The 288,358-nt window shown below is 34.4% G+C and overlaps 2 protein-coding genes across 2 annotated transcripts; one reads left to right on the top strand and one right to left on the bottom strand.

Annotated features, from left to right (window-relative positions):
• Positions 1 to 83,839: 83,839 nt before the first annotated feature.
• NECTIN3 (nectin cell adhesion molecule 3) lies at positions 83,840 to 257,869 on the bottom strand (the record flags this gene model as incomplete). Its single annotated transcript, XM_031961279.1, has 9 exons — positions 83,840 to 85,845; positions 87,438 to 87,500; positions 191,935 to 192,019; positions 194,048 to 194,186; positions 211,873 to 212,024; positions 214,033 to 214,150; positions 216,868 to 217,164; positions 224,375 to 224,716; positions 257,686 to 257,869. Coding segments are annotated over 9 exons (1,560 nt in total), but the record flags the coding sequence as incomplete, so codon positions are not given.
• Positions 245,901 to 246,446, top strand: LOC100930169 (nanos homolog 3-like). The gene has a single exon (XM_003763576.3). The coding sequence runs from the start codon at positions 245,901 to 245,903 to the stop codon at positions 246,444 to 246,446; it is 546 nt and encodes a 181-aa protein (XP_003763624.1).
• Positions 257,870 to 288,358: the final 30,489 nt, after the last annotated feature.

The raw sequence follows: 288,358 nt of genomic DNA, 5'->3' as shown, positions 1-288,358 counted from the left end.
ATCATATCAGTGTAATTAAATTTATTATAGTTATCATGGCATCTACACAGGACAAATTCTCAATATACACTTGATGATTGGTTGATTTTATAGATAAAATACAAACTGTTTATAGAATGTTACTCAGCACTCTGTGGGACACAACTAAATATGTCTATAAACCTTTCAAGAATTTCATGTCCCAAGACACTATATCCAACCAAAGTAAACTTTTTGTCCAAGCTTAATTTGCAAAAATCAAAAGAGGAAGTTCTGTGACCTTCATGAGATGGAAAAAGCCCCACAGTACATTTCTGTGGAAAACTCAACACTGGTCTCTGGCTAGTGAGTTCAATGATGAACTTGCATTTATTTTTGGTCTTTCAAGCACAAACCAAGACAATAATTCTAACTTTATAAGTTCTCACCATGAAAATAACAGATATAGCATTTTTCTAGCTGCTGTGCTTTCCAATCCCTACAGGCCAATTAAGTCCTTTCAAAACTTCTGTTAAAACTAGAAGGTTAATTAAAATGTCTGATTTAAGGGAAAGGAGAGATACTAAACTACAGAATTTATATATGTACATGTATTCCACTAACTGCCTTTGAATCAACATTTAATTAACAGGGAATATAGCTCAGCACCCTTCCAATATCCTATCTTTGAGTCATACACACTGGACCACAGGCTCTAAAGTCTCACTTCCTCATGTGAGACCCAATTAAAGAGCTGCATCTTTCAGGAATAGTTAAATTCTCTGTGAGCTCCCTCTACCTCAAGATGCCCACTATTTTCATTTTGCAAAGTGCTGTTCAAACAAGATTTCTTGCTGAACCCAGACCTCCCTACCCCACCTGAAACCCTAAAATCATATTTACTCCTTCTTCTCTACCAACACTCATGTAATAGTGTCACTTGAGGTTACCAGATGAAATTATTATCGACTTTGATTAATTGTTTGTTGAAGAGGTAGAAAGCATTGTCATATAGTGGAAACAGGATGAACTAGGAGGCTGGAAGTCTGAATTTTAATTCTGGATTTGTCTCTAACTTGAGTGATTAATCTTAGAAGAGTCATTTCCCCTCTCTAAACCCCTATTTCTTCACCCCAAGATGAGGTGGTTGAATTAGATGACTTCTAAAATACACTAACATGATATAAATCTGCAGCATTGTTTTTGATTTTCTTTTTTTTTACCTTGACCACATAATATTTGCAGTTTAATAAAGATCCTTTAGACAATCAGCTTCTGATTCAATAAATTTCAAAAATTAAATGTTTTCTCTCATTAATACAATGTGTTAGGCTCTGAAGAAAGAAAGAGAAAAGGAAAGGAAAGAAGGAAAGAGAAAAAGAGAAAGAAGAAAGAAGGGGGAAGGAAGGAAGGAAGAAAATAGAGAAAGGAAAAGGGAAAAGAAAAAGAGGAAGAGAAAAGAAAAGAGGGAAAATATGGGAAGAAAGAAAGGAAGGGAAAAGAAGAAAGAAATAAAGGAAGAAACAAAGAAAAAAGAAAGAGAAACAAAAGAAGAAAGGAAGAAAAGAAGCTGGAGAAGGAGGAGGTAGAAGAAAAATAAATGGTGCAGTAATGGTGGTAATGGCTGTCGCCATAGTGGCAGTAATTAATAGTTAAAAAAGCAGTAGGGTGTTCCCCACAGGTCTTTCTCAGAAAGTATGTTAAAAACTAACTAACTAACTAAGGAATCTTTGATTTAATTTAGATCTAGAGCAGATCCTACAGCATTTGTGGATTTCTTTACCTAGATCCCCCATGGCATCCCCAGTGATTCCAAAGAATATTCATTCAGAATATTTACTCAGACCAAGTTTAAGCTTCACTAAGGCAAAAGAGTTATGCATAAATTATAAAAATATAGAAGCTTAGAGTTGAAAAGATATTTCCTAGTTCAATTTCCCACAGGAGCAGGCATTCTTTCTTTACCATCTCTGATAGACTCTCTTTAATCATTCTCAGAAACAAGGAAGTTATTTCTGAAAAAGTTTTGTTCCTTTCTCTGATAGTTGTATTTGCTAGGTAATTTTTCTTATGTTAAACAGAAATCTGCTTTCTTTATTTTCCACCCTATTTCAGTCCAGTTAGGGACCTGAGCAAGGAGATATTATTTATATTCAATAAATCATATACTCAGTCCTTCTACAATTTAATGATAGTTCAATAAGCCAGAAAAAATAGAACTAGTAAACATGGGAAGCACATCAGTTACCATGAGTTCTGATCCAAGAGTTAAGTGGTAAGAGGATTTGAGGATTCATTGTCCTTGAGTTTTGTGGGTTGTTTGTTTTTTCATATTCAGGAATATGCAAACTATATGTACACTTTTTTTTAATGGACCAGACATATGTTACTAGTATTATCTTTGCCTCTGTCACACACACACAAACACACACACACACACACACATTTCTGTGCAGGGAGAAAGGGTCCAGGTATGATTAACCTACATCAAACTCTTATCTCAACACTGCCTTCTGAAGCAGCAAAGAACAAGGCTTCTCCCTCCTTCATATAACTGTCTTTCAAATATATAAGGATGCTTCTTTATATTTTCTTCTCCAGAAATATTCTCAGTATGCTTCATAATTACCTTTCCTTCTAAGACTTTCTAAGGAAAAAAAAAAGAAATAATATTATTTCATTGATTTCTTTTCTTTTCATATAATCATTTCTAAATATTCCCTACCTAGAAAACTGTCTTTTATTAAAAGAATTAAAAAACAAGAGACAAAAAGGCAATTCAGCAAAATCACTTGACATATCAATCATGTCTGACAGTGTATATAAGATTCAATACCCATAGTTTTTACCACCTCTGCAAAGGGAGAGAAGTCTATTTCTCTACTTTTTTTAGATCAAATGTGTTCCTTGTAATTACACATTGTTCAGTTTCATTTTTTCTTTCTTTTCAAAGCACTTTTCTTACAAAAACATCATAAATAGATATTAAAGGCATTATTAATCCCATCTTTAGATGGGGAAAACTGAGGTTCAGAGTAATTATTTTACTTGTCCATGATCCCCTGAAATGTAATATGGCTTAGAAGATAGAAAGTTATTTAGGAAGACATTTGACTCATACTTGAGTATCTGGCTCTAGATAAGTCTATGCAAGCCCTCAGTGTTCTAGAAAATTTTCTAAGAAAGTAAAAAAAAAACCCTATTGAATTAATAAACAAAACTAAGAGTTGGTTTTATGAAAAAAGATAGATAAACCTTTAGTGAATTTTATTAGAAAAAGGAAAGAGGGAAATCAGATTGGTAGTCTCAAAAATGAAAAGGGAGAACTTTCCAGGAATGAAGAGGAAATTAGAGCAATAATTAAGAATTACTTTGTCCACCTTTATGCTAATAAATTTGACAACCTAAATGAAATGGAGAAATATCTACAAAAAGATAGGTTGCTCAGATTAACAGAAGAGGAAATAAATTACTTAAATAGTCCCATTTTAGAAAAATAAATACAACAAACTATTAATCACCTCCCTAAGAAAAAATCCCCAGGACCAGATGGATTTACATGTGAATCCTACCAAATATTTAAAGAACAATTAACTCCAATACTACATAAACTATTTGAAAAAATAGGGAATGAAGGACCCCTACCAAATTCCTTTTAAGACACAGATATGGTACTGATACCTAAACCAGGTAGGACAAAAATAGAGAAAGAAAATTATAGACCAATCTCCCTAATGAATATTGATACAAAAATCTTAAATAAAATACTAGCAAAAAGATTACCGAAAATCATCTCCAGGATAATACACCATAACCAAGTAGAATTTGTACCAGGAATGCAGGGCTGGTTCCATATTAGGAAAACTATTAATATAATTGACTATATCAATAAACAAATTAACAAAAACCATATGATTAGCTCAATAGATGCAGAAAAACCATTTGATAAAATCCAATACCCATTCCTATTAAAAACACTATAAAATGTAGGAATAAATGGACTTTTTCTTAAAATAGTCAGTAGCATCTATTTAAAACCATCAGCAAACATCATATGGAATGGGGATAAACTGGAACCATTCACAATAAGATAAGGGATGAAACAACATTGCCCACTATCATCATCATTATTTAATATTGTATTAGAAATGTTAGCTTTGGCAATAAGAGAAGGAAAAGAGATTAAAGGAATTAGAGTAGGTAATGAGGAATCCAAATTATCACTCTTTGCAGATGATATGATAGTATATTTTGGGAACCCTAGAGAGTTAATTTAAAAAATTATTAGAAATAATTCACAACTTTAGCAAAGTTGCAGGATACAATATAAATACACATAAATCATCAGTATTCTTACACATCACTAACAAAATCCAACACTAAGAGATACAAAAAGAAATTCCACTTAAAATAACTGTTGATAGGATAAAATATATGGGAGTCTTTCTGCCAAGGGAAAATCAGGCACTATATAAGTAAAGCTACAAAACACTTTCTACACAAATAAAGTCAGATCTAAACAACTGGAAAATATCAAGTACCCTTGGATAGGTCTAGTGAATATAATAAAGATGACAATACTACCTAAACTAATCTATTTATTTAGTGCTATACCAATCAGACTCCCAAGAAACTATTTTATTGACCTAGAAAAAAATAACAACAAAATTCATCTGGAAGAACAAAAGGTCAAGAATTTCAAGAGAATTGGGGAGGGGGAAGCAAATGAATGCGGCCTAGTTGTATCAGATCTAAAACTATATTATAAAGCAGTGGCCATCAAATCCATTTGGTATTGGCTAAGAAATAGACTACTTAATCAGTTGAATAGATTAGGTTCAAAGGACAAAATAGTTAATGACTATAACAATCTAGTGTTTGACAAACTCAAAGACCCCAGCTTTTGGAATAAGAACTCACTATTTAACAACATTGCTGGGAAAATTGGAAACTAGTATGGAAGAAACTAGGCATTGACCCACACATAACACCATATACCAAGATAAGATTGAAATGGGTTCATGATCTGGACATAATGAATGATATTATAAACAAACTGGAAAAACATAGGAGAATTTACTGCTCAGATCTGTGGAGGAGGAAGGAATTTGTGACCAAAGAAGAACTAGAGATCATTATTGATCATAAAATTGATAGTTTTGATTATATTAAGTTAAAAAGTTTTTATACAAACAAAACTAATGTAGACAAGATCAGAAGGGAAGCAATAAACTAAGAAAACATTTTTACATTAAAAGGATCTGATAAAGGCCTCATTTCTAAAATATATAGAGAATTGACTCAAATTTATAATAGTTTAAGTCATTCTCCAATTGATAAATGGTCAAAGGATATGAACAGACAATTTTCAGATGAAGAATCCAAATCACTATTGATCAGAAAAATCCAAATTAAGACAATTCTGAGATACCATTCTCAGATTGGCTAAGATGACAGGAAAAGATAATGATGAATGTTGGAGGAGATGTGGGAAAACTGGGACACTGATGCATTGGTTGGTGGAACTGTGAATGGATCCAGCCATTCTGGAGAGCAATCTGGAATTATGCCCAAAAAGTTATCAAGCTGTGTATACCCTTTGATCCAGCAGTGTTTCTACTGGACTTATATCCCAAAGAGATCTTAAAGGAGGGAAAGGGGCCCATATGTGCAAAAATGTTTGTGGCAGCCCTCTTTGTAGTGGCAAGAAACTGAAACTGAGTGGATGCCCATCAATTGGAGAATGACTGAATAAATTATGTTATATAAATGCTATGCACTACTATTGTTCTGTAAGAAACGACCAACAGGATGATTTCAGAGAGGCCTGGAGAGACTTACATGAACTGATGCTGAGTGAAATGAGCAGAACCAGGAGATCATTATACAAAGCAATAAGAAGACTATTCAAGGATCAAATCTGATGGGAGTGTCTCTCTTCAACAATGAGATGATTCAAACCAGTTCTACTTGTTCATTAATGAAGAGAGCCATCTACACCCAGAGAGAGGACTGTGGAAACAGAGTGTGGACGACAACATAGATTCTCACTCTCTCTATTGTTGTTTGCTTGCATTTTGTTTTCTTTCTCTATTTTCTTTTTCTTCCTTCTTGATCTGGTTTTTGTTCTGCAGCAAGATAACTGTATAAATATGTATACCTATATTGAATTTAATATATATTTTAACCCATTTAACATACATTGGACTACCTTCTTGTTTGGGGGGGGCAGAGGAAGGGATAATTTGGAGCAGAAGGCTTTGCAAGGATCAATGTTGAAAAATTACCCATGCATATATTTTGTAAATAAAAAGCTTTAATTAATTTAAAAAAAAAAAGAAAAGAAAAGAAAAGAAAGAAAACTTTCCAAGATTCAAAGTTGCACAAAACTTGCCTACCTTCATTGGCATAGAATGTACTCAACTAGGAATTTCCTGTCAATGAAAACACAGGTCCATTTGTTAACCCTAAACAATTGGGGGTGAAGGCGGTCAAAACTTGAACTCAGTTTCCTACACTAAAAGTTTGTCCTTTGATTTTTCCACTCTACCATGTATTATACATTTAGAGATGAAAGGAAACTTTGAGATCATCTAATCCATTCTTCTCATTTTACAAATAAGAAAACTGAGATCTCCAAAAGTAAAGTGACTTCACCAATATCACACAGATAGTAGATGGCAGATACAAAAAGCAACCTAGTGCCTCTGACTCCAAATCTAATTTTCCTTTCATAAACCATATCTTTCATATTTTATATTTTCATCTTGTTGCTTTCAGCTTATCAATTTAATGTATCAGGATAATTTTGAATCTTAATTCTGTCATTTATAGTATTAAATAGCCTTCCTAGCCTTGAGTCATCTGTAAATTTGAGAAGCACAATTTCTATATCTTCAAGTTATTGATTAAAATGTTGAACAGTATGGGACATATTAATAAACACTAGTGAGTATGAATAGGCATATATTTTTCTTATTAAAAACTGGGCACCCTTTGACTCATTAATGAAGTTGAGGATGACTGGCTTTACATAAAGAAAGAGGCAGCTGCCCAGGGAGATCATTTTAGAGGTATTAGGAAGCCCAGTACTGGACCTCTCATGAAAATTTCCCATTGGTGACCATGCAACTTGGAATTTCTTAATAGACCAAACAATAATTAGAGATCAGGCTTAAAATTCAAGTACTCGTACAAGAGATGACAAAACAACTGATTTTCTCTGGAAGTTATAAATAATATGACAAGTTGTTTGCCTGACAGTACATTTTTTATAGATTGAGAGGGACAGGGGTGACATAGAGGAAAGGGAATAAAAAATAAAGACTCTTGCCCCTGAATACAAATTTCACCTACTTTAGAATTGTGCCCAGCTAAAGATAATTCACTGGTCACTATAACTACAAATTGGAGCTCTTTCTGTACTATGAACTTTGGGTTTTCCTTCCTATTTCTAATAGCATAGTCTGTCAGATTGCATTTGTCAGGTATCTATTATGTTCTGAGCATTCTAGGGAAAGAGAAAATAAATAGGAAAACATGTTTGTTTTTGAGAAATTTACTTCTGTTGGGAAGACTGGGGTAAAATATACAAAAGAAAGGAAAAAAGAAGGGAAGGGAGAAGAAGGAAAGGGAAAGAAATTTAAGTACTTTTCATCTGCCAGGCATTATGCAAGTGCTTGAACATAAATATAAAAAGAAGGATAGCTAAGAGAATCGTCAGCATAGAAATGATAATTGAATCCACAGTGATGAGATCACCAAGTGACATAGTATAAAGGGAGATAAGAGGAACCAAGACAGAATCCATAGGCATGACCTACTAGAAGAACTAGCAAAAGAGAATAGTTATATATGAAGGAAAATAATAATAATAATAATAATAATAGGAAATGTTAAAAGAAGAAAAGCAAACCAATAGAGCAAACATTTAAAAAATTCAGTGTACTGGATGCTCTGCTGATAAAATGGAAATATTTAATAAATATGACATGGCTTCTAAATCCAGCTAATCAGTGAACAAACATTTATTAAGTGCTTACTGTTTGCCAGAGAGTACCAGGGATAGAAGGAAAAGCAAAAACACAGTCCCTCCTCTCAAAAAGCTGATGTTCCAATAGAGGAGACAACATATGAATAAATAGGTACATAAATGATATATACAATGTAAATGGAAAGTAATCTTAGAGGGAAGAGACTAGAAGAGGAAAAGAGCTATGAGGCATTCTGCATAAGATGGAATTTAAGATGATCATTGAAGAAAACCAGGAATGCTAGAATCAGAGGTGAGGAAGGAGAACATTCCAGTTATGGGGGAGAGCCAAGAAATATATATATAGGTTGCAAGAGAGTGTTATGTTGGAGCAGCTGCTAGTAGACCAGATTAGTATAAGGGGAGTAGAGTCTAAGAAGAAGAAAAAAAGGCCAGATTATGAAGAGTTTTAAGTGACAAATATGGTTTTAGATTTGATGCTAGCAGTACCAAGAAGCCAATGGAGTTTATTGAGTTGAAGAAAGACGTGGTTAGACCTCGAAGATTAGCTGAATAGCATCTGGATAAAGGATATATAGGAGTGCAAAATGACATAAAACAAGAAGACCCACTAGAAAGATTTTGTACTTTTCCAAGAGAGAAGTGATACCCTATTGTGACAAAGATAGTGGCTATCTATGTAGGTAGAGATATGGAAACACAAATGAAAGATATTGACATAAAAAGCAAGATTTTGATAATAAATTGGTTATACATGTGAGTTAGAAGACAATCATTTCTATGAAACTGAAAAAGAGAATCACAGAACCTCAGAATTGGAAGACATCTTAGGGGCCCAGGGGCATCAAGTACAAGCTCACAATACCTTCAAATATGATTAGAACCAAATTAAAATGCAGTTGGGAAATAGTTAACAAAATAAATACAAATACAATAGATCACAGATAATGTTAATTTGTATTTTTCCAAGTCATTATGTGGCCATAGGGATTCTTATATTATTTTGTTTGACAGGCTGTCAGTACTTGAATTTGATACCACTGAGACAGTCCATCCCATAGACCCAACAAGAATCTCTTCTGCAAGTTGGCAGAAAGTGATTTCTGTATAAAGAATGACTTAAATGCTCACTTGAGAGCAGAAAGTGACTCTTGACAAGGATCTCCAACCTTCGGAAAGATGCAACAAAGGTCCTGTGAAGCTGTATTCTAGATTCTGCTGGGAAGATGAAGACAAAAAGGCACTGTATATAAAAATGTTCATGGAGAATATGTACAATTACAACTAACAAAGCAGATCCTTATAAATCTATTGTTATTTAAGTCAAAGGAATCAGAAATGATGAAAATAAAAATCACAAAGGCTATAAAAAGGAAAGGTTTTCATACCATCCACGGCTGTTTTCAGAGAGTTGTTTGTTACACAGTAAATTAAATACCTGGGAAACACAAGAGGGAAAAAACAAAACAGTCTAGTTGTTGTTTTTTTTCCATTTTGAACTAAGTCAAACTGAACACAAAGAAAAGCTGCAATTTGGTTTCTAGAAAGTTTTTTATCTAAACAAACAGGAGCTGCCACTAGGCGAAGCTTCATCTGTGTCTTTTTAAAGCTTAATTGTCCCCTTTTCTACCTTGTGTTTTCTAAATAGAACCCCCTTTGGTTAAACACACAAACAAAAATTCCCTCCCAACTATTTGAAAATAATGATTTACATTTATGTCTGAGTTTTTCAGAGTATGACCCTCTGTGTTTGATGTAAAGAGTGGAAGTGTTCTTAATCCCATTTTATAGAAGAAGAAATTGAGGTATAAAGGAATTGAGAGAAAAATAAATTTCCCCCCAAAATAGAGGAACATCTTGAGAGGGCTCCCAGACTCTCAATGGCAATGCAAGTAGTATCATAAACCCAAAGACAAAGAAGAGAGCTTTTATTAAGCATGTGTTATTTAGGAGAAATATATCAGCTGGACAGAAAATATAGGAATAAATAATTAATGTCTATACTTGTTTCCTGAGGTTTGCACAACACTTTGCACATCAAATTTGATCTCCACAAAAACAAGTACTACAAATGCTATGATCCCCATTTTACAAGCATCCCTCAGGGAGGGATGGGGAGGAGATGATCAGGAAAAGACTGATAACTTAATTCACACATGCCTTCCCCAACTTAGATAACAAATAGAAGAAAAAGAACATTGAAAACAGACCACAAGGGGATAAGGTCTTACCAAAGCATAAAAAAGAGCTTACTTTAAACTTATTCCTGTATAAGATTTGTGAGTCACTAAAACTGGTGGAATTAAAGGTTCAGTGAATAAAGCACTGCAGTCAAGAATACCTAAATTCAAATCTAACCTGATTATTAGCTGTGTGACCAAGCAAGTCACTTAATCTGTTTCCCTTAATCCACTAGAGAAGTAAATGCCAAATCACTCCAGTGCCTTTGCTAAGAAAGCCCCATGAACAATACTGGCTTGCTATGGTTTATGGGGTGAGAGTGAGATACAACTGAATGACTAAATAATAAGTCTTCAGATATGTTCCTGATGGCCCCTTAACAAGAGAGACAAACTCTCCAAGTCAATCAGTCATAACAGAATAAGTGATCCCGGCAAATAAAGAAGAATCCAACTCTGATAGCAGTTCTTCATCCAATAGGAGACATCACACCCAAAAGAAAACGGGTCCAAGGACTGAGAAAACAAATACCTGAGATCAGGATGATCTCTGAGTTAGGAAAAAGAGTTAGGAAAAGTCATTCAAAATTGAGTATCAAGAATTGGTCCAGGATACTCAGCTCACTAACTAGTCCAGCAGGGATACTTCATAATCTGGGGAGTGGCAGAAAGAGGATTCCATGAGAATGAAAACTAAACCTTTGTACTGGCTGGAATGCTCCCTTTCCTCACACCTGCTTCTTGATATTCCTGGCTGCTTTCAAGACTCACCTCAAATCCCACCTTCTATAGCACGCCCTTTCCTTAACCTCCCAGGTGATGGTCTTTTATTCTCTGAGATAACCTATTTATTCTGTATATCTTTTATACAGAGGTAGCTATTTACATTTTATCTTTCATATTAGAATATGGGAGTTTTTAGGATAGGAACCCTTTTTGTCTTTTTTTAAGTCCTAGTACTTATTATACTGCCTGGCACATAATAAACATTTAATAAAATTTTATTGATTGACTAAATACAGTGCCAGAGGTTTAAATTGCCTATGCCACATTTTCTCTGAGTGTGTACCTCTCTACTACTGTGTTCTAAATATTTTCCTTTTCTTACTATTAATACAGTGTATATTTATGAGAGTACACCAGGTTTGTAGTGAGACGTAGAGGGAATGTTTTATAGATTCCGGTCTTCTCATGACATTTCATTTTCTGCCTTTGTTTTAAGTTAATTATATCTCCTTGTTGGCTATTCAAGCTAAGTACAAGGTGGGAGAGGAACTTTGGAACTATAGTTTTATCAATGTGAACACAAAGAGGACTTTAAAGCTGGGACATCTAACCCCCTCAGGCCTCAAGCTGTAAAAAAGAGTGAGAAGAAAACAATCCTAGAGGAGGTATTACATACAAATAAAGGAAGTAAGGCTCAGACTGCTCCCTCAACAAGGTCAAATTATAGAAATATTAATTTTTATCCCTGGAAGTAATGCTTCTTTTAATTAATTCTAAGTCACATTAGGTTTTGATTGTTGGTTTTCACATTTGGTTGTTGATTCATATTGAACTTGCAGTGAATCTAATCAAAAAACCTATTTTTTTATTTAGAAAAAAATGCTTTTTAATTGTGCTTTTTTTCCATTTTGTAATCTTGAAGTTGATTTTTCTTTGGCAACTATATATAAGAGTTTTCATTTATGGTATTAAAATTAAATTTTTATTAGATCTGGCCCAATTTTCTAGTCTGTAAATATTGTAAACTACTTTTTATCAAGTGTGTTAGCTATTACCCCTAGGTTTCTGCCAAATACAAATTTGATAAATTAGCTTTCATACCTTTATCTAAGCTTTTTTCCCCATAAAAACCTTTGGTAAAATCCAAGCAAACTGTATCTATGATATCCCCCCCAACTGCCTTATCAAAAAAAAAAGTAATAAAGTTGGTCTGGAATGGTCTGTTATTGATCAAATTGTCTTGGCCATTTGTAACAATTGCTTTCCTAATTAGGTGTTCATCGATCAATTCCTTAATAAACTAATTTAGAATTTTTCCAAAAATCAAAGTCATGCTCATTGCCTTTAATTTATAGATTCTCTTCTCTTCCTTTTTTTTGAGGGAGCGGGGTGAACAATCAGGACTAGGATTGAAATCCATTAATTCCAATATTTTGCCATAAATTTGACATAGTCTTGTACTTTAGGATAATAATTTTAGTATAATTTTTATCTTTTCAATTGGATTGAAAATCTTTGGTTGTCTAGAAGGAGGCCTTTAATGAGTTACACAACTCTCAGAAGAGAAAATGACCATATCAAGGAGGATGTTACAATTGAAATGATTAAGAAAGCCCAATTCATGCCTGGCTGTCCAGAAGACAGAGATTTTGTGAATTCTTTCAGTACTTTGGATCTGAGGTGAATGTAACCATCTTTTCAGCAGTACCATACATTTTCCCACAGTCTATTTCTCCTAGAAGAAAATAATAGAAGTGGTGAGTTATTTTTTCATGTTTTAAGTATTTGTGGATATGTGTCTATAAGTATTTTAAATATTTATTTTGTGGTGCAAGAAGTAAAAAGCTGTCTATACTAGCTACTGCTTTGCATAATAAGTGCCAGAGGGAATAATACATTTTAGGACATACCCTAGACATGAGTTATTCCTAAACTTTGCCATAGAGATTTTCTCTTGAACTCTGGAGTAGGGAGCTAGAGCCAAGATGGCAGAGTAAAGGCCGGAACTCACCTAAATGCTCCCCTAAATTGCTCCAAATTCCTTTAAATAATGACTAAACAAATTTTAGAGAAACAGAATATCAAAAAAGATGGAGTAGAACATTTTCCAACTGAAGAAAACTTAGAATGTCAGCAGAAAAAAAAATCTGTGGAACCAAGGTGGGAGCTCAGTGTGCAGTCCTAGTGTAGGAAACTTTAGCATAGCTGGGCCCCAGCCCCATGCCAGTCAAGTAGCTAACAAATCTAGGGATCTCTGAATCAATGTTAATACTAGTAGTTTCTAGATCCACCAGTCTTGGAAGGTCAGCAGAAAAGGTTTATGGAACCAGACCCAGGTCATAATCCTAGTGCGGCCTCCCCAGCACTTCCCCTTAGCCAGTTCCAGTCCCAACCCCAGCTTCAGCAAAGCAGGACCTCTGAATCAGCAGCAGTACTGATAGCTTCCAGACCTCTCAGCCCAGAAACACCAAAAAGGACTTGGAAGTTCAGCATTAAAGGTCTGTGGCAATAAAGTGGGAATCCATCTTGCAAGCCCCAGCCCCAGTAGTGGTCCTGGACCCATTGTCATTGTTGCCTTACAGTGGAGTGGGGACATTCTTCACAGTTCCAGGGCAGAAAAGAGGGATTGTGGTCAGGTCCTTAGAAGGATCTTGGAAAATAGCTTGAAACAATTCACCCTCCACCATAGAAACAGAGCCCTACTGTAACAAAGAGTTAAAAGCTGAGTAATAGGCTAGAAAAATGAGGGGACAACATAGAAAGTTACTCTGGTGACAAAGATTAAAACACATACTCAGAAGATGATAACAAAGTCAAAGTTCCTACATCCAACAACTCCAAGAAAAAAGTAAGAATTGTTTTCAGAGCATGGAAGAGCTCAAAGGAGATTTTGAAAATCATAAAAATGGATAGAGTACCAGCCCTGAAATCAGGAGGACCTGAGTTCAAATCTGACCTCAGACACTTAACACTTCCTAGCTGTGTGACCCTGGGCAAGTCACTTAACTCTAATTGCCTCAGCAAAAAAAATCAAGTCAGTGAGATAGAGGAAAAATTAGGAAAAAAGTGTGATGCAAAAAGAAATACAAAAATCTAATGAAGAGAAGAATGCATTAAAAAGCAAAATTGGTCAATTGTGAAAGAAGGTGCAAAAACTCACTGAGGAAAACAATTCCTTAAAATTAGAATAGAGCAAACGCAAGCTGATGACTTTATGAAAAATTAAGGTACAATAAATCAACCCCCAAAATGAAAAAATAGAAAAAGAAATTTGAAATATCTCATTGGAAAAACAACTGACTAGTAAATAAATCCAGGAGAAATAATTTTTAAATTATTGGTCTACCTGAAAGTCATGCTCAAAAAAAGCCTGGACATCATCTTTAAAGAAATTATCAAGGAAAACTGTCCTGATCTTCGAGAACCAGAGGGTAAAATATAAATAGAAAGAATCCACTGATCACCTCCTGAAAGAGATCCTAAAATGAAAACACCCAGGAAATTACAGCCAAATTCCAAAACTCCCAGGTCAATATTGCAAGCATCCAGAAAGAAACAATTCAAGTATTATGGATCCAGTCAGGATGATATGATTTAGAAGTTTCTACATTAAAAGACCAAAGGGCTTGGAATATAATATTCTTAAGAGCAATGGGGCTAGAATTACAACAAAGAATAATCTACCCAGCAAAACCCATTCTGCAGAGAAAAAGGTGAACATTCTATGAAATGAGAATTTTCAAGCAAAAGGTGGTCATGAGTGAAATAGAGGATTTCAAGTATTCATGGTAAAAAGACCAGAGTTGAATGAAAATCTGATTTTCAAATATAGGACTCTGGAGAAACAAAAAGAATGTAATCAGGAAAGTGATACCCTAAAGAATTTAATAAGGTTTATCTATTTATATTCCTACATGGGAGGATGATACTTGTAACTCAAAACTTTCTTATTATTATGGCAGTTAAAGGGAGTATATTTAGACAGAGAGCACAGGTGTCAGTTGAATGCGAAGGGATAATGTCTTTTTTAAAATTATGAAATTAAGGATGAGAGAGGAATATACTAGGAGAGAGAGAAAGGGAAATGTTGAGTGGTATAAATTATCTTCTATTTAAAACGAGGCAAGAAAAAACTTTTACAGTGGAGGGTATGAGGAGGAGGAGAGGTAGAGAGGGACTGAACCTTACTCTCATGAGAATGGGTTCAAAGAGAAAATAACATTCACACTCAATGTGAGGATAGAAAGCTATCTTATCCTGTAGGAAAATTGGAGGGAAATGGGATATGGGAAAGGAGGAGGGTGATAAAAAAAAATAGATCATATTTGGGGAGGCAGTGATCAATAACAAAACACTTTTGAGGGAGGACAAAGTGAAAGAAGAGAAAGAATAAATAGTAGATAATAGTTATCAATAGAAATTGTAAAAAGAAATTTGAAGAAAGTTTTTCTAAGGCCTCAATTCTCAAACACAGAGGTCAACTGAGTCAAAATTATAAAACATGAGAGCCATGTCCCAATTGATAAAGGACAAAAAGATATCTGTGCCCAAAGAGCTATAAATTCATACATATCCTTTGACCTAACCACACCACTAGTAGGCATGAATATCAAAAGAGATTCAAAAAAGGAGGACCTATATGTACAAAAAATATGTATAGCATCTTTCTTCTCAAAGCAAAAAATTGGAAACTGAGGGGAAGGTCATTCAACTGGGGAATGGCTTGATAAAAATGTAGCATGTAATTGTGATGGAATATTAATTTTCCATGGGAAATGATGAGCAGGATGTTCTCAGAAGAAAAAAAAAACTTGGAAAGTCTTTTACAAGCTTAAGCAAAGCAAAGTGCATTGTATACAAAGTAATAGCAATGTTGTAGGATGACCAGCTGTCATGCTTTGATATTCTCAGCAAAACAGTGACCCATGACTAATATGAAGAATCTATGATGAAAAATCCATACTCAGAGAAGGAACTGATTGTGTCTTAATACAAATTGAAGCATGCTCTTTCTCCCTCTCTCTCTCTTCTTCCCTCCTTTTCTTCTTCCTTCCCTCCCTCCCTTTCTCTCTCTCTCTCTCTCTCTCTCTCTCTCTCTCTCTCTCTCTCTCCTCTCTCTTTCTCCTTTATTTTTCTTAAAGGTTATTTTTTTTCATTAGAGGGGGACATTATGTTTTCTTTTACATGACTTTTATGGAAATGTTTTACATAACTTCACATGTGGCTTCTTCATTGGGGGGTAGAGATAAAGCAAGGAATCTAGAACTCAAAAAAGTTAAAAACAAATAAAAAAACATAAAACACAACATGTATCATAATATTTCTTAAAAAATATAAAGTGATATTTCCTGGCAGAGCCAAGATGGCAGAGATGACACATATTTCTCTCTGAATTTCTCTACACCCTCACACCAATTACAAAATCCAATTTCTGAATTAGCTCTGGACTGGCAGAACCCACAAATATTGGGAGTGCAACAAATTATCAACAGAAGATAATTTTAAAGATCGCCAGAAAAGATCTGTTTCAACTGGAAACAGGAGGGAGGCAGCCAGCATAAGCAGCTGAGCACAAATGCTAGTGCAGACAGAGCAGAGCCCCAGGTTGGTGCAGACTTTGTGTGGCAGACAATCTACCAGAAAAATCTATAGGAATTTATAGCAGTGTTGGCTACTCTGCCCTGGTTGCAAACCAGTAGATCAACAGAAAAGTTAGAAAACATCCAACACAAACACAAAATGTAAAGGGTGAACCCCAAAACTCCAGAATCTCTTTAGACCTGGCCATGCCCACCCAGGACAAGGAATGAGTCAGCACTGACCCAGTGCAGCTGTGCCACCTTGGAAAACTTACTCCTCCCTAAAGGCAGACCTTAACTTTTTTTAAAAAATTGAGTAAAAAAGTAAAAAAGACTCTGAAAATGGACAGCTTCTATGGTGAAAGAGAAGAACAGATTTCAAACCCTGAGGAGACTAAAAACAGATTGTCTCCAGATGAAGCCCAAAAAGGCAGTATAACCTAGTCCCCATCACACAAGGCTCTCCTGGAAGAAATTTAAAAGGATCTAAAAAGAGAGCTAGAAGAAAAATGGGGAAAGGAAATGAAAACTTTGCAAGAGAGTTTGGAAAAGGCAACACAAAATAGACTAGTGAAATGGAAAAAGATAGATTTGATACAATGGGAAAAAAGCAACTCCCAGAAAAACAGAATTTGTGAAATAGAAAAAGAAAATAACTCCTTAAAAACAGAATTTGTGAAATGGAAAAAGGAAATAACTCCTTAAAAACAGAATTTATGAAATGGAAGATAGAAAAGGAAAAAATTGCATAGAACAAAAGTAACAAAATCATTACTAACAAAATCCGACAGCAAGAGACACAAAGAGAAATTCCATTTAAAATAACTGTTGATAATATAAAATATTTGGGAATTTAGCTGCCAAGGGAAAGTCAGGAATTATATAAGCAAAACTACAAAACACTTTCCAAACAAATAAAGTCAGATCTAAACAACTGGAAAAACATCAGGTGCTCATGGATAGGTCAAGCGAATATAATAAAGATGACAGTACTAATCTATTTATTTGGTGCTATACCAATCAAAATCTCAAGAAACTATTTTGCTGAACTAGAAAAAATAACAATAGAATTGATCTGGAAGAACAAAAGGTCAAGAATTTCAAAGGAAATAATCAAGAAAAAAGCAAATGAAATAGCCTAGTTGTACCTGATCTAAAACTATATTATAAAGCAGCAGTCATCAAAACCATTTGGTACTGGCTAAGAAATAGAGAAGTTGATCTGTGGGATAGATTAGATTCACAGAACAAAATAGCCAATGACTATAACAATCTAGTATTTAACAAATCCAAAGGCCCCCAGCTTTTGGGATAAGAATTCACTATTTGTTGAAAACTGCTGGGAAAATTGGAAACTTAGTATAGCAGAAAATAGGCATTGACCCACACTTAACACTGTACACCAAGATAAGATCAAAATGGGTTCATGATTTAGGCATAAAGAATGAGATTATAAATAAATTAGAAGAACATAGGATAGTTTACCTCGCAGATTTGTGGAGGAGGAAGGAATTTGTGACCAAAGAAGAACTAGAGATCATTATTGACCATATTTTGATTATATTAAGTTAAAAAGTTTTTGTACAAACAAAACTAATGCAGACAAGATTAGAAGGGAAGCAATAAACTGGGAAAACATTTTTACATCCAAAGGATCTGATAAAGGCTTCATTTCTAATGGACTCAAATTTATAATAATTCAAGCCATTCTCCAGTTGATAAATGGTCAAAGGATATAAACACACAATTTTCAGATGAAGAAATTGAAACTATTTGTCACATGAAAAGGTGCTCCAAATAATTCTTGATCAAAGAAATGCAAATTAAGACAATTCTGAGATACCACTACATACCTGTTGGAGTGGCTAATATGACAGGAAAAGATAATGACGGATGTTGGAGGGGATGTGGGAAAACTGGGACACTGATACATTATTGGTGGACCTGTGAATGGATCCAACCATTCTGGAGAGCAGTTTGGAAATATGCTCAAAAAGTTATGAAACTGTGTATACCCTTTGATCAAGCAGTGTTTCTACTGGGCTTATATCCCAAAGAGATCTTAAAGGAGGGAAAGGAACCCACATGTGCAAAAATGTTTGTAGCAGCTCTTTTTGTAGTGGCTAGAAACTAGAAAGTGAATGGATGCCCATCAATAGGAGAATGGCTGAATAAATTATTCCATAACATTTGGTACATGAATGTTATGGAATATTATTGCTCTCTAAAAAACGATCAGCAGGATGATTTCAGAGAGGCCTGGAGAAACTTACATGAACTGATGCTAAGTGAAATGAGCAGAACCAGAAGATCATTATACATGGCAAATACAGGACTATACGACGATCAATTCTGATGGACATGGTTCTCTTCAACAATGATATGATTCAAACCAGTTCCACTTGTGCAGTGACAAAGAGAGCCATCTATACCCAGAAAGAAAACCATGGGAACAGAGTATGGACCATAACATAGCATTCTCACTCTCTCTATTGTTATATACTTGCATTTGTTTTCTTTCTCAATTTTTCTTTTTTTTTCCTTGATCTGATTTTTTTTTGGTGCAACGAAACAACTATATAAATACCTATACATATGTTGGATCTAACATTTATTTAAATATATTTAACATATGTTGGACTACCTGCCAGCTAGGGGAGGGAATGGGCAAAGGAGGGGAAAATTTGAACAGTTATACAAGGGTCAATGTTGGAAAAATTACCCATGCATATGCTTTGTAAATAAAAATCTTTAATAATAAAAAGCTTATAAAGCAATGATACTTAACACAGCCATACATAACAAATGCGTATGTTAAATGCTTCACATAATAAAGATATGATGAAATTTCAAAAAAAGTTTTTCTGTGTGAGTAGACAGATTCCCATAAGATTAGGGTCCTAGCTATTCCATAGGTTCATAGATACAGAGTGTCCATAGATACAGGGTGTAGGAAGGTAAAAAATGGTTGGTGGATGGAAAAGATGCTCTACTGGTATTGTTGCCATTTCTTTGTAAACTTTTTATGTCTTAATACATGACAATTTTGGTAAAAGTTCTTAAATATTTGTAAATGTTCTGAGTAATAGGTATTTTCCTTTGTATTCCCATTCAATATTCTTCAGAGGTCTATCATATCTAACTTTTTAAAAAAAATTCTATTAATTTTCTTGACTACTTTGTTTAATAGTTAGCTGTATCTATCCCTAAGAAGGTGATTTGAAGTTCCCCATTAATATAGATTTATTGTATACTTATTTTTATAATTTATTTAAGTTTTTCTTGAAGAATTTGGATGCTGTGTCATTTGATACATATGTGTTCAAAATTGTTATTAATTCATTATCTATGATGCCCTTTTAGCAAAGGGTAGTTTCCCAGAATATCTCTTTTAATTAGGTTTATCTTTTAGTTTGTTTTGAAATACTTATTACTACCCCTGATTTCTTTGCTTCAGATGACACATAATAGATTCTGCTCTATTCTCTCATTTTAACTATGTGTCTGTCTTTCTATTTCAGCTACTGTCTCTTAAAAATAACATATTGTTGAATTATGGTTTCTAATATTCCTATTCTCTTCCATTTTATAGGTGAGGATATCCCATTTACATTCATTGTTATGATTGTCAACTGTGGATTTTCTTTTTCTTTTTCTTTTTCTTTTTTGCCTTGTCCTCTCCTCAAAAGTCTGTTTTATTTCTGACTACTGCGTCCTTTAAGTCTCCTCCATCTTGTTGCTTACTGCTTTGTCTTAACTTCTTTCCCTCCTACTTCCCTGTTTGATAACATCAATTTCTTTCTTTCTTTCTTCATCTATCTATTGATTAATCAAGTTATATTGATGTGTACGGATATATTTGTGTATATATGTACATACATGTATATTTGGGTAAGATAGATAGGTTAAATTGATATCCCCTCTTTCAAGATCATGTAAGGTCATATACAAACCATTACCCATTCTCCCTCTCATTGCATTTCCCTCTTCATAAAACACTTAAAACTTCTCTACATGAAGTTTTTCCATTTTTCATCTCCTTTTACCCTTCAACTAGTGACTCTCTTTCTCATCTTTCCATTCTTCTTTTAAGAACATATCAACATAATACACACCTATTCATGTCTTTTGTGTAAGTAGATACCTTCTAACTGACCTAATGATGATAAAATTCTTAAGTGCTACATGTATTATCTTCTTATATGGAAATGTAAACAGTTTAACTTGTTAAACCTCACATGATTTCTCATGCATGTTTACTTTTTTATGCTTCCCTTGAATCTTGAATTTGAACATCACATTTTCTATTCAGCTCTAGTCTTTTTATGAAAAATGCTTGACAATCCTCTCTTTCATTACATATACATTTTCTCCTTGTACGATTATATTTAGTTTTTTTAGGTAGGTTATTTTTAATTATAATTCTGGTTCCTTTACCTTTCTGTAACATAGAAATCATATTCCTACCCCTCTGCACCTTTATAGTAGTAACTGCTAAATCTTGGGTGAGCCTGACTGTAATTATATTTATATTTGAATGTTTTCTTCCAGGTTGCTTATAGTATTTACTCTTGAGCTGGGAGGCTCTAGAATTTGTTTATAATATCCTTGAGAGGGTTTATTTGGAAATTTAATTTGAGATGAGCAGTTGATTTCTCTACTTTGCCCTCTGTTTCTGGAAAGTTTTCTTTATAATTTTTTTGAAATAGATGGGTGGGCTTTTTAAAAATGATCTGTTCTTAATCTTTTCCAAGTGAGGTGTTTTTCTGATGAGGCATTTCACATTTTCTTTTTTTTTCAATCTTTTACTTATTTTTTCTTGTTTCTTGATGCTTCATGAAGTCACTAGCTTTCACTGACTAATTCTAATTTTTATGAAGTTGTTTTTGTAACTCTTATCACTTAGCCAATTCTGATCTTAAGGACTTATTTTCTTCAGTATTTTTGTATATCTTTACCAAGCTGCTAATTCTTTTTTACTTTCTTTCATAGATCTCTTTTATTTTTCCAAATTTTTTCCCACCACTTTTATTTGATATTCTAAAGTTTATTGCTCTCTTTTTTCGTCCTCTTTTTTATCTCTCTTTTTTAAAAAACTCTTCTAGGAATTCTTGGTGGGTTTGTGTCTAATCTATATTTTTCTTTGAGACTTTGCTTATAGACATTTTCAAGTCATTGTTTTCTTCTGAGTATGTATTTTGACCTTCCCTGTCACTTTTTATGATCAAGTTGTTTAGGTTTTTGTTGTTGTTGTTGTTATTGTTTGTTTATTTTCCATTTGCTTCTTGATTTTGAATTTTATATTAGAATTGGCCATTGCTCACCTCTAGAGGAAATGACTAGTTTATCCTTCTATTAAGTCTAAGCTCAATCTGGAGGTCTAAACTTTGTTTGTACCTCCAAAATACTGTGATCTGAGAGAGGACTGATTATTACCCTCCTGGTGTGTGCTCTGTCCTTACCCAGGTAGATCCCTATTCCCTTGTGACAGTGATCACTCTCTGTTATGAACTGTAACCTGAAACTAGATAGGAGACAGAGATGACAAATGACACCTGATCTTAGGCCCAGTATTAAAACAGGGATATCTTTCTGACCAGGTATTCAGTCCCTTTACTGTCTCTGGACACTAGTGTTTCTACATTTGCTACTGTGTGACACTCTTGGCTGACTCCCATATGTGTTCTTAGATTTCTCTTTCCATCTTTTAAGTTACCCTGGGTTGAAAAAAATACTCACTGTGACTTTTTCTTGGCTTCCCCCATCAGAATTTTGTTCAGTATTTTATATGGTTGTTTTGAGAGTTTAGCAATTGTGACTTCATACCACCATTTTGACTCTCCTCCCCAACTTATATTGTTTCAATATCAGCAGAAGTCAAGCACATGCTCTAACAGCTTAGATGGACCTTCTATTGAAAAATTATTGGGACACATCGATAAATGCTATGCAGAATGGGATATCAGAGACAACATCCAAATTGATGAAAGCACAGGGGTATCTGAATATTAAGCTAGAATAATTTAGAACACTATCCAAAGCAGATATTTCAAGATAATTTAACATAGAGGTTGTCAGTTCCATTGTATGGGCTCCAAAATAGTTTTCTATTGATACTCCAGATAAGGCTGATGTTTAGGGAATGGATAAAAAGAAATGTGACATTATGGTGGCTATAACTAAAATACCTGTTTGCATTTATTATTATACAAATATACATATATATGTATGTATGTATATATAATGGAGACTTCTCTCTATATGCACAAATTATATATATATATATATATGCACAAATTATATATATATATATATATGCACAAATTATATATATATATATGTGTGTGTGTGTGTACACACAGAGAGAAAAATATACATATTATATATATATATATATATATATGTCATAAGATAGGAGACAGAGAGAGATGTGGGGTGGTATTATAGATCTTATAAAAACTCATGACTTTGATACTAATATGTGGATTTGTCACCTAGAAAATGGTCTGTGGATTACTATAAGGTAATGGGAGTATGAATTATCTATGATTGCCTCCAAGGGGGAGAAATCCTCTAAAAGAGAGAAAAAATTGGCACAATGTAAACTCAAATTCCTACAAATTTTTCTTCTGCTGAGGAATATTTGTGGAGAGAAAATGTTTCCTAAGGGTGTGAGAAGAGTGAGTATAATCATGAAAATTAGCAACAATAAAAACAATAATTCACTTTCCAAAGTACTTTCACAAAGAGTTCCATAAGGTAATTTGAATGTTATTTACAAATAAAGAAACTGAGGCAGAGTAAGAGTTAAGGCCTTACCCAGGCTCACTCACATTCTGGTTCTAGTAATAATATTTTCTACCCACTGTAACACATTGAAAGAAAAACTAAAGACAAAATCAGAGAATCTTTGTAACACAAGTTCTTGTTCATTTTCCCAGGATAAAGTCAACCATATGGAGGCTCCAAATATGTCTTTGGAGAATGCCTTTTCCTGGCTGTTGGCAGGTTTGTTTAACCTGACAGACCCTTTTGCTGGCTTTCTGCCATATAACCTGTAACCACTTAGTCATGCTCTGCTGACCAGGCTCATTATTTCTGAAGAGCTCAAGAAGCAGGTCATATGAATGATCGTTTCTTCCAGGCATCAGGGCAATCTTGTCTCTGTAGCTTCTCCCTACATATTATGCCATTGTGGGGAAAATCTTTTGTGCTTGGGCAAGTTCAGGCAGATTGGATCTTGATTCACCAGGTCATGCACCTGCCATTCACTCCATTTAAGTAAAAGCAACAATAACAGTTATAATAATGGGTACTGATTGGTAAAAGATCCTTTCATCCCAAAGGCTGTCAAATTACCTTACACATCTCTTGCCCTAAATGAGAAGCAACCACCTAGCAATGAAATACATCCCCTGGAGAAGAAAAGAAAATAGCAATACAGCAACGCTATGATACCACATGACCAGGGGGAAAAAACGAACTGAGCAAGAATTCAAAAACACATCAGCTATTTGGGCCCAAATATATGCTGGACACTCATAAATGTTGAGCAATGATACTAAGGGATGGTGAGGATGCTGAGAATTATAAAGGAGGTATCCAATCATCACAAAACCATTAGGGTCCATTCACAAATATGTTTAAGTGATGTTGCCTACACATGATTTCACAGTTGGTTCTGTACTTCCCCATATTTGAATTGATGCCTGGATCAGTTTATCCCATAACATACATTCTTTTTTCCACCTTTAAGAGGCAAGGAGGTGTAATAGTAGACAGAGCATTAGATTTCGAGTCAGGAAGACCTGAGATACCCAGTAGTGGTAGAATCATGATATTATATGACAATTAAAAAGGTTCAGAAAATATCCTTTTCTGGGTACTTTCATCATTTTATTAAGGCAGCCAGCATGTTACTAATAAAAGTACGGTCATTTGACCATCTTATGACATAGTGGTAGGCTCACAGTTTATACACCCTCCAATACAATGAGGGCTGCTAGTGATATCATGTCATCATAGAACAGAGAAATTATCTCTTCTCAAACCATCATAGTGTTGGGCTATCTAGACAACAGGACATGTTTCCATCTAAATTTGAATAGAAAGTAATGGGTTTCCAGACCTTAGATTATATTTCTTGTAAAGTTGGATGGGGTCTAAGAAGAGGTAATGTAATTCCATTATTAATGATGTCCTTCAAGAAAATTGGTCTTCTTAAGAAGAGAAATTTAGAAAAAAGGGGAGACTTCTGAATCTCCTCAAGATACTGGTTATTAATAATCATTTCTCCTAAAGAGAAAGTGACTTACTTAATATCATTTATAAGATGGAGATAAGAGCAGTGCTGACCTCATGTAATTGTTAGGAGGATCACATAAATAAGATATATAAAGCTATTTGTAAATCACTAAGTACTCTGTAAATGTTAGTCATTATCATTAGTAGTAGTAGTAATTATTAGCAGTACTGTCCATTTATAAATCTCCACAATGCACTTAGAGGAAGAAGGTAGAGGCCCATATCACTTTGAGAAAATGGAGTGGTCCTCTTAAAATAACTTTAAGACATTCCCATGGCAAAATCTCCTTGTTAGATCTCATGACCTCTGAGAAAGAGAAAGTGGCTGGGCTTAACATCATGGAGACATTCAGGAATACAAAATGTTAAAGATGAATATTTAGCACTTGTTTTCCAAACATCTCATTTATTTTAGTACTTTTTCTATAAATTATTTGTGTAACAATTTGGAAATCACCTCAATAATGCTTTTTGTTGATAAATAGGATTGTGTTTCAGTTTACATGTACCCACTATATATTTTATATTGGCACAAAAATATCCACACAGATCCTTCATAAAGTCTCTGTGAGTTTTATATTTTTATAACAAAGTCAGAACAGTATGATGAAAATGACTGTAATATATTTGGGGCATCGATGATTTTTGGTTGCAAGTATGTTAGAAACTAGATTCCATTTCTTATTTCAGATTCTATCACAATCAGAAAACTTCTTGTGGATGATATGGAAAACAAACTTCTCCAGCTGACATTATTGCAGTCTATATCAACTACAAATTAAAAAGAAAATGTAAAGCGCCTTTGAACATCATTTAAATGTAAACATTGAGCGATAAAAGTATAAAAGTTTAAACTTGTGCTATATACTAATGTTGAAACTAGGGAAAGCCAAAAAGAGCTGTCATTAATGATACTTCCCTCTTCTTCAGTAAGTAGAAAGAACTGTACTTTGTATTTAATTATCAAGAATAATTACTTAAAATAAAAAGCTTACAGATAGTATTCCTCTTTCCTTCAGTAATCCTATACCAAATGAGCTTCTTTGTTGCCTGGTCCTCTCTTGCTGCCTCTGCTAAAAAAGTCTTTTGGATCATTAGTGGTCCCAGTCCATATTACTCAAGGCTCTCTGTTTTCATGATAAAGGCAAATATCCCTGATTCACTCCCTCCACAGCATCTTGAAATCCCCAATAGTCCTTATTCTAGATGTCAAAATTACTGACTAGAGTTCTGTTAGAAAACCTTCATCCCAATCCCTATCTCTCTCTGTCTCTCCCTCTGTCTGTCTCTCTCTCTCTCTCTCTCTCTCTCTCTCTCTCTCTCTCTCTCACACACACACACACACACACACACACACACACACACACACACAGAGTTTTATATCATTAATTTGCTCTTGAAGATCAGCAAAGGGTAGAGAGTTCTTAAAGAAGATCATGGAATCAATCAAATCAGCAATAAGCCATTTATTAAGCAACTACTAAGTGCCAGTCCCTATGCTAAGTTTTGAGGATACAAATACAAAAAAAAAATTTAAACAAATCCAACTTTCAAGGAGTTAACATTCCATCAGATGACTTTTTCCCTTTTGAAGAGTTTTCTTGAAGAAACTCTCACACTAGTTCCTAAAAGTGGAAGATATTTCCCCAGGTTTGAGTGGGAAAGGAAAAAGTTTTATTAATGCACATATTCCAAGATTCCTGGCAACCCTGAAGTACAAATGTTATGCAGTTCCGGGGAGAAAGGATAATATTATTTTGTGCCATATTGGGGTATCTCTTGAAGAATTGTCCTATGTAATTACCCACCTGGATAACACAACTTAGACTGCATAAACCCCAGTTCACTAGGAAATGAGAGAAAAAGAGAAAACCCATTCTTCATCATACTTATTTTGGAGTAGCATTAGTTTTTTGACAATGACTTAATTTCTAGGGTGCATATACTCCATCCACAAATAACAGGGAAAGAAACTAGACCTGTGCTTTCATGGGTATCAAGAACTTCAGATTGAAGAAACTCTCTAAAAGTGTGGTTACCTTCTATGCAACTAAGAAAATTGCCTTAAAAACAAAATCAAATAATTTGCTCAGTCACAAAAACCAGTATATGTCAGAGGCATAATTTGAATGTAGATTTTCTTGGCATTAAGGCCAGTTCTCTAAAATAGTGTAATTGAAGCTAGAATAATTGCAATGCCCATTACTGGAAATAGCAAAAGTGTAGGGACTACATGTTATTTCATGAATTTCTCAAGAAAAGACATTTAGCCTGAAATATTTGAATCTTTTTATAATATGAACAAATTTATACAACATTATATTAGTGTAAAATATTATTACTATTTAATACCTTCTCTGCTAATAACAGTAAATCATATTTCTATGATGGCTGAAAAGAGTTTGTATTTCCTGCTCTCACCCATCTCCATTCTCCAAAGGAAAATGCCTTTATCCTTGACGATGGGGTAGGATTCTCCCTCTAGAAAGCTCTTCATGCAGAGATCATCTCATTTCACCAACTATCTCCAGACCTCTTCACCCTTCACTGCAAGAGAGGTCAACTGAGCATGAGTTTCTATACCTTTTAGCCTGAAGTTGTCAGTGAGCCAGGAGCAGAGAGCTTCTCAATTCTCAAAGGGGCAGTTGTTAGATGCAGGGAGGATGGATAGTAAGGGAGAGCCAGTGCTGGCAGTATGTAATGAATCTAATAGTGTGTCTTCTTAGTAAAAAGAATCAAATTTGTAATTATATAGAGGTCATCACATCTCTGCTTGAGGCATTTGGTTAGTTTGAAGTACCAGGATCTACATTTTCCATCATACTGACATTTTTGTACCACTTTAAAATTAACTCATAAAAAAACCATTATGGGTATTTAATGTAAACCTCACATAAAGCTTATGAGACAGGTTCTACGGCTATCATCATCATCAATAACAACAAGTACTTGTGCTTTGTATCAAAAAAAGAGCAAAAAACAGTGCCCATCTTCAAAGACTATCCGTTCTCCATTTTAGAGATAGAAAATTTGGGCTTTGAGTTGTTAAGTGGTTTGTCTGTCCATGGCCACACAGCTGTGATGGAATTTGAAGGAAGGCCTTTCTAACTCCCAAATCCAGGATGTTATCCACTAGATCACATTTCCTCTTAAGGTGCTACTATTGCCTATGAAGAAAAGTACAACTTAGAGCCTCAAAGGCTTTCCTCTGGGTCTGAAGAAACATCTCAGAAAGTCAGAAAAAAACAGACAAGCAGAACCACTTTGGATATAAAGCCTAATCTTATTATATTCTTAAAATATTAAATATTATATTATCAAAATGAATAGCACCTAGCACTATTCAGTCATTTCAGTTTTGTCTGACTCGTTTTCTTGGCAAATTTACTGGAATGCTTCTCCATTTCCTTGCCCACCTCATTTTACAGAGGAAAAATAGACAAATGGGGGTAAATGATTTGTCCAGGGCCACACAGCTAATTAATGTGTCTGAGGTTGGATTGAATTCAGGAAGGTGAATGTCCTGACTCCAGGTCTGGCATTCTCTCCATTGCACTACCTAGATGTTCTACTACACACACACACACACACACACACATACACACACACACACACACATCCCTTTTTGTTTGCTAGGTTCAGAATAAAAATAGAAATTGAAAACAACTTTAAAAGAAACTACTCAAAGAAAATATAATAAATGGTTTCCTTTGGATCTCAACAACAACAGAAAGCATTGTATATTTCATGTACATTGTACATAAAATTGCAGGCCTCCATTATGTACTCTGTATTTTTCATTTTAGCACTATATCTGTGAGGAGCATGAGAAGTTTGGTTTCCAAAGATATCAAAACAGAATAAAGGGAGGGGTGAAGTATCTTGTTAAGATATCTCCAGCCAATTACCTTGTAAGTCAAGGATTGGATAAACAAAATTCCTGACAAAAAGATCAGGCTTAAAGTGGCCCAAACCAGTTAGGGTTAATGACAGTACACAAGCTTTTTGCCAAGTGGAATGGGCAAATAAAGAGATTATAAACTGACCAATTTTAATTAACTCTGACTATGAATCTGACCAATCTTAACCTTGAAGGGAAGGCTAAGGAACCAAACCAACAGTATAAAATTTGCTTCTGATTCTGTATCTGGTGAGTTCTCCTTAGAAGGACACCTAATTCTCCCAAGAATTGAAAAAAGGATTCTTCTTTCACTCTAAAAGAGCATTGGCTATAACACTACTCCTGGACTACCTTTACAACCAGGGAAGCAGTGAACAACTCATTCTGGGCTTACTTCCTGATCCTGATAAGTTTTACAGGTCTTTTGATAACATATCATATCATATAATTTGTAATATTTTAAGAATGTAATAAGATCAATTTTTGGCATTCCAAGCTCTTCTGTCTTTTTTTTCTGGATTTCTGAGATGTTTCTTCAGATTCAAAGGAAATCAGAAGTAGGAGACAGACCTAGATATGGGTCCCAAATTTGTCACTTAACTAACCCTTAACATTTTAAACAAGTCATCTAGCAACTCTTGGTTTAATTTTTCTCATCTGTAAAATAAGAAGGTCCAAGTCCCTTCCGAATTCAATTCTACAAAAAATTCATCTAAAGATTCTAGATTCAGAGCTAGGGCAGTAAGCTTCAGAAGTCAGGTACTACAGTTCCTTTATGTTAGAGATGAAGAAAATAAGGTTTAAGGAAGAAGTTTACTGAAGATCATATAGATAATAGCAAAGGATTCAAATCCACATCTGATTCTAGACACTGTGAGCTATCTCCTGTGCTGCACTGGTTCCAACTGTCCTCTCTAGGAAAAAAGAACATGATTTAGAAAACTGAAAAGAAAAGGAATTTGAGATAAGAACTAACTTTGGAGGAAAGGTTCAAATAATTAAATGAAGATAAATAGTTAAATTCAGCTACAACCAAAAATAAAAGAGGAAAAATTAGCAACCTACAGATATTCCAGGATTAATTTTTTTCAAGGCTATATAGAATAAATTGAGTGAAGATCTTTCATGGGAACATGGCCTTGAGATTTTACAATAACAAGTTGAACTATATCTAAAAAGCTGCTGGTGTTTGATTGTCTTGAATGATTATTCTCTTTCATGTCCCTCCCTTTTTAATTAGCATTTAAATACTGGCTTTGAGAATTCAGGTAACAGAATTCTCTCATCTAAGAATATCTGTTTGTATTCCAGTTCTGGGGAAACTTGAATTAAGAGTTTGTAATTTACTACTATTCTTAGAGAGACTTCCATGTTTAGCAAGTAACTCTGGACTCCCTCAGACAATGGGAGAAAAGGTCAGGGGGTTAGAAGCTTCAGATCTATTTAATACTGTGTTTTGCAGTTTGTGCTTTGCACTCATCTACTGACATCTTGTCTTTTGGAAGTTGCCCTTTCTTGGAGATCATAATAAATCCCTTTTTTGCCTTTTTTACGTCAAGAGTCATTGTTCCAGACAATTTGGGAGCTCCTGTTCATTTCCTGTTCATGAAGGGTCTCTCCCACACCAAATCCTTGAGCAGGTACCCTCCTATGGTTCTTGGACTCAGCTTGTGAACTCCTTCTTCCATGAGGTAAACAAACTTCCAAAGAGAGACATTCAGAGAAAGCAAAAACAAAAGTAGAGTAGCAAAGATTAATTTGGCCCAGGAGATAAGGCAGCTGAGAAAAGTTTGAAATCAATCGGGTAACAACCCAAGTAGGGCAAGCAACTGGTGAGAGGGGAAAGACTAAAAAAAAAAAAAAAAAAAAAAAAAAAAAAAGAGGATAAGTTATTGTATCTTGGGAAAGATCCATTTACCTTGGTATGATCAGGCGATTCTTCCATACTTTTCCTCTTCCAAGAACTGATGAGTTGCCTGTGTGTCAGGAATTAGGATTGGGAGAATTTAAGGCTCCTATTCTCCTTTGATATTGGGAAAATTCTAAACATTTGAGTCTGTAAGAATTCTCTCATTTTCCATTGGTAAGAATTCTCCATTAAAGAGGATAAGATACCATGAACCTGGGGAAATGACCTAAAATAGCTGGATTTAAAAACCTATCTAGTATCCAGAAAGATAGCCTTTTAGGAAGAATTGGGATGAAGGACCAAAATGTGTAGGGATTAAATACTGTTATTTTGTTTGGGCAGGTGCCCTGCTGACTTGGAAGAACTGTCCATCCCTGGGGTGTGTAAATTCAAAGGAGCCTTCAATACCAGCTGGCTTGAGAATGGGAGCTTGATTTAGAAAAAAACAAATGGTGTGTTTGTGGGAGGGAGAGAGGGAGAAGGAGAGAGAGAGAGAGAGAGAGAGAGAGACAAACAGACACACAGAGACAGAGACAGAGAGAAGTTGAGGGGGGGAGAGGGAGAGAGGAAAGGAGGAAGAGGGAGAGAGAGGGGGAGAAAAGGAGAGGGGGAAAAGGGGACAGGGAGAGGGAGAGAGAGGTTCTTGGTGGCCTGGACTCTAGGGTTTATTCTGGTGCCTCAACATCTTTGACATGGTCTTGTCTTCCACTTCTTGCATTTCTGACATGAATGATGGGCCAGTCTCTGGACTTTCAGCCAGAGACCTGGATCCAAATTTCTCTGACTCTCTCCCCCAGGGTACTAAAGTCTGCCAATTTCTTAAAGCCCTGTAGATGGATTTGAAAGGATAGTTTTCTGCCACTTTAAATATTGGGGATATGTGTGTGTTCAAATTGGAATTCTCATTCTGAAACTGTATTAGATAATTACTATTAACTAGTGCATAATAAAATTGTGAACTTGTTTATTCTGGTGTAAGATTTTAGAAATATATGTGCATTGATATCGAAATATTGTTACTAAAATTTAAATCTGTATTTGAAGTTAAAATTTTTGGTTTTCTGGTTACTTACCTAAAAATGTCACATGTCCGTATCTCCTAATTAGACCTTGTTGCTTTCTAAATTGTATATTGGGTAATTTGTAAAAATTGTATGAGCTATACTTTAACATTTTGTCAGCCTAGCTGATATGTGGTATAGATTTTGTGAAATTTGGTTCAAAGTTATTAAGATATTACTTATATTCTGAATCTTAACCTTGCTTAGAAATTTGGCATATAGGGATATGTGTAATTGCAGAACAAATTGTATCTGAAAGGTGTGTAATATGTCTAAAGATAAATAAAAAGGTATTGAGGTGGTGTCTCTCCAAAGGGAGGGAACCTAGCTCCAAAATATTCAGATTAGGTTTCAATAAAATGTCACCAGTGGGGAAATGGAGATATAGTGGGGATGGATGAAAGCTTTCCCCTGAGCTCTGCTGCTTTAAGAAGGGTTAGTGGAATAACATCAGAACAAATTGTACCTAAGTATGGATTGGAGGAGAGTATTGATTCTGATAAAGGAAACTATTTTACTTGTAAAGTTTCATAAGAAAAAAATGGGGAGGGATCACAAATTGAGTGGCAATTTCATTTACCTGAGCATCTGTCCACATCAGGGAAAATGGAAAGAATGAATCAGATTTTTAAGAAACAGATTATTAAATTGATGTTAGAGATTAGATTGCCTTGAACCAAATGTTTGCCTTGCTTTGTTAAAGAATTAGAACTATCCCCAGAAGTGATCTGGGACTTTCCCTTTATGAGATGCTGCTTGCTTTACTATTATTTGGGAGGAAAAAGTTAAAGATGCTTTATTGAAACAAAGGACAAGTTTTTAAGGAATTATGTACTAGTAATGTCCTCATCCCTTTTTAAAAAGCAAGGATTGCTGACCCAGACAATACCTTTGGAGCTTGCAGTTCCAGGAGAGTGGGTACTTACTAAGTCCTGAAGGAAGCAGAGTGGGAAGGATCTTGCTAGATGTTACAGATGACTGATACTGGAGTCTGGATATGAGAACACCAGGCTCAAAGAACCTCAAGAATGAACTATTAAGAACAATTTATAACCTCTAAAATTAACTTTCCAATTAGGAAAGTTTTGATGGGAGGGGAGATTAATTGTGCTTAGAGGAATTTTTAATATTAATGTTGTGCCTGTTATTTATATTTCTAGAAAAGTTTTTAGAGACTCCTCAATTGGAGGAAGTTGAAGTAACACTTTTTTTTTAGGATGAAGAATTTATTAATGTTAATTCTGATAGGGTTCTTTAATGTGAAATTAGGATAGTATATTCTATATTCTATCTAAGTTTCAATTTGTTGTATTGAATCATTTTAAAGCTGTTCCCATTGTTTAAGGAGATTCTGAGAACTTTGAACAAAGTCTTTGAACTTTGAACAAAGTTGATACCTGAACACGTTTTGATAAAGTTTTGTTAAAATTGATCATCTTGAAGTAAAATTATTTGTGTAATGTTAAATTAAAAACCTATCTACTTAGATATGAAGTGAAGCTGTGAACTTTCTAGGATGATTCTCTTATTGCTATCAATGTAAGATTATAGTCAATACTTATTTAGAAGATGTGAGCCTTGAGAGCTAAATTTACCTAAAGCTTTGACTAATGAGACTTACTATTTGAGAAAAAAAATCTGTTGGGAGTGTAGCTGATATTATTTGGAGTTTTGGATTTAGGTATGATTGTCTGGTGGATCATCAGGTCAGTAATCCACATCTGAAAGGAATATATCTCAAACTACTCAGAGAAATGTGATCCTGAATTATTACAGATGGAGGTTAGTATCTAGGCAAGAGTTGGGAAAAGAACCTTGGCCTCTGCTTAAGGTAGGATCCTTCTGACTCAGTTTTCCAGTGGTGTTCTTTGAATAAGAACCCACCTGATTATTCCCAAGTCTGACTATAAGGTGGACTTGTTATTGCATACAATTAGCTAAGGATGCCTTATCCTGTCTTGTAGGTGCTCTCAGGCTGAGAAGCTGGAGGACCAGTTTTGATGCTATTATAATCATGTCCCTGCTTTTTTCCTCTTATTGCATATTTCTATAATCTACAAACAATAGAAGTTCAGTAGAAGCTATGAGCACAATTCAATTATGTAAGATTTTGCAGTTTCCTATCTGGAAATATGTGGTTATTATACTCTAAATAAATAGGTAAGTGAGTATTTGACCTAGTCATCTGTCTGTTGCTAAGATGCATATATCTGTCTGTTTCTTTTAGCATTTTTGTTGTTGCTAACTTTCCTGATAGGAATTTTGATTTGTGAAAGGTTATCTACTCCAGTTACTAGGGATACAATGATTGGGGTGATAGATGGCCTCAGATGAGTAGGGGATAAGAACCCCAATTAGTATGCTGAATAGACTCATTAGACTCCAGGCCATGGTCAAAATAATTACTAACCAGACAATAACAAAGGTACTGGATTTGTTAGCAGACCAGACCACTCAGACCAAAGAAGGAGTATTCCAATATAGATTAGTATTAGACTACTTGTTGGCTGAAGAAATAGAGTTTGTGGGAAATTAAATTTTTGCTGAGTGAAAATTAATGGTAATGGACAGATAGTGAAGAAAATTGCCAAAGACATCAGAAAATTGGCCTGTGTCCCATTCCAGCCCTAGAATGTGATCTAAGTGTTGGGTTTGTCACCAAAGGATGGCAGGTACCAGGAGTTGGGGGTTTGGTCATGTGAGGAGTTCATGATGGCTATTCTCTTTGGATTTGTTTGAGGGAGTGGGTTGCAGACAAAATGAAGGGATGATAAATATGAAATAGAGTTGGGAGATATATGAAAGACAATTTCCTTAGTGGAACTCATAATTTCCCAGTAGAAAGAGAGCACCCCATGAGGCCCTCAGCTGGCAGACTAAAATCTGAAGGGGACTTAGCACCCTAAAAGAGTTAGTTAGTTGTAAGGAGGAGAAGTGGGGTTGGGAAGCAAAGGAGAGTTAGAACAGATACCATGTGGCATGGGGGAAGGGAAAAGACACCACAAGGCAGAATGCTGTGGTGGACTGACTCAAAGAAAGGCAGCAGCGATGGGATAGCCCACAAGGAAAATTTAACTTCAGGGACAAGACTGGGATTTCCACAGAGGAAAGATTTAATAGCCTGGAAGGGGAAGATCCAGTTAGATTTAGACCTTTAGAGGATGAGACCAAGAAATCAAACTGAAAACAGATTTTTTGGTTCCTGATAAGGATGGATCCTAGTGGAAAAAAAAAAGACAAAACCAGACTCAGAGGGATTGGATACTGAGAACAAGATAGTTGAGGAAATGTATCAAGAATGGTGTGAGAGGTCTTCATAAATTAATATTAAAGAGGAAGGACTGAATGGGATAAATTGAGTGAAGACCTTTCATGGGAATACAGCCTTGAGACTGCAATAATAAGTTGAACTATAGCTAAAAAGCTGGAGGTGTTTGATTATCTTGGATGAACACTCCCCTCCAAGAATATCTGCTTATATAGCCATACTCTAGGGAAATTTGCATTGAGTATAATTATTTAGTAATATTCTTTGGTTTCTGGGATAGACTTCCATATTTAGAGAATAAGCCTAGACTCCCCCAGACAATGAGAGAAAGGGTCAGGGGGGATGGGGACTTCTGGTCTATTTAATCTCGTGTTTTGCAATATGTGCTTTGAACTCCTCCACTGACACCTTGTCTGTTGGGAGTTGCCCTTTTTCAAGACATCATAAATTCCTTTTTTGCAATTTTTACCTTGAGAGACTCTAATTTTAATTTGGGTAAGGGTCACTGTCACAACACAAGGGATATTATTTTTCTGGCAGCAGAAAGTAAGCAGTAAAGGGGAAAATGGAGGAAATAGAATTTTACTTCCACAGAACAATTTTGCCAGATAAAAATGAAACATCCTCAGAAATAGCAATGACACAGAAAGGATTTTGGGGCAGCTAGGGAGCCAATGTAGAGAGTCAACATTTTCTACAATGTAGAAAGATTCATCTTCCTGACTTCAGATCCTGACTTACTAGCTGTGTGATCCTAGGCAAGTCACTTAACCCTGCTTTCTCTCAGTTTTCTTATCTGTAAAATGAGCCGGAGATGTTAATGGCAAATCACTACAAGAAAACCCCAAATTGGGTCACAAAGATTAAGACATGATTGAAAAAGTGACTGAACATCATAAAGGACCTTAGATTGAAAGGTTCTACATAAGCCTAGTACTTATGATTTTTCTTGGAAAAGTTAGATTTTAAAATCAAGTAAATTCCACTCAATGACTCTTGGGCTTATTTTAAAAAGTCAGTCCTGATTTTTCACACAGCCTAAGAAATCAAGCCAGTCTCAGAATAAAGCAGCTGCTAAAAGTGACAAGAGTTTCTTCATCATTCCTCATGCATGAGGCTCAATGGACAGATTCGTGACCCTCAGACAAAATTAATTTTCTGGAAATTCTAAATTTTCTTTGTAGGACAGGTGTTCTGTACTGAGACTTTTAACCTATGCTCCGAGGAGTGAGTTTTAACCTCCAAGCAGAGGAATGCATCAGTGCAAAGATGACAGCCACAGATTCCCAGGGTTTTTTTGAGTTCTTGGTCTCTCCCAGATCTTCTGAGGTTAGAGATCAAATTTATCTTAAAGGGATAGCAACACAAATGAAGTGAAGTTGGTCACTGCCTGTTTGTACTTCGTGTCTGAAATAAGTATAATTAAGGTAGTGTGATCCTCCATAAAAGCAACAATAGCAACAATAAAAACCATCTGGTATTTTTTAGACTTTATCTTCCTTGCATCAGGCTGTTTATGCACTGGAAATAGTCATTTCTTTGGCTTGGATTTCCCTTCATTTTCTGGCCTCTAGAGAAACTTCCAATACTTTGATAAGAGCATAGACTTGGATCTGGAAGGATATTTAGAGACCTTATTTTACTTGTAAAGGCAAATTGTCAAGTTGTTTTCAGATCTTTCTTTTGATGGCTGCATCTCCACATAAAGAGATACGAAAGTCACTGCTTAAGGAAACAATGATATTGCCTCCTGAGCTTCCCCCCTCCCAATCTAATCATCTACATGCAATGATGGAAGAGGCTGATAATTTGAAAACCACGGAACCCTGAACTCCAGAGGTGTTTGCTAATTATTAGACAAATGACTGTTTCCTGGCTTAAAGTATAACCTTCAGAGATTGAAATTGGGATGTATATAGAATAATCAGCATAGGTTACAGTGAGGTATCTAAAAAGGGGTTCTGAAGCTCTCATAATGAAAAAGGATACAAAAAAAAAAAAGACTAACCCTGAGCACATCCAGTAGATAGGAGGCCCTTGATTTATTTTGCTTAGAACTAGTTTCTGGCTATCTCCTACTGAAATTACAGATTCAGAGAATGTGAGTTATAAGGTTCCTCCTGCAGTTAAATTACACGATGGATAAAATGTCCAGCTTGGAATTGGAAAGAAATCTTCCTGAGTTCAAATCTGATCTCAGACACTTACTAGCTGTGTGACCCTGGACAAATCACTTACACCTATTTGCCTCAGTTTCCTCATCTGTAAAATGACCTAGAGAAGGAAATGGCAAACTAATGGGGTCACAAAAAATTGGACATGACTGAAACACCTAAACAACAATCACATCCCTTTCCTGTACAAGCCAAAGAATTCTTATATTAACACACCTTACAGGAGATTGTCTGGCCTCTGCTTGAAGACCTCCAAGAAAATAAAAACAGGTTTCAGAGGAAACAGGAGAGGAGAACCCAAGGGGATTTTTTTTTTGGTCCCAAGCAAGGGTTTCTCGTTTTTCTAAAAAACAAACTAACAAGCAAAAAAAAAAATAACTAAAAACCAGTTTATGGGCTTTGAGCTGAAAGAATATGCCCTGTACCTATTCCCTTGACAAAGCCATAGTCAAGGATTTTAATGAATTTGGGAGTTGGAGGCAGCAGAAAATTCAGTGAGCAGCATCCAGCATAGATGACATGCCCAGAATCAGCATCTAGAAGAGAAGAAAACAGTGCAGAACATTCAATCAAATAATGTCTTTTCAGAACAATAAGGAAGAGGGTCAGCAGGATCCACATGATAAATGTGTATTCCTCTACATATGTGTTATGATCATAACTTATGTGTATCTCCCGCATGTGTTTCCTACATATGTCCACTTTTGTTATGGACATTGTATATATTTATGGAAGAATGAATCTAAGGTGTATAAGTGCTCTTCAAATGTTGTGTTATTTTTCTTAATGTTGGAAATATGCTTTAAAGATAAAAATGACTCAGAAGTATGTGAAATAAGTTGATTTACTTACAATTCTTGCAGAAATGAGGAATCCACTCAGGGGATAATAAAATTAACAGATTTCTTGGTCCTCCCATTGTGTTTCTCCTTGACATGTTCCACCTCCCTCTTCATACAATTCATGTTCAAAAATGATGAGAAATTCCTGCTTTGGGGAGATGTTCATATTAATTAACTCATTAAGTATGTGTATTCAGGGCTTGCAGATTTCTTTCACCTACTTCTTGTTTGGGGGTGATTTTTATTGGTTTATCAGTTCAGAGGCTCAAGTTCTTGTAACAAACTTGGTGAACTGATATGATCTTTCTCTAAGTCCTTTTCCCTATATGGAAATACAACTATAGGTTGCTCACACTTAATTCATCATTTCATTAAATGTATTCTGGCTGACTATAATAGGTGGATAAATCAATAGAGTCTTACAAGCTACAGTTTTAGGAAAGACAGATTTACAGAGTACCTTGAATCTAGGATAGTCAGTCCCTGGGGGACTTACTGTACCATTTGGAGGATTCTTTTAGGCACTACATATAAATGAAAAAACTGACATCTCAAAGAAGTGTCAAGCTTACAAAATTAATAAACATTGGAAGAAGGATTTATTTTTTTTTTATTTAATAGCCTTTTATTTACAGGATATATACATGGGTAACTTTACAGCATTAACAACTGCCAAACCTCTTGTTCCAATTTTTCACCTCTTACCCCCCACCCCTCCCTAGATGGCAGGATGACCAGTAGATGTTAAATATATTAAAATATAAATTAGATACACAATAAGTATACCTGACCAAAACGTTATTTTGCTGTAGAAAAAGAATCAGACTCTGAAATATTGTACAATTAGCTTGTGAAGGAAATCAAAATGCAGGTGTGCATAAATATAGGGATTGGGAATTCAATGTAATGGTTTTTAGTCATCTCCCAGAGTTCTTTCTCTGGGCATAGCTAGTTCAGTTCATTACTGCTCCATTAGAAATGATTTGGTTGATCTCGTTGCTGAGGATGGCCTGATCCATCAGAACTGGTCATCATACAGTATTGTTGTTGAAGTATATAATGATCTCCTGGTCCTGCTCATTTCACTCAGCATCAGTTCATGTAAGTCTCTCCAGGCCTTTCTGAAATTATCCTGTTGGTCATTTCTTACAGAACAGTAATATTCCATAATTTTCATATACCACAATTTATTCAACCATTCTCCAACTGATGGACATCCATTCAGTTTCCAGTTTTTAGCCACTACAAAAAGGGCTGCCACAAACATTCGTGCACATACAGGTCCCTTTCCCTTGGAAGAAGGATTTAAACTAAGATCTCTAGGACTCCAGAATCAAAGTTGTAACCCCTGCATCTCCCTGACTATTGCATTAGAAGTAGAGAATCATTTGGCACCCAGGTAGGGTCTCCACCTATCAAATATTTGCCTTTCAATGATTTCACACTGGCTCCAAGGGGTGGTTTGTTTTGCACATTGACTTTTCCTGCTAAGTAGGACAGTCTTAGCAAAATAACTCAGTTGTTCTAACAAGATGGGATTTAGCTTATGACCCAGTATGAAGGAGCTGAAATGAGGTCCCAGTTATTTTCCACATGGATTAGGGGAAGGACCTTTGAGCTGAAGATTTGGGTGCCAAATCTAGAAACAACTTCTCCACAGGAACATTATTCTCCTGCAGTGGCCTACAGATAGACAGTGATCAAGGTGCTTTTAACTTTCTTTCTTTCTTTCTTTCTTTCTTTCTTTCTTTCTTTCTTTCTTTCTTTCTTTCTTTCTTTCTTTCTTTCTTTCTTTCTTTCTTTCTTTCTTCTTTCTTTCTTTCTTTCTTTCTTTCTTTCTTTCTTTCTTTCTTTCTTTCTTTCTTTCTTTCTTTCTTTCTTTTTCTTTTTTCTCCTGCTCTATTCTCTTTGTTCTCACTCCTAGGTGATCCCTTAAACCAAGAGCTTTTCTTTGTGTGGTATTAAACATGCCTTAACAGAAATCTATTGTTTTTCATTATTGACCCGTGTAATTATCCCTCAAAACCCATTTTAATCTCAGTAACTGAGCAGAGATAGTTGCATCCACACACACATATAAACATATACATGCACATATATATTCCTTCCCTCCTCCAGAAGGTTTACAGTTTACTTAAGGCCTGAGAATCAAATACAAATTTCTTTGTCATTTATGAAGTTTCAAAATCTGACTACAACTTTTTCCAGACTTATTATGCATTACTCCTCTTACGAACTCTGAGGTTCAGTCAAACTGGTCCTCTTAAGTGTTCTAACCCACAGCACTTCATTTCCCAAACTGTACTATCATGTTAACTGCCCCTCAAGTGTGAATGTACTTCCTCCTCCTCACCCCTGACTCTTAGGATCTCTGGTTTACATCAAAGCTCAGCTCAAATACCATCATTTGTATGACTTTCATTATTCCCCAAGCTGCTACATCTTTCACATAAATTCTTATCTAATAATTACTAATATTTAAATAGTGCTTCCTATGTACCAGGTACTGCTCTGAGCACTTTATTATTAATATCTCATTTGATGCTAAAAACATCTCTGAAAAGTAGGTGCTATTATTTTTATTTTACAGATGAAGAAACTGAGGTAAAACAAGGTTAAATGACTTGTCCAGGGTCATACAACTAATAAGTATCTGAATCTGGATTTGAATTCAGGTCTTCCTGGCTCCATGCCCAGGATTCTATTCATTGTGACACCCAACTGCCTTGATAATTCAGTTATATTTATTTTATATATATTTATGTATTATATTTATTTATGTCAATACACACACACACATATATATTTACTTGGTGAAAAAAGATGTAGGTTCAAGACTTGACTCAGACACATACTGCCTAAATGGCTCTGGTCTAGTCACTTTAATTTCTCGATACCCCTAGACTATTCTCTGAAGCTAAAAGGTACAGAGATGACATCTTGTATTAGTAGAGGGAGTTTCAACTAGAAGTTCTTTCACCTCAGCATTCCTTATGACAGTGAAATCACGTCTTATCTTTATCCTAGATACTATGTGTATACTTGTATATTTTTCACATTGTCTCCTCGAATAAATACGAGCACTTTGAAACCAGGGACTAATTAATTGATTTTTGTCTTTTTATTACTCAGCACATTTCCTACTAGCATATGATAGATACTTGATAAATATTTGTCAATTAATTAATAGATATTTAAATACTTTTTAATGTTTAATGTTCTCTAAATGATTCCCATGTCTTTGTACTTCATATTTCTATTCTTAATAATTACCTAGCACATTTACCAATGTGAGACATCTATTTAAGGATGATCAGATAATAATAATGTTTCAGTTGTATGGATGGCATTTTACAATTCCTAAATGCTTTACATAGATTATCTCATTTAAAACTTACATTAACCCTGTGATGTTGAGAGGGAGGGATATATATATATCATTATCCTTTATTGATTCTTTCTAATTTATTTTTTGTATAATTCATTTGTACATAACCATTTGCATATCTCCCTAGATTAGACTGTGAAAGCTATTTTTGCTTCTTTTCATATCCCCAACAGGTAGCACAGGGCCTGGCAATGTTAATTATTATTTGTTATTCTTATTAACTAATTGCTTATTGTCATTAATTATTACATTGCTATTTAAAAATCGTTATCTACATGACAGGATGAAATATGATTTGTTCATGGGCAAATGATAATAAATCAAGAAATAATAGCAGAAGGATCATGATTCCTATTACAAGTCTCATTCCACTTATCCCAAATTGCCTCACTTTGGAGTGAGCAAATACAATTAAGGGAATAATTTGAAGTAACCAGTGATATGGGAAGACAATTGATATAATGGAATAACCACTGGCTCTAGAGCCAAAGGAAAGAGATTCAAACCCTGTTTCTCATGCTTATTACTAGTGTAACCTTGGACAAGACACTTCATCTCCATTGGATTCTGTTCCTCATCTGTAAAATGGTGGAGGTTAAACTAGATAGCTTCTGAGGTATTCTTCAACTTTACAGATATTTTCCTATGGTCTATGTTTTAATATGATATTATGGCATTTTAATTCTGCATGCATTTTTGTTGTTCAGTCATGTCTAATTCCTGATGAACCCATTTGGGGTTTTCTTGGCAAATTTATTAAAGTGGCATGCTATTTCCTTCTCCAGCTTATTTTACAGATGAGTAAACTGAGGCAAATAGAGTTACATGACTTGCCCAGGATCACACAGCTGAGTCAAGATTTGAACTCAGGAAGATAAATCTTTATTCCAGTCCCTGTGTTCTATATTCTAAACCAAATAGATGCTTTAATTTGCATATAGTAGGTGTCTAATAGAGATCTGATAAATTAATTATGAATATTTACATCTACTTGGAAAGGAAAATTTGACAAGCAAAAGATGGATTTGTTAAGCTCTCATTTTTAATAATGATAATAATAATAGCTCATATAGAGCACTTGGGATGTTTGAGGCACTATGATGAACACTTTACAATTATTATCTCAAATGATTCTCACAACATCTCTGAGAAAGAGGTGCTATTATTATTTCCATTTTACAGATGAGTTAACTGAAGTGGACAGAGGCTCAGCACTGTGCTACTTTTAAGGTTTATTTGCAGAATATATCCAATGATCATTTGCATGTGAGGAGGAAAGGAGATGGAAAGATCATGTAGCAAGATTGAGGGCCAGTAGGTACACAGCCCAAGAATTTCACTGTTAGCAATGAAATACTAGAAGAATGGGGCTAGGTCTTCAACATATTGGACAGAATCTACAATTGAGAGTGTGGAGATATTATAATCTATACTGGTGCACTGGACCAATGAGATTATGGAAGCATTGAAAATGGTAGGATTAATAAACATATTGCAGCAACATAACATGTTTCTAGGGATCAATTAAATGGATTCTTCTACATGAGACAATTCCACACTGAACTGAAAGAATTATACACCTCCTAAATATGAGTAATTCTTTCCCTTCCAGGTGAGTCAATATTTATTTTATTAAATTATATATAATCAAAACAGCCATAATGAATTTGGACTCTGACTCTGGAAACCAACTCTCTATGTCTCATTTATTACCAAGTAGAAAAGACTTGAATACCTTAGAAACACATGGAACAAAGAAACTGCCTAATGTGTATCTTGGGAAAGGAGGGGGAAGAATTTAATGATGCATCTGTCTGTTTTGACATAGCACAATCTTGAAATATCTATTTAAACTAAAATCAACAGATTGGCAGCGATTAAAAATGAAAGGCTATAAAAAGTTTTTTGGGGGAAGGCATTAAAGTCTAACAACTCTTGGTTTATGCTCCAGCACTATAGTAAATATTTTCAACACCAAGCTTCTCCTCCTAAAAGCCTAGTATTAGTGCCTTCAGAAACTGTCACTATTAAAGACATGAAAAGCTATCATTTTTAAAGATTAGGCAACGAGTCCATCTGGGGCCCACTAATGACAGGAAACCTATAATATTTCAAGGAATTTTATTAGATGTTGTCCCATACTATCTTTCAAATCACTGAGGTAAGAACAATATGTTACTGCTTGGTATAAAGTTGTCTGATGAGGGCCTTGGAAGCCCTTTGCTAAAAGAATAAGTATTTTTATTCTTCATTAATTTGTTTCTGAGTTGGAAAATTTCTGAGTTGAGGGAAATCTACATAATCTTTTAGACTTATGCTAAATAGCTGAGTGGTGTATTTCTATCTCTTCCCAATATTCTCAGTGCAGTTTCTATCTTCAGGCAATAGGCAGGATGGACCAAAGCAGCTCTTCTCTCCACCCCGAAACTACCTGCCTGTCCTGATGTCTTATTAAGGCAAATAAATCATGAAATTACACAAATGTTCCGCAGGCTTCTTAGACTCTGCATAAAGCACAATTAAATGCTGTGATGGAGACTTAAAAACAGTGATACTGCCAAGAAGCATTAGATAGGCTTGATAGCAATTCTGTTTCTTACCAAAATGAGATACCCCAGAATGCTTTTGTCTAGGGCCATTTGGATATTTATAACATCATTTGGGGGCCATACAAAATTATCAACTTAAAAACTCAAGTAGTGGGAGGCTGTTGGAGCTAGCAAATCAGCTCATCATCACCTGCAGTTGCCTTGGCAGGACCAGACTAAATAATTTAGCAAGGTTTATATGGTGCAGGATGTTCTCCACTCCTGATTTAGAAAAAGAGCAATTGGGTAAACATAGGATGCCACAGGATGCCACCAGTGATGCCTGGGAAATATCAAAGGATTAAATCCTACCTCTTATCATCAGGGCTTGTATGACCTTGGACAAATCATTAACCTTCACAAGTTTCCTCTTGTATAAAATGTTGGGGCTGAACTTGATAGTTTTGCCTTCCAGCTCTCCTTCTAGGATCTTATGAATTGTCATCTCAGATCTAGAATTGGAAGAAATCTCAGAAGTCATCTTGTCCAACCTTCTGATTTTCAAATGGGGTAATTGGCACTCCACATAGAACATAAGTAACAGAGACATGATCTGAATTCCAGAGCTCTTGTTCTAAAACTAGAAGTCATTTACATGACACTTTTATCACTCATTTAATCTTCACTACTGCATGATCTCCCATAATCTTTACAGACCCTAACCCTTCTATTCTTCTGAATTACTTAAATAATAGTGGAGTATATTTCATTCTCTCTGTATCTTCACTCATGTTGTCTCCCTTTTTTGGAATATCCATCTCTTTGCTCTCTGCTTCCCTCTTTTACTTCTCATTATTTCTGCCCCTCCATCTAATTTGGATCCTAGGCTTCATTATATTGTAAATTCCCTGAGGATAGAAGCTATTTTTGAGTTCTTTTTTTTGAAAGCTTTTTATTTTTAAAACATATGCATAGATAATTTTCAACATTCACCCTTGCAAAACCTTATGTTCCAAAGTTTTCCAATAAATATTAAACGTGCAATTCTTCTAAAGATATTTCTGCATTTATCATGCTGCACAAGAAAAATGAGACCAAAAAGGGAAAAAAAATGAGAAAGAAAACAAAATGCAAGCACGTAACAAAAAAGGTGAAAATACTATGCTGTGATCCACACTCAGTTCCAACAGTTCTCTTTCTGGAAGCAGATGGTTCTCTCCATCACAAGTCTAAAGGAATTCATTTGAATCACCTCCTCATTGAAAAGAGAAAATTTCACCAGAATTTATCAACACATAATCTTGTTGCTGTATTCAGGGTTTTCTTGGTTCTACTCACTTCACTCAGCATCAGTTGATGTAAGTCTCTCCAACCCTTTCTGAAATCATCCTGCTGGTCATTTCTTACAGAACAATAATATTCCATTATATTCATGTGAAGACCGCGTATTTTAAAATCAGTCGGAGTCAGGAATTCAGGTTAGGGGAAAATTGTCAGTCTTTATTCTCAGTGAAGAAGGATCACAGGTGGAAGAGAATCGGTGATAGCAATGTGTGCAGCTGAGTCAAGAAGCTAGCTAGATCAGCAGCCACACGACCAGCAGCTAGGAGTATCGAACCCAGGCCCAATCTCTCCCAGCTTCTCTTCCTGTCTCTCTGCCTCCACCCACCAAAATCGTCATTTCCTATACAACACATCAGGACTTGCACAGAGAGTGGGCAGGGACCATTCTTTATCCAATCATGTATATTAATAGAGTATAGTCCAATTACTATTTAGTCTCACGTGCTTGGGACCTCAGTGCATCAACTCAAGCCTCAGCCCATTACATATTCATATGCCACAATTTATTCAATCATTCCCCAACTGTGGGCATCCACTCAGAGAAACTGTCCTTTACCTTTCTTTGTATACCCAACACTTAGCTCAGTGCCTGATACATAGTGGGCACTTACTCACTACTTCTAGATAGATCAGGAAGAGATATTAAAAAGCCATTCAGCTCAATGTCCTCATTTTATATTCTTATAAATCCAATCCATTCTCCAATTGAGAAATGGTCAAAGGATATGAACAGATAATTTTCAGATGAAGAAATTAAAACTATTTTTAATCATATGAAAAAATGCTCTAAATCATTATTGATCAGAGAAATGCAAATTAAGACAACTCTGAGATACCACTATAGACCTCTCAGATTGACTGACAGGAAAAGAAAACGCCAAATGTTGGAGGGGATGTGAGAAAAGTGGGACACTGATGTATTGTTGATGGAGTTGTGAACTGATCTAACTATTCTGGAGAATAATTTGGAACTATGCCCAAAGGGCTATCAAACTGTGCATCTCCTTTGATCCAGCAGTGTCACTACTGGGCTTATATCCCAAAGAAATCTTAAAATAGGGAAAGGGACCTGTATGTGCAAAAATGTTTGTGGCAGCCCTCTTTGTAGAGGCCAGAAACTGGAAACTGAGCAGATGCCCATCAATTAGAGAATGGCTGAATAAGTTATTACTCTTTTAAGAAACAATCAGCAGGATGATTTCAGAGAGATCTGGAGAGACCTACATGAACTGATGCTGAGTGAAATGAGCAGAACCAGGAGATCATTATACACGGCAACATCAAGATTATACAATGATTGATTCATATAGACATGGCCCTCTTCAACAATGAGATGATTCAGACTACTTCTAATGATCTTGTGACAAAGAGAGCCATCTATACCCAGAGAGAGTACTATGGGAACTGAGTATGGACCACAACATGACATTCTCACTCTTTTTGTTGTTGTTTGCTTGCATTTTGTTTTCTTACTCATGTACTTTCTTTTTTTTTTATCTGATTTCTCTTGTGTAGCAAGAGAATTGTATAAATATGTTTATGCATATTGGATTTAACATATAGTTTTACCATGATTAACATATATTGTATTACTTGCCATCCATAGAAGGGGGTGAGGAAAGTGTATTCTACCACTTGGTCATTACTATATAAAATCCTATTCTATCATCTATCCTGAAGATATTTTGTCATGTCCCAAAAGTCTTAGTAAAGTTTTAAACTACTAAAACTAAAAACAACACTAAGACTTTTGGAGCACCCATACATAATGGTACCTAGCTAAAAAAGCTTAGACGCTATCCATCCCAACCTCCTCATCTTGCACGTAATGAGGGAACCAGTCAATGAGGGTTCACTTGTAGAGTTGACACATATCCGTTCTACTTATTAAGGATGCACATATGTACAATGTTCCCTGCCTGGTTTAAATCCAACACTGGAAGTCCTGTTGGCCATGAACAAATGAGGACTGTGAAGGAATACTGTGATGGAAAAGAATCTTCTCTAATTGGTTGGGGAGGTAAAAATGAGGGTACATGCCAAAGGTTCAAGTAGATAATCTCTCATTCATTTTCCCAAGGATTTAGGAGACTCTTCATTCTTAAAAATCATAGCCTGAATAAAGTCACAAATCCTCAATATCTTGAATTGAAAATAAGCAATGAATATTGAGCATTCTCTGAATAACCCAACAGGAAGGATTCATATTTCATCTAAGCATTGGGCCTTGGTGGACCAGTGCCCTAGTTCCCTGATTATATCCAGGTAGGAATATGTTCCATAAAGGATAGGTGATTTGCTCAGGGTTATAGTTAATTAATGGCAGGACTACACTTTCATTAAGTAGCTACAATGTTCAATATACTCTAGGTACTGGGACTATGAACACCTCAGAATAAACAATCTCTACCATAGATTTTACATAAATAAAACCTAAATGTTTCAACCCAAAGGGGAAGAATCAGTCCAATAGTAGTAGCTGACACACAATTATATCTTGGTACAGATATGCTTTTAATTATTTTAATGACAGTTCATGTGTCTAATCAATTAGCTAATTAATAAAGTAGCAGAAAATTGATGAATATAATTTCTGTAAATATTGCTAAATTCAGACTATGACATGTAGAATTGTAATCCAATTTCCACCCAAATAGAGTGGGGAGAGAGACAATCTTATATTATTCACTCCATAAGGATGGAAGTTTCCTGATTGGGAAAGAATGCTGAGAGTGACATTGTATACTTATATAAAAGACTAACCAAGGTAGAGATTCTTAGGAGAGACACATGTACAGAAGACACTTCAGGGAGATTTAGAAGAGACAGGAGATTTGAAATGACAAATATGCATGGGTAAGCCAGTCCCATTATGTCTGAATATGTTTGAGGTTCTAAATATTGCTGAGAGTGAACCCCCTCTGGGTGAGACTCTTCCCTCCTTGGTTTGAGCTGAGATATTATCTTGCTCCAGGCTGAAGAACTCATTCACTTTTGTATATTTTTGGCATATCTAATCCATATTAATTGTCCAGTTTCTGCTTGTTATACTGCTTGGATAAATGGGTTCACTCAGTATTCATCCTTTGTAATATAGCCTTTTCTGTAACCTTAAGAGTAATCAGGAAAACCACTTTTGTTTGAAATCTAAAATGGTTAAGACTACCAATGTTTTAAGGAGAGATATAAGTGTAATTTTAATCTAGTTTAGGAGTTTGGACTGAGTACCCAGGATTCTTAGGTAGTGTCTCCTACAACTACCACTTCCTTATATTGTTTTGGCTTTCCTTTCTATACATAGAGACTGACTAGAGTTAAGATCATATCTATCCATTACACTTATAAGCTACATTTACATATTTAGATATCCCTTGTATTCATATATATTATAAAACAAATAAAAATTTGTGAGAGAGAAGAAGAGAGAGAGAGAGAAGAAAACAGAAAAAGAAAGAAAGAAAGAAACAAAGAAAGAACTAAAGGTTGTAAAGGAGGAGACTAGGAAAATGTATAAGCAATAAAAATGTGCTGGTTATGTGTTGATAAGAAGAAACCCTGGAATGTCAGCAGAGATCAAGGAAAGCATCAGCACTTTCTTTCTTTCTTTTTTTAAAATTAATTAATTTTTTTTTAGTTTTTTGTGAGGCCATTGGGGTTACGTGACTTGCCCATGGTCATACAGCTAGGAAGTATAAGCGTCTGAGGCCAGACTTGAACTCAGATTCTCCTGACTTCAAGCCCAGTGTTCTCTCCACTGTACCATTTAGCTGCCCCAGCATAAGCACTGTGGTAAATGTATAGGAGACCATGGACAAGAGTTACATGGGATGGAAGGGATATAATTTCTTTTTATTTTATTTTATTTTTAATTAAGCTTTATATTTTCAAAACATATGCACGCATAATTTGATAACACTGACCCTTGCATAGCCTTGAGTTTCAGATTTTCTCTTCACTCCCTCCCCTAGATGGCAAGCAATTCGATATATGTTAAACATGTTAAAATTTATGTTAAATCCAATATGTATAAACATATTTGTACAATTCTCTTGTTGTACAAGAGAAATCAGATAAAAAAATGCAAGCAAACCACAACAAAAAGATTGAAAATACTATGTTGTGATCCACCCTCAGTTCCTACAGTCCTCTCCCTGGGTGTAGATGGCTCTCTTCATTACAAGATCATTGGAACTGGCATCAGTTATCTCATTGTTGAGAAGAGCCACAAGGGATATAATTTTTAACAATGAAAGGTACATGTAAGCTAAGATCACAGATCTGTTTGAGTAAGTACGGTACAAAAGAGAGAGCATTAGTTCTGGAATCACAGAGCTTGAGTTCAAATCCCATCTTTGATGCCTATTATTTTATGGCCCTGGACAATTTATTTAATCTCTCTGAACCTCATTTTCATCATTTGCAAAGAGAGTGGATTGAGCGAGGTGACCTCTGAGGTTTCTTTCAATTCTTAGATATAGGATTATCCTGCTCTGATCTGCTCACTAGATTCAGAAACTATTACTGTTTAGAAACTTCTTTTTTAAAAAAAATCAAGTGTACTAACTAAGGCATAGCTAAACAAATTGTAGTACATGAATATAATGGAATATTCTAGGATATGAGAAATGATGAATGAGACAAAGATAGAGAAACATAGAAAGACATGTGAACTGATGCAAAGTGAGAGAAGTAGAGACAAGAAAACAATATGTGCAATGATTACAATGTCAATAGAAAGGATAATAACCACAAAATAATTAAAAATGAATACTGCAAAATTACAAAGAATAAGTATGGACTCAGGGAAAAATATGAAAAGATACCTACTCCCACTACTTTTCAAAAAAGGAATGGTGCATGGGAATGGAATTTAATATATTTTCAGATTTTCTTAATGCATTGATTAGTTATGCTGATTTCTTTCATATTCTTTTTTTTTCTTTTAAAAAACTTGTTATATGGTTTGGCTCCCTGGGAGGGCAAAGGGTAGAAATATAAAGGGAAATTTGGACCATATAAAAGCAGAATATGTCAATAAATTTATTTAAATAAAAAAGAAGCTAGCAATTCTGTTCCCATTTTTGTCATTTATATGCTAATTGATGCTGGTAAAGTCACTTAATACTCAATTAGTTCTATAATAGCAGCAATAAAACCCCAATAGGCTTAAAAAAACTTCACCATATGGCATTTCTATATTAGTTCAGTATGTTCATAAAGAAAATGACAAGGTAATTGTGACAGTCAAATCAGTCACTCTTATAATCAAATTTATTTCTTTACAAAGGTAATGATTGGTCTCTACCAAATAATTCTAGAATTCAGACAAGTCTGAATCTCCCTTGAAAACTTTATCCACATTTTCGTTGTTATGGGTACTTCTTCAAATTGTACTGATATGGGAAGAGAGTCTTTCCCAGGAAAAGTAGGTTTTGCATCCAAAAGGTGCATAATGTGTGGAAAGAGAGTCTTTCCCAGGGAATGTAGATGCTTTTCTGGGCGAGGCTGTATTGTCCTCATCATGATCATGTCACTCTTCTGCTCAGGAATCTCTTATAGTTTCCTATCTTCCTTAGGACAAAAAATAAATTCCATTTGCAATTTAAAGCCCTTTACAGTTTTATCCTAGTCTTTATCTTTTCAAACTTATTTCACATTACTTCTCCTTGCATTTTCTGTTTCTTCTAGTGTAGCTTACTTGTTATTCTCCATAAATAACATTATAACTCCTTTCTCTGTATATTTGGTGGGTACTTCCTACACCTGGTTGGGCAATTAAGTGACCCAGTGGATGGGGTGCCATTCTGGGGAAAAAAAGACTCATTTTCCTGAGTTCAAATCTGGCCTCAGACACTTATTAGCTGTGTGACCCTGGACGAATGAGCTGGAGAAGGAAATGGAAAACTTGTCAATTATCTTTGCCAAGAAAACCTCACATGGGATAATGAGGAATCAGATATGAAAAACATTATGAAAAACAAGTGAACAACAACCCTTTGTCTAGAACATTCCCTCTTCTCATGTAAACATTGTGGAATCATGAATTTTCTTCAAGATTCAGCTCATTCATTTGCTTTTCTGATCCTCTTCCACTAACACTTGATCTTTGGTCTTCTCTCAATGAATAAAGTATTAAGATTGGAGTCAGAAACACCTGAGTTCAAATTTGACCTCAGACACTCAATAGCTGTGTGACTTTGGAAAAATCTAGTGATATCTATTTGCCCCTCAGTTTTCTTGGCTTTAAAATAGGGATAGAATAGAATCTACCCTCCAAGGCTATTATGAAGATCAAATTAGCACAGTACCTGACACACAGTAGGTATTTAGTAAATGATTGATTCCTTTCTTCCTTGTTAGTGTTTTATTCTTTACCTCTCTGGAATTATTTTGTATTTGCTGAGTCTAGAGCAGCATAAATTCCTTGAGAACAGTTTTGGGGTTTTACTGTGTAACTATGGTGCTTTACATATAGAGTCTTGGTAAGTGGTTTTTGTATTACATTGTACTGATGAGGACAATACAGCCTTAGCCAGAAGAGCATCTACATTCCCTGGGAAAGACTCTCTTCCCACAGATTATGCACCTTTTGGATGCAAAATCTACATTCCCTGGGAAAGACTCTCTTCCCACATCATCCCCCCCTCAAGCAGTTGGAACTTAAATTTATTTAAGAAATAAAAAGACATGGGGCAAAGTCTCTTATTGAGGCAGAGTTGAACATTTTCTCCTTTCAGGATTTTCCAAGTTCAGGGGTCCCCTCTTCAATCAGATCTTTGTTTCATAAAGATGCTTTTGGCAACTTCATTAATTAATTTGTGCAGAATGGATCAGAGAGGAAGAGAGTGGAAATAGGGAAACCAATTAGGTAGCTATTATAATAAGGAAGGAAGGAAGGAAAGAAGAGTGGAAGGAAGGAAGGAAGGGAGGAAGGAAGGAAAGGAGGGAGGAAAAAAGGAAGGAAGAGGGAGAGGAGGGTGGAAAGAAGGAAGGGCGGGTGGAAAGAAGGAAGGGCGGGTGGAAGGAAGGAAGAGAAAGCAAGAATTTAACTCCAAGCTGCCTTTTAATTATGATATGAACAAGCAATAGAATTCTCTTAAGCTTTATTTTTGACCATTCTCTCCCATCAGTTTCTTTTCATTGCACTAATTTTGGCACCTCTACATAGCCTTACTTGAAATGTTGAATAAAATGGTAAAAGTAAATTGAAGACTTGGAATTTTACACCTGGGAAGGGGGAAGGATTGTGAAATGCTTGGGGGCAATAGAGAATTTAGGGGGAGAAGTGGGTTTTAGGTAAAGGTAATGAGCTTTGATTTGGAAATATTGCACTTGAGATATTGATGGAGATGATGACAGGCTAGGTACCAGTTGATGATGATACTAGAAGTTGAGACAAATTTAGGAATCATATGCATGTTGAACTCACTGAGAGCTCATGAGGTCAAGAAGGAATAGAGAAAAAAGAGGCTCAAGAAAGAGCCTGGATTACAGCCACACATAAATAGGACTTGGATGGTGATTATGAGCCAATAGGACTGAATATAAATGGTCAATGAGAGAAGAAACAGGAAGGAGCTTTGCAAAACCTCACGGAAGAAAGAATATCTAATGTGGGAAAGATTCCTTTCTAGATTCCCACCCCCTCCAATTGAATGCAATTACTCTTTAACTCACAAATCCTGGACCTGTCCCACCTCCACCTGGATCTGAGCCAACTTTGGGTCTACACCCAAAAGCCCCTCTAGCTAAAATCTCCCATTATAAAAGGGAGACCCTGGGACCCCCTCTTGTGCAGAGATTCCAAACATGCTAGCCATGTGAGGACCTTCTGTCCACTGGACCCTCTGTCTGGTGCCTTTCTTATCTCTACCTTCACCTATCTTCTTGCTTCCAAAACCAATAATAAACCTCTTTTATCAATCTAGTTCTCGGGCCAATAAATGCTTTTATTGGGGACTCACACCTGCCATATCCTTGCGCCGAATCCAAGGGGGTTGCAGGAGAGCTCTGTTTGACTCCCTGTACCCCAAACCTGTCACTAGACCTCAACTAAACCCTAATTTCATTTAGGTACCCCAAATCTAGACCTCAACATATCCAGGAGGCCCACATAGTCAAAAGATGTAAAGATGTGAAGAAGGATGTGAACTTTGAAAAAGCCATTAGATTTAGCTTTCTCTCTTTGTCTGTCTCTTTTTCTCTTACACATTGGCTCCACCACTTTCTTCCCTGTTTCCTAAAAATGCCCACATATTCTGCATATTCTTCATTCTTCTCCATTCTTCAAAAAACTTCATTTGATCTTGCAATTTCTGGGGGAAAGTCTGGGATGTATACCAGCTGGTAGAATATAAAAATAGATCATGTGGTCAAATTAAGTAAAGTCAGAGTAAGGATGGATGACTTGAAGGAACAGGTCAAGGGAACCCAAGTCACAGTAAGGTGGAGAATTCACTTAGTGTGTGCATGAAGAAAGGCATGGGATTAGTAGGAAAAATGGACTTGTTTGGTTGGTAGGGGGAATTTGAATGGTTTGAATCTTGAAAGTGGTACAATTCCAAGAGACAATTAACTCTAATGTAAAACCAATATAATATATACATGAAGTAAAATGGAAAAGAAGGATATTGAACAAGTTGAGGAATTGTATAGGCAGGTTATTGGATCATTGGCATGAATTTAGAAGTCCCAGAATAGAGCAGATTGAAGAGAAAGACATTAATTAGGTTTTAAAGTTTTTGAAAGAATTAGGAAAATGACCTAAGTAGGGGTTAAGAGATAAAATTAGAAAGTATGTGAGAGGGCAATATAAAATGAATGCATGTGTTTCAAAAGTAAAAAAGAAGTTGTTTAAGAATAGAGGTGAGAAAATGATCTGAAAAAGGCAACAGAAAGGAAGAAATGTTCTTATTACTTCTATTGAACCTGTGTATTGGGAGACGAGAGGGAAGGAAGAAAATAGTTTCTTTCAATTGAGAGGATTTTAGACATATTGCATCTAAGTTAGAATTAAAAGGAGGAATTCCTTGTTGGAAGGGATGTGGGAAAACCAGGACAATAATACATTGTTGGTGGAATTGTGAACGGATTCAACCATTCTGGAGAGCAATTTGGAACTATGCTCAAAAAGTTATCAAATTGTGCGTACCCTTTGATCCAGCAGTGTTACTACTGGGCTTATATACCAAAGAATTCTTAAAGTAGGGAAAGGGACCTGCAAATGTTTGTGCCAAATGTTTGTGGTAGCCCTTTTTGTAGTGGCTAGAAACTGGAAACTGAATGGATGCCCATCAGTTGGAGAATGGCTGAATAAATTGTGGTATATGAATGTTGTGGAATATTATTGTTCAGTAAGAAATGACCAGCAGGAGGATTTCAGAGAGACCTGGAGAGACTTACATGAACTGATGCGGAATGAGATGAGCAGAACCAGGAGATCATTGTACATGCAACAAGAAGACTATACAACAATCAATTCTTATGGATGTGGCTCTCTTGAACAATGAGATGATTCCAGTCAATTCCAATTGTTCAGTAATGAAGAAAGTCATCTACACCAAGAGAGAGAACTATGGGAAATGAGTGTGGGCCACAACATAGCATTTTCACTCTTTCTGTTATTGTTTGCTTGCATTTTTGTTTTCCTTCTCAGGTTTTTTTTCTTTCTAGATCCAATTTTTCTTGTGCATCAAGATAACTGTATAAATATGTATACATATATTGGATTTAATATATATTTAACATATTTAACATGTATTGGACTATCTGCCATTTAGGGGAGAGGATGGGGGGAAGAAGGGGAAAATTTGGAGCAGAAGGTTTTGCAAAGGTTAATGTTGAAAAATTACCCATGCATGTTTTGTAAATAAAAAGCTAAAATAAAAAAAAAAAATAAATAAAAAGGATGAATTCTTGTTGTGGAAACTTTTTCAAATATAAGAGCTTCTAGAAAATAGAACACATTGAAAAGGCTCAGTGAAATGGGGAGGTGATAATTGAATTGGATTATAATAAATCAGAAAAGGAGTAAGGCATATTGGGAAGCAGATTCAAGAAATGAGAGTATTGGCAGACAATATTATCATTTCATTTTAAGGTAGTGAAGTCCAATGGACTGAAGAAACACAATGGTAGTTTAATTAGAACACTCCATTGGCAGATCATCAATCAATAAACATTACATGGTTACTTGTATCTAGCACTATGCTAAGCATTAGGAATACAAAAAGAAGCAAAAGATAGTACCTGCCCTCAAAGAATTTACAATCTAATAGGAATGTTAAAAAATAGAGAATTTACAAGATTAATATACTCCAAAGCTTGGAATAAAAATTTGTAATGCTTACATTTTTAAGCATATATTCATGAAATCTAGATTTCTAACAAGCATTTGTTCTTGGATACAGTTATAGGGCTTGTCAGTTAGAGGTCAGTGTGAAGGTAACAGAATTAAAAGTTCACCTTGATTTGCAAGTGAATTTAAGTGAGGCAGAACTAAGCAAAATCATCAGCCTCCCTTTATCCTCCAGGATCTTCAGAATCCAGTAGCAAGATATAGGTCAAAATGATTGGTGGTGGCTACAGATGCTGTTACAGATCTTGCCTTTTTAAGCTAAGATTTTTCTCAGGTTTCAATTTATCTGAAGCAACACCCATTCATTAATGAAAGGCTAGATAAGAAATGAGGCAAAAAATAGCCTAATTTACCTTCAAAAAACAATCAATCTGGAAGGAAAAAATCCTCTGAGTTTCTAGCTGAATAGAAATAATAGCTATGTACACCCATTCTGAGACATAAAATCCCAAACCATGAGCTAGTGAAGCTTGAGCTGACTCCTATTACTGGTCAATTAGTGAAAGTCATAGTGGAGGTACTTTTCAATGAAGAGCAAGAACATAATGAGGGAGATAGCTTGACTTGTTCATGAGTTGAATTTAAGTGAGACAAAGTCCCATAATCTGTAAGCATTACTCAAAGTCCAGTTTCAAAAGTTAAGATGACTGATGATGGTCCAGAATGTAATGGGTGACCATAATGTCTTTGATATATAACTAAGCATTAAACACTCCATGGAGAGCTTCAGCTGCTTTCATGACCATTGCAAATTATTCTCAAACTCTCATCCCAGAATTCTTCACATGCTTAGGGTAGACACCTCCCTAATTCCCCAACTGATTTAAGGCCTATTGATTGCCCTCAACCTGGGGTAGCCAATCTGTTTTACCTATTTATGGCTGCAAATCCTGCTACAGGTTCTTGGAGTCACAGATGAGTGTTGAGTGACCCGGTCACTGTATATTTGAATAAAAGGAAAATTGCCTCAAGGAAGAGTTGAGATTTAAACTCATTTATGAAGGATGACTAGGACTGGAACTGAGAGGTAGGAAGGGATGGTGATTCTCTAACAATTCAAAGCCTCAAAAACAATGGTTAATGGATTATTCCAACGAGACAAAGGGAATCCATTATAGTGTAGTTCTGTAATTTTGAAATGTATCAGAAAAGTCCAAGACAACCATATCACAGATTCATGAATCCCACATTAACCATTCTTTTGGTTCTTGAAGTGTCCCATACCATTCATTGAACACCTAACAAGATTTAGGATACAATAGCACTGAAAATCACTCTTCCATTCCATGTTTACAATACATGGTGATAGCAGTTCTGGGAAGAATACCATGCTATCTGAGTTCTTGCTCCCCATCTCCCCTGCCTTTTTTTTTTATAGATATGACTGTAATATACAACTCACTATTAGAATGGTTCTTGCCCTGGTATAGTTATATATGCAACTGCAGTGGTATCTGAATTTAAAATTACCAACTGAGTGAAGGTCAGCAAAGTGTGTTTTTCACCCAATCAGATGCAAACTCATAAATTAGTTTGTCCATTTAGTCATAAAGCCAAATAAATAGCAGAGCTCTGGTTTTAACCTTCCTATATACTAGTGTTTTAAGTTTGCCTTCCAAATGCACATAGGACATTATGCAGCATTTACTGATGGAAGCAATCCAGAAATGTGACATTTGAATGTTCTCTCCTATGCAGCCCCAGGTACCATCCCAAAACCACAATTTAATTTTAGACCCTGAGTGAAAGGTTTATGGCCATCTTATTCAAACAAACACATGTTGCTATGAAAAATTACCCAGTCTGTACCATCTGTTTGTCTGGAAGGTTTCATGTAATCCACAGATCTGATGGATAAATCAGCTGAATTTGGACTGAACAAAGAGCCTATGTGGAAGACCAAAGTCTATTGAATTTCCAGTAATCACTGATCAAGCAAGAAGCTCTAAGGGTAATGAGTCATAAACAAATGGATTAATTTAATATAGAGGTCACTGATTTCTGCTTTAGAAAACTTGCTTCCTAGAAAGTCATGTCTATAAATGTAAGTTACTGATTTCCTTATTACCTATGAAGAGTTTTATGTCAGGCATATTAATTAATTATCTTTTATGATATTCTTTTTTTTTCTAGAGCTCACAGAAAACTTTAAATAGACTACAATTTTTTTTGGTAAAATCTTATATAGTAGAGGTTCTGTGGTTCAGTTGATGGAGTGTTAGCTTTAGGCAGAGAGACCTGAGATCAAACTGTGCCTTTACTTGTATAATTCTGTAATTGTTTTCCAAAATGATAGTATTAATTCACAGCTCTACTACCAATACATTATTTTGTTTCCAAGAAACTGTTTAAAAATATAAATGGTAGAGCAATTGTTGATCAATATTGGTAAAGGCATTTTCATAGAAAAATTTTCCTATATCAATGGAATTATAAGATCAGTTCAAAACAAACAAAAATTATTGTATGGATATAAACCATTGCACAGTTTTCTTTGATTAATTAATGTTTTAGATCACCCAAAAGACCACAGAGAGATTTGGGTAATGATAACTGCACAAGATGTTAATAATGAAGAATTTCACAGTAGAAAAAACATTGAACAAAATGACCGTACAAAAATACTGTGAATTTTAAAACATCTTTTTCAGTTCCAATAAAGATATTTTATTTACTTTTTCACTACTCTCTTTGTCACTTTTATAACTATTCTCGTCTTTTTGACATATCTCATAGTATGACATCTCTATCACCATTGCTGCAACAAAAAGACAGCCTATGTTGAAGACTGATGATTGATAGAAGAGATGGGGTGTTTTTGTGTGTGTCAGAGTGAAAATAACTGAACTTTCCTACATTTCTCTATAGTTCCCAAAGCCCTATATTAAACTTATCCTTTAAATCTAGTACTAAAAGCAAAATGATAGGTTGTACAAAAATTTCATAAAATCAATACAGAGGGTGAGGGGAAGTACAATTTATATCGAGACCAATATTTTTTTAAACATCATCTTATTTTATTTAAAAATGTTTATTTTTTATTTCTTCCAATTACATGTAAAAAACAATTTTAACAGTAACTCTTTATAAGTTTTGTTACAAATTCCCTCCCTTCTTCATGTCTCTCCATCCTTTTTGAGAAGGTAAGAAATTTTATATAACCTATGCTTATGCAATCATGCAAAAGATATTTTCATATTAGTCATGTTGCAAAAGAAAACACAGACCAAAAGCAACCCAAGAAAACCCAAGAGAGAGAGGGAAAAATTAACCATGTGAACAAGCATGGTCCTCTGTTGTAAGGGATACTAAGATGGATACAATATGAATGGAATTGTTCAGGAAACCCTTAATCAAATGACCCAAGAAAAATAAAGTTTAAAAAATGTATGCTTTAGTTTATACTTGGATTCCACCAGTTTTTCCTCTGGAGACAAATAGTATTTTCCATCATGAGTTCTTCAAAATTGTGTTAAATCATTGTATTGCTGAGTTTGGCTAAATAATTCATAATTGATCATCATACAATATTCCTACTACTGTATATAATGTTCTCCTGCTTCTGCTCACTTCCCTTTGCAGGAGAATGCTAAGAATTTCTAGGTTTTTCTGAAAGCATCTTTTTTTCTTTGTGTCAAGACTAAGTTTATTTCCTTGCAGCCTCCATCCATAGTTCCTAGCAGGGTCCTCTGGGACCAAGCAGAAGAGATTCAATCTATTTCAAGAAAGTGCCCTTTCCTTTCTTTTTAAGTTTGATTCAAGGTTGCTCTAGATAACTCTCTAAGACTAAATGTTATAGAGAAGCATCATCTGTCTCCATAGATATTCCTCTTTAGTTGACCTGTACCATTGAAATCACAGATCTGGTAAAAAGAAAAATTTTAAAAAATATTATTACATATCCAAATGCCTAATGGAAAATTTTGTCTTACAGACAGGAAATTTGTAGTAAACTCAGGAGATATGGTAGTAGCTTTAGATTGATTCTGACCATAGCTATAATGGTCTCTTACTTTGCCTGTGCCAGGTTTACTCTGTGGGAAGTTCTGGAGCAGGTCAAAAAACCCAGAGTAATCATCTATCCAGTTATGGCACTGAGGAGGGGACACAGAACAAAAGTATGAGTGTCAAATTTCAAGACCCCCTAGACTTGACATTCATGTTTTCATTCATGGCATCCTTTCTCAATATTTGATCATTAAATATTCTTTTACCATCAATCATAAAACTTGGAAAGAACCTCAGAAGCCATTTAGTGTAATTGACACCTAATATAAAATTCTCATTGCAGTTATTTCTTTAATCTGACCTTCACTCAAAGACTTCTTGTGAGTAGAGGTATATGAGGTGTTCAGGGAGGATTAAAACTTCTGGAGTGAGGATTACAAGGCTGATCACTCATCTTTGCTAGCTACCTATCACTCAGCTTTCTTCCGTGGTTTCAAGAAGATTAGAGTGTGCAGCAAACATATCCCAGGAAAACCCCTTCAACAGGTGATCTAGTCAACAAGTCATCACCTGTGATCCACTATTTTATTTCAACATGGTATTGTCATTAAAGACCTTCACTAAAAAAAATTCTATGAGTAGAAGGAATAGTTTTTTACATACTATAGTGAAAAGGACTGAAGTTTCCTGCAATTCTTACCGTTTTTAAGATCTTAAATCAATCTTCTCTACTCTGATACTATAAGCAGTGTTATATGTTGAATTCAAATTTCATAAAATTCACTTTGCAAGGGAAAAGTACAATGTATATTAAAACCTCACAAAGAAACTATGTAGTTTTTGGAGAACTGTTGTTTTTTACTTTGTGTCAAGACTAAGTTTACTTCCTTGCAACCTCCATCCATAGTTCCTAGCACAGTCCTCTGGGACCAAGCAGAAGAGGTTAAATCTATTTCAAGAAAGCCCTTAATATACTGGAAGACAGACAGCCCTGTTTCTCAGGAAGCTAAACATCTTTATTTCTGGCAGTTGATGCACAGACTGAACTTCTTCACTGTCCTGATTGCCTTCTTCTGGGTACTATCTTTCTGTTCTAAACTATGGATTCCAGAACTGAACATTAGGTCTCTAGATGTAGTCTGATTGGAACCCTCACTTTTCTAGTTCTAGGCAATTAAACCTAAATATGAGTCCGAATGCTAAGAAATGAATGAAATCTGAATGCATTAAGTATTAGGTTCTATCAGGTAGCTTTTTTGAGTTTGTAGTTCACTAAAAAAGCCAGCTTTTTTTCAAACTTCTCTCTCCTCCACACTCCCTCAGTTCCTACCTTCTACATTTCGTTCTCCTCATCTATCATGTACTTGTAAAGTTGGGTTTTAAAGTCTAAATCCATGGGTACATTTATCTTCCCTCTAGCCTGTCAAGATCTTTTTAAATCCTGACTCTGGCATCCAGTGTGCTAGATAACTTTCCCAAAATGACTATCCAGAGAGTTGACAAGTATGCTACCAGTGTCTTTATCTGAGACACTGGTAAACAAAAAAAGTTAAACAATGCTGAATACAGCACAATCACTCATCCCAGGGGAACTTCTCGAGAGACCACTTTTCAAGTTGGCAAGCCTACTAAGTTTGATGAAAATATAGAAAATAAGATTCTGCCACATATATCATATGTGAATTGTGGACTTTTCTAAACTCTTCGGAGTTCTGTTCCAGTAAAAGATTATCTTTAGCTGAGAAATATCACAGTGGCATTTTCACAGGGAAAAAAGGCACTAGACACAAACTTTGACTGCTCCCAAGTTTTGCCCAAATCTGATGCCTTTAGTAAGAAATATAATTGCTGTTTGTCTTTCATTCTTGAAAATGACCATGACATTAGGGAGGGGATGCCATGACATGCAAGTAATTGGATAAGTGAGGGAGGGCTGTGCAAGTCACCTGCCTGATTTTCTCCTCTGGAGCCATCTGAGTCCAGTGGCAAAATATACATCAGGATGACAGGAGATGGTCCTGATTGAAAAATGGCTGAGGCAAGATTTGAATTCAGAAAGAGTCCTGACTCTTGCCCCTGTACTATATTCACTACACCATCCAGATGCCAAGAAATGTGGAGTGGCTGATGAATTGGTCATGGAATTACAGCATCACAGAATTAGAAAGATGGAAAAGACCTCAAAGGCTACGAAGTCCAATGTATTCAGGATAAGAATCCTCACCTGACAAGTGGTATATACCATCTAAAAGGGGGGAACCTCTTCTTGACACAATTCATTCCCTTTTTGGTTAGATTTAATTATTAAGGATTTTTTTTTCATTAAAGATAGCAAGCCCACATTTGCCTGTTTGTAACTTGTAACTTCTACATGTTTCTTCTGCTTCTGTCTTCTGGGACTAAGCAGAACAATGTGGTCTTTCCTCCACAAAACAGCCCTGCATATACTGGAAGAGAGCTAAACATCCTCCTCTCCAGCTAAATGTTCCTTAATTTTTTGAACCATTCATCATATGACATGGACTCAAAACCTTTCATCATTTTGTTATTGGAAGTTACATGTGTCAGAAGTCCATAAAGGCAGAAAACCACTTAAGGTCTTTTCAAGGGCACTCTAAATGATCCTCACAATTCAGATGAAGAAAATCTAATTTCCAATAATAAATGCTAAGAGATTTATGGTCAAGGAAAAATGTGTACATAAGACTTGAGTCACTAGGGAAGGCAAAAACAATAGTATGTATTAAAGGTATAAGCAAAGAAAAATGGTAATGGGCAACCAAGAAAGAATATACTGGTACTAGAAAAGGAGATTGAAAGTTTGGGGAAGATTTGTGTAGATATATAGAAGAGAAAGGACACCAGAGAAAAAATCATCCTAGAAGTAAATCAGGCTCTTGAGATTAATAGTGACTTTAAAATGGCTAAGGTATTGAACTGATTTTCTTAATCTGTCTTTAATAAGACAAATGGAGCAAAGCACTATTTTCAATTAGATTGTATTATGGAGTTTAAAAAACATATATCCACAGATGGTCAGAAGAACCAAGAAAATGGGAGGACAGGCTGCTCAGCAGGCCCATGATAAGATCTATACTGGCAATGATGATTGTAAATAATTAACAGGATGCCTGTAAAAGAACACTTCATTTGTGACTATCCTAGTGGATGAATAGTAAGACAAATTAAATAAGATCACAAGGAATAGAGAGACAATTCACTCCTGGGGTTAGTAAGTGCCAGTCTGGGTCATCTTGTTTCTCTGTAGCTCCTAATGTGGTCAAGAAAACTCCATATATCAATAATAATGTTATCTCTGGAAAGGGCCCATTCATATTTGAAAAGGACATGGGAAACTTATTACAATTCACTTTAATTTAGCAAATATTTACTGAGAATCATGGAGCTAGAATTGTTTTAAGGTGTTGAGGGGATATGTATGTATGTATGTATATATATATATATATATATATATATATATATACGTATATGTATAATGTATGTGTATATAGACTATGCATTATACCCCTATCTGTCTCTGTTTCTCTGTCTTTCCATCTTTCTGTCACTCTTTTTTCTTTGTTTCTGTCTCTTTCTCTCTCTTTCCTAGCATATAGATCACAGCCTATAACCTATCTATTAATTTCATAAGAATTTATTAAATATCATCTGTGTGTCAGACAATGTGCTAAGTGCTAGGAATATAAAGACAGAAATGAATTATTCTGTGCTCTCAGGAAGCTTATATTTTATTGTATACTGTGGGAATTGTTTTGCTTGACTCTGTGTTTGTGTGTGTGTGTGTTTATGTGTGTGTATTTAATAAATTATTTATGTAATGTGTGTGTATATATATCTAATGGGAGGAAAGATAGGAAAGAGAAAATAAATGCTTATTAATTAAAAATTAAAATAAAATAAAAGATTTTAAAAGAGTGAAAAAATAATTGACCCCCAGAAAAGTAAATATATATATGTATTGGACTGACCTGGAATACCCGAGTTCCTGAGAACCTATCTCAAAAAGCTGTTGTGAGGATCAAGTGAGAGAACATTCATAAAGTGCCTAGCACAATGTCTGGTATATAATAGGTGCTATAAAAATGTTTGTCTCCTTTCTCCCTTCAAAAGGGGTATAAATTCATAAAACTAGTGAACAATTTTCTTAATTATATGTGTCATCTTTTTCTATGACTTATTTGATATTCATACTTGGAACAAAAGGATTTTTTGTGATCTTTTAGCATAAGCATCAGAGGTACTTTGTCAAAGGAGTAACTTTAAATCCACTCTTTTGCTTTACCAAATAAAGAATTTTTTTTTTTGCCAGCATGAAGATCTCTTTTCCTTTTAGTCAGCTGTGTGACTATTCTATAAAAATTATGTTTAAAAATGGATAATTCTTTCTCATAATAATAAGGATGCTCTTGATCTATGCATAGACTATTCTCATAAATACTTTCTAATGTGAGAACAAAAATTTTTAAGTTAGTTGCTTCTGAAGTTTTCTTGGTCACTTTTATTGTTATAAAACCATCTGTACTGTTTTCTGTTCTTTGGGAATTTTCTAATCTAAACTGCCTTGATAATTAAAATGGTTTGTTATTTCCTTCTCCAGTTCATTTTACAGATGAGGAATCTGAGACAAACAGGATTTAGTGACTTGCTCAAGGTCACACAGCTGAGGCAAGTCAGTCTTCCTGACTCCAGGATCAACATTTTGGACACCATGATGCCATCGAGCTGCTAAAAAAAAGCACTTAAGCTGGTTCAATTGTTCATAACCAGCTTCATTTCATATGTGCCATCTCTGCTTTCTCATGTTTGCTTCTTATGGTTTGACTTACAAATGGTCCCTTTATGATATGAATTATTAGAATCTCCTTCCACAGTTTCTGCACACTCATTTTCCCTTGCACTTTTGTATGGTACCTTTTTTGAAGGAAAAAACCTGATTGAAATTCTCTGTCATCTTCCTTTGTAATGCCTTGAAAATGAATTTGTATTTTAAACAAGTTTTGGCTTGTTTATGTGTTTGCTTGCCTTTCAAATCTTTCCACTTGGCAAGGAATTATAAATTTGAAAGGCATATCAGAGGTCATCCCAACCAACTACTTCCTGAATGAAAATCCCGTATGTGTGTGTGTGTGTGTGTGTGTGTGTGTGTGAATGTACATACTTGCACATGCATAGGCAGTTTGTGAGGGACAACTTTTGGCAATGCAATAAAGTTTATTCGCTCTTTCTTAGAATAACAATTTTCTTCATTTTTAAAAGAATAATATTTTAAAATTTCAGTTAGAGACCAGTAAAAATGCAAATACAATTTTTTCCTCATTGAATTTACATATTTCCCCCAATTAAGAATTTCTGCTATGGATGTTCCTTTGACTTATCAGTGACCTGCATAATATGTGATGTCCACAACAGAACATAACACTCCTAATGTATTGTGGTCAGAACTGAGTCAAAGAGACTATTAACAGGAGATTTTTAGTAAATGTTTAACAATGTATGAATGGCCCACTTTGAAGTTTAATCTATGTTATTGATGTTTTCTCCATCATTTTCCTAATTTTAGGTAACCAACAAAATAATAAACCAAGTTCTAATTTGTAGCATTTGTCAATTTCAAAAATGTAAATACTCAAAGTGAAAATTTAACAAATGGCTTTTGAAAGCCAGTATGAACCAGTTTTTGCACAGAACTGCTATGTAAGGATACAATTCCTCTCTTAATAGAGACTAAGATTACATTAGGTTTTTGATGACCATATCACACTGCTGACTTTACAATCCCCAGATTTTTTTCATATAAATTATCACAGCATGACATCTCCATTATTTGCACTTGTTGATTTTTTAACCCAAATGAAAGGCTTGACTATTTGTTCTTATTATATTTCATTGTTTTAGCTCATCAATAATTCTTTGTACCTAAATTTTATTATACCACATGCTAATGATCCCTTTCAACTTTGTGTCATCTAAAATAAATCTATGCCTTTGTGCAAAAAATTAATAGATCTTTTAAACACCAGAGATTCTGGTACACTAGGCCACAATTCAAACTGCCTCCTTCCAAGTTAATATTTAACCACTACTAATTACTTTTTCTGCCTGGTTTTTCTACCAGTTCTAAACCTACTCAACCATACTATTGCTGAGCTTCTCACTTCTCCTTCCATAAAAACAGAAGGAGAAACTTTATACTGAATCTTGCTATTGTCTAGATCATATTTTTATATCTCATCCCCAAGAATTGTATGAGAGGTTTTGTCAAATGCTTTGCAGTAATATAAGCAAACTACATCTATAATGTTATCCTGACCTGCCAACCTGGTTATACTACAGAAAGAGGAAATAAGTTTAGTCTGGCATAATCATTTAACAATGAAATCATGTTGTCTTTTTGTAATCATTTTTATAATATGTTCTAGAAATATGCCCAGAATCAAAACCAAGCTTGCTATCCTATTGTTTGTAGACTTGCTTCCATTTTTTTTAGATCAGGGCAACAGAGTCCTTCCATCCCATGGCATCTCTCTTTTTCCAACCTTTCATATTCACCAGTTCTTTCAAAACCCTGAAAAATAGTTGAAGCTTTGAGATCTGAACTCATCAAAGACAGCTTAAAAAGAAGCACCTTTTTGAGCACCTTTCTTATCTTGGGTTTTAGTGAAGAGTAATTTTTGTTCTATCTTTTCCAGTCTAAAATTAATTCACTTCCCTCAAAGAAAATAGAAGGGAAAAAAGATTTGCCTTCTTCTATCATCCATTATTATTTTCCCATTCTTGTCAATCAGCAGTTATATCCCCAATTAATTTTTAAAATATTTTCTTTATTATCCATAGCACTTATTACTATTTTCTAGCTTATTTTAAGCTTTAGTCTTTTAATGCTATTGTTACAAGACCGTGGCAAACTAATGTATCTGTTCTTTAATATATGCTCTTATTTCTAACATTTGTAACTTCCATATAAAATTCAAGTTGATTGATGAGTTTCCTGTACATGCCCAATGGTTTCTTTAAACAACTCTCTTATTTCTTACTCATCAGAATTATTACTTCTTGTGGTTTAAATATTTCATTCTTGAAAATTTTGTATCCTGGCAACTTCCCTTGAGGGTTTTAGGCCATTGGATGCTATTTATTTTTTGAAGTCTATTCTCTTCGTATTTAAAGAACATTATAGATCATACCCAACTTTCTTTTCATTCTCTGTCATCTCTGGTTCTCACCCCACACTCAGCACTGCTCACTCCCTGATATTTACACAATTTCTACTTTAGTGTTTAGTTGCTGTTTGTTGGAAAAATCAGGTTTAAACAAAGTTCCTCTTATCACTTCTTCCATTTTTACAAGCATGATATTGTCATTTTATTAATTGAAAATGTAGTAGATGTCTTATTTTGTGGGAAGAGAGAGCAAGCAGAATGACAGAAAGCAACAGAGACAGAGAGAAACAAAAAGAGATAGAGACTGAGACACAGATACAGAGATTAATTACTGTATTATTGGATTTTCTATTACTACAATATGATGCCTCTTTTCTAGGTTTGTTGTCTCTTTCCCTAATTCTTCATCTATTTTCTCCTTGTGTTCAGGTAATCTGTATTACTCCCCAATGCTTCTGTTTATCCTATTCTTCTTTACTCAAATATTCATCACCATGCTTACCTCTTCTTGATTCTGGATTTCCTCACCCAAGTATATCTTTCTAATATACAAAGCTATAATGCTCACCTTTTATCCCTTTCTCTTCATTTGGATAAGTCAGAATCTTCCAGAGTTGTATTACAGTCATAAAATCTATTTCACCAAATCTTAGTGATATTTAGGAAGTCAAATTAGCCTCCTTATCCAGTTTTGCTATTTAGTTTGGTTTGTTATTCATATTCAGTGCAGTTGTTTTATTGCTGGCTTCCTTCTTAAATGCGTTGTTGCCCATAAATTTCTGAGCATTTCTATTTTATTCTGCTTGTATGGAAGCTATCTCAAATAACTAGCTTGGTAGACAGAAAACCTGTAGATTGTTTTCTCCCTTCCCTTCTACTTCAAGCATTTTTAATTAGAACTACAAGTCTAGGGAAATATATTTTATAAAGCCACACTGAGAATAGTATACTCTTTGCCAAGAGTTCATCATCCCTTTTTTTTTTAATTGTAGATTAGAAATCTAAATCCTCTTATCAAATATCATCTTCTTATCTAGTGGGTCATTTGGCAAAATAACCTATATCTTTGACTAACATCACAGACGAAAATAACAACTATGGGGACAGCTAGGCAGTATGTTGGATATAGTGCCAGTTCTGAGTCAAGAGGACCCGAGTTCAAATTCAACCTCAGAGATTTACCAACTATGTGATCCTGGACAAGTCACGATTGCCTAAAAAATGTAAATGAATAAAATAAAATAATAATTATGTTATGAATTATGTTATTCCTTTCCCAGGAATTAATCATTACTATCAATAAATAATGATCATGAATTTGACAAAATTTGAAAGTCTCTCAAACATGGCAATCATGTTTCATCTATTTCCCCTGGGAAGTCAGCATACTAGTTTCTGGATGCACTGACCTGCTTGTTATGAGGAGTCTTTTGTTTTCATGAGCTAAAAATATCCAAAACATGATGAAAATCAAATTGAGTTTCTTTATATTAATCCATTTACCATTTTGCATTATCAATTATTTTTATATTCAGGTCAGAGTTATTTTAATTGCATTCAGTGTTTTCTTAGCTTTATTTTTTTCTGGTGTTGATTTTTATATTTTCTCTTATTAGTTGTTGAACTACATACACATACACATGTATACACATATACAAACACAGACACAGAGAGAGACAGAGAACTGATTTTGAAATAGCTCTCACATTGGTAACCAGACATTTAAGAGCAATTTCATTTTTTTATGTTCTATACATTCTAGTAACTTTCAATTTTCTTCTTAAGGAATGTATTCTTAATATGCAAGTATGAAGTTTCACATTGTTGTTCAGTTTTTTCAATCATGTCTGACTCTTTGTAAGCTTATTTGGGGTTTTCTTGGCAAAGACACTGGAGTGGTTTGCTATTTCTCCAGTTCATTTTATAGGTGAGAAAACTGAGGTAAGTGACTTGCCAGGAGTCATACAGGAGTCTGAGCCTGAATTTGAATTTAGGAAAAAAAGTCTTCCACAGTGCTGTCCCTATGAAATTTCTTTAAAAAGTAAAAACCTTTGGTCTCCTTCATTTGTTAATTTTGAATTTTATTTCCCAACATATTTTTCATCATCCTTTGCTATTACTTTTAAATCAAATAAACAAGTAACAGCATAAAACAATATGCAAAACAGTACAGCAAAGTGGATAAAACACCAGGCTTGAAGCCAAGAGAGTTTGGGTTCATATCCCATCCCTAACATATGTTTACTGTGTGACCATGAGCAAGTCATTCATTCTTTCAGTGTGCTGGGCAAATTCTAAACCTCAAGGTTGCAGAATAGTTTCAGGTTTGAATTGGTAGAGGGAGATTCCTAATCTCCATAATTCTTTATATCAATGGAATCACAGATCCACCTCCTATCCTTTCCCCAATAAAACAGAATATGATCAAAGGAAAAAAACAGGGGGTCATGAATGTTGAGTTAGATCAGAACATAGTAATATCCAATTGAGGCACAGACAATAGGAAAAACTTTGTGGAATTGGTAAGACTAGAAAAACTTTTGATTGAAGAAGAAAGGCATTTTTCAGAAGGTAGAATAGCATGAGGAAAGAACAGGATTTTTTTTTTTTGCAAATTGGGTGAAGAATGAAGCATAATGTTCTTGTTAGGGAAAAGTAGAACATAAAATTGGATAGATAAAGTAGAAGCAGACTGACTGAGTAGGCTCTCGGGAATTATGATAGGTTTATGAAAAAAGGGAATGGCATAATGAAAGCAGTATTGGAGGAAGAGTTCTTTGGCAGGATGCTTTGGAAAGGCAGAGTCTGAAGGCAGGAAGAGCAACATAAGGCTTGATGTAAAACAGGCTTTAGGGACTGATGTAGATTGGTGGCAGAGGGGATAGAGGGGGTGGCAGAGGACATATTCTAAGATACATTTAAAAATTCTAATACCTTTGAAGTAATACAGGAAGAATTAAGGATTAACTCAAGAATGATAAGTTGATCATCAATATCTTTTTTTCTGAACAATATTTAAAATGTTTAAAAACATTTGATAACCATGATCAAAGAACTTATCACTTAATGACCAACCTTTTGGTAATAAGCCTTTTCATCCTTACTCTTTTCATTGGACACTGAACAGAATCTATAACAGAAATTATATTTAGAGATTTTCCAAGGTAGAAGAGCATATCAGGGATTGTGCTATCCTAGTACAAACTCTGAGAGTTCAAGGTCATCTTCATGCCAAAATAAGACATCAACACAGGACTTTTGAATGGTTAAAGACATTTAAGATGGGAAAAAAGAGAGTTTTATTACAGGTAAGAACATAGGAGACAAAAAGAATCATCTTAAGACATATCTGGTGACTTTCTCTGTTTCTTTAAAAAAAATAAACCTTTGATTTTATTTTATGGTACTATTTATAACAAGATTTTGAAAAATCTACTTTCCTTCTCTATTGCAACCCATGTTCTCCACATCTGTAGTTTTATATAGATGAGGTTCAAATTATGGAGGCATTTTGGATGGTAATTCATTTCATATGGTTCAGTTCTCCTTACACAATTTTCAAACTGACATTTCTGAAGTCACTCTGGTTTATATGTTCAGTTGGCAAACTTCTCAATTCAAGTAAAAGATGACATTTAACCAGTAAAACAAAACAAACAATTACAAAAAAACCATTTCCAAGTAACTATAATCTCATTCTTTCTTTTATCTCAGATAAACTTTTAAAAAATCCTTTAAGATCTTTAAGGCCTTGGGCAAGAGGTAAGGGGTTGAGAAGATGATGGGCCTTTAGCATAGACAGCTTTGTCAGTGGTGCCAGAAAATTACAGGTGCTGCTACCCTACACTAACTCTCTTATTCTGCATCTCACTGCAGTTTTAAGCCCCAAAGTCCCAGAAGTGTTAAGAGCAATCTATCATCCATTTAGGAATTATTGTACAAGATGCCCAACAGGACTTAAACTTTTTGTTGCTGTTGTTGGTTATTGTAAAGGCTTTGACTCAATTTTACATTCCTGGATTATTTATACACTATGAATAAGGGTGGTGAGAACATTAGGGGCAGCTATGTAGTCCAGCTGATAAAGCAGTCAGTCTGGAATCAGGAAGACTCATCTTCTTGACTTCAAATCTTACCTCAGACATTTACTGTTATGTGATCATGCACAAGTTGCTTAAGTCTTTGTCTCAGTTTCTTCATCTGTAGAGGAAAATGGCAAACTACTCCAGTATCTTTGCCAAGAAATCCCCATATGGGACATGACAACATGACTGAAAAACATTAGTGAGAACACTATATAAATATCAAAACAGAAGTGTTCACCTTAAGGAAGAGAAATTTAATCAACATAGGATAACTGCAAGGAAACATTTGATAATATCTAACATATTGTTAGTTCCAAAAATTTATAATACACTGAATAACTAGTAAGATATGACCTGATGATCTGAATTGCTCATGAGAAATTTATAAGCCATGTCAGTATCTTTGAAAAGAAAACTCAAAATAGGGTCCTGACGCATCAGACATGACTGAACAACAAAAAATTGTCTTCAAAAGGTTATAATATTTATGTATTGGGAAATGTAAGGATGAAGGACCTTTATTTTCAGATAGAATTTATCCTTTCTACAAAATGTTCTGGGTTTTTTTGGCCATTTAGCAAATAATCTCTATAGGCCTGATAAATTTAATCCATGTAGGTAACTAATCTATGTCCACAGTAGGCTTTTAATAAATGCTTTATGATTTATTGACTTGATTCAGGCAATAAATTCCACAGTTATCTTCAAGAGAAGCATCTTTGTCGAAATCAATTCAGATACTTGTCTAATAGCCTGTTTTACTTTGTGCCAATGCAACTTAAAGTTAAAATTTGTTACAAAACTCAGAATTATTCTTTAGAGTTGGAAAGGGGAGGGCCTAATATTCATTTTACAGATGAAATAACTGAGATTTCTCAGCTATGGACAACTGCCACTTTATCCTAACTCCTCTTCCACAAAGAGTATTTTCAGAAGCCAGATTTTTAAAAAAATAAATTTCTCAAAATGTACATTTTAGTAGAATTTTCGTAGAAAGAAGTTAGTTCCTTGGTCATATCTTAGAATCTTGTATGATCTTAATGTATGCATAGGGGATAACTGATTTGACCTGAATTTTGTTCTACTATATCAAATAGTTTCTTTTTTTCCCCCGTCAAATCAATAAAGGCTAGGGTTTACAGGTAATGAATGAGCACAACTCCAAAGAGGAGAGATGGATAAGAAGGTTTCAATTTCTACCTCAACCTTTGTTTTTGTTTATTTGTTGTTCTTTGGAGGGAGGTGGGGGGGTTAGGATCAAACTTATTTGTGGAGAGTAAGGGACTGATCACAGAGAAAAGATTGATAGTTCATTACAGCCAGAAGAAAGGGAACAATCTAGCATCATGATGATGGGACCCCACAGAGACAGAATATAGTCACACTGTTAGCTATCATTATGAAGGGGAGAGGACACAAGACCTGGTTTCCCAAGAGCCTTTTCTCCAATTAACAGTTTGGCTAATATCATGACAAATCCAAAATCAGGAGCTCAATCTGTGTTCATCATAGTGAGGGAGATGGAAGGATGAAGGAAGGTTTTTTGAAGATAGGGGAGACATGGGCAAATTTGTAGGCAGCATGGAAAAAGCCCATAGACCTGGTTATGGGAGAGAAATTTAAGATAAGTGATAGTGAGAATGATAGAGGAGACACTTTACTAGAAAAGATGGAATGGAATAAAATCTTTTTTGTATATAGAGAAGTTTGCCTTGACAAAGAGAAAGACTACCTCATCATATGGGACAGAAGTGACAGCAGATAGTGGCAGAAGGAATCTGGAAATATGAGTTGAGGATTAAGGGAGAAGAAAAAGCTTAGTGAATGACCTCAATTTTTTCAGTAATGCATGAGGAGAGAGTCCTAGTTGAGAGGGTAGGATAGGGGAGCCATGGGAAGTTTGAAGAGGGATGAGGAGATTTGGAAAAGCTACTGTGGTAAATAGGATAGTGAATTAATTAAGGAGATATAAAAGGATTTCTCTGCTATAAATTTTGTAGTGGGTCTAGTCAGTACCATTTGGAAATTTTCTGCCTGAAAAAGCAGCTGAAAATTGGAAGTACAAGGACTTAAGTGTCCATATACCGGGGGTATAAACTGACACTAATTGGAAAGATGTATTTTTCTTCCAGAGAGACTTCAAAAAGCTAAAGTATGTAATAAATACTTGTTTGTTCAATAAATACAATCTTTCTTTTTCTGATACCTCTTTTCTTTCCTACAACAGAGCTAAAAGGAGGTAAGAACCTGTGATTTCATGAAACCTTTGAAACCTCACTATTCAAATATAAGACATAGACGTGTCTTAAAAAAAAACTGGCATTTCTTCATTCGAGAGTCCTTCATCACTGACCTCATACTAATAGTCCTCTATTCCCCATGCATAGGTAGGTTACCTTTTAATCACTGTCTATGTCTGGAGCCTGGCATGGACCATGACATATATATTGACACATTTCTATTTGTTCACTAGGTCTTTTCATATCACTTCTACAAAATTCTTCTTATCCAGGGCCATCTCTAGTCCTCCTGATCTATATCTGGCTACCGGACCCAGATGGCTCTGGAGGGGAAAGGGAGGCAGGTGACTGCACAGACATCTCTCACTTAAATCCAATTCATTTGTATGTCAGGGTCTTATTTCTCGTGTGTCATGGTTCTCCTTAAGAACAAAGGACAAACTACAATAATGATATCTGATACAGGAAGTTGTCTCAGATTAAATATAGCTTTCTTCTAATATTCATATTCAACACTATAATGTTAATGATTATGTGTATATATACATATGTGTATATATATATGTGCAAATATGTATATATTTTATGTGTATAGTATGATATTTAATGATTATAAGCACCTTGAGGATAAGAAACATGCTTTATTCCCTCCACCTACCCCAAATCACCCATTACTCAATAAATATTCATTATATTTATATATATATATATATATATATATATATATATATATATATATATATATATATATATGCTTATGGTATGAATAGCCCATACAAAAGAGTTTTTTTTAGCTTATCAATGCAGTATTTATTTGTCTTCCCTCTGTTAAACCCTGAGCCTATGGCTTTCCCAGGACTGTCTGCTAAGATGAAAAGGGAGGTACACACAGGCTGAAAAAACATGAAAGGCCCAGAAAGATAAGGAAGAACATCCAGAAACATCAGAGGATAAAAATGTCTCCATCACCATCAGACTTCAGACAGGGCAAAGCCCAGGGAGGCAGGGGGAGAGCCGTGATTCAAGGGGGTTTCCCAGCATAACCAATGATGATTCTCCCAAACAGAGTTCCAATCCCTTCTCCAGAGCAGCCACATCCCCAGGGGTGTCTTCTGTGTCTTGGAATGGGTAGTTAGGGATGCACACCTGGGGATCAGTGTGTGTGTGCGCGTGTGTGTGTGGGGGGGCTGATGCTGCCAGAATGCTGAGGTACTCACCTGAACCTCTGCAGATAATGGGCTGCTCAGCAGCTAACTTCTCACAAGGGCAGGGGGAGAGAGAAACTTGGCCCAAGCGGCCGTTCTCAGTGGGTAAGGGGTAAAGAAAAAGAGCTGCAGGCAAAGCAGCAGAGACAGAGAAAGCTAGAAAAAGAATGTGGGAAACATAATTTAAAAACACTTACTATATTCTGAGTTATGTTAAGTTCTAGGGATAAAAAGGGAAAAAAAATAATACTTGTTCTCATGGAATGTCCTTCATTCCAAGAAGGGAGAACAATATGAATAGGAGAGGCGCTAGGAACTGTTTGTGAGCAGGAAAGATCTCCTGTTCCAGGAGCTGAGTCTAAGAGGAAGCCATGAGGATAACAAATAACTAGGACAAAGGCTCAGAGACAGGATTGCTGTGTGTGAAGATAAACAAGGAAGGCTATAAGGTCGGACGAGGAAGGGAAGTAATTCCAGAAAGCTGGAATGAGAGGACAAGCCCAGGGTGTAAAAACTGTTAATGTCAAGGGAATTTATATTTGATACTTAGAGGTATCACTGGGAGTTTATGGATGGAGGTTAGTGACAAAATCATACCTCAAATTGCGGTCAGTTATTTTCAGTCAGTTGTTGTGATCGATGTCTTGCCACGAAACTCTGATGACTGGAGGAGAAGCTGAATCCAATTCACTTGCCAGTCGGGGCACCAGCATCCTGATATCATTGGTCCAGTTCGAGAATGAAGGATGAACAACAATAATGATCGGCTCCTCACGTCCCTCCCCATTTGGGATTTTTTTGGCAAAAATATTGGAGAGATTTATTATTTCCTTTTCCAGCTTATTTTGCATACAAGGAAACTGAGGCAAACAGGATGCAGTGACTTGCCCGGGGCCACACAGACAGTAACTGAGACTGGATCTGAAACCAGTTATTCCTGATACCAAACCCATTGCTGTATCCACTGTGTCCCCTAGCTGCCTTGTACCACTTAGCTGCTCTACACCTAACTTTAAATATATCATTTAGGTCTTAATTTGGAGGATGGAGTAAAGTAAAGAAATATTTAAGGCAAGCAGACCCATTAAAAGGCTATTGTAACAGTCCAGGAAAGGGAAAGCAAGAAGGGTGATGATTTTGTAAATAGAGGGAAGGGGGACATATCTGATAAGATATGTAGATAAATCTACACACTATTTGATCTCCTCACTTCTGTTAGAATTTTGGAGGCAGAGACTTCATTGTTCTTCATTTTGGTACTACATGGAGTGTAATGTCCCGACCAGCTCTCTGGATGACTTCAGGATTAGCCTGAGTCCTTAGTCTTAGTGGAGGAGGCAGGAGAGCCACCAGGATGGTCAAAGATAGAATGTCCCATTTCCAGTCTTTGTTAATCTTTTTATACCTTATTGTAATTACATCATTACAGCATACTGAATATGTGTGAATTAGAGAACCACTACATCATCATACTAAGTACTAAGTATAAATGTGAACTAGAGAACCATCATTTCATCAATTCCACTCAGTTAACGCCTTGTTTCAAGTATACTTCTCCAGAGTTCTGGCTCTCTGTGTACCAAATAATTTAATTTATATATGCAAACATTTAGTAAACATTTGCCATGTGCAAGGCCTTGGAGAAGATACTAAGATGAATAAAACATAGTCCCTACCAGAGCTATAACTAGGATTGAGCAACGTGAATTCGTTCCAGTGTACCAAAAACTTGGAAGATCCTGGTAGCTATTGAAGTCTGTCTTCAGTATCTCAGAAATAATTTTTTTTTCACATTTATTTGGCAAGAGTAATTAAGAATGAAGTTGCTAGATTGTTGATTGAGGGCTATGCTCCAGGTGAGCTCTTCTCTGACCTGCTAGACTGGTACCCCTAACTCTAATCTGTAGTAGCCCCCAGAAGCATTTTAGGGATTGTTTCATGTTGCTTGTATTTTTATGATACTTCCCCTCCCAAGCCTAGAGGATGGATGTGTGTGTGTGTGTGTGTGTGTGTGTGTGTGTGTGTGTGTGTGTGATGTATGGTGATTACCTGCAGATTGCCACTTAGAGCTGGGCTCTTACTTACTAAACCTATAATCTACATAACACATGCAAAATTAATTATAATTTGGGAAAAAACCACAACCCTTTAAGGGCCCAATCTTGAGACAAAGTACTATCTAAGAGTGGAGGAAAGATTACTCCTTACCTGGAGGATTTCTGTAGAAGTCATTTGGGGTAGTTCTTGATTAGTGAACAAGCTTAGATAGGATGTATCTGATGTGATGATTTTTTTAAGCAAAATTAATATTTTGGCAAGTAATTCAAATAATCACTTGTGTGCTCTGAAACATCTTTTAGTTGTTTCAGAATGTGGAGAAATATTGTAAAAGCATACTTGAAACTGGAAAAAAAACCCATAACTTTTGAAGAATAATCTGTTTATAGAGCTTCTCTCCTGGAGGATGTCTTGTTCATTGTACCTATTCAATAAGGTTCAGGTGAGAGTGTTTTGCTTAGAAAACAACAAAAAACGACCCTTACATTTTTTGAGTCAAGGTCATATGTTGTGTATAAGTGTAACTGTCTTTAAGTCATGTGATTGATTTGGAGGGAAGAAATATAAAAAGATGAAAAACCTTGTCACTTGGTAGTGGATATGTTTATTCAAAACATGTCAACAAACCATACACTTCAGAAGAGTGCAAAAATAAAAGTCAATTTCTGGTAACTTAAAAATAAGTACCATCTACAAATAACTATGTAGCATCTGTGCAATTATGAAATCTCATAATTCAATCTAAACTTTGACACACTTCAGCATTTTCTGCACAGTTGAAGGTCCACTTACTCTCTCACCCTTGCTACCTTTATGTGCTAACTTTTCACTTTTTATTTTAAAAAGAATACTTACATACTTTTTTTCTGACACTATTATTATCCTATACAGGATTCATTAAAATAAAAAGAAACTATCTTTGACTAGCTCAAAGTTACAGATTAGTGAAGAATTAGTATTTCAAAACAAGGTATAATACATTTTGAAAAAAATACGAGATTCTATAAGGAAAGTGGCTATAATATGGGAAAAAAATCTTGAAAGACAAAATTTTGATTAAAAAAAAGTAAACCACTAATTTTTGTAATGAGGAAGAAAAGGGGTAAGGGTCGAAAGATACTGGTTTGAATCTACAGGCTATCCATCAACAAACTTAGATTTTTTTAAAAGATGTACAGAAAATCATTGATGGTCACATTTACATAGTATATAAGTTTGCAAAGCACTAGAATGCAACTCTGTAAGAATAAATTTTAATAACACAAAGGTCAGACCAAGCAGTGGCTTATAATAAAAATCCTTTTAGAATGTTTTGTTGAGTTAGGACAAAGACTGAAGAAGAGATAGGCCAGATTTCCTTTTCTTCTAAGTTCTCTATAGATTTGACTTTATTCCCTGCCCCCAGTTTTTAGTTCTCTTCAGTGTGTTTTCTTAATGTATTTCCATTAAACTTCAAGCTCCTTGAGGAGTTTGTCCTTGAGGACATGTACTGTCATTTTCTGTTATATATATAGGCTCATTCCTTTGATCCCTTCCTCCCATATCCTCTTTTTCTTCCCTCCTTCCTCCATTTTTTCCTCTTTCCCTCCCTCGAGGTTTCTTTCTTTCTATCTTTTTTCTTCCTTCCTTCTTTCCTTCCTTCCTTCCTTCCTTCCTTCCTTCCTTCCTTCCTTCCTTCCTTCCTTCCTTCCTTCCTTCCTTCCTTCTTTCTTTCCTTTCATGGTACTGATATTTTAAAAGGTATTTTCTTCCTACTACAGGCCAATACATTTGATTTTTTCTTGACAAAGTTTGAAGAAGCATTTCTGAAGGATTTGTTAGCAATGATCACTAAGAACATGGGTTGATCAAGCACAGATTAAGGCCATTTTCATTTTTTGGATGATGTTATTAGATCAACAGATTAATAGGAAATAAAACACCTAGATTTTAAGAAGCATTTGGTAAAGTTGTTCAGTTTATTTTTATGTGATATATAGAAATGTGGGCTTTAGGATAGCAATTAGAATTTCTATTCAAACAATGGTGATGAATGGAGGTTGGCCTGGATAAAAGTCTTCCGTGGAATGCTCTAGGACTTTGTTCTATTGAAATTTCTTGAATCAGTTACTTGTTTTACTTGGCATGTTTGGAAAAATTAAAAATGACATGCAAATGAGGGACAGTTTGAAAAATTCAGGATCCTCAAAGACCTAGAAAGGGATAAATCTAAACATCTGAATATGAAGTTAAATAGGAATGAATATAAAAGTCTACACTTAGGTTGAGTTTAAGTACACAATGAGAGATACATTGATAGATAAAAAATTTATAAGAAAAATAGTTGGATATTTTGGTGGATTTTTACAAATCAAAAATTTAGCATGTTAGCTCCTGGAAAAAAACAAAGAAAACATGATCTTAAGGAGCCTTATTGATATAACCAGAACAATGGAAGTTAGAGTTATACTGCACTCTTCTGCTCTGGTCAGACCCACAACTGAAATAACTACATCTAGTATCTGTTTCTAGAAGGCTACTGACAAGTTAACACTTTCTCCAGAAAGTGTTATCCTCATCTTCAACAAGGATATCTTCAATATATGTTATAGGAAGAGCAGTTAAAAGAATTGGAAATGTTCAGCCTAGAAAAGATGGTACAGTAGAAGCTGTACTGATGCTAGAGTCAGGACTTGAGTTCAAATACTGCCTTTAATGTGCCTTTATGAAATTGCTTAAGTTTCTTAAATCAATTTTATCAGATTATAGAATGAGAAGGTTGGATTAGATAGCTTCTTGATCCCTTCTTACTCTGGAGATATAATCTTGTATAAATAGCATCTTTGAATCTTTTCACTTTTTATTTTAAAAAGAATACTTACATACTTGCCCTTCAAGTCTCTCGATGAGGTACTGAGGTGGTACAATGGATGGAGCTCTAGGCCTAGAGTCAGGACAACTTTGGCCTCAGACACTTATTCGCTGTGATTCTAGGCAAGTCATTTAACCCCTATTTGCCTCAGTTTCTCAATTATTAACTGGGGATAATGACAATATCTACCTTGCAGGGTTGTCATGAGATTAAATGAGATAATCGGTACATAATAGGTACCCTATGAATAGTCATCCCCTTCTCTTCTTTGTTTGTAAAATGAAAGACTTAGACTAAAGAACCATCAAAATTCCTTCCAGGTCTATGATCCTATTTTTAAGTAGGATATAGTTTTGAAAAGCCTAATAATTAGAACTAGATAAAAATGGAAATTGGCTGTCTTGGGAGGGAGTGGGTTCACTCTCAGTGGGGTTTTCCAGGGAATGTTAGGCAACCACTTATTGAGTGTGGTGTGAAGAGGAATGCTTTTGAGGTTTAAATTGGATTGGATGGTCTTTGAGGCTTTTGATATACTGGGGTTCTTTCCATCTGCAAACTACTCACCCTACCCTGAACATCATATTTACAAAGTGCTTTCATAACACTTACTGGTCAGTTCTTGTAAAACCACTACATTATAAAAAAAGCAACTGACAACCATTTTCAAACTCAATATACAGATGAGAAATAAACATAGGTGACAGTGACCTCATGAAGGGTTTTTCAGGAAGTTAGTAATTTGGGCAGAGTATAAACTCATTAGCTTCTAACTCCTTTTTCATGGGGACAGATTGTCTTTTTATGATTTAATTTCTATAATCTTTACAAAGAAGACTTTGCCATGAGAGATTATACAAATATTAACAATGAAGTTTAAAATAAATTTTCAAATCTAGGTAACTGAGGGAGGGCATTGTATAGATCATTAATGGGTAAAATTTGGAAGACAAAATAGACTTGACCACAGACAATTTTTTAAAGTATAAAAAAGCAAAAGTAGGTTGTGGAGGGGACAAGCACATAACAGATATAGAACTTGTTTGACTCTTTATGACTCCATTTGGGGTTTTCTTGGCCAAAAAACAATAGTGTAATTTGACATTCTTTTCTTCAGCTCATTTTACAGATGAAGAAACTGAGGCTTAAGTGACTTGTCAATATGTTTAACTATCAGTGCATTTTTGGGAACTGTACTTAAAATATAAGCACCGAGAAGTCAGGTACAGCTAAGAAAAAGAATCTAACACTCATTTTATTTCCTGATTGACACTGGCTCAATGAGCAACCATGGGAGAAAATGTAGCTTATTTTCACAAAAGTCTTAGATGTTAGGTAGGAATGTGGAAAGATGCAACTCAGGCTCACAGCCTGCAAGGAAAGAATGGAACTGGAGAAGATCTAAAGTAGAGCATCCAACAAAAGGATGCAAGAAATACATTGCCTTCCACAGGAAGAGTGACTTCCAATAATTGGGATTCTCCAGTTTGAGATGAAGGTGGGGAGGCTGAGGAGAGATATTTTAGAAGTTTATCAAATTATGACATGTATATATAGTATGACCAACATTCTTTCTTAACTGACCTGTGAAAATAAGAATCAGGGAATATCCCTTGAAACTTGAAAGAGGTAGTTTTGAGAACATCTAAAAATGTTACTTTCACAACTCTGTTATCCTAAAAGGTTCTTCAAGATAAAATTACAAATTGATAGATAGTTTTTTTTAAAACAATAATACTGAGAAAAATGCTCTAGAATTATATGTACCTCTTTCCTAGCCATCAGGGATAGATTTTCATTTCAATACCTTTATTATACTCCTCAAAGATAGTCTCAACTCCTTTAGAAAACTGTAACAGTTCAGTTGTCCAGTTCAATAATGTCAGGTCTATGCATTTATCTATCTATCTATCCACATACATATTCACCTACATGCATATATAAAAAGCACAAAAAGACAGAGATAGAGGAATATGTATGTATGTATGTATGTATGTATATATATATATATATATATATATATATATATATGTGCCCTTCTGTGCTAATAAAAATTTTGGGTATTCCGTAAGTGCTTTAAATTCAAGAAAAAAAGATATTTCTACCTGATACCCCCAAAGCAGAACATTAAAAGATAATGGAATTGGATTTGGTACTAATGAATTTGGACACCTATGAATTTGAATATGAATGAGAATACATGGATGTAATTTTCAAGTGAAGGAAACATCTGACCTCTATAGGTTTTGGTCCTATTTGTAGTCACATAATTATGGCCCTATGATCTTATGATCTTATTTATGGAATAAAAATAAACCCTAAAGAATAACAACACATTAACCATGCTAGAGAGTATTATAAAGCAAAAACAAAACAAAACAAAACAAAACCCAATCCAAATTCAACAGTCAGATATAATACTAAATACTACTCTTATATACCATTGACCTATTGAGGAAGAGGTTTCTTTAATTCTGCTACACTCTTTGCTCCTCTTGTTCCTATTTAAAGGTAATATATCTGAGTTCACAACTAAAGTTACTAACCTTTGAAAAGTGATACAGAATCATAATATCTTAGAGTTAGAACTGGAGGGTACATTAGAGATCATCTAGTCCAAAGTACCCTCATATTACAGATAAGGAAACTGAAGACTGGGTGGAGTAAGTGACCTGCCCCAAGAGTCAGACACAATTGAAAAATGACTAAATAACAACCTGTGACTCTAGTGCTAGGACTCTCTCTATAGTAGACATTATTCATATTTGAGGGAAAGCAGAGCAGAGCCAAAACCAAAGATGGGGAAAGTTGGTGGTCACAATTGTTGAAGGACAATAAGACAGAGGATAGAGAACATAATAAGGGATATTTATAATATTTTTTTTTACAAATGCACATATTTTAGTGCTAATATTTAAAAAATTGCAAATAATTTAATAAATAAGTGACAAGGATGCTGGTTACTTCAGAATAGCACTTAATGGCAAAAAGATTCCGACATCAGGATCAAAGTAACCTGACTCATGTGGAGTTAGCAATAATTCTTAATATTTTCTGAGTGATATAGGGCTATATCTCTGGAGACTTATCCAAGAGCAGAAATAGCATTTTGCACTATTTGTTTTTGTTGTTGCTGTTATTTCAGTCGTGTCTGACTCTTGGTGACCCCTTTTGGGATTTTCTTAACAAAGATACTAGAGTGCTTCATCAATTCCTTCTCCAGTTTATTTTACTGATGAGAAAACTGAAGCACACAGGATTAAGTGACTTACTGAATTTGAACTCAGGTCTTTCTGGCTCTAGATTTGATGCTCTGTCCATTCTATCACTTAGCTGCCCCATTTGTTTTTACTTTGCTACTACTGTATCATGGAATAGGAACAAACTGACAGATTTTAATTACTTAAATATAGCACAAGAAGGACTGCCAAATTATTCAGTCATGCAGTCACTCAAAATGCAAAAAAAGTTGCGGGGGCACTATTGAATTGGCAATTGTATAAGTGATTATGATTTTGTTCTGCTGCTGTTATATTTCTAAACTGATATAAAATACTCTTTTAAAGTAGTCAAATTGTATTCACACTTTCATGGGGATTGAGGTTACACATTTTAAGCCCTAATGAGACACATACACATATACTTCAAACTAGCTTTTAAGAAAAGACATGGAGGGAACATTCTATTGTGAACAACTCGGATACCTACAGGGAGACTGATGAGAGAGGGTTAGCAAAGACTATGCTTGTAAAAAACAAAACAAAACAAAACAAAAAAACCAACAAAAAACATGTCCCTTAATATGAAAGGGGATTTAGGAAATACATCTCAAAGGAAGAAAGAAGAAACTCAGTAGCTCCTCCATTGGAAAACCTAATGTAGGGATTTATTTAACAAATGTTTATTGAGAACCTACTATGTGCAAAGCACCATGCAGAGAGCATGAAAGAATCTGATTCTTTTCCTAGAGTAGCAGGGTTAAGACTTCCATATCATACCGAGAAGACCAAAGACATCTTCAAATATGAGAAATATAGAAAGAAAAAGGAAAAAGCTTTTTGAGAAAGGGTAAATCACTGTCATTTAAGAAGAAATCCAAACTCATCTCTTGCACATCTGGCCAATCCCAGCTTCTGAAGCAGTTACATTTAGTAGGACTTGCTGAGCAGCTGGTGAGTTGCTATTACAGCCACCAAATGCATTTGCTCCTGGAGCCTGGGCTGCCTACAAAATGAGCAATAAAGGATGTGTGTTTAAGATGGGTCTGCACACTTCTCCTGGAAATGCAAAACTGCCAGCATAAGCGGGTAAATGCTCTGGGGATTTATTCTAGTTTCACTGTGTCCTAGTAAATCAGTTATGAGAAGAGTAATCTAATATCAGCTGGGGATTACTTTTGTAAGCCTCTCTCACCGGCCTTTTAGAGCCAAACTTCCAAATTTAAATGGACACCGTCAAGTTGTCTGGGACCCAAATTTAGGCACCAGCAGACCATTTTTGGATGACATTTCTCAGTTGAGAGTAAAGCTGAATATCCCTTTTGGATATCTCTTCCTGTTTGGTTCAATATTTAGAAACAGATAGAAAATACCAGGAAACACCCTTACAAAATTTATGTGACCTAAGCACTCAGGGCCCCAAACTGCAGAAATCTATGGTTATATTTTAGGGGGAAAAACATATACTTTAAAGAGGGCAAAGAGCTTATAAGAATAGTTTACTCTGGGAAAAGGCATTTAATGAAGGCAAGTCACCCATAATCCACTGAGATGTAATTTATAGATGGTCAGAGAATAATGCAGAACAGAGAGAAATAAAAAACAAATATGGTTAAGAGTTTCTGAGGTCTAACATGCAAATGGCAATTCCACAATTCTTTGCTTTCCTTTTCATTCATGTTGCATTAATGAATGACCATAAGACTAACCTCATCTAACATTTTCTCATTAGACAGAACCACATGTTCTATTCAGACTAAGAACACAGTTTTAAACATCCCCTAAAGAGGAACATTTCATAATGTTGTTCAGTAACTTTCATGTATTTTTGTGAATGAATGTTTATATATATTTTTTGCATACATACTCAATTCCCATCCTCCTTCTTCCCATTATCATTACCACCACTTCCACCTTCCATCCTTCTCATTTAGAGATACTGAAGAGGAAACCATTTGACATAAGTAACAGAATACACTGGTTGAAAAACAGGTCAAATCAATGCCATCACTTTTCTTTGTGATGTCCAAGTATTTTTTGTAGAAAATTCAATGATCCTTGCTCTGGCTGACCAGGTAAACTACTGGCAGACTTTCAAAGCTCTCTGGCTGAGGAAAATTAAAAGCTATAGCTTGGGGTGTGTGAACACATGATATAAACTCTCCACTAGATCTCAAAGCAAAGTGCTAATTCAAAGGTGTCTCTGTAGCACAGAAATGCAGTATGCAGTTCTGAAATAGTGTTACAGAGAAGATAAGCAAGGATGAATTAAAATACAGAGATCCAGGGGCACAACCTAGGGGAAAAGGCAATCGTCTGGGGATGGTATAAGTGCATTTGTTGGATCAAATTTCAGTAGCAAGTGGTGAGCATGGCAAACAAAAAAAAGGATGTTGCAGTCAAGGAGAGTTTAAAATAGGTACCAAGAGCCTAATATTTGGAAAAGATCTGAAGGGTTTAGACAATCTGTAGATTTCAGAGGCACAGTGACAAAAGAGAATCATGCCTGATTATTGATTAAAAAAAAAGGTGTGTAAAAAGCAGCAACTGAGTAGTTAGGTCATGTTCTATGGGGAAATTTTTTTCAGAGTTATGGCTGAGGGACAGCTGGCGGTGGAGTAGAGAGGACCCAAGTTCAAATCTGACCTCAGACATTTACCAGCTGTGTGATCCTGGATTGCTTCCAAAACAAAAATGAAAAGAAAAGAAAAGGGAAAAAAAGTTATGAGTGAAGAGAAATACACATATAGTAGCTTCATAAGGGCTAAAGCCTTCCAACTAGCTTTAAATTGGAAAACTGCTCTCTCTGTCTCTCTCTGTCTCTCTCTGACTCTCTGTCTCTATCAGTAGTTTTGTTTTCCCCACAGAGAGCAAATTACGCCTCTTTCCTTGGGTCTCTATTTGTACACAGGTATTGTAATTTTATTAAGCATGTTGGAGAAAGACAAATCCCAGAGAAATAATTAGTAGAATGGATTCTAAACTCATTTTCTGCACGTTTGAATTACAGATGAATGGGCTGGCAGGCCTGAAACCCAGTGAGGCTAGAACAGCCAGCTGGGGCTCTATTTCTGGAGACTCACAACAGCTATCACAGGCACACACTGGAATTTTAAATGAAAATGCCATTGCGGGCCAAATGTTAGTAGGTTTTTTTAAATGAAACACACACACACACACAGAGCTATACTCAAATTCAGTCAGTAGTTGAGAAAAATCTATTCAAGGCCAGAAGCTGGCCAATCAACTGTAAGTCATTCATCCAAACTCCAGATGCACTTGGTACAGCCCTGCGAGAGTCAGAGTAAGACATCCATGCTTGTGTTTTCTTTTTCCAGTAGTAGGATGAGCATTTAGCCATGATCCATAATCACACGTAATGTTCTTGTGGGTTGACGTAGGACCTTCCAGTATCTGAGCTTTGCTGATGTTTCTCACAGCTCCAGTCTTTGTAACATATCTGACGGCAAAGGGGATATATCTGCTGAAGCCCATCTTGCCCCTCCGGATGTTCATCTTCATAGTCGAACTGTCTGCCATTCACTACAGTCTGAAAATCCAAACAGTGCTTATATTAACCATCTCAGCTGCTTTCATTCTTCTAATGCTGGGTGATCCTTAGGTAAGAATATGTCTCAGTACAATCTATGTCTCCCTATCTCCCTTCCACACCCACTCCAATCATTAAGAGTAAATTACAATTCTCTTGTCATTTGGGGATTAAACAGGGATCATTTTGGGGGTACCCCAGCAAAAGCGGTGTCACTTTCAGGATACAAGACATTAAACAACTTAGGGATATTTAGCATGTGACCAGACTCAGATTTCTGAATTTGAAGACAGTGTCAATTAGAACAGTATATGGAAGACTTTAGAACTCTGGTCAACAGAATGATCAAATATAGGGCTGAGGATGAAAAACCTACTTCCTGACAAAAAGGTGATGAACTCAGAGTGTAGACTGAGACTTTTTTTTTGACATGGCTAATGACACAGTTTGTTTTGCTTGACTATACATGTTTGAAACTTTTTTTTTCTTTTTATCTTTTCTTAATTATGGTAGAGGGAGGAGGAAAGAAAGAGAAAAAGTGAATTTTCATCGGTTGAAAAATATGAATTTCATCTAAAAATAAAGACAATGTCATTTCCAAAGTCAACTAATTGTATGATAAAGCAAGAGAGATAAAACTTGTGAAGCTCAGGAGTTTCTACCAACAAGATCTCATAGGTTAATATTGGGAAAAGAGTTCTAGGAGTTCAAAGAAAAACCCCCAAAATCTAATTAACTGAATTTGGGAGTTGTGTATGGGAAGGAACTACAAATGAGTTTAAAAAATCATTTAGTATACTGTTTTCATTGTACAGCTGAAGAAATGAAGACTCAAGGAGGCTGTGTCTCAGCCAGTATTGTATATCTAGTTAATGAAAGAGAGAGGATTTGAATCCAGGTCTTTTAACTCTAAATTATATCCTCTTTCTAGTCTTTCCACTATCCATTTCCATGAAAATCTCTGTAGAAGAAATGGAATGCCAGATTACATTTCCTCCTTCAAAAAAACTTCCACAAAAATTCCTTTAAAGTTAAAATTTCCTCCTTGTCTTTTTCTAGCTTTTTTATGACTGACACCTATTACAAAATATATTATTTATAATTTTAAATAGTGTCTAGCTCAGTGTCTCCCAACTTCCAATTGAAGGCAAAGATTCATGGGTCCAAAGACAATTTTAAAATGGATTCCTTTCTCCTTGCATTTACTTATTCCCATGTATAAGCCCTACTATTCTCTAGGTTCCATCCTTATACATTAAGTAATTTGAGTATTTAAAAGACAGAATGGTTTGTGTTGGAGGATTGTGATATTTTACTAGTCAGCAGTATAGTTTGTACAAAAAGAGATAATAGTATAAGACATCATAAACATGTAATGTTCCCTCTGAATAGTTATTTATTTCATCGGATGTGATGTCTACTGCTAAGGGAGGACAAATGATAAATATTTTATCAAATTTTACTCCAACAGACACCAAAAAAAGTGAACAAAAGAAAAAAAAAGGATCTTCATGGACTTAAAAAAGCACTTTACTACTATGAAAGCTGTGCCCTAGCCACATTTATACCTAGAATATAAGCTTATTACTTACAGTATGCTGAAAGCTGCCTATTTCTCTTTTTTTGTACTGACTCTGCAAAGGAAAGTGTTCTTTCTGTAAAACAAAACCAACAAAAACATTTGCTTTTTATCACAAATACAGAACTATTGCAAAACACATCCATATATAGTATTAAGAATCACATATAAAAGAACTGACTTTAAATCTTATTAAAATCTGTTCAATTCACAAAAATCTCAAAGGAAATATTGAAAAAAGGAAAAACAAATGGAAATACTAGATCTTAAAGCAGTTATAAACAAAATTATATAGTATTGATTAAAACTTAATAAGGTTGATCAGTGAAATTAGGTGCACAATATAAAAAAAATTACCAAATGGACATTATATTTGATAAGTCCAAAACCCCCAGCTCATGGTATAAAGACTCCCTCTTTAATAAAATCTTGCTGGGAAATCTGTAAAGCAATTTGCCAGAAATTAGATATAGACCACATAACACCTCACACCATCTATCAAGATATAAGATCCTTCAAATGAATACCTAAGCTAGAAAACTATGACATAGGCTGACTTCATGACCAAATAAGGGATAGAGAGAATCTTAGAAGATAAAATGGACAATTTTGACACTATAAAATTGCAAGTGTTTTGTACAAACAACACCAATGCAGCTAGAAAACAGTTAATTGGTGGGGGGAGCTTTATAGTAAGTTTCTTTGACAAGAAATTCCAAGATGAATAAGGATCTGTTTAAAATGTATGAATAAGAACCATTCCCACAATAAATAAATAATCGAAAGCTATAAATGATTTTCTTTTTAAAAAATGGTTTTATTTTATTTTATTTTTAATTTATGAAGTAAAAAAGCATTTCCATTACATATCAGGGAAAAAAAGACTGAATATAAAAGTGCCAATTGATTTGTTTACTACTTGCTATTCTAAATATTATATATAGACATATGTGTATATTACACTAGAATATGTAAATTTCTTTTTTCCCTTCTTTTTCTCTCTCTCCCACACTGCTCTAGCGATGACCACCATTAGACCCAATTAAAACTAACAACAATCATGAAGTAATATTCTAAATGATTAATAATTAGAGAAAAGCAAATTAAAGCAATTATTATATTCTACCTCAAACCTACTGACAAAAGTGACAAAAAAAGGAAAATTATAGTTGTTGGAGGATTCAGCAGAGAATAGGCTCACTAATCCACTGTTGGTAGAATTGTGAATTGGTTCAATTTCACACTATGTCCAAAATGTCGCTAGACTCTACAAACTCAACCAGGGATGGAATTATTAAGTCTATATGCTAAAGAGATCAAAGGAAAAAGAAAAAAATGCAAATGAACAAAAATATTTATTTCTACAGTTTTTGTTTAAGAACTAGAAACTAAAGAGGTACTTATCAACTGAGGAATGGCTGGACAAATTATGGTATGTGGATGTAATGAAATTATATAGTGCCATAAGAAATGAGAAGACTTACATGAACTGATGTTGATTGACATGAACAGAACCAATTGTACAATTTATACAATAAAAGATATATAATTTTAAAAGACTAGAAAGATTCTTAACAATGTAACAACCAAGAATGTTTTCATAGGACTGATGATGAACAGTTATATCTACTTCTACTTCCTGACAAGAAGATGATAGACTCAAAATTCAGAGTAAGACAAACTTTTGAACGTGAGCAATATAGTAATTTGTTTTGCTTGGCTACAAGGGTTTTGTTTCTATTTTTTCTTCTAAATTGTGGGGGAATGATAGGAAGAGAAAACAAGTACTTTTTAATTGAAAAATGAAAAGGTAGAAAAAATAATCAAAATAATGTTGGCACCTGGGACTTTTAAGTCCTGCTTGCTTACCTCTACACTTGTTTTGATGGTATGAAAACAATGCGGAAAAGTAATATGTTCTTTGGAAGAACTTTTTATGTATACTGGTATCTTGCTGGAGGCATGGCTCAAGAGAAAAGGAAATCTCTCAGCTGGCCTTAGTCTGATTATTTTGGATAGGCTTAAAGTTGAGAAAAACATGCTCTGCTCTATTTAGTGGCCTTTGTTCTTGGGCTTACCATCTACCCCATGGCTGAACTCTCTTACATTTGTTGTTGTCTATCCCATTTAGAGTAGAATGTGAGCTCAATGACAGAAGGGGCCACTATCATTTTATATTTGTATTCCACCAAAGTTTGGCACATGTTAAGCAATTTAATAATAAATAATAAGCATTTAATTTTTCATTCATTATTTCATTCATCCTTCCCTTTCTCCCACTCCACCAACATGAAAATAATACAAGTTTATGTCATAGCACAGAGCAGCTAAGTGGTGCAGTGGATGGAGTGCAGAACTGGAGCTGGGTGGACCTGAGTTCCATCTGGTCTCAGACACTTACTAGCTCTGTGATTCTGAGCATATCACTTAATCATGTTTAACTCAATATCTTTACTTGAAAAATGAGCTGGAGAAAGAAATGATAAACTACTACAAAATATTCATCAAGAAAACCCCAGAAAAGTGTTCATGAAAAATTGGACATGATTGAAACTACTGAACAACAACAACAAAATACCATATCACCTTCAAACTACAAAGTACAGTACTTGGCGCCTAGGAGGCACTTTACAAATTCTTGTTAATAGATTGATTAAAGGAATAACTATTTCTCTGTTCTTATAGATAAGTCAGATCTTTATCATCCACAGGGGGATTATCCTTTTCATAATAACTGTGGTGCAAATTTAGATAGTGGTTCCCAGTTTACAAAATGCTTATCTTATAAGCAAACATATTTTCTTTGGCAAATGTTCATTCAGCCAATTTCATTCACCATCTCAAACAAGCATCGACTTTAACCCTTCTACTGTCAGTGTCTACCCCAATTTGCACAAGCCTGAGTCAAATATAATTCTTCTGCCTTGATAAGGCATACCTCAATGTTTGCTTCTCTATTGTTTTGCATTATTCAGGCCATTACTGTCCCTCCCTAACTCTGAATCATTGAAAACTGTCTCTACACAACTATAGGATCTATAGATGTATAGAAGATTGGAAGAATTTCCAAAGATAGTATAGTTATTTTAGAATGTCTTATTCTCTGTGATTGAGTATCATTAGCAAGAGACTAGGACTGTGTCTTTTTCATTTCCAGATCTTCCTCAGAACTTTGAAGGATTCAATACACATTTGTTGAATTGAATCAAAGGGAGTCAAGGCTCTGATGGCTAAACTAGTACAAACTTAATTCATTCTTTTGAGAAGATATATCTGGGTTTTTAAAAAAGCCAATCCTAGTACTTACTGTTTCTGTTCTTATTTCTAAGTATTCTGTATTTACAATACTAAATCAGAGAGGGAGGGAATAACAATAAAACTTCTCTTTTACAAATGGCGGTGATTTTGTGGCATCTAACACATCAAAATCAATTATTTTCTATAGCTGATGACCTGTCTTTTTTTTTAGATCTGACAGTTTTGATATATATGAAATGGATATTGAGAAACCCTCTAGACAACAACCAGTATAAATCATTATTCTTAAACTTTGGGCTCAGAAGAGATTTCTAACAATCTTTATTGGCTCCCAGGGCTTCTCTCAGCTCTAGATTTCTTTTCCTCTGTGCTATTTTGGTATATATGGAGAACCTAATCAATTGTGGTGGAAAAGTGAAAAATAAGCAAAACCCACAACTTGTGGAAACTAATAATAAAATATGGATTTGAAAGCCAAGTCAATATAGCACCTACTATGTGCCAGGCACAGAAAGTATTGAGGATATTTCTTATTCTCAAGGAGCCTAATGCAAAAACTATGTAAAAAATAAACTATATATACAAGATAAGTAGGAGACAATCAATAGCGGAAAGACATTAGTATTAAAGAAATTATGGAAATGCTTATAGTAGAAGGTGGGAGTTTCACTGGGACTTGAAGGAAGAACCAGGGAGGCCAGGATATAAAGATGAGGAGGGAGAAAATTTCAGGTATGAGGAATAGTCAATGAAAATGCATAGGGGGTTGTTGGAAGATGACATGTATTGGGTGAAGAAAAGCAAAGAGGTCACTGTAATTGGATCTTAGAATATATAGATGAATAAAAATTCAGGAAGGATAGGAAGAGATCAGATTATTCAAGTATTTTAAAATGTCAAACTGAGGATTTAATATTTGATTCTGAAGATTACAGGCAACCACATTCATTTTATCAGGGAGGAGGGTGACATGGTTATATTTGAATTTTACAAAGATCACAATAGTGGGATGGTAACAATCTCAGAAAAGCACCCAAAAATGGAACATCCTATTTAGGGTAGGTATGTGCAAACAATATACAGGTCTTATAAACATATACTGCTTGCAGATATATTTTAATGCCTAAGTGTCACTATTGTGAAAATACTACAGGTGATTATTGAGTTAAACAATTAAATTCAATTGATTGACATTTCCCTTATATCTAAGCATCCTGGAATGATTGAGAGTTGGAACATGACTTAGAAGCCATTGAGTCTGTCACCTTAATCTTTCACATGAAGAAACTGGGAAACATAATGGTTAAGTGACTTACTTAAGAGTCACATAGGAAATAAGTATCTGAGACATTAATTGAATCTATGTCTTCTTGTTGCCAAGATCAGGGCCCTACACACTGTAACATGTTGTCTTCCAGGTGCTCAGGGAAGAGAAATCCACAATCATCCCAAGGAGCCATACTTTCATTTGGCTGTTCTTCTTAAAGTATACACTAATTGTTTCTTTCTACAACCCATTCTCATTTCACAGTGGCTTTTAAAATGAGTACTTATCTCCTTGTATACATAACATATACTTAGTGCAAGGCCCTGGGGATGCCCGCAGCAGAAATAGCTGTGCACCTGAGGTTTCAGGGTCATGCACATAACTGCTCACAGCTCCTCAGGGCTATTTAGAAGGCATAAAGACAAAATGTTGATGCTGGTATAAAGTAAGAAGCATGACAACAGAAACTGGCTCCTGCAAGTATGAAGCCAGTGTAGGGGGAGAGAAAACTAGGTTGAGGAGTCCATGAGAAGTACTCATTTCAACTATGTCAAGTATTGATTGTATGGGACTAGAGATCCCTGACAGCTCATACATGGGGGAACAGCTGAATAAGACAGATTATATCCCAGGATACTAAAAGAACTGAACCACTGCAAGTGATCTTTCAAAGAACATGGGGAACAGGAAAGATGCCCCCTGGGACTGGAATACAATAATATTTTATTTTTTTAAGGGAAAAGGATACAGTTAGCAACTATAGATCAGTGAACTTGACTTCAATTCTTGGCAAAATTCTAGGATACATTATTCAAAGGAAGGCTAATGAACATCTAGAAAAAGAGAAAGAAATCACAGAGATCACATTTCTCAAGAGCAGGCCATGCCAGAACAACCTCATTTCCTTTCTTGGCAGGGCTGTGAGATGAAGGAAACATTTTAGATAGAGTTTATTTGGATTTTCAGCAAAAAAAATTGATGGAGTTTCTAATACTATTCTTGTGGGCAAATATGGGCTAAGAAAGAGTAGGGTTAAGTAAAATCAGAACCGGCCAAATTTTTGGACAGAAAAAGCAATTATTAATGGTTTGATGTAAGCTTAGAAAGAGGCTCCTGGTAGAATGTCCCAAGAGTCTGTGCATGGGTCTGTACTGTACACTTTTATCAATGATTTGAATAAAAGAATAGACTAAATGCTTATCAACTTTGGAGATGGCACAAAACTGGGAAGGATAACATACTGCAAGATAAATAATCTAGATAAGCTAGAATTGGGCCAAATGAAATAACATGAAATTTAAAAGGAACTTGCATAAAACAAACAAACAAACAAAAAAAAAAAAACCAGTTTCACAAGTTCAAAATAGGAGAGGCATGACTGGACAGTAATTTATCTGAAAAGGGTCTGGGGGTTTTAATGGGACTAAAATGTGCTGCAAGCTCTATTCAATTCCTGTCAACAATGTGATGCAGCATCCAAAAATAAAACCATCTGTTGTTTTATGGGGTGCTGGGGAGATAATGTCCTAGCTTAGGCATCAGTCCACATCTGGAGTATTATGTTACGTTCAGGGCATCCCATTTTAGGAAGGACATTGATAAGTGGGAAAGCATCTAGAGAAAGGTTACTAGGATGAAGGATTTTGAGATTATGCTGGATTAGTTATAAGAATTTGGGATGTTCAGCCTAAAATAAAAGATGGATCAGCTTAGAACACACAGGAGAAACATAATCCTTTTCTTCAAGTATTTGAAGGACTAACACTTGAAAGAGGGGTCAAACTTGTTCTGTTTGGTTCAACAGCTATTTATTAATAGATAGAATTTGAAAATTAAAGTTTACTAGAGGATAGGGAAATGTTCCTAAAAGTATTCAAAAGTAGTAGCTAGCTGGTGCAATCGTTATAGTGCTAGGCCTGGACTCAGGAAAACTCATTTTCCTGAGTTCAAATCTAGCTTACCTCAGTTCCTCATTTAGAAAATAAGCTGGAGAAGTAAATGGCAACCCATTCCAGTATCTCTGCCAAGAAAACTCCAAATGGAATCACATAGAGTCAGAGATGAGTGAAAAAATGACCCAATAACAATAAAGAAAAGTATAATGGGCAATAACAGGAAATGATAGCTTCCCCTTTGTTATCGGTCTTTAAAGGTAGAATATGCAGAGGACATTCTTGTTCAATAATCAATAAAATATTTATTAATTGCTTATTATGTGTCAACATTGTGCTAAAATTGTTCAGAAGCAAATTGAAAGTTGGACCAATGAGCCTCTGAGGTCCCTATTTATTGTGAGTTTCTATGGGAATTTAGTGTATGTACGCAGAGGGGACGGACTGTGTTTGGTTACAAACAATATTTGTATAGATTTCTTGATAAGGAGTGGTCTGTTGACAATCAAGATTTAAACTAGAGATCAGTAATGAAATATGTCTGTTCTTTTTTCCACAATAGATTAATGAAGATTTTATACAAATACACATGTGGGATCAGCATTAGAAAAAGAACAAAATTAAGCATATTTTGTTTATTCAAATGGGACATTTCCAAGTGGTCAGTCTTACTCGGGAAAAGTAAGTGACCAGAGGTGGTGGGATAGGTTGGGGGGTCCCATGTTAAGCTGAGAGCTTGTCATATGAATGTGAATATGTTGGTAATTAACACATGATACTGCTTAAAGATCTGTCTCCAATCTGGCCTGAGGTAAATCAGCAAGAAAAAGCAGGGATTGAAAACAAGCAGGATTTCTCCAGAAATTTTCATTTTAACCAAGTGAGCTGAGAGTAAATACAGATAAGTGGGAGGGATGGAGGAAAGGAGAGTAAGAGCAGAAGAGAAAGGGAAAGTGACAGAGAAAGTGAGAGAGAGAGAGAGAGAAACAGAGAGAGACAGAGACAGAGAGAGACAGAAGACAGAGAGAGAGACAGAGAGAGAAGAGAGACGGAGAGAGAGAGAGAGAGAGAGAGAGAGAGAGAGAGAAACAGAGAAAGAGAGAGAGAGAGAAAAAGAGACAGAAATAGTAGGTAGAAAAGACATACAGGCAAACATTACAGGATAGATGCAAAGCTGAGTAAAGGATAAAAACTAAATAAAAGTCGGATTGTATCAAACTAAGAGAGGTCATGTGGTATAGAGAGACAAACAGGAAACCTGGGCTTTATGGCTTTCTCATGAGCAAGTCAGCTGTGTCATGCCTTGATTTTAAGCCTTTAATGGGCTATTTGAGTTCTCTGAGCCTCAGTTTTTTCCTTCTATGAAATGGAGGAGTTGGCTTAGATTAAGTTCTAAAGTATTTCCTCCTACAGAAATTCTATGACTTTATAATTCTGATTTTATAATCTTTATTAATCCACTATGGAAGAAAGAGCAGATTATTTTTCATGACCCGATTACTAGTTTAAATCTTGGTTGTTAACAAATCATTCTTATCAAGAAATCTTTTGTGAGCTCAACATATACATAGAGTGTGCTTTATTGCAGAAATGAGGAGAGCCTATATGGCTTTTAAGGGGCTTCCAGAGGCATAAAAGCATAGGAAATTTTTTTCTTGTACATCTCAAAATAGCAATAGGAAATGAGGACTGGTCATTCATCCTGATGCTATACGACCATAAATTTTCCAAAAAGGGAACAAGAAATTTCATAGGATCGTATAATAGGACAAGATATGATCTCAGAGGTCTTCTCATGCAAACCCCTTATTTTATAGTTGAAGAAATTGAAATGAAGATAGTTGGCCAAGTATCTTGTCCAACGGACTTGTCCAAGATCATATAATAAGTAATAGAGCTGAACTTTAAAATCAGATTCTATGACTTCAAATCCCTTCCTCTTTACTGTATCATACCAGTAATTAGCCCAGTCCAGTCAAGTGGGATGCTCTGGCACTATCTAAGACTCTAAAAAATCAATAATAGGCCCAGCTCAAGCCTGTGTGGTCATTGCTTAGGTTTTGATGTCTTAGAATTACTGGAAATAGGATTTTTTTGTTCTGGCCAGAAAGTTTGAGGGTCTTCTCATCCCAGATTGATATCTTTGGGATGATAAATTGAACCATTTTTACTTTCAACTCTTACCTAGTCTTTACTCATTAAATGGGTATGGCCTCAGACAAACTGAGATCTGGGAAAGATCTTAATTAAAAAAGGCCCAGGTCATTCATTGTGTCTTGGGTCATTGCCAGTACTCCTGACCTTTGTCTCGTCTTTGGACTCTTGATAATTCTGGAGGAGAGAGTAAGGCTGATTACTTTACACAACTTTACCTCACTCAAATTCAATTCACTAGCAAGTCAAGATATCATCCTCATTATATCATTGGTCTTCTTTGAGACTGAAGAAACAAGAAAATTCGGTACTCCTTGACCCAATCCCCAATTACTCTGATACTACTCAAACTGCCTTCATGTCAGAGTCAGCCTTAGACACAGTATGATTTTGGAAGTGAAGGGAAGTCCTACACTGTTTCAACCTTTTTGTGCTGGGGACAGTGCAGAACCAGAACTCAACTCTTGCAAAAAGGACAACAAAATGATATTATTGATCAACCTGTCTTGCCCATCCTCCATATTCAATCGTTGTTAAATTCTATTGTCACCCTCTTGATATGCGTCCTTTCACTCCACTCCCATTGCCACTGAAACTACTGCAATAGCTTTTCTTATGTACTATATGTCTACTTATTTATGTATATGTCATGTTCCCCAGTAGAATGTAAGCCACTTGATGACACAGAGTGTAGTTTTTGACACGGTTATTTCCAGCCAAGCATAATTTTTGTGATAATAACCTTTTAATTAGCAACTCTATACTTTGTATTTTTATAATTTACCATTTCTTAACCAAAATGATAGTGTAGCTTCCTTTTAATAATAGAAGCTTACATTTCTATAGCAAATCCCCCCTTGGAACACTTTCTCTTTTTAAAAAATTGTGAGATGGGCAATAATAACATTATTTTTTTCTTATTTTTCCAAATGAGGACGATGAGATTTGTAGAACTTATTGTTTGTCTATTTGTAGAACTTAGGACAGTTGAAATTTGAACCCAAAACTGCTGGGTTCAAGTTTGATTATTTTCTACTGCATCAAGCAAAAAGCATCTATTAATCTCCCACTCTATGTTAGTTACTGTCCAAAGTGCTGGAGATAATAGAAAAACAATTAAATACTTTCTCCCTTCAGAGAATTTTAGATAATGTCTTTCTTTACTATAGTGGTTTGGGTCATAGTTCTTTATCATACTCTTAGCACCATGATGACAGAAGTTGTATCCTGTATAATTTTATTAAAACTTTGTGGTGGCTATCACAATGCTCTGAATATAGAATGCATTTTTAAAATTTGATGAAGTTGTTAAATTGTCCAAAAAAGATCTGATAATCTAGGCCTTGAGAAGTAGGTGCTTTACCATATAACTAATTCTTTTTCCTCTATAATTCATCCTCATCTTCTTGGTGCAATACTATGAATGTCTATCTTGATGAGGACATAAATTAAAACGTTGGAACTGCAATGATCAGAAATTCAAATATTAAGATGATCATTTGGAAATAGAAAACCCAAATAATTAATCACTTATTTTCCTAAGCTTTCCTTTTATTTAACTACTAATTCAAGATTTTTCTTGTCTGCAACTTGTCTGCTTCCAGAAAAACAACAATTATCAAGAAATAAAGAAAAAATCTGAATTATTAATTAAAAGTTGTAACTGATAATTGGATTAATGCATTCATTTGCACACTGTGTACACCATATGTGTTTACATATTGGTGGTCCTCGCAGCTTAGTAGAATAAGATTTAGTCTTTCTTCTAAATCCTGGGTCTAGTCCTATTGTGGGAGCTTAATTTTCTTGTCTTTTTGACATGAGCTATGTATTTCAGGGGTGGCTAGAATTTTATTTATGCTGGGAAAATGAGGAATTCTGATAAGGATCTCTGTATTGGTCTGGGTCATCCCTGGTTTTGCCAAAAATGGCATAAATGAAGGAGTGCAGGAACAGGCAAATATATCTTTAAATGATTTGGAATCTCCTAAATATGCTACTTGTCACTCCATTTGTTTCTCTTAATTAGATTAGGGGAAGATAAACTATCTCTTTTTCATATTCCCTAATGAGTCTCCTTTTCTTCTATATATAACGCAAAAAATATAACTAAGATGGAGAATCTAATATGGAAAGTTATCTGTTCCTTTGTGGAATAATTACTTCCCCTATTAAACAAAGCTGGATAATAGAATCTCTGAACCTTCTTAGCAAAAGACTATATTTATTTTTTTCTCCCTGGTTCTGATATTTATAATAGGTACTTTTCAAATGCCTTTTTTTCTTTTGAAAAGTTTCAAGCAACCTGATCTACTAGTTTACCTCCTTCAAATGGAATGTACCTAAAGAAAAGGAAAGAATTTGGAGGAAGAGAAATCTCTTGCTACACAAAGATGCAGGTCTAGTTTAACTTGTAGGTACACTGAGAAATATGATTTGGGAAACAAGAGGCCCAAAGAATGCATTTTTTCTTTAAATTAGTGAAGTCATTGTCCAGAATTGTAGTTTGGATTGTAGTCCACGATGGAAATAATGCTTAAATGCCCTGTCCATAGAGCACCTTGGGCCAGATTCCAGCTCATAAATTAAGCAAGATCAGCATGCATCAGCTCATGAGAAGTAGGAGCCCACAAAACTTCTGCAAGGCAGGTGGAAAGTGGGGGTCATATGTCTGCTTATATAAGTGTGTGTACATTAAGTATGTTGAGGGGAGGACATGAAGGATTCTCCCTAGGGTAAATCTGTTAACTTCTATATTATATAAAAAAGGAAGAAGTGACTTTCCAGAAGCCAGACTTTAAATGGGCCATTGTTTGGATGAGATGGTATTCATGTTCAGTGAAAGCATAATTTACTTTTCAATGTCAGTATTAAATCATGCTTCTAAGGAAGCATCATCTTGTTAGGTGCCATCTTTATGACTGGGCAGGAATTATTCTCCATATATATCAATGTAATGACATGTCTGATAGATGAAAAGAGCAACTTATTGAGATCTATAGCACACAAATAGACACAATAGCTTTTATATTCTCTCAGTGACATCTAGTACATATTAGAGAATTGCTACCCAGGACTGAGAAGTCACAGTCCCTGCTCTGCATTCAACTTAATAAATATTTGTGGAGTGCCTACTATGTGTCAGATACTGTTTTAGCTTCTGAGTATAGAAAAAAAAATTGAAGCATTATCTGTCTTTGAGTTTACAGTCTAATGAGGGAAAACAAGATGTACACAAAAGTATATACAAAATATAAGAGGGATGAAGGGTCTAGAACTGTAATTTCATTGGTATAGGAACTTCCTGAATGAGGAACTTCCTTTCTCAATGGAAATAAGAAACTTCTCTTAAATTAAATTAAAATTAAACTCACCAATGATTGATTGTCTAGAAGCACTGAGAAGTTAAATAAGTGACTTGTCCAGGATGACAGAGTCAATATATATCAGGGGTAAAAATGAAGATGAGTTTTCTTGATTCCAAGGGCCACTATATATTCACTTCCCTGTAGTTACTTAGAATCAATACATATAATAGAAATAAAGTTCATATTGTAGAAATATATATATTATATACATACATATATGTTTGTATATATGTGTATAAACGACACATTCTGAATGGACCAGTGCTCTATTCATACTGCACCACTCTGAATTCTAGGAAAGGAGAAGACTAACAACTGGGAAGATTGTAGTTATCCTTCCACATCTGAACTTTCCCCATCATGATGTAGATATGTTATAGGTTGGCATAAGAAATAAAATGGAATATTTTTAAGAATTTTGTGCAAGTGGAAGACAACATTCAAATACCAGAAGATGATACAGGAAAAATTTAGAAATTCAGAAATGCATAAAATATATGTATAGTATTATGTAATATCAACATCTTTTACCTTTTAATAGCATAATAATTCAGACTTCTTCTCTAGTATGGAGAACCAAAAAAATTTAGGTGGATTTTCCAGGTTGCTAGGGGTATTGCACCCCTAATAAGGGAAGTGGAAGAGATAACTGTAGTTGAGTTAAACCTTGGAAGAAGTTAGGGGTTGCAAGAGGTAGAGGTGAGAATAGAGAACATTTGAGATATGGGAAATAGTCTGTTAGAAGTAATGATGACAAGAGATGTTATGCTATATATAGATAAAAGTCCGTTTGTTTAGAATATTGAGTGAATGAGGTGGAGTGATGAGAAATTAGTCTGGAAAGAGGTTAGAGTCAGATTGTAAAAATCTTTAAATATCAGAGTTTTTTGTGGTATTTTAGAGGCAACAAGGGACTACTGAAATTTGTCAAGCAGAAATATAATATGTTCACACTTGCATTTTAGGAAAAACCATTTAACAATTTATGAGGAGAGATTAGAGAGTGGAGGAAGAGGGCTGGAGCAAGTTGATAGCTTAGGAGACTATTTTAATGCTACAGGTGAGAGGTGATAGAAAGGCTGAATTATAGTGGTGATTCAGTAGAGAAAGGAGAAGAATTCAAGAGATATTATGTCAACATATTGTAAAAGGGAGAGGATAAGAAGGGAGAGTCAAAAACACTCCAAAGTAAAAAATCCATGAGTGGCTATGTGGAAGGTGGTCACTGTGATAGAAAAAAAGTTGGAGACAGGAGAGATTTTCGGGAGAAAATGAGTTGTTTTGGACATATGTAATTAGAAAAGTCAATGGTGCATCAAGTGTTACTGGAGATATCAAGCAAAGAAGTGGTGTTAAAAATTGTAGTTCACAGAGAAGTGTGTATTGAAGAGGTAGATTTGGAAGGCAGTTTTATAGAGTTAATAATTAAACCTATGAAAACTGATGAGCTCATTGAGAATAAATATAGAAAAGGGGCTCAGGACAGAACCCTACGTATCTCTAAACAAAGCACAAGTGGTACATGGATTATGATCTAGCCAAGGAGATAAAAGAATGAATGGTTAGATAAGTAGAAGAATCAAGTAGGAGAATGAAATGTCATGAAAATCTAGGGACAACAGACTTCTCTGCAGTGTCAAAAGTTACAGGAGGATCAAGGAAGCTAAGGACTGAGAAGAGGCCGGTGGATTTTTCAATTTGGGGATCAGAGGCAAACAGGGAGAAAATAGTTGCAGTGGAGTGGAAGGCTCAGAAGCCAGATTGCCAGGTTAAGAATATGGAGGTAAAGAAAAATTGTAGACATGGTTTTCTAGGATTTTAATAGTGAAAGATTATATGACAATGAGAAGGATCACAGCTTCCTCTGGAATTGATACAAATGAAAGGAACTGAGATAAGAGGAAGTTCCTGAATGATAGCCCCAAATTTTCTTTCTAAAGAATGAGATAAAAGACACACAGAAGCAGACAGTCACAGATTCTGAGTTTGCATGGACCATTAAGAACAGCTTGTCCAAACTCGGACCTAATTCAGGAATCCCTTCTACAACACCCCTAAACAGATGGTCATTTACCTTCCATGGGAATACTTCCAATGACAGAAGGCTGACTCATGGGGAAGCACATTTTATTTTGGAAGAGCTCCGATTGTTTGTAAATACTCTGATGCGTTTTCTGTTGAGCTGAAGTTTTTCTCCCTGAATTTTTTGCCCACTGTTTTCTGTTCTAGACCCTCCTTTGGAACATAAGTCTAATTCCTGGACCACTTAAAGCCTTTTCAATATCTGATGGCAGCTGCCATGGCTACCCCAAATTTTCTCTTTTCTAAGCTAATGGTGCCAATATCAAATTGTCATGATGACCTGATAAATTTTCTGTCCTTCTTTCTTGATGTGACTATCGAAAATGGGTATTTGTGAGTCATTAAAGTCATTCCAAGGGAACAGATTATAAGGACTAGGAATGAGAAAAACATTTTTTTTGAATGATTAAGCAAGGAATTTAAAAAATAATTCAAAGAACCTAGGCAGTTATGGAATGAAGAACAGGAAATGTACAACAGGTAATGAAGATAATGAAGGAAAAAACAAATAAAAATCCCAACTGCTATGTGATATCTTACCTAAAAATTAGGGGACCTCAATGTATCTCAAGAAAAACACTTGAAAAACTGAAACCTGAAAAGGGGGGAACAGCTCTGCGGTGTCTACATAAGGGGAGATCATATTTGTTTCACAGGAGGGCACACTTAGACATATCTTCCTTCTTCTTGTCAGTCTTTTGCCTTATCCTGTGGTCCTCCAGAAGTATACTGGACAGCTGCATGAGCTTATAGCGTTCTCCTTCCTCCTGCAACTCCACACCCGGATGAGCACCTTCTATCCATGGGGGCTCCACTAAGTGAATTTGCCTCCAAATGAATTTTCAGAAAGTTAAGACTTCAGGAACTACAGACTTTATAAGGAAAATCTAAATCTAGATCAGCAGCAAATCCTTGCTATTAGATTCACTCTCTCCTTTTGGGTCAGTTTTAATATAAGGTTCTTGACTTAGAACTTGAAACCAATTTCAAATTGGTATTTCAGTTCCCTGAAGATTTTTATTTTATTCTTCATGCCTAGGGTCCTCTTTGGTACTTCTGTTCCTTTGGGATTGATGTCCTGCCCTACCCCATCTCTCCTTGGCTCCCCTTCCATCCTTTCAAGAATTCAAAACCCAGGACCAATGGCTGCGTCCTTATCACCAATACTGTCAGATCTCCTTATTGATAATCTTTTAAAGTTAGCATGGGTTTTTTTTTCCTTCTGTTTGTGTTTTGGTGGAACTCTGTTCCTGCTTGACTACCTAAAATTAGTGACACTGTCTACTGAAACGTTATAAGCTGTATTAAAGATTGAGGAAGACTTTTGTTTAGCTAACGAGAATAAGATTGTTTTCAAGCACACAATAATAAAGAAAGGAATTCCAGTTCAGGGGGAGGAAGGTGGGGCAGGCAAAGGAGGAAAATAATTATTCTTATAGAAAGAGGAAGGCTGTAATACCCTGGTAGCAATCGATCAGTTTACATTACAGACACATGAAAGAATGTCAGGTTGGAAGAAAAACAGATGGGAATAGAACTATTCTGGAGAGAAAAGGAATGAGGTAAAACTCACTTGTAGATGGAGAAGCTCTTTAAAAAGAGAAGGGAGTAAAGCAATAAATAGGAAATACAAGTCATTATTATTAGATATAAGACCTAGAAAGTCAAAAGGAAATAGGTTTTTAAGGTGAAAGATCATGAGCTGAGAATTAAAAAAAAAATCAAAAAAGAATGAAGTTAAATGTTCACGGGAAGGATGGATTCGAGGAGGGAATGGAAGACTCATTCATGAAGAAGAGCAGCTGCTTGTGCAGAAATAGACACTACTTGCTTGTTATAGATATAAAGTTCTTTATATTAAAGAAGTCCTAATGCATTTGGAAGAGTATTAAGTTTTTTTTATTTCTTTTTTGGAGGCAATTGGGGTTAAGTAACTTGCTCAGGATTGCACAGTTAGTACATGCCTGATGCAGTATTTAAACTCTTGATTCTTGGACCAGTACTCTATTCATACTGCACCACTCAGATGTCTCAGGATTTGTGTTTTTCTAAAATGCTGACCCAGGATGAGAAGTGTTATCTATATTTTAAAGTAAAAACAAACAAACACAAGAACAACAAAAACCATAACAAAAATGTTGCTTTGGATTCTGTGAAATTATTGTGGAATAATGCAAAAATTCTTATGCATGTTTTCTGGGAAGACAAGAAGAGAAGCACAGTCAGAATAAGGAATAGGGAACACATGAACTTGCTCACAGAAAAAAAAGTGGTGAGGATGGTTTGTGCCTATTTGCCATGTGTGGCAAGTGACAAGCAATTTAAGATACCAAATCCTAGAACTCTTAGCATTTTAACCTGTAAATACTGAAATAAGCAAATGTACAGCTACAAGACCAAGGAAACTCAAAGGGAAGACAACAGAAGTAGCTAATAAATAAACTAATATCTGACATAGATTTGCAAAGAGCTTTATTTATAAAATTTCATTTGATTCACAAAACATCCCTTTGAAGTAGCTTCCATGTTTCTACTGTTGTTACTGCTGTTCAGTTGTTTTCAGTTGTGTCCAACTCTTTGTGACACTATTTGGTGTTTTCTTGGTAAAGATATTGGAGTGGTATGGCATTTCCTTCTCCAACTAATTTTGCAGATTAGGAAACTGAGGCAGAGTTAAATGAATTACCCAGGATCACACAGCTAGCAAGTGTCTAAAGCTGGATTTGAACTCAGGAAGAGGTGCAAGCCTGCAACTATGGCATCAGCTAGGTGCCCCCAAACCAACTATATCTGACTTCCAAGAATGATCTACAATATATAATTCTAGATTCTAGGTTGCATATATTCTCTTTAAATATTGGATGCAACATGGAAGGGGATAAAGCAGTACTCTTAGATTCAAGAAGAATAAAGTTCAAATCCTACCTTAGCCACTGACTAGTGAGGTGACCCAGAGTAAGTTCCTAATTTCTCTGATCCTCAGTTTCCTAATCTACAAAATGGGGATAATATAATATCTATCTCATAGAGTGATTGTGAAGACCAAATAAGGTAGTATATGTAAAGAACTTTTTAAATCTCAAAGTATTATTACATAAAAGTGAACTGTTATTATATAAAGAAGCTTAGGTAATCCATATTTTTCTTCATTGAAATAGGATTTGCAATGACAGACTCTGTATTTCAGATTTTCAAAGTAAATGGAAATGATTTTCATATGCACCTCCATCCAGATTTAAGTATGTTTAAGACATTTCAAGCTCACTTATATTTATGAATGCTTTTTTAACTTGGTTACACTACTAAATATTTCATCTGGGATTCCAAAAGTCTCATAGTAATAAGGCACTAGAAAGACATGTATATGGGTTGGGAAGCCACAGAAAAGGGGGAAGAAGAAGGAGAATAGGAAAATAGGAAGCATTGTGGAAAATCAGCTGCCAAAAGAAAATAGTCTAATTAATATGGAAAAGAGGATGAGCTAAGATTATAGGAGTCAATAACAAACTTATAAAAATCAAATGAAGACAAATTATAAACCTGGCCAGAAGAGGAAGAAGGACAGGAGCGTTGCAAATGGAAAGATTTTATGGATTTACAGGAAAATAATTTTAATGGTATCCTGAGTTCTTCATTACCACAGATGAGTATTTAGATAAGAAAGCATCTAAACATCTAGGTAGCTAATACCAAGGAATTGTACAAATACTTGACTATTTTTTGAAGTTGTGTGTGTGTTTTTTAATTTACTATAATGTATTTGCTATAAAGGCTGCAGCAGATTTTTAAAAAAATTAGTTGTACTGAGGAGTGAGCTGCCTTGAAAAGATGTATGCACTTAAAGTTGTAACCAAATGTTCCTCACCTACCATAAGGATGCCAATCCACATGCCAACTGTTTTCAATTGAATAGGTTTTCAGCCCTCCAAATCTCTGCTGGCATCCCTTCCATATTTGCAGTGCAGTCATACGATATCTCCCTATTAATAGCTTTCAAATGGCAAGACGCACGGAGGTCTGGGGCACTGGCCTATAGAGATGTAAAGACACCTGATGTGTGATGAAGCCGTTCTGTCTTAAATTACAGCAGCTGGGTGCCTGAAGGTCATGACCTTGAAGGCTGTTGGGTAATCTGGCTCAGGACGGACTAAGAAACTGATTCTCTTTCTCCTTATCAACCAACAAACAGCAACAACAAAGTAGTAGACTTTCTTGGTATCACAGGCTAATAATAGAGAGGAATGTTAGAGCTGTAAAGGACCACAGAGATCATCTCATTCAAGCCCTTTGCTTTACAGGATGAGGAAACCATGACCCAAAGAAAGAAAGTGACTTTTCCAATGTCCTATTTTCCTTTGAAAAATCATCCCTGGAAATGATAAGATTTTATATTTGGAATTTTATATGATGTATAACTATTTACTCCAATTACTTATTATGAGAAAAATTGAGCTCATAAGATATATTAGAAATGCAAACTATAGCAAACAGATGAGCATGAAATTAAAGGTATAAACATTTGCAAAGGGGAAGATTATCCCTGTTAGTAAACAATATGAGAAAGCTCTATAAAATGACAGATGAAACTGAGTTAATTAATAATTTTAGTAAAGTTATAAGAAATAAAATTAATACACACAAATATGTCTTTAAATTACTAACAAAACCCATGAAGAAATGATAAAAATAAATTGAATTCCATTCAAAAGAACTACAAAATACAGATTATATATAGGAATTGGCTTACCAAGAAACAGGTAAGATTTATAATAATATATTGCCAAACATTCTTTGCAGAAATAAGAGGAGACTTGAATAATTGGAGAGAAAGCTACTGTTCATGATTGGGCCATACCAATATAATAAAAGTGGTATTGCTACCTAAATTGTTTTATAGATTCTGTGCTATATAAATGAAATTATCAAGGGGAAACTTTATAGAACTAGACAAAATAATAATAAATTTCATTTAAAAGAACAACAGGTCTAGAATCTCAAGGGAAATAAAGGGAAAAAACATGAGTAAAAGGTACTTAGCATTTGGACTAGACATTTAGTGCGTGATAACATGGATTACTGGGGGAAGGTTTCATTATCTGATAAAAAAACTGGTGGTAGAACTGGAAAGGTATATGAAAGATACCTTTGATTGGGGCTAAAATTATTAAAAAATAAAGGATAGGGGAAATCATAGGAGAGAAAACAGAAAATTGTCATGGCATAAAGTTAGAAAGTGTTTACACAAATCAAGAAAGACTAAAAAGAGAAACAAAAAGTAGGAGAAATATTTGCACCAAATAACACTGATAAATAGGGAATTGAAACAAATATATAGAACCAAGAGATATTCCCAAATAGATAAGTTGTCAAAAGAAACAGTTTTCAAAGGCAGGATTCCAAACCCATAAACAATCATTTGAAAACACATTGTCAGTCACTAATAAGTGAAGAACAGATGTTAAAACAAAATTTCACCACATTCCATACATTTATTTTCACCATCTGGCCCAAATCTGTCTTTCTGGTCTCAATGGACGTTACTCTGCAATCCAGCCAAACTGCCCTCCTCTGTTCGTCATATTTTTCACTTCTCACTTGCCATCTACCATGCCGGAAAAGCACTCCCTCCTGACCTCGATTTCATCGAGTTTATCTTCTTCAAGATGCAGCTCAGGCACCACACTTCACCCTACCCAAGAAGGTCACTGCTAGTACTTTATTTCATTCTTTATGTTTGAATCATCAATACTTTGTATAATGCCTGGCACAATAGAAGGCCTGTCAACTGACTCACTGATTGATAACCCTTTCTACCAACTGCTAGCCATCAGGGGAGACAAACCAGAACAGCTAAAGCAGTCAGACATACACCATTAAGAGTGACAGCCCATCTCAAAACATTTTGACCACTACAGTCTAGGACCATGAACCTAAAGTCTGGGGAATAGGAGTGTTTACAGAACAGTATCCCTTCTTCCAGTCTAACTCTTTTAGCCCTCATTTTGGAAAGCAACCTCCTAGAGGAGACATCTATCTCCATCAACCAACAACCAACTGCTACATGCAAGGACCTGTTCTGCCATTAGCTCTGCTTCCAACCTGGTCCCTGAAGCCGGGAAGCAACAACACTTGTAGAGCAACTTCCTCTGAAGGTGCTGGAACCTTTACTTTCTCAGTAACCAAAGCCGCTGAAGACCCAAAAAACAAAGTACTTACCATCAAAGTTCTTGGTAGTGTGAAATTATCCAGCCCCAGAAGGAGACCCGATAGTAGTGGAAATGACATTAAACTTGATGTTACCTGCTTTGTTATTATACTCTAAGGCCATGTGACTTCCATATGACTTGCAGCTAAAACCTTCAGAGGTATTAGAACATAAGTCTCTTGAAAGCAGAGACTATCTTGCTTTTCTGTTTGATTCCTTAATATTCAGTAGATAATAAAAGCTTGATAAATCATTTTTATTCACTTATTCCTTCATCCTTTCACTCATACATTTCATTCTCTGAAGAACTGCTTTTTTTCCCCCAGTACCAACCTTTCCCTTTGTTTTAGTTTATTCCTTGCCACTGCTTAGGTCAGTGGTTCTCAAACTTTTGTTCTCAGTATCTTCATGTTGTTAAAAAAACTATCGAGGGTCTGTTCAAAGAGTTTTTGTTCATATGAGTTATATTTATAGCTATTTATTATATTAGAAATAAAAAATAATTTTGAATTTGTAGATCCTCTGAAAGGGTTTCAGAGACCCCAACAATTCTTTGGACTACACTTTTGAGGACCACTGATAGGGCAGAGAGAGAATTGTCTAAGTGAGTATGAACTTTTCTGACTTTGGGTACTACCATTCCAAAGAATGTCCCTCCTTCTGCCTGGATGCTTCCAACACCACAGGCCTCCAGGACTTTTGACTATTCTCAAGATCCTGCACCATGTAGAATAGGAAAGTAGCCTCATGTCAGTCATTGATTTGACTAGGAAATATATTTTTTCATCGCTTGGGTGGACAGAGGTGTTGATAGAGCATATAGCCTTTCTCATTTAGCAACTATTTCTAAAGACTTACTATGTTCCAGTCATAGAGTTAAGCTCTATGAATAAAAATATAAATAGAAAGAAAGTCAATCCTTGCCCAGAAGGAGTTTGTATTTTAACTGGGGAAGATGACACATGAGAGGAGGAGAAGACTCTCGCAGAGGGCATGGTAGAGAAAATTCAGTCAGGAGCATTGACCTAAGAGGAATGAGACATAGCTGACTTGGATGCTTCTTAAAAAGGGAAGTTCTTTCTGGAACATCAGAGGAAGGAGCTGTAGGGTGAGAGTGAACTTGAAAAAGATGAGAAAGAATGATGGAGAAAGTCCAGTGACTAGAAATTTTTCCTTATAATTGGGAACTAGAGAGAAGAGGGCAAGGCAAGGGCAAATCACCCCATTAATATAGTATATCCACAGAGTTCTAGTTCAGCAGGCAATAAGGGGGTTGACTCTAGTAGTGAGTCATATATGAATAGAAGCAACCTTTCTCAAGCTTCCACATCGTCACCAAGAGAGGTCATTGAGTATGATCCAAAATGCGGGGCATTTGTTATGCAAGAATATGCAAAATGTTGATAAAATAAATATAATTTCTGGAGACAGGATTGATGACTAGAGGGGTTAGCAAAGGCTTGTATGTAGATAGTGGAATTTGAACTTAGTTTAGAAGGAAATAATGGACATTTTTGTTTAAGAGACAGAGAAAAGGAATGTATTCTCAACATTTGAGAAGTCAGTAAAAAAAAGCAAATAGGAGATACATTTCCAGCAAGAAGACCAGTCTGGTTGGACTAATGAGTAGGGGAAGAAGAATAATACATAAGAAGAGAAGGTTCAGTGAATGTTAAATTTCATTAAGGCAATACAATTTCATGTACTAACATTAAAAGAGTGGATATTAGCACAAGATCAAAGGGTAGGAGAGAATTAAAATAGTTGAAATTTTGGTTAAGACTAGAAAGGTTGATTTAGTTATTTTCTTTCATGCTTGAAGAGGACCAAAATGACATCACTTTTGGGGGTACAGTGTCTGACTATGGCTGATCAGATCAATAAGAGCTCAGAAGGCTCTGCCACAGGTAAGGCATCCAGGGGTCCTCAAACTACAGCCCACGGGCCAGATGCAGCAGCTGAGGACGATTATCCCCCTCACCCAGGGCTATGAAGTTTCTTTATTTAAAGGATCACAAAACAAAGTTTTTGTTTTTACTATAGTCCGGCCCTCCAACAGTCTGAGGGACAGTGAACTCGCCCCCTATTTAAAAAGTTTGAGGACCCCTGTAAGCAGCACATATGAACATTTGGAGTGGAGATGTCTCTAAATGTGAATTTCACATTTCTTTTGAACTACTGCAGGGAAAGAGAAAGACCTATTTCCTGGACAAAAGCCAGATTTCAGTAAGCATTAATATTTAAGGTAGGAGCATGGGTAAGAGGTTTAAGCATCATTCCCTTGTCACAGCTCAATAAATTAACACAATATGGTTATAAGAACAGGGTAAAGCTAGAAATAAATGTTTCCCTGATTAAGTTCATTCTTTTAGCTCTAGGATTACTTTGTCAATATCTAGTCTAAATGGGGAAAAAAGGCAATGCGGGGTGCTTTACAGGTCAATAATGTTTTTAATGAAGAACTATCAATTTATGCCAGGTCCTGTAAGGTTAAAGTAAATGAGGAAATGATCAACCATGACTTTAAAATATGCTTGAGCAAGGATGCTTATAATCTATTAATAATCCGGTATAGCAATAGTATTTTTTAAAATGTATTTTCCTCATTTTTTTAATTTCTAGTGCAATCTTCCCCCAGATAATTTACTCATTGATACGCTCAGCTTGTTTTTATTATGCTTTGCTCAAAAATTTGATGGAAAAAGTCAGGCATTCTGAGCAGCCAGCTTAACTCTTTTTTTTTTTTTTTGTCAGAAACTTTTTAATCATCTTTAGGTTGTTTCTCAGTCTGGTACAAATCATCTTTTATCTTGTTGGTTTTCTTCTGCAGAATAAAGATAGATGCATTTGCTTTAGTCTTTCACTAATCATTGTTCTGTTCACAGAATAATTGAAAGCTTCTATGATAAGGGATTTTCATGTTTTCTTTCATATATACACAGATCAGAGGAGGAAGATGTTTCTATTCCACAAACCCACATCAACTTTGTCTTTGGCTATTTTATTTGTAATCTTCCATCCAGGTGCAGAATGAATTTATGCATGAGAAAGCTCTCTGCCACCATCCCTCACTCTTTTTGGTATTACCATTATAGGATCCTAAAGCAATAAAGTAAGTACTTTAGGAGATATGCTACAGAAATGTGGTGAGTTTAATTTGACTGATCAATTGACCCATTCACAGACATATTGGTAAATGAACTCTATTTTCATATTATAATATTGATAGCATGTTTTTTTTTCATCTATTTTTCCCCAATATAGTTAGATCTCTTTTACATGACTGGATTGCATCAGAGTCTGTAGTGCTTGACTCAATGCATTTAGAACAATGTCATCTGCAAATAGGAACACTCGAAAATTATTAGAATAGATGCAAAATTCTATTTGGCATCTGTGGAATATCATTCATGATAGTGGTAAATATCTGAGGGAAACATGCTTCTCTATTTTATATTTTGTTTGAACTTAAAACTCATTAAATTCTTATGTTAATGGTCACTTAGAAATAGAAGCCTGTGTGTTAAAAATACACAGGAGTGACTCTAAAGTTATAGGCTTTTTATTTTTTTGCTCTGAGTGAAATGGTTTTTTGAAATCAACCCATCCACATATTGGGATCTTATATTCTCTAGAGTTTTCAGTTGATTAGGTGACTTTGAAGGTATGATTTGTGATAGGAAACAATTTTTGAAAGAGGGCTTGTGGCCTTTTTATGTTTTCATCAAGGATGACCATCATGAAAGATTTTAGAGAGAAAAGAAAGCAGGAATATAAACAGGAAATGACAAATGATTTTCCATCCCCTCCCCTGTTTTTTTTTTTATTTTTTGGTAAAAGCATCATCTGTGATTATTTCCATTCTTTCAGAATCTTCTTGACTGAGGGATCATCACATTACAGTCTTCCCGAAGATGCCTTCACAATTGTTCTGCCTGTAGTATAGATTTCTTCTGCACATATTTTGTTAGATCTGACTACTCTGATTTCAGGTGCCACTGATGTTTCCTCATAGACTACGTTGGATGAAACAGATGATAGAGCCCAAATGTGAAAAGTCCACTATTACTAGTGATAAGAATTAATAAGTAAAGAAATTCAGATCTTTTCCATTTTGCACTTAGTAGTCTTCTTCCAGGTTTATTTAGAGATCAACTAAGGATGATCTAATTTAGTTTGATATTATGCTAAGAGTTTTGAAAGAATGTTTTTTTTATTCCCCTCAACTTTTCAACTTTTCCCCCTTTTGTGAAGTGATACTGCCCTTGATCTTCTGATATCCTCCTCCAGAATGTCTTGAACATAAGATTATCATCTGTAGGGTTTCTGCTTTTGACTTTTATAAGTCTACTTGATGAGAAGATCAAATATTTGTCAGAAGAAATGGTTTTTGAGCTTTTCTATTCTCTACATTGTGTTGAATGTTTTATTTGGTTAGACTTCTCTAAGTAAAGGTTATAGAATCCATGCAATTTTCTTTGCCCATTGTTCATGGTTTGTTGATATTTTCAATCAAAAGCTAGTATAATGAATTATAATGAACTTTGCAATGAAATTTTATGCCTTCTCATCATTATTTTTTTTCCTAATTTGGTATTGATTTTTATCTTTGTCAAACCAGTAAATGATCTGGCTTCACATTACAGATTCTTAAACAGCTTCTATGTCAGTAATCCATCTTTTCCACTACTGCCATTGATTGTCTCAATGTTGATTGACTCTGATCAACCAGTACTTCCTCTGTCCTATAACTAGTATGTTTATGCCTTGCCATGCAGGCCAGAAGATAACATGCCCTGGAGAATTTAACCCTAATGCATGCAATTCTCTTCCAAGGTTCCAATTCTCCTGAGGGGTAGTTGCTTCAGTCACTTGCTGTTCTAACGACTTGCTTTAGCCATGCTTCACTTCACTCTCCAGACATCTCCCTAGTCACCAAGCTGCTGTATGTTTTTTTCAGTTCTGCAAAGATAATCAAATCAAGTCATTGCTCCTAAAAAAAAGTGTCAATTTGCTTCCTTGAGTCTTCACATCTCTTTTCAAAACAAAATAACTTTCCAAACCAAAATATCATTCTAAAGTCATCATTCCCCTATTTCTCTCTATTAGGATGAAAGTTCCTTTAGGGCAGGGACTACCTTCATTTTATGTCTCCAGCAATTAGTATAATGTTTATTAAATGCTTTATTTAATTTAATTTAAACAAAATGTAAATAAATATGTAATAAATACAGCAAATGCTTAATAAATGTTTTTTTTAAGCTGATTCCTTCATTCATGTTTCCTTAGTCTTTGTAATTCAGAGTACTCAATGAGGGAAAGAATCCCTTACCTCTCTTACATCTTCCTATGCATTCTCGTTTCTACCTATCACTAGTCTTTATTCTCATTTGTTGTCATTACCTCACACCCACTAGAACCTTCAACCCTATAGTTAAATTCACCATTATCCTTCTTTTTATACATTCTCTAATCTTTTCTTCATAGAAACCAGATTTCTCCAGAATGTGCCTCAGCCCTTGTCACTAGCTATTTTTTTTTTCATGACTAAACATGATATACTGAGACTGGAAGAAGAAAATAAGAATACTCATTTTCTTTACCAACACTTATCCCTGCTTTTATCATTTGGCATTTTCTTTGAGGTTTAGTCTCTCTATTTATATTACCCATTTCATATTATTGTTTTGATCTTCTATCAGCCTTTAAGTAATTCTTTCTTTTTTCTCCAAGAATTAATTACCTGGCTTACCTCACTTTTTTCCCTACCCTATCCCTAGACTCATTTTTAATAACTTCAATATATACCATGATATCCCACTGACAGCTCAGCTTCCCAACTTATCAACCTCCTCAACTCCCGTGGCCTCCCTCTCCAACCTACTTTATTCATGCAAAACCCTCACCATCACCTCAAATTACTCTATCCCCTGATCTTGGATCTAATATTTCCACTGATACACTTTCCTGTCCTTCCATCTTTTTTTCTCTGCTTTAGTACTATAAAATCTGCTATTCGATCTCTTCTTTATATTCTGACTTTCTCTACTAGCTCTTCCCAGAATACCACATTTCATCTCTCATCTTCCTGCCTTTGCCCAAGTTGTCCTTTGGCCCTGGAAGGCACTTTATTTTTGACTCTTAGAGGATTTCCCTTAAAGGGTCAGTTCATATGCTATAAGTCATGCAAGAGATTTTCTGATCACCTAAGTTTTCCAACCTCTCTCCACAAATTATATTATACATATTTATCTGTGTACTTGTCAGTTCCTCTTCTCTCTTCCCTGCTTTATAGCAAAGGATGCTTTGTTTCTGGGTTTATGATACCAGCACTTATATTTAGTAGATGTTTAATATTTGTGGAAATGAATTTCTACTAGTCGTATCTCCCTCGTTTTCCCTGTTCATCCCACCATTCTAACTTAACTTTTATTGCTTTGTAGTCTTAACTCAGAAGTTATTCAGTTCAACAAGACATTATCTTCCATAGGTGAATCCCTTGGTTGTCTTGTTCTTTTTTTCTTTTATGCCCTCTCAATTCTCAACCTTAGGCCACAATCACCCCATTTGTCTTCTCCACAATGACTATTAATCACCTGAAAGCAGCTGCTGGAAGCTGTGAAACCATGGTGTCTGGATCTGATAGGGCATCAAAATGTCATTCAGACTGTGCTTAAATACTTTTAGTGATGAGGAACTTGGCAATTCATCTCATTGTTGCATAGCCTGGATTGTTTGGTGGGTTGTAATGGAAGGAACATTGGACTTGGAACCAGGCCAGAACTGTTTGAATCTTGCCTCTAATACTTAGTTGATATGTGACTAAAAGTAAGGTACTTTATATGAACCTCAGTATCTCCATGTATAATGTGAAGATTATTCTTGCAATACCTATATCACATAGTTGTTGTGAAGATTCAGTGATAGCATGTAAGCTATGACTCTACAAACTTTAAAGTGTCAGTTTTTAATATTATATTTAATTACAAAAACCATCCCTCTATAATTTCTGCCTAATAGTCTCTAGCTCATCCTTTTAGAGAAAACAACTTTTATTAGATATACGTCCAACAGGATAAATCCTACACATTTTCATTTCAATATTGTCTTATTGATAATAAGTAAAGCGGTACTTATTGACCCTACTAAGTGCTCAGGTTTATACTAAGCCCTGTGAAGGAAAAAAGGAAATCAAGAATAATAACTCCACATTTGTATAATGTCTTAAAATTTACAAGGAAATTATAGAAAAATGAAAATCCTAATTCATATACAAAAGGGCATTTCCATTTAACTTTTCTGCACTTCAGTTTCTATATCTGTAAAATGAGAGGCAGGACTAGATGACCTTTCAGGTATTTGCCAGTTCTAATTCTATCATCTTAAACTTGAAATCTTGCTTACATATATTAAGTAATCAAAAAATAATACAAGATGCTGAATAATGAAGGTCTGATTCATAAAGAAGCTTCATCAATCATGTTTTCTTGGCTTAGATTGCCTGTAGCTGGTTTTGGGAACATCTATTTATCTAATCTATCTGCCAAGAGCAATGGATAAAGATGCCTACTCTACTAAACTTTTCATTGGCTAATTCTTATTTGAGTCTTCACTTTTATTGTAAATTTTTTCCCTAGCCTTTCTTCACCAATTCTTACCTACACCCCTCCTCTTCTCCTTCCTCACTCGTAATAACAGATCAAATAGTTCATGTCTTTGTAAAGTAATGCACATGAATAAAGGAGACATGCACTGTTTTAGAAGAAGAATGGTCATCTCTCTAATTTGTTCCTTATTGAAAAGCTTTTCCTCAAATGCAATATCATCAAGTCTTCTACACAGGAAAAAAAATATTTTGAGAATCACTCTGGTAGTACTTGATTCCCTCACCTATAAACTAAAGATCAAAATACTTGTACTTCCTAAACAGTGTTTTACTATCAAATGAGATAATGTATGTAAAGTATTTTATAATCATAAGGTATTATATAAACATAAGGATCATTATGATTAAATATATATATTTGAATAGTAAAATTATGTACCTACAACTAGAAAGAATCTTAGAAATTGAATTCATCTCTCTTAGTTCATAGGTAAGGAAATTAATGTGAACTTATCTAGTTAAATACATAGCCACATGCTCACCAAATATTTGGATGAGAATAGAAGTGTTTATATTAAAAAATATTAGCAATTAGAAATTGGAAATTTGGAATATTACCAATAAGTGAATGACATTTTCAGTATTCCAAAGGTTTTCAAAAGAGCACTTTTCCCATAGAAACCAACCTACAATAGTTGATTTCTACTATGTACTATATTAAAAAAAAAGACTTTAAATGAGACTGGATCCATCTAGCACATCAAATTAAGTACAAATATAAATTGATCCATGGGCTAGTGAAGAAAATTACTGTAATGGGCCAGAACTCTGTACTTGTAACAAGAATTCTTACAAGGTGTTAACTCAGTGGTATGGATAAGACATGGTTGTCTAGTTTAGCATGGTGAGTTCAGTCCATGTACTTAGTACTTAATATAGTTCTACAAGATTCATACCTATGATGATGTAATTATAATAGAATATATAAGACCCAACAAGGACTGGAGACAGACATTCATTCACTCCATCTCCCAACACTGTGGTGGCTGTCCTGTCTTCCTGCTTTCTCCACTGAGACCAAGGCCAGTCTGAAGGGTTTCTAGAAAGCTAGCCCAGGCCCCAGGCAAGGAGACAAACTGTGAAGGAGACAATAAAGAATTTGGACTTTATCTCTGGCTATTCTGGTGGTGATAAACTCAACTGAAATGAAGGCTGGTCCAAAGATCTCCAGAACACTAAACCAGAATATTACAAATTACTTTTTAAAGTATTTAAATTTCCCTCTCTCCTTCCCAATGAATGAGCATACATTTACTCTTCAATGAAATTTTTATTTTAATTCTCAAGGTCACATTCAAGTCATCCAAAAATTCCAAATGAGAGGAACACTGGTAGATTGCTAGTTCTTGATAACTCAGTGACTATTTATATTACTTATGGATGATGTAAGGCTCCCTTTTCTCCTTCTAGCCATCCTATGCTTGTCCTTTGTCCATTTCACCAGAAAGTTGTCAGGGTAAGGGAGTGAAGCAGGAATTGAAATTTTGTAAACAGTTGACAAAAATGGGGAAAAGAGTTTGATGGAAAAGTTTAAAATTATTAGCCATAGTGAAATTCCTTTTTTTGTAATTCTTTTTTCCAACCCCAGAGTAACTGAAAATTAATTCTTTGGCTTACTGGTAATAAAAATTACCCTACATACTTTTATCTTAATTAATTTTAAAAATCCGCAATATGAAAATTATTTAGTATGTAGGATAATTTCAACATATAGATTCAAGACTACTGAATCAGGACTCAAAAAATTTTGGCTCTTTTATTTATTACCTGTTTGTCTTTGGCCAATTCATAGATTTCTGGACCTCAGTTTTCTCAGCTTAAATGAAAGCATCAGTCCAGATAGTCCTATAAAGTCCATTTCAACCCTAAATAGCAGGAATGCCTATGAATGAAGGATTTCATTCTCTTTAGAGCTACCACAAAATTTTTCACATTTGTATCTGCAACACTTAGCCCAATGTCTTACAATAAGTAGATACCTAATGCATATTTTTCATTTGGATTTTAAAAGCATTTTATTCAAACCATTGTTGGTCACAACTCTTACTATTCCCAAGTAGCTTTCCCAGATATCATTCTCTGTTTTGCGTTAAGATTATATACTACTCTTCACCAGGCTAAAGTCTTGCATCATAAAGTGCCCATTGCCCATTTTGATCCTAGATGTTTCCCAGGCATCTCAAACTCAGCATGTTCAAAACAGAACTCACTGTTTCCCACGAATCCACCTCTTTTCTAAACTTTTCTGTTTGTGCAGAGAGCACCACCATCCTCTCAGTTACCCAGGTTCTAAACCCCAGTATCATTGTCAAATCTCTCACTTAACCCGGTATAACCCAATCAGTGGCCACATTTTATTGCTTTCCTTTCCATAGCATCTCTTATATCCGTCTCTATCTTTCCTCTTCTCACTTATACAATCACCATCCTATTTATAACCCTTTTTTATTTCTTATATGGAGAAGTACAGATAATTTAATTGGTCTCACTGCCTCAGATTTCTTCCTGCTCCAATCCATTCTCAGTAAACCTATTAAAGCATATGACTAATCATGTCATTCTTATTTTCGATAAACTGGCAGCTTTCTATTACCTCCTCTGATTGGCATTTAAAGATATTCATAAACTGGCCCCTTTCTATCTTTCCAGTTTACTTTCCCTTTATTTTTCTAAATATACTCAGTGATCCTGCTATACTGGCCATCTTGCAATTCTTAGAATGTAGCACTCAATTTCTCATCTCCAAGACTTTGCAATCATTGCTTCTCATGCTTGACTCATGATGAAAAATACTATCTTCCTCCAAAGAAAGAAGTGATAGGGTCTAAATGCTGATTGTAGCATACTTTTTTTAAACTTTATTTTTCTTGTGTGTGGGGAGTTGGTCTACATTTACAACATGACTAATATACAAATATGTTTTGCAAGACTATACACATAAAAACTATATCACATTGCTTGCCTTCTAATGGGGAAGGGGGAGAAGGGAGAGAATTTGGAAATTAAATAAAAAAAGAACATTAATATTGTTTTTTAAATGTAATTGGAAAAAATAAAATACATATACTTTAATATGAATATACTCCTTCATCTCTGCTTCTTCATCCCTGGTTTCCTTAAGACTTTATGCAAAATCACCTTCTGCAAGAGATCTTTTCAGGTCTTTCAATTATTAAGGCTATCTACTCTTTAAGTAGCTTGCATATACTTATAGACACACTTATTGTGTCCCACATTAGAATGTAAACTTATTGGAGATTGGAGACAAATTTTTTTCTCTGTATTTTCAATAACTATAAAGTATCTGAAACATTTTGTCGTTGTTTGATCATTTGAGTTATGTTGCCTCTCCATGACCCCATGTGGGGTTTTCTTGGTAAATACACTGCAGTGATTTGCCATTTTCTTCTCCAGCTCATTTTACATATGAAGAAATTGAGGAAAATGGGGTTAAGTGACTTGACCAGGCTCATACAACTAGAAAGTGTCTGAGGTCACATTTGAATTCATGTCTTCCCAACCTCCAGCCTAGCACTTTGTCTCGTTGCCTTAGCATGGTATTTAGTGCTTTATAAATCCTTGTTGACTGAATTCTCAAAATGTAATTTTTTTCCAACCGTAAAATCATGGAATCATAGCATGAGAGCAATTACCAAGAGTCCAAACCTTCTCAGCTCTTGTGACAACACCCAGATACAACTCCACATTTTTTCCCCAAAGTTTGTCTAGGAGAGGCACTCAACTGGGAACTCTGCCACTAACTTTTGGCCATATGCCATTGGGCCATCCTTTTACATCTCTCAATCTTAGTTTCTGCATTTGTAAAGTGAGGTAAGGATAATATCTAAATGCCTTAAGTTCCACTGACTGCTTATTTTATTGCTGAATTTATTTTATTAATTATGCCATAACTTTGGATCTAGTTTCAAAATTGTAAGAAATAGACAATTTCTTACATATTCCAGTTTCTCCTCACTTTTATGTTGGGATTCTTGATCAGTCTAAATTTCTTTTTAAAACTCTTCAAAAACTGTTGAAAATGTTATAATATAATATCCTATTGGCTTTAAGGAAAAGGTTTGCAAGAAATTTTGTTTCTGGAATATCTTAAGTTACTAACTCAAGCTATACTGCTATTAGCAATCTATTAGAAAAATAAACAAATATCCTACAAAGCAAATCAAATTATATCTTGCCATTAGAAAAATATATTATTAAACAATGAATGATAACACATAGGACTCATGAAAAAAAATTCTATTTTTAATTGGAAGGAAAAAAAGTACTGGAATTGGGAGGGGTATGTTTTCAGAGGCAAAATGTCCTACTTTTCTACAGAAAGGAAGCAGGGGTGCTGAGATTGAAAAGGTAAACTTGGGCTTTCCTTATGATTAGTCCAAATATCCTAGGAAGAGTGAATAGATGGCCTGTGGTTAAAAGGGAGAGTAGCTGCCCTCTGAAAGACAAGCGGGCAAGGGCACTTTGATGAACAAGTCCAAAGGCTTGGGAAAAACCACTAGGAAGCACATTTGACTCCAGGCCAGGATTCGGGGCAAATAGATTAAAAAAAAAGTTAAAAGATTGGTTCCTCGTGATATCCAATTACAAAGGCATATATTTCTTTAAAAATATTGTCTTGTAGGCAGGTTTCAAAGCTCTGGGGTCAGTCAGATTCAGGGGCCTCAGGAAATTAAAAAAAAACTTTCAGAAACTGCATGGCTATGTCAGGAAAAGCAAGTTTATTTTCAGAAAACTTCAACCCTAGGTGCAAGGCACTTCAATATAACTCTACACAGGTGTGCCACGGCAGGTCATCTTCCTATGCAAAGTTATGTTTATAGGAGGAATGGCTTAGAGTCTTGATCTTTCCAAACTTTTATTACAGCATTCTAGCTTTAGTTATATACAATTATAAACTCTCAGACCTGGAAAAGACCTCAGAGGTCAAATGATCACTTTCTAGGAATTGGACTGAGAAAAGGAAGAGCGATATAACATAATTGCTTGACAGCATGATAGAGTTTAGTGAAAGTTTTAAGAAGGGGAAGACTTCAACTTATAAGCAAGAAGTACTCATTCAGTCATTAAAAGTACCTACTATGTGCTAGGAATTATGCTAAGTGCTTGGGATATCATATAGATACATACACAAACATTCCTTTGGGCAGAGCACCAAGGCACACAGTCAATGTCCACCCTAAAATGTAGCCCTCAGACTTGGCACAGTATTCCAGCTGTGGTTTAAGCAATAGTTTGTGTTTTGGCCAGAAACCCCGAGGGTCTTCCCCTCTCAGATTGGATTTTTAAAAATTGGGTAAAAGTGACTATTCTTTCTTGCAATTTTTACCCAGCCTTAATAATCACTGAATGGACACTACTTCAGTCAAACTGAGACTTGTTAAAGACTTCAGCTTAAAAAGGTCAAGGTGTCCCATTGCATCCAGGGCCATCTCCAGTTGTTCTGATCTATATCTGGCCACTGGACCCAGAAGGCTTTGGAGGGGAAAGTGAGGCTGGTGACCTTGCACATTCTCCCTCAGCTAAATTCAATTTACATGCATGTCATAGATTCACCTCCCTGATGTCATGGTTCTCTTCTAGAACTAATAATCAATAGAGACCAAATGGTTCAATACTCAAATATAAGGAAAATAAGGCCTACATAAATTAAATAAAACTCATCTGTTGAGCCTGCATTCAACTAATTTTAAAAGTACTTAACTGTACTATCTAATCTACATGTCCATTTTTTCACAAAAATGTTATCTCAAGATATCAGATATTCTAGTTGAAATACATACTCAATGACAAAGTCTAAAAAATTAATTTACGCTGGCATGGAATGGCCATCTCTTTCTTTTCCTTTCCTTTAATGATCTATTCTGAACTATTTGTCTTACCAAAGGAGTTCCCTCAACCCAGCCAGAAGGCTGCAGTTATCATAAGAAGCTCTTTGTTCCATATTTGGATGCTATTATGCAAATTCTTACAAGAAGATAGTTTGACAGGAATGACTTGGCTTCTGAGGCTCCTTCCAAGTCTGAGATTTAGTGATTCTGAGGATTTTACTGGGAATTAAAAGTCAAACTCACTGACATATATTTGGAAAAATATCTCCTTCTATTTCCATATCTCCTCCATCTCCTTCCCATTTTTGAAATTTGGACATTTATCTGGATCTAGTCCTGAGACATTTCACCAGAAAGATCTCTACTAGTAGTTGACCAATCATGTTGACAAGTTCTTTAGTTATCTTAAAAAACATCTCTAAAATAAGCAAGTTCTTTTTAGTCAAATTCAGTCTCAGAAACTTACTAGTTATGTGACCCTGTTCAAGTCACTTAATCCTGTTTACCTTAATTTCCTCATCTGTAAAATGGGCTAGAGAAGAAAATGGCAGTTTGCCCCCTCAAAAAAAATCAAAAAAGGGATCACAAAGAGTTAGATATAAAATAAAAAGACTGAGCGATTACAACATTAAGAAACTAATAGGAATAAGTCACAGTCTGATAAGGAAAGGATTGAAAATTGTATTATCCCCCATTGAGCAGAGGAGGAGAAGGAAACAAAGATTTATTAAACATTTAACTACATGCCAGGCACAGTATAAAGCACTTTAAATATTATCTCATTTGATCATCACAGAAAACCCTGGAAGGTAGATGATATTATCCTCATTCTACATTTGAGGAAAATGAGGTAAAAAAAAAATTAAATGACTTTTCCAGGGTCACATAATTGACAGGGATCAGAGCTGGACCTGGGATACCAGTTTTCTAACTCAAAGATGATTATTCTTTTCATGATTCCATGATAGAAGTGGGCACCTAATGGTTTAGAGTAGTTTACATAATTTATTGCTGCTGTTCAGTCATTTCAGGTGTGTCAGACCCCTTTTGGGGTTTTCTTGGCATTGGAGCAGTTTGCCATTTCTTTCTCCAGCTCATTTTACAGTTGGGGAAACTGAGGCTAACAGGGTTGCCTGACTTGCCCAGATCACCCGTATGTGTCTGAGGCTGGTGTCAGCTCTTCCTGAAATCTAGCTCTCTCCCTCTATTATACCACCTAGTTGCTCCAGCAAACAGAAAGCTAGCCTCAAAACCAGGAATACCAGACTTCAAAACTCACCTGACTGAAAGATCCTGAGCCAATCATTTAAACATCTCAGTCCTCTAGGCAACTCTGCTTAGGAATATAAATTGCAAACAAAGTCCTGGTCTGTATTGATAGAGGAAACTCTCACCCCTAAAGGCATTAGGGGTCCTATTTTGAAGGAACTGTTCAGGTCTTAAAAATCTTCAAATTGCTGTGAACCAGGTGTTGAGGCAGTGATAGCATAGATTAATAATTGATATTATGACTTTAAAACCTTTCCAACCAATCTATTCTAAAGGAATTATTTTTTTATGGGTTGCTCTTATATAATTGGCAATTGATAAATGAAATACATAATATGTGAATAAAAATATGAAAAAGCATGCTAGTTTCTTTTGACTTACATTTGACTGCTTGTGTGTGGGGGGAAGATGAGGGGAGGAAAAGAACCCACATTTTAGGCTTGCTTTTTTTTTTTGGAGGAGAGAGAGATGATAAGTTACTTTTAAAAGAAGATTTGGAGAAGGGAATTGTGGCTAGTCTTATTTACTTAGGATCCAAGAAAAAGCAGGAAGGTGGCACAGCATATAGAGCACGGATCCAAAAAGTCAGGAACACCTGAGTTCCAATCCAACCTCAGACACTTATCAGCTGAGTGACCTTTCACAAGTCACTTAACTTGTGTTTGCTTCTGTTTAATCTCCAAAATGGAGATAATAATAACACCTACCTCCTATTGTTGCGTGGGGCAAATGAGATAATTATTGTAAAGCACTCAGTTTTCTGCAGAGTAAAAGTTAATTCTTAAAAAGATCCAGGTAAGTTAAGTGACTTTTCTTACTAATACATAGGAAGATGCATTGGAATTCAAATTTAGGTCTCTTGACTTCATTCAGATCAGTTTACTAGTCCTCCTTCAGGTTGAATCTGTAAAATTAAAGATTTAAAATAGCAGCACCTGTCAAAAATAAATTAAAATTTCTATCCTGGAAGTAATTAGACCAAAAAAGTTTTCCTGGATCCCACCGTAAGGCCTCACATTGCAGCTTGAAATTTATTACACAACTACTTGCATGGTGCTTAATTTACAATAAGAAAAAAATAAAAATTTTAAAAATTTAAATTTAAATAAAAGAAAATTTAGGATATGACAGTGCCAAACAAATCCACCTTCACAACCTACTTTTGTAAAGTCAGCAGAGAGAGTAAATAATGGCTGAGATTTACAAGAACTACATGGAAATCTATCTCACTGCTGGGTTCAAACAGATTATGTTCAGCACGTTTACTGAGTTTGGTCTTTATGCTTCACTTTCTATGAAGCCATTAAACTCAGGATCCCTAAATGGTGAGCAAAGGCATTCTGATGTTCATGCTTTTCATCCTTTGGTCAAGCAGTGAGGTCCAATAGATGCCATGTGTACAAACGTTTCTGTGACGGGCTTTTGAAATTTCAGATGGTCAATATGATTAGTATCCCTATGGCCTCAACCTCAGCTCCCCAGGATGAGTTTGATGGGCTGGCTCCACCAGGGTCCTGGCAGTGGGACTTTCTATAAAACCCAGAAATTTAGTCGTATTTGTTTTGTTTGTCTTGCACAAACATCCACCACTGGAAACAGGAGCAGCGACTGTCCTACCAACAATGCAGCTAATCAAATTCCACTCTACGGTGTTTCCTAGGGAACAAATAAAGGCAGGGACTGGGAGGCCTTACACAAAGCAACAGCAAACAAGAGCATGGGCTGCATTTCTGCTCTGTTGTACGCCCCTCCTCCCAGCTATTTACCTCTGTGCTGCACACATGAGAAGTGTGAGAAAGTGATTTCTAAAAGAATACAGAATGTAGCTCCAGCCTTGAAAGCAGGGCCTGACACTAAAGGATTTGCTTATTGAAGCTGGGCTGTATCAACTTTGCAGGCCCAGCTTTGGAGGTACCACCTCCCTCCTTAGCTGCCCTTCTCCCCTCCATCCTGCTGTCTGGGGGCCCCAGGATAGCTCTAGCTGGACCCCATTCCTGCTTCCCCCATCTGTGTCCTGCTCCCCTTAATAGCCTGGCCATCGTTTCCTCAGGGTTGTTCCTGTTACATAGAGAGGAGGTGATGTGGGATGAAGAATATGAAAACCAGGGTTCTACCGTTTATCATTTGTGCAACTGTGGGTATACAAACTCTGCTTGTATTTCTAGCTGTTTTCTTCCAGGTCTATTTCTAAGGGTTTCCACATGGATCAAACTGAACAATAGATATAAAGATTTTTTATCACCCCCTTCTCTCATTCTCAGATGAGAACCTTACTCATGCTTTAATTGGGAATAGTAAGAGGCCATTTTCAATGAAATCCCCTTTCTCTTCACACAACCCCTGGATATCACCCCTCAATCTCTCCTCTACTAGTCTGCATCAACAGGTTTTTTGTTTGCTTACTTGTGTCCTCATTCTCTGCTCCTTTACTGAGCAGATGGGGAGATTTCTAGTTTCTTTACCTATGTTAGATTTTTTAAGATGGGAGCCCTTTCCCAGCACCCTCAGACTTCTGGCTGTCTTTTTGTTAAGATTGGGGATGAATAAAAGCATTTACTATTCTCTCCTTTTGATTTACTGACCATTATTCTGTCTGTCTCTCTTTTTGCTAGATATTTACTGGAGAGTTAGGCTTCTATGCAACTATACCACAGTCATTTTAACTGGAAATCACAGCATTTGACATTGTTCACCATTATTTCCTCTTATATACTCAAGCCTCTTGAGATTTTTCTCTCTCTCTCTGTTGGTTCTCCTCCTATCTAGCTGACTATCTCCTGGGCCTACTTTGATGGCTCAACAACCATATCATGATCTTTTAATTGTGGTTCCAACAAATAGGTCTGTCCTGGGCTGTCTGATCTCTCCATATTTGTTGTCTTGATGACTTTACCATCTTACATAAGTATAATTATCAGCTTTATGCAGATAAATACCAATCTGTGGATTAAGCACTAATCTTGTTCCTAAGCTCCTCACTCACACTACCATCTGCCTGTTAGACAGTTTTTCCTGTTAGATACATTCCCATTACCTGGGATTTACTTTGTATATGGTTCATATAAAATCCATGTAGTATATATATTGTATATATGTATACACATACATGTGACATAAAATATAAAGTTGTTATAAACTGTATTAATAATATAATTATATAATATATAGTATAACAATAATACATATTGTACCTAACATATATAATAAGAGAATATAAAGTCTCTGAGAATGAGGACAATGTTCACTTGTCTTTGTATTGCCTGCCTCCAGCACAGTGCATGGTACATAGATCATAGCAAGAGGAGATGTTAGAGACATTGAACCTAACTCCTTCATTGTTCAGATAAGAAATAGAGGCTTTTGTCCAGAATCATACAGCTAGTCAATGTCTGAGGCAGGATTCAAACTCATCTTCTTGACATTATACTATACCACCTAGGTCCTTCAATATGTTGAAACTTTTACTAATTGCTGTTGATTGATTTCTAGCCTCTAAAGCTCCACAGAAAAGTAATGTGATATAATTATTAGGTGACAGGTAAAAGAATGATAGAATCAATGTCTTAGAGGAAGAAACAACCTTAGAGGTCATCCAATCCAATTGTTGCCCCAAGTCATGAATTACATTGGTAAGATTCTCAATAAGTAATTATGCAACCACTTACTAAGAGCCTCCAGGTATAATAAATACACTGGAATGACAGTTGGAAGACTTCAGTTTAAACCTAAGGTCTGATAATACCTGTTCAACTTTGATCAAGCCACTTAACCTCTTTGGACTTCAATTTTTCATCTGTAAAATGAGATGGTTGAATCAGATGATCTTTGAGGTCTCTGCCCTCCTTTCTTTTATCCACCTCTCCAAGGTAGACCATTTCATTTTGGGATAATTCTAATTTTTCAGAAGACACATAGATGGTGCAGTGGATAGAGCACTGGGCCTGGAGGGAGGAAGTTCAAATCTGGCCTCACCCACTCACTGTGTGACCCTGGGCAAATCACTTAATTCCTGTTTGTTTCAGTTTCTTCATTTGGGAAATGAACTAGAGAAGGAAATGGCAAACCACTCTAGGATCCTTTCCAAGAAAACTTCAAATCACAAAGAATTGGACACAACTAAAATGGCTGAACAACAAGAACAAAAATTATTAAGAAGACTCTCCTTAATGTCAAGACAAAATCTATTCATACCTTCCATATACTTGACTTCTGGAAAAAAGTAAAATAAGGCTAATCCACCTTTCACATGATAACCCTTCAAATATTTGAAGACCATTCTCAAAGTCCTCTCTAAAGGTACTTAATAAAGCCCGTCTGAGCTTTTTATTTACTCCTTCAGTTTGACTGGACATTCATATTGGGATAAAAACATTTTTATCATTTAGTTTTAGAATTATCCCTTCTAGGTGGCTGATATATTTTAAGCGTTATATATTAACTTTGTGCTATTCACAGAATAGCTGGGGTAGCTATTCCCTGGGCACTAAGGCACATTGTTCCTTCAGGGCATCATAGCCTTGGTGGTAGCAGTTATTCTTTTCTAAGAGAAAATTCCTCACGAGCCCTTATACGCTATAACACATGGGATTCCAGCAGGTAAAGCCCTTTGGAAGCCAAAGCCTCAGTGTTAATAGTTATTACTCACTGAGAGAACCACAGTTCCCTTCAGGTCAAGAGGTACTTGGTCCTTCAGTAAAATTATAATTCCCATCCCAATGATTATATCGCTTTCTACTTTGGTCTGTACAAGCCTGCTTCTTTTTTCCTGAGTAGCTCCTATTCAGCTAGTGCTGTACAAAGAAATGTTTATGGAAAGGTATATTGTGATATTTAGTACTCCAATGCACTTTCACTTTGCATCCCTCCAAGCAGAAGTGAATCTTGAGCAAAGTTCTTTCACTCTTCTATCCTTATAGTCTTCATTTGCAATTTTCCTATTCATGTTCATATTCATTTAACACTTATTTGGTAGTTACTAAGTAAAAGACACTGACAGGAAACTGGAGAGACACAGAAAAATATAATCCCTTCTTTCAAGAAACTGACAAGCATATTAACACTTTTAAGTATGGTTGGATATAAACACATTACAAATATAATATTCTACCTTCTTCTGGGTTGTATTCTAATGGACAGAAACCTTTACTAGTTGTTGTTTTACTTTTCTTCTCAACAGTATTTTATTTTTCCAAATACATGTAAAGATAGTTTTCAACATTCATTTTTGTAAACTTTTTGCATTCTAAATTTTTTCCCTCTAACCTCCCTCCTCAAGACAGTAAGCAATCTGATACAGGTTAAATAAGTGCAATCCTATATATATATCCATGTTTGTCATGTTGTACAAGAAAAATCAAAAAGGGGGAAAAATCATGAGAAAGAAAAAGCATACAAACAAACAGAAAAAGGTGAAAATACTATGCTTCAATATAGATTCAGCTTCCATTATTCTCTTTCTGGATGTGGATGGCATTTTCCATCCCAAGTGTAATGGAATTGTCTTGATTTACAAATTATTAAGAAAAGCAAAGTATCATAGTTGATCATCACATAATCTTGTTACTGTGTATAACATTCTCTTGGTTGCTCACTTCACTCAGCGTAAGTTCATGTAAATCTTTCCAAACTTTTCTGAAATCATCCTGCTGATCATTTCTTATAGAACAGTAATATTCCGAAGCATTCATTTACCATAACTTATTCAGCCATTCTCCACCTGCTGGGCATCCATTCAATTTCCAGTTCCTTGCCACTAAAAAAGGGGCTGCCACAAACATTTTTTGCACATATGGGTCCTTTTCTTCTTTTAAAATTTCTTTGGGATACAGACCCATTAGAGACACTGCTGGATCAGAGGGTATGCACAGAAACCTTTACTTGTGAAAAAGTGCCTTTGCCATGTAATGTGAATACTACAGAAAATCTGTTAATTTTAGCTACTCTTGACAATAATCACCAGAAGAGCTCCTTTAAATTTCTCGTCCATCAACTAAGATGAATCCCATGTCTTCCTTACATTTCCCTTTCTCCTTTAAAACTCTCAGGATGACCTGAGCTGACCTCAGACTACCTGAATTTCATCACTATGTCTTTAATTTATCTTCATTTACTTTGCTTGCTTTCCTTTCCTTCATCCTTTGGATCCCACAGCCTGTTTTCTGTACAAGGCCCATAGTATAATGCAACATTTTTGTGCAGAACATGTACTTATGGAAACCATCAGATTTCAGAAAAGCTATCTGAACATATGAATATAACACTGACTATTGTTGTTCAATATTTTTTGGTCACATTTGACTCTATGTGACCCCATTTGGGGTTTTTTTGATAAAGATACTGGAGTAGTTTGCCATTTCCTTCTCCAAATTATTCTAAAGGTAAGGAAATTGAGACAAATAGGGTTAAGTGACTTGATTAGAGTCATATAAAGAATAAGCATCTGAGATCAAATTTGAACTCAGAACATGAATCTTCCTGACTTTAGTCCTGGCATTCTATCTATCCACTGTGTCACCTAGCAGCCCTAGCAACACTGACTGACACAGAAATTACAATGGAGCGAGTCAAAATAATTCAAAGGGTCAGGGCAGGGTTTCCTAAAGTGACATTGAGGTGCTATATCCTTGTTAGAATTTGATAGCTCCTTCAAGGAGGACATGTTCAGCTGAGTTGCCTTGATCCAACAATGGGGTGAGTTAGTTTGCTAGATAATACAGTATAACTAACTTCAGTGGACCTAAGGGAAGGAAAGTCTCTGAATGGGACAAATCATGGTTATCTTTTTTGTAACATATTTTAGCAGGTAGCCTGGCACACTGAGAGATTGAGCGGAATTACCAGGGTCATACAACCACGATGTGGCAAAGAGGGGGGGCCTGTGTCCAGGTCTATTTGCTTGCCACTGTGGCATGTTGCTCTTATCTTTTGCTTCTATTCTCATCAATGTGCCTTAAAGCAATGGCTAGAGATCTTTTCAAAAATGCATTCTTTGTGTTAAAACTGAATGATGATGTTTCAGAAATACTCATTTTTTCATTTACCTTTCCTATTTTATGTGTCTGCAACACTTTTACTCTGATTACAGAGTTCACTCTATTATCAAACATTAAGGGCTTTTAAGCTCATTTTATCTTTGGATCAACTGAATTATTTTAATACCATTTTTGGCATATGAGATACAAACAGTGGAAATGGTACTTTTCCAATGTTTAAGAAAAAAAAAGAAAACTTTTCCACTAAACTTTAAATTACTTTGAATTTTAAAGGTATGAAAGTGGCAGCATATTTGTGATACTGAATGTCTGGGAAAGAATCATCAGGATAAATTTCATATATTATGATAATTTAAAAACATTAGAAGCACTTTAATATCAAATACCAATTATGTATTACACATACACAAGTATAGGGTATCCAAAAAGTCTTGTATAGATTTAAATTTCAATAGTTTACATTCAAATCTTCATAGTTTAAACACACACTTGGACTTTTGTAACATCCTGTATTAAACAAAGATCAATCAACTTCACATTCTAAGTAACAGTCAAACTATTTGATAGGATGGAATGTACTTAAATTTCTATTAGAAAAAAATTCTTAGGGTAATTTTGATTTTAAAAAGGACCAGAATCCTGATACACTTTTCCCCCCATTGGTAGACCACATTAAAATTGTAAAATACTTTTCTTAAAACTGGAATATATTTACCAGCTATAACAACATTTCACTTTTCAGTTCAATTAAAAAATTCTATATTGTTAAGCACCTCACTATGCTAGGTTCTGAGGATATAAAATAAAAAGTAAAAAAAAATGCATGTATGTGTGTATATATCTATATATATATATATATGTATGTATATGTATATTCCCACATCTAAAGAGCTAAAAGTTATATTTGCCTTTTAGTTATTATTCCATTATGTTATTTCTTATTTAAATTTTTTAAAACTACATATTATTAAAGCCTTGTTTTTTGTGAAGTTTTTTGTTCGTATTAGTTCTTCCTTTACAAATTATCACAAAGCCTTATTGCTGTGGAAGCAATCTCAGGGTCAGCTGGTCGATACTGTCTGAATTATAGTTCTTCTACAACAGCAGTTCTTTGACTTTTTGGTCTCAGGACTTAGAAATTATTGAATATTTTTACCATCCTTACCTTCCACTTTAATTTGTTTTGTGAGTTTATGTTCATGTGAGTTGTATCTATATATATTTACCACATTATAAAATAATACATCTTATAAAAATACATTTTATGAAAATAGTTTTGATCTCAAAAAACTCCCCTGAAAGGGTCCCAGTATCACCAAGGATGCTGAAATTATATTTTGACCACTATTGCTCTAATCCATCATAATGTGCTCTTCTTGAATCCCACCAATGGCTGAGAACTCAATATCACAGTATGTGGCCTGTTCCATTTTTGGCTAACTCAGATTTTAGATCTTGCATATACTGGGTCAAAATCTGCCTTCCTTCAGCTTCCACCCATTGATCCTATTTTTCTTTTCTGGATCCAAGTAAAACAAATATAATTTTTTTACATGATAATCTTTTTCAAATATGATCTCCATGGGAGATTATATTCTCCCCTCAATCTCTCTTCTAAAATGGTTACACCCTCTTCTGATCAAGCTTATAAAATGTGTAGTCCTTTCCTGCCTCCCATCCAATTTCATGGTTTTTCTTTTAAATTTGTCTCACCATTGCCCAAAAACTTCTTTCCTGAAACATCAAACACTAGTGGGATTCCATGACACTCAATGTCATTTTGACAAATCCTGCTTGGCTCTTACAGCCTATTTCCAGAGTTCCCTTTCTGAATTACTTTATCTATGTTGATATTTAGGTGCTCATTAATTAATATGCATTTGCATATTTCACACAGCTCTGGAAAGACCAAAAAAAAAAAAAGAGCATTTAATTGAAGCCAATTAGTTCTACTAGGGACCAACTCTGAAGGAGATATTCTGCAATATGAAGCAAGGTAATTTAAGGAAACCAAGTAAATTTATAATAAAGCACTGAAATATGAAACAGTAAGTGATAAAAGCTGGGCATGATCCTACATTAAAAATTTAGGACTTTTTTTTTAAAATGAAAATGTGAAGTAGCTGGAAAAATCCTGAAAGCATCTTCCCTTCAAAGAAGGATCATTTAAAATAATTCAGTTCAACAAACATCAAGTGCCTACTATGTGCAGAAGATATATTTTTCATTAAATAAGATAGTAAGGGAGGGGGAAGCATTTCAGTAAATCAGAAAATATAAATTAAAAATAGACATAAAATATTCTCAGAGCCCAGAGAATGTGACTAGACTTTCAAATATTACTGAATACCTAAAGTTAGGATAATAAATAGATCTATAATTGAGAGCTGGAAGGAACCACAGAGGTCATTTAGCCTAACACCCTCATTTTACAGATGAAGTAACTGAGGTTCAGAGGTATTAGCTAATTTCACAAAGGTCACACAGATAGTCAGTGACAGAGTTGCAATTTAAACCTAGATATCATAATTGCAATTTTAGTGAAGGAGTTCAGCATTCTTAGGATGATATTCTACTGCTTTGTATAAAGCAAACAGTAAGCCTTTTTTTCCCCCTATTTTTCTAGAGTACTCCAAATATAGGCACATTTGTTACCAAATGGATTATAAAGATATTGGTATGGCACAAAGGGATGTTTTCTAAACAAAATCTTGACTTGGAAATGTTTATATTAATTTGAACAATCATTAATGTTGATGGGGTTCTAGTGGCAGTCAGAGAGTTGTGGAAATCCCCTTTTGATCAGAGGTACAAGTCCTTCCTGAAAGAATTCAAGTGGCAAAAGGGACATTTATTGCAGGCTGAGGAGTCAGCTTTGCTAGGAGACCGACTTCCTCAGTGGCAGAGAAATAACAAAAAGTTTTTCACTGAGAAGAGAATGTCTTCTCAGCGGACAGGAGTGCTGGTAGGCAGCTATGCCCTACTCCAGACTTCTGCAAGGATCAGGAGTTTAGAAATATCCTTTAACAGGAAAATCTGAGGCTCAGGTTTCAGGTAGAAAAGAAAACCAGTGTCCCAAGGCCTAGATCTCCAGTTGAATGGAAATCACTTTTAAGGCTTCCTGAATGAGGATCCGGCTACCAATGTGGGAAGGGGGATGATTTGCCTCAGAAAAGGCCCAGTTGGATGACGCCACTTAACTTGTCTGGGGAGATATGCTTCCCAGGAAGGCCTGAGACTAAAATTTCCCTTCTTTACAGATCAAAGGGGACAGTTTTTTTTTACAGAGTTTACTGTAATCGGTAATCTGATTACATCAGTATGTATCATCAATATAACTTTGCCTTCACATGTCTCCAATCTGCCTTAAGAGAAAGCCTGGTAAAATAAAAGGGCAGCTAGATGGTACAGCAGAGAAGAATGCTGGGTTTGAAGTTAGAAGACTCATCTTCCTGAGATCAAATCCAGCTTCAGACATTTGTAATTGTGTGACTCTGGGGAAGTAACTTAACCCTGTTTGCCTCACCACTCATTTTTAAAATGAACTAGGAAAAGGAATAACAAAGTACTCCATTATCTTTGCCAAGAAAACCCCAAAATGAGAGGACACTACTGAAAAGATCAACCAATAACAATGGTGTAGTGGATTGAGATCTGGTCTCCAGGCTAAGAAGATCTAGGTAAACAACAAAGAATCACTGATGGCTTGGGAAGGGATGGGAGAATAGGTAGTAATAGCAGATGAGGGTTTTTGTTCTTTCTTTCTCCTCCAAGACATCTGACCTTTATTGCATCTTCAGTATTGGGAGAGCAACTAGTCAGAATTTAATGGTCATGACAAGTTTTGGTAGTATGTTTAACTGGGGAATCCTATCCTTACGTGGATAGAGATGGATGAATATGATGTCAATTAGTTCTCATGAGCTCCAGGAAAGAAGGAAAGCTGAATCTGCAGGAGGTCTTATTCCTAAATGAGGTTCTCAGGGCAATGGTTTGAGGGTCTGCGGGTGCTGAATCCTGGGCAGAGTAATGAAGGTGAAGAGCCAGATATCTGAGGCCCTAATCTTGGAAGTCACCATCCCAATTCTGCTTTTAACTACCCATGGAAACTTGTGCACGTCAAGAAAGTAGCAATACCACCTCAAGATTTTCAGATCTACTTATCCGGCTCTAAGCACTCTCAATCTACAAACTTGTGTTTCAACTGCCTAATGGACATTTAAAATTGGAAGCTTTAAACATATTTTAAAATGAACATGTTCAAAGCTGAAATCAATATTGTTCCCATCATATCTTTTTCTTCCTTCTTTCATAATCTTTTTTATTTTATTTTAATATTTTATTTTTCCTTTATGACATGTAAAAAAAAAACTTTAGATTTTTTTAAATTTTTAAGTTCCATATTCTTTCTTTCCCTTCCCAACCACCTATTGAGAAGGCAAGTAACTTGATATAGATATGTTCAGTTATGCAAAACATATTTCATTGTTGATGATATTGTCCAAAAACATATACACACAAATAAGCAAAAATAAAAAGCTTAGAACTTCATTCAGACTCCATCAGTTCTTTCTTTGTAGTTGGATAGCATTTTTTCACCATAACTCCTTCAGAACTGTCTTGGGTTATCATCACTGAGAATAGCTAAATCATTCACAGTTGATTATTGTACAGTATCACTGATTTGGTATACAATATTCTCCTGGTTCTGCTCATTTCACTTTTCATCAATTCATGTATGTCTTGGGTTCTTTCGTGAGCATCTTAGTCATCATTTTTTGTAGCACAATAGTATTACATATAATTCATTCAGTCATTCCCCAATTAATGGACATCCCTTCAATTTCCAATTCTCTGCCACCACAAAAAGAACTGCTATCAAGATTTTTGTATATATAGGTCCTTTCTCTTTCTGATCTCTTTGGGATATAGTGTATTGCTTGGTTAAAGGATATGCATAGTTTTACAATCCTTTGACATAGTTCCAAATTGTTTTACAGAATGATTGCATCAGTATACAACTTTTCTGCACTGTTGTACATTAGAGTCTCAGTTTTCCTTTCAGCATTTGTCTTTTTTTTTTTTTTTTGGCCATATTAGTCCATCTGACTGGGGTGAGGTAGTATCTCAAAAGTTATTTTAATTTGCATTTCTCTGATCATTAGTGATTTAGAGCAATTTGATAGATTTGATTACTTTGTCTGAGAACGGCTTGTTTATATGCTTTGACCATTTATCAATAAAGGAATGATTCTTATTTCTATAAATTGGAATCAGTTCTCTGTATTTGAGAAATGAAGTCGTTCTCAGAGAAAATTGTTGTTAAATTTTTTTCACAGTAATGAAATATGTATTTCACTCCATCCTTTCCCCATTTATCTTACTCTTTTACCCTTTCTATACTCAAAAATATTTTTGCTTCTGACTTTTACTTCTCCTAATCTGCCCTTCTTTTTATGAAATACCACCCAACCCTTCTCTTATCCCCTTCCATTCCTACATTCCTGTCTGTAAGATAGATTTCTAAACTTAAATGTATATCTTACTTCCATCTTTGAGTCAATTCTGATGATAAAAAGGTTCATACCCCAACCTTACTCCCCCATCTTCCCCTGCTGTGTAAAAGCTCTTTCATGCCAGATAATTTACCTCATTCTATCTCTCCCCTTCTACTTCTATCAGGGAACTCCTCTTTACCACCTCTTAATCTTATTTTTTTTAGATATCATTTCATCTCCATGCCTTCTATCTATATACACTCCTTTTGACTGCCCTAATAATGAAAAAATTCTTAGGTATTATAAGCATCATCTTCCCATGTAGAAATGTGAACAATTTTACCTCACTGAATCCCTTATGATTTGTTTTTATTTATCTTTTTACACTTCCCTTGAACCTTGTTTTGAAAATCAAATCTTCTATTCAGTTCTGGTCTTTTCATCAGGAATGTTTGAAAATCCTCTATTTCAATGAAGATCCATTTCCCCCTGAAAGAATATACTCAGTTTTGCTGAGTACCACTTTCCACCTATTAGATTAGGTAAAATAACAGGAAAAAGAGGGGTTGTGGGAAAACTGAGAAACTAAGGCATTGTTGGTGGAATTGTGAACTGATCCAGCCATTCTGGAGAGCACTTTATAGCCCAAAGGGCTATACACTTTGATATAGTGGTGCCATTACTGGGTCTATATCCCAAAGGGATAATAAAAAAGAAGAAAGGACCCAAATGTGCAAAGATATTTGTAGCAGCTCTTTTTGTAGGGCAAGGAATTGGAAATTCAATTGTTGCCTTTCAGTTGGGCAAAGACTGAATAAGATATAGTACGTGAAAGTAATGTAATATTATTTTTCTATAAGAAATGATGAGCATGCTTATGTCAGAAAAGTGGGGAAATATGTATATGAACTGATGCTGAATGAAGTGAGCAGAATGAAGAGAACCTTATACACAGGAACAAGACTATGTGATGATCAACTATAGCAGACTTAGCTCTTCTCAACAATATAAGAGTCCAAACTAATTCCAATAAGTTTTGGATGGAAAATGCCATCTACATTGAGAGAAGGAACAAAGGAGATTGAATGTGAATCGAAGCATACTTTTTTCTTTTTTTTTTCCTTCTTGTGATTTTTCCCTTTTGTTCTGTTTTTCTTGTACAACATGGCAAATATGTTAATATGTTTAAAATGATTGTATATGTTTAACCTATATTAGAGTGTTTGCTGTCTTGGGGATGGGAGAGGTAACGGAGGGAAAAAATACTGGAACACAAAATGTTACAAAAATAAATGTTGAAAACTACATATGTATTTGAATAAATAAAATACTATTGAAAAATAAATAAATAATTCTATTCAGTACTGAATCCCAAATAAATTTAAAATTATGAGGATATATATATATATATATATATATATATGTGTATATATATATATATATATATATATATATATATATATATACTCATAGCAGTTCTTTTTGTGATAACAAAGAATTGGAAATTGAAGGGATGTCCATCAATTGGGGAATGACTGAAAAAGTTGTTGGAGGGAATACTATTATACTATAAGAAATGAGAGCAAGATACTGTTCTCAGAAAAAGCTGGAAAGACTTACATGAATTGATGCAAAATGAAATGAAAAAAAAAAAAACTAGGACATTTCATATCATAGCAGCAATATTATACAATGATAAATTATGAATGACTTAGTTATTCTCAGTACTATGATGACCCAAGATAGTTCTGAAGGACTTATGATAAAAAATGCTATCCAACTATAGAAAAAAACAGACGGAGTATCAATACAGATCAAACAAAGCAAGCTATTTTCACTTAATTTTTTTTTCTTTCTTGTGGTTTTCCCCTTTTATAACATGATTAATATAAAAATATGTTTAACATGATTTGTATATGAATACCCTATATTGGATTGTTTGCTATCTTAGGTAGGGGAAAGAGGAGAGAGAAAAATTTGGAACCCAAAATTTTACAAAAATGAATGCTGAAAACTATATATGTAATTGGAAGAAATACTATTAAGTGGGAGGGAAAAGAAAAGAATTCTTTAAAAAGCAGAATAATTCTGGTCAAATGGAAAAAAGAGGTTAAAAAAGTTCATTGAAGAAAACAATTTCTTAAAATCTACAATTGGGCAAGTAAAAGGTAATAACTCTATGAGAAATCAAAAAGCAACAAAACCAAGTTAAATGCTGGAAGAAAATAGAAGAAAATGTGAAAAAAATCTCATTAGAAATACAACTCATATGGAAAATAGACTGAGAAAAGATAATTTAAGAATTACTAAACTACCTGAAAATCAGGATAATAAAAAGAGTTTAGATATTATATTTGAAGAAATTATCAAGAAAAACTGTTCCCATATTTTAGATCCAGAGGGCAAAATAAAAATCAAGAGAATCCATCAATAACCTTCTGAAAGAGATCCCAGAATAAAAATTCCCAGGAATATTAAAGTCAATTTCCCAAACGCTCAGGTCAAGAAAAAAATATTGCAAGCAGCCAAAAAGAAACATTAATTATAGCTAACAATTTTGTAATGGTGATCAATTATGAGAGACTTTGCTATGCTAATCAATACAATGGCCTAAAATAATTCTGAAGAATTCATGATGAAAAATCTACCTTCAGAGAAAGGAATGGTGAACTTTGAAAGCAAAAAGAAATTTTTTTCTCCTTTCTTTTTTCAGATATGGCAAATATGGAGATGTGTTTTGCCTGATTTCATATGTATAAATGTTTGTTTGTCTTCTTAATGGAAGGGGAAGGGGATAAAGAAAGAAAACAATAGGAGAGAGAATACTGATCCAGGAATTGTACTGGAATGAGTCTGTGTCTCATTCTAGGGGGAACCCTTTTTCCCCCTTCCCTCTCTAGCAGCAATGATCTTTTTCTGGTTTGAAGGATAGATGAATTTCAGATCCATTCCCTTCTCCAAAGATACTAAGCTTCTTGATAAGCCTGCCCAGTATTTTACTCTATAAACCCTGACCCTGGATTATCTTCTTAAGTATTGACCAAAACCAGACTTCTCAGCAAACAAGTAAGTCCCAAGCTGGGGCTATAATCTGTTATCTCTACTTTTCACAATTTCTCTTTTTGCTCTTTCTTATGTTCCCAAAGCAGCAATATGCCAGGCCAAGGAATCTCTCCTTGGCATAGCTGCCTGCAAGGACCTCCTGTCTGCTGAGAAGACACCCTTTTCTCAATGCTAACCCCTCTTATCTCTCTGCCAGGATTTCTCTGCTAGACCTTTCCTTCTCTGTTGGGACCGTGCCACTGAGGAAGTCAGCCTCCTAGCAAAAGCTGACTTCTCAGTGCCAATAAACTTCTTTTTGCCAGTCTAACTCTTTGGATTTGTAAATTCTTTTACAAAGGACCTGCACCGACCAGAAGGGGTTCCCACAACTCTGCCCTGCAATGAACCTTATCAGTATAACTCTGGGCAAGTCACTTAACCTTATTTGCCTCAGTTTCCTCACCTATAGAATAAGCTGCAGAAGGAAAGGGCAAACCAGTCCAGTATCTTTGTCAAGAAAACCCTATCCAGGGTCATAAAGAGTCAGAACTGAAAGGAATGAACAAAATGCCACAATAGTATTGCCTTAAAGCCAAATATCACATTTTTTCTTTTAGCTATTAAAAAACAAAGTGGAAACTAAAGGGACTTCTTTTCACCTCATCCCACCAACATTTTTAAATGGATAAAAAAATGATTAAAATGATAAGACACAGCTGTGGTTGGAAGAAGTGCCAAAAGATTATTAATGAAGATATGATTTAAGTACTGACTCACTGCATTTTATCATTTTGATCACCACTACTTCCTCCTGCTACCCTGACTCATTGTGCATGTCTACTTGGTCCCTTTATTATTTCAGGTCCCACCAAAACTCAGGGCTCAGAGCAATCAAGCTCTGTCTATTTTTGATCATTCATTTTCTTTGTATGTGATTAAACCATATACATATCAATAAGAAATGACATGCATTGCTTTTCACATTCTTCACTGAACAAACAAAAACGTCCTGGGGATGATATAAAGTACAGCATGGCAAATGAATTAGCAACAGGATATCTGAATTCCTCAGATAATCTAGAGCTCATATAGATATAGTACTCAAATGGATCTCTTATGTTTTCTAATTGCCTCCAACAATACATATGATGACACATCTGGACTTACTCATCCTGTACCATTCTTGTTCATGTCTTCCTTTACAGGGAAGAACACCCTAGCATTCATTCAATCTTTCTAATTTTTTTATTGACATGGAGAGAAGAAAACTTTAATTTTCTATGTCCTTGGTGATCATCCCATCTTTGCTAATCATATATTACTTTGATAACAATTTTTGTTCCTCATTTCTCATATTTTATAGCCTGTTCACACTCATCATATATTTTTCCATCTCTACCCATTAACTTTTTAATTCTTCTGCTACTTTCATTGCTATATCACAACACTAATACAATGTAGTTTTCTTAAATGAGCCTTGACTTTTACAGGAAATTTAAGGTCATTAAAGGAATGGCTCATCAATCTAATCTACTCACTTCTCATTCAGTGGTGCACTCACTATCCATATGAATCATCTGTATCAGATATAGATACTGGTGGCTGTCCATCCAAATGCATGTTAGAATCTTGGCAATAGATATTCTTCATTCATTTTGCCTTTCCCATGTGGATAGGCAGTTCAAATTCTTTTGAATGGTTATTAGTATCTTCCAGGAATCAACATAAGAAGCTTAAAATAAACTAACATTTATAGTATATAAAGTGCATAATATTTATGTACTTTAAAGCTTATAAAATATTTAATATAAATTATTTTAGCTAGCTTTTGCCATACCCTCATAAAATTAGCCATACAACATTATCCCCATATAGATGAGGAAAATGATAAAAATTTAGATTAAGATTAGATACTGAGTGAAGGGCTAGAAAAGAAGGAGTCTTTAGAGATCACAGATCTCTATTATTATTATTGTACAGATGAGGAAGCTGAAGGTGAGACAGTACAAATTACTTAACCAAGTTCACACTATGGATTATTATTAGAGCTCAGATCTAAAATAAAGTCTTCCAACTCTAAATTTGAAGCTTTTGCCTCTTCACCACAGCTAATTCAGATTTAGAGATATTCAATGCAGCAATGAATATAAACCCCAATTTAACAAAGGTCTTCTGATTCTGGAGCTAGGTGGTGCCATAGTGCATAGAGATCTCATCTTCCTAAAAATCTGACTTCAGACAATTTTGAGCTATGTGATGCTAGGCAAGTCACTTAATCCTGTTTGTTTCAGTTTCCTCACCTGTAAAGTAAGTTAGAGAAAAGAAATGGCAAACCTTTCCAGTATTTTTGATAAGACTGAAACAACTGAACAACGATTTCAGATACTAAATATTGTGCTAAGCTTTAGGGCAACAAAGGTAGGTTAAAAATAGTCTTTGTGCTCTGGAGAGCAATTTGGAACTACGTACCCCAAGGGCTATAAAATTGCGTACACTCTTTGATTCAGCAATGTCTCTACTGGGTCTGTATTCAAAGAGATCCTAAAAAAGGGGAAAAGAAGCCACCTATACAAAAATATTTGTAGCAGCTCTAAAATGAGTAGATGCCCATCAATTGGGGAATGGCTAAATAAGTGGTAGTACATGAAGGTAATGGAATATTATTGTTCTATAAGAAACAAAGAGTAGGATGATTTCAGAAAGGCCTGGAAAGATTTACATGAACTGATCCTGAGCAAAACAGAACCAAGAAGACATTGTACATAGTAACAGCAAGATTGTGTAATGATCAACTATAAAAGGCTTGGTTCTTCTTAGAGGTTCAATGATCCAAGGCAATCCCAAAAACTTTGGATGGAAAATGCCATCCACAGAGAGAGGACTGTGGACAATGAATGTAAATTAATACAGGCTATGTTCACTTAAAAAAAAAAATTCCTGGTTTTTTCTCCTGGTTTTTCCCTTTTGTTTTGATTTTTGTCTTCCAACATAAGGAAATGGGATTTAAAAAATGAATGTGTGTATATATATGATATATATATGCATGTGTGTATGTGTGTGTATATATATATATGTATATATATATACATATATATATATGTATATATATACATATATATATATATATATATATATATATATATATAAAATCAGAAAAAATGAATTAAAAGACAAAACTAGTCCCTGTTCTCAAAGAGTTCATATTCTAATGGGACCACAACATGCAAATGTACAAGATATAGATTCAGGAACAGAAATAATAGGGAATGGTACCTTACTTGGGAAGACAGTGCCATTTTAAAGGGTATTGAGAAAGGCCTTTGGAAGAAGGTGAGAGATAAGTTCACACTCAAAAGAAATCAGGAAAACCAAGAAATAGACTCAAAGAGGCCAAGAATTCCAAGCACAGGACACAGCTTACTGAAAAGGCCTGGGAGTTGACAAAGGGCATTCCATGAGTGAAAAATAACCAAAAGGCCAGTGTCACTAGACTGCAGAGTATGGGGAGGGGAGTAAAAGAATGAAGAGACAGGAGAAGTAGGAAGATGGCAGATTGTGAATGGCTTTAAAAATCAAACAGAGGGTTTTCTATTTAATTCTGCAAATAATACATAGTCATTGGAATTTATTTTATAAGGAAGTAACAAACTTAGATCTTGGTTTTATGAAGATCACTTTGAAGTGAACAGAACCAGGAGAAAAATCTATGTAGAAATAATCAACTATGAAATACTTAAAACTCTGAACAATCACAACTCCAATAATATAAAATGCTATCTTCTAGAGAGAGAACTGATGGACTCAGTGTGTAAATAGAAGCATTTTTTCTGACTTTTTAAAGAAAATATGGCTAATGTGGAAATTTTTTTTAAAAGACAAGAAAAATAAGAAGGAAATATGCTAAAATATAATTAATATGAAAATATGCTAAAATAGAGTTAATATGATGCAGTTGATAGTGAGCTTAACCTGGAGTCAGGAAAACTCATTTTCTTGAGTTCAAATCTGACTTCAGCCACTGTGTGACCCTGGGCAAGTCACTTAACCCTGTTTGTCTCAGTTTCCTCATATGTAAAAGAACTAAAGAAGGAAATGGCAAACCACTCCAATATTTTTGCCAAGAAAATCCCAAATGGGATCACAAAGAGTCAGACATAAATGAAACTACCGAACAACAACAACAACAATGTAGAAATATGTTTTTTGTGATTTTAATGTATGATGGGTATCATATTTTTTATATTCTCACTGGGTATGGGGAAAGTGGAGGAGAGAGAATTTGGAACTGAAAATAAAAATATTTTTTTTTGAAAAAGATCACTTTGGCAGATGAATAGAGGATGGACTAGTGTGGTGACACCAACCAGAAAGTTATTGAAATAGCCCAGGTGTAGGGTGATAAGTGCAAGCATTAGAATGGCAGTAGTGTTAGAGGAGAAAGGGGGAATATAAAATGTTCTGAAGTTAAAACTGTAGGATTTGATAGTAAGTGAGACACAGGGAATAAAAATGAGGAGTTGAAGATGGCTTCTAGGTTTTAAGACTAGGTGACTGACTTGGGGATGGTTCTGAAGAAAAGATGAGTTCAGTTTTGGTTATACTGATTTTAAAATAGCTAAAGGGCATCCAGTTTCAGATGTCTAAAAACACCTGGAGATGAATGAAAGGGGCTAATACTAGATAAAGAGATGTGATAATCACTTGCACAGAGATGATCTTTAAATCAATGAGAGCCAATAAGATCATTAAGTGAGATAGTATAGAGGGAAAAATGAGATGCAACCATGTTCTCATTCATGTTTGCCATGGGAGTTCTACTCAAATTGTTGGAGGCTTTTCAACCATGTCCTCATTCATGTTTGCCATGGGAGTTCTACTCAAACTGTTGGAGGCTTTCTCCAATTTCTCCTGACACTAAGGAGGTAGCAAAAAAGATTCCCAGGACAAAGTAAAAATCAATGTAAGACTACAGTTTGCTTTAAGCAAACCAGATGAGTGAAAATAAGAATTTGAATAAAAGATAAATCTTCACTTTACAAAAGGATTCATAATAGGATTCCTTTAAATAAAATTTATAGATTTAAAGTGCACCTAAATATGATTAAATTCCTTAAGACTCAATTTACACAAGACTCTTCTGATACATATTCTCCAAAATAAAACACATGTACAAAGATACTGTCTTATATACGACACATAAGAAATCTAGTAAGCTCTTAGGTGATATTTTAATATCAGAATGAGACATTAATACTCATTACATCTGAAATTATCCAGAGTAAAACAACAGACATTTTTGTTTTGGGGCATATACTAATCATCAGATTCAATCAGGAATAGAGAAGCCTACTTTTATGAAAATTACTTAATAAATAGTGGCTTGATGGTAATTTAATTCATAATGACTAAAGGACATAAAAATCTCTATTATATAGTACATTACAAAATATTATTAATATTTTGCATTTCTAAGCCATCTCACAGTAATCATTATCAGAAAATAGAATGTTGGGTTAGGTTGACCACTGAGACATTTTAATATTTAAGCTTTTAAATTTAAAAACAGTATAAGGGGTAGCCTATTAGATCTATAGATGTTAAGATACAAACACAAATTAATAAGTAATGCTAAAAAATTGAGTCAAGTCATAAATATCCATGCATAACAAAATTTAAGGATGGCTAGCAGAAAAATCCTTAAAGGAGAAGTTAGGATACATAGGTTTTAGGTACTGGGCTATTAAAAATAAAAGTCTTATTAAATTAAAATAATCTCTCTGAGTTTTGAGTTTCTTATCTATAAAAGAAGCATTTTATCCAAACACCAAATTAGGGTACAATAAGTGAAATAATAATAATAACAAAATAATAGCAGCAACTGGTATTTATAGAGAACTGTCAGATTTGAAAAGCTTTTAAAAAATATTATCTCATTTTAGCTTTATTTTACAGATGAAGAAATAAAAGTAGATAGAGATTAAGAAATTTGTTCAGTATGGATTTGAACTCACCTCTACCTGACTCCAGATTTAGCACTCTACTCACTATGTCACATAGATATGTCTAGGTTATCTTCTGATTGTTTCCTATGTGTTGATTCTTAATTATAAGTTCTTTGAGGATACTACCTCTGTATCTCCCAGAAAGTTTAAATAGTGCTATAAAACATCGTAGTTGCTCATTGAACACCCGCCAGTGGATTGGTACATAAACTGTTTTGAGGATCTTTTGAAAAAAAATCTTATATGGATGCAACTGTCCTGAAGAGGAGGGAATAGAGCAAGGAGGAATGTTTTGGACTGTGCTATGGCATAAGGAAATGAAAGGTGCTCCCAGAGAAACCAAGGTACTAAGATTTAAGAGGCACATAATGGGGTGGATGTTAAAACCAGATTCTGTTCTGGGGTTGAATTTGGAGGATGCATCACAGAAAATGTGGTGCACAAAGATAATGCACCTAAGATCCCTACAATCATTATAAAATCTGAAAGGTTAACACTGGCCATGGCTGCCTGGCAACCATACTCCACATATATCCCCACTTCTCATATAGCCTTCAGGCCACAGGGCCTTTTGTGGCATTTCTTTTCTCTTCAAGCTAATTTTTTATCATTTTTCACTTGTATGAAAAAGAAAAGGGGAGAAGGAAGAAAGAGACTGTTCCTTACCTAGGACATTGTTTATAAGTGGTCCTGGATTTTAATATATTATTAACAATACTATTATTACTTCAAAATAAATTGATCTACTTACTTAAAAAAAAACTTTTCCCCTTCATTGAATCTAACTGTAATGCTTCATTACTTTGCTTCATGGAATAATTATGTTTATTGATTTTACCAAATTAACTCCTTTATATAAATAAGATACAATTTGAAATCAAGGTTCTTTATATCAGTTGCCAATGGTTATTGACGAAGAAATGGAAACCATAGGAAAAAAAAGTTTTCATGCAATTATTTATGGCTGGTAAAAAAAAAAAAAAAACAAACCCTCAAATATATAGCATTTAAAATAAACACTGATCCTCTTCTCCCCATTCTCTATCCTCCCAGGTAAAATTCTATCATAAGCTGAAAAGTAACTAGATACAATCAGAACACTTTCTAGATGTTCCTCCATAAATAAGCACATATGAATATACACACAATTTAATATGTACTGTATGTAGTCCCTTTCACACTCAAACATCTGTACACAATTTTAAATGGAATTCATCAAAGGAAGAGGAGGCCAAAGCAAAATTTTTCAACTTTGCAGTTACACTGTTTTCAAAAAGACCTACAATTTCTCAGGTCCTACTTAGAAGTAAAGCTACTCTTTCATACTATCCTCCTAAAGTGTAATTTTGTGGTTGCCATGGGAACATATACATAAATAACAAGGCATTAAAATGTTTCAACCAAATACATTTACATGCCATTTCCTCTAATAAGCAGGATGGATCACCTAAATAATTGTTGCCCGCCAAACAACTGAAATCAAGATTATTACCTTCTCTAGAGTGCCAATGAAATTATAATAGAAATCATTACAAAGTCAAGCACTTAAAGGTGTTTTAACAATTCTTATCCTATTTTTCCCATGTACTTACATACAGAAAATTCCACAGTTCACAAATTTTCTCTCTCATTCCATATTCATTACAGTTTGAACAATTGTAAAGATATCATTCAAATCGTGTTTTAGGTCTTAGTAGCTATGCAAGCAGCCAGACAGTCAAGATTGTGACAAGATCATAAAAGAAGAGTAAAATTCATATTCAAGGACAAGAAAAACTCTTCTTTGGGCAAAGAAACAAAGAATCATTCAATAAAGTAGTTTCTGCCTTTGTCAAGCTGTCTTCCCTTAAAATAGAATGGCATATTTTGGAATGTGGCAACAATTACTTAATGTGGAAAAAAACACAAGGTGAAGTTATTCACCTGCCATGTGTATGTGTTCCACGACTGATTGTCTAACAAATAAACACTATTGATCGGTGTGCCTAACACAGAATCAAGGATTTCTAAAGAGTCAATCTTCAGTTCCCAGAGGGATGTATTTAGACTTCAGGGCAATGTCAATATTGACCTCCTACCATCCACTAGATGTTCTCTTCAATGGAAAAAAATTACAGAATCTCAGTATAGTCATTTAACTTCCTACCCCATGTAAAAACCTGCTGTATGACTCCTTTGACTAGCTCTAGTTTAAATCCTGGTAGTTAGGAAAGCTCACTCTTCATAAGGCAGCTCATTCCTTTCTATGTCATCTCAGACTGTAAAAAAAGGTCCTGCTTCTTTCTGAGTCAGAATCCAACTCTCAGGAATTGCCACTATTCTCCATAGTTCAATTTTCATTCTCAGATAATGTACTTAACCCCTCAGACTAATGAAAAGTTAGCAGAAACTTTAGCTCTGTGGAGAAAACAAGTGGGAAATGACAGTCATAAAAATGAGCATTAATCCACAGGTCCAGAGTTTAAATGAAATTAGGATTTAAATACAAATCAGGCAGGGAGGGCTAAAATTATCAAAAACTTTACTGTGATTAATTAGAAAATGGAGGAAAGCCTAGTGTGTTCTATATGGAGATTATAAGGGGAGATTCACAGACAACAACAAACATTTATTAAGCATTTTATATATACCAGGAACTGTGCTAAATTCTAGGGATACCAGTACAAGCAAGAAAAAGGCAGTCTCTGTTCTCAAGGAGCTTACATTCTAATATGAGAAGACAACACAAGGAAGAGAGTTGGAAAGGAAGAGTTTGTATGGGTCAGGACACAATGGGAAGGGGAATGAACCCTGACAATATGGACCTGTCCTCAGAATGTATGTCTGTAAGAGGTACTTACCAATGGGAGAAGGGGTCCCTAGCATGACACAGGAATACTGAATTGCCACAAATAATGAAGGAAGATTTAGTTGGAGAAGGCAATTGATTCATCAGAGTCCTAAGAATCACAGCCAGTTTAGGCCAATCCCCACAAGATAATCCTCAAATACACTTGTTCATTGGAGGATCATACCTAGCACAGCAAAAAGATATTCTATTATGAGAAGACCCAAAACAATGAGGAACCCCCTAAGGTGAGAAAGCAGGTGGATGTAAGAAGAATTAGGAAAGTGAGAGAAGAGATTTGAAAGTATGGAAAGGATTAACATAAATTTTCAGGCTATATAGAATTTTTGAAGGTCTAACAATATTTGCAAGGTAGGCTAGCCCAGACAGTGAGTGTCATTCTAGATGAATATTTTAGAAATAAAAAAAAAACAATTAAGCTTGCAGCCTCCCATTGGTGAAAAACATTCAGTCAGTGCAATTTTTCTGAATTATAAATCTAGTGGACTCTTAAAATTATTTCTATCTCCACAATTTTATGAAGAATGAACCTTTTCCATGAATGTGATTCTAAAATGCTGTTTACATAGAAGAATTTGGCACTAATGGGATACAAGAATTTGTGATAATATCTATGGAAGAAAACTTCCTTCTGATGCCCAGAAATAATAATTTCTCTAAATACCTTCATATGGTTAAGAGAGATGAAGGTGGGGAGGGAAGGACACAAAGAAAAATAACACCAATGCAGTGAGCTTCCTCCTCTACAAAAATATGTTTTACAAAGACTCACATATTATGTAGAGGGGGAAAAAAAAACTATGTGAGAGGGTAGGGTGGAAGGAAGAGTTAAGAGTATTTTAACTTAATTACATTCTAGCAAGTTTATGGAGAAGCATTCAGGAAACTTTTCAGAGTGACAACCAAATTGAGGGATTGAAAGCAGATACAAAATTGGTTCTCAACTTTGAAGATGAATGAATACAAGAAATAAGAGCACATTTTACAACATTCAACATCAAATGTGTCCTGTTGAGTTTGGAGATTATGAGAGCTAGGTGGAACAATGAATAGAATCCCAGAATTTGAAGTCAATAAGACTCGTAGTGCCGAGTTCAAATCAAGCCTTAGACACTTACTAGTTGTGTAATCCTCCTTACCCCCTTCTTTTTCCCTCTCTCTTGTCCCTTCTTTCCTACCTCCCTCCCTTCTTCCCTTCCTCCTCTCCATCAATCTTGGCTTAGCCACAAATTCACTCTGAAATTTTTGAAATCTTTCATCCTTTTCAGGCCTCTATTTCTTCTGACAAATTTGGGGACCCCATTAGATTATCTGCAAAGCGCTTTCTTATTCTAACGTTCTATGTCTCTAATCTTAAATTAAACATTAGCCTCCTTCCTCAGTAAAGGCAATTTGTTTCTCTACAAAGTTTAAAACTATTCTCTCAGTACATAAGAGTAGGGGTGTGCCTATTTGTTTCGTTCATATGCAAGGTTAACAAAGAATTTCAGCAAGAATTAGATGAGTAAGGGCCTTTATGGAATTAGGTAGCCTCAGGTAGATATAATTACATTCATAACACTGAATGAGCATATCCTATGAAACATTAATTTAACATTTTGTTTCTAACAATATTGTATAAAAACTTGCATCTCAAATTTCTGTCCTTACTTATCTATTTTATAATATAGAACTGTTCCCAATAAGAAAAATATCTTGTGCTTTTAGATAAAGAAAGCTATTAGGTCCTCTCAAATGTGTGAGGAAATTTTTACATCCTGTAAGGAAACATTGTATTTAGCTTCAATAGTCTTTTTAACTTCTACTTATTCAGGAGTCAATCAAAGAGAACCTCTAATTAAGACTTGCAGTCCCCTGATGTCACTGTGAACTTAACACAATTCTCAAATAAGTCATTCAAAATTTAATGGACTGATCAATTTTCAAATATGAATAGTCTAAATTTAATTCTTTAAAAGTCAAACCACAGAATACAATTTAAGCAAATTAATAGTTACTGTAATACCTTCCTCTATTAGTTCTCAAGTAGCTTTGAGCCATTAAAACAGTTAGAAAAAAGTTCAAGTGTTGAAATGCATGCTTTTTCTGTAGTATATTTTTTCTTTAAAAATCTTTTGTTGGCAGAGCAAAAAGGATTTTTGCTGTTGTTTTTTAAGGTTATAATCAAATGATGATAAGTTTTGTAGCTGATAAAGTATTGTGGGAATACAGCACTTTTAAAAAATGTTTTATCATTCTGAATAAGATTATTCTATTCCAAATGACCAAAACACTTTATATACTACTCACATATTGATGAAAAGGTAATAGACTCAGAGTACAGATTGAGATTTTTTTTTCCTTTTGGACATGGTCATTGCAGTAATTTGTTTTGTTCTATTGGACTGTACAGGTTTGAAATATATTTTGTTTTTTCTCCTTTCTCAGTTGGAAGGAAAAGTGACAGTGAGAAAATGTAGATCTGAAAATAAAATAAAATATAATTTTAAGGGGTTCTTTATTTTTAATATTTTAATATATTTTAAAATATTTTATTTTCCTCAAATTACATGTAAAATATTTTTTATCATTTTTAAAAAATTTTTGAGTTCAAAATTCTGTCCCTCCCTCATAGTATTCCCTCCTCATTGAAAAGACAAGTAACTCGATATACATTATACATGTGTAGTTATAAAAAATATTTCCAATGTTTAGAAGAATTGTGCATATTTAACCTATATTGATTGGATTGCTTGCTATCTACAGGAGAGGATAAGGGGAGGGAGGGAGAAAAATTTGGAACACAAGTTTTGCAAACATGAATGTTGAAAACTATCTTTGCATGTATTAGGAAAAATGAAAAGCTATAAAAATTTTCATGTTAGTCATGTTGTCCAAGAAAGTAAAGACCAAAAAAAAGTTAACTCCCCCCACAAAATGTGCTTTGATTCCATTAATTCTTTCTCTGAAGAGGGATAGCATTTTTCATCATAAGTCATTTAGAATTGTCTTAGATCATTGTGTTGCTGAGAATAACTAAGTCATTCACAATTGATCATTATACAATATTGCTGTTACTATATACAATAATCTGGTTCTGCTTATTTCACTTTGCATCAGTTCATATAAGTTTTTCCAGGTTTTTTCTTAGAGCATTCTGCTCATCATTTCTTAAAGTACAATTGTAATCCACCCCAACTTGTTTAACCATTCTTCAATTTATAGTCCTCCCCTCAATTTCTAATTCTTTGCCAGCACTAAAAGAACTGCTTATAAATATTTGTGAACATATAAATCTTTCCCTTTTGATCTCTTTGGGATATAGATCTGTTGTATTGTGTGGATCAAAAGGTATGCATGATTTTATAAGTCCTTTGGGTATACTTCCAAATTGCTCTCCAGAATGGTTGAATCAGTTCACAACTCTATCAACAATGAATTAGTACTTCAATTTTTCCATATCCTCTTCAACATTTGTCATTTTTCTTTTTAGTATATTACCTAATTCAATATGGATGAGGTGAGAGTACCTGAAAGTTGTTCTAATTTGTATTTCTGTACTTAATAGATTTAGAGCATTTTTTCACAAATGACTACAGACATCTTTGAACATATCATCTGAAAATTGACTATTCATATCATTTGAAAGAATCCACTGACTACCTCTTGAAAGAGATCCTAAAGTGAATACTTCTTGAATTTCCTTGAAGGAAGAAGGAATGGAATAAACTGGGTCTAGCTATTTTAAACTGAAGCTAATTGGGCCAAGGATCATAACAGATGAAAAGCAAGATCTCTAATATGGGAAAGTGTTGAGATACAGGAATATCTATTAGGGCCTGAAGAGAGAGAGAGAAAATTAGCTCACTAAAAGGGAAGGAATCAGAAAATGAATACCAAGGAAATATAAGGGAGGGATGAAGACCAAAATCACCAAAAATTTGAGGAGGACAATTCAGTCAAAAAATCTAGACCCCCAAGCAAATAAAATGGATTAATCTAATCAGAAGAGAAGATAAATATCAAAACATCCAAATGATTACAGACTTCTATAAAGACATATTTCAGAAGAGCAAGAATTGAATTAATACCTGATTAAACATAGAACCCTGTAGGGATCTTGAAGAGAGCAAACCTCAGCAATATTTTCCAAGTGTTTAAGAGATATCACAATGTTGAGAGAAGTTAGGAGAAAATAAAAGGCAAAATGTATGATCTACATAGAAGAAATAATTAGGAGGATAGAAAAAAATTGAATCTATGGCGCTAAGTCTTCCAAAGAATAAGAGAGAGAACAGATGAGAATTTAAACATAATGAAGTAAAGAATAATCTGGAAGAAAAGAAGCCCAAAACAATAGCAATTAAAAGAATATATGATCCCTAATTAATTTCAAATGTATAGAGACAACTTAAAAATCATAGTCCTCCCAGAAGAATATCACACACTAAAAATCAAAAAACAACAAAAAACTACAATGCAAGAAATGAAACAAGAAAACTGCACAGAATTTCTGAATTCAGAAAATTAAGCACCAAAAAAAAAAAAAAAAAAAAAGAATAAACATATCATTTGCCGGAAAAAATGCTTAAAACTCAGAGAAAACTCAGTGAGCAAATTGAACAATTTTAATGATAAAAGCAAAAAGTTCTGCAAGTTACTGGGTGAAGAGAAATATTTAGATTATCTGGGGTCATTTTTTTAAAACATAGACATAGAAGTATCAAATTGGGTGAAAAGGGGAGAGACTTAGAAAGATAAAGAGTGGTGAGAGTTTTGTGGCGTTAATAATGCCAAAAGTCATCATCAGTTTTAAAACAAACAAACCCTTAGTGGAAGAAATAAATGTTGAAGAGAAATAAACATGCTTCTTCAGATCTAGTTAACAGAAGAATAAAGTCCCAAAGAACTATTTTACTCTCTTTTAATCTCTTACTTCTTATTATTTTTCACATGCTTAGTCTAACTTTTTGTTCTCTTTGGTATCACTGGATTGTCATCAAATTAAGCATACGTTCATACATACATACACGCATACAAACTCACAGGAAATGCAAATCAAAACAAGTCACTAATGTGGAGCTTTACCTCACACTCTGAAAACTAGCAAAGATTAACAAAAGATGGGAACAGTCAGTATTGAAAGGGTTATGCAAAGACACTGTTGGTAGAACTATATAATAGTTCAGTCATTCTGGAAAGCAATTTGGAATTATGCTAAGAAAGTGACTAAAAGATCCATACCCTTTGCAGGCTTTGGAATCAAAACACTGGAAACGAAGTAAATGTTCACTGATAGGGGAATGGCTAAGCAAACTGTGGCACACAAACATGATGAAATATTTTATGCAATAAGAAATTGTGAATAAGAAGAATTCAGAGAAGCATACATAAAGTAGTGCAAATAAAATGATGCTATAATTTTTCAAATGGAAAGAATGATGACAAGGACATAAAAACAAGAAATTTGAAACTAATGTTCAATAATGATAAAAGTTAACTTTGGACCCCAAAAGGAGAGGAAACATAGACCTACCTACTTCTGTTGATGAATTGGGATGCACTCTGTATACGGAATACTATTCTCTTATACCTCACTGATATACAAGTTATTTAGCTGAACTGCTTCCTCTCTCACCCATATAGACACCTCTTATTCTTTGATACAAAAGATATTTCTCTGAAGGATGGTAAAAGAATATATTTGAAATGAAAGTAATAAGAAAACAAAAGATATGAATAAAAATCTAATACTAAAAGAAAAATGAAGTGATAAAAAGATAGGTTGGGGGAAAAAAAGCCCTAAACCAAAAAATATCTAAATATGGTCTAAATTGCTCTATTCAACAAGAGGTCTATCCTCAAATCAGAAGCAGACAAGAATGAGAAATAAAGATCCTTCAATCCAATTCCTTTGTGAAATCCATATACATGTTTAATGTGTTGATGTTGGCAGAATTTTTATACATTTTCATGCCAACAAAATTTATTAAAACTGAATTGAACTCAGACTTTCTGTTGGCTAGAAATTATAAGGCTCAGCATTCTCAGGCTAATGACAGAGAGGAGACATAGAATTTAGAAGCACCAAATCATGAGAATATTGAATGTGGAAAAAAAAAACTCAGATGTCATCTAGTCCAGTCTTTTCCTTTTCAGAGATGTGATAGATGAGACTTAGAAAGAACATATATATACCTTACCCAGGATTATCATATCTAGGTACTTAAACAGCCAGGAGTATAACTCAAATTTTCAGGCACCTAGTTACAGTTTTCTTCCTACTATACTGTTATTAAATGGTTATCAAATTTTCCAGTAGTCATATTGTCTCTTTTGGGTAATTATACAAATCACAGGCAGCACAATATTTCTCTTGGAAGCAGGAGATGTGGGTTTAAAACCCATCTCAGACACTTACTAGCTATATGATCATGGGGAACAATCTCTTAGAGCCTCAGTTTTTCCATTATAATGTGGTGATATTAATACTCAAATTCTTCATAGCACTATAGTTAGGAAAGCACATTGAGAATCTTAAAATGCTAAATATGTGATTTAGTATCATTATTGTTACTTGTTTAATGAATGAATTTTTATATTCTAAACATACTCTCTGAAAGAGGATGGAATGACTGGTTTGCAAAATTGTTCTACTGGTCACTAGTACATTAATGCCTTATTTTTTTATTTTAAAATGCCAGTTATCTTTTCTGTTAGGTTTTGACTGCTACATCTTTGAATGCTAAACATCCATAATATTATCCTGATACCAAACTAATTTAATGGTCCCGATACCAAGTTTTCCTTTCTGTTTGTATTCTCAGGTGAGATGTAGATGAACTATGCTACTTATTTCTCTTGAGGATTCTGGAAGTAAACGTGAAAACAAATTACTTTGCTCTTGGTGGATAAGATCTGAGTCCATCATGATCAAAGAAAAACTATTTTCTTTAAATCACATCACTAATTTTCATAATTTGTAATGGTAGTTTGCACAGGAACAACACTGAAAAGAAATGATGCATTGTGAAAATATATTATCCAGATGGTTTTGATTTAATAACATAGCAACAAACTCAAACAGGCATTTTGCCTCATCCCAAATAGAAAGCACAAGACATTAAAATGTCATCATAGATGTTAGAGACAGAAAAACAGTATGATGAATAAAAAATGTAGACTATGTGCAACATTAATTTCACTTTATGCAACGTTTAGACACAGTATAAAATATAAATAATTTACAAAGGAAATGTGCAGAGCTTAAATTTGAAAAAATTGTGACTGTTATCATGCTGCAATAATAATGACTTTGTCCATTAGATCCTTTCACCAGGATCATTTCAGAAACTAATTTTTAAGGAAACTCCAGGTCCATCTAATTGAATGCACTGTTTTGTAAACAGCAATGTCATGGAATTCACTGAAAAATGGTCTATGAGATTGATACTGATACTCATTTAGAAGTGTTTCTCACTGTTTTTAGGGAAAAGACATATTCATGGCTGACCTTGGGATCTGTAGTGATTTCTCATGGCCCTCCACATCAAGAATAAACTCTTCATTTTCCATGAAAGCTCTTCACCTGGCCTCTCTTTTTCTCCATTATTTGTCTCTCTGTTTTATTTTATAACTATAAAGGAAGGATCATATCAGTTTAATTCAATTTGTTACAATGTCCAACATATACTTATATGGGCATAACGTAACAAGAATCTATCATAGGATCTGCCACAAAGTAGTAGCTTGTGGATCAATTTACTGATTTGGTCCTTGAATACTTTTGAGTGAAAAAATTAGCAATTTTGCATAAAACTCTATTTCCATAATATTCTCTCTATGTTGGCTGATAAGCTATATCAATTTCTAAACCTAAATCTACTACTAGGCTTATATCCCAAAGAGATACTAAAGAAGGGAAAGGAGCCTGTATGTGCCAAAATGTTTGTGGCAGCCCTGTTTGTAGTGGCTGGAAATTGGAAATTGAATGGATGCCCATCAATTGGAGAATGGTTGGGTAAATTGTGGTATATGAATGTTATGGAATATTATTGTTCTGTAAGAAATGACCAGTAGGATGAATACAGAGAGGCTTGGAGAGACTTACATAAACTGATGCTGAGTGAAATGAGCAGAACCAGGAGATCATTATACACTTTATGTATATGCTATATGAGGATATATTCTGATGGAAGTGGATATCTTCGACAAAGAGAAGATCCAAATCAGTTCCAATTGATCAATGATGGCCAGAATCAGCTATACCCAGAGAAAGAACACTGGGAAATGAATGTGTGGACTACTTGCATTTTTTTCTTCCCAGGTTATTTTTACCTTCTGAATCTGATTTTTCTTGTGCAACAAGAGAACTGTACAGATCTGCACACATATATTGTATCTAAAATATACTTTAACATGTTTAACATGTATGAGACTGCCTGCCATCTAGGGGAGGGAGTGTAGGGAGGGAAGGGAAAAGTTGGAACAGAAGTGAGTGCAAGGGACAATGTTGAAAAATTACCCATACATATGTTCTATCAGTAAAAAGCTATTAAAAAAAACAAACAAAAAAATTATTGGACTACTTGAAAACCATGGAAAAAAAAGAGCCCAGACAACATCTTGCAAGGAATCATCAACGAAAACTGCCCTGGTATGCTAAAAACATTATTCGGTAAAATAGCAATTGAAACAATATATCAATTACCTTTTGAAAGAGACCTCAAAATGAAAATTCCAAGGCATATTGTAGCTGAATTACAGCGTTATCAGATCAAGAAGAAAATATTGTAAGCAGCCAGAAAGAAACAATTCAAATATTGAAGAGCCACAATTAGGATTATCCAGGACTGAGTAGTTTCCACTTTAAAGTACTGAAGGGCCTAGAATATGATATTCTGGAGGGCAAAAGAGTATGGACTACAGCCAAGAATTAACTATCCAGCAATATATTTATTATCTTTCAGGGAAAAAGGATGGACATTCAGTGAAATAGGGGATTTTCATTTACTTTTTGAGCCAAACGGAAAATATGATCTACAAAAACAGAATTTAAGAAAAGCATAAAAAGGTAAAAATGGAGGAAAAAAATAAAACTATGTTTTTAAAGCTTAAAATGTTTACATCCCTATATAGGAAGATGATATCTTGATGCAAAAATCTTATATATATATATATATAATATTATCCAAGAGATTACAGCAAATTATCACCAGAATAATACACCATGACCAAGTAGGATTTATAGCAGGAATGCAGGGATGGTTCAATATTAGAAATACTATTAGCATAATTGATTATATCAGTAACCAAACTAACAGAATCATATGATTATCTCAGTAGATTGAGAAAAAGCGTGACAAAATGCAATACCTATTCCTATTAAAAACACTAGAAAGCATAGAAATAAATGGAGTTTTCCTTAAAATAATCAGTAGTATCCATCTAAAACAATGAGGAAGCATCATATGTAATGGGGATAAACTAGAATCATTCCCAATAAGATCGGGGGTGAAACAAGGTTGCCCACTATTACTATTCAGTATTATATCTTGTTCTTCTTTGGCCATAAATTCCTTTCTTCTCCACAAGTCTGATAGTTAGTCTATCCTTTGTTCTTTTTAATTTGCTTATAGTATCACTCTTTATGTCTAAATAATGAACCCATTTTTACCTTATCTTGATAAAGGGTATTACATGTTGGTCAATTCCTAGTTTCTGCCATACTATTTTCCAATTTTTCCATCAATTTTTGTCAAATAGTGAGTATACTTATAGAATCAACTAAAACACAACTAGAAACAACAACTTTAGCAAGGTTATAGGATACAAAATAAATCCATATAAATCATTAGCATTTCTACATGTTACCCACAAAGTCCATTAGCAAGAGATACAAAGAGAAATTTCATTTGACATAACGTAGATAAATATAAAATATTTGGGAGTCTACCTGCCAAGACAAAGTCAGGAACTGTATGAATGAACACGAGCTAATATAATAAAATGACAATTCTATCTTAATTAATCTATTTATTCATTTCCATACTAATCAAACTGTTAAGAAATTAATTTACAGAGCTAGAAAAAATAATAACAAAGTTCATCTGGAAGAACAAAAGATCAAGAATTTCAAGGGAATTAATGGAAAAAATGCAAATGAAGACAGCCTAGCTATACCAGACCTACAAGTATATTATTAAGCAGTGGTCATCAAAACCATTTGTAATTGATATAGAGTAACTGATCAGTGGAATTGGTTAGGTTCATAAGTCAATATCTATAGTAATCTAGTGTTTGAGAAGCCCAAAGACCCTAGTTTCTGAAATAAAAACTCACTCTTTGACAAAAATTGATGGAAAAATTGGAAAATAGTATGGCAGAAACTAGGAATTGACCAACATGTAATACCCTTTATCAAGATAAGGTAAAAATGGGTTCATTATTTAGACATAAAGAGCGATACTATAAGCAAATTAAAAAGAACAAAGGATAGACTAACTATCAGACTTGTGGAGAAGAAAGGAATTTATGGCCAAAGAAGAACAAGAGGACATTATGTATTGCAGAATGGATAATTTTGATTATATTAAATTTAAAAGCTTTTGTGTAAACAAAATCAATGCAGCCAAGATTAAAAGGGATGCAGAAAACTGGGGGAAATTTCTATTCAAGTGTTCTGATAAAAACCTCATTTCTAAAATATATAGAGAATTGACTCAAATTTATAGAATACAAGCCATTAAAATGATAGGAAAAGATAATTACGATTATTTAGAGGGGATGTGGGGAAATTGGAACACAAACACATTGTTGGTAGAGTTGTGAACTGATCCAACCATTCTGGAGAACTATATAGAACTCTACCCAAAAGACTATCAAACTGTACATATCCTTAGATCCAGTAGTGTCTCTACTGGACCTGTATCCAAAAGAAATCATAAAAAGGGAAAAGGATCATGTGCAAAAATGTTTGTGGCAGCCCTTTTTATTGTGGCAAGGATCTGGAAATTGAGTGGATGCCCATCAATTGGGGAATGGGCCATAACATTCATATGTTATGTTATGGATGAATGTTATGGAATATTATCGTTCTATAAGAAATGATTAGCAGGATGATTTTAGAGAGGCCTGGAGAGACTTACATGAAATGATGTTAAACGAAGTGAGTAGAATGAAGAAAACATTGTACACAGCAACAACAAAATAATATAATGATCAATTCTAACGGATGTGGTTCTTTTCAGCAGTGAGATGATTCAGGCCAGTTCCAATGGTCTTGTGATGGAGAGAGTCATCTGCATCTAGAAAGAGGATTGTGGATCTATTTTCACCTTTTTTTTTTTTTTTTTGATGTTTGCTTGTTTTTTTCTCATTTTTTTATGATTTTTTCTTTTGCAGCATGAAAAATGTGAAAAAATATATAGAAATACTGAACATGTTTAACATATATTGGGATTACTTGACATCTAGGAAGGAAGAAGAAAAAAATTGGAACGCAAGATTTTGCAAGAGTGAAAATGGAAAATTATGCATATATTTTGAAAATTAAAATTTATTGTACATGACAACAAGAAGATTATACAATGGTCAATTCTGATGGATATGGCTCTTCTTAACAATGAGATGATTCAGGTCATTTTCTATGATCTTGTGATGAAGAGAGCCATTTGTACCCAGAGAGAAAACTGTGGGGACTGAGTGTAGATCACAACATAGTATTTTCAACTTTTTTATTGTTGTTTGTTTGCACTTTGTTTTCTTTCTCATTTTTTTCCTTTTTGATCTGATATTTCTTGTGCAGTAAAATAATTGTGGAAATATGTATAGAAGAAATGCACATGTTTAATATATATTGAATTACTTGCCATTTAGGGGAGAAAATGATTGATACATTGTTGGTGGAGTTGTGAACTGGTCCAAGCGTTTTAGAAATTTGGAACTATACCCAAAAGGCTATCAAACTGTTCATACCCACTGATCCAACAGTATCTCTACTGGGCTTGTATTCCAAAGAGATCATAAAAAAGGGATAATAACCTACATGTGCAAAAATGTTTGTGGCAGCCCTTTTTGCAGTGGCAAACTACAAATTGAGTGGATGCTCATCAATTGGGAAATGGTTGAATAAGTTATTGGCATAAGAATCTTATGAAATATTATTGTTCTATAGAAAATGATCAGCAGGATGATTTTAGAGAGGCCTAGAGAGACTTACATTAAGTGATAAGTGAAGTGAGTAGAACCAAGAAAACATTGTACATGGCAACAAGAAGATTATATAATGATCAATTCTGATAGACATAGCTCTTTTAAAAAATGAGGTAATTCAGGCCAATTCCAATAGATTTGTGGTGGAGAGAGCCATCTGCACCCTGAAAGAAGACTGTGGGAACTGAATGTGAATCATAACATAGTATTTTCACTTTTTTGCTGTTTGCTTTTTTGTTTTTTTCTCCTTTTTGATTGTACTTGTGCAACATGATAAATGTAGAAATATGTATAGAAGAATTACACGTTTAATATATATTGGATTACTTGCCATCTAGGAGAGGGGGGAGGGAGAAAAATGGGAATACAACATCTTGCAAGGGTGAATGTTGAAAATTATTTTTCCATATATTTTGAAAATAAAGTTATTATTTAAAATAAAAGAAAAAAAAAACAAGTTAAATAAATTGCAGTTAGAGATAAATAGAACTATTATAATAGTGAGGGACTTTGAACTGATCCAACCATTTTAGAGTGTAATCTGGAATTAGGCCCAGAGTTATTGAATTGTCTATATCCTTTGGCCCAGCAATAACATTACTAGGTCCATTTCCAAAGACAATTACTGAAAAAAGAAAAGAACTTATTTATTCCAAAATGTTTCTAGCAGCTCTCATTGTGGTGGTAAAGAACTGGAAATTTCTGGGTTGCCCATCAATTGGTGAATGGCTGAACAAGTTGTGGCATATAATTGTGATGGAATACTATTGTACTCTAAGAAATGATGAGCTCAATGATCTTAGAAAAAATATAAAATGACATGCACTAAATAATAAAGAGTGAAATAAGCTGAACCAGGAGAACACTATATACAGTAACAGCAAAATTGTTTTTAAAAGGACCAAGCAGATAAGTCATATAATCAAATAACTCATACTCAAATTAACTATAAAGGACTTATTAAGGAAGATGCTATCTGCATCAAAAAAAAAGAATTAACAAATAGAAATATTTATAGAAAAATTTGCATATACATATTTATTTGTCCCTAATTGTAGTCACCTTTAGGGCAAGGAAGAGGAGGGTGTAGGGAGAAAAAAAATTACATGACAATTTTATTTTATATTTAAAAGGAATAGCAAATTGTACATAATAGATTTGCAGTTTCATGTGCAATTATCTCTCTTTTTAAAAATTATACTGTTAGAAAATGTTTGTTTTATTCCATAAATTTAAAATAAAACAAATGAAAGAAAAAAAGAGTTTAAGTGGGGTTTGGTAAAGGCACACACATGTTGTTTAAGTCCAGAAAGTGTTTTATACATAATATGCCTCAATAAATGCTGTTTCATTCCTCTATCCCTTCTCAGAGGACTATTTATCAACAGCTTCTTAGTTGGTCTCCCTACTTTCAATATCTCTCTTCTCTCCAATACATTGTCTTCTGAGCTGTTAAAATAATTTTACTAATATATACAACTATCCATGTTTCTCCCTTGTTCAAAAGTTTTCACTTGCTTCATAATGCCATTCATCCAAAATATACAATTCTTAGTTTATTTCTAAAGGCATCCACAATCTGGCTCCTCTCTTCTCTGACTTATTTTAAATGATCACCATAGTTTGTGTGTGAGTGGAAGGGCAGAAAGAAAGGACCAGGTTTTCTTTGTACCCCCAATGCTTAGCACAGTACTTGCTATATAGTAATCACTTAATAAATGCTTATTAACCAGATTCTTGAACATTTTCCAGTCAAATAGCTACTACTAAACTCAGCATTTCATCTCTCAAGTCTGCTTTGCATTTTTTTCACTTGATTGTAACTTTTTGAAAGCCTACCTCAAAGGTGGTTTTTCCCAATCTCTTTCTCCTTATCACCTTTCCCAAACCTAACACATATATACAAATTTCAGAACATAAACTTGTTTTCTTATTTGTTTTTTGGTTTTCATATCCAGAGCCTTGTATAGAGCAGGTGATAAAATGATGTTAATTAAGTTGCACCCATCCCATCTCCTCTTCCTGCACATATATTGCCATTTTTTGATGACTCTGGCGCTCATTAGCATTGTCACACAAACCACTTCTCCACTTCTTCAAACTTCTCTAGTCCATTCTGTACAAATTATCAAAGCACCAGATCAAAGGCTCGAGATCTACTTTGTTCTTGAAGGGTTCAAAACAATTTAAAAATGGTCTCTGGAACCCTAGACTCAATCTTCATCCTGGCAGTGGAGCCCAAAGTCCTGAAGCCTATCCCAAGATCTTCTTGCAAGGCTAAAAGCAAAACAAAAGTTCTAGGAGTGTCAGCCTCCTGATGATTTAAAGTCCACATGGAGATTGGGTCCATTTGGCAGTATACCTTGGCAGAATTCTCAAGTTTATGTGGAAATTTTTGCATGTTTAAGTTACTGATAGGGTCTATGACTCCAAAAACAGCACCAAATGAAAAGTGTTGAATACTGAAGTCCAGAATCATCTAATCACAAAGTATTAAGTTCATAATCATATAGCTCCTTTTAGCTTGTGTAGGTAAATGTCAACAGAATATTTGGTTGGCTTTCTGCAGGAGTAGAATAGCAATGGCCTATATAGTCTGATTTCATGAATTTCATGAATTCCAAGAAAGCTCCAGTTCTCCCCATCTCCCCATACAATAATAGTCAAAATTAGATAATTAGAGCTTTATTTCTTTTATTGTCCTCCAAAAATAGGAATGTGCCATACTTAAAGGTGTTATCTGCTGAGTCAGGGTAAATGTTATCTGAATCCTTCCTGGAGAGTTGGAAGAGAAGAAGAGAAGATTTTTCAATAGAAAGGAAAAGTAATAGTTATCAAAGGGGTCCAAGAATAGGGAAACCCAGGTCAGACTTTACATCTTTCCTAATTATGTCCAGTTTGAAGAATTTATGTAATGGGCTAAAATGAGACAAGTACAAGAAGAGACTGGAAATGAGAACCTTTAATCTCTTGTCTTGTCAGTAATGCATGCATTCCCCAGAAGGTAAACTTGGAGTCAGAAGTCCCAGATTCCAATACTAGATGGAATTTATTAGTCTGTGGAGCAAGGAAGTACAGGTGATAGAGAACTAAGCCTGGAGTCAGGAAGACTCATTTTCCTGAATTCAAATCTGAGGTCAGACACTTACTAGCTATGTAATCCTGGGCAAGTCATTTAAGTCCGTTTACTTAAATTTCTTCATTTGTAAAATGAACTACAGAAAGAAATAGCAAACTGCTCCAACATTTTTTGTTAAGAAAATACCAAATGAGGCCATTTAGAGTCAGTTACAACTGAAATGATTGAACAAAAAAACCCTTTAGTTTAGGCAAGTATTTTCAGGCTCCTTGGATCCTTGTTTTTGCATCCATAAAATGAATTTGACCACACAATGTCTAAAATGCCTTCCAGTAATGACATTATGAGGATCTGTAAGGTTAGAAGTATAGACTATACTATTAAAAAACCAGCCACAAGTTTCAAGAACAGACCTATCACCAGTTCTAAGGTTAAATTGACTTTTATCTTTTAAAAAAGGAAACTACAACACCTACACCATTAGAAATGATTCTAATTATGATCATCATAATAATTCACATTTATATGACAGTAGATGCAAAGCTCTTTTACATACATTATCTTCTTTGATCTTCACAATCACTCTGAGAAATATAATTATTCTCATTTTACTTTTCAGGAACTTGAGACTTAGAGAGATTAAATGATTTACCTAAAGTTACACAGCTAGCAAGGGCCAAGATCTGAACTCAGGTTTTCTGACTTCTAGTCTAATGCTTTTCCCATTAGTTAATGCTGTTTCTTTTAGGGGTCTAAGAAAACTGGTAAAACTTCTAACACTACAGTTTTATGTTAATAATAATGCCTGGAAAAATGACTTTTAATTTAACAATCATTTTAGACATATTCTTTGAGTAATCATCCCAGCTATTTTTTTTTTCCTTCTACTGTGTCCCCTCTTACTTATTTAGGACTGTTGTTCAGAAATTGAAGTCAATTGTTCCTTGCCTGACAAAGGGGATATGAATGCTGGCATTTAGTTTGATTAATGAGTAGTTATTTGATCCACTACCCATCATATTTTATTAAATAAATGAACTACTTCCTGTTGAAAGATAATATTAATTAAATTGTTTGGGAATTATTTGAGTAAGGCCATCACAGATTGTCCCCGATAATGGGGTTCCTTTCTCTGCTCTCAGTTAAGATTTTTGCCCCAAGGCTCAGTTGTAGGTGACAACAATCAATTGTTGAGCATCATTACCCTTTAAACTTACCACAGTATTTACTCTAGTAATTAACCCCTTCACATTTTCTCCTCCTCTGTGCAGAGAAGAAAAGATTCCCTCTTCTCGGCTCCAGCTTGAGGACCATTATAGTCGACAGTATTTGGAAAGCTGCCAGTAGCAGGAACTCTACAGTTTGCTTCGCAATATTATGGCTATTAGAAACCTTTTGTTACCTAGTGGACACACCAAGGACCAGAAATCGAATCACCCACAAGGGTGAATTATTTGGTCAGGGATAACAATACTCCAGAAATACAAACAGTTGAAAGAACTTTTCAATACAATTCGAAAACATCTTATGGTGCAAACACTGACTTATTCACCAAATCTGGGAATATTTAAAATGAAGGAAAGGAAAAGGATGCGCAGGAAGCTCTAGGTAATTGTTATTGTGTTGTCTGTCCTTCCAAGTCAAAAAGGACCAATGAAATCACACTGTTGGGGTCAATGTATAGTGTTTTCCATTATGGTTCATCAATCCAGTATAGTCTGAAAGGCTCTATTACAATAATCCCTTTTGAACATTTGGGATGGAGATATTGTCTCTGGGTTTGTGCAGGTCATATTTTCTTTGTGTTACTGAGATTCTGCTTTGTTCACAGAGCGTTGTACCTTAATGTGGCCATACCATGCTAGGCAGTCCTGTGCCAGCATCTTCCATGTCTCCCAATCAGTTCCAAAGTTCTTCCAAGAGACCTTGAGAGTGGCTTTATACTGCTTCTTCTAACCTCTGTCTGTGTACTTGCTTTGTTCACTTCTCTCAAAAATAGTCTTTTACATAAACATACATTTGACACTCAAACAACCGGGCCAACCCACTAGAATCACTCTCTGCAGGAGAGTTGAATGGTTGGCAGGTCAGCTCAAAAGAGGACCTCAGTATCTGATATCTCATCTTGACAGGTGATCTTCAAATCTTCCTAAGACAATTCAACTAAAAATGGTTCAATTTTCTGGCATGGTGTAAGCATACTGTCAGGTTTCACAGGCTTACAACAATGAGGTCAGCACAACCTCTCTGTATCCCTTCAGTTTGGTAGGTAGCCTAATGTCTCTTCTCTCCCACACCTTTTTTTCAGAGCTTCCCAAAACTTGAGCTATCTTTGGCAAGACATGCACCAATCATGTGAATGTTCCTGGAAAGTACACTGCAAGGTAAGTGAACTTATCCGCAGCATTCAAAATTTGTAGCAAGGCTTGGAACAAAGGAAGAGAAGTCGTTGAATTCAGCAGGCATGAAACTTTACAAAAAGATTGTATAGGCTGGAATTATAAGAAGGTTTAAGAAATATTTTGATAAGTTCACTGGTGAATAAGTAATCAAATCAGTTAATCAATAATTATTTTTGAAGTACCTGTTTTGTAACCAATCTTGTTCTGGGTACTGGAGATATGGAAGACTAAGCTGTAATCACTATAATTTCAAAGAGTTTTAAGTTCAAGAAGGCAATAAGTACATGTGTACATATACACCATACACATACATATATATACTATGTATACATATGCACATTGTACACACACACTCTTATATATACACATACATACACAGAAACACCCAAATAAATACAAAATACAAGGTAATTTTGGAGGAGAGGAGATATCTTTGGAGATCAGGAAAGGCCTCAAAGAGAAGGCAGAGCTTGAATTGAGCTTTGAAGAAAACAAGGATTTTTAAGAGACATGAAGAGGAAATACACAGGGAAAATCTACGTACAAAGGCATAGAATGGAGAGATGGAGGGGCATGGAAAAACAAGACTAAAGCTAGTTAGGTTTCTATAAAGTATGGTAAAAGAATAATTTATAGTAGGACTGGCAGGGTAAGGAGGCAAGTTATCAAGGTTATGCACATTCATAGCAATAAATAATAAGGCTAGAAGGGTCAAAAGGAATCAGGCTTTAAAATTTATATAAATACCAAACAAGAATTTTTATTTCATCTTAAAGGTAACAGGGAGTCACTAGAGTTTACTGAATAAGAGAATGAAATGGTTAGATCTGTATTTTCATAAAATAACTTGGGTAGCTCTGTGAAAGATGTACTAAAGTGGGAAAGATATAACAAGGAGACAAGTTAAAGGCTATTGCAATATTTCAGGTGAAATGTGATCAGGGCTTGAATTAAGGTAGTGGTCTTATGAGTAAAGAGAAGAGAACTGATGGAATAGATTAGAGGATGATAGATTTGGACCTTAGCCACTAGTAAGTGATTTGCACAGGGTCACACAGATAGAAAATAACTAATGATGGATTTGTAATGGGGATACAGAGAGGTTGTGCTGACCTCATTGTTGTAAGCCTGTGAAACCTGACAATATGCCCGCACCATGCCAGAAAATTGAACCATTTTTATTTGAATTGTCTTAGGAAGATTTTGAAGATCACCTGTCAAGATGAGGTACCAGATACTGAGGTCCTCTCTTGAGCTGACCTGCCAACCATTCAACTCTCCTGCAGTTCAAATCCACTAACAACGCTTAATTGTCTAACATGGAATTAAAAACAAAAAGAAAAGGTAACTGATTCGATAAATGCGGTAAAGAAAAGCAAAATTTTGAAGAAAATTGTAAGGTTATAGACTGTGGATATTAGAAGTCCTCTGAGATCCCTAGAATGGCGTTTGTAAGAGTAATGAGTTTAGGGAAAAGATAAGGAATTATATCATGGATATGTTGAGTTTGAGATATCTCTGGGCCATCCAATCTGTAATGCCCAGTAAGCAGTTGGTGATGCTAGACTAACTTAAGTTCATGAGAGACACTAAAACTGTAAATATGAAAGGCTGGGCTTAGAATCAGGAAGACAACTTGAAATTTTGCCTCACATACTTATTAGTTGTCTGACTCTGAACAAATAATTTAATCTCTGAACCTCTTTCAGTAAAACAGAGATAATAAGGTACAAAAATTATCACAACAATCAAAGGAGAGTGTGACATATAAAATGCTCTATAAACTTTACAATTCATTGTAAATGCTAAAATTATTATTATTTTGAGTGTAGGAATCATCTGCAGAGAAATAAATAAAGCCATGTAAGTTGAGGGGGTCACTGAGAGAACACCGAGAATAAAATAGGGGACAGCTCAGAATTCTGGGAACAACCACAGTGGGGAAGGGGGATTTATAATCAGCTAAAGATACTGAAAAAAATCATTATGGGGAACAGAACCAAGAGAAACAATATCACAAAAATTAAAAGTCTGAAGACATCTCTTAAATGCTGCAGCAGAGCACTCAAGAAGGATATGTATGTGTGTGAGAAAGAGGGGGGAGAGGGAGGGAGGGAGGGAGGGAGAGAGAGAGAGAAAGAGAAAGGAGGAAGGGAGAGAGGGAAAGAAGGAAGGAGAGAAAGAGGAAGGGAGGGAGACAGGGCAAAGAACAAGACAGATACAGAGAAAGAAGGGGAGAGATGAGAAGAGACAGAAGAAATGAGGGAGGAGGGAGGAGGAAGAGAGTAAAGGGAAAGGGAGAAAATTTGTCAATAATTCATGGTAACTTTGGACACAATAGTTTTACCTCAAAGTTAAGATTAGGTACCAGATTGTTAAGAACTGAGAAATGAGGAGGAAGGAGTGATGAGGACAGTTTACTGTGTTTAAAAACAGGAAGTTATCTTGATGGGATGATAGGGTCAACTAAGGGTTTAAGGAAATGGGGGATACCTGGGAAGTAGTGCAAGAAATCACCAGAAAGGGAAAGATTGATTGTGGGGAGCAATCTGACAGAGGAGATAGGAGGGAATGGGGTCAAGGATAAAGATACACATAGATACACACACACACACACACACACACACACACACAGACACACATGTTGATTCAGGAAAGAAGGACCACTTCTTCTTCATAGTGTTATCAAAAGTACTACAATGTTTTGAATAAATTCCAAAATCTTAAGCTCAGTGTCAAAGCAGAGACAGTCATAGATTTCTCCATTAGATCCTTTTTAGCTTGAAGGATAGGATGCCAGGTTAGAAAGTCGATGGGTCTGACCCAATATATTTTATGCTGAAAGTAAAACAAAACAAAACAAAAACTATGATTCATTTTATATCAAAGTTCTAGATGAGCATAGCTATTTCACCGAACAGTGCTTTGACCAAAGTCTCTAGAATCAAAACAAAATGGCCTGCAAACACTTCTTCACCAACAAATGCTTCAACAATCATTTTTGTAGTAACTACATACCTAAATTATGAAGACTGATTACTTAGTCTTGCTGGAGTTGTTGCTGATGTTGTTGATATTGTTTTTTAGGAGATTAATGCCCTTTAGAACCTGTAGTAAACATCTGTTAAATGAATGTCAAGTGCAGTACTTGTGAATTAGCAGATTGTTTGAAAAAGAAAATCTTTGTGTGTTTATAACTAGGTGCATGATTAAGCTTTCATTTCCCTCTGAGACAAGGAGAATTCACTTTGTAGTGCAGTTAATCATTCCAACCGTATTTGACTGAAAGGTCCTTGAGAGTAGGGTCGGATTCTATCATCTTTTTTCTTTAAATACTTGGCATCAAGAACATTGCCTTGAATAATAAGTTTTAAAAGCTGGATTATAATTGTGTAGTTACCTAACTTCGGTGGGAAAGAGAATAAATAAGGATGGAGTAGAAGGCACATTTTTTCAGTCATTCTTCAGTCCTTTCTGATTTTTATGACCCCATCTGGGCTTTTCTTGGCAGACATTGGAATAATTTGCCATTTCCTTCCCCAGCTCATTGTATAGATGAGAAAACGAAGGCAAACAGGGTTAAGTAACTTGCCCAACAGCATACGGTATTATCTGTGGCTAGATATGAACTCAGGATGATGAGACTTCCTGAGTCCAGGTCCAGCACTCTACTCACCAAGTCACTTAGCTGCCCAGAGGAGCAGTTATCTGGTATTGCAGTCATATTTCCCTCCCAATACAACCAAAATCCTGAAATTATAACAAGACAGTAAAAAACTAAAATTATGTACTGCAAGCAAAAAGCTGGGTTTTCAGGTATAGCTAAGACATAAAACAAGGCCAAACCGTAAATCAAATTAAAAACTGAAACAAACTTTCCTAATGTTCTCTATCTACCAGCATCATGCTGTTTTATAGTAGCAGCTTTAACTGGTAGTTTGACACTTTTCTATTTCACCAATAAAGCTCTTTGCACTTAAGGCAAAAAAAAAAAAGGAACTCATATCTCCATATAGACTAGCAAAACGAAGAAAAGGGAATCTTGATAAAAGCAGCTACATCTTGCTGCTCTCTAAGCATGCTAATTGGCTAAACAGTTTCTTTTCTACTATCATATACTGAGAAATCCTGACATTTTGTTTCATTCATTTTATTTTCATTATGCAATGTTCACACTCATTACCACAGTATGTGCTTAAGCAGGAATTTTTGTTGTTGTTATTAATGGTTTTACAAATGTTAGTATAATGACTCTTCACTGTTTTTTTTGTAAGCATCCCAGTTGTTATGTGAGGTCTGCTGAGCATGGCAAAACCATTTTTGCATGCACTGTAAATCTAGAATGGGCATACTGGCATGTTCTGCTAATCAGAATCTCTTCTGTGCCAAAGGGAAATTTCTAATATGACACTAAAAAAACATTTTTATGGGCCGCCATGAAAATCCACAAGTTGTGGTTATTTGCTTAATTGAAATAGAGACAATGATGACACAGGCAGGGATGGAAATTTATAATTAAAAAGTCATGATTTTACAGTCTGGTTTTGAAGATAATACCTCAGTTCCAACAAACTTGAGGGTGTGTGTGTGTGTGTGTGTGTGTGTGTAAACACAGACACATATATGTATATGTATGTATGTACATTGGTATATATGGGTAAAGACAATAGAAATGAGACAAATTTTAGGATTTATTTTCAATAGATTTTTTTTCTCATCTTTTAATATAATCAGACAAGCTAAGTGGCATTTTCTAATTACATAAGATTATTTTGGGACAAGAAGACAAATGACGAAATGTTTCAAGGGAAGTACAAACTGGAAAAGGGTGCTGTTTGTTTAAAAAAAAAAAAAGTGGAATGGAAATAAATCAGATTCTTCCTAAGGACAAATCTGAGGGTCTAGAATTAAAGAATGTTGGTTATCCCATAGTCTGTGTTTCTTAGATGCACTTCAATGCTCTTGTCTCAGCAAGCAATATTTTCATGGACTTGAAAATTTGTATTCAAATTCTATTTCTGATATATATTGGCTATGTAACCATAGGTAGCAAAGTTACAATGGGTTCAGTGATCCAAAAAAAAGTTATTGATCTCTCTATAGAGGGAGTTCCATATCTCGATGGTGTCACAGAACTGCAGTAATTAATACTTTATTGAAAAGTATTTTAAAGCCATACATAAAAATATTTAATAGGTAGAGGGAATAATTAGGATGTGATCAAAAATGAAAGTGAATTATAACAAGACTTTTTTTGTTAACCAAGAAAACATAAAAAACCACCAATTAATCTGTCTTGGCTCCTCCAACTCATATTAATAGATTCTACTTGCAGACGTCTTGAATCTAGTGATGGCTAGGTCAAATTAATAAAAGTAGAACCACAGGAGATGCTAAAAGATCCTAACTATAGGAGATTATAGAAAATTGAAAATTATCTGCACATAATCTTAGGATTTTGTCCCTGAGTTACCAGGTGAATCTGATAACTTTGTTTAGATGCCTCGCACAACAGACAGGTAAATCAAGATCCTTATCCTGTTGGTAGCTCACATTTTTGTATCTGGATCAATGTTAGTCTAGTGAAATCTCTAGACTCCTTTGCAGCATAATGCTTTAAAATATACAGCATATATACAATTATAAAATAATCAATTATAGTGAAATAACAATATTTTTTCCTGGCCAAATTTCATTTCCTAAAATCTCTTTGTGCATCCCCTGAGGTACATGAACCATAAGTTTAGAATTCCCATTCTAGAAACTGTTTTCCCCTGGGCAAATCACTTAACCTTTTAAAGTCAGTTTCCTTATAGGTAAAATAGGGATAAAAATAACAGCATCCTCAGAGGGTTATTGTGATGAACAAAAATTTGCAAATACCATCAAGGATTTTGCAAACATTATTTGTCATAATCTGCTTAAAATGAAATGAGCTGACCCCTTCATTTTAGATAGAGTAACAGGAAGGCCTACATTCAAATATGATATCAATAGCTGTGTGATCCTGCACAATCACTTAACTTCTGTTGACCTCAATTTCCTCATCTGTAAAATGGAGGTAATACCTACCTCCCAGGATTTCTATGAGGATTAAATAAAAACTTGATGCAGAGTAAGCTTTGTATAAATGCAAATTATTATTTTAGGTACCAAAAGCAGGAAAATGACTGGATCTATGATTTCATTGACATAAGACACTTCCAGATGAAGAACCTCCTTCTACAAATGCAGGTCAGCATTTTTTCTGTAATTTGGAAAGTTGCCTCAGAAGTTGCTGAGACTTATGTGATTTGTACATACAGTCAGCATATATTAGAGACACATCTTAAACCTCAAACCCCGGTCCTCCCAGATACAAGGCCAGCTTTCCACCCACCACACCATGATGCATAGTAGATGCAATGCTGAACATGGATTCAAAAACATCTAGCTTTGCATATTGCTTCTAATATTAAGAAGCTTCCAAACCAAAATTCTTTCCTGATTCTTTAAGGCCCTGTCCTATAATTATGTTCTGTTCATTTTGGCAAGGCATGTTTCATACGCACATATTCACATCTATACATTTATGTAAATTCATATTGTACATGTATTCATGCTGTTCCCTACTTCTCCCCCCTTCCCCCTTGTAATGAAAACACTTTGAAGTCACAGATTATTGTTCCACTTTGATCTTTGGATCCCCAGGGTTTAGCATAGTGTTTGATACATAGTAAGAGCTTGATAAATGGTTAAATCCCTTTTATCTTTTTGCCTGATATCTAGGAACTTGGCTCTCTAGATTCCATGGTTTTTCTACATAGTACAGATTCCCAGAATTTTGATTTTTCCAAGTCTTGTTCCTCTTAACTTCTCTGAATTTTTACTTTCTGGGTATGATGCAGAATTCAAACTAAAACTAAAAAGATAATCCACATTTATTTCTGTCCCTTTCCCCAGGCTAGCTATGGTAGATACAGCACTAGGCCTGGATTCAGGTAGCCTTCCCTTCAAAATCAGGCCCACCCACTTAATTAGATCTCTTAACTCTGGGCAAGTCATTTAACCCTGTTTACCTGTAAGACGAGCTAGAGAAGGAAATGGCAAACCACTCCAATGTCTTTGGCAAAATAAAAATCCCAAATGGGGTCACAGTCAGACATGACTGAAAAATGACTTAAGTTCTTTATTATTCTGTCTTCAAGGCTATGAAGTCTGACTTTCATTCTCAGAACTCTATTTAAACTTCAAACTCTACTTAAAGATTGCCAAATTACACCCTCAATTTCAAGTACAATGGTTTTTCCTCACTCTTCTTCTTCTTCCTCACCTTATAGGTAGCATTTGGAATTGTGGAGCACCCTCCATACTTTCTCTAGCCTTAGCTGCTTTCTTCCTAGTTCTGTCCTCATACCTCCCCCTACCAGCTTAGATACGTCCTCCTTTCACCCTCACAGCATCTTCCTTTGTCCTTCCCCTTTTCTCTTTTCCCCTAACTGTGGCTGTCACTTTGGGTCACCTCCATAGTTCTTCACAGCTTCTATTTCCCTCTGGATCTAAAAAACGTCCTTAATTTAGCACACATAAGCCCATTTTAACTTTCTTAGTCTTATTACAGATACTACATGCCCAGAGTCCCACAGCTAGTCCGTGTCTGAGGCTTGATTTGAATTCTGTTCTTTCTGACTTCAGGCCTATCCTCTGTGTCACTAACTGCTTTTCAGTATTCTGCCAAATTGGTCACCTCACTGCCACTTACTGTGCATGTCCCCCAATTTCATAACTAAAAGTCTTCATTGACATCACTCATTATGCCTACAGTGTTTCCTAACTTCTCTGAATATTTACTTTCTGGATACGATAAAGAGTTCAAACTTTGTCTGCTGCATTATAAAACACAGGAAAACATAGCAGACAGAGTGCTGAGTTTGCAGTTAAGTCACAATCTCTGACTCTTACTTTCCTCATCAGTAAAACAGGAAGTACCTACTTCACAAGGTTTCTGTGAGACTCATTTGAAATGATATATGGAGGTGTTTTTTAAACTGTAAAGCATTAGAGAAATGTATCTTATCACTGAGTTCCTATACTTCAAAATTAATTTATTTACTTATTCTTTTAATTATATTATCAAAAAATAAAAAAACACAAAAAATAAGGAAAACAGAAAAAGAATACAAAACAAAATAAAATAAAAGGGAACAATGTCATGTGTCCACCAGAACATCAGGGAAGATTTAAAATATTTAATATATTATCAGTTAAAGAAATTATATATATTAGTAGAAGAAATTATATTCATGAATCCCATTTTACTTCCTTGTAAATTGTTGTCTCTTCTGTGCACTTTATCCTTTTTCCCCTTTTATTCCTCCCATCACTCCCAAGCAAGCAAGTTAAGAAAAAACATATGTACACATATTTATAAATACAAACACATCTTTCCTATTCCTGCTGACTCTCTTAATTAAATTGTTTCTTACCTTGCCTTGCTATTATGGAACCCCTCCCCCCCCCCCATGGATCTTTCCTTTGTCCTCCCTCATCCTTTGCTTCCCCATGTGCTCATTTCTCCCTTTTTTCTTTACAGGTTTTGGAGGGTGCTATAGACTTCACTGTGTATATGCAGTGTTGCCTACTAAACCCATTCCAGATGTAGGTTTTCAGAACTACAAGCCCTTCTTCTCCCTCTAATGCCTCTATGTTTATTCTTCCTCCAGATCTCATTTGTATAATATAATTACTATTTTTATCTTAACTTTGCCAATCTTTCAAGTTACCATATTGTTATTAATCTTAAACATATAGTATACATTTCTCATGTAAAAAAATAAACCATATTTCCATATTGAATTTCTTAGCTCTTTTATATTTTCTATTAAGTTTGGTTGATAGAAAATCCTGAAAATCTGTAAGTTTATTTATTATTTATTGACAGTAGATTTACCAAATTGGATGATGAACAAAGAATGGCTATCCCAAACCTGACTTCAACATTGTGTCATTTTTGTCTGAATTAACTATACACATAATGGTGTATGTGTATTCTGTCTCTACCATGTCCACCAGTGCCCAGGGTACTAAAAGAAGAGTACAAAATAGGCAGAAGTTCTGTTTTCCCTACATAACAGATGTAGAATATTCAGTTCAGTGTCAGCTACTACGGTTGACTTAAGGATAAGATTGATTCAACAGTCATAGAGGAGAGAGAAAAAAGACAAAGGTAAAATATATATCTGGGTCACCTAGAATTAGATAGCATTTTCCTTCTCTGAAATGACTTCTAAGTTTTATGGGAAAGATGTTCCCCTGAGGAAAAAAATTTGTTACAACGTAAGAAATTCACTCTTTGAAGGAACTGAATTTTTATGTGTATAAAGGTTTATACACAAATATACATACACTTAACTCTAGCTGTAAATTTGATGTTTTCAAAGCTCTGGAGGAATCTCTGCTAATTGCTTTAACTTCTCTCCTGAGGATTTTTCTGTCCATGAAGGTTACCAGTCAGTGTTGTTTCTCTATTTTTGGTTATGAATGTTAGGATTACCACCCCCTTGGGGGGTGGGGGGGAGGAGGGAGATCATGTTCTGGGCTTTCCTGATATCTTGTTCTAAGGTACTATAATTTTATCTGTCAACCAGAAAATATATTTGTGGTGTTTCTTATATTAAACTTTCAATAGCCTAAGACAGGTAGTTTCAAAAACTGAAAAGATGGCAAAATCCTGTGCTAGAAATGACATTTTAAAAATTTTATCATGTATAATATTTTTGTTTTAATGTTTTTAAGCAATAGTTTAATTAATAAACATGTCAAGTTTTTTTAAAAAAAAAGTTAACTGGGAATGAGGTAGGATATAGAGAGGTATGTATGTGCATGTGTGTGCATGTGTCACAGGAGGAGTTTTTGTATAGGAAGGAACCTTAGAATTTTAGTTCTAGAATGAAGGGACTAAGACCCAGAGAGGTTAAAGAAATTTCCCAATGTTACAAAGTTTTAGCAGAATTGGGACCTGAACCCATGTCTTAATGACTTCCAAATCCACTAATCTTACTTTGGTTTCAGGCTGTCTGTTACAAGTAAAGGTGCTTCTCAGAACAGGAAGACAGAGACATCAGAATGGCATGAGAGAATTACACCGATATGAGATTTTGTTTATTAGATAGTGAGATACCAGAGATATAGCTAGAAAGCAATTGGTCTGGGAAAAAAAAAGAAATCTGAGACTTTGAGTATATGGCAAAAGTTCAAAGTTAAGTCTACAGTGTGATACAACAGTCAAACAAGTACAGTATGAAATACAGACAGATGAAAATAAGAAAATGATCACCTCATTGCATTCTGCTCTGATCAAACTACATATTATGTCTAGTTATGGGAACTAGATTTTAAGAAAGACACTGACAAGAGTTTCCAGTGGAGAAGGAACCTGCAGAGAAAAGGGCCAGAAGAAAGACCTTGACCACAAAGCATAGTTGAAAAGCCTGAAGAATCAGGATTTATGTCCTTTGTTTCTAAGATCTAAGAATTAGTTATTCTCTAAGAAGTTGGAAATAGGTACAAGAGCCATCTTAAAAATGTTTTAAATATTTGACAGAAAAAATGTTTTAGACATACTCTGCTTGGCTCCAGGGACAGAACTAGGAATGTGTAGAAGGTGCAAAGAGATAAATTTTAGCTTGTATTCAGAAAAAGAATTTCTAAAAAATTAGAGCTATCTATAAGTATAATGGAAAGCTAAATGATATCTTGTTGGGTTATACTGGGGGCAAGGAAGGGGCTTCTTGTCTAGGTACTGGTTGAATTGGCCTATTTCTGAGACATTTCCAAATCTGTTAACTGTATTATCACAATGATGAAAGCATTGTGAATACCTTCAAGGTACAATTTATAACATTAGCTAAATAATAATCTTTTAGGAAGCAAAGACTATACTTATCAACTGTTTTAGTCCTATTAAAAAAAAACAACTTCCAGTTAAAATTACATATCATATATATTAAAAATAATCACAACCAAACACTACTCTGAGGTAGCCCTTGATGACCACCCTGTCGATTTAGTGTCTTGACCATGCCAATAATTTCCTCTGACAAATCATAAATTTCTACCAAAGATTTATCTGAATTTTCCTAGAATCAATATTATGGTACTAGAAAGCCTCTATGCTTCTAGATTACTTCATAATATGAATATTAAAAAAACCTCAAACTTTCAAGTTTGAAGAGGATCTCTCTTAATTTACACATTCAATAATTTATTGAGCATGGCAGTATGAAAGATATGCAAATGAATAAATATATGGTCTTTTATTGTCAGAAGTTTACAATGAAGTATATAAAATGCAAAAAGAAATTATGATATGTACAAGAGTTTGATATGTATAACAAATTATAATTAGAATTAAGATGAGTGGTATGGAAATTCTACTTGAGGAAGTGGAGGGTTATAGAGGAGTAAACTTCAAGGAAGAGATAATATTTAACCTGGCCTAGAAAAGATAGAATTTTTAAAACAGTACACAAGACAAGAACCAATCGATGGGAATAGCATGAACAAACCCAAAGAGATGATAGTAAACTAATCAAAATAAATGAAATATTTGAATTATACTTGTTTGATTAACAAATCTTCCCTTTTTCTCCATAGCCCTTCCCCCTCCCATTAAAATTAAATTTGAGCCATGTCTCAAAAGTTCTCATTCTGTCCTGTAGTAGAGCTTATCTGTAACTTATACTGAGTATAATAGGAATAATGGGGGGAGGAAGAGATAAACTATTGACAATTATATAGTTGCTTTAAGATTTGCAAAACATTTCTACTATGACATTTGTTTTCAAAATGATCCAAGAAAGTGGTTACTGCAAGTAACTATTTGACAGATAAAAAAACTGAGGTTAAGGCAGCTTAAATGATTCAACCATGGTCACAGCTAATAAGCTATCCGAGGTAGAAGAGAGACTCTGAAGCTTCTCCTTGGGTCCAGTTTGAACATAAGATACCACCTCTTCAAACCAAATGGGTTTACAATGAGTCATTTGAATTGTTGAATCTAGGTATATCTATTTTTTATGGTAGACATAAAAATCTAAACGGAATATGCGGTGCAAATTTTAGAATTGATAGTTTTTATGACTTTCAGATTTATTTCTTAAGAACCAATTTAGACAAGTATTGATTTAACTTTTTTGATGATCTATTTCTAAGTTACAATTTTTTCTCTTCAAGGAATGTTAAATGACAAATTTTGTGCCTCACTGATTTTTTTTTCCCTTTAAAGAAAATGCTACTGTGACTTTTTCCCATTTTTATATAGACAGCAGATGGGATACTTTTATCTTAAATCATAACATGACATAGGAGGGAGAATGGTAGATTTGGAGTCATGGGATTGGAGTTCAAATATTGTAACATCTGTATAATGAAAAGATGAATTTGCAATCTAAGTCTGTGCGTATTGCCAATATGATCAATTTAAGAGTTTAGGAAAAGAGGAATTCTTAGAACCTATAATGTGGATATTTCTCTAAAATCATTCATAAAGTAATTGCATCTATTCATATATAGAGATGATCTATAATTAAATTTAAATACTGTCAGGGATTACAATAGGCAATTGGCTATTCTCCAGGAAAACCCAGACCCAACAGTTTAATTCGAAGTTTAATGTGAAGCTATAATATTTCCAGCAAGTTATGAAGCTGTTTCACTGTATTAAATAGGACTGTAGGTAAACTACATAAATTAAATGTCATTTCCCTTGATTTTCCATATGATATCCATGAATAAATTACAATCTTAGGTAAAAAATATATATAATTGACAACTGATTTACAATAGTTTATCATATTTTTACTAAACATAGTTATCTTAAAGGGAACAGAATTTGCCTTATGCTATATCTACATAGTAAAATCATTTGCTAAAACTTATATTTTAATTCACTTTATCTTTATTTCAGGTTGATATGAGAAACTCATTCATAAATTTTGCAGCAATTTAAATTTCATGCAGGATGAAGGCAGGGGAGCTTTCTGGCACACATAGCATAGTCTGACATTTGCTGTCCAAAGCAATTCACTGTAATTCACTTAGAAAAACAATTTCCTTCCCTTTTTCAGTTATAATTGGTACCATAAAAACCAAGATTCCAATTAATTAGAGATTTTGCCTACATTCTACTGCTAGAATTTAACATCTGGATCTTTTGTCTCTTCTAAAATCTATATACTTTGTCTCTAATATTGATGGCAAATGGCTATTATCCAGGAAAACCCAGACCCCAACAGTTTAATTTGAAGAGGACCTATAATATTTCCAGCAAGTTATGAAGCTGTTCCACTGTATTAAACAGGACTGTATGTAAACTACATAAATTAAATGTCATTTCCCTTGATTTTCTATATGATATCCATGAATAACACACTCATATCAAATTGACTTAACAGGGAGGAACTATTTTGTCATCTTATTTAACTAATTTTAGGCACTACTTTTAGGAGCACTAATTTATCTGATATTCATGAGAACATTTCAGATTGAATAGTAAGACTCAATTTCAAGAGAATCATTGTTTTATGATGTCACTTTTTATTTCTTTTAAATGATCAAACTTGAAAACCTAAAAACACCTCTTGACTTATATGTTTCCATTTCTAAGGAAAACATATATTCAACTCAATAAAAAGTTGCTATCCAAAGATCTCAAATCACTTACTCTTGAAACTTTTGAGTCAGCAAGATATTTTGCTTACATTTTTGATTGAGTATTTGTAAAATTTATTCCTTTATTTATTATTAGTAAAGCTTATTTCTCTTCAAAGTCCCTAAGATTTAAAAGAACAAATAAAATATCCCAGCTTCATATATCTGTATAAGCAGAGAGGAAAAAACTTATTATTTATTATATCTGTTAAGTTCTTTGCTTTCCTATTCCCCTCAGTAGTTTCTAGGACCTTAAGTCTTTTATTATTTCCTATCATCTATTTTCCACAAATTTTATACTCTGTTTCTCTCAAAACAAATTGAGTTTGAGGGTTACAAATTCATAACTCTCCAAAATCCTCTAGCTTTTGAAAATAACAAAAATATTTTGAATCTCCCCTGTTTGGGTTAATTTTTAGATTTAAATTATTCCAGTATTTTATTCACCAACATTCTTTAAAATAGTATGCAAAATAGCTCTTTGAAGCATTGAAGCATGTCTCTTTTACTGAGTAATTGATGGTTTTTTTTAAAGCCCTTTTTAAATCTGTGTGATTGTTATTTTTGTAGGGTTGTACAAAGTAAAATTTCAAAATTACAAAAGTTCCATAAGTTCACACATCTTATTTGAAAAAATGGAAACTGGTTCTTCTATACAATCTCAAGAAGCAGTATATTGTTTATTCTGTAAGTTTCAGAGTTTCTGTGAAATTCAAAAAGATAATAACTAACACTTGTTTTGCCTTCTCCTTCTCTCCCTTACCCCATGGTGAGAAAAGTCCAATTTTAGATAAAACAAAGAATAGTAAAAAAAAATCTTGTTTTGGAGAAAAATGTTATGTTTTTGAGAGTCACAGATGTATTCACAGAACATGAACTACTCAATAGATATACCAAATGATTTCAATATCATATAGGGCAGAAATTTTGTATCATAGACCTCACCTTTGGCAGTCTGGTAGAATCTACGGATCCCTTTTCAGAGTAATATTCTTTAATTGAACATAATAATAAAAACAGTAAAAGACATAGGATTCAAAGGAAATCAGTTATACTGAAATAATTTATTAAAACTTTTTTGAAGTTCCCAAGACTCCCAAGTAAATACCCCTAAAGATTTGTTTCTGTGAAGGAAAAATAAAGGAATTCAAACTCTAAAACTGGCAAAGACCACATTATCAATACATCATCAGAATGTTCCATTCATTTTGAGTGTCTTCAACAAATATGATTAATAATATCAGAAGAAAATGGAGAATTCACTGCTTAAAAATTCATTTTTTGAATGTAAATTAACTTTCATGTCACAAACCCTTGGTAGTGACCAAATGAAACATTGCATTTATTTAAATTCAATCCATTTATTAAGCACCTATTACAAATGAACCAATGGAGATACAAATTTGATGTCCCCCTCTCCAGATGATGTCCTATTTTAATTTCTATGATCCAGAAAAAAAGGATGAACAATTATCAATCCCTGGTAACAATAATAATGATAACATTTTTTACAATATTATGCAATGTCCTTATTTGTTCCCAGACAATCTTGTGAACGAATGAAGGTACAGACTAACTTATACAAGGTCGCATAGGCAGCCAGTGGGACCCAGACCTTATCCCTGTTCTTTTCACTACTTAAGGAAATCAAGGAAGTTACCATTTAAAAGGGTAAAGAAATATATATATATATATATATATAAAAAAATGAATGGGAAAAGAACACTGAGAAATGTCACAAGAAAAGTTATATCTAGAATGTTTTAGGCTTATCACTTTTGAGTACCATTGGTATATTAAAATGCTTTTATTTTGCTTCTGTTAATATCTTGACAATTTTACAACATTACTTGGAGTACTCTCCCAATTATAATAAAGTAGTTTAAAAGCTACTTTTATAGAAATTTCATAAATCCTGAAAATAACTTCATTTAGGACACACACATTTATACAAACATACAGGCATGCACATATATTTTAAAATCAGAATCTTTGGCATAATCAGACTGAGTCACAGGTTTCTTCATATGAAGCACAAAGTACTACCCAGCTAAAGAGTGATTAATATACACATATAAATACACATCAACTAAAAGGGTATTACTATACTTTTACTAGTATTAATTTGAGAAGAGTGCTTTGTAAAGCCTTCACAGAGGCAGCTTGATGTGGTAGAAAGAGCATTGGACTTGGGAGACTTGGTTCATATTCTGAATCTGACAATAGCTGCATCCCAAGTCCAGTTACATGATCTTTGCATCATGATTTATGGTTGAAAGGGGCTTAGAGGTGACCTAGTTCAATATCCTTATTTTGTGGATAAGAAAGCTGAGGCCAATAGAGATTAAATGACTTGGCGGCTAATTGTATGAGGCAAGAGTCAAAGCCAAGTCTTCCTCATTCCTAGCACAGGGCAAATCATGACACCCAATCTGTTTACTCAGAAGTCAAATACCTCAAAGGATTTCAGCACTGGTAATTTGTGTTAAAATGTCGATATTATAAATGTAGTTTGTGACAACATTTTGGGCAAGTTTTATTGCTTTCTTACATAAATACATTTTTTTAAAATAGGAAAAAAAAATCTAAGTATTCAGTGAATGTTGGGAAAACACTGGTAAAACCTCCAACAGGTTAGATGGATGCCCAGGGGCAAATTTTATTGGAGGATAGGAACAAGAATCACAAAACACTGTCACAGGGATGGGCTGTGAAACATATTGTTAGGGGTGATTTCAATTGATGGAATGACATCTGTGTGAACTTGAAAAAGAGCTAAATTTCTACACTTAATGTACATGATTTGCATTAGTAGCATGTACTCTGTAGAATTCTAAATTAAATATGTAATTAACATCTGTGGTGGTTTGGTTGTTTTTCAGTTGTGTCCAATTCTTTGTGTTGATTTTTCTTGTCAAAGATACTGTAATGGTTTGCCATTTTCTTCTCCAGATCATTTTATACATAAGGAACTGGGACAAACAGGGGTAAGTAATTTGCCCAGGGTCACACAGCTAATAAAGAGTCTGAGGCTGGATTTGAACTCATGCCCTCTTTACTCTATTCACTATGTAAGCTAGTTGCTCATAAATAAGTATACAATAGATTTTTAAGATATCTCTTTTTTTTCTTTGTTATTAAACATGAAAAACCAGGGATAGTTTGAAATAATTACAATGATAACTATTTACACTTACGTAGCATTTCAAGGCTGCCAAAGTCCTGTGTACATTCCTTCACAGGCTCCTCACCTCTAGATCCGATAAGCATTTCTAAACTAGATAGTTAGAGCCATGCAATAAAACACTGACACATAGGCTTAGAGGTAGACACCAAAGGTAGATGAGCATCCCATTGCCAGTTGTCTTGATTTTCGTCTTGTCACAAGATTTAAATAACTCTGGAAGGAAAAATAAGGCTGACAACTATATAGTTGTCTACCTCATTCAAATCCAATTCACAAACAAGTCAAGACTTTACCCTTAAGATGTCACTGGCTCTTTTGGAAAACAAAAGACAAGCAATGACATATATGCTGCCCTATTATGATCTTTGTTTATTTCTGCTGCTTTTATCTTATTTCTGTGGGACTTGGTAACCTCTAATTCAAACACACTAAAGGGAGAATTTAGGATTGGATCTAAAGCCCTTGGCGGCTGCTTCTGTTTTATGTCTCCTTCATTCTGCAAAGATGGGCAACTAGCAGCCAGTGATCCTGAGTTTCTAAGCTAGTCTATAACTTTTTGAGTTTGAGAATTCCTTATTAGGTTCCAAGCTCTGAGTTACCTAGGGCATTAGACATTAAGTGACCAGTCCAGGCTACAAAGAAAGTACCTGAACTTAGGTCTTCCTAACTTCTACATCACATATCTCTAGCCACCTCTCATATATAATCCTAAAATTAACATAAGTGATCAATACCTACATAAAACTACTTTTAAAAAAGTAGTTAGAATTAATAATTTAACATGGTTAAAATTTAAGAAACATGTGGCTATAGCAGCAGAAAATAAGACTGTTGGGGTTAATAATCAAAAGCTCAACCATGCAATTGCTAGCAAAGTAAAGAGAAATTCCCACTACCAAAATCAGTGGGGGGGAAAAGTTTCATTTAACCTAAAAACTCAAAGAAACTATTTGATATACAATAAATAATCAGATACTATAAGTTGGTTTATATTGATCATCTTAATTTTAATTAAATTAAAAATTTCCCAAAATTGAGTGATTTATGCAAGGTAAATAATTTGACATAATGTTGTAATTTTTAAATGGACCTTAAGAAAGATAAACATGTTATGGGAAGTTACTAGTAATTTTAACATGAGTAAAATAAGTAATAATTTGAAGAAAAATACCACAGACTTGAACACTAATCCCCTCCCTCAATCATATACAAAAGCTAAATCAAAAATATTTTCCAAATCCCAAATAGGTCTTCCCTGCCCCCACTGACTCAGTGTTAACATCAATAGAACAGTCATGATTAGTTTATTTGTCTTAGTCATTGATTTAAAAGTCACAGTAAAGCTTTTTTAACCACAATGAAATCATCCAAATTACTATATCATTTTAGGTTTTGAAACCTAAAAGATTTTTGCCCTGATCAGCAAAGCAAAGTAAAAATGATTGATAACACTTATTCCTTACTGACAGTCACAACTATGAAATTGCAATGTTCATTCATCCATAATGCAATTTAATGAGAGGATAAATGACATTCCTAAGAGATGTTGAATAATATCAGTATTAAATAGAAAACATAAGGTTACTCATGTTAAAAACATTTAAATGTATGCATTTTCTTTTTTTGTTTAGAAGTTATAGAAAAAAATACCTCATTTTAATACATGGATTAACATATAAAAGTTGAGTAACATAGACTTAACAAATTTTTTCAAAACTTTTTTTTTCAAAGTTTGGCTAGGATAAAAAGGAGTGATAGTGTAGAATATTGAATATAATGCCAGAAATTAAGAAAATAAGAAATAAGATAATAAAAGAAATAAAATAAAAATTCAAATTTAGAAAGAAGAATCACTGCAGCATCCTTATGATTGCCCATCAAGAATAGGCTGAAGAGAAACTAATCATGTTTTCTTTAACATGTGTATTTTTTACTTGAAAAGATTTTAACTGAGTGTAAAAGTAAAGCTCCTCCCCAAGTACTGGTGCCAATTTCATAGAAAATTCATTTAAAAAAAAAAAGAAACAAAAAAACCCTCAAACATTTATATCTATTATGAATCTGACCCTCCTCCCTCTTTAAAGGGGAACAAAAGTAAAAGACACAAAATAACTGTTTTTTTTCTTAAGAATTATATAAATGTAATAAACAAAATGACTTTTCCAGAGAACTGGAAAATAACAGGACACAAACTAGAACCACACCTCACACCTTATACCAAGATAAGGTCAAAAGAGGTGCCATGGGTTAAACATAAGCAAATTAGAAGACAATGGAATAGTCTGTCAAAACTGGGAAGGGGGGAAATTCATGATCAAACAAGAGATAAAGAATGTTACAAAATGCAAAATAGTTAATTTTGATTATATTAAATTAAAAAATTTCATATAACAACAAAAAAAAAACTGAGATTAAGCAGAAAACAAAAAAGCTGGGAAACAATCTGTACCACCTTGAAACTCTCAGTTTACTCAAAAAAAGAAAAGTAATAAAAGTTGGGGAGGATTCAGGAAAAATGTAGTACTGGTGGAATTGTGAAATGATTCAATTATTCTGGAGAGCAATTGTTCTAAAGAGCAATCAAACTCTGTATAATTTTTGACCCAACAATAACACTATTAGCTATTTATCAGCAATACCGTGACTAGGTCTGAATCCCAAAGAGTTCATAAAAAAAGAATAAATAACATAAATGAGCAAAAATATTTATAGAAGCACTTTTGTGGTGGCAAAATATTGGAAACTGAGGGCACATACATCAATTAGGGAATGGCTAAGCAGTCTGTAGTATATGAATGTAGTGTGAAATTATTTTGCAATAAGAAATGACAAAAAAGAGTAAAGAAAAAAAGAGAAAAATTTGGAACTCAAATCTTCAGAAGATTTTTATGAATGCTAAATTTTCTTGATAATTTAAGTATTAATTTAGCTGAAAAGGTGGAAGCAGATATAGGATGACAGCAGGAATGAGGTTTTGGAGGGTTTATAAGAAAGAAGAGACATGGGCATGTCTGCAGATAGCAGAGAGAAAGCCAATAAATAGAGATTGAAGATTAGGGAGTGGGGATGATAGAGATCTATCTAATCTGACAAAGAAGGGAGATGGGATGGAATCAAAGATGCATGTAAAAGGACATGCTTTAGCAAGAGAAAATTGGAGGAACTTTCATAGAAGACCTCTAAATTGATGTCAGATGAGGAAGGTTGCCACAAATGGTCTTACTTTTTTCAATAATGTATAAGAACAAAGTCTTTAACCAAGTTGAGGAAAGTATACTTGTGAATTTGAAGAGGGATAAAAATATTTGGAATGGCTATTGTGGTAGTAGAAAGAAAAATGATTTGGAATATGAATTGCCTAGTAGTCATCACCCACCTGAGATTATATACCTTTAACTTGTAGTAAGCTATTGAAAGGATTAGTGTCCAGCTCAAGAGGAGTAATAATCTTTTTCTTTCCTTCCCTGACTTCTAGAGTATTGTGTAAATTTTCAGGTGTCATGTTTGAAGAAGAAAAATAAAATGGAGAGTACCAAAAAGACAGACAAATGATATATGTCTTCAACCTTGTGATATACGGGAATCAATGGAAGAAACTAGAAACATAATAGATAAGTAAATATTAAGTTTTCACCTATTTCAGGGATTCTTAAGCTGGAATGTGTAAACCTATTAAATTGAAAACTATTGTTCAATATTCATTACATTTGTAACCCTATCTACTTGATGTATTTAAAAACGTGATTCTGAGAAGGGCCTTCAACCAGATTACTAAAGAGGTCAATGATGCAAAAAAAGGTTAACTACCCTTGATCTATTTAAGGAACTGTCCAGGATTTTTTCCCTGTTTAATCCTCAGAAGGCAAAATCAGGATCAGTGAGTGGAATCTGAAAAGTAAGAAATTTAGATTTGAAGTAAAAAGTTCCTATTAGTGGTATCTAAAAATAAAATGGTCTGCCTCCTGAAGATAATGGATTCCTACTCACTGACAATTTTCAAAATCTGGATGACCTTTTTTTTTTTTTTAAGGATATAGGCTACTTGAGAGTTGAAACTCTTCTATGTATTATTTTGTACCCTGCAAATGCCTAGCATATTGCCTGGCAGATAAAAGTACTTCATAAATGTTTGGTGATTGAGTAGATGGCTTCAGAGGTGCCTTTCCATTCAGATTTTGTGATTTTTTTTGATACTAGTGTTAATTTCATCTTGCATCTCTTCTCATTTGGCAAGAATATTAAGTATTTACTTGTAAATGGAATTTTAGGTTCAATGTTGTAATAGATTTTCATAATCTCTTGGGAACCTCTTGGGAAATAGTGATAACCTTTATCAGAGGCTGTTCTTATCCATGTTGCATTATTTAGCTCTAGTAATAATCTATATAGGTCACTTTACCATTTTTAACATTGTGCACTAAATATCTTCTCATTTTCTTCTAATCTTGTATGGATATTTATTCTAACAAGTTAATAATTTGACGATAAACTGTAAATATTGATACAGATGTTACTTCATCAGTTTAGAAACCTCTCTATGTAGAAATTCCCACCATTCACGCAGAATGACAGTGTCTACAACACTGTTTTAGACAGCTGTCCCAAAGACACTGAAACATAAATTATTTAAGAGTCACTTAATCTGTAGTGCATCTGAAGCACAATTGGAATCAAATTTTCTTGACTCCAAAACTGATTCACTATCCACAAAATTTTCCATCTTAATCTCTGTGTGAATTATCATACTAAAACTGATCTATTAATTCAATAATCTATATATTTTTCCTGAGAAAATTGATTGGGTCACAATTCATCTTTATCCATCTGGTACGAATGATATTACTCCATTTCTTTGAAGTTCCTTATGTTGCAGATTTACTCATACTCATCATAACTCTTACAGACCACTCTGCAGTATTCATTTTTAATACTTCAAGAGAAGTCTAACAGCCAATAGCAATAATCCCAAGAAAATAGTGATATTAAATAGATGTTTCTAGAAGAAATGATTTGTAATGTCTTGAAGATAATTTAAACTATTTTCCTATTTCTGTTGAATTTTAGAGCTGTCTTATAATTCATTTTTATTCATATTTTTCATATTAGTATATTAGTGTACAAGCATTGTTCATTATCAGATTGCATTACAAATTTGACAAATGAATAATCTTCATCTGTCTTGTTGTTTTCAGTATGGACAGCTAATTCAAATTCTTGAGTGATTAGATATATTAAAGTGGGGGGGGGTATTAAATTCCAGGGATGATTCAACATACTTTCATAAAGTTAAAACTTAACTCTTTCTTGAGATCTACACCAAATATCCTGTATCACAGTGGCAAACAAATGTGATGAACATATATCTCCTTCTCACCTGATCTTCACAAAAGATTTATTAAATAAAATTTCAGTGTTACATCCTTCAAGGAATTTTTGTATTCTCTACATTTCATTATCATTTGTATGATAGCAATGATTTGGTCCATTGTAGAATTTTTCATATAAAAGTCTATCCATATTCTACTAATATAGTTGCCAAAAATACCTTTGATATAAGAGAAAAAGAATCAGGAAAAATTGTTATGGATGAGAATAGATGTCTATAATTGTTGATGCTTCTTTGATTACTTTACTGTGATAATTAAGCCCACAAGTTTCACCCTCTGTATCCTTTCCATATACATTCAATTTTCGTGTCTTTCCTTCCTTTAGAAGCTATATAAATCAGCTCTTTAATGCTAACCTCACAATGATGCTGTCTGTATCATTAATCTTTTCTTTGGATATTTGGAAATTTGTAATTTGTATACAAACTGGAATTTGTAATTCATTTGGTTTTCTTCAGTTTTAGGTCATTCCTAAAAGCTCATTTGAGCTGCAATATTAAAGCCCAACAGTGAAAGATCTATTGTTGCTGATGGTAGAAAAAGTATGAAAATCATTGCAAATCTCTTTTCACTTTTCTTATGTTTGTTGTCCTATTTCTATTTTCTTCCTTAAATGCCCTAGGAATGACTTGGCAGAGTTAGGTCAAATATCAAGCTTCATCAAACTAGTTTTACTTTTCATTGCTTCATTATGAAATAACATCCCTTATAAACTCATATCACTCTTCTCTATAAGATTTTTCAATCTACTTATAATCTAAACCAGTGCTGTCTTTGAGTGTCTCTTTCTGCTTATTCAAGTCAAATATTTGCTGATTAAGGGAGTTTCTATTTTTTGGTTAGTTGGTCTCCTTGTTATAATAACTGATTTATATCTGCTTTATCTGTTATACCTGTCTTTTTTCCCTATGTATTACAATTATATCTTTTCTATAATCAACTGCCTTGTTTGAATATGTCAAGAATGAGTTGTTTCAATTGTATGCTGGATTTTTAAATACTGTTCATTCTTTCTTCTTAATATAAATGTTTACTTTCATAAATGAATGGATTTAATGATGTTGCTATATAAATAAACAGAAGATTCAACCTCCTAGTGACTCATATTAATAATGAATCAAAGGTATATAACACATACATACTTCTCTGATCATATACAGCCACATATTCACATACACACATATATGCACATATGCATGTTTATACATATGCACATGCAGAGAAAGGGAAAGAATTTGTGCATGTTTGTATATATCTTGTTAAGGCTACAGATATACATGTTAAAATTATGCAAATTGCATGCATATTAACACATATATACATATACATAAAACAATGAACTAGACCAAATGGTTATTAGGATACCAAGCTAGACCACATTTGGAAAACTATACAATGATTTTAATAATCCCTAAAAGTTTTCTGTCACTATAGTATATTTTTCCATCTTTTAAAACAGCAATATTTTCCAATATTCTTCCCAAGGATAACATCTATGATGGTGAAATATGTTTGCCTGTTTTATTGCTTATCTTTTTGATATAAGCACAGAAAATTGGTGATCTTTTTGATTCAGGTAATCTTGTATGGTTTTAATACATGTAATAGAAATACCCTGTTGAAAGAAAGCCCCTAGAATTTTATTCTTCTCTACTGAGTCAAATGTTGGATTTTTTTGGAATCAGTAAACATATTAACAAAGTAGAATATTGTACTATCTATACTTTTGAGTCAACTACATAATTTTTAAAATGTGGTTAATTGTATAGAAAAGTCTGTGAAAAGCTGACTGTTCCCTAATGAGCAAAGAAAGCATGTAGACTGATGTCATCTATTGTCTTTTATATATATATTTTAAATTAATGGTATCATCTGTGACACTTCCAATCATTATGAATTTCTCCCTCACTACTACAGGTGAAATAAGGGACAATGGAGAAAAGCAAAGTGGGATTTAGGTAAACTATAGCAAATTATCAGTGACTACTTGTATAAATAGAAAAACAAAACAAAACAGTTATATCATGAATGACTGAAAGTATCAGAGCTTGACTGTATAATTCTCCGTATTATTCTACTTGGTGCCAAATCATGGAACACTAATTTTGACCAAAGAGTCAATAAATCAAACAGAACAGAAAGACTGACAAAACTTATAAAGACAATTAAACATTACCAATGACTGACCTAGAAAAAAGTCATAAAAGACATAATTAAAGACATGAATTGATGGAAAGGGAGATATATTCTCTATGTACTTATGTGATGGCTAATAGATAGTCTAAATGTTAAGACTCAAATGATGTCCTACAATATATTAAGAAGATTTTTCTTTGAAAACTGTACAGAAAGACATGGACAAGAATTTTTTTTAATTAAATTTTATTTTCATGAAGATATATCTACCTTCTTTTCTCACTTCTTCCTTCTCAACTCACCTTTTCCCATCAAAAAAGAGAAACAAAACCATAACTTACAAAGGTTATATATAACAAATAATACAGATTTCTGTATTAGCCATGTCTTAAAAAGGAGATGAGGTAGTGGTTGTCTGATTTTGTATCCCAAAGAATAGTATTATAGAAAAGTGAGTGTGCAATGATCTTTAAGGGCAAAGGAAATAAATTTACTACTGGAATCATGGATCCACTTAAGTGTTAATGCAGTCAAGGATGAAATAATATACATCAATATAATACAATAATTAGGATTTCTCTAACATGCAAACAGCACACATATGACTTAGCTAACAATAAAGAATAGGCTGTGATCAAGATATACAAAAGTGTCTACCAAATTAGTGTGTATAAATGCATGAGAGTGGGCAAAACACCTGTCTCTGGCGAATGTACATAAAACTCACATGGATGAAATTACAGATCTTGAATCATCAAAACATTATCTCCATATTATGAGACAGGCATATTTAAACGTCCTCGATATAGCTGTCAGTATTAATATCAAAATATTTTATCTCAAAATAGAATTGATATTTCCTAATAGATTTTTTTTTTTGCCTTGGGTTAACTCATATACAGGAAGTAACTTCACTTCTAGAGAGTAATGCTACTCACTAAGAATAATTTCAACTATGTAATAGCAAACAGTGGACAATACCTGAAAGATTTAGACATCTTAAGGTTCTTGAATCATTAGTGATAAGATGGGAAAGTCTTCTATTTCTGATTCTGAGATGTGTAATTAAATGGAAATAATAGGAAGATTTAATTCTGTTGCCATTTTCCCTAGGGAAACCATTAGAGTAGATGATAGAGAGTTGAGATCTAGACAAAGATCATTTTCCAAGAGAGTCCTATCTAGTACTTAATGTGGTCTAATATGGGGTCCCTGGTCTCAATCTGGTCTCTATGCCTAACTCTAAAAACCAGAATCAGAAGTGATAATGAGTGTCTTTCAATTATGTCGTGCATCCTTTCATAACACTTTCTAACTATTTCTGATACATATGACAAAGGCTATAACAGAAGATAACATAACACAATATGTACAAGGACTACTGCAATAAAATAACTAGGTAATAATTACATGTTCTTGCAGATCTCTTGAAACCTGGCAAGATAAAAGGGCAGCTACCATGTATTTTATCAAAACATTAATTTAATAATACAAATAATTATATCATTATGCTATTACTAAATTATAATGTATAAATCACAATATTTCACCTTACAAATTGATTGCTAATTCAGCCTCAAGAATGACCAAATGCTTTATAGGCTTGTTTCATTCATACATACAGTAATTATTTCATTTACCACTCACCACTCTAGGTGAAACACTTGTGAAAGGGACTCTCAGTATAGTATACAAAGAATCACAAAATTTTAAAGCTAGAAGAGACCTTGGACCCTTTCATTTTACAAGTGAATATACAGTATTGGAAACGTGAAACAATTTAACCAAAGAGGGTAAGTGGTAGCAGAATCAGGACTATAATGTCCCTGGACTCCTTTCATGGCACCATGAAACATGTCTTGTCAATATCCTTCTCTAACTTCACCTTTCAATATTCTTCTACATGATAAACCTATCCCTTCAAAACATATATACAGTATATATATGAATACAGTACATATACAGTAAAATATGCTTTGGCTTATACCATATCTGAATGCTTTTTCTCTAGCTATTCAAATTTCTTATTCCTTCCTAAAATTCCCAGCTCCAAATTACCTAATTAACTACATGATAGTTTATAATGAAGCTCTTTCACTTGCTGTCAAGTTCATTGTTACCACTAATAGGTCCTCCATTCAATGACTTGATTAGCATTGAACAAGATAGGATTTTCTTCCTTTTAGCACCACCTCTAGCCAATTATTAGCTTTGTGTACACACACACACACATACACACACACACACACACACACACACACACACACACACGCCTATGCTTGTGCTTATTTTCTCTCTCAAGGAAAATGGAGTGGGATAAGGTGACCATATCAAGTCAAATTATCCTCTAAAATTTTTTCTACTTTATTGAGTTAGTACAGCTAGAATTTATCAGAAGACAGCAGGCTCCGGTGGAAAACAGCAAAGAAAATGAATTATCCAGAGGAATAAGGAAGAAATTTAGTACAATTCCTTGCTACACAATTATCATTGGGATTTCTTTCCACTTCCACAACACCTCCTCCCCCTAATAAATTTAATTTCTAATAAAGTAACTTGTCATATTCAAACTGAAATGGCAGGAAAAATTCTTAAAGGTTAACAGCATAACTACTCCACAATTTCCAAAAGTAACTTAAGAATATAAAATAGGGTTAAGTGAGTTTATTTTTATTTTGAAAAATCTCTATTGCCCATTATCATAAAAGAGAACATAGCCTTTATTTTCAAAGAAGCAATATATAAATTTAGATTTCAATAGACATACTTACCATATGTTAATGTTCCATAAGTCAAGAACCACATATTTTTAATGAAAATTTCATTTCTAAAGATCTCAAATTTTCTCCAACTCCTGAAAGAAAAAGCTCATACCACTAATCATCAAGAAAAGAAAGGCTTGTTCTACTGCGGTTTTCAGAGCAAAGAACAAGCTATGAAGTGCTATAAAACTACTATTCAAATTCAAAAAACAAACCATTTACTTAAGGCATTAGATATTTTGCACTCTATTTGAGGTGATTTTTAAGTGTGCTCATTAACCTACCTGATGAGTGATTTCATTTTGAGGCACAGGGAGGGATCTTTCTTCATACACAGGAGGTGGTTTATGTGTGGGTGGAAGATCAATCCTGCATTAAAAAGAATAAACAATATGACTGCCACATCGGATGAAAACAAAGGGAAAGTGGGGGAAGGAGTCCCTATAATTCTAAACACGATTTCCATGATACTGTTTCAATTGTCTCAGATATTTAATTCAGCACTCATTGTCATTTATCCTTCAAAGCTGAGAAAATAAGCTGAATTAGAGCTTTGACAAAACCAAATCAACCCACATATTGCTGTTAATATCAAAGGTGCAAGCACATAACTACACATATCCCAAAGTTTATTTTTATTTTTTTAAAATTATATTACAACTTTTTCTTAATGACATTTAGATATCATTAACATTACTTTTCAGGTTTATTAAATGGATGAATGAAGAAAATCCTCAATATTTACTTTTATAAAAAGTTATCCATATGTGCAGAAAACTCAAAATATCTTGTCATCCAAACATCAAGGTTCTCAATGCCATGGATAATTGGAAATTCTGCTTTCCAAAGAAACAAATAAAAATGTTTCCTTTTAAAATAGGGGGAAACAGATAATCTAATAAATATAAATATTTATCTCTTAATTGTGCAAACTTTATGAAATGGATCAACATTCGGACGTTTTGATTTTTAAACACCTAATTATGAAAACTAAAAGACAAAATTTCTGAAGACCACCAGTAAGTCTAAATATGTATAATTAATAAATTAAGTGTAAATCTTGTTAAAATAGTAATTATGTTGAATTTTATAAAAACATAAATATGAAATATGGGATGGGACAATAACTGCAGAATCATTAAAGTAAAAATTTAAAAGCAAAGAATGATAAATTCATCAAATATCATATGTAAAAATTTGTAGATTGTTTTGTTTCTACATGTAATATTTGATAATTACAAATAGAGCTCTCCATGTATAAACAAGAAACAAATGGTCAAATAAAGAACTTCTTTAGACTTCATGAGACCTTAACAAGATACCAATGTGACCTTATTATAAGGTAAACTGAAGATTAGATATGAACATTCTAGTCACGCACTACTATATTAGAAAAGCATTTAAGGACTAATCATTATTTGCTACTGACCAAATGACTTAAAATTTAAGGACTTTGGTCTTATGAAGGCTGTAAGTACATTATAAGGACTAGCTTGATTTGATAAGGTATTTTATAGTCTCTTTATCAGATAATTCTCCCTAGTCCTTCTTCCAATTCTCCCCCCACTCCAAATACCTACTGATAGGTAGAGAAGAGAACAGAATCTAAGGACAGGAAGACATTAAAGATTATCTCATCTCTCTTAATTTATAGATAAGCCAGTAAATATTAAATGACTTGAAGGCCACACAGCTAAAGTAGTAAAGCTAAGATATGGACCTGACTCCATATTTCAGTAATTTTAAAAAAATATATTATTCAGCTAAAGCCAATTATGCTAAAGTATCAATTTATATTACTCTTCAAAAATATATATATGCATATACATATATTTCTACTCTATTCCATAATTTAATTGCATGCCACATAAAAAAATAAATTCTCCTGAAAAAAAATGCTAATAAAACATTTTCAATAATTCCCACTGGGTTACTATATGAATTGTTACACAAAACTGAGGATAAAGATGTTTGTGACAAAGTCATACATTTTAGAAGACACGTTTTAAAAAGTCTAACAAAACATACATACACACACACACACATACTCTAGTATGTAGATGTCAGGAAAGAGAAACAGGCAGAGAGAGTCAGAAAGGGAGGAGAGAACATATCTTCTGTGGCATAAAGAAACTCAATTTACTTTAGGTTAAAATGTCTATATAGCATTCATCTTAATTAGCCCCATGAAACGTTATTTTTTCCTTAAAGTTTAGGCTGAAATGTCCTCTCATGAAAATGTCTTTATCTGTCAAAATAAACTTAATTTTACTGTCTTCCCTCAAATGTTTAAGAATTGTATTTACAACAAAAATTAAAGCTCCTAAATGCTGAGTATTTACAATCAAAACATGTCTCTCCACCTTCCACCTCCCACCCCCCCACCAAAATACCTACACTTTGTCAAGATAGGATGGCCTCTTTTTCCGAGGAGTCAGCAACACAGTAACAAAGATAGTAATGATAAAAAGCGCAAGGACAGCTCCAATGACTGCTCCAGCTACTGCTATGGAAGAGGTCTGCTTAAATGGAACATCTGGAATGCAACACAGATTAGGCTTTTTGAGGCAACTAATGAATGAAACATAAATAATGAATGCATACTTTATGCCTGTAAGATGCAGAAAATATTTTTTAATTAAAATATTAAAAAATCTTGAATTTGACTCACGTTTTGTGGCTACAGATATTAGCATTTAATCAATTTTCTTATGATTTCTATTCAAAATCATATAGGATTCCATTCCATTTGCACGTCCTTTCCCTGCTTTTCTCAAACAAAGCCTTCAGTTCAGTATTCACAAATAACTATGGCAAAAAATTTTGGGGGTCTAAGAGAAAAGAATGAGACCAGAGAAAAGATATGTATAGCAAGAGTCCAACTGAGAAGTGATTAGATTCTGAATTAAAAACAGTAGTCATTTGGAGAGATGAGAATGGATATGAGATGTTGTGAAGGCAATCAATGATACTTTGGAAGCTGATTAGATATTACAAAATCAATATGGAAAGTCAAAGACAACTCCTTAGTTGTCAACATAATTAACTACAAGGATGGTTGAAAGAAACAGAGAGGTTAGGAAGAATATAAGGCTCTGAGTGCTGGGAGGGGGGAGAAAAGAAGTCATCTGCCTGCTAGGTTGAAGTAGAGGTACTTGGAGATATCTAATGGGCAGCTGGCAATATAGAATTAGAGATCAAAAAGGACTAGATATAGAAGTCTGACGAGATTACCAGGAGAGAAGAGAGACCAAAAGAGCCTTAGAAGGGAGCTTCACTAGTCCAAGACAGAACAAGGAAGGTCATGTAACAACAGAAAATGAAGGAAGAAGAGTGAGACTGACAGAAAAGTGTCATGGAAAATCAGAAAAGCAAGCCAGAAGGAATGGTGGTCAGCAAAATCAAATGTTGCAAAAATGTCAAGAAAGATTAAGGATTGCTCAAGAACTGCCTGAGGGCTGGTTAGAAATCAATAAATTGTGGGTAATGTTGGAGTACAATAGTAGAGCTGGAAATCAAATTACAATAGACCAAGGGCAGCTAGTTGGTGTAACAATAGAGCATCAGCTTGAATTCAGGAGGAACTGAGTTCAAATCTGATTTCAGACATTTAATGCTTGCTGTGTGACTCTGAGCAAATCACAACCCCAATTGCCTCAGGAAAAAAAAAATTATAATAGGCTTAATAGTGACAAGAGATGAAGGAGAAGCAATGGGCATCCATAGCATTGTTTAAGACTTTAGTTAGAAAAGGAAAGATACAGGCTTAAAAAGCTTGAGAGGGTAGACAGGAAATCAAGTCATGGTTTTGCGTATAAGTGAAAACTATCTGCCACTAATTTTTTTATTACTACTTAATGATCCCATGAGATTTTAGCATTTTTCTAAAAATCAAGGAAAGTGTCAATTGGTTAAATAAAGGGAGCCTGTTAATAGTTTAGCCATAAATATTTACTAAGCTGATAGTACATGCCAGGCAGTGTTAAATGCTTGCAATACACAAGAGACAGTTCCTTTCCCTCAGGGAGCTCAATCTAAGAGGGAAGACAAGATCTAACAACAAGCATATAAAGGACAAAAAGGCATTTAAAGAGGAAAGGCATCAGGATTAAAAGAGGTTGAGAAAATACAGTAAAATCCTATAGAAAATGGGATTTTAACTTGGGACTTAAATGGAAGACATAAAGAAGATATGAGGAAGAAGAGCATTACAGTCATGGAAAATAAGAGAGCCAAGAAACAAGAGAGCCTTTTTTTTTTTTTTTTTTTTTTTTTTTTTTTTTTTGTGGATCTTCAAGGAGGAAGACTAGTACCATGGGACAGAAGATTATGTGGCAGGGAATAAACTAATAAGACTAGAAAGGTGGTGGTGGGGTTTAGCTATGAAGAGCTTTGAAGGCCAAATAAGAATTTATATTTAATCCTGGAGGCGACAGGTAGTCACAAGAGTTAATTAAGGAGAGAGATATGGTTGGCTCTGTTTGGCATCTGGATGGAGGACATTTTGGAGTGGAGAGAGATTTAAAACAGCAGACTATTCTAACAGTCCAAACATGAGGTAATGAAGACCTGCTCCAGAATGTTAATATGATAGAAGGGGGCATATTTTTGAGATATGTTGCAAAAAGGAAATCAAGAGACTTGGCACCAGATTGGATATGAAGGAGAGACAGAGTGATGAGCTGAACTTAGATTGTGAGCTTGACCAAATGAGAGGACTTGGTGTTCTCTTCCACAATAGCAAATTTAAGGGAGGCGGTGGGAGCATTTTGGGGAAAAGATGATTTCTTTTTGGACAAGCTGTTTAAGATAACTCTCCAGTTCAGGATTTCTGAAAGATGGTCTAGAGGTTGGCTGAGATGATAAGGCAGCATTGGCACACAAAGGGTAATAAAATCCATAGCAGCTCACAGAACACTGAGTATAAAGGGAGAAGATCCAGAACAGAATCTTGTGGGACATCCATAGTAAGAAGGTATGATCTGTAAGAGGATCTAGGAAAGGACATATGAGGAGTGGTCAGCTAAATAGGAAAACCCAGAAGAGGGTGATGTCTTACAGAGACTAACCAATAATGTCAAAGACTGCAGAGAGGTCAAGGACTATGAGCACTAAGAGGAAACCATTCGATTTGGAAATTAAGAAATCCTTAGTAACTTCGAAGAGAGCAATTTCAGTGGAATAATGGGGTGGACTGATTGCTACAGGACTTAGAAGATGAAATCAAAGGCTTAAGAATTTTTGGCCTTATAGAAAAGTTACCCCTTCATTGGAAAGTAAAGGAGTCTACTACATTTTAGTCTTCTACCTTGCCCTACTCAGCTTCTTTACCTGTCCAGGGTCTTTCCTCTCTCCCCCTTTACACTGTTGCTATCTATGCCTCTAATTCATTTCCCAGTTTTCTTTTTTTAGTTCTTTTTTTAACATGGATTTGAAGGACAAAAAGAAAAATCAGTTTCTAGAAAATACAAAAATGAAACCCTTAAATCTTCAAATTTTATGCTAATATTTAGGATTGGTTTTTTTAAAAATTAAATTTTTCATAAAAATTCACCATTTGGCCTTTTTTTCCTTCAAAGCTTTCTAATAGTTTCTTCCAACTCTCTCCCATCCATCTCCCAATAATGAAGGTATAATTTCTATTATCCTTAAAATAAGTCAAAATATATTTTCCTGTAAATAGGATAGTACAGTGAAGTCTCTGAATATCACCTATTAAAGCATACCGATAGTTCTAATGTAACCCAGCATACATCCAAGACAACAAACCTGTGCTGTATAGGATTCACATGACAGAAGACTTAACTCTTGATTGGCTGATGGAATGAACAAGAGTTCGTCACAGAGACCTCAAAAGACATAAATAGAGAGAAGAGTTCCAGGGTGGGAGTTGAGAAACTTTTCAATGGCAGCCTGGAGGTCCCAGAGGCACATTTATGTATGAAAAATGATCATGTTCCTTGAAAACCAGGACTTACAATTTTAGAACCTGATGGTAAACCTCTATTGAGTATTTCACTTGAGCTGAGATTTTATCTTGCTTCTGTCAAGAGAACTCATTTATGTATCTTTTGGTGTATTCTATTGTATAGAACTACAATTTCTATTTACTGTTTGTGTAGATAAAAAGGATTACTTGGTAATTCACTATTGTGATGGTCTTTTGTGTTACTGGTATTTAGTGGGAAGGGGTGAAGCAAGTAATTATAAATTAAGGTCTACTCAGGGAAGGTAGGTACTTTTGATCTTTCAACTCCTGAACATTGTAAATTTAGACATTTAACAGGTGGCAAATAGATATAATTTTACATTCTGATATGTCTCTCTGGAAGTACAATCTTCCAGCCTTTAGCAGTCTAGGACCTTCCTCTGCTTCAGCAGACCCTTCTACTAAACACAAAAGATGAAATGCAGTCTTCTGAGACAGAATGGATCTTAGATCATATCAAACCACATGTGTGACCCACAACTAGGATAGTGTACACAGTTATCTTACATGTTAAGTTTATCTGCAACAATATATTCACAATAATGATTCTTGATTGCTTCTTTTCCAAGATTGTATTTTTTTAAAGTTTGCAATTTTAGTCCTGATTCTGAAACATATTTTATTTTTGAAGCATTGCTATTTTTTTTTTCTGAAAGGTTATGCTTAATGATTTCAACATGAAGAATCCGGGAGTCCTACAATCCCAGGCTATCAACCTCGGTTGATAGCACTTACAATTCAACATTTAATTGGAGATTAAGTTAATCTACATGTCCACAACTTCAATTTTAAGATGGTGATATTAGTAGCAGGTTTTATTTAATTTCTGACTTCTAGAATTTTATTAAAATTTTCAATGCATTTCAAAAAAAGGGCAAATTTTGAACCCCACTTTTAAACCTTTCTTTTCCTTCATACTCTCAAATATTTTGCTTGATTATCTTAGAAGACTTCCCAGACTTCCCATTCCAGAAATCATATCTTGTTCTGCATTTTTCCCCTTACAGTTAAATAATTTTTTTTTGGAGACAAGGATAATTTCCTCCCTAGCTGTATCTAGAAATTATTTCCTAGGGAATTATTTCAAGGCAGCTTTGGTTATTTAAAATACACACACACACACAAATTTCCTTAAATTCATTATTTTGCTTCTTACCATCAAATACCTAAAAGACCATAGTAAATAACAAATAGCAAGTAAACCCATATCTATATCCAAGTCAAACAACAAACAGAAACTGGAGTTCTACAGATTTAGACACATGGAAGAATGGATTAGTGTAAACAAGCTCTTCAGCTCAAATTGAAGTAAGATCTCAGCTCAGATAAAGAGGAAATGATTTCACCTAGGGGAAGATCACTGCCACAAGTTTCTAGAATTACAAGTAGTAAATGACAAAGAACATGATGGGACCAGCTCACATAAATGTAACATCAAAGGCTCCAAGTCACCATTCAAAACTCTGTCTCTCAACTGCCCTCCTGGAGTTCCATTTTCCATATAAATCTCGATGTCTCTGCAACAAACTGAAATATAATCATTATAAAGGTAGATAGTAACATCCTCATCATTCTCTCAGCCAAACAAGAGTTAAGGCTCCCTTTCTTAAAATGTCACTCAGTCCACAGTTATCTCTCAGCAGCTAAACCACTAAGCTTTTGGCAGAAATGGTATTACACTAATGTATCCATCTGTAACTAACTAAACCAATGAACTAAGGAGAATTGGGGCAGCTAGATGGCACAATGGAGTAGTGGTCCTGCAGTCAGGAGGACCTGAGTTCAAATCCAACTTCAGACACTTAATACTTCCTAGCTGCATGAGCCTGGGCAGTCACTTAGCCCAACTGCCTCAGGGAAAAAACAAAATTAAGACAGTAATTATTTTGAAATAAGAATTTTCTGAACATTTAAGTATGAAAATATTATATGAAATACTTATGGTAAAAAGATAAACCCAACACTACAGAGAAACAATATTACTGAGCAGAAGAAAAAAGTACAATTGACTATAATTAAAACGATGTACACACTATACTGGCAACAATATTATTTTTATAATATTCCTGTTTTCAGCTTAAGTAATATGATTCTGAATAAAATAATTTTCATGTCTTTAAAAAATAAAATCAATGTATTTTCCATATATCATTTAAAATCAAAGCTTAGGTTTCAAATGAAAGCATTTAGTCCCAATTTTAGAACTGAAACATATGAATATTTTTAGTTAAGATTTAATGGTACCATTACAAATATAAAATGCTGATACTTCTTTCATTTCATATGAAATTGAGAATAGAGATCTTTTCTGTCCTCATATTTAGCAATCAAGTTCTACCCCTTACTCACACCAAAATGTATCTGTAACCTATATTTTTCTCATCATTTTCTTGACTAACATCTTAGCATATATTAATCCTTTACAAATAAATTACAAAAATATAGGTGGATTTTTTGCCTTATTGCCTCCCAGTTGCCTAACTCAATTCCTAAAATAATCTCCTTTAAAAAAACAAAATAACAACTCCTTTTTGTCCAAAATTCTGCAACAGTTTTCCAATACTTAATACATACAAACTCCTTATAAGACCAATCTTCTAGATACTCAAACTTTCTTGTCTTATTAGTCTTTCCTAAAATATGCCTCTTTTGGGATTAGGCTAATCTCTAAACCAGTGGTTCTCAAAGCATGGTCTAGAGAATCCTGGGGATCTCTGAAACCCTTTTAGAAGGTCTACAAATTCAAAAATAGTTTTTATTTCCAATATGGTACATGTCTATAACTATAATCCAGATAAACAAAAACTCTTTGGAGAGATCCTCAATAATTTTTAATAGGATAAAGATACTGAAAACAAAGTTTGAGAATCACTGCTCTAAACCATGTATGTTTAATCCCGCCTTAGCTTTTGTTTGTGTACAGGCAGTATAAATATTGAGATCTAAGTTTTCCATTAATTTCTTTCCTTAATGAAAAAAAAATCCTTTTATTTTAAATCATTTTGGTAAATAAATTTAGAATACTATGTTTAATCTGTGACTGAGAGCTAAAAAAGATCTGAGAAGATATTTACCAACTTTTTCATTTCACAAATCTGAAAACTAGCCTTGAAAGATTTGGCAACTTACTCTACACACACACACACACACACACACACACACACACACACACACACACACACACAGTTACTAAGCAAGCATCAAAGCCAGGATATGCACTCAGATCCTCTGACTCCAGGATCCAGTGTTCTTTGAACTTCATTATATTGAACATGTGAGCTATAAACAATATTATACACATTACTCTCCTGATACTTCCTCAAGTGTTTGCATCTAGAACCTCTGGACTAGGCTTTAAGGTTAAGTGGCACCATCCTTGTATCTTTTATACTCTCCCCGATTTCATACACTCCCCGAAAACATAGTGTAGAAACAGTAGATGTTAAAAGGAAGATCATACAAAATCAAAGGGATGAACAACCACCAGTTTTCAAAACTCTTGAATGCATGCATTAAATTCAATTGGTGATGTGATTTCTTGGATGTTTTCAACAAATATAATAGGAAACATTTAAATTTTAAATTGCAGACAACTGAAACATGCACAAAAAGGATCCTACTAATGCACTATGCTAGGCAGTGATTTTCAAAAAAATCTATTCTAAAAAGCAAATTTTATCATGAGTAATCAAATTAGGCTCAGAAAAAATTGATTTGCTGTAGCATAATTATGGCTTCAGAAAAAAAAATTAACAAGCTAAAGCATCAGAAAAATAAATTTCTATTGTTAAAGTTTAAAGTATATAAAATGAATTATAGTATTTTGGACTAAAATATTTAACCGGTTTTACATATAAGGGGTTAGGGAAACCAGGGCATAGAGAATTATCACAGCAAAACAGCTGACTCAAATACTCATCTCTATGTATTAGGAATTAAAAAGTAAAACAATAATCAGAAATGATAATCTGTTAAGTTTACTGCCACTAGCCATTAAGTATAGTTGAAAGGTCAAATGACATGTTAAGAAATAAATCACACTATCAAAAATGTTCATTTTAATTAAATCCTCCCAATAAAAATAAGCCCTTAGAAAAGTAAAAGTGTTTTTTTTTTTGGATGATTTATGTAAGAGAAATATTTAAGGTTATTTAACAAATATATTAGTAAATAACATGCAAATTTTATTAGCAGAAAACTAGAATTCAACATAAAATATCAGAAATTTGGAAACGCAGTCTGTGAGGAGGGTTGTATTTGTTAATAGTAAGAAAATATCAGTATTACTTCACTACATAATTTGTTACTTTTCAAAACCTCATTAGAGGCATCATTTCACATATTTTGCTAATTGTTTTGAACAGGTTGCATTGTTTTCATCTATTAGACAAAGATCATACAGCTTTAGGAGTATCAAAATTTGAAACAAAATAAAACTTATGTAAAAAAAATGTTCTTTGGCAAAAAAAAAAAAAAAAAAACACTAATTCACTCAATGATTGCTTTCTGCATTTATTTTTATGGCCCTTAAGTGGAACATCCATAGTCTACATTATTGTCTATCATTATTCCTATTTATTGTTGTGAAAAGAAGATACAAGCAATTCATTATTGCTTTTCCTTTACTTCTGAAAATCTGTAATTTCTCCTTAACTTAAAGACTATTTTCCCCACATTTAAGTTTATCTCATCATCTGTTAATAAAATTGTACTATATATATAGCATTTGCTAAACCAATTATATAATTCTCCCCAGACTTAACTCCATCAAAGTAGTTACCTAAAAAACAAGGCCTAATAATCTTTACCTCTTCAAAAAAAAAATGGAAAAGGGAAAGGCTTACTGATTTCTCTATAGTGCTTTCCTGAAATTAATTCAAAAAGGCAAAAAGTATCCAAAACATGTTAGAGAAAAGAATGAGATCATAAAAAAGGAACTATAAAACTAAGATTTTTTTTCCTAAAATTAACTACAGGGGACAGTTTCTAGTATTTTTACACAATGCACGATTAATTAGCTGGGGTACATCACTTATATTCAAAAATTAATTTAAAAATGTTTATTTCACACAACTATTCATGTTTACAATCAGTTCTCTTTTTACAGCAAACATACATAATGTAAGAAACAATACTGCAATGCTTTTGAAAGTTAACACGAGTATCATCAGTCTGAAGTTAAGTTCTGAAACTTTGTAAAGTTTACCAAATTATTTAAATTGGTAAAGAATACACCGAATATAGCAAATACTCAAAGGTCTGAATATTACAAAAACTCTTAAATTTATAGAAGGCGCAAAATAACCCCACATGAAAAAGTGAGTTCACAATATGTAATTAATTTTTTTCTAGGACAACAAGCTATCTTTCAAAGATAATATAGTAAATTTTAATCTTTGAACATCTGAAATATAGTTTTATAAATACATTACACATTTCTTAAGAGTTACTCCCAAGTTGAGAATTATATACAGTATCTGGTTTGTAATTATTCTAAATATGAAACTTTGGTCAAATAAGAAGCCAACATGTATCTCTTAACTGATTAAAAAAAATTCAGATCTATTTTTTTTTTTGGTAGTCAAAACACCAATACGATCAATTTAAGCATGGAGCCACAAATTTTCCCTTCAAAAAACTTACTTCAATCACAGTGTATTGTCTATTTTTAAAATACAGATTCTATATTTGTGGTAAAGCTCTCTAAATACTACAGATCATTTTGAGGTGCTTTTGTCACTTCAAAAAAATACATATTTGCAAAACTGTGTAACTTTTATAATGTTCCAAATTATTTTTCTAGTGATTTGAATTTGCATTATGCTTATTAGTACTTAATTTTCTAAAAGAATCTTTCAATGACAGGCATTAATAAGCTATTACACGTCTATCTTTAATCTGATATTATATACTTGCAGTATTTTATTGAGGGAAGTATCCCACCAAAAAAAAGAGTTATGGTTTTAAAGTCAAAGTAACTATTTCATACATATTCATCATCTTGTTTTTAGGTATTAACCATCATAAAATTTTTTCAAAAGAACCTGTTTTACATAGTCATAACTTTTTTGTGCAGTTTGCATTAAGCCTTATTCAGCATATAACCTCAGGAAATACCTCTATTTTTTTTTTCAATCACAAAATTATTTATCGACAACTCCATTATCCCATTAGTGTCACAGTAAAAAAAAAAAAAAAAAAAAAAGCCAAAGAAAATTCCAGATATTACCTTATCCATTAAATCACAAAATAATTTCTTTGGACAACATAATAGGCAAACCACTGTGGTAATTCCAGTTCTTCACTGTAGAAACATTTAAATTTTAATCATTTTATGAAGAAAATCAATGTTTAAAGATTTGGATATTATGCTCTCAAATATACATACTTCAGGAAAAGAAAATACTAATGTTGACTTTAAATTAAAAACCCAACAATTTTCAAACACTGATCTAAAAGCATACAGGAAAAAAAGTTTTAGAAAAATATTTTGACAAACTAAGTTAAATATGGAATGATCTTCTAGTCTACAATTTACTGACTACAAACAATACAAATATTGCCAAGTTTGGGATCCTTGAGAATTCAGTATTTTTTTCATCTCTGACTAAAGCCAACCTTAAATGATTAGAAAGAAGTCTACACAATATTGCAAAATACATAAAATCTTTTAACTCCAAATATATTTTTCTTACTTGCCTATTATAACCAAATCTTTTCTATACCTTATAATTTCATCTGCACTAGAATTGACATTCTGTCATAGATTACTCCTCTATAAGAAGATATTTTGGAAAGAGCTAAGAAGCAAAAGATAGATTTGGTACTTATTATAGTACCATACATATCCAATGTTAACATAACATCACCACGACATCAAGATTTTTTCCCTCTCCAGAAATTAAAATATATGCAAAATTGTAAGATTTTCTAGTCTTTATAGCTCTTTATATGTCTTGAAAACCAAACTATGAAGGGTAATGAATGATATTACACAAAATCTTATTTAGTTAACTAATCCCCATTTATTTCGTCAACTAATGGTTTCAGTGCAAAGCATCTTTAAAAGTGTACCTGACTATTGTCATAATGGCAAGAGATATTCATTCCTTTTCAGTTAACCTTAGAAAATATTTTTAAAAGGGAAAATGGTTCACCAGATTGTATGTTTTTGAATACATAACACAAAATTCTGAACAAATCTGAGCCAATTTTCACGTAATGTCATTTGATGGTGAAAACCTTTGAGATCAAGAGGTATATGTTTAACAAAGTTGAAAAAATAGTCTTAAGTAAACATTTAATACACAATGCCAAAGTAGTTGCTTTTTTTTAATTTTTGTACCAAAACAAATTATACATTTAACTTTAAGTTAACATTTTTCTTCTTACCTGTGCCACAGACCAATAAAGTACTCTGCATTAAAATTCAAATCTTGAGACAGTAGTACAGCATTGAAAAAAAAATATAAAGCAGCTCAGATACATTTAACCTAGATTTTACATTTCCATTTGTCAAGTTAGAATATAAAAAGCTTGAAAATCAACTCCAAAAAGCTTATTCTTCCTTCAAGAAAAAGTATGAACAATCTGAAAATGATCAACATAAAATGAATGAAATATTGTACAGAGTCACTCTCATTTAGTGGTTGCTAAACATACCACTCCCTCCTGGAAATTACTGAACCATCTACATGTGAAACTAAGTCATCTTCGTTGTCGTCATAACTTTCATCGCCAACAAACTTCATTCCCATTTTTATATCTTCATAATAATCCATTGGTCTTTCAAACCTGTTCAGATTGTCTACATTGTTCCACTGAGATTTTTCAGGTTCTTCTAAGTAGTCTTTAGATATTAGATTGTTAACTGGATGTTTATTTTCTTTTTTTACACTGTCAGGGTAAGAATCAAGCTCATCTTGATGAAGAACATCAATTTGCGATTCTTTTTGCATATCTGATGGTGGAATGTAGTTTTTTGCAAAGTAGTCACCACGGAACGTCCGTCTTCTCCTATAGAAGAATATTCCAACCAAGACACTTACAAGTATCAGGAAGAGAGCCCCACCCACGGCACCACCGATGATGGTGCCAATTGTGCCATCCTTAATTGTTGCCAAAGTTGATAATGGGAAAGGCAATTTTTTAGGTGGTGCATTTACATCTTCAAATTCAACTGTTGAGAAACGCCACTGAACTGTAGGTGGTAGGGTGGTAGTAGTAGGAGGATCTAATGGAAACAGCAAAGATAGACAAAGACACAGAAAGGCAAAGAATGTCAATGCAAGCTAAATCAGTAGCAAGTTGAAAAGAAGGTACAGTTGATGGATATATATATATATATATATAGTAAAAAAAATAGTTTTTCATTCTTAATTTGATAAGAATAAGATGTCGTATTACTACATTTGTCCAATACACTTAAAAATTACAAGACTGATATCTGATCAGTAATCATTGGTCCATCACAAACAAATTAAATTATATATGGTATAACCCCTTCAATTACTACAATAAAGATTAAGTTGTCAAGTGTTGGGAACCAGGAAGAAGGAATTATTTGCTTAGTTACATAAATTATGTTCCTGGAAAAAGTTTCTACATAATTAAGACAAGAAAATTAGAATCAAAATAATTTAATTTCTCAGCAGAGAAGAATAAAATGAAAAAAAGAAACCAATGTTTTGGTGGTTTTATTTTGTGTTAAGACTAAAAAAGAGAAAAATTTAGATTTAAATTTTACATCAGAAGCATATCTTTAAAGAATGAAAAACTATACATTCTTGATAAGTGGGCAGAGTAAGCTAACCATTTTAATTATTCTCTCAAAAATATTTCTCTTAAGTGAATAGACTGTCCAAATTTTGGAAACCAAAGGAGTATTAAATATAGATCATCAGTAAGTTTGAAAATAAAGAATATCACATTCTCACTTGTTTTAATGAACAGACCATGAGAAAAAGACATCTTAAGTATTTTAGGCAACTAAAACAATTCCAACACTATCTTTAAGAAAGAGATTCTTTCATAATGTGTGGAATTAACATGAATAGAAATGGATAATATTTTAGAGAGAACATTCTAATGATGCTAAAACATTAGATGCAAATGATCCTGAATATAGCTACTACATTACCATGTAAATGTCCATTAACATTAAGAAATACTAAATATGAGTAGTGAAAAATAAACATTGGTTAATTATCAATTAAAGTGGTATTTTAGGACACTTTCCACAAATTATGTTTTTTTTTAGAAGAAGCTACATGTTACAAAGGTTTAAATTCCCTATAAGAGTAGATGACCCAAATGATATAATTTTGTAGTTTAGATTAGAATTTGTAATGAGTTGGCACTGAAAAACTTTTAAAAAATGTTAGAACATACTACATCTACATTGGGAAATTATTCTAATGTTATAAGCTGTAGAAAAATACTTACTGAGGCCAGTTTCATCATGGAATGCCGTATGTACAGAATATGGTGAGAATTTAGCAGGTACAGCATAAATACTGTTGAACATATAATACTAACTAGCTTCCTATAAGTTTAAACATATACAGGACTGTAATTCCATCAAGCATAGCAAAAAGATGAGTATTAGTTTGTATAGTATTAATAAATAAAACAGGAGTTTTAAATCTGTAAGAAGATACAGTACATAAGAGAATGTGAAGTTTTATTGACATCTAATCTCCATTAAGTTCACTTTGAAGAGAAAAAGTATAGGAGTCATAATAAAAAATATAAATTATTCATAAAACCTAATTTAATAGAATCAGCACTTTATAAAATGAGGCAAAGGATAAAATGATTTTTCCTAAAGTGTTCTATTTTTTGGAGGGGGGAATTTAAGTAGGAAGTAGCAATATGTGTCTTTGGGGAAAATATGTATGTGTAATTCATTTAAAAAAATGATTTAGAATTATTAAGACAAAAAGAACCATGAATCAATTATAATCAGATTTTCTGAAATCAAGTATTTAATCTTTTAATTTATTCAACTTATAGATGGTTATAGTCTTTTTTGAAGATCTTATTTTTTCCAGAGAAAGATTGAAATGCTTAATATTCATATTTCACTTTAATATTTATCAAATCTGTATTTCTTCCTAATTTTTTTTAAAAAAAATTTGATTTATTTAAAATTAGAAATAAGAAAAAATTTAGAAACTGGTTATAAATTTTAAATCAGATTTTTTTTTCTTAGTGGTGTACAAATTGTGTGTGTGTGCGTGTGTGTGTGTGTGTGTGTAATCAACTAGAGTCTCAAAAAGCACAGTAGGTTCCATCTCCTCTCTGGAGTAACGGGACTTAACAATTCTTTTCTATTTATAATTCATTTTCCCCAAACAATACAGGATGTATTCTAAGGTTTACTGATTTTCTTTCTTCCTTTTTTTAATGAGAAAACTATAAGTCAAGATAGATTCAAAATGAATCTGAGCATAATACTATAGAAAAATACTGCAGAATACTGTAGAATTGCTTTTAATGTCAAAAGTCAGTAAGAGATATATCTATTCAGACACTTGGAACAAACACATTCAACAATGCAAATACATCTTGCCAAGGAGAACAGAATAGATAAAGAGGAAAAGAAGCTCGTCTTTTGCTAAAAAATCTAACTTCATTGCTAAATGGGTAGTTACTAACTTTTAGAAAAAGAGATTCAATTCAAATGAATAGATCAGTAATTCAATTTCACTGTATTTCTGCAACATAGATGTTACAGTAAAAGGTAAAAATAAACTTAACAATATAATGATCAATGGAATGAAGAACATGCTGTTATCTATATCTCTACAATACTACATGAAGGGAGAACAAGAATCACTGGAATGATTCATCTATTCATAATGCAATCAAGGAGTTGGATAGACATGGTTAAAATAAAATTACAGATGGAAAACATAAATTAATGACAAATTCCCAGAACTACAAACACCTAAGCAGAAGCTCACAATAATTCTCACTCTAGGCATAAAATACAATAAACTAGTTTTATTTATGAAGGGAAAGGTGAGGTTCAATGTGGAATCAAAGTTCTGCATAACAAATGATCTGTAAGAAAGTGATATAGAAATTTTAAAAGGGCAAGGGATTTGCACAAGATCTAATTCAATTTCATATGACATTTTAGTTGTTATAAAGTAAACAACTACATCAAGAGGCTACCTTCTCACTCCACTCAGTATATCCGCAAGAAGAAAAAAGATTTTGGAAAGACAGCAGAAGACAAAACAGAAATATTTTACTGAGAAACTAAAGAGAATCTAAAACTCTTATAGTGTTAGATGAAAATGTAGAAGACATAAAACCACTTCCCATAAAATTCTAGGAATAAAGTCTTTAATAGAAATATCCCTAAACAATACTTATCAACTATCTGAAAATATCTATTGTCGAAGAGCTAATTAACTTTACACCAGACTCCCATTTTGGAATGTCTATTTCATGAAAATCCTTCACTGTATTTGGGGAGGGGAGGGAGCAAGAGGGGAAAAGAGAAACATATTATAATTTTTATCCACTGTTCTATCCCATGTTTGGAAGTCACATACAACATAAGTCTACTTTCCTTTCTGTTAAAACATTCTTCCAGTACATGCACAATCCTCAATTCCTCCAAATGATCTTCACATGGCAGTTTCTAGACCTTTCACCATCCTGGTCAAGCTCCTCAAGACAAAACCCAATGCGTCAAGATCCCATCCCACATGGTTATTCCAGAATAGCAGGACAATTTCTTTCCTTGTTCTAGACAGTATTCTTTTGACGATGAAAACCTCAGATTAAAAGGAAATACAGTGATGTATACAGGATAGAAGCCTGGCTTTGGAACCAGGAAGAGCTGGATTCAAGTCCTGACTTTGACAAGATACTAGTAGTATCTTACAACCCCCCCAGTGGTTCCAAGAACCTCTCTTAAAACCATAAAATACTACAGAGTTGCTGATTTACATTGGTTAAAGAAATTTTGATAATGAAGGTTCCTTAAAATCAACAAAGTTATAAATTTTGTATTTGGTTCTCCAACTCACTCCCACAACTCTCCAAAAAGGAAAATGCCTCATTTAACAAAAACCCTTATCTCACAAGGGAGCTTTTGCAACAGCCTGCTGGTTGATCTCCCTGCTTCAAGTTTCTGCCTTTTCTGGTCCATCTTCCACTCCAGGAGCGAAATGATCTTCTGTAAAGTCTAAGTCTGACCACATCACCCCTATTCCAATAGCTCTCTCTTGCCTCCAGGATCAAATATACAATGGAGTGAATGGTAGACTCATAAGAGAACTTGTAAAACTTTTAATCCAGCTCTCTGGTGGACTGTACAACTGCTCAAAAATATGAAATAAATGGACTTTAGACTACTGGAAGATTTCTGAAACTGGCAAATCCCTGAAATTGCTTCAGATGACTAAATAATTCATGCAAGATACACAATGTCCCCTATTTTTTTTCAATTGGCCTTCTAGGGAAACGTTCACTGTACAAGGGATAAAGGCAGGCAAGCAATTAGGTCTCTGGTTCTGAAGGACAATAATCTTAAGGGAAAAACATAAAAAAATTAGATTTTTCATTTTATTATACTGGAAAAAAATTTAGGTCATGTCCTGTTACAAATGAAAATTTCTATAAAATGGATTATTATAAGTGGTATTTAATACAATACAATCTATTAAGATGAAGCATCTTATATACTTCCTTGTAGTTTTTTTACAATGAGATGGGGATTACATCCTATTTCATCTGAATTATGACAAATATTATTTTTTTCTTAATGTCTGGATCTAGACCTGTGATTTCATTAGTCCATAGCTTTCCAGATATATAAATTCCCACTACTGATGGAGATAAACACAGATCTTCTTTGTAACTTATGCTCTTAGTGTATTACTTTATTTTTCTGATTCCAAGGCTAGCTCTCTAGCCTACTTAATACATTTTTGAAAAAAAAAAAAAAAAGTTAAGTCCAAGAGAAGTGTTGCTATGGATTTCTACTTGAAGTAGAATACTACTACTTCTAAATAAATAATCAATTTCATATCAATTTTAAATGAAGACTTTAAAGACCATTAAATATTAAAATAATCAAATTTAATCTTTAGTTATTCTTACTAGGATATCTCCATGTGAAATGAATTCTGTTGTATGTATATGGAAATATTATTAAAATTATTCTACACTGATTCAGAGTGGTATAGACATAATACAGAATTCTTGTAGGCCAACAATTGAATATAAGCTCTAGAAAGTGCAAATACAATAGAAAAGTTTCAAGGTATAGTTCCAAAATTATACAAAATTGTATGTGTACATAAACCTGATACTGAGTCATGATATGAGGCTTTTGATAATTATATTGACAGATATAAATACAATTTCAAAAAGATAAGACAATATAGATAATGTCAATGTGACAAAAATAATTTCAAAAATTGAGAAATATTAAATTATAAAAATTATTTAAAAATATAGTCTGGAAACAAAACGAAAATAATACCAAATCTAAAAATCTACCTTATCAGTACAAAACAAACCACATTGTATCACATAAAATTATAACTTATTCTTTATATCAATGAATATGGTCAAAATATTTAGCTACTGATTGATACTACTTTATAGATACCACCACAAAATAACTTTTTATAAGTTATTTATAATTATATGAAGGGTCTGAAAATTGTACACCTTAGCATAAATTTTAAAAGCTATAACCAACCATATATTCCAAATTCTCTCAAAGCAAGACATAGCCAGAATATTTAACTGGAATTTTTATGGCAAAAACTAATTAGGAAACTGAGAACAGAAAAATGTTATAATTTTACCTAAAACTATTCCTAATTTGAACCATTTGGAAGGATCTTGATCTGTATAATAGTCACTATTTCCATTCAAAATAAACAAGATATCAAAAAGTAGGTCATTTGTTTACTAAATAAGGCAAATGCAGAACTTTTCTTCCTAATCAGTATGTTATCAGTCTTGATCAATAGGACTGAAAGTTCCAAACAAATATAGGGGCAAGAAAACTGTTTAGTTAGTAGAGGAATAAACTAATTATTTTAAATAAGAATATTTTAATAAATGCATTTGTTTTCTCAAAATTCTTTAACCAAAGAACCTCATGCCAAAAAGGATCTTTATTTAACCCTAATAAATATCATTAGGACATTTTATAAAATAATTTAAAAGAGGTAAATGTAGGAAAATGGTAACTCACCTAATATGTAGATGATTTTTTGGGCACTTCGTTGGCCAAGGGAATTTGTAACTTTACAGATATAAACCCCGGAGTAATTGTAAGTTAATGGATTGATAAAATACAGAGTATTCTCTGAAGTCTCTAAACCGTCAGGCCACTGTCCATCCAATCTGAAAGATGTTCAAAGATATGAAAGACATTCCTAGGATGCACTAATACCCATTTATTTAAAATTCAAAACATTGTTATTTGAAAAACAGCAAAAGATGTATTGTACAGAAAGATGGCTTGAGTTCGAGTCTCTACCCTGATGCAGATATACTGGTGGTATAACCCTTAGACAAGTTACTTTTTTTCTCTGGTTACTCAACAAAATATCTAAGACTACTGTATTTGTAAAATAAGTGTGTGGTTTGTTTGTTTTTTAATTTTTCCAGAGGTCCCTTAAACCAGTGAAATCACATTTCAGATCCAAAACATTTTAATTTAACATTAACAAAGGAAATTTTGTTACTTAAATATCTTTATTACAGTATAAATATCTTCCCAATTTATCTTAATTCCAGTTTCTTACTTCTTTTAATCATTTGTTTGCTATATATACATATATACTTTTTGCATTTTCTCTCCCCAATTAGAATGAAAGCCCCTTAAGCGCATGTGACAGGCACTTAATAAATGTTTATTAATTTCACCTATGAAGGGAAATCATCCTAAACAAATAAGTTTTATAATTCAGTAGTAATAATAATTTATTTAACAAAGATCATTAACATTTTTTTCTCTTGAAATATAAGTCTATTTAGAAGTTAAGTTAAAATATCAGAAACCCGGGGGGGGGGGGGGGGAAGTGTTCTGAGGAACTTTAAATAATGTTTCAACTGTTCTTCACTTTGCACTTAGTAGATGTTTTAATAGTTCAATTGTTTAGTTAAAATATCAATAACATTAGAATGTATCTTGGTTTTTACATGCATTCAAAGAAATTAACTCAACTTGGAACCTTCTAGAATGCAGAAAGCGCTAAGCTATTACTAGAAAATAAAAAAGCCAAAACAGAAAAGCTCCAGCTTTTGAGTAGTTTACATGGTACCTAGAGAACTGAAATAAGTACTTAGATAGAAAAAATACAAGGTAATCTGAAGGTGAAGGTGAAGAGAATAAAAACATTTTGTGGATTAATCAGGGAAGGCTTCAATGAGGAAGCAAGCTGGTTAGAAGCCTAAAAGGGGAGATGAAAACCCTGAGAAATAGAGAACAAAGGGAAGGTAGGAATACATGAAAGGTAGGACAAAGAAGGCATGACAGCCCAGGGAGAAAAATAAAGTAAAATGAGAGAAGAAGCTCATAAGCAGATTGTGATGGGTCTGAAATGTGCTCTCAAGTGTTCGTATTTTTCTTGATTCATATCAGGAGTCACCCAAGCATTTTTAGCAAGAAAAGAACACAACTAAGATATGTACCTAAGAACAATTTTCTGAATGACTCTCTGTTATGGATAACCCCTTTTAGCATCAGCAGAATACAAGGAAAATAATGTTAAACTCAGAAGCCTCAGCCCAAACCCTGGTTCTATGGTTTAACACCCCTGTGAGCTCAGACACCACTTAATATCTCTTTGAATCTCAGTTTATCGTTGGTAAAACAAGGAGAACAAGATGGCACTTTCTAGATAACACCACTAGCTAGAGCCCTTTAAGGCACCTCTCAGCTCTAAATCTAAAATCCTATTTCGTGCTGCAAAATCTTCTTAAGCTATCTTCTCCACTCTCTTCTCTCTCACACATCAAACTAATAGCTTATTGGGGAAAAAAATAAAGTCTACTTACCAGGAGCAATTTTTTTCTCTAATAACCATCATTCGACACCATCCATCCTATTTTTTTTTTTTGCCCTAGTCTCAGATAAAGGACATTTCTTGCCACCCTCCATGGTCTCCTCTAGCAGTTTGCCCTGGGATAACTTCTTTACCTTTTTGTAATCAAACCATGTGTTCTCTACCCACCCCAAGAATCAATGATCCAGTTCTAATAGTCTCACTTAATAATGACTGAAGTTTTAGAGATACCAATTACAAAAAATGGAAAATGAAAAGGACATAAGGTACTGCCATCTATACTTTTCAAAATATATTTTAAAGAAATTTTTTTCCTTTAAAGTTTAAAATATTCTTGTTACCTGCTCCATTTAGATTGTGAAGGTGGTGGATTTGCATCTGCATTACATTTGAGATTAACATTCATTCTTCCAACAAACCAATTTCCATCATATCCTGTGACTGAAACTTCAGGAGCATCTATAAAATATAAATATACATGACCAATGAAGAGCATAATATATAGTGTGAAATAAGTTATACAATGCAAATATACACATAACACATATCAGTTATGAACAATTTTATTTTGTCTTATTTATTCAGACTTAAGTACAACTAATATTCTAATTTTATGAATAACACTGAAATAAGTCAATGTGAAAAAAATTCAAAAACCAAACTCTTACCAAGAGCAAAACAAAAGGAAGATTTAAGAATTCAAAATACAACATATGGTGATGGTAGTAGTACTAGTAATATTATATGACATTTACTTAGTGCTTTAAAATTTATAACATAACTCAACTATTGAATGACTTGATTCTCACAGAAATCTTGTGAAAAATTGCTGATATTATTTTGTGCATTTTACAGTTAAGAAAGCTGAAGGTAAAGAGCATAAAAAACTGGTTTAGCATAATACTACTAGCAAGTTATCAGAGGTAGGTTTGAACCTGTATCTTCTTCACTACTCAGAATTATGTGGTGAGAATTTTTGGAGGCACATATAAATCACACATAAGACTTTTCAAAAGATATAACTAAAATACAAAAGAAACAATTTTCAACAACCTATTGCAAAATATTTTTGTGAAGAAAGTTTTTTTTTTTTCCTCTCTCTCTCTCCTTTCCCCTCCTCTCTCCCTCTCTTCTTCTTCCTTCTGTGTGCAAGAGAAAGGAGAGGAAACTAAACAATATCTATGAAAGGATGACCAGATTCAAGATACTATGGGTTTATGGAACCATAGGAATTGCTAAAAACGAAATGGCCTACTAAGGCCAATGTTCTACTAAGAGCAATTGTCTTTGGGGGGGGGAAGGAGGATATTATCAAAGATTCACTGCCTCACAAAAAAGTTATAGTGTTACATATTAAATGGAAATGTAATATGATAAAATTGTTCACCCACCCTGCAAAAGCAGTAAGAAGAAAAGTACACTGTTCAATTCAAAGCTGATTAAAAATAATGATGATCATTATAATGATGATCATGATCATCCCTCAAGTTTCAAAGATGAAAGAAATAAAAGATGCTGAATGAAAAATTAAGTTGGAGAAGTACAATACTTAATTTTTAACAAGCACTCCTGAATCATTTAAATATTTTCCTTAAAATAGTATTATATATTAAATGCCTACATTCTGTATGAAGGGAGATACCTTCCCCCAGACTATGTTTATTTAAAAAACAAAACAAAACATAACAAACAAACAAAAATTACTATTCAGGGGAGAAGGGGGGAAAAAAAAATCAAACAATACCACACCTCAATTCCAAAACAACATAATCTACAATTGGGAATTTAATCATTATAAAGAGATAACATGGAATATTCCTAATTTTAGGACTGAGTGTAAGAAAGAAAATATGAGTATTTTATTATATATACACTACCAAAAAAGTTTCGATTTATGCTAACAGAAGAGAAAATTGTATATGGATAAAAAGATACTAAAAAAGTATCTAAGAATGGGTCCTGTAATAGGAGTTTAATAAAAAGTTAAGAAATTTTGAAGACTCCACAGACAAAAAATAAGATTTAATTATGTTTTCTCCGTGTTTCTTTCCTACGAACATTTTCAGAATTGAAATTAAGTGGAGAGTTAAAGGAAAAAAAGGTCATAAAATAGGTGTCATACCTGCATATACTGCTCACATTTAGCAATAAATGAGGAAAATGGATCTCTGAAGCAGTTTACAAATTGACTTCATTTATCAATGACCACTCTTATTAGGCAGTCAATAAACATTTACTAAGTACTAAGTGTCAGGTACTGAGTTAAGTTGGAAACACAAAGAGTCACATATAAATCTTATTTTTGTTCACTACCTACCTAGATTTTTATTTGTCACTGAGGACAGGTGGAGGGTTAGATACTCTTATTTCAATACTTATCCTTCATTTTGATATTCACAAGTCTTATCATATAGGTCACAGATGTAACAATTTCCATTGCTAACTTTTCATTTCTTTCAATTAAATATCACCAGAACAACTACCTTCAAAACAATAAAAAACAATTTTCTGGTGATACACAATTTATAGTAGGATATGAAAGAAATTAGAATTTATAACTAAATTATAAGTATAAAGTGACAGATTTGTTTACAGTGAAGTCTCTTTAGAATTTCACAAAAAGGTAATTTAGTTTTGGACCACAACTCAGGTCCATTAGCTCTATACAGATGTAATTATGAAATTGTTTTTCCATCACATAAACCTATTGTAAGATTATAAAGTCAGGGTGTAAAATATTAAGTGTATACATTTATGAAAATTTAAATAAGCTTATATACAGTAATAAGCACAAAGTATGCACTGAAATAATTACGAACGGATGAACTAATAAAAGACAAGATGGTACTTATTTATTACCAATATGAAAATTTTCAAAATGTAATCCATCTGAGCCCTCTTTTAAACTCAATGTTTAGCAAGCACAAAAATAAAAGTTCATGGAAGGGTTTAAGTAAAAAATGCCAAAAGATAAAACAAAATCCTAGGAAAAATTTTAAAAGTCAGCAAAATGTTTTAATTATGTGTAGCATATATATATATATATATATAGATATATAAATATATATCTATATCTATATATATATATATAAAACTTTTTAAATGTTTGAGATGATGTTCAAGAAATGTCTGAATGTAAAGTGAGTGACGGTTTATAAAATATACATATTACTTACACTGTATATCCAGCATAAAAGAATATCGAATTTCCTTTTCTAATGCAGGATGCTTCACAACACAAGTAATACGTCTTCCTCGGGCAAATTTGGTTGGTATAAGTTTATATTGGCTTACGATTGTCACAGTCTCATTTGGAAAAGACGTTACAGTGGATTCCATTTCACCAAGATCACCTTCCCAAGAAATCTGTGCAACTGGTTTTCCGGTGGCTGCTGTACAAATGGCTGCTACTGTTTCATTTCCACCATCAATTAAAGGGTACGGTCCTTTTTTTAAGGTCACGGTGGGTTCAACTGTTTAAATTTAAAGAGAAAAAAAATGTTAAGTTTGAAGATAAATGTTTTTTCAAACAAAACCAAGCAGTCCTAATATGTATGGCTTATGATTCAACTAATATCATTCTTAGGCTGGTAGCTTTTAAGGCAGTGCCAACTGTCAGCTTTGTAGGTGAATTGCCATTTTATCACTTAAAGGAGATTGGAAATAAATCCTGTCATAAGTCCTGGTTTCAAATGCATTCACACCAGGATTTGCTGACTAAAAAAAAAAAAGTACATCTTAATTTAGGTATTCATTTCCTAAAAGCTGACTACAAATGAAATTTTGTGAATTTGGTTCATGTTTTCCTATTAATAATCACTGTAAATATTTCAGTTTATCAAAAGTGTGTAACTTCACTAGCTTCAAGATCAACAAAGATTACAATTTCTCTAATATAACTGCATATAGGGGATCTTTTCAAAGGGTACTTTGTCCAAAAAGTTTATTATCCTATAGTCAGGTTGGTTCTTGGCTAACCTATGTAGCCCATTAGCAGGATTACAACTGAAGTCTTTCCAGATCAGAGGAATATGTTCTGCTGTGCTCAAATTCCACTGGTATAGCCTTTAAAAACCTAAGATCAACTTCTCACTGTGCTATCTATAATGGTAAAGTAAGATTTTATGACAGTGTCATTATTAAATTGGCGCTACATTCACATAGGGAAATAGGAATGTAGTAAATCTTTTAAAATCAAAGTGATTTTATTTTTAAAATACATAGTGACTATACAATTCTTTAAAGCCATAACAGATATAAGTATTTTCTAATCCCTTAAATTAATTTCTACTTCTAAGTATAGAAGGCAAGCCTTTTAAACTCCTAAATGTTATTTCACTTAAATACCCCAGATGAGAGCTATGCTGGCTACAATAACATTAAGTATCTTTTATAAATTATTATGTGTGATAAACAAGGTATGAAATACCAAAAAAGTTATCATTTTCGTAATTTAAAAATAGGCATTTCTATATAATAGTTTTCCTTTAAAGGAGACATACTTAGTAATATGTCAACTCATTAATTAAATTAAATGAGAATCAAATTACAAAAATAGTAGTGTCAATTTAAAAAGGAAAATATTATTTACTTTCTACATTTTCTCTAAGATGTATTATGATGTTCACTGAGACATATGTGAAACCATCCTCCCTTCCACAGGGTCTTAGACTCTTCAGAAAAGTGTGGTATTTCATACTAATCTCCCAAAATCTGAGCCTAAACATACCCACTGGTGAATTAAGAAAAGGCATCTTAATGACAGTTTGAAGACATTACCAGTCTAAAATTTATATCACTCCTTTGAATTTTTTAACTTAAAATTTCTTTTATTTTCTATTTGGTAGACCAACTTAACTTTCCTCCCTCTTTTTTTCCACAATTACTCCTAAACATAAATAGTATTCCAAGTGTAAAAAAAAAAACTATGTACAGGGGCACATATATAGAGGTGCATAGAGTACCAGTTCTGAAGTTCAAAATCTGAGACTCAGACTCTTAATACGTCCTAGCTGTGTGATCCTGGGCAAGTTACTTAACCCCAATTACCTCAGTAAAAATAAATAAATAAATTATGTATTATGGTTAACAATCTCTTCCAAATCACTTTCAATTTCCAAGACTAATAACAAGCAGAGAGAGATCTAACATATAGTTGCTTATCCCTCAAGTTCATTCCATGGAGATTTCCCAGAGTCCTCATTATTACTAAGTAGGGATGAAGCCTATCATCCTATTTACTGAGCAGGGATGTAGGGAGAGGTTGTCTTGAATAACTGTCAGAAGGCACTGGGTCTTTAGACTATACTTGGAGTTAGAGTTTGCCAGGTGAAAAGAACCCATAGCAGAGCCTATACCCACCAGCTGCCTCTACAGTAAGTGGTGGAAGGCCTGTGAAGAATTAGTTGTGGAAGCAGATAGATGCCATCTGTTGAGAGAAGTTCACTGCACCTAACCCTCTGAAAAACAGTACTAAGACTAAATAAAGCAGGAAGGCTGCTTTATGAATGACAAGGCAAAGGCTGATCTATATAGCAATCCTATTAAGTCTAAATTCCCATAGTGTACATAGTCTTTTCTAAGCAGATGAAACAGAACCTTTTTTTGAAAAACTACTGAAATATAATAAAAATCTAAGCAGAATCAAAGTTTCTAGAAGCTAACAGACTATCCCTATTTCTGGTCTGTTTTTTTAATCCAGTGCTTTGTACATAGTATTGTAAGATCATAGATTTTCCAAAGGAAGGATCTTAGAGGTCTGTAATGGGCTGAGGCTTGAGTTGATGCACTGAGGTCCCAAGCACATGAGGCTAAATAGTAATTGGACCATACTCTATTAATATATATGCTTGGAGAAAGAATGGCCCCCACCCACTCTCTGTGCAAGTCCTAATGTGTTGTATAGGAAATGACGATTTTGGTGGGTGGAGGCAGAGGGCAGGAAGAGAAGGAGAGAGAGACTGCTGGCTGGGTTCTGCTCTGGTGGCTGCTGGTCTGGTGACTGCTGGTCTGGCTAGCTTCTTGACTCAGCTGCACACATTGCTATTGCCAATTCTCCTTTACCTCCGACCCTTCTTCACCTCTACTTTCGAAAATAAAGATTGAAGATTTTCCCTTAACCTGAATTCCTGACTCCGGCTGATTTTAAAATACGTGGTCATCACAGAGGTCATCTACTCCAAAAACCTCACTTCATAAATAAGAATCCTGAGACTCTTTGCAGTAAAATGATATCCCAGGTCCTACAGAATACCATATGCAGGATTTAAAACCCTTTCTTCTAACACCAAATCTAATCTCTCTACTGCACTACTGCAATATTTCACAGACACTTGAATTACCATTTACCAAGGTAACTATAATTTTTGTATAGACAATGTTCTTCATACCATCTCATGAGAGAACCATTTTTATTTGTGTGCTCATCATGCATTAACAAATAAAAATTTGCTTTATGTTGTGATTTCTTTTTTTTTTTTTTTTTTTTTTTGTACTCAACGAGCATTTATTAAATGTCTACTATATCCAAGGCAGAGGAGCAGAGTTGTCTAGTGAATAGAGAGCCAGGAAGACTGAGATTCGAGCTTTCTGCTCCCCCAGTTCTGATATTATGACTAGACCACTCACTTAATATCTAAGACATAACTCTCTAAGTATAACAGCAAAGGGCCAATCTGTATCCCAAGTGTCCTATAGCAGTGAAATAACAAGTCCGCCCTTCTCAAAGACAGGGAAGGGGAAAGGGACAAAAACTTGTTAAATGCCTACTAACACTTTTCTAAGCACTTTTTACAAATATAGATTTTACAAATATATGTAAATATATTACAAATATATATGTATACATAATTTGATTCTCACAACAATCTGAGATATTTATACCATTATTATACCCTCGTTACAGTTGAAGAAACTGAGACTGTCTGAAGTTAAATAATTAAGATTATAAGCTCCTTGCAGAGAAGGATTGTTATTCTTTTTTATTAATTTATTCCCAGCACTTAGCAAAGTATCTGGCACATAGAAGGCACTTAATAAGTGCTTATTGGATTACTGAGTAAACTCATTGCAGATCACACAACTATCATGTAGCAAATATAAACTCAGGTTTTCCTGACTCCAGGCCCAGCCCTCCATCCACTCTCTCATTGAGAATTTTGCTTACAGGTACGGTACAAAGATAAAACAAGAAATAGTTCCTGTCATCCAGAGCTTTGTTGTAATTTCTTAAGAGCATAATACTAATATGCATATAGCTTGCATTACAGAACACCTAGAATAATTACATGACAATTTATTAATTCTAATTATAACTGTTAGGAAAATAATGGCGTAGGAGAAAATGTAAACACAAATTATTTTGTTTCAAATCATGAGCCTTCTTAATTTTTTTTTTTTTTTTAAAGAAAGGAACTACTTACTAAAAATATATTACTATGTTAAGGCCGGTGAATCAAGTAAACATTCTACACTCAATTCTAACATATACTTGATCTCACTCACTTTTTCGTTCCCTTTTCCTTTAGATTACACTAAGTTACAATTCTCTCTCTCTCTTCCCCCCTTTTCTGCCCCCTTATTCCCACTCAACCAGGATAACTTCCTCTAAACTAAAAATTTTATTTTATATTCTGCCACCTCCATGAAATCTTTACTAATTTTTTAAAAACCTGACAACCAGGATTCCTCTATTCATTTCACAAAAAGAAAAGCACCTTTTCATCCAACTCACCATTTTTATCCCTAACCTCTGTCTCCCTTCAGCTGGCAAGAACTTTTCATAAAGCAGAAGAGTGAAAGGAAAAGTTTTGTCTTCACTAACCTTTTCTTTAGATAAAATTCTTTAAAATCTCCTATCTCAATAGGAATCATTTTAAAGATTTAATTACAGTAGCACAAAGAAAAAAACTATTTTTATGTAAGTTCTTTAGTTAAATATCATCCAAAAACTACATCCAGCCAAATTTACAATTAGTGATTAGTTGAGGAAGCACCTGAAGTTACAAAAATCAAAATACTTCAATTATATGCCATCTTTTCTTGGAACATGCTATTTTTTTTAATATCTCATTATAATGGTCAAAATTGTTTCTACCAGTTTATTTAGACCACACACTTGTTCTTCATTAATTTGAATTTTGTTTCATTTTTAAATCATGCTCAAAATAACTAGACCATTGATAATAATTTTGAAGATAATGTTCCTCTAGATCCTGTTTGTTTCTTCCTTTTTATTCTCATCATTTTCAAATTGAAGGCTCATCGCTCTTGCAATAGTCTTCCATGAAAACAGACTTATCACCATATTAATGTCAGCATTTCTTGTGTGTACAGTGATTGGGAAATTGCTTCAAAAAATCCTCCCACATACGAATGCCATGAAAAATTATTGTACAATAAAAACTAACAAATATGAGAATCATGTAAAGATCTCTATGAATAAACTGCAGATCTCTGTATGAATAAACTGCAATCCCCAGGGAGGAGGAAGCGATATAGAGAGAATATTGTGCATCTGGTCAGATAATTATAATAGATGCTTCTGCTTAATTATTGTTCTTTCTCAGAGCCTTCAATCTGATTGGCTGGGTAGTATGTGAAACAAAAATGAGGTGAAAACAAGAGACATCAATATTCTCAAGACTTCTTGAGATTAGGGCCATTACAAAGACACACAGAATCTTTAATAAATTCTCAGATTAGTTCTCTTATAAAGCTCAATATTTACAACTTGGATGCTTGTATTTGTAAAGGTATCTGAGACAGAAAGATCACAACCATCCTAATAAGCAGTGACTCCAAAAAGGGAGTGGAGAATTTCCTCAAGAATTAATGGTTTCACCTCACTAAAGACTTGTCAGATGGAATGAGATCTGTTAAGTTTAGACTAGATGATCTGAAGTCCCTCCCAATATTCTGGGACTACTATTAATGATTCAGTTATAACAAGAATCAACCAAGAAGCTAAGGGTACTATGAAACAATTGATCATAGCAAGGGGCTTGTTTGTACTCTTCAAACACTGGAGAGGGTTTCTTTTCCACTGCCAACATCATCTTATCATTATTAGAAGGGAACTTTTTTCTCTTGCCCAGGGGTAATAATGCCATGTTTGGTTTGTTTTTTCCCCCCATTCATTTCTGTTCAAACAGATAACAGTGACACGTTCCCCAGTTTGAATTTACCCAAATTCGTCCATGTTACTTGTATAAATATTTCCAAAACATCCTAAAAGCAAGCAGCAGGATCTATATCTACTGTTATTTACCTAAAAGTGAACTGGAAAAAAATAGGAAAATATCTCTAGTGACAAATATGTAAAGTAATTACCTGAATTGGTGGTCCCAGCTACAATTCTGGTTGAGAGCTCATTGATAATGCTCTTAAATGAGTTGAAGCTAAACAAGAACAAGACTGGGAAGTAGCAGTGGGGTTGCGGTAAGCAGTGATCAAACAGTAGTAGTTATTACTGCTATTTCAACAAGTCACCAATTTGTCCTCCAGGATAGCACAATTACATTAAAAGTCAACTTTTCTATCCTAATTATTTCACTACTTCATTACTTTCATTGCTAAGTGAATATCTCAAATATAAAACTGAATCTTTTTTTTTGTAATTCAGGAATTTCAAACTCAATTCTGAAAAAAGATAATGGTTTTAAAAGAATGCAGAAAACTAAAAAAAAAATGTGAAAACTAAAGTTCTGAGAAAGGTAGTCAAAGACTATTATTTGAAAACTTAAAAAAAAAACTGTATTTTTTAGTTTTCAATGCTTTTCAACTGAATGATTGCCATTTATATAGTTAATGGTGAGCCAAATGTCTAATCAGTCCTCCCAAAAAACAATTTAATTCTCAAGAAAGCTTTCTTATAACTGATTTATTTTCTTATTTCCAAGCATTACAACTGTACTGCTCTAAAAATAAATCTCTAAAGTAATTCATAGATTTTATAATTAAAGATAATATTTCTAACATTTCACAGCAAATGCAGTAAAGATTATACTTTCTAATAAATACTATTCAAGAAATTTATCCAAATCTAAGAAAAAATTTTACTTTAAAAACATGAATTCCATTATTTCAAATATATTGCTGATAATATATTACATGTTTATTTAGTTATCTGAAAATATCCTGTTGTTTCACAAATTGCAAATCACTAAAAGCAGAACCTACTTAAATAATTTTGGGTACTTAATAGTCATAGTCATTTAACTAGTATTTTTAAATTTTTGCTTCTACTTTGGAAAACTACTATGAATAGCTGATGTGCAAATAACCTTTTAACTGTTCAAGACAGAAAACATATTTTTAAAGTATTTTTGATTGTCTCTTACACACACACACACACACACACACACAAAAGATCTAGAGACACTCTTCAATTAAAAATGAAAATGCTAAGAGAATAGAATAAGTATTTAACTGTTAAGCTGAAACAACTCAGGTTCAGAACTACATGTCCAGGAAAAATATTTAATTACATGTTAAACAATTAATAAAAAATTAACATTATATTAAATGTACATGATTCATATAAAATTACCAATATGTATAATGAAGACTAGAGTTAAAAGAACTTCAGACTTCAGTACTACTCTAAAGTTTCCACTATTTCATTTCCTTGGATAATTTTTATTATATACAATATATTTGTAGACAATATTCAAATATACCTACCCAGTACAGTTACACTTGTAGTTGACTGTGCATTTCCTAATGGGAATGTAACTGCTTTACATATATATTCTCCAGAATCTGAGAAGTCTATATTTCGGAGAATAATTGTTGCATCATTAAGTGAATGGTTTTTAAATAAGACTCTCCCCTGATAGGCTTCCTGAACAGAGAATCCATATTGAGGATGATGAACTGCCACAGTCTGTGAACTTTTGCCTTGAATCTTCTCCCAGGAAACCTGTGTTATAGTTTCATTTACTTCAATTATACACTTCAATGAAACATTCTTCCCCCACACTGCTGTGACATATGGTTCCACAATAATTGGTCCAGCTAAGGCCCCTAAAAAAAAGAAAAAGTAAAGTTAATTAAAATTGAAGATATCTGTGAAATTCCAATTAGATTTTTGCCTTCAAAAATGAGAGAATTTTCAAATGAAGGCTCAAGTTCTAGTCCTGAATCCCTTGTTCTGGAGGTCTTGCCAGGATTCAACACTTCTACCTATCTCAAATCTTTCCTTTTTCTGTTGCACTTCTCTCCTACTTCACCCTTCTTTACTTGTTAACCAAAACATGTTACACAAAGAAAAACATTATTATAGAAAATTACATACAAGAAAACATTAAAATTATGCTGCTTCAAATCAGACACCATAATAATATACTTTTCCATCCTTATTTTTCATTGTCTCTAAATCCCTAGCACTCCATATAATGTCTAGCAATACTTGCTGAATTAAATATAACAATATCAACACAAAAATACAATGAAATATCTTCAACAATGTGAATTGAGCAATAAACTCAATCCAACCCATTCTCTTTTGAAGCATGGCAGCAAAGGGTTATTATATGTGCTTATGAACAATGACACAAAGCACAGGAGGAAGCAAAACAAAAGACAAAAGTCAGAATAAAGGGGTCATTGATTGAAGGGGAATGACAACATATCCTACCTAGTTGTCTTTTTTTAAAAAAACTTTTTCATCACAGACCTTTGCTCAAATGTACCAGATAATGATAAATAATTGCTAAAAAATGAATGAACATTATATTAGTCAATGAGAAACTAACAAAGGTTCTTGATAGGGGAATGCTAAGATAGATGTGTGTATTAAAAAGCTCATCTGCCAAGAGTGTTTACGATTAACTAGAAAGAGGAAAGATGAGAAAGGAAAGTGGTTAAGAGGTTACAACAGTTTTCTAAGAGTTATATAATGAAGGCCTGACCTAGAATGGCAGCAGGAGGAATGGAAAGGAAGGACTTAAGAAATACTATAAAGGTAAAACCAATGGGACTTTGACAACTGTTTAGATGTATATCTTGAAAGAAACAAGAAGCACTGACAATGCTTCTGAAATCAAAACAGGTAGGAATATGTTTTAAAGAAGCTTAGGCTTAGAAAGTTTAATTTGAGATTCAAGAGGAACATCCCAGATAGAAGTATTCAGGAGGCAGGTGAAAATGGGGGTCAATAGCATGGGGGTGGAAAATGCAGATAAATTCTGGAGCCATGTGAATAAAAATTATAACTGAAATTTTATGAAGAAAAGAGAAAGAACATAAAGAAGAGATGAAAACAGAAACCTAGATGGCCAGCATTAAAGCAAAGTCAATGAAAAATGAGAGTGGTGGGAGAGAATAATATTTACACTAAGTTAGTAGAGCTGTCTCACCAAGATTCTAATTCAATGGAGGGTAGACTGGTAAGCTTTCATGTATCTGTTTCAGCAAAAACCCAATGGAATAATGATCACAGAATCCAATGAAACATCCAGGTCACATAACCAATAAGACAGGACATACATGGATGAAAGAAAATTGAAAAAAACATGGGGTACTATAAAGTTGATACAAAATGAAGTGAGTAGAATGAGAAGCATAATTTATAGGACCTCACCCGTAAAGGAAAAGCAACTTTGAAAGACTTAAGAACTCTGATGAAGGCAATGACCAAGGATATTTTTAGAGGACTTCTGATGATTAAAAAAAAAAAAACATGCTATTAAGAACTCTGATGAAGTCAATGACCAAGGATATTTTTAGAGGACTTCTGATGATAAAAAAAGCATGCTATTTACCTCCTAACAAAGAAATGAGGGACTCAAGATGCACAGAGGCATACTTTTTTGAATATGACCATTGTGAAGACTGTTTTTGTTTGACTGCTAAAATGGTTTGTTGGTTTTTTCTTTCTGTTTTTTTTAAAATTGGAATTAATATTAACTAGTATATTGATAACAGAAAGGCCACTGAAATGTATTATTTAAAGTCATAGAAGAAAATAAGTAGAAACAAACAAAAAAAGCAGAACCATTTAAAAGTTGTGTGTGAAATTACATACTTTTTTTCCAAAAGCAAAAGGTACAAAATGGAAATTGAGTTTTATATATAATATTCTTAATTCTGCTAAATGTCCAAAAATGATCCCCATTGAAAGTTTGAAAAGGTCCTTTTTAATACTATGAATAGCTAGTTTCTTACTGTATTATGTATGCAAGTAGGGTGATGCATAATTTATTGCTTAGTGTGATGGTCTCCAAACTTTAAAAACTGTATACTCTTATTAGTTAAAAAAATTATATAAGCCACTGTCTATATTTATTCATTCATAAATTATATGCATGTAACAGCATACTATTATGTATATTATAACATTTCTTTGGTTTGAAAAAAAATGGAAACAAGTTACTGGAACCAGATATAGTGTCACACAAATCAAGGAAGAGAAATCAAGAAGGAAATGATCCAAAAAATGTTATCTCACCAACTATAAAGACCTTCTCAAGGAGTTTATCTATAAAGTGAAAAAATAGCAAGGATGGACAGATCAAGTAAAGGCTTTCTGAGGGTGAGGAGAAAGGTACATTAGCAAGGCATCAGGAAAATGGTGGCTAAGAAAAGACTGAAGATAAAAGGAGGAAATCTACTAGAGAAGACAAGATGGAATGGGACCATTTACACATATAGAGGGGGGTTGATGTTGTCAAGAAGGGCCATCTTTTCATGTGAGACAAGGGTGATGGAGATGATGGGGGAACACATCAGAGTAACAAGATGATAAGAAAAAGGGAGCACTTGATGAGTGACTTCAATTCTTTCTGTAAAATTATGAGGCAATGTTTCTTAACTGAGAGAGAGTGGAGAGAAGAGGAGTAGTGAGAGTTTTAGTGAGGGATAAAAAGGGTTGGAAAAATCCACTGTGGTTAGAGGTATGGTGAACAGATTAGGATGGTGTAAAAGAATTGCACTATTGCAAGGAGGGTACACAGATTATATAAAGATCTAAAACATGGATTTTTGCAGTCAGCATGAAGCAGAAGCAGTGGACTGTCAAAATAATTCAAAATAAGACAAGATTAGAAATAGTATGGGGGACAAGGGGACTCACAAGGAGAGCATATAATATAAATTCAAAGTGCACAGAGAATACTTTTTTGGACATGACCATTGTCTTACCAGGCAAAAGACAAATTGCTTAGTGGTTTTCCCCTCTTTCAGATTTTTAAATTGGGAATCCACTGTTAGTATTATTGATAATGAAAGTAAAAAAAAAGGCCACTAAACATTTTGTGTGTCTTTGTTCACCTTAACTCCATACCATCCTCTTCTCTTCAGTCACTTGTCCCCTTAAATTATTTCTTATCTTGTTCTAGCTTGAATTATTCTGACAGAGTTCACCAAAAGGTTAATGTGGGAAGGAGAGGATAGTCAGTGAAAGAGTGATGGCGTAAGAAAGAACCAAGATCTAGAGGGATTAGACATAACAATGAAGATAAACAGAGTTAAAACTTGTCAAGAAGAAGGAAGGGTAGAATAACAGATTATAAAGGAATTTCAGAATTAATGAATACTTATTGGTGAAACCAAGATTAAGGGTATGACCATCTCTGGATTCAGTTTAAGTGAAGTGGAGGAAGTCACAGGAAATGAATTAAAGAAGTACAAAGTCAAAGTGATGATCAATCTTATCTATTGATCTATGGAGCGACCTACCTACCCTACCTACCTAGTAAAAATCTCCTGATATTAAGAAAGGGATTGTTTAATTAAAGAAAGACTGCAAGACAGGTACTAACCTTAGTGAGAAGTGAGTAGAGGAGGGGAGAGAAAACACAGACACCTATCGTGGAATGATTCCACGTCAATATTTCTAATTGATGAAATTATATTCGAAAAATAATTTTTGAAAGAGACCTGCTCATCGAGTCCATCACCTCCCAATTCTTTTCTCCAAAAACTCCAAGATTTCTGGATGTATCAACAAATGCATCAGTATAGCATATATGCTTTTGGCTTCTCTGGTTCATATTCAAAAGCAAAATGTTCCAATTTATTGGAACCAACTTCTTCCTACCTATCTTTGCATCAAAGTCACCAAATATCAAAGACTATGTCAAATTAACTTGGAGGGTTCAAGATAATGTAGTCTCATCAGTAAGAATTTATTTAAAAAGACAAAACACAGTCGCAGCTCCCAAGGAGCTCACAATTTAATGGGAGGCTCTTATAATTTATCTGTTTCAACAATAGACACCAGCACATATGCCACAATTATCTTCTTGGTAGTCTTCCTACAAATCTTGATAAGCACTCCAATAAAATGAACCAATATGCTGTCTCCCCTGAAATGTCATTTCTTGTTTTCTTTGCATATATTACAATGAAGACTTTTATTTGCCTCTCAAAAGGGAGCCTATGAACCATCTTTCCATTTCATAGCAACTTCCCTTTGTCCTCTGCTTTTGTTTACAATGAAAATATCAAGATTGAAAAAACTCAGTTTCCCCAATATCTTCCTAAACATTAGACAAGAATTCAACATTAAAGTACCAATAACTTAATATTTATATATTATCTAAAGACCATCCTTAGCAATCTCTGCATCCTCTCCCACCAAAAAAAAAAAAAACCTACCATTATCAATGTAGAAGCAAAAGGCTTCCACTCAAGATTGAGACCTATTTTGCATATTTTTCTTTATTCCATGGGTTACCAGGCTTGAAAAATTAACTAAATAACCAATCTACTAGTAATTAAAATTTTATTTAGCATGTCTGACTCTAAGAAAATAGATCCAATGTGACACTAGAATGATGCTTGAAGTTTTTTATGGGGAGAATCCATCTTGCACCATACCTCCACAATCCCATCTCATCCCATCCCATCCCCTCTACTCCCTTCCCCACCTCCCCGACTCCCCCCACCCCCGCCCCCGCCTTGGCATAACCTTTAAGAATTTCACAACAAGAGAAAGAAACAAAAGTAAGATTGTATGGATCAGTGGTAAACACTACATTAATATCAGAAACGATAGTAACTAAGAATAGTCTATTGGATTTGACCATCAAAAATAACTGGTGATAATAGTAGAATGATAAAGACAAATTTCAAAATGGCTAATCATCATTATTAATCAAGCAGATTTACAGGTCACAGACTCTTGTAGACCACTGTCTCTAGGAATCTGATGATGAAGAAGGGGGAAAAAGGAGTAGTATGACAAAATCAAAGGATGTTTTATTTGTTTTGTTTTCAAGAACAAGGAAAGTATGATTGAGCATTAAAATGAATTGTTTTGCAGGAGGAGCTCAGAGAGCATACAGCTAAGTAAGTATCTAGAAGAATAAAGTTTTCCTATAAGAAAGGAAATAAAACTAGCTTCTCAAAAATTGAAAGGAAGGATAAAAAAGATGACTAAAGATTTTTTTTTAAATTAAAAAAGAAATTTGGGGTCTTAGAAGAAAAGAGTAAAGGCAATTTATATCAACTTTAACCTATTCATATCATCTCAGTAAAGTGATGGATAAGATAAATTTTTTTTTTTAAATAGCCACTGACAAAAATAAAACAAAAGTTGTCAATTTAACCACAAAGATCAATCAATCATCTATCAGGTACAAATACCAAGCACTGTCTTTATAGAATTCAAAGTTACAGTCAGAAAATACTCTATTAAAAATTCTATCCCATCTTCATCAAAGCACCCTTCAATATAAGACCCTTCTGTCCAGAGGAAATCTGCTAAAAATATCTGGTTTGGCACCTCACTCAGTGTTCCCCCACTATTTGCGGCCCTCTACAATTAAATAGTCAGAGATTTTTTTTTTTTTTTTAAAGAAGAAATAGTTAAGAAAAAATTCCTGGAAAGTGGCTTAAAATGTATCCTAATACCTAAAAGAGACATAATGAATAGTAAAGGGCTATTCAAAAGAAAGAAAATCAGTTGGTGACAGAAAGACAATCTATGAGACGTTTTTTTAAAGAGCTAACTCCGAAAAACAAGCAAGTTTGAGCAAAAATAGTTACGAAATATTAATTCAAACAAGAAATTTAAGACTTAGGGCTTATAACCTAGAAAAGGGCTCTGCTAGATGCTATATATAATAGAGTCATCATTCCTTTATTTCCTAGATGAATGATGATCCCTTTTCCACATTTACATCCAGTTTTCCATAAATGATTAATGAAAACACTTTTAAACAACTAGACCCAAATTTGTGAGATGTTAACTTGCAAAGACTGAAACATTTACATATGACAAACCCTTATCAACATCAGAACTAGGAAGAGCTAATCAAGTTTTACAAGACCATGCAAGGAGGCTGGAAGAAGTGAAAAGGTTTTGTTACTTATGGTGAAATATTTCATTCTATTTTGCTTTCCACAGAATATTCCTATTTCTTTTGTTTTATCACACTATGCTACAGTAAAGTTTCAATGCCTTCATAGGATCCCAATAAGCAGAATAAAAATTTTCAAGGATAATTTAGGAATATTACATGTATATGTGTACACACATACACTTGCATGCATGCACATCTCCAACATAAGCAAGTATTTATTAAAAATCTATCCTTCCACAGAATATATATACATGGAAAGAAAGATTTTATAAAAGGATCCAGTAAGAATACATATGAAAACACTTTCTATACAATATAGAACAATACAAATGTAAAGTAAAAAAATTTTAGAGTAGGCAGGGACCTCAAAGACCATCTAAAATCAATCATTGTCAGAAGGAGAATCCAATCTACAGTATTTGGAACAAGTGGCCACCCAATTTTCCCCTATAGTCATACTGAGAGGAATTTATCTCAAGTTTTATTTTTCCACTTTTAACTAGCCATTAGCATTTTATTTGTCCTGAGAACAATCTTAACTTAGTAAATCAAATCTATTGTTTTAATTCTACCCTCTGATAGCCAGGAGATCATTTATTTCCACAGGAATTCTTTGGACACCTGAAGTTATATCCAATATTCCTTCCACAATACTTTTTCCTGAAGCTAAATATCCTTCAACTGGGCTCCTTCAACTCATCCTTGTATATGAGCATCCTCTGATTATTCTCTGGCTTGTCAATATGCATCCATAAATGTGTCACCCAGAATCACAACATTCTAGCTGTGGTATGACTTGGGCAGCATCTTTTACATTTTAAGATTAGTTCAGAGTATAACTACTGCAACTAGTAAGGGCTCGACTTAAAAAAATTTTTTTTCAACCACTCTCCCATTAAATTAAAAAATAAGAATTCATTTTTAACAAATGACAGAGTATCCTAGAAGCAAACTTTTTTTGCTCAGTACTATAGAAAATATACTATAGAAGAGAATTAAACTCAATAGATGTCTTAGTTGTTAAAATATTTAGGAGATAGTGAAAATCTGTGATGCATAGACCATACAACCAACAGTTACAATGAAAGTGAATTAATATTTTTCTAATGTGACTTGAATTATACTTTACTTTTATCATCATAGTTACTTTGTTCATTTTTTTCTTCAATTAACAAGCATTTATTTTCCCTTCCTCTCAACCTCACCCCTTTTATTGGGATGGAAAGAGGGATAGACAAAATAAAACCTCATTAGGTTAACAGAAATAATCAAGCAAAACAAATTCCCACGTGGACCACATCCAAAAATATATTCTCCATATTTAGAGTTCATCACCTACCTATAAAGAACAGGTAACATTCATCATCTTCAGTCTTTTGGAACTGCAGGTAGTCAATGTTAATTTTTAATCTTACATCTCAAGTTAGATATTAGTACAGAACAATTACTGCTAATTACTCCTACTACCACCTGCCTTCTTAGTACTACAGATTGCTGAAAGGAGTTGCAAGAAATCACAAAACAGAACTTCCAAGGTCCTATGTTATCTAATCTCAACAGAGCCCACACTGAAACAAGGATCATTCTTCTTTTCCCTAATCAATTTACTATACCATTTTCCACAGTATTGTCTCTAATTGAAGCTCTTTTCAACTTTCCCACCATTCTTTTCTCCTGAAGATTTGGCCTAGTACAAAATAACAAGTCATTTATACAAAGCTCCTTCTCCCTATGTCCTCATCTTTTACCACTATTTCCTCATTTACTTTTCTATCTCAGATGAAGTAAGGACCCTTAAATAAAGCAGTTGGTAGAGTACTGGGCCTGGAGTTAGAAAGACCTATGTTCAAATGTTCAAATCCATCTTATGACACCTTATAACTGTGTGGCCCTCGGCACTTTAATACTTAATCCTGAGTGCCACAATTTCCTCATCTGTAAAATGAATTGGAGAAAGAAATGGCAAACCATTACCATTCAGATACTTAGCTGTTCCAAGAAAATCCCAAATGGAGTCATGAAGAATCAGACAGGCCGGAAATACCTTAACCATTGAAAAGGCAGCTGTCCCTTCTGCTGACCAAGGCCAACCATGTACCTTTTCCTCCCTTCCTCTCTCTTCTAAAGACAACCATCAATTATCATTTCTTTTCAAAATTTCACTTATCCACTAGCTGTCATTTCCTTTCTCTCTCTCCTTCCCTTCTCAATTAAATGCCTGTGAATAATCTATATTTAGTATCCCAATTTCCCCTCTCCTCATTCTCTACTAAACTCTCTGCAATCTTACTTCTAACTTCACCATCTATAGCCTTTTTTAATCAACCCCCTCCTTATCCATCTACCTCTCTCTGTACCCTTTGACGTTGCTGTACATCTGATCCTTAATACTCTTGTTTTGTATAGTTTTAGTGACAACCACTCTCTCTTAGGTACTCTCCTAGGTAGCTGTGCTATTTCTTCATCTGTATCATTCTCACTTATCATGTGTATCCCCAAAGTTCTGCTCTGATTTCTCTCCTCTTTTCCCTCTACATCAGGGATTTTCAAACTATGCCTGCGAGCCAGATGCAGCAGCTGAGGACATTTATCCCCCTCACCCGGGACTATGAAGTTTCTTTATTTAAAGGCCAACAAAGTTTTTGTTTTTACTATAGTCTGACCCTCCAACAGTCTGAGGGACAGTGAACTGGCCCCCTATTTAAAAAGTTTTGAGGACCTCTACTATCTCTGCTGATTATCTCCAATTTATCCTGTATATACATGCATGTATACATATACGTATATGTACACACACACACACATATATATATGAAAAGTTACTCTTTATATGTAACTGTTTTCATGTAATTTCTTCTATTAGACTGTAAGTTCCTTGAGAGCAGGAACTGTCTTTTGCTTTTCTTTTTATCTTCAATGCAGAATTTCTATTCCTGACACACAGTAAGAGCACAATAAATACTTGCTCACTATCTGACTTGGTGATCTAATCAGCTCTAATACACTTAATTATCTTTTCTAAAAAATGACTCCTATACCCATTACAGGAAAATGTCCTTCTTCAAAATGTTTCTGTTATTAATGAGGGTACTACTGTTAACTCCCAAGTTACCCTAGTGTGTAACTTCAGTACTGACTCCATCTCCTTACTCTCAATCTATCTTAATATCTTATGCAGTGTCAATACTAGTTTATCTTCACAACAGTTGTTTTATATATCCCCTTCTCTCCATTTAAACAGCTACAGCCTTAGTTCAGGTCTTTATCACCTCTAGCCTCGATTATTGCCAATAACTTCAATGGTCTCCTAGTTCCTAGTCTGAAGTCAACATGCACTCTAGTTCATTCTTCACCCTGCTGCTAAGGTGATTTTACATCTTGCATGTTGCCCCCCCCCCCCGCACACACATACATTCATTGAGCTCCTGTGGTTGATTCTCTTCTAACTCAAGAATTAAATATAAAGTACTTTTAAAAAAACATTTAAAAGTCTTTATAAGCTGTCCCTTAGCTATCTTTCTAATCTTCACCTTCCTTTCTATTCACTCTATAATCTAGTGAGATTTATTAGCCTACTTGCAAACTTCATCAATGTATGTCTGGTCTATTGCATTAGCCTACTGGTTGGTATCCCTGCCTCCCTTGCTCCAGTTCATTCTTCACTCAACTTTCAAATCAATCCTTTTAAAAGCCAAATGTGACTATATCACCTCCCCCTCTATTTAATCAATTCCAATGATGCTCTATTGCCACCAGAATCAAATATAAAATCCTTCAGCAGGGGCAGCTAGATGTCACAGTGGATAGAGTACTGACTTGCGTTCCAACCCATATCAGACAAACAGTTACTAGTTGTGTGACCCTGGGCCCAGTCACTTAACCCTAAATACCTTGCCTCCCCCCAAAAAAAATTATCCTTCAGTTTAAGGCTTAAAAATTAATCTTTCTAGTGGAGCAGTTGGTGAAATAGGCAATAGTCTGTATCTAGATCTATCAGAGATGATGATGGTCTTCAATCAATCAAATAGCATTTATTAAGAACTTAGGTACCAGGCAATATGACTGGAAATGCATTGGCTATACAATGAAAGACAAAGACAACCCTTAACCCTGAAGGAGCTAGCGCTAATATATGAATGTGGTAGAAGGGAAGAGGTAATACATAAGTAACTAGATTGTACACAATACATACAAAATGGAACCTCAGCAAAGTGATTATTTTGTTCACCCTCAGTAAATCTTAAAGACAATATATTAAATTTTCAAGGGCTGTAATCTTTATCAGTGGCAGGAGTAATGCCTACACTACACACAAAGAAAGGGTAGCTGGAAAAAAAAGTTTCTACAATAAATTCCTTCACTGAAATACTAAGTGTACTTACTATATATGATAATAACTGATAAAAGCATATAATATGCTAAAGTGCTGAAGGACATAAAGGCAGAGCTTATATTCTATCAGTGGTACACAACACAATCACAAATAATTAAATAAAAAGTACAAAACAACATAAAATAAAGAATAGAGAGAATACTAAAAGTAGATGGACTGAGAATAGATTGTAATAAGAGAAGCACCTTAGCTATGCTTTAAAGGAAACAAGGTGATTCAATAAGCTAAGAAAGGCTAGTAGGATCTAGACCTGTGAAGGACTAAAATCATTTAATCCAGTCTCAACTAATTTTTTAAAAAAGGAAAGAAATGTCAGAGAAATTAAATTAGAGATTAAGTGGTAGTGCTGAAATTTTAGACCCAGATCTTCTAACAGGAACATCTAGCTAAACACTACTGGAAGTCATTAAGTCTATAAGAAACATAAAATGTAGCACGGAAGAGGAAAGACAAATCAATATGTAATGAGTACCATAGTCATTACATACACTTACATAGAGGGCTGAAACTATTGGGTTGATGCACTGAGGTCGAGATGCTGAGCACTTGAGGCTAACTACTGATTGGACAATACTCTATGGGCATATGCTTGGAAAATGGTCTTTTCCTCTATCCGTTCTGGCTCAATGATTGGTGTATAGAGGATTGTAGGAGGGACTAGGGGGTTGGAGTAAAGCTAGCCACACACACACTCTCAGTGGTAGAAGAGGGAGAAAGTGGTTGTGGAGAATCTGCTTCCATCCTGTTCAATCCTGCCTCTGGGGACCAAGAATAAAGACTGAGGACTTTTGCTTGTCCTGACTCTGGCTGATTCTGGGGTGTCCTGGGTGCTAGCGAGGTCATTACATTCATTCACACCCACCCACCCACCATACAATACCAATGTTGGAGAGACAAGTGCTACAAAGTACAGAGAAAAAGAGAGGAGTTCAGGCTGCTACACTTAAGACTATATGAAAATCAAGAAAAATGGTCACAATTAATAGGACATGGGAGAGTCAAGAGAGTCAGCACAGAAGAGGAGGTGAAAATATTCCAGTTAGGAAAAAAAAAAAGCAAGAACTGGAGTTAGTCAATCAATAAGCATTTATTAAGATGCTATTAAATAACAAGAACTGTGGTAAATACTGAGGATACAAGGAAAGGGAAAAAACAGTCTTATTCCTAGGGGAGTTCACAATCTAATGGGAGTAAAAATTATGAAGGAAGCAATATTCCATCTACTTGTAACTAACTACATAGGTTTCTTTGATAAAATGAAATAGTAGAACACAAAGATGGTAAAGAAGTTTGGGGCTGGGTTTCTGAATCCAGTACTTAAGTGACTCACCCAAAGTCACACAGCTAATAAATACAGAATGGAGACAAATCTGAATACTATTAAACAAGGTAACTAAAAGGCCAAATCAGTGTTTTAGGAAGAGTAATATGACGTGTAATACAATGCACTGGAATAGGTAAAGACCATATACACGGATATTAATTAAAAGGTTGTATTATATTCTAGACCAAAAGTCTAATTCAGACTTTTATTTATACTATTTTATTTATACTAATTCAGACATTAGAGTGGTAGGTAGCACAAGGAATAGAAAAAACAAAAACTACTTCAAAATTACCCTTTTTTCAAATGATGACTCCCAGGGCTTAAAACTGGTCAATTTGTTAGTTCAATAGTGAGAAATAATAGGTCCAACTCTTTTTATGAAAAAAAAAAAAAGGCCAGGCTTGCAAATTATAAATTAGATTATACAAAAAAAGAAAATTAAAAAGAAAAATAGGGCATTTAAGGCAGGAGATAAAATTAGAATTAACAAAAGCATGTCCTCGTTAAACAATTTATCCCAATTTCACTACTTTTGTTGGTTGAATGACATGACTATAAGGATAGAAGTCATTGAGGCCCAAAGGAAAGAGAACAATTAATTGACTGATTCCAAAAGGAAAAATTCGAAGCCAATTATTTATTAATAACCTACATGATGCTAGGTAGGCACTGTGTACTCTTAAAAATATGAATGTTTCTATCTGCTTTTGAGAAATATAAATACATTTTGGGAGGCATGCATATCTTTACGTATATAAAAATAAACATAAATACAAAATAGTTAAATCAAAGAAGTTGGAGAATGTGAAAATCAAGAAAGGTTTTCAATAAAAGGAAGTGGTACCTAAGTTCAGTCTGGAAGAAGCAGGGAATACCAGGAAGAAGGTGAGGAAGGCTGATTACAGTTCTAAGGACAGTGCAAATAATAAAGAACAAGTTTGTATTTTTAAATTTCTTCAAATTAGAGACAAAAATTTTAAAGGTATTTTCATCTTCTCTTTCACATTTTGCATAGATGTCTCATAAAGTTAAGATAGAGAATTTACTGTCTGGAGTCAAATCATACCTGTAATTTCTATCTAGAATTTCCGTAACACAAATTCTGGTCATCAGAGTTTATTTTAGTAAGTGATATCAAAGGGCAAAATTTTAAATTAAAGTCTAACACATGGTCTAACATCATTTCTTTTATTAAAGCAAATGGGCAACTAAAAAATAGTATCTTGCATGTCTGACAAAATATACAAGGAAAATATTAACTTAAAATGGTATTAGGGCAATGTTTTGGCAATGAATATGACAAGTATTTTAGCTAAACATTTGAAATTCTAGACCTAGGTTTCAAAAACATTAAAAAGGAATTATCACATAAGTGTATCACATAAGCAATTAGGCTGCCCTTTTCAAATGGACTCTTTTCAAGACAAACTCCTTAGTAAAATTTCAATTATATATATCTTCAGGAAATTATTAGATTAAAACAATAACAAAAATCAAAACAACCATGCTCTTCAAAACAAGGTTCTTACATATAGGAAATTGGCTTAGACATGGGAAATAAAGAACAAGGTAGAATGGTCATCTCTTAAGTGTTAAGAGTAAGGGGTGAATACGTGCAAAAAAGTTTGAATAAGTGCAGGCCTTTTTTTCTAGTGGCAAAGAATTAGAAACTGAGTGGATAGGATGCTCATCAGTTGGGGAATTGCTGAATAAGTTACAATATATGAATGTTATGAAATATTATTCTTCTATAAGAAATGATCAGCAGGATGATTTCAGAAAGGTCTGAAGAGACTTACATGAACTGAAGATGACTGAAGTGAGAAGAACCAAGAAAACATTTTACCCAGCAAAAGATTGTGATGATTGATCAACTGTGATGGATGTGGCTCTATTCAACAATGAGGTGATTCAGGACAATTCCAATATACTTGTGATAGAAAGTGTCATCTGCATCCAAAAAAAGAACTATGGGGACTGAATGTGGATCACAATAAAATATTTTTGCCTTTTTTGTTATTGTTTGCTAGTTTTTTTCTCCTTCATTCCCCCTTTTTGATTTAATTTTTCTTGTTGCAGCATGATAAATGTGGAAATATGGTCAAAAGAATTTCACATGTTTAACCTATATTGGATTACTTGATGGAGAGGGAAGGGAGAAAATTTTATAACACAAAGTTTTGCAAGAGTAAATGTTGAAAACTACATTTGCATGTATTTTGAAAATAAAAAGCTATTATTATATTCAAAAAAAATAAAATGGTGGGAGGAAAAATACATGGTAGAGTCCCATCTCCTCCTTCCCCTGTCACTTCTCTGCAAGGTTTTGCACTGAGGTCTTATTCAACACTTTCAAGATTAATGGAGAATCCAACAGAATCCCAATAACTCCACATGATAGGCAAAAAATTCTTTTGGATAGAATTCTAAGGCAATAATAATTTTTGGAAGATCTCAGAAGAGTATATGTGGAAAAGTAGCATAAGAATGAACCTCATAAACTCAATGGTAATGGATAAAGGAAAATAATTTAAACTAATTTTGTATTTGTTTTGTATTTAATTACAGGTCTAGGTTTTTAAATAAATCCCAGTAAAGGAATGTTGACTGTTCAAAAAAAATTATTAGTCAGATATTCTGTTCCTATAGCTATAAAGATAAATAAATATCTGGACATAAAAATCTATTTCTTTCTAAAAATAATATTTTGTGGCTTTAATGGTTGTGCATCTCAGGGTGAAAGTGACAACAAAGAATATTCAGGGAAGCGCAACTAGAATGATCAAAAGAACTGAAGGGTTTCCATGAAGAAAGATGGAAAGATAAGTGAGACATATTCAAAGTCTGTTTCATTTTCTTGAAACAAAAAACCATTCTTTTGACACCAATATTCATCTAGTAATGGTATATGACTGCAAATAATGGAATAACCACAATTTTGAACAATCTAAATTACAGATGACCCAAGGGACAATAGAGGGGTTATAACAGTAATGCTCCACTGCTGGGGACATGCCTGTACCTTTTTCTCCCTTTACCTACATTATCTTAGATTCCTTAAATCCTTCAAGGCTGAGATCAAATGCCACATCTTTTACAAGCTACCCTGGATCCTCTATTCTTACTCTACTTACTCTATTTTACTCTCCACTGCACCAAAATAAATGAATGAATCAATGAATGAATGAAAAGTTCTTTTCATTTTGTGTATGTACATATGTACACACACACACACACACATACACACACACACAGCATTTACTCATTTATGACTTGTTATATTATTTTTCCTTAAGATATAAATTCCATGAAGGAAAAGATTATAATAGGATAGACCATGGTATCTCATATCTAGAACTAGGACAGGCCTCAACCAACCAAGAATACAAAAACTGGTCCCATACAACAAAACTAATGATTTTTTTTAGCAAAGTCATTAAGTCATATTTTGGTTCAATATAAAATAACACTTTTCCAACAATTAAAAGCTGTGCAAAATTATAATGAAATATTCTATGAGGTAATCACCAGCACATTGCCTGACATATAACAGATTTAAATTTTTTTCTTACATTTATTTATTCATTCATTATTCAATAGTTTAGATATCTAATTCTTCACAATGATGACACTAACTCATCAAGTGATTTAAGTTTGTTCCCAATTGTGTTTAAGTGTCAAATCAAAACACCTAGTAATAGGCAGATTATGTTACACATAATATGTGTTTATCAAATAAATATTTGATAAACTGAATTAAAAATTTTCAATACTGATTTTTTAAAAAACAAAACCTCTTTGATTGAGGTAGTAAACCCTCAAACTATCTAGGAAAATATACTAGGTCAGAAAGTGTCAATACCAGAAAGCATCACATAGCTAAGGTTTTCACCAGTATATTATATAATTATACTTTGCATATTATATCCATGTACCAATGACCTAGACCACTACAAATTCAAAAATTTCACAACTTAATATGAAGGAGAAGGGGAAAGGAGGAAGGGGTTCATCTAACTTATCTCTCCCTTTTTTTGATATCAGTTTACCTTGACACGAACACAGATAAACTTACTCATTTCTCTGATCCCCAACTCTCTTTTCTGCATTTTCCTCCTTTTCTCTTTACCTAATTTCCTGATTATTAAAGGCAATGGACCACAGTTTCAACATTTGCTTTTCTTTACTATGCACACAATTTTTTTTCACTAGTCTCTACATGTTAAAGAATGGGATTAGCACATTAATTGATAAAGGACATTGGAAGGTAAAGATGAGGAATGAGTATAATTGATGGCTGCAAAAATCCATGGAAAAGAGAAGTAACAGGCTGAATTTGGGGTTCACCTAATAATCATGGTTTGACTAAAAATAAAGTACATAAAGAGGAAGAAGATAATAGAAGGCTGGAAACCTTACTTGAACTAGATGGTAACTGCTAATGCTTTTTTCCAAATTGAGGCAACAATGCCAAGGACCAAAATGATTTGTTATTTTCAAATATAAAACCCATAAAAATAATTCATCTTGTTCAATAAACACAAAGTTCAAATTAAACCAAACAAAAAGTAAACCTATAAACTCACTACAACTGAGACTGAATGCATAATGATTACTTACTATATGAACTAAGTTCAGAATTGAGTTGGTACCCATCAAATCTTGACATGAGCCAACCACTATCAGTTGGTGTAGGCTTTGAACACAGACAGCCTCAGCCTGTACTATCAAGACTTACTGCACTTAAACATTAAATTTCAAAATATAAAGCTAATCTTTGCATAGAAGATAAAAGCATCATAATAGCTATAATTCTCAGTATCATTTATTCTGAAGTCAACAAGCACTTGTTATGAGCCAAGCATCATGCTAAGTCTTAGGTATTCAAAGAAAGGTAAAAGCAGCCCCTGCCCTCAAGGAACATACATTTTAATGGAGTGAGATAGCATTTAAGTCACTAAATGCATATAAAATACATACAGAGTAGATAACAGTAATATCAAAGGATTTTGAGCTGAAGTGACTGGAAAAGTCTCCTGTGGAAGATGGGATCTGCTGACCTCCGGAAGGAACTCAGGAAAACTGAGAGGCAGGAGGAGGAGGAAACGAATTGTAGAAAATGGGGAAAGCCACTACTAAGGCAGTGAGACTCGAATCTGAAGACCTATACAAAGGCCAATGCAATTGGCTCAGAGTTTGTGCAAGGATAGCAAAATAAACACCAGAAAGACAGAAAAGGAGTCATATTATGAAAAGCTTTAAATGTTAAACAGAAAACTTTATATATACTATAGGAGATGAGAGAAGAATCAATTAAGTTCTATGAGATTCAGAGAGGATAACAACATAATCAGACTTAGAAAAATAATCTTGACAGTGGAATGGAGGGTGGATTGGAGTAGGTAAGTAATTACGAAAAGGAGACTAGTTAGAAGACAAAAGCCCAAGCAAGAAGAATGAGTATTTGAACTAGGATTGGGGTTATATGGGTACAGAGGGGCATATTAAGATATAAGATGTACGGAAGGGACAATATTTGGCAATGGATAGGATAGAGTGATTGTGATAAATTGAAGCATATGAAAAAGATTTCAGGGCTGAGTAGATGGGACAACAGTGTACACTATAAAGCAACAGAGAAGTTCAGAAGAGGGGCTTGGGAGTTATTTTTGTTAGGGACATGCTGAATCTAAGATAACAGTATAACCAGTTCTAGATGTCTAAAAGACACATATACATATCATCTGAATAAAAACAATTATTAAACCCAGGGGAGCCAATTAAAACATTAAGTTGGTGATACTAAAGCAAAAAAAGCAAAGACCCAGGATAGTACAATATAACAAATTAGTTTTCTATGCCCATAAAAATTATGCAAAAAAAACTTTTTAAAACTTAAACCACCACAGAATGGCCATCAACAATCATTCTAAATTTAAACAATTAAAATTTAGTTGTTTTAAGCTCTCTCCTGCCCTTCTTTTCCTTTCTTTCCTCTCTCCCTCTCTCTCTCCCCCTCTCTCAAGATATGAAATATGAAATGATATCTCTCCATGATGGACAAGTATAGAATGAGTTTTAAAAAAATTCATTGAAGCGCTGCAACCCGTACAAGCAAAAAATAATTCAATTCAAGTCATTAAGTATTTGCTAAACCCCTAAGTATCAAGCACTAAGGGCTAAGCACTAAGGATACAAAAACAAAACAAAACAAAACAAAACAAAAAACAAATATATATCCATGATCATAAGGAGCTGAGAAGCTAGATTTCTTCCATTCCCACTCTATCTCCCTTCACTTCAAAACAACTTTAGTCATATCAAATGACTGAAAAACAAAATTTTGTCATCACACTGAAAGGTGAAATCCATGGCTCAAATGTAAAAAGGCTGGCAGGAAGTATCTTCATAGGGACTATTTTGGACAACTGTAGAGGGCAGCAAAGCACAAGTATGTTGTTTTATTTTATTTTTTTAAACCCTACATGTTCCTATGTAACTTCAGAACTATTTTCAATTTAATTTTATCCAAGAATCTGAAAATTTTTATCAACTTTTAGAATGTAATAAGAGTTTGTGTTTTTAATGTGTTCCATAAAATTCAATAAAACTTCATTAACTGCTTATGTATTTTTAAATGTTTTTACTAATCACAACTAAAATCTGCCATTAGATTCTGATCTTTTTTGTCTTAGAAGCATAGATTTTAAAATGGAAGAAGAAGACCGTAGGCATCATACACTTCATTCTCCTCATTTTACAGATTTGGAATTTGAAGCCCAAAAGTGACCTACCCAATATGCCACACAGCACAAGCAGCAGTCAGAATCCAGATTCAGGTTCTCTGTTACTATATATGCGATTCAAAACAATTTTGTAAATAGAAGCTAGTTTCAATATAGCAAAAAAGTTACTATTAGCTCCTATGGGATTGTATTTCATCAGATTCATAAGTATATCAACAATAATCAAAACTTCCATGATCTCTCATTCTGTGAGATCCTCATCTATCGTTCCTCCCCCAAAATATCTCTACTTCTGAATCACTTCAACTATTTTTTAAAAGATCAGAAAAAAATGCTCATCAGTCAATAACTCGTTATCACTGTTTGCTTGTTAACATTTCTACTAGGAAACATCATAGATGACTAGTATTTATTGTCCTTATCCAGATTTACACTATTTAAAATGTTTGACAGTATACAAACTTCTTGCTTACTACAGATATAACTTTTATAGGAGAAAAGGAAGAAGACTTTACTTTATTAGGACTCTCAGTAAAGTTTGAAATTTAAAAGTCCCAAATGTCTACAAGTATTCTATTTATAAGGGAAAATTGAATATTAACATAATTACAAATCATTACTAAGCTAATTAAATTTAACATGCCATCCGAAAGCCTAAAATTAACATGCCCATTCAATTCTGTAAACCTGTAGTTGGTTAGGTATAGATATGGAAAAGATGCCTCTCAAAGTCTCTTGAGACAGGTGATGCAGCTGTTAGCAATAGCATAAGTTTCTCCAGTTTGGAGTCTTTTTCCTGCTGAAAGATTAACTCATAGAAATGCTGGGATTTACAGTGATTAATGTACCTATTAAAGCAAGCAGAAGCCAGCACAGTGGGGATAAAGGCTGCTGAGTGCTTCCCTGATTGCTCCCCATTACATGCCACCTTTTCTACCCTTAGAGAATGATAAAACTATCATAGCCATGTTCCATCTCTATGGACTAGTTCTCAATCTGCCCCCTACAATGGTAGAGCTTCACTTACATTTCTTGCAACAGATGGTACATGGAATACATATAATCAAAGCAATTCTAAATCAGAATCACAAAATTAGATCATAGATTTATCTTTTATTTATATTTGGTATCTTTTCACCTGACCACCATGAACATCTGTTTCAAAATATAGTTCAGATAAGCAGGAATTTATTTTTATTTGATAATCCAATATATGAAGAGAGTCTCAACTTCAGATCATTTCCTTGTAGTTTTAACGTTAAAATTAACATGCTACTTTTGATAAAGTTGAAGGCCTCAGAAACACAAAAATTTAACAAACTATCACCAGCAAACATTTACTTCACAAAAACCTGTAAAACTGAAATGAAAGTAGAAATGATCCTTGAAAAGCCTGACCAAGCCTTTTCACATTTTTATTAAGAAAATCCTCATATATATGAAAAAAAAATAAGTAATTTACAAGTACTTATACTAATGATTGCTATGTGCCAGGCACTGTTAGGTGCTGGAGATACAAGCACAAAAAAGAAAACAAATCTTACAATGTAATCGAGGAGGCCGGAGGCCACAGGTTCATATAAAAATATACATTGAATAAAAAGTTAACATATATAAAACAGTTAGGGAAGGAGGACCCTAATATTTGGAAAGGACCAGGAAAAATTTCATGAATGAGTTTCATCTTTAAGGAAGATAGGGATTCAATGAAGTGGAGATAAAGAATTCATTCTAGGCATAGGGTACTGTCAAAGGGAGGATGTAGTATTGTGAGAAAGATAAAAGTGGAGTTTGGACAGATCACAAAATACCTGAAGGAAGGAGAGCAATGATGAAAAGATGGAAGACAGATTGAGATTTGAAAAGTTAAACAATAGTTTATAGTTTATTCAAGCCACAATAGAAAGCCACTAGAGTTGAAGGGGGAATCCTAAAAGCTTACACACTCTCCCACACTCACATACTCTCACTCTTTCTCTCTCTCTTTCTCTCTCAATTGGGGTTAAGTGGCTTGCCCAGGATCACACAGCTAGGATGTGGTAAGTGTCTGAGTCTAGATTTGAACGCAGGTCCTCCTGACTTCAGGGCTGGTGCTCTATCCACTGCGCCCTCCTACTGGTTTTTCTTAAGCACATTGAGGACTAGGGATCAAATGGGACAATTGCTCAGGTATCAATTACATGAAGAATTTCTTATAGAAATACTGAAAGAGAAGGTTATTTGACTGTGGAGTGAAATGGAAGAGACTCCTCCCCTAAGACCCGACTTCAAATCTCCAAGTGAATTGGGGGCAGGGAGCAAGGGGAAAGGGCTCTTTAACTTCTTCCTGTTCTAATTGGCTACTTGAGAATACTTAAGACTGCAACTTCTGCCTGGTCCTGATCCTACCTATCATCTTTACCTACCGCTGCTTGTGGGCTGGCAAACAATTGAGATGGAGGTCTTCAATCTGTGGAGGGATTATCTGGGACTAGCCAATGTGGTGGGGGCTCTCCGGAAGGAAAAACTGGAGCCCCGGGTGGCAGGTACAGAACCAGGCCCAGATCCTGGACCCAGTCTGAGGCAGGACCTCCTGCCCCCCAGGAACTCCCTCTGCACCTTTTGCAAGCACAACGGGGAGTCTCAAAACATCTACTTGTCCCATACGCTGAAGGACCAGGAAGGCCGGGTGGTGTGCCCTATTCTAAGAAAATATGTGTGCCCACAGTGCAGAGCCACGCAAGACAATGCCCACACCAAGCGCTTCTGCCCACTCACCAGCAAGGACTACATATCTGTATACAGCTATACGACCCGCAATTCAGCTGGCAAACGAGCCACCCTGAGGAGGCCATCGGAGGAGCTCAACTTGACCAAGACCAGGACCAAGAGGCTTCCTATAATTCCTGAAGTAAAAACTCCCACCAGGGTTTTGGAGGAAAGCAAGGCTGGCAGTGGCACATGTTCAACAGCTCCACAACTCCACAACCATGAACTTTAGCTTCTGCCTAAGAGAACCTTACCTTAGGAGACCCAAGCACTTGCTTTGCCAAGCCAGCAGACAGAAGGACAGAAAGGATTAGTATGGGACAAAAGAAAGAACATTCAGGGCACGGGGGCAGTCTCTGTCCAGGGCCCAGCTCTGCTTCAACTCCTAGATTCCTGGTAGCTTTCCTCATTGCACAGCCCCTTAATACCACATCTGGTACCACAAGCCCACCTCCTGACTCTCATCCCGGTTCCTACCTCTGTCCCTGACAATGATTTGCCTTAAGGGACTCCCATTTTAATGGTACATACAGGCTGAGAACTAAGCCCCAGAAGGAGAGTGGACAGGTCTACTGGGTGAAAGTCTGCCTGAGACATGACCCTAACAACAGGACTGGGGATTCTATCACTCTCCTCCAGTCCTCAGTGACTGGCATGCAGGTTTGATTCCCTTGATTATTCAATGGACAAAACTGATCTGGCACAAGGGAATGTTATCTTGTTATAAAAAGGCCTTTTGTGAATTCTGGAGATGAGTGGCATTTCCTTACAAGATCCTCGGCTTTCCTTTACACATCTTTTTTAAGATTTGTTATTACTTCCAAAAATAAAGAGAAAGACCATTAAAAAAAAGAAATACTGACATCATATTCATTTTTTCTGTCCTTTTTTACCTTGAAGTTTAAACTACAATTATTTTTGGGATGATGTGGTTTAGATGAATTATCATCTAAAGCTTTCTGCAGACGATCTCTCTCCATGCTGATTTAAAAGGTAATATTACTCAATTTTTCACCATTCTTCATATTTTGTAAATTGAGTTTACATTCTAAATATCTTAAACTGCTACTGTCCTTGGCTAGTGTTTCTGTGTTTCTTGGGAAATCAAGTGTTTTCTGAATGAGGTGGGCTTTTTCATACCTATTTTAAATTTTTCTATGAAAAGGTGCCAGAGTACATATATTATCCTGTTTTTCAACTTAGGGATTTTAACAGCATATTTCAAGAAATCATACCTAAGGTATTATAACATAACAAATCAAACAACTCAATAGCTGTAACAACTTCAACCTCGCCTGACATCATAAATCAAATCACTTCTATTAACAAAGTAAGTAACAACATACTAAAAGCCACCAAATTCCCTACCCAACTCTCTGGATACTCCTCAGTAGCCACAGCCACAGTATAACCAAACACCACTCTCTAATCCCTGATAAATCTTTCCTCCCAGATAAATCAAAAATACAATCAACCCCCCAAAAATACTATTTAGACTTACAACAATCGCACAACCCAAACCCCCACTAATCACAAGACTTTAACCACTGTACACAGGATGTTATAACATTTGACTTGTCATCTGTAGTCTCTTATAATTACTGTTGATTTTGATCACTGATTCAAAGTAGTCAACCATGTGCAGAACCATTTCAAAAGTGGCACCCATTTTTATTAGAGCCCAATTTTTAAAATTATTTTCACCTTGCATTTATAAACTGAAAATTGCAATATACTCTAAAAGAAAAAAAGGGAGAAAGGATTGCCCATGAAAAATTGAGAAGATGTCCACCAATTGGGGAATGGCTGAATAAATTGTGGACCGTGGTATTCTATAAAAAGTAAGGAGCAGAATGCTCTCAGAAAAACCTGCAAAGTCCTCCATGAATTCAAACAAAGTGAAACATACTGTATATAAAGTAATAGCAATGTTGTGGGATGATCAGCTGTGAATGACTTTGCTATTCTCAGCAGTACAATGATATAAGATTACTCTGAAGAACTTAAGATGAAAAGTGCTATCCATACCCAGAGAAAAAGAACTGTGTTTTAATAAAGATTGAAGCTTACTTTTTTCTTTTACTTTATTTTTTGAAGGGTTTTTTTTTTGGGGGGGGGAGGGGTCTATGTTTTCTTTAAAACATTGTAAAGGGCTGAAACTCTGAATAGGTACACTTGAATCAGACAACAAACCACTTAAGGCTAATTACCTATTGGCCAATAACTCTATTAGCATTTTTGGAATTTCTCTTCTCTCAGTTAATGCTAGCTCAAAGCTTGGGGTTAGGAAAATCTTAGACCGGATTAGAGGGCGGAGAGAGATAAGCCAGTCACTTTGGAGGAGTAAGAGGAGAAGAGAGGTTGGTGGAGATTGTGTGGCAGTTTTGCCCATCCCCTTTACTTTTCTCCCTAAAGACCAAGGACTTTTGCTTACCCTGACTCTGACTGAGGCCTCCAGAGAGCTAGCCTGGAACTTACACAACATGACTTTTGTGGAAATATTTTGCTTAACTTTACATTCACCTTCTTATTGGGGGTGAGGATGGGGAAAAAGTTAAAGAATCTGGAACTCAAAAGTTTTAAAAACAAATGCAAAAAATTGTTTTTAACATGTTGCTAGGGAAAATAAAATATTTAATATCAAAAAGAAATGAATACATACCATAACTATAAAAACCAAAAATGTATATTCATTCTACATCTTGATTACATGACCCCTCTCTAGGAGTGGATAGCAGGTTTAGTCATTAATCCTACTGAAACATAGTTTTTATACTGCACTGATCAAAGTTGTCAGTGTTCAAATCTTTTTTTACCCCTTTACAATTCTGCTGTATAAACTTGTTCTCCTGCTTCTGCTGCTCTCTGTTTTACACATCAGTTCAGATAGAACTTCCTAGATTTATCAGAAAATAGCCATTTTTAAAATTTCTTATAATACAATAATATGCTATTTCTTTCATACACCATAATATAGCTAGCTATTCCTAAATACTATATGTGTGTGTGTGTGTGTATGGGTCATTTTCCTTTTATATCTCTGATAGAGCTACATAGTAGTGTCACTAGATCTAAAGGCATATACAGTTTACTAACTTTGGAGACATGTTTTCAAATTGCTTTCCAAAGTATTCAGAGCAATTCATAGCTTCAACATAATATAGTATTATATCTGCTTCTCTGTAGCCCCTCCAACAACCATCATTTTCCTTGTCATCTTTAAACTGATGGGTAGGAGCAAGTAAAACCTGCACTACTTCAATTTGAATTTAGTGATCTGAAACATTTTTTTCATATGGCTGTTGATAGCTTATATTTTCTTCCTTTCAAAATTGCCTATTCATATTATTTGACTATCTTTTGGGAAATTAACATTTTATTTCTATTACAATACAGCCAATTTTGTGTTTGATCTATGGACGATGATATAAGAAATTTTAAGGGAGGAAAAAGAATTCTTTGGCTAAGAATATGATGAGGTCCTTGTCTTCAAGGAAATGTAGATGATGTATGTACCAAAAAAGTAGTTTAACAATAAATGAAATCATGTGAAAGAGAAATATCATTATTGAAATAAACAAGCACTTATTAATTACCTATTATTACATGTCAGTCACTACATATGCTAAGTGAAGAAAGGCAAAAAATAACCCTTGCCCTAAAGGAGTTCACAGCTTAATAAGGAGACAAGCAAACAAGTTTGTACAAACAAGATCCCCACAGGACAAACGAGGTCTATCAGAGATAAAACACTAACGTACTAGAAAATCTTACAGAACGTGGGACTTTAGGAAATTTGAAGGAAGTCAAGAGAAGACGGGGATGAGATGACGAGAGGAAGGTAGAGGAAGGACTGTTTTGTGTGAGGAACAGAAAGGTGGTATTACTGGATCAGAGTCCTTGGAGAGGAATGAGGTCTAAGAATACTATAAAAGTAGGAAAGATCCAAGTTAATTTAGCATTAAAAAAACTGTCAATGTTATATTAGATCCTAGAGATAATAGGGAGCCTCTGGAGATAAATAGAGGAATTTCTCATTCCTACAGTGCTAAAGTGTCCTAGGAAAACTCCATGGGAAGGATAACTATAATTTAAGCAGGTGTATTTAGAAGGAAGGTATTTCAAATGATATGAATCAAAACTGAGTGCTGAATATGAACTCTTTCAAAGTCATTTCACCAAGCTGAGACATAAATAAAAAGAATTACTTCATTCACAAGGAAAGGACCTATTTTTCAAGTTTTGTCAAATAACTAATGGGGAAAAAACCCTGAAATTTTATCAACTTTTTCAAGAACTATTCTCATTACCAGATCTTTAATTGGGCATCAGATAGAGCTTTAATAGGCTGTTGGTGCACCTTTCCTCTTAAATGCTGCCCTCTACTGGGTAAAACTTCCCATAGGCTTAATAATGAAGCAAAACACAGCATAATAGCATTGACAAAAGCTAAGAAGTTCTAACTGAAATGCTGTTTTATAAATAAAGTTTTGAAAAAGTTTCACCTGTTTTACTTCTCACCCATCTTCACATTAATATGTGTAGATTTGTTATCATTCTTTAAAGTATTAAAATAAATTAGTTGCATATTAGTTGTCCAGGTATTAAAGTCAGACTTTTGATACTTGGACAACTAATACAAAACTAATTTGTTTGTTTGCCTCAGAAACAAGAAATCTTAATAGTTACTCAGTTGGCAACTGCGCTAATTGAAGCAGTCCTGTATTCATATCTTCACAGTTTACATGGGAAATCAATATACTACAAGAAGAATTGCTAGCACCTCTCAATAAGCAGTGAATAAGCAAGCACCTTCTCTACAGGCACTGGGGAGACAAAGGCAAAACAACTAATATCTCATCAATGAGCATAGAGTCAATTGGAGATTATATATACATTCATAAGGATGCACAAAATAAATGCAAGGTGCTTTTTGTTTGTTTTGGGAGGGTTGGGGAAAGAGTGGATCTATCAGCTGAAGGAATCAGGAAAAAGCTTCATAGATATCATGGCACTTCAGATTTAAATGAAACTAGGATTGTCAGACTACTGAATAAAAATTATTAGGGGCATAACATACAAACACCTTTCCCAAAATTATTATAGTACAAGGGCCAAACAAGCTACATTGTGGTTGTTACTATACAAATGTTTTTCATGTAGATCATATGTGAATCTCAGACTTATCTGTCACAACAATATTTACTACACTACATGAACAAATAAATTATAATCACCAAAAATCACAGTTAAGTTTTCATCAGAAAAAGAATAAGAAATTCAATGAAGGTTTTGAAAATAGTTTTTATGAGGTCAAAAGTGAAGGAAAGAAAACAAATCATTAAGAAAACATTATTTACAATCCTTGTCCTAATCTTTCAATTGGAAAGATTGTCACAGACAGTAAACCCAAATAATCATATTTAAGAGTAATAATGGTAATATACTCCACAATGTGTACTTTAATAATGAAAAATTACTTTTCTCTTCAATACTTGGAAAAATATATGGAAAAAAATACTGTTAGCAGCTTTCAGGAAACTGGCCAGAAACATCTGTAACACACAATAATTATTGTTCATCAACTTAATTTTTACCATTGAAGAGATTCTAAAATGAATTCAAAACCTTCAATTTAATTGCAACTATAAAATTTACTTTTTCTTTATTAATCAAAATAAAAAATTATATTCCCCAACATTTATAATCCTCATTGAGGATACAGATACAGATACAAATGTTTTAAATTTTAAGTGGGGTATGATTTAGTCCTCCTAAACTCTATTTCTAGTTTGGGAAACAAGTGATAGTTGGTTAAAGGGTAAATTAAGGGTTTAGCTCATCCATCTTGTACTTAATCCTCCTCCCCCTCTCAGTATGGGAAAAAAGTATAGGATCATCTATTTAAAAGCGAAGGAAACCTCAGAATCCAACTCTCATTTTATAATCAAGGAAAATTAGATGCAAAGGGATAAAGTGACTTGCCCACAAGTCATCCAGGGAGTTATCACATATAGAACCTGAAATTAAGTCTCCTCACTATCCTCTAAGAAGGATCCCCCAGAAAGGAGGAAATCAATATAACAAAGTTGATTGTTTTGTGATTAAATGTTGTTAAAGACAGATCATGTCTCAAAACCATAAAATCCTGACTTTGAGAAGTCTTATAAAGGCTTTTTCATTAATCAAAGGATTAATTTGTTCAGTAAAGCTAAAGTGTTAAATTTATTTTAGCCTAACAGAATTCTTAAGAAGTATGGATTTGTACGTGTGCAAAGGATTCCCAAAGCACATTTTATTTTCTAATAGTGGCAGATGCTAATAAGACAACAAAAACATGTCAATTTATGAAATTCTAAACCTGAATTTGGTAATTTAAGAATCTTAAAAGACCACCTAATAGTGATCTACACATAATCTGTGGCTAGATCAAAAGTCATAAATTAAAAACCTCATATCTTTAAGATTTCTGATTCCTTGAAAGACACTTCTAAGAATCCTTAACTTCTAGGTGGGTAATGACCAGTTTCTTTTTATCTAAACTTCTTTATGTCATCCAAATAGGAAAGTATTCTCCTACTTATTAGATCCATATAATAAATATTTGCTGAATGATCCCTTTATAGAAGAATATTGTTTTTAATTTTGTCAGATACTAATAATGCTCACTATACTTGTGCATTATCAGAGCATCACTTGGAAAACATCAAGCTGAATTTTATTTCTTGCATTTAGGGGAAAAAACAGGTTCTTTTCCTACTATTCATTCTTCTAATACAAAAATAAAATCTTTTAAAATTAAACTTAAAAAGTCTTCTCATTTATGCCAGTCACTTAACACTTATTAAGCACCTATTATGTGCCAGGCACTGTATTAAGGGCTAAAGTTGCAAAAAAGGAGCAAAAGACTTCCCTGTTCTCAAGCAGCTTCCAATCTACTGGAGAAAAAAAAAATGCAAACAAATATACACAAAACAAGGTATACACAGTAAAAATAACAAATGGAAAGCACTAGAATTAAGAATGGATTGGGGAAGGTTTTACACCCTTATACTCACATAAATAAACTTTCAAGTATTTTGTCCTCCAGACATTAAAACTAAATATATTACCTGATAAAAGTACAAGAAAAAAGAATTATTAAAGAAAAAACTACCTTTGCTTTATGAAAAATTTAACTATATGCCTTCTTCAAAAGAAAAAATTCAAACTTTATTAAATAATTACTCTAAAAGTCTACCTAATATTTCACCAAACAGTTTTTGGAAGTATTGATTACCTGTTTGGCTCTCTAACAGATAGCCTCACAGAGCTAATATTCAAAAATTTGTGAAGGAAAATGTTATCTCTACAAGCTAAGCATACATTAAGTACGTTAATGTTTTATGTTATGAAAAAATATCAAGAATGTTGATTTTCATACCAGCAAAATTTGTAAAATGAAATCTATGATTATTTCATAATTTAAAAAAATAATATATAAGGATTGTAACTATCAGGCATCCAAAGTTGACATGCAATATACGTAATAGTTAAATAACAATGTGCAAAAATGGATTATAGTTTCTGACAAAAATAACAACTATGACAGCTCTTAGTGAACCTATGGATCCCTTTGCAGAATGTTTTTAAAATGTGTAAAATAAAATGCATAGGACTACAAAGAAAATTAAATATAATGAAAGTTAGCAAAATATTTTTAAAAAGAAAAAAGTTCAGATTGCAAATTAAGAAGGTTTGCTCTATCTACATCTATCACTGAAAACAATAATGCTTCATATGTGAAAACATGTGATAAGACTTACCATAAAGTTAAAAAGAAAAAAGCAGGTATCTATTAAATATCTACAAAGAGTAAAAGATCCCTTTTCATTTTAAGTTGCAAACTGCCTGCATCAATATTAAAATATTATAAATGTAATGTTTGAAATGTATTATAATGTATTATAAATATTAACATAACCAAACAAAAAACAAAAGAGAGAAAATGTTTTATGGGGTTTATGTGTATTTTAAATGGAACCTTATTCAAGGACTAAAATTCTTTAAACAAAACAAGAAATGCTTATTATGAAAATTAAGAACAAAACCCTATTCCTCATCTTTGTCCCAACGTCTATTATTAGATATCAAAATAAAATATGAGAATAAATTAGTCAAGTAAGTTTTTTTTGCTATTCTTTGATGCTTAGTTTTTCCAGTTTGCTTCAATTCTATTTCCGATTTTCTATTTGCATAGCTAAGAAATAGTAATCAATAAATAGATTCGTCTTGACGTGATACAATATCACAAATAACTTGGAAGATTATATCACTTAAAAAATTCCACAACTTGTTGACTCAACAGATTCTCACCAATACCCTTCCCTTATATCTAAATTACCAATATTGCCTAAAATGAAAGGAAAAAGTTTAAAAAGTCAGCATTAATACTAAATTAATAAGTGATATGGATAAAAGATCTATAATTGGAACTTATGTATTATAAAACAAGATCCTTAAGACCAACCAGTTAGAAATTTTCAATCATTTTTGAAAGATTATAAAGAGTGTCAACAAAATGTTCAGTTAAAAAATGCAATTTCCCCCATGGGGGAAAAATGCAGTCAAGACAACAAAAGGCTTCAAGTTAAATTTAAAAAACAAGAGCTCCCACTATGTGCAAATATTATACCAAATTAGAGTTTGTGAAATTTGCTTTGTCCTAATCCACAAATTTCTGGATGTAACAGAAAAAAATAATACACAGGAACTGGTTTGTTATTACCCCAGTAAGACAATGCCAGATGTGTATATATTTTTAAGTAACAATACTGACAAAATATATTGCAAATGTTGAAACAAAACAACCTGATGATTTTAATATCTTTCAGATTAAGTTTTAAGAATCATCTTTAAAATGTCTTAATTCAGGCATTGATCAATAAGCACATATTGGGGGAAGGGGGTGTTATTGTCAACAACTTTTTGAAAATTTCGTGTTTCTACATTTAGCTAGAATTCATATCAGGCCTTTCTCAAAAGACTAAATTTTCAAAGTTGAGGAAATAGAAAAACTCAGAAAAACTGACAAATTTACGTGACCTAATACTAAATTGCCATTCAGAAAAAAACTTAAATAAAAGTGGAGTTTGTATAAAGGGTATCCCAAAAGCCTTAGTGCATTTTGAGTTATAAAACCTTATTTTTTAAAAAAAAAAGTTCAAAATGCATTAAGATTTCTGAAACACTTTGTACATGAAAGTTGAATCCAATAACTTCAAAATTAAAAAGCCTTAAAGAAAACATCTATATTCTTATACTAAATGAGCATAAAGGAAAGATTTTTTTAGTGCTGGAAAACAAAATAGCAAGTTCCTCAAAACAAACAAAAATACCCACAAACGTTTTCACATTTAAAGAAAAAGTTTATAATTTTTTTCTGTGTGTAAACCAATGTGTTCCTTCAAGATGCAATCAACACTTCACTAGCACAAATACTGTGAAAAGGTTATGCAAGTCCCTCTCTCTTTATCAGCTGGTGCCAAAGTCTTGAATGGGGTTACTGCCTAGCCAGATCTTTTTCCTGAGATAAATTTTATTATTTTCCTTCCGTCCTTTTTACACACCACTATAAAGATGTTATAAATTTGGGGGTTATGATGCGGGCATTTGTTATTCACTATAGACATGAGGATTCAGGGAACGCAAATACAAGGTGATACCACTATTGATATTTGTCTTCCAAGTTTTCATCATTAGATAAAACAGGGGGAAAAGAATTCAGTAAAAAAAGAAAGGCAAACCACGATCCTATCACGTTCACACATCTAAAGTCAAAAACACCTTGTTAATTCATGATACTGCCAGGGACACAGTGATAATCGGTAGTGGGACTTCACTGCCTATAAGGGGCACTCAATCTCTGCAAGATAACTTTGTCCCCCTAACAATCATAGGGGCACAGCTGTTTCGCATGATTTTCTCTTTCCTTCAAATCACACTATGCATCAAATCACCATTACCAAGCAAAACTCTCGGCAGATTCCTTAAACAGCCAACCCCCCAGCAGCCTGCATTCACTCAACAGAATTCTTTTTGGAGGGAAGGGCTAGGAAAGAATAAATCTGAGTTTCCATTATTACTATCCCTCCCCAGCAATAATCTCTATAAAAAAGAGATGGGTGAAGATAAAATAATCTCCAAATATCGTTCATTGAGGGAGAAGGGAGAAAATCCTTTCCCACTTCCAGGTACAAAAAGGCAGTTTTTTTTGGGGGGGAGTGTTTTGAAACAAGAACCAACAATAAAGTCGGAGGGGTGGGGTGGGGGGGAATACTACAACCACAAGCATCCAGCGCCATCACTCACATGTGGAGGAGAAACTGTAATCTAAAAACTAATTCGTGCAACATGAGACTAATTTATAAGAAAATAACACGGCTTGGGAAGAGAGGAAAGACTAGGATGCTGTGGAGGGAGAGGTTAGTGAGGCAGCTGGTGCAAATAGGTATTAAAACAAACAACAAAAAGCTGCAACAGCAGAACTCCAGGGAACACACAGGACTTGTTGGAAGAAGGAAAGCAGACAGCGGGCTGGGGGGAGGGGTCGCGGAGAGGGGCGCAAAGGCGCCTGGCCAGCCACCAGGATCCAGATAAAGGAAGAAGTGGCTCACGCCGAGGTACAACGGTGGTGGGAGGGAGGAAGGAAGAGGTGAGTGTAAGGGGATGCTGCAGGAGTGACTAATCCGATGCAGCCCGGCTCCAGGAAGAAAAGGGAGCCAGACTACATTATCTATCCAGTCTACTGGCTCCGATTAGTTTCAAAGGGTTTTTGCAGTGGAGTTTGTCTTAAAGGTCCGCAGGAAGAAATAGAGAGGGCGAAAAAAAGAAAAGAGGTGCAGCGCTTCATTGGACTTTCGCTCGCCGTCTCCCTCCCCAAGACCTGGGCGGGAGTCGCCCACCTCCGGCTGCAGCAGCTCCCAGAGAGAGAAGGGAGGAGAGAGGGGCAGAAGTAACGGTCCCGAGGACGCGGGGATAGCAGCACAACACTAAGCACTTAAAAGAAATAAAAACAAATCAAACTCGGGCAAAGGGAGCCGGGCGGAGCGCGGAGGGGAGGCTGGGCGAGACACACCTCCCCCCCGGAGCCCACCTCCTCCGGCCCCGGAGCCGGGAGCCTCGTCTCCCGCAGATGCGCACACGCATGCACACGCATACAGAAGAGACAGCCGAACGCGCGCCCCCTTGCACACTTGCACACTTCCCACACTCCGGCGGGGAGCGCGCGCGCGCGCCCCGACGAGCCGCCCGAGCAAGTCCTGGCCGCGCACCGGGGCAAAAGTTTCCAAAGTCCGTCACCCCCGCCGCGCCTCCAACGGCCGACCCCCAACCGCCTCTCGCTGCGGCGCCCCAAACTCCCCAGCGGGGACCTCGGGGAGCGCGAGCGGCTCCGCCCGCCTCCCCCGGCGCGGGGCTCCAGCTTCACCTACCGCAGAACCGGGAAAAGAGCAGCGGGAAGAGCAGCAACAGCAGCAGCGGCGGCGGCGGCCGGAGGAGCCGGGCTCCGGGGGGAGAAGCGGGGAAAGTTGTGCTCTGCCGCCTCCGGGGTACGGCGGAGCCGGCCGCGAGGTCCGCGCCATCCCCCCAACCCTCCCCCCGGCGCCCGGCCCGCCTCTACTGGCCCCGGCGCCTCGGGCTCCGGGCAGCGGCGGCCGCGGCAGCGGCAGCTCCGCCGCGCGCGCCTCCGACTCGCTCCGATCGGGCCGCCGCCGTGGCCGTTGCCGCCGAGTGACACTGAGCCCAGCGCTCGCCGCTGCCTCCACTCCGCCGTCGCCGACGCCGCTGCTGAGGCTGAGGCTGGAGCCGCCCGCCCGCCGCCGCCGCCACGGCCACTCCCTCCCTCCCCCCGCCCGCCTCGAACTCCTGGGAACTGGAACGCACCACCCCCTCCCCGGGCGGGAGGGGGCGGGGGCGGGGGCGGAGCGAGCGAAGAGGAAGGGGACCCTCGGACTTCCCCGCCCCTTCTGTCCAAACTCCAGCTCCCTGGCCTGGACCTTTAAGTCTACACCGCGCCCACCCCCTCCCGAAAAAGAGAATGTCTTTCCCCTCCTCCCCCGCTCACTCTAGTAAGAGCATCTCTCGGAGCCAAGCTTTGATTTAACAGAGAAGAAAGAAAGGGGGAATAAAGGGGGCCCGCCCTTTTCCCTTTCCCTTCCTCCCCCGCAGGCCCCACCCCTTCTCCCCTCCGAACGTTTCCAATGGTCTCTCCCGCCTCCTCCCCATCGGGGTCCACCGCGCCCCGGCGGCAGACGGCGGCGGAGAGGGGAGGGCGGAGGGGCAGTCACTGCTGGCGCCCCGTCCGGGGCCGGAGGCGGGGCGTTTGCGCCGCGCGGGCCCCGGCGGGAGCGGGGGGGGGGGGAGACCGTCCTTCCGTCGCCCATTTTAGAGGCTAGCCTTTCCTCCTGGCCGGACTCTCGCCCTTCGCGATTTTCCTTCTCCGGGACTGAGGTCGAGCGAAGGAGACGAAAGTCCCCTCCTCTCCCGTTCTAGAGGCGGAAAGCGACTCTTCCTTGCCCTCCTGGCTGCAGCCCGGGCGGGTTTGTTTAAAGGGCCTTTGTGCCCTGATGTTGCGGGGAGGCCTTGGGGAAGAACAAGAGTGGGGATTTTGCACCCTTCCCTTTCTTACGCTTCTCCCCGGGAGAGGAGAGGGATGGCTCAGACCAGACTGGGGACGTGGGGAGGGCGAGGAGGAGGTTTGAATTTCTCGCTCGTTGGTGTAATTTTATTATATCTGCCCATCCCCCCCTCCTGTATCTCTTTATATCCTTTGGCCGTGGCGGACGAGTGGGCTTCGGAGGAGACTTTTTGGGCCGGGATTCCTTTTCTTAGCTTTCTCATTCCCTCACAATACGCATTCTGTGGCCTGAGTTTTGGGGCGGGGTTCTGGGGATGGAGAGGAGAAAGAGAGCAGCCCTCCCCACCCCCCATCCTCCAACCCACCCCTGCATCCGAAGGCTGCCCCTTCGTTTGTAGGGATGCTGATATTAGCAGGCGGGTTGGGTTGTGTGGGGACACCTGTCAACAGGACCAGGACGATTAATTTCGCATCGATCTAGCTACAGAGTCACAAATCTACCCTCTCTGAGCCGGAACCGACAGCCTCGAGACTTAGGGATGGCTCCGCTACATCATTAACATTTGCCTGCCCTTGCTGTACTACTCCTGCCCTCCCCACTTAAATCACTCCGGGCTCCCCCTCCACACTCACCGCTGCCACCCACGGTCTTCATTCAAGATTAACTATCTTTACTCACCTTCCAAGTCTAGCCACCATTCTGCTCCTGCCTATTATTTCTTCTTTAGTAGGAGCTTAATAAATGCTTCTTCCTAATCTCTGCCTCTCGTTGCCTCTTTGCTTCAATCATGTATCTCTCCTTTTAATCCCATCTTTTCTTCCCTTCTTCCAACTTTACCTCCCTACTTCCTCCTGGTTGCTCTCAATTTGACTGCAATAGCCAGCGGGGAAGTTCCCTGAAAAGAACCAGCTCTTTCTCTCAAAAACAATCTGTCCTCAGGAGTCAAGATATCAGAAAAACCTATCCTGCAACACCTTAGGAGATCCCCTGGAGAAGACCAGGATTGACGAAATGCTGCTACTCCAACACCGCTAACGGTCTAGACCTCACTCTTTTCCCTTGAGAAAATTATCGTAACCGAATTTCTGAAATCTAGTTCATCTGCACATTGAAACAGCCCAGTGGGCAGTGAGTGTCTGGTTGTTTTATATATTTTGTTCACGCTTAATATATTATTGGTGCTCACTTAAATGTTAAGCAACAGTTTTTATATGCCTTCCAGTCCCATCCTCCCAGACCCCAATTCTCAGTTCCCTGAAGGATCCAGGCACCCGAAGAACCTATTTATCCTATTTTTGAAGATGTGCCAAAAGGTTTAAGTGAGGGGCACAGTACTACTGTTATAGAGACCATGGGGGATTAGCAAATTTTGTGCTTTTTCAAAAAGATGATATGGAGATTTCCTCCCCCAAAATGTTACCTCCTTATTTAGAGAAATTGGATTAGCGCTATATGCTGTGATTATGCTGTCTTTTGACCTAGAGACATGAGAAGGGAAAAAGAGTAGGTATGTTTTATAGGCATTAGGAGGACACCATGCCTGTGCTTTATGTGCATATATGCCCTTTATTAATAATAATGATTTTGATCTTGCATCTTACAAAAACACATACTCCACAAAGAAAATGGCAATTATCTTTATGCTTATTTGCCTGTAGGGAACAGAAATGTTAAAATACTTTGTAAATACCACTTTCCATTTGTGGCAACTTTCAAGACCTAACCTAGATAAGGACTCTACTTTGACACTACTAACTACTCAAATGGGTCTCCTTAAATGAACTACACCAAGAATGTAACTTTTAAATGTTTAGAATAGGTTTATATTTTTCGTAAATGTATGCAATTTGGACCCCTAAAAGTTTTTATAGATCAACAAGCAATTTCCAATTTCCATTATCATGCTACTTTTTCAAACCTCAAGGATTTGATTTAGAGTAAGATTTCAAGTGGCTATTTTATAATTTTTACTACTGTTCTTGAACTGTGTAACTTCAAAGATTTCACATTTGTGATTTATGTGAGACAGATTTTCAGAGTTTTTAACACATTGCTGATGTGGATCGTTTGAAAATATTAACTATTTGTATGTAAATATAAATATTTTGACAAAATTATATCCCAAATTCCTAAAAAGATACAAATACTAAAGCAGTATTCCACTATCATGGGTTAAACTTTTTGCTTAGCATAGTAGCATGTTAATCTAGCTTTCTACCACAGAGATTGTTTGCCAAATAAAAGTTTTCATTAACTCTTAATTGACAAGCAAAAGTTAGAATTTTAAGAAAGATGTGAAATATTTACAGTACTTTAAAAACATTTAGATTATATCTTCAATGTTAGGTGAATGTTTAGTGAAGGAAAATATATCATGCCATGTAACTTAAGAATCATACAATTCAGATAGACCATTTTGATAATACTATTACAGCCAGCAAAGTGTCACATCACAAAGTGTGAAATTAAGGAAATATAAGCAATGTTTTACAAAATTTAAAACTTTCAGATCTTGGTATTTGATAGTTAACCAATATTTTCCCAATTGAAAATGCTTGATATTTTAAATCTGCTAATGCAGGGAAGTTAAATAAGAAATTCAAACCACAAAAATGATCCGTTTTCTGCATAGTTTTCACTATTTCATCACTTCTTACCAACATAACTTTCACCTTCAAACACTGTTTTTGTAATGCCATTCAGAATGAAATTGTGTGCTTGCTGCTAAGACATATAGATATGTCCATTCTAAAGCTAGAATTGTGTGATGCTTTTTTGGTTAGTCATACCTACTCTTGTAACCCCATTTGGGATTTTCTTGGCAAAAATATTGGATTTTATTTTAAAGGTGAGGAAACTGGGTTAAGTGACTTGCCCAGAGTCACACAACCAGTAAGGGTCTGAATACAGATTTGAATTTAGGTCTTCTGACTCTAGGCCCAGTTCTCTTCCATTGGGCTAATTACCTACTCCCCCTCCCCCTTTGTGATGCTAGTATTTTCCTATTTTGTTAATTTTGCTTCCCAGTCATGACCACTTAAATACCTTCCTTCCTGCCCTCATTGGGGACATGGTCTTTCAACCTTTTTATAACCATAGAAGTTTTCTATTAAAAATCCAAGATTATCGAATGGTACTGTTTGAATGGAGTATACAAGACACATTCGATATGTCAAATTAGGAACTTTTTTGTGGTTGTGTTAAAACAAAGTCTTAAATAATTTGATATGTCAAATTGTGAACTTTTTTGTAGTTGTGTTAAAGTCTTCAATAATAAAACTAAATTTTGGGGTGATTGTCTCTTTTTATGTCATCTAGGCTATATATAGTAAAGGAAATATAATAAAATTTCCACCTATAGGTGGCAACACTTGTTTTTAATTTTTTTCTTTGTGCTATAATCTTTGATTATGATCATAAATAACCTGCTACAAGTTGAAAGTGTTCTCACTTTCACTTTAATAATTTGACCAAGAACCATATAGGAATTAGGCTTTCATATTTTAAATAGTATTTTTAAAAATTAAATTATTTCACAAATATAAAATCTAAATACACCAAACTATAACAATGTATGGACTTAAAGATTTCAGTGTCATATAATTTGAAAATCCCTGTTTTGAGTGGCTCCCTTTGTATAACCAAGGCTAAATTTGGATGCCAAACCTAAAAGGGCCTTAAGTCATCAATAACAAAGGAAAATAAAGACTCATGGCAATTTTACATAATGGAAAAAAATTCATTCAAACAAAATTTCTAGTTTTAGTTCTCTATTTTGAGGCCATGTCTACCCAGTTTGTTGTGATCCTTACTCTTATTGCACATAAAATGGTGGTGATAATCTGCCTTGATTTTTAAATATAATTACTGAAACATAAGTTAACATACATAAAAGTACTTTGTAAAGCCAAAAATCTTCCTCCCCAGGGATTTATAAGGAATGACTGAACCAGCCAATGTTAATAGTAAACTACGAAGAAGAAAAGTGATTCTCATAACTGGATTATAAGTGGAGCCTAATAGGGTCAGTGAAACATCCAGAGCATAGAAGAGATTGATCAATTACTAAACAGTAATTCTGATTTTGAAGCTATAGTTTGTCTGTTGTTTGTATATTTATAACCTAGAGGTTCCTTTGCGCTAGAGTAAGAGAAGGGATGCATTTTTAAATTCGTACATATGTCATGCAACAGACAGGGGGAGGAAAAGAAAAGTGAAGTCAAGAAAGACTAAATCCCAGAGGTAGACTTTAAATTAGGAAATTACTCCCTCTGTAAGTAATAGCAATACAAAGTTACAGAAGAAAGCTGCTATAGAGCCTGAGCAGGGAATTTTCTATTTTGTGATACCTTGAGGAAACCCACTTCAGGAGAGAAAAATGAGAATCTAAGATGTCTAGGGCAGTATTTCAGATCAAAAATTTAGAATGGCATCAAACTAACCATTAGTCTAGGCACTGTATTGAAAGTGAAATGACTTTAATTTGATTGTGGGCATTTGCAATTTAAAAGTAGAGTAAAAACACAACTGATTCACACACACACACATACGCACACATATACATACCTGCATCTTCTGACTCCTTTTTCTGTCAAGAATAACATTTATTCATTCTTCTTTGAAAAATGTGTTATCTTTGGGAATTAGAGGTGAAAGAAGGAAGAATTTAAGATAATAGTGACAAAATTTGGTAATCAAATGTTAATAGGGGAGTAAATTAATTGACAAATCCCATTCTACTTCTAATATTCTTCACAATTCACAAATTCCTTTGCCATCTTCCTTTTGTCACAATTTGAATCCAGTTCTCTTTATCAGTTACATTGATTAGAAGATGTCTCACTTTAGTAAATCCTTTATACCACTTCTAGATTAAGTTTTATGTATATCACTCTAATACTTAAAGGCAATTTGAGCTTTTTCCTAAGGAAAGATAAAATACCTTTGCATAGCAAACACACACACACACACACACACACACACACACACTTGCATGTGCACACACATGTTTTCTCATTTTGTACCACTCATCATACAGTCACTGATTCATGCACACTGGATCACTATCTTCCAAACTTGTTCTATACTCTCCCATTCCTTAGACGTACTTCCATGTTTAACATCATAACAAATGATGTATAGTTTTACTTGATGATTGTGACCTATTGTCTGTCTGTGTGTTTGCATGTGTGTTTTTCCCAATAGTACACTAAAGCTTTGTATTATATTTGAACCCACTAAATGTTCACTAAATAAGAGAAAGTATCCTCACCCATTTTCTCCCAGAACAGAAAGGAAATGACTTTAGGGTTTTCATTCAAAACATCAAAAACATAAACTATAACATTACTGAAACCTGCCTCTCAGGATCTAGCTTCCAACTTAAATCCTTTAAAATTCAGCTCAGATGTAATTTTTTCCATGTAAACTTTAGTTATATCCCTCTGAATGGCCATAGTACTTCATACCTCATTTCATTTTCATAATGTACCTTGTATTAAAGTTTGAGCAAAAGTTGTGTCTAAATTCTTCCTTGTATGCTCATACCACCTACCATAATTTTCATAACTTCTTAGTTTTATAAAATAATGATAAAGGAAATTCACAAATGTTGGAATAATTGCAGGAAAATAGGCACATTCTTGTCCTCTTGGTGGAGCTATAAATTGGTCCAGCTATTCTAGAAAGCAACTATTCCTCAAAAGTCTCTGAACTGTTCATACCCTTGGCCCAATGACATGATTACTTGGCCAATACTTCAAAGATGTTAAATGAAGAGAATCCATCCATACAAAAATGTCAGAATTTTATGTGATGGCAAAGAAGAGGAAGCTAAGAAAATACTCATTATAGATGAATAAGTTATAGATTAATATAATGAAATATTGTTGAACCATAAGAAATGGTGAAAGGAACAGTTTCATAAAAACCTGGGGATGACTTGGATGAATTGTATAAAGTTATACAATAGCAATTGTCTAGGCAAATAACTTTGAAAGAATTAAGAATTCTAATGAACAAAATGACCAACCATGATTGCATAGGTGAATAATACAACATACCACATACTCTCTGAAAGAGATATGATGTATTTTTAAATTGAAGAATGAGACAAATATTTTTAGAGTGCTACTGTAGCAATTTGTTTTAATTTACTTAAATACATGTTTGCTAAAAAAAAAAAAAAAAAAAAAAAAAAAAAAAGTATTTTTTTCTTCGGTTTATCCTAGTGGTAGAAAGTTGAAAAGGAGAGGAAATACACACTTGTTAACTGAAAAAAAAAATAAATATAAAATAATTAAAAAAATGCTTGAAGACAATTACCATATGTTCTCCAAATCTCTTCCAATAAGGTTACAACAACAATAGCCAGCATTTCTATAACATTTTAAAGGTTGCATTTTATTTTCATATCTTATCTCATTTTATACACATGAAGGACATCCATAATGAAATAATTTAAGGGAATGAGGGTTAAGTGACTTAGATTCCCTTAGTGAATTTTATAATCTAAATTACAACCTGAACTTTTCCAATGCTACTACAGCATATTGAAAGTGTAAACATCCTAAACATCTTAAGTAATTGTTCCTTTGTTCAACTAATATTCCTTCTTAAATCCAGATCAATATTGGGCATTCTCTTTGGATTGATTTACTAGTAACTCTAGCTACCTCCATTCCTTAAGGATGGAATCAGTAATTCCAAAACAATGTTTGGCCAGGTTAAGACAATTTATAGTCATGGAATAAAAAGAAGTTAACAGGCATGTTAAGAGACCTGAATCATTATTCGGACTTCATTTACATCAAACTCTTAATATTAAATTAACTCATTACATATTGAATGTATATATGCATTGTATCATGTGAGATTGAAGTGACATGATCTGATGCTAAAGTAAGGGAGGAAAGGAGAAAAAATTTGGAATTCAAAATCTAACAAAAATGAATGTTGAAAACTATCATTACATATAATTCAAAACATAAAATATGATTGGGGGGAACACATCATTCAATCTGTTTGAGCCTCAATTTCCTCATTTGTAACTTGTGCTCATTGAATGAGATAGTTCCTTCTAACTCAAGATCTATGTTTTCTGATACTCTAAAAATAGGGAAAGGTACCATTTTACACTTTCTCCACTTTCCTCCATATGATGAAGTCAAGGATACATTTAGAAAGACAGTTTCCTTGCAGAAACAACCAAGTTACTAGATGTTTAAAAATAAAATATACAATCATCTTAATAAAACATATCCAGTTTAAGCCCCATTTGTAGATATATTGTAAACAAGTTGTCAGTTTAACAAACATTTTTCATTCATTTAAAACATGGGTTATCTGTATATTTAGTCTAGTACAATAAAAATCAGTTTTGAGATGTTTTTTCCAAGCATTTTTATAACTGAAAAGGTCCCCAAATGAAAAACCTTTTCAGTGTAAAAAAAAATAGGTTTCAGCTAAATCACTTACAGAGAAGTATATAGCTCAAGCAATAGCAATGTGTAAAAATATTGAAATGAAAAAAGACAAAAGATGGAACAAACCAACAAATTATTTGCATAATTAAATTCAGCATTTGAAAAATTCAAATAAATATCAAACACTGTTACTTTTAAGCTTTCCAACCCAAATTTACCACTGCCAAAAAATTTGCTCTAAAGTCCTATGTCTCTCAAAAGCCAGCTTTTATTATTGAAAAGAAATATAATTTCTCAGGAACTAAAATAAGTATTTGTTTTAAAGCTTGTTTACAGCAATTTAGCTTTCTAGTGATAGCATTTCTTTTAAAACTATGAACTATAAAGTACTTTGGATTCAGTTAGATAAAAAATCAATGGCACACAAATATCAACTAACTTTTATCTTTATAAAGCCTATAGTTGTGCATGAATATGTATAAATGTATAAAATAGTATATTTTCTAAAAATACTTTTCTATAAATATTTAATCATTGATTAAATGATCACTTAATGATACATTTGATAAAAAATGAAGTAAATATAAACTTGTTAGAAGATTGGAGTCATGTTGTAGATCAGCATTCAATTAAAATCATTGTTCACATGATCCTACCAATCTGATTCTTTTACTAGATTAATCAGGGAACACAAATTCAAAGCAAAAGACATTTAACTAAACAAGTAAACTTTTGGGGAGTTATTTTCTTTTTCCACTTCACACATCCTGTTTTCCTGGCAGTTATTTACCTTTTCCATTTCACAAATTTTGTTTTTCAAGGAGTTGTTTTCTTTTTCCCCTTTATCAAATCTATCTTTTAATGAGTTATATGCCTTTTCCAAATCCTCTTGCAGAGTTTTCCTTTCCTTTCCCCATTTTTCTTCTAGCTCTCTTTTGAGAGCCTTTTTAATTTCTTCTAGGAGAGCCTTGTGTTGATGGGGATCAGATTATATCACCTTTTGTGGCTTCATCTGGAGACAATCTGCTTTTAGTCACCTCAGAGTTTGAAATTTGTTCTTCTCTTTTACCATAGAAATTAACTATAATTAGAGCTTGTTTTGCCTTTTTACTCATTTAAAAAAAGAAAAATTGGGATCTTCTTTTAGAGCAAGGAAGGTTTTCCAAGCTTCCTCTATAGGCACCAGAAAGCAGCAGTGGCTGCACTGGGATTAGGCTGATTCACTCTGGTGCTGGGTGGTTGTGGCCAGATCCCATGAGATTTCAGCCCTTTGGGGTTCACTCTTTATCTTTTGTGTTTGTGTTGGATGTTTTATAACTTCTCTGCTGATCTCTGATAACTGGCTTGCAACCAGGGCAGAGTAGCCAACACTGTGATAGAGTCCTCCCCATAGATTCTCCATCACACTGCCCCGCAAAGACCACACTCCACCCAGGGTCTGCACAGCCTGTGTGCTGGCGTCCTGTGCCTGGCCTCCCTCTGTGTCTGACCAAAACAGACCTTTTCTGGCGATCTTCAAAATTATCTTTGGCTGTTAATTTGCTGCACTCCCAATATTCGTGAATTCTGCCAGTCTAGACCTAATCCATAGGCTAATATTGGTAATTAGTTGAGGGTCCAGGAAGAAGTTCAGAAAGAAGCATGTGTTCTCTTGGCCATTTTGGCTTCATCCCTAGAAGCAAGCTTTTAAAAGAAAGAAAAGCCTCTTATTTTAAAAAGAAAAAAAAAGTTGGTAATATTCTATAAACATATTCTAGAAGTTATCAAAAAACTCAAGAATGTTTAAATTTTCACAAAGAAATGCATGCTAAACACTAAAAGTAAGAAAAGTAACACAGGAGAAGATTTCCTGCAGTGTATCCACCATCAGACATGAGGAACCACCTAGGGATGTAAGATTGCAAAGGCATACTATCACATCAACACTTACTTGTACTTACATTTGTTTTTTAGTACATTTTAACTTATTTTTAATTGTTATCCAATTCTATTTTTAAAATTTTATTAATTTTATTATATTTTTATAGAACAATAATGAAACAATTGTTGTATTAATATTTATTTTTAACTTCTTGAGTTCCAAATTCTCTGTTCTTATCTCTCTTCCACTTATATATCAATTATATATGTGAAGTCATAGTAAATGTAATTCCATTAGCTATATTACTGCCCCAAAAAAATACAAAGAAGAAAAATGAAGTGCAATATATAAATATCAATTTGTACTCATGCTTCATTAATTGTCCCTCTGGAGATGTGTAACATTTCCACCATAGGTCCTTTGGACTTGTTTTGGATCATTGTCTTGATTAGAGCAGCTAAATCTTTCCCAGCTAGTTATCCTTACAATATTGCCATTATTGTGTGTAGTGTTCTCCTGATTCTCCTCACTTCACTTTGGATCAGTTCCAATAAGTCTTCTTTCATTAATATTCTTTTTTTATTAAAGTGTTTTCTTTTTCTTTTTTCTTTTCTTTCTTCTTCTTCTTTTTTTTTTTTTTGTTGTTGTTGTTGTTGTTGAGGCAATTGGGGTTAAGGGATTTGCTCAGAGTCACACAGCTAAGAAGTGTTGTGTCTCAAGCCAGATTTGAACTCAGTTCCTCCTGACTACAGGGCTGGTGCTCTATCCACTGCACCTCTTAGCTTCCCCAAAGCTTTTTATTTTCAAAATATATGCATGGATAATTTTTCAACACTGACTCTTGAAAAACCTTGTGCTCCAAAATTTCCCCTCCTTCCACCTTTCCCCTCCCCTATATGGCAAGAGATCCAATATATGTAAACATATTAAAAATATGTTAAATACAATATATGTATACATATTTATATAATTATCTTGAGAAAGAAAAATGCAAGCAAACAACAACAAAAAGAATGGAAATGCTATGTTGTGAACATTCAGTTCCCACAATCTTCTCTCTGGGTATAGATAGCTTCACACTAATATTCTAAGGAAAACTTTGGAATTGGTTAGTTCTACAAACTTAACTAAATTCAGTCTACTTAGCTTTCTCACTCCATCTGATCTATGGTAAACCACTCTCTTTTTCTCTGGCCCTCTTTACTTCATTCTGCCCTTTACCAGGATCTTCCATGGACCTTTTGGAAGCCTAGTCAGAAGTGATCTCTCTCTTCTGGATCTCTTAGAGAAGTTTACTTTGAATTCTCTGTTGCATTGATCACATTTCAAATCATATTATTAGCCAATCCAGTAAAGCTTTGTTAAGTGTTTACAATATCTTACATTGTGGATAAAATTAAAAAAAGAGAAAGACAGTTTCTACTCTCAAGGACCCTACAATTGAATGGGAAAGGGTGGGTAGGGAAATTGAGGGAGACAGCACATAAAAGAAGGCAAGAAAGGTTTCTTGTTCCATGCAGAACTATGTTGTGGAAGAGTGGGTCAAAAAAAAAAAACTGCTATAAAGAAAGTCAATGGGAGGAATTTGGTATTCCCTCCTTTAGCTCTCAAATCAAGGGAAGTTATCATTTATGTTTTTATTTTATCTATTCCTTACATAACTTTAAGCCCTTTATCTCTACCTCCAGATGTATTACACATAATAAATGCTTTGTAATGTATTTGAATTGAATAAAAACTAATAGAAATTTTCTTAATCTTTTCAAGCTTTCCTTTGAGTGCTTTCATCTTTTTACATGAACTGAAACCTGACTTTTCCTTAAGAATATCATGCCACTCTTGGAGAGAATTACATGAACTGATGCTAAGTGAAATGAGCAGAACCAAGAGATCATTATATAGGTCAACAACGATACTGTATAAAGATGTAATCTGATGGAAGTTGATTTCTTTGACAAAGAGACCTAATTCAGTTTCAATTGATCAATGATGGACAGAAGCAGCTACACCCAAAGGGAAAAAAAAAAAAAACACTGGGAAATGAATGTAAACTGTTTGCATTTTTGTTTTTCTTCCCAGATTATTTTTACCTTCTGAATATAATTCTCCCTGTGCAACAAGAAAACTGTTTGGATCTGCATATGTACATTGTATCTAGGATATACTATGACATATTCAACATATATAAGACTGCTTGCCATCTAGGGGAGGGGTGGAGGGTGGGAGGGAAAAATCGGAACAGAAGTGAGTGCAAGGGATAATGTTGTAAAAAAAATTACCCTGGCATGGGTTCTGTCAATAAAAAGTTACTATAATTAAAAAAAAAGAATATCATGCCACTGAAAAGAAAATACAAAGACCATTCTTTTCCCCAGAAGCTCCAAATTCACAGAGAGATCAACAATAATATTATAGAATCTCATAGTTGGAAGGGACCTTAAAGATAATATTTTGAGCAACCCAACTATAAAAAAAAATTTCCCCTGACAGCTCCCATCCATCAATCTTCTAGGGCCAAGAAGAGCAAATCTAATCCTCCAAATACTTTGAAGACTAGCATTTCCTCCCAATTTATTTTTCTTACCAATTACTGTATTACATTATCTCTAGCCTTCTCATCTTCTTAATAAACTTCAGCATTTCAGTGACCTTCTTCCTAAAATGTGGTACCTGGAATGTAATACAATTCTCCAAATGTAGTCTGACTAGGCCCAATTACCATGGAACAGTAGCATGACTGTTGTTGACATACTATCATGTCACTCTGCTTAAAACCCTAGTTTTTTTTTCACATAAACTATTATCTAACCATAACTCCCTTATTCTAGACTTATACAGCTAAATTTTTAAACCCAGGTATAGGACTTTAACATTTTTATTCCCATTGAATTTTGTCTTTTAGTTTTAGCACATCATTCTACCCTAGTATGATATTTTTGAATTCCAGTGCTGTCATTCAACATGATAGCTTTGTCTCCCAGCTTCATGTCAACTTGCAAAATTGATAATTATAATGAGTAATTGACATTTTAAACATACTTTACATTTTGAAATGCAAAATGAACAAAATATCCCTTTTGCAGTCTCACGATACTCTCTCCTATGTAGTCTATGTTTAGAAAAATATATTCAGTTGGAAGTACCATTGTTTAGGAGGAAAGTTGATAAAGTTGAATTCATGGATAGGGGAAGATAGAATGCAGGTGGGCAAAGATAGTAAGCAACCTCAAATGCATGTGTATGAGAATTGTTTGAAGGAATGATATATATTTAGTGCTATTTCATTTTTCTCCATTTTTAAATTCTGAACTCAAAACTAATTAAAATGATCCTTCAATATAGAAAGAGAGAGAATTGCACATGAAACTAACTTTGTTATGTTCAGTTTACTTTTTAAAAAAATGTAACAAATTCCACATGTAACTTTCATAGCTGTCTTACTTGTTTCTGATTCCTTTTGAATTTTCTTCTATTCTATTCTGTTCATTTAAAAATGTGTTTCCATGACCTCTTTTGTTTGTTTTTGTCCACCTTCCAATTAAAAGGAAAAAAAACATTTTGAAAATAAATATCCAGAGTCTAGAAAATTAAATTCCCACATTCACTGTCTAAAAATGTATCTTTCATTTCCAACTTATATTCTTGATCACTCCATAAGGAGATGGTAAGTGCACTTCATAGTGTCGATCTTGATGCCCTCTTGAACTGTGATTATATTGATCAAATTTCTTAATCCTTTCAAAGAAGTTTGTCTTTTTAATGTTACTATTATTTTATAAAGTATTGTTCTGATTTTGATTGTTCTCACTTCTCTCTGGATCACTATATACAAGTCTTTCAAGTTTCTCTGAGGCCATCTTTTTCATCATTTCTTGTCACACAGTAATATCCCATTATATTCATAAGTCATGAGCTCTTCCTTTGAATAGATTTAATTTAGAAAAGAGAGAAGTTCATGGGGGTGGAGAGGCTATCTTCAAGTATCTCAAGCAATCTTCTGCAGTATGAATTTTGTTTCACCTGCTTGGCTACATATGACAAAACTAGCAGCAAAGGGAAGTGGCAAAGAAGAAGATTTAGGTTTGATGTAGGGAAGAAAGGAAACAAGCATTTATTAAACACCTACTATGTGCTAGATATTGTGTTAAATGTTTATATTATCTCATCTGATCTTTACAACCACTTTGAAAAGTAGGTGTTATCATCTTTATTTTGTATTTAGGAAATTGAGACAGACAGAGCTTAAATAACTTGCCTAATGTCACACAATTAGTTTGAAGGCTGTATTTAAGCTCGATAATTCCTATCTCTAGGTTCAGTGCTGTATCCTAGATAGTTGTAAGGAAAATCTTCCCTACAACGAGAGAAATCTAAATATGGAATGGGTTGTCTTCGCAATTAATAGGTATTCCCCTCTAGACCTCTTCAAAAGGATACCAGATTACAATTTATACTGACTGTTATAAGGAGAGATTCATTCTGGTGCATGTTAAATGGTTTGGCTAGACAGGCTATGAGACCTCTATAGATCCTCTGATTTTATGAAGCATGCTCTCTAAGTATACAATTTTTTTTGGTGAAAACATTGAATAAAACAAGACAAGGAACATGTCCTTGGAGCAATCCACTAAATATCAATCCATTAATCAGAATTCTTTACCATGCAATTAGTTGACCAAATTATACTATCACTTGGATTCACACATCTTCATTTTATACTTGAGAATAACATAAGAGACTGTTAAATGCATTTCTGAAGTTCAGGTATTGTCTTCCTATAACAATCCTACAATCTAACACCATAGTAACTCTTTCAAAAACTAAAATGAGACTTTTTTCCTAAAACTGGCACTTGAGAAGAAACCCATAATACAAGGAATAAAAACAGCACATCCAATGATATCATTCCTTACCAATACCTAGTGTTGATATTGATGGAAAAGAAAGGACTCTGAGATTGCTTACCAAATTGTTGTTCAGATAACAGAAATTTACCAATAGATGAGTGTATTAATAGCACTATAAAATGACTGCTGGAGCTCAGGTCTTTCTGACTCCAGACTCTGTTTTTTAATGAGTAATCGGTGTGCTATATAATATTCTTTGTTTCTATCTCTGTCTCTGTCTTTCTCTCTGTCTGAGTCTCTCTATTCCAAATCTCTCTTCCTTTCTCTGTCTTTCTCTGTCTCTGTCTATCTGTTTCTGTCTCTAATCTCTGCCTCTCTCTGAGTTCCTTTTTGTCTCTGTCTCTGTGTCTGTCTCTCTCTGCCTCTGTCTCTCTGTCTCTCTCTTTCTGAATAAAACATCATAACAAATAGAACCATATAAAAGTAGAATGGGTTGTCTAGGAGGTCAGTGGGTATTCTTTAATAGAACTCTTCAAGAGAATGTTAGATGACCTTTTACAAGAAAATTCATTTCTCACCTCTTGGATTTTACTTCACCATTATCAGCACTGTCACCAGGAAAAGTTAACCACTATGAAAATCATTTTTGATTTTCTGTTTTGATCTGTTTTAATACTCACACCTCATCAGTAACCTCAGTTGTCTCTATTCTTCTGCTTGAAGGACTTGAAGGCAGAGCAAAAACTCAGAAGCCCAGCCAACTCATTATTTCTCATTAGATGTACTCCTTAGGTTTGACTACACCATTAGTATACCCTTGTGCTTACAATCTTCTCCCTAATCTTTATCTTCTTTTTGTGTGTTGTCTTTACCTCTTTCAATTATAAATTTCTTGACAAAAGGAACTGTCTTTCTATTTCTTATTTGTATCCCTAGTCCTTAGCACACTTCTTGGCACATAACTAAGCACTTAATAGATATTTATTGGATTATATTGAATTGGGTTGTAATGGAGCTGAAAACATAGGGAAATTGGTGCATTTATTTGTATTTACTTTTGGCAGCAGAATACTGAGTGAACAATCATAGCTGAAATGTAATCCTTCTCCAGGAGACAGCTCATCAGGATACTCATCATCATTCATTAACTCAAGATGATATAGACTAAGGGCAGTATTGAGGGCATCAAGATGGACAAAGGCATAGTGTCTCTGATCAAGAAAAATGGTAAAATCACCCACTAAGATTTGGATGGTATTAAGATAAAGGATTATTACCTTCCATTGTTACCCTCCTGGAAAATTTCAGTGTGTTAGCCCTGTTATGCTAGCATTTGTCAGCAGGATGATATTGTCTCTATTTAGTTCCTTCCCCCCACCAAATAAAACAAACCTCCCTATTGGAGAACATGATCTGAAGTATGGTCAGTACATCAATGAAAAGGTCTCAATTTATGTCTATAGGACTCTGAGTGGTCATTATATTTACTTGGAAGATACTTTACTGAAGTCCAAAATGGTCACATCTCACCATGCCTATAACTCAGAGTATCAAAAAAAAAAGACTATAATAATGATGATTCTAACAGCCTTTTACCTGACTGTGCCCTGTAATCGCTAGTATCACACTCCTGTTTGGAACCAAAGTGAAAATTATGTTTCATTAATCAACTTCATTAATACTTGCCTTTTCTACAAACCACAGGTCCTGAACATTTCTTCAGTAACCTTATTGCTTTTCAAGTTCTTCAATCTAAATATATTATTTTATCCTATCAGTTCCGTCAACAATCCTTTTTATTTCTCTCAATTGATTCTATCATATTCCCTGGAATCTGTTGTAAATCTTTTCTTCTTTACTCAAAATTTCCCACAGCACCCCCTCCTTGTTTCAGATGATCTTCTTCCTCTTAATTTTATTGACAAAATAGATTATTTACCATGATTTCTCTCTTAACTCAAAACCACATGGTCATATTTCTAATTTTCTTTTTGTTTACTTCAGTCTCTGATGATGAGGTGACCCTTTTACTTGGTCAAAATTAATCCTTTTACATGTACACTTGACCCCATTTCTTCTGTAAGAAGATTTTCCCCATCCCCCTTTAAGCTTTACTTTTTTTCCTACTTGTCCTTTTCCATATGCCCACAAATATTTCCAAGCCTCTTCCTTCCTGAAAAACAGCAATAATCATCCTTTGTTGATTATCATATATATTTTTCTCTTTGACAAACATATTCATGGATAAAGCTGTTTTTCCATTCCACTATTGCTGTCTCTTTTCCTGTTTACTTCTTAATTCTTTATGATTTGAATTCTCCAACCTTATCCCTGAATTGAAATTATTCTCTCCAAAGATACCAATAATCCCTTAAATGCCAACTTTGATAACCTATGTTATATGTAGTTGTGAGCCATATGATACTATAGTTTTTGAAGAACTGAAGTTGAGGATCACAAATGGCAATGGAAAAGAGTATAATGGCTATGAGTAAGTTACATCATTTTACAAGACAGGACTCACACAAGAGAAACAGTGTAAAGGATGCCATCAAAGAAATATATGGCTGGGAAAAAAAGACGTTCTGGTCATGTAATGAAAGAGGATTAACTGAATCATAATCTACATGCTCAATTAGAAGCTACACAATGTCAAAACAATGTGAGGAATGTTCTTAGCAAATTGGGTAGACCTCTAATTTGTATTTATTGGAGAACATAAACAAGAGCCTCACAAAATGGACAGTCATGTATGGGTTCTAATATGCATCATTGGATAAGATTAATGAGCTATTATAATATTAGAATAAGTTGAAATATTAGAGTAATATTGGAATAATTTTGTCTTTATTTAGACCATTGTTCAAACTTGCCATGACCTTTTTGGAATTTGATTCTATTATATTAACTATCTGTCTGAGCTTCAATTATTTCCCAAACTTGAGATGCATTTTGTCTTCATTTAAGTCATTGATAAAACATCGTCTGTAATAGAGTTTTAAAATAGAGCCTTGTGGAAGGGCCCTGGAGATAATCCTTTCAATTAATAAGGATCTATTAGTCAAACTCTCCTATTTTCAATCAGCTACTAATCTATCCACCTTTATTATTATTCAGCTCATATTTCTACATTTTAACCACAAAAATATCATAAGAGACTTGCCTGAGCTCTCTCAAATCCAGATATGTTATATCAACAGAATTCACCTGACCTACTTACTCTGCCAAAGAAGACAATAGGATTGTTCTGGAATGAATCTAATGAATCTATGTTGGTTTATAATTATTACTTCCTCTGTTTAAAAAGTATTACAAACCATTCATTTAGAACTTAATTCTAGAATTTTACTAAGTCCTTCAATTATGTCAGGATCATCATTATGGATATTAAATATCATTTATCACATCATATAAATTATCTTATAGATAGATAGATAGAAAAATGGATAGATGAGCAACTAAGTGACATAGTGGATAGAGTGATAGAAAAGCAGTCAGGAAGACTCACATTCCTAAGTTCAAAACTGGCCTCAGACACTTACTAGCAAGTAACTTAACCCTGTTTGGCTCAGTTTCCTCATCTGTAAAATGAGCTAGAGAAGGAAATGGTAAATCACTACAGTATCTTTGCCAAGAAAATCCCAAATGGGGTAATCAAAAAGCAACTGAACAATAACATGTGTGTGTGTGAGAGTTTAGCAATTTGCTAAATAGCCTGGATTTTGCTTTATTCCAGAATTTTCTTAATAACTTTCCCCTACTTATTTTGAGTGTACTCTGATTTCTTTTCTTACAATTCTCCATCTTTTCATTGGCCCTCACTTCTTTCTTATTCTTGTTCTTTGCAGCTAATAGATAGTTTCCTCCCTCTTTTTAAAATCATTCGATCTTCTAAGTATTGCTTCTGTTTTCAGAAATTGGATGACTACTGCAAAGTACTTATTTCAGTCTTTAAACCCCTCATTAACTGAGATTAAATGAGGCAGTCTCTTAAAGTATCATTGTATACTTATCTCCATCTATCCTTGCTTTTTACCTAATTCCCACTGTTTTATTAGAAACAATAGATTTATTTGACTTTAATGGTAAAAAATAGATAAGACTAAAACAATGCATATGATATACACATACGTTAATGATGAATGACTTGGATATGTGTAAAGATGTCCTCAAAATAAGATTCTTTAACAACTCTATAACACTCTCCTTGCTAATATCTTACTTCAGTCCTTCATTGGGTTTGGAGGTGATTTTGTGTTCTTTAAAGTTTTGCTATATGAGCACAAGTCTTGGCAGATCTGATCTGCAAAGATTTGAGGGAATCAACCCAGACAAAGAATGTCTATCATCTAAAGACCTGGCTAGCTAAATCCAGAGTCTCATCACCTGTGGATTAGAGACCAGGTAATGAGATTTTTAGCTACACTAACTCATGAACATGTTCTATTAAAGCACAGATGGGTTGTCATTTAAGTCAGCGCATGGAGTGTCTATACTAATGAAGCCAAAAACCTTTGAAATCTAGTAAATACTATAATATATAAAAAATCCCCTAGCTTACAAATGCTTCATAACTCCAAGACGATTTAAGCAATAACTCAATTTGTTTTATATGACAAAATCAGGCTTAAAAATTCAATTTTTTTAAACATTTAGAGTTTTGTATTCATGAGGTGATGACTAAGACTGAGTTGCTGCTTCCTGTGTATACTGTGCCATTGTTCCCAAACTTTATAATAGTCATTAAAAATATTCCAGGCTAACAAAATTTCATTTTAATCATCTATGTAAAACAGGATAATAAGAGGGACATACCAAGATAGCTCCTTTTATTATTAATAATAAGGGGAAATGTCCTATATACATTCATTTATTTTAATGTTTTTTTTTTTGAGGTAGTTTGTTTCTTGTTCATTCTTTTCCACTTTACAAAATCTGTCAAGGTCACATTCAGGATCTACATTTATGTTTTATAAGCTGCATTTTTTCCAACTTAGGATGATTAAGTTGCTGATATATGCTGTGGGAAAAGTAGACCATGGCATGATATCAAGACATTAATTTAAGCTGTCTTCTCTATTGATAACCTATTTTGGAGGCCAAAGAAGTTGCATGGTGATCCACTTTTATATATAAGGTGATTGAAACTAAAGGGTAGGGAGTACTATGTTCTGATCTTTTCAATCATAAAAACATGATAGACATGAAAAAAGTCATTATTTTTGGAGTTTGAGCCCATGCCAACTAAATCATGTTTTTCTAATGTGGATATTGTAAAACTTCATTGGCTAATGCCTGTAAAGGAATTTGAGTTACTTGAATGAAAAACTTAGTCAATGTTCAAGGTATTATTCTATGAATTTTTTATCTTAATGAGAACTTTTAAGCTACATTTAATTATGATTTTTGTTTGACACAAAATAACAAAAACACAGGCAACTCAAGTGTTAAAGTTGCTACTATGAAACTGCATTATAATTGGAGTTACTTATTTAACATTATGTGTTTTTAAAAATTCAGAGGGAAATTCACTTTTTAAAAATTGCCGTGCCTAAAAAAGACCATAGTAAGAGAAGAATAAAATATAAGCAATACTTAAAATATAATCTATTTTATACTGTAACAAAAAAAACGTACCTATAGACATAAAAGGTAACAATTTAAATGATTTAAAAGTATTTCATGCTATGACTAGGCATTCAACTTGTATTAGTGATAGGAGACAGAGTAGTCATTAATATGTGAGTTGAATCCTCAACCTTCTGGCAGGACTGTTACGTTGAGGACAGGAGCAGATATAGACATTAGTGGCAGTTGGATTCTTAAAGAGGAGTGCTGTTAGACAAAGAACTACCAATAACAGTACTGCCAACCTTTTGCTTCATTTTTTAAAAAGAATTTTATTATAGCTTTTTATTTACAAGATATATGCATGGGTAATTTTTCAGCATTGATTCTTGCAACACCTTTTGTTCCAACTTTTCCCCTCCTTCCCCCCACCCCCTCCCCTAGATTGCAGGTAGACCAATACTTGTTAACTATATTAAAGTATATGTTAAATATAATATATGTATACATATCCATACAGTTATTTTGCTGCACAAGAAAAATCGGACTTAGAAATGAGGTAAAAATAACCTGAGAAGGAAATTAAAGATGCAAGCAGACAAAAACAGAAGGAGTGGAAATGCTATGTAGTGGATCACACTCATTTCCCATAGTTCTTTCACTGGGTGTAGCTGGTTCTCTTCATTATTGAAGAAATGGAACTAATTTGGTTTATCTCAATTTTGAAGAGAGCCATGTCCATCAGAATTGATTATCATATGGTATTGTTGTTGAAGTACATGATTTCCTGATTCTGCTCATCCCACTCAGCATCAGTTCATGTAAGTCTCTCCAGACCTTTCTGAAATCATCCTGCTTGTCATTTCTTACAGAACAATAATTATCCATAACCTTCATATACCACAATTTATTCAGCCATTCTCCAATTGATAGGCGTCCATTCAATTTCCAGTTTCTAGCCACTACAAAAAGAACTGCCACAAACATTTTGGCACATACAGGTCCCTTTCCCTTCTTTAGTATCTCTTTGGGGTATAAGCCTAGTAGTAACACTGCTGGATCAAAGGGTATGCGCAGTTTGATAACTTTTTAAGCATAATTCCGAATTGTTCTCCAGAATGGTTGGATCCCCTCACAACCCCACCAACAATATATCAGTGTCCCAGGTTTCCCGCATCCCCTCCAACATTGTAAATTGTTCTTTAAATGTTTGGTAGAATTCACATGTAAATCCTTCTGGTCCTGGGGATTTTTTCTTAGGAAGTTGATTAATAGCTTGTTCTATTTATTTTTCTAAAATGGGACTATTTAAGCAATTTATTTCCTCCTCTGTTAATCTGGGAAGCCTATATTTTTGAAGATAGTCATCCATTTCACTTAGGTTATCAAATTTATTGGCATAAAATTGGGACTCCTCATTATTGCTCTAATTTCCTCTTCATTGGTGGAAAGTTCTCCCTTTTCATTTTTAAGACTAACAATTTGATTTTCATCTTTCCTTTTTTTTAAATCAAATTTACCAACAGTTTATCTATTTTGTTGATTTTTGTTGATTTTATCATAAAACCATTTTAATTTTAAAATTTAAAGTTTAGTATTTGATTGGGGGTTTTCAATTTGCTCTTTTTCTAGCATTTTAAGTTTCAAGCCCAATTCATTGATCTTATTTTTCTCTATTTTATTCAAGTAAGCTTCTAAAGATATAAAATTTCCCCTTGTTACCACTTTGGCTATATCCCACAAATTTTGATATGTTGTCTCATTGTTGTCATTCTCTTGGGTGAAATTATTCATTGTGTTTATGATTTGCTGTTTCACCTATTCATTCTTTAGAATGCGATTATTTAGTTTCCAATTGGTCTATTTACCCCTAGCTTTTTGTTGAATGTAGTTTTTATTGCAATGTGCTCTGAAAAGAATGCATTTACTATTTCTGTTTGGTGCATATATATTTAGTATTGATAATGCTTCATTATCTATGCTACCCTTTAGCAAAACATTTTCCTTCCTTATCTCTTTTAATTAGATCAATTTTTACTTTTGCTTGATCTGAATAAGGATGGCTACTGCTGCTTTTTTTTTTTTTTACTTCACCTGAAGCATAATAGATTCTGCTCCAGCTTTTTACCTTTACTCTGTATGTATCACCCTGCTTTAAATATGTTTTCTGTAAACAACATATTGTAGGATTCTGGCTTTTGATCTAGTCTGCTATCTGCCACTGCTTTATAGGAGAGTTCATCCCATTCATATTTACAGTTAAAATTAATAATTCTTTATTTCTTACCATCTTATTAACCCCAGATTATACTTTTCTTTTTCTTTCCTCCCTTAATCAACTCCCCAGTATTAAACTTAAGGGTGCCACTTGCCTCATGCAGCTCTGCCTCTTTAGAATCCCTCCCATCCCCTTTAAGTCCCTCCCCCTTTCTTATACCTTTTCCTTTTATTCCTTTCTATTTAGCCTACTCTTTTCCTCTCCCACTTTTTAATGAGGTGAGAGAAGTTTCTCTATAACCCAAATATATATATATAAATATATATATATATAATCTGATGAGAATAAGATTCACACAATGTTCCTTCCCCTCCCTTAATTCCCTCAGGTATGATAGGTTTCCTTTGTCTCTTCATGAGATGTAATTTCCCTCTTTTTACCTCCACTTTTCCCTTTTTTCTGATACAATCCTCTTTCTATTTTTAATTCCCTTTTTATATTATAAAAGGAAAATCAAATTATACGTGTACTCTTTATGTATGCCCGTAACACAAATACAATTCTCAAGAGTTCTTTTTATCTTTTTATGCTTCTCTTGAGTCCTATATTTGGAGATCAATTTTTTGTGTAGCTCTGCCTTTTTCATTAGGAATAAATGGAATTCACCTGTTTCTTTGAATGTCCATCTTCTTCCCTGGAAGAAAATGCTCAGCTTAGCTGGGTAGTTTATTCTTGGCTGCATTCCAAGTTTTTTTGCCTTTCAGAATATCAGATTCCAGGCCATTCAATCCTTTAATGTGGAAACTGCTAGATCCTGAGTGATCCTTATTGTGGCTCCTTGGTATTTGAATTGTTTTTTTTTTTTTTTTTTCTGGCTGCTTGTAATATTTTTTCCTTAGTCTGATAGTTCTGGAATTTAGCCACAATATTCCTTGGAGTTTTTATTTTGGGATCTCTTTCAGAAGGTGTTTGATGAATTTTTAAAATTCCTATTTTACATTCTGATTCTATTACATCTGGGCAGTTCTCTTTGATGATTCCCTGAAAAATAGTGTCTAAGCTCTTTTTTTAATCATGGTTTTCAGGGAGCTCAATAATCCTTAGATTATCTCTCCTAGATCTCTTTTCCAGGTCTGTTTTTCCAAGTAGTTATTTAACATTTTTTTCTGATTTTATTTTATTTTATTTTATTTTTTTTGGTTTTGCTTGACTGATTTTTGATGTACTAACAAATCATTCATTTCCATTTGTTCAGTTCTGATTTCTAATTAGTTATTTTCTTTATTAACTTTTTTTACTTCTTTTTGTATATGTCTAATTGAGTTTTTAAATGTGTTTTTATCTATGGAAATTTTTTCCATTTAATTAATTTTTAATGAGTTATTTTCTTTTTCCAATTCACAAATCTACTTTCCTAGGAGTTTTTATCTTTTCCAATTCACAAATTCTGTTTCCCTGGGAGTTCTTTACCTTTTCCAATTCACATTTCAGGAAGTCATTTTCTTTTTCCACTTTATCAAATCTGTCTTTTAATGAGTAATCTGCCTTTTCTATACTCTCTTGCAGAGCTTCTCTTTCCTTTCCCCATTTTTCTTCTAGCTCTCTTTTAAGATCTTTTATAATTTCTTCTAGGAGAGTCTTGTGTGATGGGGCCCAGATCATATGCCCCTTTGAGGTTTTGTCTGGAACTGTATGCTATTAGTCTCCTCAGGATTGGAAATACGCTTTCTTTCTGTATAGAAGCTATCTATAGTTAGAGCTCACTTTGTTTTTTTACTCATTTTTTAATAGCCCGTGGGGTCTGCCTTCAGCGCAAGGAGGTTTTCAGCTTCCTCTACAGAACAGGGACAGATAGACAGTAGGTGTCCTGCAAATGGGCTGCAAAGAGTGGCCAAGTTGCAGAAGTATGACTGCCCTGGGCAGAGCCCCACTGTGCGGAAGTGACACTGCCCTGGGATGAGAGGCTGAGCAGCAGAAGTTAAATGCCCTGGGCAGAGCCCTGTGCTGTGGACTGCAGCTACACAGCTGCACTGTGGTTGTGCTGAGTCACTCCCAGTACTGGGTGGATATGGCCAGGTCCTGTTAAATTCTGGTGTTTTTTGGAGTACACTCTACCTTTGGTGTTTGTGTAACTTCTCTGCTGATCTACTGCTTTGCAACAAAAGCAGAGCAGCCAACCTGTGATAGAGTCCTCCCTGCAAATTCTTCACCTGCAGAGACCGTCCCCGCCACCAGTCCACTAAGCGTGGGCTAGCCTGCATGTTCTGCCTCCCTGCTTATGCTGGCCTCCTCCCGCCCGATCAACACAGTCCTTTTCTGACTATCTTCCAGATTATCTTCGGTTGGTAATTTGTAGTACTCCCAATATTTGTGGATTCTACCAGTCAAGCTCTATTTCAGAGGCTAAATTTGGTAATTAGTAGTGAGGGTAGAAAGGAATTCAGAATGAAGCGTGTGTCTTCTCCACTATCTTGGCTCCATTCCTGCCCTCCCCCTCTCCTTTTACCTCATTTCAAACCAATATTTGAGGGATATGATGCATGGAAAAACCCAAGTTATATGGTACCAAAAATGTATATTACATTAATGACATTATAGCATCAACTTTGAAGGGTTGTTGTGAAGATCAATTTGTAAAAGTGCTTGTAATGCCTGGCATATAGTAGATGCTATATAAATACTTTAAAACTATTAGAGTCAAAGAATAAAGCAAAGATTTTTTTTAAAAAATTATTGTTTGTTAAAAAAATGACAGCATTTATACTGTAGACAAGACTTAAATCTTACACCCTTCCCTCCCATTAAAACATGAACAATTATTTTCTCTTTATTTTTAAATTGAGAAACATTAAACAAAATAAGAATTTCCATATAAAAAGTAGAACAGAACAAGATATACCTGAAAATACAGATTTTTTTTGTATAGCTCACTTTTCCTTTTAAATATATAATAAATTCAACATGCAATTTTCAATGTTATCCTTCTTGTCAATGTTGCCTTCTGCCTTCTCTCTGTAGGATTCTATGCATATTTTTAAACATTTTTACTTCTTAAAAGAATGAATTATTTCAATCTAGGAGGTACTAATGAATATCATAATATATGACATAGACAATAACAATTTTTACCTAAAGGAAAAAAAAACACATCACACATATACACACAAACATACACACTTCTACTTCATTTTCTGCTTTCACCTTCTGTACTTTATCACTAAGAAAGAACAAGCTTTTTTATTCTATTCCCAGATACCCCTACAGTATCACCTATAGTGATAGTATAGTGAAGACTCATACTTTCATAAGGGAAGTGGTAAGAATTGGGAGTTGGTTGAGTAATTCAAGTTATCCTGGCCCATCTAAAGTAAATGACATAATGCTACTTCCTGATACTTTGGCTAAGCAGAAACTATTGTTGCCTATTCTTTGTTCTGCAAGAAGACCAGGACATCAGGGAGGTAATACCATGACATATCAGTTGGATTTAAGTGAAGGAGGGCTGTGCCAACTCACTATCTTCCTTTCTCTTTCAGAGCCATTTGGGTCCAGTGGGAAGATATAGATCAGGAATGACTGGAGATAATCCTAGATGAAACTATCTGGATTGAATCAAAAGCATTCCAACTATTCAAAATCCTCCATCAATTTACATGTTTCTGATGAGTCCTTGGATGAACTGGAAGTGACATTGCACAGAAAGAGTGAATTAGTTGAGGGAACTTGGTCACACTACAGATCTCTCTGTGTGTCTCCATGTTTCTCTGTGTGTGTGTGTGTGTGTGTCTGTCTGTCTTTGTCTCTGTCTCTCTGTCTCTGCTTCTCTCTCTGTGTCTCTGTTTGTCTCTCTAATCAATTTTGGTTCAAAGGAAATGCAGAGTGGAGAGAGCCTCTGATATCAAAATGAAGAAAGAACTGGTTTGAGAAAGGATTGCTTCCTGGGAAGGCATAGTACAGAGAAACATTTCACCTCTGGCTGATGCTTGTTTTCTCTTCTCCTTGCCAAATTATGGTTGAGAAAGTATAAATTACAAACTTTGGAATCAGAAAGAATTATTTCATCTTTCCAACAATTCCTGCCTACATCTCTGGAGAATTTTTTGAGGTGTTGGCATCAGGAGCCAAAGACAAAAGGGTAGAAGATTCATGTTTACTAGAAAGACAGTAAAGATGCTGCATATAAGGAGGAACCACCCAATGGGAAGGAAAGGAATTATTAGTTACCTATTGATCATATGAGTTCTCTAAATTTTCCATCAAAAAAGCAGACAAAAATAGAAGGAGTGGAGATGATATGTTGTGGTTCACATTCATTTCCCAGAGTTCTTTCATTGGGTGTAACTGGTTCTCTTCATTATTTAACAAATGGAACTGATTTGTTTTATCTCATTGTTGAAGACAGCCACGTTCATCAGAATTGATCATCATGTAGTATTGTTGTTGCTGTGTATAATGATCTCCTGGTTCTGCTCATTTCACTTAGCATCAGTTCATGTTAAGTCTCTCCAAGGCTCTGTGAAATCATCCTGCTGGTTATTTCTTACAAAACAATAATATTCCATAACATTTATATACCACAATTTATTCAGCCATTCTCCAATGGCCATCCCTCAATTTCTAGCCACTACAAAAAGGGCTCCCACAAACATTTTTTGCGCATACAGGTCCCTTTCCCTTCTTTAATATCTCTTTGTAACCCTGTAGTAACACTGCTGGATCAAAGGGTATGCACAGTTTGATAACTTTTTGAGTATAGTTCCAAATTGCTCCCCAGAATGGTTGGATCCTTTCACATCTCCACCAACAATGCATCAGTGTCTGGCCTGGGATTTCTTTAAGAAGGTAGTAAGGCTGCATGAGGTTACAGAAACTTGAGTCCTGAGGAACAAGCAGTTTTCAAAACAAGGACTCTTTGATTCCAACAATTACATGAAGTAATTCTGAAAATTAGAGAAATGCAAATAAAAAACAATTTTAAGATTTCATTTAACATATCAGATTGGCAAAAGATGACAAAAAGCAAAATGACAAATGTTGCAGAGATTGTAGAGAAAGCAGATATCCTGGGATGCTATTGGTGGAGCTGTGAATTGGTCTAAACTATCCTGGAAAGCAATTTGGAACTATGCTCATGAAGTTAGCAAATGCTACAAACTTTTTACCCAGTTAGAACACTACAACACCTATATCCTGAAGAAATCAATGAGAGCAGAAAAATATCTTAATGTGTAAAAATATTTATATTAAGTTTGTTTTGTATTAGCTTCAAATTGGAAACTAAAATAAGATGGCCTCCTCTTGGGGAAAAATTGTTCTAATTTTGCTCACTTCATTGTATCAATTCTTATAGATTTTCCCAATTTACTCTCAAATTGTCCATTTTATCATTTTTTATCATACAAAAATAATAAGATATTTTGCTTGGTACAGTGAAGTGAGCAGAATTAGTTTACAAGAACAGCAGCATTTTAGAAAAAAAGTATTATGAACTTTATAATTCAAGCACTACAATGATAGACCACTAGACTTAGAAAATGAAAAAAAGACATATAGTTCACTCTGATATAGAGCTGATGAACTTAAAATTCAGAGACATATATGGCTAATTTTTACATTTTTATATGGCAAATTTGGGAAATTTTTTTGATCTTTTCAATTACCTAATGAGGACTTTATTCATTTATTTTGATATATTCAAGTCAGGGTAGTTAGAGGGACAGATCAATAAAAATATTTTTAATTAAAAATATTTTTAAAAGATTGTGCTGTAGTCGTTTGGGGGATGTTTTATACTAATTTCTCTTATTGTACATTCTTAGTTAATGCCCTGTTCTAAAAACTATATCTCTCCCAACCTTATCCAAGCTATCTCTTAGAGATTTTAGGGGATTGTAGTAGCTATACTAGTTGTGATTGTGCATGTAGGAATTGTGATAGTTGTGATTGTGCATATGGTTGCTTCACAAGGAAAAAAATGGCTTCTATCTAGAATGAAACACATTATGGGACTATATTCTGCAAGACTTAATAACTGATAAAATGTGAGTGGCAAGAGAGAAGAATAACTAGAGGGTGATCATTAGGCTATATAGTCATTACCTTTGGAGGGCTGGATGATCCCCTTAAGGACAGACCTATCATTATAAGCATGGATATGGATAAATGATTCTTGATTGGGTGAGAGACTTTTAGAGAAAGAAGCAGAAGAAGCAAGGAAGTCTTTGACAAATGATAAAGACATGTAAAGAAAACCCAACAACACAACATATCATCTGATTTCTACTCTCCTTCCCAAACTGTCAAGAGTAGACTCACAGGATGAGAGTTCCAGTTCTCTCCCAATTTGACCTGATCAGACTTACCACCTCTTTTTCTTTCTCATTTAAACTAATATTTCCATAACTTTTCTGACCACTTCCTTGCTTTGATAAATATGTTTGTTCACTGTAATGTTCAGGCTAGCCTTCTGGAGATCCTTGGAATCAGCCCGAGTCCTTGGTCTTAATGGAGAAGTGATGAAGGCAGGACAGCCACCACAAGGCTGTTCAAAAATAGAATGTCTCCCTTCCAGTTCTTCTTAGATCTTATATACCCTATTACAATTATGTCATTACAGCATACTATGTGTGAACTAGAAAACCATTACATCATCATGCTAAGTACTAAGTATATATGTGAACTAGAGAACCATCATCTCATCAATTCCATTGAGTTAACACCTTGTTTCAAGTATACTTCTCCAGAGTTGTGGCCCTCTACAATTCACCACTTGTGAATCTTTTGTGTTATATATATATATATATATATATATATATATATATATATATACATACACATACATACATATGTATTCAATTATATATACATATATATGCATATATTTGCCCTCTGAAGCAATTAGACAAAAATGGCTTCTATCTAGAATTGTTTACCTAAACTTCAAATATCTAATGTGTATTCTATGTAGTTCTGGGCTAATATTTCTTTAGAAGATAGGAGAGTAAGAGAAGGAATGTTTAGTCACTGTCAACCTTCTGTTATACAATGTTAGAAATCTAGTATCTCTGGGGATATGGGATAGGTCATTTCCATATCTATCTACATATCTCTGTTTACAGCTACAAATCTCCATGTTTGGAAACGTAATGATGTTCTCAACAAAAAAAAATTTGGAAATAAGAGGGGAAGATATTGAAGAAGAGACAATGAATTCTATTTTGGACAGCTTGGGTTTGAGGTTCATGAGTCCTCCTATTGGAGATATCCAGTTGTAAGTTGGTGATACAAAAGTAGGTGTTTTTTGAAAGACTGGAACTGGATATAAAGATTTGGAAGTTATATGGATAGAGATTATGATTAAGCGTTTGATAACTAATGAGATCATTAAGAATATATGAAAAAGACCTGGAGTTATTGATGTGTAAATAGTGTGATGAACCATCAAAGAAAACTCTGTGTGTGTGTGTGTGTGTGTGTGTGAGAGAGAGAGAGAGAGAGAGAGAGAGAGAACAGACTGAAAGAGATGGAAAGACAGATCCAGAGATAGACAGAAACAGAGAGAGAGACAAAGACAGAGGCAGAGACAAAAAGAGACAGAAACAGAGAAATA

Source organism: Sarcophilus harrisii, chromosome 3 (assembly GCF_902635505.1).
Source record: "Sarcophilus harrisii chromosome 3, mSarHar1.11, whole genome shotgun sequence".
NCBI classification, from domain to species: domain Eukaryota; kingdom Metazoa; phylum Chordata; class Mammalia; order Dasyuromorphia; family Dasyuridae; genus Sarcophilus; species Sarcophilus harrisii.
This window is presented reverse-complemented; position numbering and strand designations above follow the sequence as displayed.

Bases quoted from the DNA above. Each gene is read 5' to 3' on its own strand.
- LOC100930169 (XM_003763576.3), top strand. From the start codon at position 245,901: ATGGAGGTCTTCAATCTGTGGAGGGATTATCTGGGACTAGCCAATGTG.